At 45.0% G+C, this 288,358-nt stretch overlaps 1 pseudogene; it reads left to right on the forward strand.

Moving 5' to 3' along the window:
* Positions 1–20,841: 20,841 nt before the first annotated feature.
* On the forward strand, positions 20,842–169,875 carry LOC112397170 (eukaryotic translation initiation factor 3 subunit D-like; annotated as a pseudogene).
* Positions 169,876–288,358: the final 118,483 nt, after the last annotated feature.

Consider the following 288,358-nt stretch of genomic DNA (forward strand, 5'->3'; position numbering starts at 1 on the left):
ACAAAAAGAGGGTCAGAGCGAGATCCAGGAGGAAGGAAGGGACCTCATCTCGGGGCCACTTCCCGGGGCTGGGGGCGGCGCTGGGCGACTGGGACAGTGGTGTGTTCGGTCACCCATAACCCCTCAGTGTCCCCTCTCCACTCCTGGGGGGATCTTCCCTCCCCTCCCCTCCCCCCCCCCAAGATGCTGACTGGCCCGAGATCCGGTCAGGCCGGGGCACCTCTGGGACAGCAGGTCCCCTCCCGCTCTTGGCGAGCCACACAGCCCCACTCCTGGCATCTGGCTCTCACTGATGACAAGTGAGGGGCAGCGGCAGGGCCACTACTGGGGGTCAGTAGTTGTGGCTCACGGGCCTAGTTGCTCTGCGGCATGTGGGATCCTCCCAGACCAGGGCTCGAACCTGTGTCCCCTGCATTAGCAGGCAGACTCTCAACGACTGCACCACCAGGAAAGCCCAGATTTGCTTATATATTTATCCACTTATTTGCTCACTGTCTCTTCTGAGGGACTTTCTGCTTTCAGAGGACTTTTTTTTTTTTTTTTTCCTGAAACTCTTCCTTCAGAATTTCCTTCAGTGAAGGGCCATTGGTCATAAATGCTCTTGGTTTGTACTTGTCTGGAAAATGTCTTGATTGCATGCTCCGTTTTAAAAGATTTTCACTGAACATAGTTTTAGGTTGACAAACGTTTTCTCTCAGGACATTTGTGATATGATCTTATCATCCTCTGCATTTCACTATTGCTACCCAGAAGTCAGCTCCCAATCTGTGATGGTTCCATGAGAGGGAATCTGTCTTCCTTCTCTGGGAGCTTTTAGAATCTTGGTTTTCAGTGTTCTTCACTTTGAGCCTGGATATTTTCTTGTGGTAGGTTGAGCTTCCTGAATCCTGACCTGTCTTTCCTCATTTCTAGAAAATTCTTAGATTTTCTCTTCAAAATTTCTTCTTCCCCATATTCACTGTTCTGGAAATTTGATCATAAGATTGTAAGCCTTTTCACATGAGTCTTCTTGTTTTTTTAATCTTGCTTTTATATTTTTCAGCTTGGTCTCTTTATGCTACGTTTTGAGGCAATTTCTTCAGAATTATCTTCCTGTTCATGAATTCTCCCATCGTCTGTAGCCAATCTGCAATTTGACCTGCTGCGTTTTAAATTTCAATTATTATTTTTTCAATTTAGAGAAGCACTACTTTTTAGATCTGCTTGTCAGTTTTACCGTCTCATACTCCTGCGGATGGTTTCTTTTATTCCTTAAACAGTAAATGTATAAATGATATTGCACCTGATTATTTGTGGGTCTGGTTCCACATTAACAGTGTTTTGTTTCCTTAAGTGTTTTGAGATTTTTTTTTTACCTGTGAATTCATGTTCCTTGGATATTTATCTGTAGAAATTCTTCCAGTACTGGAATGGTTGCATTCTTCTAGAAATGATTCATATTTGCTTTGCTTTAAAATGAATTCTAAGCTTGTGATTGGTTATGGACTAAACTGTGTCCCCCTCAAATTCATATGTTGAGGCCCTAACCCCCAGTGCGACTATATTTGGAGATAAGGTCTTTAGGGAGATAAGGTTAAACGAGGTCATAAGTGTGGCGCCAGAATCCAGTAGGACTGGTGTCCTTATAAGAACAGGAAGAGACACCAGAGCGCGCTCTCTCTCTCTTTCTCTCCATGTACACAGAGGAAAGGCCATGTGAGGCAGAGAGAAGGGACCTCTCACCAGAAACCAACCCTCCAGGAACCTTGATCTTGGGCTTCTAGCCTCCAGAACTATGAGAAAACAATTTCCACTGTTTAAGCCCCTGCTCTGTGGCATTTTGTTATGGCCGCCCTTGCAGACGAAGGGTCTTGGAACTACAGGTGGAGGAATAGTTTGGTCTGCAAATATGTGTGAGAGCTGGTTGGTGGTTACGGATCCTCAGGGGAGGTTTTTCTTTACCCCGTGCTGAGGCAGGTAGCAGTGGGCAGAGTCTCCTGCCATCTCTCTGCAGCCTGCAGTGTGTGCTTTTTCTTTTTCCCCGTTTAATCACACATATGGAACACATTCTAGCGCTTTGGGATTCCAGCTTCATTTAGACTCTCCTGTCAGACTTTCCACTGGCCGGCCCTACATTTTCCTTCTCCTGGGGAAGCTGCATGTCTGTCTGTGGGGAGGATGAGTGTTGCAGACAGGTGCCTGAGTGCCCCCAGGGAACCCCACTCCCTGGCATCCCCTGCCCCTCTGACATTGACTCTGAGTTTGGCCGCATGACTTGATTTGGCCAATGGTCACATCAGCCCCTGTGATGCCAGCAAAGGCTTTAAATCTGCCTCCGTGTTGGGGCCTGTCCTCTCGGAAGGCTCCCCCCCAGAATCCAGTTGCCATGCTCTAAGAAGTCCGGGCTATCGGCTGGTGGACACAAGGATTCACCCAGAGGCCACAGGAGTTGAGACAGCACACAGAGAGTCGGGCCACGTGGAGGAGAGCCAGGGCTCCCCAGCTAAGCTCTCAGCTGAAGGCAGCAGCGTGAGCTGCTCCATCAACCCAGAAGCAAAACCTCTTTCTCCCCGACCTCTGTGTTCCAAGTGCCAACCCAGGCCTGGGCCCGGACGAGGAGGCCTGCAGTGCGTGTGTGTTTGGTTGCTGAGGGAGAATGAGGAGAAATAGTAAACATGTTTTCAGCCACTGAGCTCTGGGGAGGGCGCTCTGCTGGACAGGTGACCTAGTCGATGAGAACTGACCTCCGTCTCCTGTCTCCTCGGAGCTCAGGGCACACATGTCGGAGAATTAAAGGAGAGGCTGGTGGGGGAACTCCTCTCTTGGCTATTGCCCTCACATCCGCAGGTTTTAGGGATGCGTGACAGCTTCGTCTCTCACTCACTGGGGACTTAAGTCGGCAGTGTCTCCCCTCTGCCTCCTTTTCTTCATTCAGACACAAAGGCTTGGACCACTGGTTCTTCTCCGAGTTCCTCGGGTCCTTTGCAAACCCAGCCTCCGGTGTTTCCCATCTTACTAGGACCTCAGGGTGCTAAGAACAGAAATCAAAAGTGCCATCCTGGCCTTGTGAGTTTGGTCCCAGCTGGGACTGGAACACGCCTCGGGCAGGCACTGACCAGAGACTCATGGGGGGCAGCAGGGAGCCCTGCGCCCTCTTGGGAGGTTCTGCTGCCTTTTCCCCCAGCCAGGCCAGTGGACGGGTAGGGCCTGCGCACAGAGGGCACCAGGGCAGGGGCTTTGCAGCTGAGACCAAAGTGTGAGGGCAGCTGACCCTTGAACGCCGGGAAGTTTGCCCCAGCACAGGGCCTGAGAGGAGAGCAGGAAGGGAAGCATGGCTTGTGGCAGGAGGACAGGTCAGAGTGGCAGCAGGGCCCATGGCACGGACAGCCTTCGAGGTCATGGGAAGAGTCAGGCACCTTCCTCGACGGTGACGAGAAAGCAACGAAGAGGGTCATGATTTGTCTTCTGCTTTAGGAGATCACTGGTGACTGCTGTGTAGACACAGGCTTTTTGGGAGGCGAGAATGGGCACTGGGATCGAGGGGCCGGACGACCACAGATGAGAGGCCTCACCTGGGCCTCTGGAGCCCCCAGAATCCGGTCGAGCTCCCTCTCACCTCTGCATCGTCCACCGGGGCGGGGATGGGGGCTCAGCAAGAGTTGCCCGTAGGAATTTGAAGTGGGAATTCGGGTGTTCATGGATGTGGGAGTGGCTGGGGAAGGGAGGTCTGGAAGGGGGGTCAGAGGGCCGCCCTCGGGCGCGATAAGCTGGGGCTGGTGGGAGATGCAGGACGCTGACCCCGCCCAGCGGCTGGACTCGGATCAGGGAAGGGAGGGGGCGTGGGTTCTGGGAAACAGCCCCACTGTGAGGGCCACTGACCCTGAGGCTCCCTGCCAAGTGCGGGGGGTTGGATTTTAAGGCCCTGAAGGCCAGCAGGGCCAGCGGCCAGGAGGTGAGGCGACACGAAGCCTGCAGAAGAGTGGGGACAGCCGGGGCCACCGGACAGCACAGGCACAGGCCTGTCGTCACCAGGGAGCACAGCCTCTGCCTCCTGGCCGTCCGTCCAGCGGTAATCGGGGGCCGCGCCGGGCAGCAAAGACCCTGCTTCAGACAGGAGCACAGCGCCCAGCCCTGCTCCGCCGGCCCCGCTTCCCCCAGTTGCTGGATTAATTTTCATTTGCTGCAAGTTAGCTTCCTTCACACGGGGGCTGCTGTTCACTTTCAGCTTCTGAGCTTCATACCCCGTGGCCTCCATCATCAGAGGCAGGTGAAGTATCCACTGTAGCTGGAAGTTCCTGGGTAACAGCTCTGCTGGGCCTGGGTCCAGTTGGCTTCCCAGCCCTAGAAGAGGGAGGGGGGCTGAGGATAGCCCTGGAGCTGCAGCTGTGGTGGGGAGGGGCGGTTTCTAGGCGAACCGGGCTGGGGCTGGGGCCTGGGTATAGAATCCCACCAATCCCACTGTTCCACCACTGAGCCTGGGGGACTCAGGCTGGGGGGTCGTGAGCGCTAGGGAGTAGAGGCGCGGTCTCTCAGAGAGAGACACACACAGAAGCAGAGACACAAAAAGAGACAGAGAGAGCCAAAAGTCTAACGTGGATAAGCCATACCTGTTAGTAGTCCAAAGAGCAAGGCCAAGGTCAGGCTCAGGAGGCATAGACGGCAGGTTGGAGCGAGCATGGGCACCAGGGGAGGGTCCCTGACTAGTGCTGGGCTGGAGGAGCCCCTCACGTTGTGTTGCAGGCGTGGTTCTGTGTGGTCTGACTCAGACTTTCTTGGCTGCAGCAAGCCTGGAGGGGAGGGATCAGTGACCTGTCCCTGAGAAGCCTGGGAAGTCTTCCTGGAGGAAGCAAGATTTCTTTTGTGAGTTTTTTATTTTTGTATTTTTCTGGGTTTTTTTTTTGCGATACGCAGGCCTCTCACCGTCGTGGCCTCTCCCGTTGCGGAGCACAGGCTCCGGACGCGCAGGCTCAGCGGCCATGGCTCACGGGCCCAGCCGCTCCGCGGCATGTGGGATCTTCCCGGACCGGGGCATGAACCCGTGTACCCTGCATCGGCAGGCGGACTCTCAACCACTGCGCCACCAGGGAAGCCCTTCTTTTGTGAGTTGAGTTGGCTTTTCTTTCCTCTCTGGACTCATGGGCCCTCGTTTTTGTTTCTCATCGCCGCTGCTTATAAGGTAAAGAGATAGAGGTGCAAAACGCAGCCACTGCAGCAGGTGCCAGCCCTCACCGAGCTCTCACTGTGATAATCAACTTACGTAGGACTTAACACTTCCACGACCTTGTGATATTTGTATTGTTAAACCCATTTTATAGAAGAGAAAACTGGGGCTCAGGATAAGAACTCGTCCAGGGCTCCACATCCAGTGAATGCTGTGACAACTGAAAAGCCTGACCCCAAGCTTGGACTCGTATCTCCTCACCGGTCTGCTGCTGACTGGGAGTGGGGACACGATAAATACATCTCCATAGCTATACAGATCACTTTCTTGGAAGTAGGCCTTGCTTTTCCCTCCTGGGACTAGCAAACTCTGCAATTATTGCTACAGGTAGTGCTGTCGTTGCTGAACTCTTGTCGAGAAGATCAATTGGCTAGTCTCCATAGTTCCAGCTCTCTGCGAACTTCAATCATTTGGCAATTATCAAGTCTTTCAGCCCAGTAATTATTTTCCTTGCCGCTCTCTTTAATTTCTCCTGTTCCCCTGGTGAACTTGTAAGAGAAGGGGATGAGGTGACCCACAGTAATATGAAATTCTGCATCTCAGGGGCTCTGGGGAGATGTATGGAACCACAGCCGAGCTCTCCATGAACCCTGCTGAGAAGGAAGGGCAGGCCAAGGGGTTCCAAGGGCCCCCGGGGATGGGGGGGGGTCCCAGATCTGAATCTCTCCCTGACTTTGATGGCCTTGACACCTTTGAAAACGTCAGGCCAGTTATTTTGTCAGTATCCCTCACTTCAGGCTGACGTTCCCTCAAGGCTGGGTCAGGCCCCTTTGACGGGAATGTCACAGAAGTGATGCCGTACTTGTGGCTTCAAATTGTCCCATCATTTTGAACATCTGGGTAGGATGGGATGTCCAGATCTCCTTTACTTCCCATTTCGAGCACATTCTGTGAGGTGATTACATTCAAAATATGTAAATAGCCGTTGCTCAAGAAGGCCTGATTCCTTTAAGACAAGGGTATCTAGAAGCCAAGGGCTGGGTGAGAGGTGTGCTTGGTGTTAATGGAGTATGGCTGCCTGGTGGCATCAGACATGTATATGGATGTTTATTTCTAATTCTATCTGTATGTATTGAAAACCGTGAGTTGGGAATTCCCTGGCGGTCCAATGGTTAGGACTCAGCGCTTTCACTGCTGAGGGCCTGGGTTCGGTCCCTGGTCGGGGAACTAAGAACTAAGATCCCACAAGACATTCAGTTCTAATCCAACCCCAGAGAGTTTATTCTAGCTTTCACTCTTCCTGTATTTGTAAGTCCAGTGGTGAGAAACCTGACTTCCCTCCATCCTCCTTAACGTATTCATTTATTTATCAACCCTCCTGTATGTGAAATCTCCCCTATTCATTCCCACCATCTCCCCCAGGCTCTGACTTCTCCTGTCCAGCTGCCCCACCATGAGGCTGTCCTCTTCCCCCAGTTTGGGTTCCACGCCACGCTGGCCGTGTCCGTGCCAGGCTGCCCTCCTCACCCCTTTCGGGCTCTGACACCTCACACAAGGCTCCCCTCTCAAATGTGCAGGTCGTCCTGTGCACGCTGCTTTTTGATGATCTTTTTATGTATTTGTCTTCCCCACTGGGCTCAGCAACTCTTCAACGCTTGGAATGTATCTAAATGCATCCTTATACACTGTTACTTGTTCCAATGCCAGGTACACAGAAGGCACTCAACAAATGCTTGTTGGGTGCATGAAGGATGGAAAACATGGGTCAAGGCTCAGAGGCATGAAGGAGGGAAGAAGTGAGTGGATTGGTACTGAGGGAGCAGAGCCAGGAACAGGCAGCAGGGGAAGGGGGCCAAGGTCAGATCACAGAGAGCTCAGGACTCTGGAAAGAAGCCATTCCCAGGCCTCGGGACAACAGAGTTCATGGGCATTTTTTGGTCTGAAAGGGACAGGTCAGCTCTGCGCTCTGGAAGCAGCCCTCTGGCTGCCTCCCTGCCCCCCTGATCCCGAGGATGCACTGGCTGGGACAGAGCAGAAAACCGAAGGGCCTCCAAGTGGCCCAGTAGCGATGCCACTGCTACCTTCCACCCAGACTTTTAGTCCCAAGGTTCCTTCTGCAAATGGAAATGCAGGCCCTCTCAGATGTGGTATTTTTGATGTTCTCATGTATAAATGCATTAAAAGGAAAGCTGCTTTTCATACTTCATCTACTTTCTTGTACAGTCTCAGCTTCATTTCCAATTCCCTACTCAAGTGTCCTCATTTCCTCCTTGATGGATTGTTTGATTCCATCCTGACTGACTTGCTGCTGAAGGAAAGCTCTTCAGGGCCGGGTTTTCTTTGTTTTCTTTTTCAATCTTAGAAGCAGCTGAGGAATCTTGGTAGGGTTCAGTGAAGGTGGGATCCAGAGCCTGGGATTTGTTTTCAGACCCTACACAGCATCCTGCCCCCGCCTGGTTTGGGGCTGACTGTGGACACTTTAAAAGAAAACTCAGGGGGCTTCCTTGGTGGTGCAGTGGTTGGGAATCTGCCTGCCAATGCAGGGGACACGGGTTCGAGCCCTGGTCTGGGAAGATACCACATGCCGCGGGGCAACTAAGCCCGTGAGCCACACAACTACTGAGCCTGTGCTCTAGAGCCCGTGCTCCACAAGAGAAGTCATCACAGTGAGAAGCCCACGCACCACAGCGAAGAGTAACCCCCTCTCACCACAACTAGAGGAAGCCCACACACAGCAACGAAGACCCAATGCAGCCAAAAATAAATAAAATAAATAAATTTTTTTTAAAACAGAAAAGCATTAAAAGTATATATATATCTTAAAAAGAAAACTCAGGGGTAGGACAAAGGGTTACTGGGTGCTAGGTCCTATGGCCATTGTCTCTGCTCTGATACATCCATTTGCTTTCTTCTGGAGAGAAACGGTTATTATTGACTTGGCTCTTCTCCATTTTTGCCTTGATGTCTAGGTTGCTCAGGCTGCCATTCTTTCATTTATAGACACATCTTCCTTTTACAGACCAGAGACAGCTTAAGGATGCTGTCAAGAACCCAGGTCCTTTCCTTCTTTCTACTCTGTCTCCTTAGTGCGTTTTGAAGTCCTCCATGTCACAGGATTTCTGATCTCCTCACATAGCCAAATAAAAGATCAAGACTAGGGGCTTCCCAGGTGGCACAGTGGTTGAGAGTCCGCCTGCCGATGCAGGGGACGTGGGTTCGTGCCCCGGTCCGGGAGGATCCCACATGCCGCGGAGCAGCTGGGTCCGTGAGCCATGGCCGCTGAGCCTGCGCGTCCGGAGCCTGTGCTCCGCAACGGGAGAGGCCACAACAGTGAGAGGCCCGCGTACCGCAAAAAAAAAAAAAAATCAAGATTAGAAAAGACAGGGCTGAGGCTTTCTATTTGTGCGTCTGTATCTTATCAGAGAGAAATGTTCCTCAGAAGTCTCAACAGGTGTGCCCTCCACTCTCACTGGCTGGCATTGATCACATGACCACTCTTAGTGGCAAGGGAGCCTGAGAACTTGAGGACCTGCCTTTGGAACCTCTGTCATTGAGAGGCAGGTTTTGCTGGTCAAGAGGGAGGGAGAGAAAGGTAGCTATTGGACGCAAGTAGCTTCCTGTGCCCAGCGCTCGCTGGCCAAGCCCCCTTCCACCCATCGTGGGAAAGGCTCTCCAAGGAAGTACGCTTGATGGGGCCACTGGCTGGGGACGGGTGAGCGCTCCTCCCTGCCTTGGTTCCCTCTCTTCCCTCTCGCTGGAGTACGAGCCACGTGATTACCTCCCCAGGGTTGGGATCATCGCATGCAGTAGGTGCTCAATAAACGTTGATGAAATGAACAAGACTGGGGCTGAAAACAACAGCTATCTGGGAAAAACCCTGTTAGCATCAAACATTGCCAGGAAAATGCCTTTTGAAACAGACTTTGTTCTGGGGAGAAATTTGCCATAAGGTCCAGTTCAGATAACCAGACCAAGGGAGTAGCTGGGGATTTGGGACTTTATCAAATCTTCCCTGGAACCCGTGGAAATAGGGGATTGGTGGGGTGCAGGTGCAGCTGGGGAGAGTGGAGGGGCTTCCCACTTTAGAGCATGAGGAAGTGTGTCAACCTTGGGGATCTGGGTCTAATTTCTGTGATGTGGTGGGAAACATACAAGCTTGGGTTCACATTTGGCTCCTTACCCACCTGTGCAAGCCTGGAAGAGACACTTACCCTCTCTGATCTTAGTGCTCGTCAACAGAAACACGGGGATAATAGCAGCCTGCCTTTCCTGGCTATTTCAGAATCTACAGGAGGGAGCTCTAGAATGATTACCACGTCCTGGGATCTTTCAATAAATGTTAGTGACAATAATAACCAGGAATATTAATACTCGCTATTATTGTTCTTAAAAGCCAATTTGCATTTACTATGTGTTCAATGAATTATTCTGGCTGGTTTAATTTCCTTTTGATACTCAAAAACACAGAAAGGCCCTACCGCAGACAAGAAGGCTCTCACTCAATGAACTCTGTACGTTGAAGAGTCAATAAGGGCAGGAAACGGGCATTTTTTTTGCCTCACGTTTTTATGATCTCATCATCTGCTCTGGTTTTTAGATGGGAACATGTGATTGTCAATTAAGAATCTGAAAAAGAGTTCCCTTTGTTAAACACACACACACACACACACACACACACACACACCATAAGCGCCGTATTTCATGCTGTATCAGAGCTGCTGCTGGCTAGCTGGAATTTACTGCCTTGGGTTGCAGCAGAGAAAACTTGCAGCTGGATTAATACCCCTTTCTCTGGTAGTAAATCCATTTCATACATGTGGCCATATTTTCGCCCAAGTGACAGGGAGCAGTGGCTGCTATTTGCAGTCACCATAGGAAAACCGGGGATAACTTCCAAGGCATTTGGAAACTCCTCTGTGAATAGTGTAGAACTGCAACATTTTCCTGGGGAGAGGCACTTTAGAAAGCTTGGCCCGGTCACTCCAAAGATGGGAAAACTGACGATGGGGCCTCTTTAAGCACACTTCATCTCTGCATCTGGCCAATCCCTTACCGTGGCCTCTGAGGACACATAGGACCATCCAGAGAGCCTCCTGGGGCCACTCTCCTCTTTGCTTCCATACTCCGGGAGCTCTGGACTTCTCGTGGCCTCATACACACGCTTCCTCTGTCTGGCCTGTCTTCATACTCTTAGAGGCGTCTTCTAGGTTAGACCCCTGTTGTGTGCTCTCATCACCCAGAACGTCTCAGGCAAGGCCCTCACATGGACGTAATTAATCGCACATAATCTGTCACTTAATGTTTAATGACTGCTCTCCCCATTAGTGTCTTCCTTATGGAGACACTAACCTCCCTGAGGACGAGCGCCCCCCAGTCCCTTGCCCTGAGCATCGGTGTATCTTTGTGGAAGGAGTGAATAAATGATAACTGAATGAATGAATGAAAGGGCCAGATGTGGGGACACAACAATAGCGTCTGGGGGATGGTAAGTGGCTTGCTGTATTTGGAGTGGAAGGTTCTAGGGGCGCATGGAGGGAGGGGAGAGGCAGCTGGGAGGGCTAAGAACACTGTCCTTCAGGGTCTTGTGAAGGTGCCCTTGACGCCGGGGTGACGTGGCACGGTTGGGGTGTGGGTTACAACAGGGCTTCTCACGCCTTATTGTACGTGAGAATCCCCGGGGGATAGTGTGACAGTTCAGATGGTGTCCTGTAGGTCCACAGTGGGGCCTGAGAATCTGTGCTTGTAACAAGCACCCAGGACCACAGCTCTAGAATCATCCCTCCTGGCAGCTGGTGGAGGATGGCCTGGAGAGCAAGGAAGAGGGACTCAGGGACACCAGTTAGGAGGTGATGGAGATGGTCCAGAACCAAAGAGATGAGGGTCAGATGGAGGCAGAGCTGTGGGGATGGAAGGAGGGGCTGAGCACTGACGCTTGGAGGGCAGGCCAGCAGGACTCAGTGGCCATCAGGAGGAAAAGGGACTTGCTCAGTGTGTCAGTGTCCGCGTTGCTGGTTGTATCAGTGTCTGAGTTGCCAGTTCTTGCATTTTTAAAAATTTATTTGATATTGGAGTAGAGCCGATTAACAACGCCATGACAGTTTCAGGCGCACCGCAAAGCAGCTCAGCCGTACATATACATGTATTCATTCTCCCCCAGACTCCCCTCCCATCCAGGCTGCCACATAACATTGAGCAGAGCTCCCTGTGCTCTACAGTAGGACTTTGTTCGTTATCCATTTCAAATACAGCACTGTGCTCATGTCAATCCCAGACTCCCCAACTATCCCTTTCCCCACCCTTCCCCCTACTCCGGTAACCATAAGTTCGTTCTCAGTCTGTGAGTCTGTTTCTGTTTTGTAAATAAGTTCGTTTGTATAATTTCTTTTTCGATTCTGCATGCAAGCGATATCATAGCTATTTCTCTGTCTGACTTACTTCACTCAGTATGACGATCTCTAGGTCCATCCACGTTGCTGCAGATGGCATTATTTCATTCTTTTTTATGGCTGAGTAATATTCCGCTGTAGATATGCAACACATCTTCACCATTCTTAAAAATTAGTGTTTAGTGGCATTGACATCACTTTTCAGTGCTTGTGATTAGTTTAAAATGGAAAGAACTAAAAAAAAAATTAATAAAATGGAAAGAACTCCATTTTGTTGAAAATAGTGGAGTATAAATCCATGCAGCTGCTCTCCACACCCAGCCCTGGGGGCTCACACGAGATCCAAGACCCCAGCTGTGGGATTGGAACCCTGACCCTGAACCCAGCTCCCTTGTTTGGGACCCAGGCCTCCCAGACCTCTCTCCTCCTGGCCTCTATGCTGTCTCTTGGTCCTCGCCTCCTACGCCCTGTTTTAAGGAGATGGGCCAGCCAGGGGGAGCAGACAGTGAGTCCTGTCTCCTCCGTCAGCCGGCAGCTCAGGCCCTCCTGGAGTCCTCTCTGGCCCAGGGCGGCCCAGATGCTCAGCCCCCCTTACCTCCCAGCATGATGTTGGCTATCTGGGCAGAAGCCGCCTGTGGCGGAGTCTACTGGCCCCCTACCCATGTGTATTCTGCTCTTCCTCACTGCCAACAAAATAAGAAAACTCTCATTTTGTTAGAGGGAGCCCTGCCCTGCTGAGAGGTTACCTTGCTCACCGCCCCCTGCAGATGGGTTTGTCCATGGGACTGAGTTCAACCAATGGACAGGCTTCTAGAAGTGCTCCTTGCATTCTCCATTTCCCTTCCTGCTACCTGGAATGAGGATGTAGTGGCCGGAACCCTGCAGCCATATTGTATGGAGCAAATAAGCGATTCATGACCCCCCCCCCACCAGCTGCAGTGCTGTCCCCTTATTTTTTGACATCACTAGCTGCTCACGTGGGTCTCTTACATTCAGTCTTGGCAACTTGGTGTTTTTCTGGGGCTTTTTTCCACGAGAGAATCTCGTTTCTCTCTCCACAGGATCCTTGGCTGGTTCTGAACCTGCACGAGAAACTTTGGGCCTCTCAATTCCCTGCTCTCCCTTTGCTCTGGGAACACCCAGCCCCAGTTCTCCCCATGGCCCACAGGTGGCTGCCTCCTGTCTCCACTGGCAGAAGGAGCAGGCCCAGGTGTGCCAGGCATGGTGCTAAAGTTCTCACCTATTTTGGGCCAATCATTAAACTGCTCCTAGGGATAAGAAACAGTTGCATTTCTTTACTGGTGGGAAAGTGGCCTCCAGGAGATTATATAACTTCCCCAGTGTCCTTCATTTGTTCACTCAGTAATTATTTGTGGAGCTTCTACTATGCACCAAACACTTAAAAAAAAATTTTTTTTTTTGTTTATGGTTGCTTTGGGTCTTTGTTGCTGCGTGCGGGCTTTCTCTAGTTGCTGCGAGCAGGGGCTACTCTTCGTTGCAGCGTGCGGGCTTCTCACTGCGGTGGCCTCTTTTGTTGCAGAGCACGGGCTCTAGGCACGCGGGCTTCAGTAGTTGCAGCACGTGGCTCAGTAGTTGTGGCGCACGGGCTTAGTTGCTCCGGCATGTGGAATCTTCCCAGACCAGGGCTCGAACCTGCATCCCCTGCGTTTGCAGGTGGATTCTTAACCACTGCGCCACCAGGGAAGTCCCCTGTTTTAATTGTGGATGGCACCCACAACATGCCACTTTCTGAGATAGAGGAGACACAGAGGCACAGGCTTGGTCATGCCATGTCTAAGTAAGGACACCCAAGGGGAATGCTAAGTGTGCCTCTGGACACGGGGGTCACCCGGCAAAGCCATGATGGCATCGTGAGTGGAGCCCAGCTCTTCTCTGCCTGGTGAGGCCTTTGGAATCAGGTGGGACCCCAGGGGAGACAAGAGAGAGAAGGAGAGAAAAAAACCTTCTCAGGCAGGTCTGGCTCAATTTGAAAATAAATAACCAGTTTCCTAAGGGGAAAATGGCAAAAACTTTTCAACCACCTAAAATAAAAGATCTCAATCTAATTCTATATCCTCCTGAGAGCTGCGGTGACGGCCCCGTCAGAGAGTCAGTGACCACACTGTCCAACTTGAAGAGTTTTCTGTTCTTATTTCAGAAAATGAAGGTGCCTCGGGCACCGTGAGTTTGGCGTGTGGAGCTGGGGCTGTTTCTATCGACCTCTCTGTGCCTTAATGGCCCGGCATTGATTGGAGCTATCGATCTCTTGGTTTCAAATAACTGACACGGTTTCCAACGGATCCAGATAATTAAGACTTCTCAAAGGGCAACCAACAATTTGCAATGCATTGTGGGCAACCCACGCTGGTGGATGTGAAAGCAAAAGCTGGTCCTGGTGTTCGTCTGATCCTCGCTAATGGAGCCTTAGAAAAATCATCTTGCCCGCCTGACCGATCTTCCCCAAGTTATCAAGTGACCGAGGGGAGTGATTTTCATTTCCTGGAAAATGCCTGGGGCTGGCGCACAGCACTGGGGAGTGTGGTCTGTTTCTCAGATTCATCCCTCGGTCACTCACAGGGGTCAGGTTGTGGAACTCCTAGGGGGTCCCGTGTAAGAGGTCTTTCTGCTTCGAGTCCCTCTCTCCTCTAAGGCCGCCTTCTCTCTGTAACCAGCGTGATCTTCCCGGGGCCTTTATTCCTCTTTCACACCTCCGTTGTGTTCAGAATGCACTGAAGTCCAGGCTCCCGTGGAGATTGGGCCCAGTTCTTTGCACCCGCGCATTCTACATCCACACCCCCTGCCCAGAACCATGTGGATGCAGAGTGTATATCATTACACCTTGACTTTGGGCTTGCCTGTGTGAATTTCTTTAGCCGATGGGATGCTAGTGAATGCATCTCAGATAGAGGCTTGAAACGTGCTTGCGTGGTTGGACTTGCCTCTTGAGGTTGTGATCTGCAGAGAAGAGCGTGCCCTGGGTGGCTGCAGGTCCGGGGGGAGGAGAGACATGTGGCAGAGCTGAGCACAGGGTACATCGGCTAAACACACAGCACCGTAGGCCACGCTGCAGGACTGAGCAGTGTGAGAAGGTGACTTGCTGTAACCCACAGAGTTTAGGGAGTGCTTGTTACACAGCACTGTGTAACAATAGCTGAGAGGTAATGACCCCATTGCAGTATGGTTATTAATGAGTTTGTTTCCCTTCTAAGACAGATATTGAAGGCAAGGACCACACTCTTCCTCACCCCGAATACAGCCCAGGGTCTGCTATACAGCGGAGCTCAGAATTTGCTTGTGGAACTGAAATAACCATGACCTTGGGGAGGGGCGCATTGTTTATACAACAGGTGTAACAATTACAGCAGTATTTACTGAGCACTAGCTGTGTGCCTTGTAGGGCTCTAATGTTTTTAAATCTGTTTTCTCATTCAACCATCATTACCCTTGTTTGCTTTTCAGGCGAGGAAGCTGAGGCTCAGTGAAGTTACGGGGTTTGCCTGCGGTGAGTGATGTTTTTAAATCTATTTTCTCTAATGTTTTTAAATCTATTTTCTCATTCAACCATCATTACCCTTGTTTGCTTTTCAGGCGAGGAAGCTGAGGCTCAGTGAAGTTACGGGGTTTGCCTGCGGTGAGTGACCACTAGGCGAAGGAAGGCCCATGCCTTCCGGCTCCTAGCTGAGCATCCCTCCTTCCGTGTGTACAGTAAGGACTGGCCTGCCCCCCCTGCTGGGACAGAATCTTCCCAGTAAATGCTGTAGCTCACCAACTAGAACAGGGTGGAACCAGGATTCGAGCTGGTTTCTTTGTTTTCAAAACCCTGCCGAGTTGGGGGTGGGCGCAGAATGAGGGGGAGAGGTCCCTGAGGAGAGGAGGTGCGGACTGCAGTGTTCCGTGGGGCTGTGCTGGGTGGGGCAGGGCACTGACCGGGAGGCGCTCCCTTGGGCCTGGGTTGGGGAGATCTTGGTGAGTAGCTGGGTTTTATTCTTTCTCCTCTTGGTAAAGTCTCTGCCCCTGAATGTGCAGGAGTTAAACACAACCCTCATTGTCAGCTTGCTGTTCTTTGGATCTGCTCTGTCCTGAGGGGCCTGGCTGCCAGGCTGACCTGACTTCCTGGTCTTTGATCACAGCCCCTGGAAACAGCTGAGATCCATCTTCGTTTATGAATCTGCCTCCCAGGATCTGTCTGGTTCATCCGTGGGCGCCCAGAGCCCAGCGCACGCCCGTCACAACAGCGGACAGTCACTGAGCACATGCGGGGTATCTACCAGCACTCTCCCTGCCCCCCGCTTAACTCACTTAAGCCTCAAGGAGCTATCCATCCCACTTTACAGAGAAGGAAACTGAGTCGTGGAGGTAACTGTCAAGGTCATGCACTTGGTAGGTGTTGGGGCCAGGATTTAGCCCCAGGCAGTGTGACCACAGGGCCCAAGCTCTTAACCACCAAGCCATGCTTGTCAGATGAATACAGGATCCCTCTCCCCTTTCCCCTCTCCTGTCCTCACCTTCCCTTCCTCCTTCCCTCCCCTCCCTTCCCCTTGGGTACTCAGCTCCCTACAGGAGGCCTTTTTGTGAACCAGCAAAGGTGCCCTTCTGTTGGGCAGGTGCACCTCTCACCACATGGTGCACGGCTTGGGCAGTGGGGACTGGGGCCTGGGTTTCAGTTCTCTTCAAACTTTCCTTCAGGGCACAACACTGCCCCACCTCCCTCTGCTGTTATCGACTGCTGACCCTCTGGTTTGGTGTCTCATGCGTGGCTATCTTCCAACCTCCCCCCCGAGATGGCTCTGGTTTGGTGTCTCATGCGTGGCTATCTTCCAACCTCCCCCCCCAGATGGCTGTTGCTGACATCTGTTATTGCCCCCATCCATGGTGGTGTGGTGGGCAGGGAGGACCCACAACTTTCTCCCCAGTCCCAGAATCCAGGCTGTAGTACAAGGGTGGCCCTAGCTGGGGACAGCAGGGAATGGGGCAAGGAAGGCTTTATGTTGAGATTCTACACCATTTAGTTTGGAAAAAAGATCACACTTTCTTTTAAGTTTCAGGTGTCATCTTCGAGTCAGACAATTAAACTGAACTCCTGATGAGCCCTTCTGCTAAACCTTTTTGAGAATTAACAAAGGTTGCCTGTTGCTCAAGCCTTCTCACTGCCCTTTGCTGAGAGTGTCCCAAACTGTGATAACAAAAACAGCATCCCTAGAGCCTAGAGCTGTGCAGTGCACAACCTGTGCAACTGTATATGGCAGCTCTGACCCTGATGAGTTGCAGTTATCTTCACCCATAAAGTGGGGTTTTATAGTCCCGAGAGAAATTGGTTAAGTATTAACTGATATATTATTATTGCTGTTATGACTTCAATTCTGATAAAAATGGTTAAGATGCTGACGAAGACACTGGTATTTATAGAGGATTTATGCTTTTCCAATGGGGTTCCTTCCAAATTTTCTAACTGCTTTGGTACAGTCACAAAGCAATCATTATTATCCGCATTTGACAGGTCAGAAAATCGACCCATGCATTATTTCATGATTTAGGATGAGGCCATCAGGAAAACCAAAAGTACCATACCAACTCCCAGAGTTCTCACTCAGCTTCTCGTCATTCCACATTTGGCTTCCTGAAGCCGTGGGGATGGTGGTGATGGGGACAGTGGTGGTAATGATGTGTGTTCTTGTTCAGAATGTGCTTTTGTTGGAAAGGCTTATTAAATTGCCTTCTGTCACTGTTCCAGATTTATTGCTTTAATTTATTTTGGCTTTTTATACATAGGAGCTGCATTTTCCTTTGTTCTCCCTCATTTTCAACCTGCCTGTAGGGTATAAAAATATTTATATTTTTATATTTCACCCTCTATAGTTTTCTTCTCTGGTGACCGATGTTAAGAAAATGATTTACTTTGGACTTGTGGGTCAGCAGAATGTGAAGCCATCTGTATCTGTAGTACTCACATGTTTACAGATAAAAAAACACATGGACATGAGACTAGACTACTGAAGACCCCTGGAATCCTGACGGACGAGGCACGATTTTCAGGAGAATCGCTCTCTTCTTACCTAGACGATCGTCATCTCGTTCTAGATCACCCAGAAAAACGCCCACTCCCCAGGTGGGTCTCCGGGCCTCTGCAGAGCCCTCTGGTCACGGGGCGGGGGTGGGGGGTCAAGTCTGGACTTTGCCCTTCCTCCCGGCTCCGCGGGGGGCTGCCCATGAATTGACTACACCATCTCGGCAAGAGCGGATATGGTACTCAGCACAACGTGCCATCCGTAACTTTTATAAAACACACAGGTACTAATTTTATGTGGGGAAGCCACTGGGGGAAGGAGAAAGGTAAAATAAGGAGGGAAGGGAAGGTGGCAGGGAGGGAGGAAGACAGACCAGAGCCTGAGGATCTGAGCTTTGAGAGACAAAAATCACGAATTCCTGTTCTTCCCTTCCTTGTAATCTTCCCTGCAGGAATGTGGACCCATGCCCCCTCCCTCACCAGCCCATCTCCTGTCCCCTCCCCCAGCCATCCTTGCATTGCATCCTGTGATCCTCCTGGGCCGGTCCCGCTGGACCCTTCCTCAGGCGCGTCTCGTCTGCCCCCAGCTGGACGGGTCTCCCTGTCTCCCGCTTTTGCCTTTAGAGCACCTACAGCGACACATCTGGGGCCCACGTCACATCCTCCTTGCCCTCCCCCGCCTCCCTCCGCCAGACTGGGCGTCAGTTCACAGAACTCAGGTGGGTCTCGGTGCACAGCACTGAGTCCAGGGCTGGGGTCTCGGTCTCCCTCCTCCAGGGCTCCCCCGAGAGCAGCCACATTGGAGAAGTGGGATCGCGTTCATAGCGGGGGGCACCCTGGAGCTGTGGACGGTGCTCCGGTCTCCCTCCCACCGCGTCTCTCCGGCTGACCTTCCAGGAGGGTTTCTGCCTACTTCTCAGGGGTCCCAGGAGCACTGGCCCCTGCTCGTCTGTACTGACCACCCAGAGCATCCCTGTGTGTGTCCTCTCCTCCTTTCTTTCCCTGCCTGCCCACCCTCCCTCCTTCTGCTTCCTGGGATCACATCCCAAATAAAGTCTGTGCACCCAAGGCCTAGTCTCAGCTCTACTTTTGGGGAAATCAAAAGACAACACTATTCTCATGGTATGATTTTACATGTAGGGGCTGCCTTGTCAAATGCATGTTTGTTTCATGAGTCCATGAGCTCCTTGGGGGCTCCATGGGTCTGCTTTGCCCATCACCGTATCCTGAACATAGTCCTGACACATAGTAGGTGCTCAATAAATCCATATAACATTCCAGACTCTCCACTTTGGTGATGAATTTCCTCCCAGTGGACTGGGTTCTTTCTGCAAGAGGAAGCTTGGTCTAAATTTTCTGGCTACTCCCTACCAGGGACTGGGCCACGAGCAGACCCACACAGCTTGGAGCAAGGTAGTTTGTGTCTCATGGCCACCCCTGCACCTCAGTGAGAGAGAAGGTCTATGCTTGGACATAGGCAGCCCTGCCCCTGAGAGCATCCCACCGTCTTCACATCTGGTATCTACCACCTTGGCCGAGTTCAGACTGAATCACCTCCAAGGAACAGCCTCCTTGAGGCCAAGAGTTCGTGACCTGCAAGGAGCCAGAAAGGAGGGCTGGAGTGGTGTGGTTTTTTTTGTTTTTTTTGGCTGCATTGGGTCTTCATTGCTGCACGCAGGCTTTCTCTAATTGTGGCGAGTAGGGACTACTCTTCATTGTGGTGTGTGGACTTCTCATTGCAGTGGCTTCTCTTGTTGCAGAGCATGGGCTCTAGGCGTGTGAGCTTCAGTAGTTGTGGCTCACGGGCTCTAGAACACAGGCTCAGTAGTTGTGGCACACAGGCTTAGTTGCTCCGCAGCATGTGGGATCTTCCCGGACCTGGGCTCGAACCCGTGTCCCCTGCATTGGCAGGCGGATGCTTAACCACTGCGCCACCAGGGAAATCTGGATCTGTTTCTTTTACTTTAACCTTTGCTTCCCGCTGCTTTTGTTCACTAAAAGGATACTGTGTATACATAATGGCCTGCCTCAGGGAACCCTGCCCCTCTGGCTGAATGTTAAACCAAAGTGCCTTTGTTCAGGGAAACATCCGGACCCTGTCCACCTGTGGGTGGCTGCAAGAAAGAAATTAGCACATCCCCTCCCGGAGGCTGGCCATTCCAGGGGACATTTGCAAAACTTAGGGCCTTTTTACTTTACTTCCTCATCTCCTCCCCCTCTCTGTGCTATAAAAGAAACTGGCATCCAAACCCTGACACGATGGTTATTTTGAGATTTTAGTCGGCCGGCTTCTCGGTCTGCCGGCTTCTTCCCTGCCTCAACACCTCGTCTCCGACTCATTGGCCTGTCATGCGGAGAGCAGAGCGAGCTTGGACTCGGTAACACAAACAGGAGGAATAAACAAGCCGAAATACAGAGCAAAACCAACCACAGCCTCCACCTGCAGGGACTAGCACATTCTGCCTGATCCCGGAGAGAACAAAACGCACACACCTGGGTGGCTCTCGTCCCCCTCCGGGGCTGGAACGCCCTGCCTCGAGGACGCCGAGTGCCCGGGGGGCCTCTGCTCTTTAAAGCAGCGGTTGCAAACCCTTTTCTGTAAAGGGCCAGGTGGTAACTGTTTCAAACTTTGTGAGCCGGGCCAGAAGATCTCGTATCTACTCAGCTCAGCCACTGGAGCAAGAAAGCAATGACAAGCCACCAGCGAGTGCGTGTGGCTCTCTCCCAATCAAACTTCTTTCGCGAGCGAGCACACCGGGTCCACGGGCCTCACCCTGCCGCCCCCTGTTCCAGGCACCTCAGGGCTCCCACCCCGGCCCCTCTGATGGGTGGGCAGGTGTGACCTGCCGCCCCAGGACGCGCTCACGTGCAGCTGGCGGGAGGGCTGGACTCTGACCTGGGCAAGCCCTGTGAGGGCAGGACCCTGTCCCGTGGGCCGTGCATTTCCCGTTCCTGGCCCTGCACTCTCGACTGTGTGCCTTTAGCCAAGGGCCTCGGCCTCTCTGAGCTGGGCTCCTCTGCCCGCAGAAAGCACGGAGAAGAAAGAGGTGTCGGAACCAGCGCAGGGCACGGGGGGAGGGGACGTGGTGGCTGAGCTGACGTCGAGGGGCTCATGTGAATACGGAGGGAGGCGGCCCCAGGCAGAGGGACCAGCGTGGGCACAGGCTGGGTGGCATCAGCTTTGCTGGAGACTGCCTTTATGGAACGTTTAAAAAAAGAAGAAACAACAGTAAGAGAACCTCTTGCATGGATACTTGCCCATCAGCACCTGCCCACTTCAAGGGACTCGTGAGGCCCCTACAAGGTAAAGCATGGCAGCTGGGACCCAGGGGAAGGTAAGCAGAAGCTGGTAGTCAGCATGGGTGGTTTGCCGAGTCCACGAGCTCTTAGCCCTTCAGGTGTTTGACTTGCTGGAGTAATTTGCCAGGGGAAGGGGGCGGGGATGGAGGTTTTTGCCCTGAGGCCTGGGCTCTCCTCGCAGCTGTGGACCAGGGCCGAGTCCTGCCGGGAGGGACGGGCCCTGGAAACAGGATGGAAGGCCCGCAGCCTGAATGCAGGGGCAGGGGAGGCCGTGTAGCTGGGCTCTGCTCCTTCACCAGCAGGAGGGCCCCGCCTGGCCTGGCACGTCTTTGCTAGCGGAGAACATGACCCAGAGTGTTGGCTCCTGCAGCCCCATGTAACACGGAGACGTGGGGCCAATGAGCCCGGGAAGTTTACTGCTAAAGGACCCCACTGCCTCATCATCCCCTCTGACTGTGAGGCCCGGGGAAGCCAGTCAGAAACCAGCTACAAATCGGGGAGCTACGCGGCTCTGGCCCTTAGGTGGGTGTATTAGTTTCCTAGGGCAGATGTAACAAGTTACCACAAAGTTGGGTGTCTTAAAACAAGAGAAATTCACTGTCTCGCGGCTCTGGAGGCCAGCGGTCTGAGATCAAGGTGCCGACAGGCTTGGCTCCTCCTGGGTGCTCTGAGGCTCACGCCAGGCCTCTCTCTGGCTTCCGGTTGCCGCTGGCAAGCCTTGGTGTTCTTGGCTTGTAGATACATCACTCCAAGCAGTGCCACTGACTTCACGTGGATTCTCCCTGTGTCTCTCTCTGCCTCAAATCTCCCTGTGCTTTGTCTTATAAGGATCAGTCATTGGATTTCTGGCCCACCTTAAATCCAGGATGATCTCATCTCAAAAAAACTTTTGCAAAGACTCTATTTTCAAATAAGGTGAATGCACAGGTAGCGAGTTGGGACTTGGACCTCTTTCTTTTGGGGACACAATTCAACCCACTGCTGTGGGTGTGTGTCATCATGAAGACACCCTCCATCCCCCATCTTTCCCGCCTCCTCCCCTTGAATCCCTCCAGGTGTCCTCTGGATATCCTCCTCTCTCTAGAAACACCCCAGGCCTGACTCTAATTCTCCCTTTGGTACTTCTTTTGGGGTCTTCCTGCATGGGTCTCTGCTGGGAAAGACATCCCATTAGTCTAGTAGCCACAGCACAGTGTCCTGGGCCTGGGCTGGGCTTTTATTGAGGCTTCGGGGATGAGAGACCATCTGGGAGGCCAGCTGATGAGCCTCTCAGGGAGGCTGATGAGATCAGAATCCGTTACCTCCCTTGTAATTTTCTTGTTCCGAGGAAAGACTTTTCTCTGGGAGTGAGTTTTCCCAGAAAAGGTTTGGGCCTCTCACTGTTGTGGCCTCTCCCGTTGCGGAGCACAGGCTCCGGACGCGCAGGCTCAGCGGCCATGGCTCACGGGCCCAGCCGCTCCGCGGCATGTGGGATCTTCCCGGACCGGGGCATGAACCCGTGTCCCCTGCATCGGCAGGCAGACTCTCAACCACTGCACCACCAGGGAAGCCCCCAGAAAAGATTTTTTAAAACAGCCTAAAAGCTCTTCTCAAAAACCACACCTAAAGACAGAAGGCTTTCCTCTAGCCATCTTGACTCCTGGCAAAGAAAAGAAACTAAAAAGGCAAAGGAAAGAGCATAAACCGAGAAGGAAGCACTTGGGGGTGGATTCTAACTGCTGGATTTGAGGGGCCAGGGCTTGTCTGGTGGGGGGCATGCAGACTTCTCCTCCTTGTGTTTTTGTCTGGACTGGTTTTTCTCTATTTTTTTAAAGAGGGAGAGTATTATTAACCCTGTGCCACTGGCTTTGGGCAAAGTTGCAGAGTCACTGGGGCCGCAGTCTCCTCTTCCAGAAAATGGAAGTAATAACACTCGCTCTGCAGAATGGTCTAGAGAGTAAATAAGATTGCAAGAGTGTCCAGCACAGTGCCTGGCGCATAAGAAGTGCTCAGTTGTATTTATTGCAACCTTTTAATTTCATGAGCGCTTGATGAAATGGGTGTAATTCTCTTTTCCACAGATTTGAACACGTCTCACAAATGTTATGTCACTAGTCCAAACTCGCCCAGCTGGGCGGGAGAGAGCCCAGTTCCTGATCGCCTCAGCCCCGCCCTCTCATCCCCTTCTTCCTCCATCCTCCTTTTCCTCAGCCCTTCCCTGTCTCTGTAAAACCCGAGTTTATGCTCGGGATTGGAGCAGAGATGGACAGAGGTCACGTTCTGGAGAAAGCGCCGGATTTGCGGTCAGGGGCTTAGAGTCCAAGTCCAGACTCTGCGTGGAGTGAAACCTGGGCAGTGCCTCCCTTTCCGGCCCTCTTTTCCTCCCCTGTGACCAGCTGTGATAGGACCACCCGCCCTGGCCACCTCTTGGGCTGCAGTGAGATCATGCAGGGGCTTTGTGCCCTGCTCTGTGCAGGCTGCTGTAGGTGAGGTACAGAGCCTTACAGTCTGCCTGCCTCATTTCAAGCCCAGGTGTCATCAACATACCTTGCCCATCACTAGGAGGCTGGAGATGGCTCCCACCTGCAGGCAGTTTTCCAAACCCTCATTCCTGACTCAGCACTCTGCTCTCTAGAAAGGAGCTATTGCCAATTTTTCTTGTCTGCTTCCTTCTCCCCCAACACCAGTTATCAGTGATAGGTATCTTTAGTTTCTCTCACTTAGTGTTCCTAAAGGGAGAGAGAACCGCCCCCCCCCCCAAGAAAAGATGCAGTCCTTCATGCCGCTGGACCTTTGCACATGCTGTTCCCTCTGCCTGGAGCACCCTTCCCCCATACTTCACTTAGGTCCTACCCGCCCTCCAACCTGTAGCTCATGTCGCTTTCCTCTGCACCCCTGGGCTGGCTGTGCCCTCCCTGCTTCTTTCAAGCTCTGTGCTGGGGGCTTTCATTTCCTGTCTGCATCAGTCTCAGCTCCACCCATCTTTGTCCCTGCGGTGGACAAGCTCCATCAGAGGGACCCACTTCTTCTGTGTTCTCAGTCCCCACCGCCACGGGGCAGCAGAGTGAAGAAGGTGGCGTTGCCCACCCATCTCTGCTCCAGGCAGCCTTGAGGACCAAGCCACGGGGGTTCAGAAACGCAAATCAAGTTACGTCTGCTTCAAATTAAGCCCATATTCTTGTCTAGTGGGGATAGAGCTGTTTCTTAGCCTATAAATATTAATAAGAAAAATAAGCCAATCTTTTAGGCTTCCTCCCCTCAACTGCCACCCCAGAATCATGCATTGTGTACTGCCCGAGTCCGTTTTGACACCTGTGATGAAGTGGGCTTCAGATTCGGAGAGCATTTCTCCTGAAAGGCTGCAGCACTGCGCGTTTCACGTACAGTCACCCCCCACCTTTTCCTGTCTAGGAGGAAGACTTGACTAGAGGTTTTCTACTCTGGGGCCTCCTGTCACTTTTTCTGCCAAAACACTGACTTAAAAAAAATTCGACCCTTACCACAAAAACCTAGAAAAATTCTATCCAGCAAGAAGGACAGGTTCCCCCCAGGGGGCAAGTCAGGCTGTGATCGACCCCCTCCAGTGACCCTTGTACGTGGTCTTCACCCTGCGGGGACCAGCCCCCTCGTCTGCCCACCGATCCCCGCCGACAAAACCCAGCCCCTCGCTGAGGGCCCAGGTCAGGCTCTGGCTTCTTGCACGCCTCTCTGAGCGCTATTCCCTGTTCCCTCCCTTCGCTCCCGACTAACGAGACGAATCTTTTCTCATCCTCCCTGCTTTCCACCCAGCTGGTTCCCACTCTTGCTTCTCCCACTGTTACCCACCCAGGGTGGCTTTAGCCCCGAGCTCAGCAAGCCAAAACAGAGAGGTTTTCCCGAGACAGACTGACAGAGAGGCAAGAGGACCGGAGTAATAGATCTGAAACCAGTCTCCCACAGGCCAGGGGCTGAGGTATTTATGGGTTGAGGACTAACGCAGCAGGGAGGTCCCGGCGTGGGGAGCGTGGGGAGCGTGGGGAGCGTGGGGAGCGTGGGGAGCGTACAATCGTTCTGCGCAGGCGTAACTAAGCCACGGGCCTCTGCACGTTCAAAAATGGAGGCGCTTGGCACGAGCGGAGGGTGGAGTTTTCTGCCCTCTGACGTCAAAAGGTCACTCGCGCATGCCCAGTGGGAGGGTGCGTGGTCTCATGCAATCTTAACCAGCTCAGCTCCAACAAGATGCAGCTTGAGTCCAAGTTCCCGCCAAACCACTCGGGTAAGCATCTTCTGGTTTACTCTACTTGCGGCGTGGAGGACGTGCAAGTCTTTTGCAGACCATTTTGATTAGGGAAGGCAGGGGAAATGGGTTTCATGTCCACGCGTCACCACCGCCCCCAGTAGGTGTCAGGTGCCTTTCCTCTGCATCCCCAGTGCTTCCCCGCCCCTCCTCCCGTCGCCTCACACTTCCATCCTGGCTCACCTGCGCTTGCTTTCTTCTTCACTCAGCTATTACCTGCATAAGCAAAGTGCACAAACCCCGGCCCTACCTCCAGTGAATTTTGTGTGTGGTTTTTTTTTTTTTTTGTCGGTACGCGGGCCTCTCACTGTTGTGGCCTCTCCCGTTGCGGAGCACAGGCTCCGGATGCGCAGGCTCAGCGGCCATGGCTCACGGGCCCAGCCGCTCCGCGGCATGTGGGATCTTCCCGGACCGGGGCACGAACCCGCATCTCCTGCATCGGCAGGCGGACTCTCAACCACTGCGCCACCAGGGTAGCCCCAACCTCCAATGAATTTTTACATATGTCTACACCTGGGGAACCTCCCCCTCGAGACAGATTTCCAGCACCCCTGCAGCTCCCTTGGGCCCTCTTGTTGGTAACCAAAGGCTCAATTATCTTTCTCACTTACATCAAGGTTACTTTCACCTGTTCTTGAACTTCTAAATAGAATCAGAATGCACTTTTTTGTGTCTAGTTTTTCTTTTTTTACTCTTACCATTATGTCCATGAGATAAATCCAACTTACTGTATTTAGAAGTAGATTTTTTTTCGTTACGACGAAGGGTTCACTGTCTTTGTTCTTTTGGGTTCTTTTAACAAAGTACTGTACACCCGGGGGCCTTGTAAACAAGAGAAACGTATTTCTCACAGTTCTGGGGACTGGAAGTCTAAGATCAAGGTGCCAGCAGATTCAGTGTCTTGTGAAGGGAAGCTTCCTAGTTCATATCCATGTTTTTGTCTTTTTGCTGTAACCTCACATGGTGGAGGGAGCAAGGGATCTCTTTTATAAAGGGTACTAATACCATTCATGAGGGCTTCACCCTCATTTCCTAATCACCCCTTCAAAGGCCCCCCACCTCCTGATACCATCACATTGGGGTTTAGATTTCAATATATGAATTTCAGAGGGACACAGTCTGTAGCATCTGCTAAGGAACAGAATCTATCTATATTTATATCTCTATATCACAAATGATTTATCCCTTCTACTCTTAATGGGCATTTAGTAATTTCCATCTTTCTGTTATTATGAATAGTGCTATGAACATTCTTGTGCCTGTCTTGGTGGAAAGAAGATTTCATTTCTCTTAGGGACGAAGCCCAGAGTGGAGTTTCCAGGTCATAGAATATCTGTGTTTAGCTTTAGTTGATTTTGCCAAATAGTTGGCCAAAGTGGTTGAACCAGTTTACACTCCCACCAGCAATGTAGGAGAGTAGAAATTATTCCATATCTTCTACACTTTGTTTTTGCCTTTAGACTCGTGTGTGTGTGCGTGCACGCACACACATGTGCATGTGTATGTTTGGTCCATTTAAAGAAATTGAGTTATAAGTCTCTGCATTGTAGGAATTATATATTCTGGATATGAGCCTTTTTTCATATATATGTGCGACAGGTATCTTTTCCCACTCCGTGGCTTGTTTTATCACTCTCTTAACAGTGTCTTTTGATGAACAGAAGTTCTTCATTTTAGTGAAGTCCAGTTCGTCAGTCTTTTTTTTTTTATGGCTGGTGCTTTTTCTGTGGCATGTTTAAGAAATCTTTGCCTACCCAGAGGTCGTGAAGATGTTCTCTTATGTTTTCTTCTAGAAGCTTCATTGCTTTACCTTTCACATTTAGGTTTATGAACCATGTCAAATTAATTTTTTATGTACTGTGTGAGGTTCACCTTGACTTTCAAAATAGCCTCTTGCTTGGTACCCACCCCAGCTTCCTATTATGAATTATCCTACTTTTTGCTACAGTCACGGTTGTCTATTCCAAAGCCAGGTCTGATCACATGACTTTTCTGCTTAAAGCTGTTTTGTGTTTCTTTGACTGTAAAGTCTAAAGTCCTTAGCATGGCATGCGGTGCCTTTCAGGATCAGACAGATACTTTCTAGTTTCATCGCCTGTTAAGTATAATTAATGGATATTATACTCCAGCCACAAAAAATCTAAATATCTGCTTTGTGGGTTGAATTGTGTCCCCCCCACCTGAAAAAAAAAAAAAAAAAAAAAACATTGAAGTTCTGACCCTCAGTACCTCAGAATGTGACCTACTCCAGGGCAGAGGATAAGTAGTTTCCCACGGCAGTCTTTCTCCTACCGGCCACATCCAAGATGGCTCCTGGTTCGGATCTCTAACACCGGGTAACAAACTATCCCAAAAATTAGTGACTTAAGATGATAATTTATTACAATCTCTCTAGGTTCTGTGGGTTCACAGGTCTTCACTGGGTGGTTCTTCCTTGGTCTTCCATATGGTTGAAGTCGGATGACAGCTGTGGGTGGAGTCATTTGAAGACTCAGCTGGGCTAGACAACCAAGGTGATGTCCTCACCAGTGTCTGGTGCCGTGGTTGGCTGTATAGAATCCTGGGGGCTGGCTGGTCTCTCTCTTCACGTAGCTGCTCTTGGCTAGCGTGGGCTTCCTCACATCATGGCAGTATTAGGTTATCATACTGCTTACATGGAATCTGGTTTCCCTGAGAATGAATGTACCAAGAGATCAAGGAGGAAGTTGCAAGTTTTCTTCTGACCCAGCCTGAAAAGTCACTTCCTAAACATATTCTATTTGTTAAAGCAAAAGGACCAGACTAGATTCAAGTGGCAAGCATTATGCAAGAGTGTCAGTACTGGGAGACCTGGCTAACTAGGGCCTGTGGGGAGACTAGTTATGATAGCTCCTTTGTGTATCCTCTTTAGCTGTGGACAGAATATGTTTTGTCCCTGGAAGGCTCTAATCTGAGTCAGGAAAGGGCATTTATTAGAGTAGTAATTTATTTTGCAGTCGCTTTCCTATTACATAAAGCATGCCCAGCCCTGATATCTAGATTAAAAAAGGACATAAATGAGCCTAAAGGATGGTCTAAAACAACTCCTTCAAATCATGTAACCTAAACAATATAGACATGTCTCACAAACTGCTATATAACACACTGCACTGAGTCACTAATGACCTGTGAGGCTGTATCAAGAATGATATCCAGGGGCTTCCCTGGTGGCGCAGTGGTTCAGAGTCCACCTGCCGATATTTTTTTTTTTTTTTTAGTGGGGGGATTGTGAGAGGCTGTCCTGTGCGTTGTAGGATGTTTAGCAGAATACCTGGTTCAAACATATCAGCTGCCAGGAGCATCCTCATCCCAGTTGTGACAACCGGGATGTCCCCAGACATAGCCAAATGTCCCCTGCTGTGGAAAAACACCCCTAGTTGAGAACCAGTGCTCTAGAAGTTAGCTCCCTGGGTCATCACAATCTTTGGTCTTCTTTCTCATGTCACTCATTCATAAACTGGAGATTTACCCAAATTGAATCCAGGCAATTTTTTTTCTCCATGTGCCCTGGGAATTGAATAATGACCACTATTTTTAGGGCACTTACTATGTGCTGGACACATACTGTGCTCTCTGCATACCCTTAGCTCGCTGAGTCCTGATACAGAAGGCCGGGATGTATGAAGAGGGGTTAATAGTGTGGGCTCTGGCACCTTCTGTCTGGGGTTAACTCCTGGCTTGCCACTGCTGGCTGTGCATTCTCTTGATCCTCTCTTCTGCCTTGCTTTCTGCATCCATAAAATGGGAGTGCTAATAGTTGATGTTATAAGAATTAAACAGTTAAAACATTAGAAATGTTTAGAACAATACTGGGCCTATAAGAAGTACTCATAAAACTTGGTTTTAATTCTTAAACTCAGTGATGTAGGTGTTGCTGTCTCTATTTTTCAAATGAGGAAATTGAATCGGGGAGGTTACGTGGCCCACGTTCACACAGCTAGGTGAGTGGCAGAGCTGAGGTTCAGTTACTGTTAGACCTGCTTTCAGCGCTGATGGAAAAACTCAGGGAGCACACACGTGGCTGTCCTGCGTGTCCGCTGTGCCACACTTTCTGCCCACAGCATTTGCAGGCGGCTGGAGTCTGAGGCTCGCACACACTACCTTATCCAGTCAGGGTCACCGGGGGTCACAGGTTAGAACATTCGGGGCGGCCCTGCGAAACAAGATAATGGGAAAACACCATGGACTGTGAACAGGGTAAATGAGAAGCACGCAGAGAGAAAGGTGGAAAATAAGACATGAGAACCAATATAGGAGAAATACACTGGCACCCAGCTGGGGCTTAGCTGGAGACCAAGGTCAGTGTTCCTTATTCTCTGTGCGCTTTGAGTCTGCCCTGTTGAGTGTTTGGCCAGTTGTGGCCTGTCCACTGGCTGTGGCCGTGCCCCTTTCCTCAGGGTGTGCTGTGTGTGGCTCACAGAGTCATCTGTTTCACCTCCACGAAGATGACCTGCCCTGGGCTTGGATCCACTTACTGCTGTGGGCAGTGCCTTCCTGTCCCTGTGTCACCAGGTTGAGTGCCCTGTGGTGCTTGATTGTGGCTTGTTTCATAGAGGGAACAGTGATGGCATCTGATTCTTGTGGGAATCCTCTGACTTCACGTCTCATTTCATAGTGAGGAAACTGAGGCAAATGAGAATAGGGTGCTGGAACCCAAGTGCATATGGTCGGTGAGGGGTGGGATTAGATCATGGCACAGACTGTCACCGCTGTTCATGCAGATGGATAGATAATACATAACCGTAATGCGTGACATAGTCATTCATTCATCTAATGAAGTTATGGGCCCTCAGTGTGTGCCAGCCACCTGCTGAACTTCCTGATCCCATCTTATCTGAACCACTCACTCCATTAGCACGTGAGCCTGTTGGGGATCCGTGGAGAAACTAGACCTGGTCCTGTCCTCACGGAGCTCCCAGTTTAGTGCTTGAGCCACACTGATAAGTAACCGTTATTTCATCTGACAGTTTTTAAAATATACACAAGGCAGAGTGGGAGCAGTGGCTTGTCGATTGCTGTTAGATGTGCATCTTTCTGCAAGTGGACGGTGAGTCCCTTGCAGGCTGGGAACGCGTCTCCTGCACTTTTCTGGTGCCCTACTAGGGGCAGCTTAGGCTTAGAATATTGTAACTTGGTCAGGTTCAACTGGTGTCTGTGCTGGGAACTCTTATTGAGCATCTACTATGGGACAGACACTCTGCTAGGTACTTCACATGAGGTATCTCACAAAATCCTCACAGCCACCTAGAAAGAGTCTTAGTCCCATTGTACATATGAGGAAATTTAGGCTCAAAAATTTTGAACTGATTGGTTTAAAATGTTACAGAGACTTCCTGTTTCCTACTCAATATCCATTCTCCTTTCTTCTTTAGTGACAGAAGCCATATATATCAATATATCTATATATATCTGGACGTGGCAACATGTCAGATTATAAAAGCGTATTTTACATTCTCTCTTGCTGATGGGAATGGCCAATGAGATGTGGCAAGAAGTTGTTGCTTGAGACTTTTGGGGGGAGCTCTTTAATAGGAGATAATTTGGCTCAGAGCAGCATCCTTTTCCCTGTTCTTCCTCCTTGCGTGGGACAAGGATGTGATAGCTGGAGCACTTACAGACTTCTTGCACCATGAGGGGAACTTGAGAATGGAAATCACAAGTGAAGAGCGATGGGGAAAATGATAGAATAAGTCTGAGCCCTTGATTACTAGGGAGCCACCAGCCCAGCCTGGGATTGCCTACCCCAGGCTTATTTTAATGAGAGGAAAATAATTACTGTTTCATTTACTACATCATATAGGTTTTCTGTTCTGCACAGCCAGGATGATTTCCTAAGGTCCCACTGCTAGTAAGTGGTAGAACTGGGATGTGAAGTGAGGTCTTTCTTAGGTGAAAGCTCATTTTATTAATCACAATGCCGTTTGTTCTCTTGGAAAACATTACATGGCTGTCACTGTGCCAGCTACTAAAGACACCAAAATAAATAAAACCACGTGATACTTGAATGATAACATATGCTAGAGGCATGATAGAGAGGATGGCTAACTATCTGGTTCACAAAAGGAAATTGCAGACTGAGCAACATTAGCAAGGATTTTAAATGTTTGAGTTCATCAGCAAAGTGGAGTAAAAAGGCATCTAAGAGGGGATAGCACATTCAAAACAGCTAGATGACTTGGGGTTATGTTCAGAGTGGACAGAAGGCAGAACTTGATCAACATTATAGCTGGCTGTCTTTTAAATGGGCAGCTTTGTTAGCGTGTCAGCCTTCGCTGTGTAACAAACCACCCCATGATATAATGATTTAAGACAACACATATTTCATTTGCTTTTACTCCCATAGGTCAGCAATTGTGGCTGGGCTCAGCCGGGTGGTTCTTCTGGTCTTGTCAGACTCTTCAGGGTCCTGAATGATGGACAAAGATCTTGGCATTGCTCCAGGAATGCAGTGTTTTCTGTTGGTCCTTGTATTAGAAAGCATAGTTTATCATTGTGTTTTCTTGTTAACCAGCTCTGAGAAGTCAGTTTGTCTTTTTCTTGTTTTTCCACTGACCAACACCTAGCATCTATCAGAACCTGTGTAGGTCAATGATTGTAAATTATCTGGGAAGGAGAGAGATTCTGAACAGTGGAGCAATGGGAGAGGCATTTTGTAAGGTATTAAAGTTTAATAATGGCTCAACATTTTTACCCCAAATTTACATCTTCACTAATGCTCTCCTTAGGTCTTGTTTTTTTTTTTGGCTGCATTGGGTCTTTGTTGCTGTGTGTGGGTTTTCTCTAGTTGTGTCAAGCGGGGGCTACTCTTGGTTGCGGTGCACAGGCCTCTCATAGTGGTGGCTTCTCTTGTTGCGGAGCACGGGCTCTAGATGCGCGGGCTTCAGTAGTTGTGGCACGTGGGCTCAGTAGTTGTGGCTCGCGGGCTCTAGAGTGCAGGCTCAGTAGTTGTGGCACATGGGCTTAGTTGCTCTGCGGCATGTGGGATCTTCTGGGACCAGGGCTCGAATCTGTGTCCCCTGCATTGGCAGGTGGATTGTTAACCACTGCACCACCAGGAAAGCCCTCAGGTCTTGTTTTTATATACAAGATATTATTACTGCTCTTAACATTTTGTGAGGCCTGCAGATTGCACAACTACACGGGCTCTCTAAGAAAAATACCACAGGATTGTGAACAGAAAATTAGATATAAAATAAATATTTATTTAGAGCTGGAAAAGAAGTTATACAGATTGAAAATCTATAAAATTCAATGTAATCTCACAAAATCTAACCTAAATTAAAAAAAGATATTAATAACTTCCAGGCACGCATCTATAACAAGTTTTCCCTAAGATTTTCGGTGCATACTCTTTTATTGTCTCTTCACAGGATGACAACTGCATAATTTTCTTTTTTCGTTTTTTTTTTTTTTTTTGCAGTATGCGGGCCTCTCACTGTTGTGGCCTCTCCTGTTGCGGAGCACAGGCTCCGGATGCGCAGGCTCAGCGGCCATGGCTCATGGGCCCAGCCGCTCCGCGGCATGTGGGATCTTCCCAGACTGGGGCATGAACCCGTGTCCCCTGCATCGGCAGGCAGACTCTCAACCACTGCGCCACCAGGGAAGCCCCATAGTAATTTTTAATGAGAGGATAGAAAGCTTATTCAGTGTTTCTTCTAGCATGGTAGACTAAAATAGTTTTATTCATAATTTAGAAAATTTCTCTTCAGTATCCCAATCTACTGCTGGTCCTGTCATGTAAGTTTCTAGGCTTGTTACCAACTTTAGGGAAAATTCTATTTAACTTCTTCCCTAGATGGGCTATAACATGTAAGAGCATTTGAAGTTTTCTTGTGTAACAACTAAATACTGAATGATCTTTGAATGACTGAGGTTCAGTGATTTCCTCTTGTAATGGTATATTTTGAGTTTTGTGTGACCTTATTGATGTCAGCATTCTGTTTCAGATCAGCCAGGCATTTGAATATCTCCCCAGTATATTCAGATGGTCCATTCCTTTAGGTTGATCAAAATATTAAAACAATTTAAGAGCCTATGCATTATGTCTATGAGAGTCACTCTTCCTTCTAACGAATGATCACATTTAGTTTTTGTTACAATTCACTCCTAAATGCCAGATTAACTTCTATTGCTTTTCTTCCTTCATTTTTTAATTTTGTTTCCATTAATTTTTAATTGAATTTCCTCTCCTCCCCTTAACAAATGAAGATGATAAATGGGATGTTCATAAACATCCATTTCAGGAGCCTGTATTTCTTATTTGTTTTATTGAAACATTCCAGAATGCCTTTTCAAATTGCAGTGGAAATGGTGTATTGAAGCCTTATCAACTTTTTGAATACATTCTTTTTTTTTTTTTTTACATTTTCTTTGTGCTCAGATTTCTCTTCTGAGTCTTCAAAAGTGTATGTCAGAGTCTTTTTAATGTCTTTAAGTCCATGTGCAAGACTTGAATAGCTTTATAATGGCCAGGCCATTTTATCACCCTTAAAATCTTTAAAGAAAAATCCGACTTGGCATGTGTGGATAAAATAACACATCTACAATTCAAATCTGAAAAGAAAACATTTAGTGTAGCAGAATACCAAAGGCATCAACAACCTCAGCACCGGGGAGGCAGCTTTCTCTTCAGTAGGTTTAAGGCAATGACATGCTCACTGCACACATTGTGCCATTTTAAAATGTTTTAAAAGCGCATGTGAAGTCCTTTGTTCTCCATAGTAGCCGTGTTTTCATGCGACTGACCATGAATAGCATTCAAGGGCGGGCTACAGTAGTCCCACTCTTGTTTCCCTTGGTTGAATGAAGTCATCGATAGATAGTTATCAGTCTGCAAAAAAGTTAAAATTTTCTCATAGGATTTTTGGTAAAAAAACTAGCACACAGTACTAGCCACAGCTCAGTGTTGGTTACATCCCAAGGAGGACCTACAGTAATGGAGTAGTATAATATTTAGGGGGTGGTTTATTTGACATAGCTCTCTTTTTCCCCACCTGGATGTTATTAATTAATTTTGATTGTCTCAATAGTTACATTGATTTATTACATTATATAAATTTCATGTGTACAGCATTATATTTCTACTCCTATAAACCCTAGAATGTGTTCACCACCAAGAATTTAGTTTCCATCTCTCACCATACAGTTGACTCCCCTACCCATATGGTCCTCCCCCAGCCCCTCCCCCCCCATAACCACTACTCTGTTCTCTCTAACTATGTGTTTGTTTATGCTTGGTTTGGTTTGTTCACTTATTTTTTTTCCCACTCAAATGTGGAATATAAAAAATGAATAAACAAACAAAAAAGCAAAATGTTTAATACCTCTCTTAATGGGACATGATTTATAACCAAAACAGCAACAAGCCATACAGGACACACCTATAGGACATCCTATAGGACAGCCAGGATCTCAGAAGTTTGTTCATTAATTTTTTAAGTACTTGTTTCAGAAACATTTTTATGTCCAGTTCTGTTGGATTCTTTGTATTTCTTTGTAATATGGTGTTTCATATTACTGTGATCATGATATTAGAAAAAAGTTATTTTTAGTTAAACCTATATGAATAAAAAATACCGCTCACTGTAACAGTCTATCACGAAATATCACAGAAGTTACTGAAGTTGATGAATTCAGCAAAGGGGAGCTACTGTTGACCTTCATGCCAGTTTTGTCACTTGTACAGCTTGTGTCTTACTTTGCTTTTATTTTCATCTCCCTCCTGACTTTGTTTTCTCTTTGGGAGTGTCCTGATTTTCCAGTTTTTGTTATCTTTCAATTGTCATTTTAATTTTATCCTTTTGGTTACCAGGATCCTTTTCTGCATCTTTCTCATTTTGTCCATCAGAATTTTAATTCCTGTTGTGATATAACAATAGAGTATTTGACATAAAGATTCTGCCAGTCTTGGCTTAATTTTTTTTTTTTTTTTTTACTTCTAAGATATTTCCCATCAGATTTTCATTTTGCTTTGATCAATACTTCTTAAAATGTATACAGTTATTCTGAAATTAAAGCATAAACAAGAGCAGTTCAAATGCTTTTAAAAACTGCCTTTTCACTTTGTATTGAGCTACTTAATAGTGTAATCCAATTATTCTTCCTCCTCATCCATTGACTTACTGATGAATGTGTAGGAGATTGTCACTTGTTTGTCACTTGTTACTTCAGGCTGTTTTTCTGTGTCGCTGACAATGTTACGTTCTCTTTAATCTGGAACCAGCAGACTTCCTCAGGACAAGATGTGTTGGCTGTGGTAGATGCAATCCAACATGTTAGAATACATGAAACACACAGCTTCTCACACAGACACACTTGCTGTGATTGTTCTGTTTATTGTTCTGATACTGGTTTCCACTCTACAGACACAGGGATTCTGATAAATTCTATTTTGTTTCAAAGAAAAATGCATACGGTCCATTTATAATCATAACTTCTGAGATTTTGAGCATATTTGAGCCTGTTGCTGACAGGAGAGGGCCTCTGTTTTGATGAGACAAGGAGAAACAAACGTATAATTGTTCACAGTTGATGACTGGAAATATTTTCAGCCCTTGGAAAATTCCGGCTTCTGGCTGTGTACATTTCAAACCTTGTTTCTCTCCCACTAGCTACACAGACCAGTGCCAGGGAATAGAGCACAGATTCCTATCAGGGTCAAACCCTGAATCTTCAAGTCACCGTGCAGGGTAATTTGGCACAGAGGGAGGTGGAGACTTCTAGAAGTTCTTCCTCTACCAGGATGGCTAGCAATAACTCAACTATAAATGGCAGTGACAGCAAATCACATAAATAATATCAACAAGTCCCCACTAAATATATCCCCAACTCAACCTCCCTTTAGCCAGACCTCCAAAGCACTTGGGGTGATTTATCACAGCAAAATGATAAAAGGCCCAATCAGTCAAAGAAAAGGGGACCCGGGGAAAATTCAGAGGAAACCAGGAACAAGCTTCCTAGCATCCTTTCCTAATGGAGTCACACGGGATGTGCTTAAATCCTCCAGCAATGCATTGTGGCATACATGATAATAGAAAATCCTAAATAAAAACTTAACAAACAATTCAACACATTAAAAAAAAAAAAGCACAGCATGACAATATGGCATTTATTCCAGTAATCAAGTGTGGTATGTTATAAGGCAATATGTTTAATTCATCATATTGGTAATTCTAAGGAAAACAACTTATGATAATCTTCATAGCTGCTGAGTAGGCATTAGGTAACACTGAAAATCCATTTTTAACTTGAAAAAACTTGAAGAGGAATTCATGATATTTTCCTAACTTGGTAAACGGTATTTCTTTTGTCCCAAAGGCATTTTCAGGATGAATGTGAAACATTCCCACTAAATTCAGGAAAAAGACAAGGATGCCATCCCTCCCATAATTTCTCATCATACCAGATGTGTTAATAAGATAAAGAAATTATATGTACAAACTCGGAAGGAGGAGGTGAAACAGTCAGTAATTAAATATATGATTATATACCTGAAAAATTCAAGGCAATTAACAAAAATATTAATAATTTAATAAAATAGTGTGATTCAAAATTAATATCTAGAAATCAATAAACTAATTGCATATATATACATACACTGCTATGTACCAAAAGCTGTTTATTACATTGTGATATATATGAAGGAAGAAAATTATCAGTGGACTGTGAATAGCCTCGTTTACATTCCATGTTTCCGAGTGCATTCCTTCTGCCACTTTCTCAGAAACCATGTCAGCAGGGAACCAAAGGTTCTGTATCTGCAGGAGGCCAGATTCCCTCCCCTCAGATGAAACTCCACGCCTGCATCCTTCCAGGCTGCAGGTCTGTGCCCGCGCAGCAGTAGAAATTCCGGAGCCGAGAAGAAAGCTTCCCACTTGGAAGTGGAGACATAGAGGAAAGGGCTGCAAAAGGCCAGCCCAAGGAGGGTTTTGAACGTCATGGTGAAGACCCTGGGCTGAAGGCAATAAAGCCATCGAGTGAGCTGGGGGCAAATGTTGAGGCAGAGAGACCAGTTCAGAGGCTCCTGTAGAAACGGTCCAGCTGAGAGCTGATGAGGGGCTCATCTCTTGTGGCCATGATAGAGATAGAGAACAGATGGATAAAAAATATTTAAGAAGTGAAGTTTGCCAGGTTTGGATAGTTGGTTTGGCCCATGTTGGAGGGCAGAATCTAATTGGTGCTATGTCTTTAGAATTCATCCTTCTAATATGGTTACTAGAATTTTAATTATTAATATTATTTTAGTAAATTGACAGAAATCAGAAGCCAGTGTTTGTATCTTGATAATTATAAAAATGCTTCACAGATCCCCTCTCTGTAACTGTGGCCCCTGTTTCTGTAGCTTTTACTATTACTTATAATTCACAAGAAATGTCAGGTACCATCCTAATTCTTCTTCCCGGGGGTGTTTCAAGTTTCAGGTCATTGATGGAATAGAAAACTGGGAGACAAAAATAAAGAGTGAATTCCTAGGTAAAAATTGAAGTGACAAGTCTGGGATGAAATGTTTAGAATTGGAGTAATTGCCACAAAGAGCCCTGGAGCTTGTTCAGCTCAGTTTTATTTTTTCTTGCGTGATCTGTTGGGGTGCTTTAAAGATACTGTGTGTTTTTTCGTGAGCGTGGGGCTACATGTTATTTTGAGCAATGAGAGAAAAAGAAAATGGTAGATGCATCCTCATGCTTTTTGCACTTTACATTTTTCAATGATATTTTATGAGCAACTGCCTACCCATTGACTTGTGAACTTATTTTTGCCCAATGAGCCATTCAAGATGAGCACTGCAATTTAGAAGAACAGAGACTGAAGTTATCCTTTAAAAAGTGTTGCTGCACTGGAACATTAAAAATATATATTCATTGGGGAAGCAGACTTTCACAAAATTAGAAACTCATAACTTTTCAAGTCCTTAATACCCCAGTCCTCAACTTTTTTTGACCTGAGTTTCACAGATAATCAACCCAGGCTGGCAGTGCAGTTTATCACCACTGAACTTTGCCACCTGGCTTAATTTCCCTTTCAGCTTGACTTGGTAATAATATCCGCCTAATGGAATCCCATCTCCAAAATTTCCAGTCATCCCTGCGTTGTACAATGGATGAAGCTAATCATGTTTTAAAGAGACTGAATATTACAGTGACATAAAAAGGTTCATTATGTCTTGGTTAGGAGTATTAAACATCTGTGACCCGGGGGAGGAGAAAGGCAGAGATTAAGTTTGATGTTTGAGTGAAAACTAGGTGATAAAAACAATTAGGGCATTAATGGAGGAAGAGTCTGGGAATTTTAGTACCACTGACCTTTGCAAGCCCACTGCTTCTCTTGGCATCGTCTCTTCAATTGCTGCGTCTCCTGAGGGGGGAAAAGGATAATTTAGGGGATTGGATGGAAATTCACTCAGTTTCTTCAGTGGAGGAGGGCTGCCGCCCCATCCCATCACCCAGGGGTTTGTGTCTCTGCAGGCTCGTTTCCTGCTCAGCGAGCCTCTGAACCATCAGGACCCACACCTGTACTGCTTGATACCGTGAAGGCAGTAGCGTCTGGATGACCAGTCTGATTTTTAACCCCCACTAGTGCATGCGTTTGCAGACGAAGCTTGGTGGGGTGGAGGAAAGAACAGATGTTGAAAGTCAGACGGAGCTGCTGGCAGCCCTTCTCCACCACTGGCTGTCTGTATCAACTTCTGCAAGCAGCTTAACCTCTTTGAGCCCCCATTTCCTCACCTGTAAGAGGGAGGTGATGACATCAAGGTCTGTGAGATCAAATGAGACACATAAACAAAACACCTGGAATAGTACTCAGGACAGTCTCCATCTCTTTGCCCCTCACTTTCTAGATTCCTGTGAAGACCTTTCTCTATGAGGATATTCATTCACTTACTCATTTTCCCCGCTGTGTTGACATAGTACTGACTGTGGGCCAGGTACTGGGCTACATGAGATTCAGAGATCATTAAAATGCGTATTTTCTTTAGTAGGTTCTAGTTAAGTCGATCAGAGAATGGAGGGAATAGGATCAAGTTCATAAATTTGAGCTGGAGATGAATCACTTAATTTTGTTTTGTGTTCTTGCTTCAAATGTCTGTTAAGAGTAACAGCTGTTTAATGAGCACCCGTTACAGCCTAAACACTGTACTGAGTGTTTTAAATGTAATGCTTGTTTTCATTTTAAAAAGACTATTTTTGATTATATAACAAGATTCATTATGATCATAGAAGGATAAAAGTGAAATTTGGGATATATTTGAAGACAGAAATAATGGCTTAAAATTCTTCTTGCAAGAACCACCGCCAAAACATATCCATTGTTAACATTTGGGTGTGTAACTTTCCAGAACTTTCTGAGACTTTCTCTCTCTAATTATATACATAACTTTGTATTAAATTTTATATGTGTATATATGTTAGAAAATACAAAATTTTGAAAACAAAAATGGAATCACATATCACGAATTTACAGCACGCTTTTCCTGTCAGTAGTATATTATGAATCTCCTTTTGTGTTCTATAATTCTTAACTGGTTATATGTTTGTCTCCAATTTTTATACCACAAGCGATTCAGAAACAAATGGTTTTGCACATACATCCTTTTGTGCCGAGCCAATGATTCCCTTATGATCCATTCCTAGAACTAGAATTCCTGGGCTGACTTTTAAAATAAAGTGTTTTTATGGCTGTGGCCAAATCTGTCTCCAGAAATGTTTGGCTTTTTACACACCCACCAACAATCCATAAGCGTGCAGATTTCTTTTCAGTTTCACCCTCATTTTTATCGCTCTCTTCCATTCCTTCAGGTGTAATAGCTGAAGGTATTTTCTTCTTTTAGTTTTTGTCTCTTCACTTACTGGCTAGGTTGGTCATTCACTGTCCATTTATGTTAACCTTGCCAATTCCTTTTTTAAACCATTAAAAAAAAATTGAAGTAGAGTTAATTTACAATATGTTAGTTTCAGGTGTACAGCAAAGTGATTCAGTTATACATACATTCTTTTTCAGATTCTTTTCCATTACAGGTTATTACAAGACAGTGAATATAGTTCCCTGTGCTCTACAGTAGGTCCTTGCTGCTCATCTATTTTATATATAGTAGTGTGTATATGTTAATCCCAGACTCCTAATTTATCTCTTCCCCTCCCACTGCTATCACCTTTGGCAACCATAGGTTTCTTTTCTATGTCTGTGAGTCTATTTCTGTTTCGTAAATAAGTTCATTTGTATCACTGTTCTAGATTCCACGTATGAGTGATATCATATATTTGTCTTTCTCTGTCTGCCTTACTTCACTCAGCAGGACAATCTGGGTCCATCCATGTTGCTGCAAATGGCATTATTTCATTCTTTCTTATGACTGAGTAATATTCGATTGTATCTATACACAACATCTTCATCCGTTGATGTACATCTGCTGATGTACATTTAGGTTGTACGTGTCTTGGCTATTGTAAATAGTACTGCTGTGAACATCGGGGTGCATGTATCTTTTCGAATTAGAGTTTTCTCTGGATGTATGCCCAGGCGTGGGATATATGCTGGATCATGTGGCAAGCAATCTGAAGTGGGCAGTTGTTGCCAGGTCAGTGTCTCTGCAGTCCTTTTGATCTTACCTTCAGGGCTATAATATAAATAGCTGTTGCAGCTCTAGTCATCACAGCTGCATTCCAGGCAGAAAGAAGGGGGAGAGAGGTGTACATCTTTTTTTATTAAGAAAGCCAAACAATTCTCAGGACCAGCCCCAAAAGACATCTGCTTCAGCCTCAGAGACCAGAACATGGCCATACTTCCCTAGGAGAGAGGCTGGGAAACGAGAGGCCACGGATACCCTGATGGCTGGGGTCAGTCACGATCAATTCCTTGGGTTGGGTGTTTGGCTGCTCCAAGCCAAACTGTCTTCTTTATCAAGCACGGAGGGGGCTAGAATTTGGATGACCAGCTAGCACAGCTTGTTTCCTGCTGGCGCCCCTCTGGGCAGGTTCAGGGTTAAGATGCTTGCTTTCCGTTGTCTAAAATTTAGTGTGTGCCTCTCACTGGCTGTCCTCTCTTCTCTCACCTCTCTTGTCTTTATAGGTTTTGATTTAATGAATTCCCTTACTGTCATTCTTTCAGGGTTTTGGGACGTGGCTGCTTTTAACTGCAAAGCCAGAATGCATTCTACTCCTGCTCTGGGCCATCAAAGCACTACTTTCGCCCTCTGTTTTTTTTTTTTTTTTTTTTTTTTTAAAGTGTCCATCATCGGATGAATGGATAAAGAAGATGTGGCACATATATACAATGGAATATTACTCTGCCCTCCGTTTTTGTTTTGTTTTGTTTTGTTTTTGTGGTACGTGGGCCTCACTGTTGCGGCCTCTCGCGTTGCGGAGCACAGGCTCCGGACGCGCAGGCGCAGCGGCCATGGCTCACGGGCCCAGCCGCTCCGCGGCATGTGGGATCTTCCCGGACCCGGGCACGAACCCGTGTCCCCTGCATCGGCAGGCGGACTCTCAACCACTGCGCCACCAGGGAAGCCCTGCCCTCCGTTTTTAACAATATATTTTTTCAGAGACGACTTTACACATTCCCAGGGGGCAGGAAGGCTCCCTGCTCACCCTTCCCTTCCAGAGCGTGACCAAGGGCCTGGCTCACCGCAGGTGCAGAGAACATCGTTGCTGACCGGAGCCACTCTCGGGAAAGGAAACCTTCCTTACATCTTATTCAGGTCCTCCAGGTGACAGCTTTGCCAGTGTCTTCTCATTGCTGGCCTCTACAGAACTGTAAAATGGCACCTCCTGTCTTTTCAAGAGGAAGCAAGGAAAGTAATAGAAGCTCCTGGGGGCAGAGTTTCAGAGTCCAGGGCCCGGTCGAGGTATGTTTTTAGTTACAGGCTTCTGAGGCGGCAGATTGGAGTTGCGGCTGCAGGGAAGGAGTGGGCGGGGTCCGCCCCCGCCTGCCGGGAGCTCCAAGGAGCTGAAAAGCCCTCAAAGCGCCTGGCTGTCCTCGTGGCGGGTGGGGAGGGAGCCGAGCGAGCATCAGAACCTCAGACTCACCTGCTTGGGGGCTGAGGGGTCCAGAGTGGGCGTGGCTCCCTGCGCAGTTCCGCTGTGGACTGTGTGCAGGGCAGCAAAGGGAGAGAGAGCGGGGACGGTCGTTCAGGGCTCCGAAGGGGACTGCCTCACCTGGATTCATCCGTTTGGGGCCTCGGAATCTTGACTTAAAACTTAGTAGCATCCACGCAACCCAGCCCCCGTGTAGGAGTAAGTAATAGTGACATTTAATAAGCCGTACACATTAACAGTTTGTACACCCATGAAACCATCACCACGACTGGCATAGCGAACACATCCATCACCTCCAGAGCGTCTTCCCATTCCCTTGTAACCCTTCCTTGCCGCCCTGCCATCCACCAGCAGCCGCATATCTGCTTTACATTGCTGCACACGGAACGTAGTCTGATAACTGATCTACAGAGCTGATGGAAAGACCCAGCAAGCATGTCCCTGCTTCTGCATGGACACCTTCTCTTGACTTTTCTTTCCTGAGTATGGGACATTTTTCTTTGCAGGTGAAATCACTTTTGTTGAAAGCTGTACATTTTCAACAGTATAATGTGACTACTCTGGAAATGTGACTCCCCTCTCGCTAGGGTTGATTGTTGTTACTCTTTGTTGCTGTTATTGACGCTACTTGTTTATTTCGTGACTTTTCTGGACTAATCTTCTAACACCTGTATTTCCTGTCCTGTGCCACCACTGAGGTCTGTGCCCACTTAGCTCCATGGTCAGTTGGAGATTGGACAGAGATTTCCTCAAATCCTTGAACCAGTAAGTCTCCTGCTTTGCCAAGGAGCTGTGTTTGTGTGGGTGTGTTTGGACACCTTTTCGCTACTCTAGCAGTTTGTAACTCTGCCTTAATCATTACTTCCTGTTTGCACAGAGTCTCAAGGGGAGCCAGAAGTGGTCCTTCCTGGCAACGTGCACACCCGTGCACGTGTGTGTGGCCCGTGAGATCCCAGGGACGCGTTGCAGCTTTTCAAAGTCCCCTGTGAACGTCGCATTCCTCAGATCTTTCAGAGGTTTTGGCTCGCCTCTTTTTTGCCCCAAATAGTATCACCACCGCAAGCTGTTGCATCGCAGTATGAAACAGTTGCCACTCAGTTTTTAAGTGTACTTCTTTTCAGAGCAGTGTTAGGTGTGTACAGTAAAATTGAGCAAAAAGCACAGGGAGTCCCTGTATGTCCCCAGGCCCCACGAACACACAGGCTTCCTCAGCATCAGCATCCCACCCGAGTGGTACACCGAGGCCACATCCCCCGAAGTCCGTAGTTTACATTAGGGCTCACTCTGGGTGGGGGCCATTCTGTGGATTTTCACGAACATATAATGACATGCATCTACTGCTGTAGTTGCATACAGAATAGTTTCAGTGCCCTAAAAATCCTCAGGGCTCCGTCTATTCCTCCTTCCCTCCTCCCTGACCCCTGGCAGCCATCGATCTTTTTTATTGTTTCTATATTTTGCCGATTCCAGAATGTCATGTAGTTGGAATCATAACAGTCCATAGCCTTTTCAGATTGGCTTCTTTCGCTTAGCAATTGCGTTTAAGGGTCCTCCATGTCTTTCCATGGCTTGATAGCTCATTTCTTTTTAGAGCTGAATGGTATTCCATTGTCTGGATGGACCACAATTTATGTATCTGTTGACCTGCTGAAGGACATCTTAGTTGCTTCTAGGTTTTGGCAGTTATGATTTAAGCTGCTCTAAACGTATGTGTGCAGGTTTTTGTGTGACCATAAGTTTTCAACTCCTTTCAACATCACTTCCTTCCCAGCTCCATAGGGACCTTGAAAACCAGCTGCCTTGCAATGTTGATTGCTGGACAAACAAGCAGCCTCGAAGACACTGAAGGGTCTGGGGCTCTTCAAAAGTCCCATCCCCATCACACTGCACTATTTCTCTTGTCTGGCAACTCCCTGGAAAAGCCCCATTATTTGACCTGATTCAGAGCTCACACAATGAGAAAAGTTCTATCCCCAGGGTGTTTGTCAAAAACAATCAGTGGTCAAGAGGATGAGAAAACAAGCCACAGACTAGGGGAAAATATTTGTCAAAGACATATCTGATAAAGGACTGTTATCCAAAATATACAAAGAATACTTAAAACTCAACAGTAAAAAAAAATGAATAACCCAATTAAAAACTGGGCAAAAGATCTGAGCAGACACCTCATCAAAGAAGATATACAGATGGAAAATAAGCATGTGAAAAGATGCTCAACATCGTATGTCATTCGGGAACTGCAAATTAAAGCAACAGTGAGATGCCATTGCACACCCATTAGAATGACAACATCAAATGTTGGTGAGGGTGTAGAGCAACAGGAACCCTAGGAAGGAGGAGCACAACTGCTGGATGATATGGTGAGAGTAGGTTTAGTTTTGTAAGAAACTGCTAAGCTGTCTTCCAAGGTGGCACTAGCATTGTGCTTTCCTAGCAGCAGTGAATGAGAGTTCCTGTTGCCCAGTTTTTAACTGGGTTATTCTTTTTTTTTTTTTTTAGTGTTGAGTTTTAAGTATTCTTTGTATATTTTGGATAACAGTCCTTTATCAGATATGTCTTTGACAAATATTTTCCCCTAGTCTGTGGCTTGTTTTCTCATCCTCTTGACCACTGATTGTTTTTGACAAACACCCTGGGGATAGAACTTTTCTCATTGTGTGAGCTCTGAATCAGGTCAAATAATGGGGCTTTTCCAGGGAGTTGCCAGACAAGAGAAATAGTGCAGTGTGATGGGGATGGGACTTTTGAAGAGCCCCAGACCCTTCAGTGTCTTCGAGGCTGCTTGTTTGTCCAGCAATCAACATTGCAAGGCAGCTGGTTTTCAAGGTCCCTATGGAGCTGGGAAGGAAGGGATGAAGTAGGGCAAGTTAAAACATCACAACACTCCCGATTCTTACCAAGATTCAGCTATTTTTTCTTGAATGAATGCTCCTTGGATTAGTGCAAGATATTTGTTAATTTCCAGAATTTTGGAAAATGTGATTAGACCTTTCTTTCTTTTTTTTTTTTTTTCTTTTGCCAGCGCTCTTGTTGTCTTTGTGGAGGAGTAGATCTTCAGAGGTTCTTTCTCTGCTCTTCTGGAAGTCTGTCCTCATTGGTTCTTTTCTGCATAACGGACTGAGTATTTTCCACATCGTGTGTGATGTTAAAAGTTGTTTCATACAGCAAGGATTCTATGCTCAAAAAAAATTGAGAAGTAATACATAAGCAGATTAAAAACATCTCCTGTGTTATGTGCTCTTCTCCACCTTTGATTCCAACACAGCCTTGGTACCTGGTTCCATGCCTGCTGGGGTCCTGCCTTCTGCCGCTGCAGTAGCATCTCATGCTGTATTCCTCTGCGGTTTTGTCTCATGGTTTCCCCTAAGCTGCAGCAGATCTCTTGGCCTGTGTGAAGGTGTCCAGGGGTGTAAGAGAGTTAATGCTTTGGGGGTCAGCCCTCAACCAATAGAGGATCAGAAGTGGTGGTTAAATGCAAGCTTGGTGAAGTTGGAGAGAAAACCCTGAGGGCATTTCCCTCTATTCCATGTAGGGACCCTCCGGAGACCAACCCCCAGGTAACCATAGTGGTGGCCACCTCCATAGTGTAGCATTTATTACCTTTTCCTCCTTCCCCGTCTCGCCGTTCCTTCTATCCTGATTCCTGTGATCACCTTTATAACTCTGTGCGAATCTATGTCTCAGACTTTGCCTGTAGGGAAATCGAAATGAAGAGATACGGTTTCAGGAAAAGCTAAATAGTTCCTCTTTATTACAGTTCTCAGAGAGTTTTATCCACTATTTCAGATTATCATTATCTAAGAGAAGGTTATGGTATGCTTTTAGCCATTGAACCTTTTAAAATTTATCAGCTGAGGGTATGTGCCCCATGGAATATGAACATGCTTTCAGAAGTGTTGGTTTAATGTATACAGATACCTACCCGAGCTTAGGCTATCCTTTTAGGTGCCAGTTAATGTGAGGTAAGAGTCATCCAGCATTAAAGGCATATAGTCTCCCCAGGATAGGAGCCAAGTCCTCTGGGGGTTGGGCAAAAATATCATCACATCAAGATGCCTCAATATTTCACACACTTTATAATATCCAAGCTCACACAAGCCAAGGCATCGCTATTCGCGAGGCTCAGTCTGATGTAGAGATGATAGATCTCTCCATGAGATAGAGTTAATACTTTATATTTTATTTGATTTCTCATTTTATTTGATTTCTCATTTGATGAAAAATTTATGATGTCTATTCTACAACAAAACAATGTGATTGTGATTTAGCTGATTTTATCTGTTGTGCTGTATTAAAATGTGCCATGTTTTATCACTTAGAATATTCAGTTTGGGGGATATTAGAATTATATCGTAATGCTGGCTTGTATGCATGTGTGTATTAGGGAGGTGGTGACAACTTCTTGTCAGCATCTCATGGTTTGGGGTACCCCTCCCCCCTCCAAGTGACTTTGGGGATACCTCCCACTTCCAGGTTATTACAAGAGTCTAGTGATTTTCAGCCAGTTGGGGACCTTCCTGGAATTTTCCATTATTGGCAGTAGATGAGAAGTTGTCTTTTTCTTTTGAATCAAGGGTGGTAAACATGTAGGCGTGGGGCTGGTGATGGCTGTTTCAACTGCTGTGTGGAGAAAGCTTGACTACAGGAAGAAAATCCAGTTAACAAAGGGAACCAGAGAAGGACGTGAGTGGACAGAAAGGTGGAGAGCTACTGTCATTGCTGAGCCCTTATCCAGAGCTGTGCCTGAAGGCAGCTTTGTCTCAGGACTTGCCAGTTGCATGCGTCTATAAATTCTCTTTATTGCAACTTGCTGAACTAGTTGGCCTTAGAATTCTGTCACTCGTCACCAAAATTCTTGACTTGGTGCATGGTAAATATCTGTGCTTGGTTCTGACTTCCTGCCCACCCCACTCTCCTATCCCCTTGCCCTTTCTAGGGGAGAATGTGTTTGCTGTGGACTCAGGCAGACCTGGGCTTATAATCTGGTTTTATCAAATGTTATTGTCACTGGCAGTTTCTGAGAGAAGTATGACAATGTCAGAGTAAAAGGTATGTTTTGGGCCAATCACATCTAGGGTTCAAATCCTGGATACGTCACTTTTAATCTTTGTGCTGTTGGGCAAATTTCATAAATTCTTTGAACTATGTTTTCTCAATGTAATGTGTAAATTATACCTCCTAACTTTGGTAGTTACTTTGATGATCAGAAATGATTTGCTTTGCAAGCTTGATAAATAATTGTTACATATTTTGAATACCTCATTAGTTTTTCTTATTCCATAAAAGCAGTTCACTTAATAAAAACAAACCAAAAGACAAATGAAACAAAAACAGAAACATTCAACCTCAGAATCTTCTTTCCCAGGAATGAATGGAGGTCTAGCAAACTAAGGTTCCAGGACAAAATGCCTCTGATACATGATACTGTTTCTATTTTTGCTCTTCCAACAGAAGGACTAAATAGGGAATGTTTGTTCATTGACCTGTAAATTTATGATCTTAACAAATAAAATAAATATTTGCTTTTTGGGACAGTGGTATTTTTCCTCCTAAAATAACAGAAGGGAGAGAAAAAATTTTCTATGCCTCTTTCATCCCCACATTCTGTTGCTAATCCTCCACAGTATTGAAATCAGATATAATTACTCATTAAGAAAGGGACACGAGATTGCTTGTGCATGAATTGTGTGCCAGGTAGTTTATATTCCTTTTTTTCTTTTAACTCTTCTCTGAACAGCCCTGTGATGCCAGCAGCCACCTTGCTGCAGGAGCCCGCTGAGGAGTTACTAGGTCTCTGCTAGGTCTCTTCAGCGCCCTCTGTTGGCAAAGTTCACAATGGAAAAAATGTTCAGAGGGCCCAGCTCCATTTTTTTGCAGAACAGACATTGAAGGATTAATTTTCAGTCCAGCGGCAATAAATTGATAATGGACACACTTATAAGCCATCACAGGAGGCACTCAGTAAGGGAGAATAATTAATACCAAGAAAAAGACACCCTAGGAGACTTTCCTTTTAAAAGAAGAAAATGTTGTAGTAAATGGTGATATTTTAATTTAGAAACATAAAATTCAAAATTTTGAAAGTGAGTGCATTTTATTTATAATGAATCATAGTTAGGTTATAATTAAAACTATGATAACCGTCCTGTGCCTTAGTTCTCACATCTGGAAAAAAAAAAAGTTTACAGTAATGGAACTTACTAGGGTCATTGTGAGAAACTTAATGGCATATTACACGTAATGGATTTAGAATAGTGCATGGCATATATTAAACAATCAATAAACGTTAGCTACTATTTTTAATTTTTATAATGCACAAAATGGTTAATTTTGAAAAGCAAAATATTTGTATTATAATAAATACATTCAATAATTTCACTTGATAGATATTTGTCAATCACCTACAAAGGTGTATTTAGATCAGTGGTGAAAAACGGGAAAAACCTCTAGTAGGGTTCATATTCTAGCATGGACTGTATAAGCACTAATAACCTCATGAGGTGTGTCTTGTCCTTCTTCTCTCTTTCCTCTCTACCTTTTGAAGAAAGAGAAGGATGAAGGTCTAGAACAGAATTCGGCAAACCACAGCCAGTAGGCCATAACGGGCTCACGGCTTATTTTTGTAAATGTCCTTTTGTTGGAATACAGCCAAACCCATTCATTTATGCATTGTCTATGGCTGTTTTTGTGCTACCATGGTAAAGTAGCTGTGACAGAGACCAGGTGACCTGCAAGCTGAAAAGATTTACTGTCTAGTTTTTACGGGAAAAGATTGCCAACCTCTGGTCAAGAAGTTGGCAGATCTACATGGATGGAAGGAGTCTGATTGGAGAACTTCCCTCCCATCCCATAAAATACCCCACCCCACCCCGATCCACCCACATCAGACCACGTCTCGAGTGAGAAACATACTTGCATTCATGTTAGCCCTCTGAGAATTTTGAGGTTGTTTGTTATAATAGTTAGCTTACCTTTATGAATTTAAAGTGTCCAGTTTTCTAAGGGATTCACCAGTTTTACCAGCGGCTACTTTTAGTCCTGTAATACTCATATAAATCTCTTGTGAACTGCCTGTTCAGGTTGCGTATTTTATCTTTTTTTTTTTTTTATATTGGAGTATAGTTGATTTACAGTATTGTGTTAGTTTGGGGCATACAGCAAAGTGATTCAGTTATACATACATATATTCTTTTTCAGATTCTTTCCCATTATAGGTTATTACAAGATATTGACTGTAGTTCCCTGTGCTATAGAGTATATCCTTGTTGCTTATCTACAGATTTTATCTTTTTACTTGACAACTGTCTCTCAGATCGTCACTTGTCAACGGGTATCCTATGCTTTGAGTAGTTCTCCAGTATCGCTTTTGTTAAGTTCATGGAATTCTATATCTTTGTAAGAATTACAATTTAATTTTGCAGACCGTTTCCACAGTGTTTGTACAACATCTGAAACGTTTGCCAGGCATGGCATAATCAACAAGAACACAGAGCTGATGGTAGGAGTAGATGCGAGTGTTGTAACGAGAACTGCTTTCTTTTCAACAGTTGATCATGATTATTATTTATTTTTTCTTTGCGGTACGCGGGCCTCTCACTGTCGTGGCTTCTCCCGTTGCGGAGCACAGGCTCCGGACGCGCAGGCTCAGCGGCCATGGCTCACGGGACCAGCCGCTCCGCGGCATGTGGGATCTTCCCGGACCGGGGCACGAACCCGCGTCCCCTGCATCGGCAGGCGGACTCCCAACCACTGCGCCACCAGGGAAGCCCGATCGTGATTATTTTTGTGTTAAGATTGTTGTGCTTCTCTGTTCAACCGTGGAGAGTAGCTATCAGTGCTAAGAGGAGGCTCTTTATTGTATGAGTATAAAGGTCACTGGGAGGGTCGAGAGGAGGGAGCATCTGATCTCTGCTGGGAGAGCTAAGGAACGATGAACAGAGGACGAGGCATTTGAGTTGGGTGTTAAAGGGTAAATGTGAGTGTCCCGGGGCGGACGGGGTTAGGGTGCAGGGTGGATGTATGTTAGCAGATGTTGCTGACATGCGTCTGGGTGAGTGCATTTAAGATACAGAGTTGTTTGTGGAAGCATTAAGTGCATACATAGGGCATGGCCACGGGTCGGGTCAGTGAGGAAAGAGCAGCGAGGTTGGGAAGGTCTTGAGTGATCTTGAATGAGTTTTGTTGACTTTTTTTTTTTAACAGTAGGCTACTGGTTTTAAACTGCAAACCTGCCATTTCAGAGTCCATATCTCTGCTGTACCCCCCTCAAAAAAGTCATTCATAGGCTGACTGAGGAATTTTAAGACTTGGTGGAGCCCATTTGGAAAGCCATTGCAACAGAGGACAGGATGCCATTGAGGGCTTTGGAACAGAGGAGTGGCCTGAGGAGGTCTGTGTGTCAGCAAGACCACACCGGTGTCATGTGAGGCTGGACTGCAGGCAGGAGCCAGGGAGCGTTTAGGAGAATTGTGTACATGTTTACTGCAACCACATTCAGAACCGAGAACTGTACGGGTCCCTTGTAAATATATGGAAATATAAGTGGGTTGAAAAAAATCCATAACCATTTTAGCAGCAGGCGGAACACCTGTTATGTATCTCACTTGAAGAGCAAGAGCCCTCCATCACTTTGTTAATTATCAAGGTCATCAAGATGAAAGTTCAAGGTGAGCCTTGGTGTCCTCCTTTAGAGGCAAGAGCATTTTGTTGAAAGGAGGGATGCCTGCCCCGACTTGGGGCCATTTAGGTGGGAGAATAGAAATCTGAGCTGACTCTTGACTATAAAGAGTAGACTATGAGCACAGGCAGTGGCCTTGCCAGTTCAACCAAATTCTAGGAAGTAATGCTAGGCCCAAGGCTGAACGAACCAGGAGCTCGATATCCTCCATGACTGCGCAAAAGCCGTTAACATGAAGACTTCCTCATAGGTAAGACATACCAATTTCAAACTCATACGTCCTGAGACTCCAGTCAAGATAAAGTATAAAATAAATAAAATGGAAGCACTGACAACTGACATACCCATTTGAGACTAGCTAGAGTATCATCATCATCATTATTATTAGCTGCCATTTATTTAGCTCTCACTGTGGACCTGGTGTTTTGCTTATGCTGCCTGTAATTCTTACAAGTGCCCTGCTTAGCTTAATTGGTTCAGTCTCCAGCCATCCTCCAAGTTTTGGTTCACATGCCACTTCCTCCATGAAGCCTACCCTGACCACACCTCCCCTCTTCCCCAGCAGTAGCTACTGTCTAGTTCATGCTTCTAAAGACTTTCCTGAGCATCTCTCATCATGTTTTTCACTTTGATTAAGATTTCTGTTAATATTATTGCATTACTACTTCCCCTTCTAGACTCTTCATTGATGGCAGAATCTGCGTTTAACTCCTCCTTTCTTCATTTACCCATGTGTTCTTTAAGAAACACCTATTTATTATCCATCTACTTTTTCAAGGCAATTGATAGGTACAGGAAGTACAAAGTGAATGAGGCCTGGTGTCTTTGTGGAGTTAGTTCCCATTATTATGGAAGAAGCAGACTTTTAAACATAATTTCAGTGTGCGCAGACTGACCTCAGATGTTTAGGCTGGGCGTCGAAGCACGAGATGGTAGAATACAGGCAAAGGTTTGGAGATGTTATGGTCAATGCCATGTTTGCGTTTGGACTGCAGATTGCACTTTGGACGGTTGGAGTAGAGGGCAGATGGGGGGAGTGATGGGCCATGAGTCTAGAAAGGTAGCTTGAAAGTCATATTTCGTGACTGCTGGTGCAGCACAATATAGGTCCTCAAATGTCTGTTGACTGTCTCGCTTTCACTCACAACGTGGCACCTCATATAAAGCCCTTTGATTCCTCCTGTGTGATATTTCAACTCAAAACTTTGTGGAGTGTGGGGAGAGAATAAGAAAGTAAGGTTTTGAAGGCCTGGGTTTGGGATTTGATTTCCTAGCCCTCTTTTGGCCTCTTCTGCTTTTGTTCCAACCTAGAAACCCTCCTTGAAGTCAGCAGAAAGTTTGGGATCTTGGCATGTTGTAAGTTCAGGCCCTTAGACATTCTATTTTTAATAGACAGGCATGGTTGAGTTTTTGTAAATGAAAAAAAAAATCAATAAGGCTTTGATATGAAGACTTTGCTTTTCTTTCTTTCTTTTTTTCTTGGTCGGGAGTGAAAAAGTCACTCTGTACCAAAGAAAAATGATGTCCATAGATGAAATATGTTTTCCCTGATGGTTTTTGATCAACTCAATGCATACCAAGTGCTTTCAAGGACTCAGGATCCCGCTGGAGGTGGGCAGGCCTGTGGAAACTGAATCTGTACATCTCTTGGCATTTTTGTGGACTCTGATTATTTTAACGTGTCTGTTGGAAGTCAGAGTTTTCACAGTTAATTAAATTTAGAAATAGAGCTCACCAGATAAATGGAGACTCTCATCTGGAGGGCAGGAACTCTTTTCCCAGTTCTGGTCCTTGCCAATTATTACACACTTTTGGTGTCCAGCCCTGATGGGTGATTCATCATGTCACTTCTTGATAATCTCTGATAAGTTTCCATCGTTCATAGGACAAAACTTAGATGCCTTCACGGTACGATACCATTTGGCAGCAACAAAATCTCTGGGCTAGTAATTGGAAGGTCCAGGATCAGGTGCAGTGAGGCTACTGACCAGTCATGCTGCTCTGGAAGGATCTCCGTGCCTCCCTGGGGTTCAGAACCTCTATAAAGCAGTTTTGTTGGGGAAAATAATCTCTAAATTCTATTTTAATTCTTTGTTTTTGTTTGAACATTCTGTGTCTCTGTCTGAAATTTTCAAACTTACCTCCTACCAGTATGTGCTGGAGGTCTGCTATATGCCAGAAAATGATAATACATTATTCTTTTGGCTCTTCGTATAATTACAACAAATATTTATACGTCAGAGGAAAGGAAGCAGAGATCCAAGGTCACACAACTGGGACAGGGCAGAACTGTGATGGAGTAAGGGTTCTGGTGATCTTGATGCCCTCTTTCACTCTGCCCAATGGTCAGTATTATGTCTTACTAAGCTGAGACCACTTAAGCAAAAGGGGGCCAGAAGACCTCAGTGCCATCAAGAGGTGAAAATTGACTCTAGTCTTCATTAAAGAAGTCCAGGAAATGTGTTGTTTTATTTTTCGTAGAGATGTAAATATAAACGTGTAAGGACAGGTTGGTTTAGTGGAAATTGTCTTGTATTAGCCACAGGACAGAGATTTTGTCTGAGTTGCATGTGGTCAGTACATGTTAAACTGTACTGACTGGCCTATTTATTTATTTAATTACTGGCCGTGCTGTGCGGTTTGCGGGATCTCAGTTCCCTGACCAGGGATTGAATCTGGGCCATGGCAGTGAAAGCCCGGAACCCTAACCACTAGGGCCACCAGCAAACTCCCTGAACGGACTACTTTTAAACTAGAGTTATGAGCCTGGGATAATTTTTATTTCCATCACTAATTTATTATAGTATTTCTTATCACCTTGGTTAAGTGGAATAAAGTTCTAAGATGGCAGTTTTCTGTCAGTAAAATGAGATGGTTGGACACCAGATGATTCTAATTCTCAGGTTCTATGAAATAATGGGGAATACTGTGTTAGTAAAACTTATAAATACTGGATCTGAAAGACTCAGAAATCGTACTTGATCTTTTAGAATAACTCCTTTGAATAGGCTGGGGGCCAAAGGAAAATACCAATTAACTCCAAAGCAAAGATTACCCAACTTCCAGCTATAAGGGAGGAGGGCTCAAATTCTCCCCATTCAGAAGGTTTTTGTTCATCAATTAAGGGCTGGTCTTATATTTTCTTTTCTTGTTTTTCATTAACTTTTATTGGAGTATAGCTGCTTTACAGTGTGGCTTTAGTTTCTTGCTGTACAGCAAGGTGCTTTTAGGTTTTCGGATTTTCTTTCCATTGGCTTCTTCCCCTCACCATCTTAATATGTTAAGTCTCTGCATCTTTAAAGTAGATTATTTATTTGTGCCCATGCTTCCTCTGGTTATCTCTCTTCCCCTCATCTGTCTCTAGCACCCATTCTTTTCTCTCTCTCACCTATCACTCACTATACAACCTGGAATATGCAGACTCTGGCCCTCACCGCTCCACTGACATTGCATTTCCCAAGGTCTCCAATATTGTCTTTGTTGGTAATTCCAACGGACCCTTTCTGGACTTCCTCCTGGCAATCGGCAGTGTTACGATGAAAAATTTTCTAAAACAATACTTTGAAAGATACAAAATTTAAAGTCATTTTTATCTCTGGACTTGGGTGGGTGGTGAAGGCAAGGGACTGGGATGAGAAGAGCCTTAGATTAAGGCTTAGATACTAATGTTCTTCCTGGTTAGGCGATGGATATATAGATGCTCTTTACCTAACAGGTATGAATTTATCAAAACCCTAAGAAATAATAGAAGGCATGGACCACTGGTGATAGTGTTTCTTGAGCCAAGAATTACAACTTTTGTGTGCTTTAGGTTCATAAAGTAAACAACACAAATATAAAATTTTGATTTACATCTTCCTGTAAGCTACATGACAGTGTGTTTTATTTCTCTCTGATCCACATCAGGAGAGTGGTAGGATTTAGAAGGGGATGTAAGGAATCAAAATGATACCTAGGATATTTCAGAAGGAAAACACATTTTCCCCTCCCTCCCTCCCTCCCTCCCTCCCTCCCTTTCTCTCTCCTATCTATCCATCCATCCATCAAGCCAACAAGTGCCATTCTGCCTTTTACTCTAAGGTAACTGATGGATTTAAAACTTGCTTGTAAACAGCCTGAGGGCAGGGGCCACACCTGTATCTTTGCACTCTCCAGCGTCTTGCCTTTGTTGTAGCTACAAAAGTGTTTGTTATATACCAAGTATGGAACTTAAACCATTTTCTCTCTAAACAGGATATTAGGGATATCATTCATCCCACGTATTTCACAGATGAGAGAACTGAGGTCTAGAAAATGTAATAAATTTACCTATGCTCACATAAGGAATTAAGGGCAGCTTTTGGAAGCAGCATTCATTTCGGTAGCCCAGAAGTTTTCCAACGTGGCTGCACTTCATACTCACATAAGGAGCTTTTAAAACATATTTATGCCCGGGCCTTGCTGCCAGGTAGCACGATTTAATTGGTCTGGGCTGGGATTTGGGGATGTGTCTTTAATGAGCTTCCCAGGTGACCCAACTGTGTGCAACTAGTGACTCTCGAGCCCATGTTTTTCCCTGTTAGGCCTCCTACGGGTTGGCTTATCCACAGATGGAACTAACATTCAAGGTAGGGTTGTTTTAGGCTCCGATGTGAGTCCCCAGTGTAGAGTCTTCCTAGCTTTCCATGACAGGGCAGGAACCAGAAGAAGTTAAGAGTTCCTGAAGGAGAAGAGTTCCTGAAGAGAGTAGATTTGACGCATTGAAGAAGAGAAGCTGGAAACTCTCTTGCACATCATGGCGTTTTGAAGAATGTAACTTACTCCTGACCTTTATGCTGTGCTCTGGTTAATTTAAAAAGAAATTCTTCATCAATCTTCTATGCTTAAGTTAAGTGAACTTCCTGTGATGAGAAACTCTAAAGATTCTGGTGCTTAGAGAATAAACCAAGTCAGGTTTCTCCCTCCCTTCCCTCCCAAGAGAGCTGGAAAAAAATAAAGCATAGTTCTTACCTCTGGAAGCTTTTCACCTTGAGTGAATTGGGAATACTTACGAGGGCACGTCTTGCCAGAGAGCACAGAGGTGGTCAGGCAGCTTGGGTATGATTTCAAAGCAGATCTCTATTTATGTATTCACATAATCATATATTTTTGTAAAATGCACACAATTAAGAATTTTCCGTATTTTTCTTAAAGTAGTTTCCCAAATTGTATAAGCTTTTGTTTTGGCAAAGCATCAACTGTACCCGTTCCCAGGCTCCCTGTTCCCACCATTCTTTTCCTTTATCACTTATATGTTTCCTGCCCACACTCTGCTAGAGGTGCTTTGACACAGGTGATACAAATGCCTGGGCCAGCACACAGGGCAGGTGGAACTAGAGAAGACAGGCTGGGACGTGTCCCTTAGTGTGCTCCCATCTTGGCGGTCGCCACGCACCTTGCTATTTTAAGTGCTCTGAGAACTAAAGACACCTGGACAGTTTCATTAAAGCCTGAGTTCCTGAACTTATTTCATCCACATTGTAAAAAAACAGTTTTTTTCCTTTTGGCATAAAACCTGGAGCTAACGTTTTGTTCTGTTTCAAGACTTTTTTTGATGTGGACCATTTTTAAAGTCTTTATTGAATTTGTTACAATATTGCTTCAGGTTTATTTTTTATGTTTTGGTTTTTTGGCCGAGAGGCATGTAGGATCTTAGCTCCCTGACCAGGGATCGAACCCACCCCTCCTGCATTGAAGGGTGAAGTCCCAACCACTGGACCGCCAGCGAAGTCCCCTGGAGCTAGTGTTTTGTAGACCAGTGGTCCCAAACCTTTTCTTGGCACCAGGGACCGGTTTCGTGGAAGAGAGTTTTTCCATGGACAGGGCGGGGAGGGGCAGTGATGGTTCAGGCGGTGATGCGAGTGATGGGGGGCGATGGCGGGCGGCAGATGAAGCTTCGCTCGCCGGCCCGCAGCTCACCTCCTGCTGCGCCGCCCGGTTCCCAGCGGGCCGCGGACCTGGGGGTTGGAGACCCCTGTTGTAGAGTACACTCGGAGGAACCCTGAGCTAGGAATGCATCTGGTCTGGCTCGGCAGCCCACCCTGGTGTTGGGGAAAACAGCAGCGTTTTCACTCTATTCATTACGCAGTGATTGTTGTGGAGCCCAGTTACGGGTCGAACCCTAAACTAGATGCTGAGGATTCAACGGCGAGCAGAAGCAGACCTGGTTCCTGCTTTCACGGAACTCACAGAAAAGATAGACACGTCAAATAGATGCGTGGTTATCAATTATGATAGATGGCATAACATAAAAGCATAGAGCACCAGGGAGACCCTCATAAAGAGGGGGTAGGATTTGTTCTTGAAAGTCTAGGAGAACATCCTTGAAAGAGTGACAAAATATTTGAGATCTGGAGAGTAAATAGGAGATGAGTAGATTGGACTGGGGAACAGCAGGAGTGGGAGTGGTGTATACAGCATCCCCGTGGTGGAGAAAGCACACCATAGCTGAGGAGATAAAGCAGGAGGTGAGAGCCACTCTCCCTCCACCCTTTGCTTAGTTCTGGAGTCTTCTGGATGTTTTCTTTTTCCAGCACCATAAGGATTATGTGTTGACTCTGAGTCACCTCTATGGGCTGCTGGATTATATCCTTGTGTTAATGACCTGAAGGCATTTCAGAACTTTAGAGAGATGTTGTTTCCATGCCAACAGCATTGGATTCCAAGGCAGGTACCATAGGCTCCTTTGAAAGGCCTAGGTGCCTGTTCTGTTCTGTATACCTTATCCAAGGGAGAGCCTTCTCTTAGCTTATTACCTGCATTTCACTGGAAGCGTATAAAATGTTGCCTTTCTTATTTTCATTTTTTAAAATATGAGATCACAGTTGAAAAAGAAGATGGTAGTGAGAACTCTCATATAGGAGGAGTCTCGTATAGGACAGAATGTAGCTGGCACCACCCTTGGCCCGTAGAAGATACTCGTTACATATCTGTGGAATGAGATGCCTCTAGGGCATTTGAGTTTGAGGTGTCAGTGCCCCATTCTGTTTTCACCCCCAGTGGATGCTGATGCTTTGGTTACTATGTGTGCCTCAAGTTGATTTGACATTTCCCTATGTCATTCTTTTACAAACTGTCCCCTTCCTCAGCTCCTAACTCTGCACCTGAAGGCAAGAGAAACTGTCCCATGCCCGGATTAACTGTGCAGGTTAATGGTACCGACCAAGACCTCAGATCACCAAGACCTTGCCCATCGGGCAGGGAGATCTCTGGAGAGAAGCTCTGAAGCAAGACTCTTGTCCAGATCAGGGCAGGGGCCTGCCATCATTGGGCTCCCGCAGAAGCTGATCCTGAGATCAGAATTTTAGTGCTGGTGACTTACTTAAAAGATGCTTCCCAGAAACACTAGCAAAAGAGGGGCGAAGTAATATAGGGAGAGAAGGAAGCCAGCAAAGTGTATGTTGCCATGAAAATGACCTCTGTGGCTGCAGGAACTCAGTCCTTCTGAAGAGCTCTGGGAGCCAGGGTGGAATACACACTTCTGAGTTATCCACCTGGGCTGTGAGGGGCTGGGGTTTTAGCCACCCTCTCTGCTTCTGTCTTTGCCGAGAGCCACTTTCAGGGTTGTCCAGCTTGCCTGTGTGCAGGCAGAGTCACGGGTGTCCAGGAAGAGCCCTCCCTGTGTAGCAGTTCAGAGCGGGGTCCCCAAATAGTGTCTGCCTCAGGGCTGCTTCCACACAAGCCTGGACTTGCCATTGGTCCCAGGGAAACATCAGGGCATCCTTAAAAGGGGCAGATGTGAGTGGCCAACTGACTGCATGTTGGGCAGAAGTCTGTTTTGGGAAGAGGGAGGCACTTCCCCTAACGAGGCCATGACCTTCACATACAAGACACATCTCCACATTTAATACACACGGTGCCAGGTTCCACGGCAGGGTGTCAGTTCTTTCTTATTTTCCCGGGTGATGCTACCTCATTGTTTTTTTTGTTCTAATAACTATCAAGAAGCTATCAGAATTCTTCTTGTTCTATTGTTGCAATCATGGCAATGTTCTTTGTCTACCTTTGCCACCCAACAAGACCTCTGTGGACCAGAGATGGGAAAACTGGTGAAGAAGGGCGTACGGGGACAGGAAAGGCATTTTACAGTTTAATCAGGGAGAGGGATGCACATTTCTTTCCCCCAGATGGAAAGCATTGAAATACACTGGATGTAACACAGCCATGGTTGCTAGAGATAGAGAATTAGGTCTTGCATATGCTGCTTTTTAGGAGCAGAATTGATTTGTTCTCTTGGGGCTTGCTACAAATAGAATTGGGAAACTCTGGCTATTATCATACTGACCTTACTCTGGACAGGTACACTGGGGTTTTCGTCTAAGACACTTGCCAGGTGGTAGCTTGAGATCACTTAGAACACTGGATTAGAAAAAAGAGAAGCAGGGTAGAGCTGTGCGCAAGTCAACATTATTGTTCATTGTTTCTCATTAATCCTGTCTAATGGGACTTTTCTGCCACCACTAAAATAAGGTTATTTCTGGACCTGAGAAAACAGGGAGCAGAGGTCAGATCAATCCATTTTCAATTTACCTAAGGCTGTTAAGGTGCTTCCCTACACCAAGGTCTGGGTAGGAAGCTGGTGCAGAGGAGTAGACATCACCGATTCTGCCTCTGGAAATTTACAGCCCAGTGGGGAAGATGATAAGTGATGGGAAACACCTACCAGAAAGCTGGTAGCGATTGTAGGAGAGCTTTCCACAGTGTGTGGTGGACAGTGGGGGGAGTAGGAGGCCTTGAATGAGTCCAGGTGGAGATTGCGGAAGTTGTGACCCAGGGCGAGGGTGGTAAGAAGGGGCCATCTGGAGCTTCAGCAGGATTGGCTCATGGTTGCGTGGCCTGGATGTCCATGATTTCTGCATGAGTTGGGGGCTTGGTTGGCAGGAAATGATGAGTTCTGTTACATGTTATGTTTGGGACGTCCTTGCCGAGAGACAAGTGGGAGCTTGGAGGACAGATCTGGGCTGGAGACATGGATTTAAGTGTCGGCACCATAGGTTTCCATCTGTGGCAGCTGGGTGGAAAGCGATTCTTTGAATTAAAATAGGTCTCTGTTTCCCTGTCTGTAAAATGGGAATAGCACTGCCTGCCATCAGAGTGTTGTGGGAAGTAAACAAAACAGCCTGTGAAAACCATGGCACCAAGGAGAATGTTAGTACCTTCCCCACCTTCACCTTAGAAAAAAAATATTCATAATCAGATCCTATGATCTTGCTCTGCTTGTCTCCTTCTTATTCCAGTCCCAACTTAGCCAACTCAACCGACACCATGAGGAGATGAGATCCTACGTAAGTCATAGGAGAGAAGCCCAGGGTCCTTCCACTCCACCATCTTGCTCCACACACCTGTCGCTTAACTTTCTCCACTGCTGCCTTTGCCCTTTAAAATTCCTCTCCTAAGGAGTGGTTTCTGGAGAGCAAGGCACTTCTCGGCACAGTTCTTTGGTCTGTCGAGCCTCCAACTGATGTCACTTTAGAGGGTTTTGCAAGCATAATGGTGCCCGAGCCAGGATGGTGCCAAAATGTGTGCACGCACGCGTGCATGAGTCTTCCGAGAACTACATTAATCAATTCTAATCAGTCCAACACTTACTGAGCACCTACTGTGTGCTAGGTATGGACAATATTGGAATAGATGCAGGATATTAAGGAGGTACTGAGGGAGTACCTTTGACCCAAACTGGGGAGGTTTCTTAGAGTAATTGATATTTGAGTTTTGTTTTAAAGGGTGATTCATAGTTATCTAGGCAAAGAGGGAACACAGACATTCCGGACAGAAGAAAGGACACAGACCAAGTCTCAGAGGTGATACAAAGTGTAGGGCATTCTAGAAATTTCAAGAAGTTTGATGTGACTGGAATGCAGGGGGGGAGCGGCCATGGGGCTGGTGTGGAGGGGACGAGGCAGGGACCTTGGGAAGGTGGGTCATGCTCGTGTCACAGACAGCTCTCTGTGCCGTGCTCGGGAGTCTGGCATTCACCTGCAAAGGAGCTGAGCTTCTGAAACGGATTCCTTGCCTTACGCTCACAAATGGCACCCCCGGTGACACACTGAACCTTCAATGAAACCTTACAGTCCCCGTCCGTACTATACTTTGGCCAGGTGTTCCAGCCCTCACTTGCAGTCTGCCTCCTCTACGCCCCTCCCTCCCCCATCTTTTGGTAGCTGCTTCTTTTATTTATTTATTTAGGCTGCTCCGGGTCTTAGTTGCGGCATGCAGGATATTCGTCGCGGCATGTGGGATCTTCAGTTGCAGCGTGCGTTCGGGATATAGTTCCCTGACCAGGGATCGAACCCACGCCCCCTGCGTTGGGAGCATGACGTCTTATCCACCGCACCGCCAGGGAAGTCCCTTTTGGTAGCTTCTTAATTCCCATCTTTCTAGATTGAGTGCTGCTTTTCAGATTTCCAAACAGATGACATAACCTAACCCTTTTCATCTCCTTATGTATCCATGATATTCCAAATAAATATTTATATTTTAACAAAACCAGAACTCCCCCCCACCCATATTTGATGGACTCAACCATTCTAATGTAAAGAAGAAATCTGACAGGGACCTACCACTTGAAATAAAGAAACGCAGTACAAAACAACACAGACGCAAGTACTTAGTGTTGAATTTGAAATCACGCAGGGCCCCCTCCCCCCAGTTTCCAGAGACGTTAAAACCATTTGTGGAAAGGGGCAGAGCCAGTACCGGCAAGCATGTCTCCTGTTGCCTGGATGTAGACTCCTTCCGCAGCCCTACGAGCTGTGACTATTGAATCTTCGGGAAAAGAATCCCCAGCTGCTATTAGGAGCGTCCTTGCACACTTAAATGCACGGTCCCACGGAGACTTCCTGCACCCTGGGTCATTCTACCCTGAATAACGTCTAATTATGTATTTCCATGGTTACTTTCAGAGATAATAATGAAACCCACAGCCCCCTAAAACATTACAAGGACTTTAGGAAGCGTGTCGAAGAGGGAACAAAACAAAACCACACAATTACCATATTCAAGTAAATAATCAGAGGCGAAATTGGCTATGGAGGCATATTATCTCTCACTAATTATCATTTTAAATGATGAGAAACTCAAAATGGATGGTCCTTTCCCCACCCCTGCACTGCACAGAGCGCTTCGCTTCCCAGCTCCAGGAACCAAGGGCCTAATTATATGCACTTAATAATTCAGACCCGTCCATTCATTGCTGTCAGTGGGGGCCACGCTCCTCACAAAAAATGCATCATTAAAAATAAAACCCTTGCTTTTCCTCCCTCTCCTTCGCACTCCCTAGCATGAGGAATGACTGTGATTAAGACCAGCCCAGTTAACAGCCAGAGCTCCGGGTCTGTCCATCCCCAAGCTCGGCAGGACTACCTGCTCTTTGCCTTGAGATCTGGAGTGGATATCCCTCCCGAGGAGCCAGATCAGACATGCGTTGCACATCGCTGCAGGCTCGGTGGAACTTAGTAAAGTGCCGCGTGCGCTCTGTCGTGTATTTGCAAAGGGGGTTAATCAAGTGCTGGAGCCCCAGGTACTAAGTACTTACTCAAGTATGAGGTAGCTTTCTCACGAGATTTTGAGTTGCTGTTATTTACATGGAAATGAGAAATGGTTTGTTTCACTTGGTCGCCGATTCCGGGTCTTGCTTCTAAATAGAGCACAGGGTTAGCCCCTGTCATGGGGTTAGTATCTTGCAAGGTGGTGGCTTCACAGAGTTGCATCCAAAATAAAGTCTCCGTTCAGGGAGCTCACGTTCAGTCAGAGGGAGATGGATTCAAAAGTGATCAGGGTGCAGTGAGATCACTGCCTTGAGAACGAGGGAGCTTCTGCCGTGGGCCTGATAAGGGTAACATTCGTGAACACGGCAGAATAAGTAACGCTTTCCTAGGTCCACCTCTACAGATGAGGTCTGGCTTTAACAGGGAAAAGACGGAATTGTTATCATTGAATACTTCTGGGGGGATGAGACCGTGAGGCAGCGCGCAAAGGATTCTCGGGGCGTGTCACGTTCTGTCCCAGATCTCAGCCACGTTTTCCATGTCCGTCTGTGGCCCCACTCTGCTTTGGCTGTCCCAAGCATCCACGATTTTCTGACTCAATGCACCTTCGTGCCTCTGCCCTTGTTTCTTCCGCTGACATCCCCCTCTTCCTAGTCTGTGTCTGTGGAATTCTCAGCCATCTTCCGAGGCCTGTGTGAAGCAGCATGCTGTCATGGAAGAAATAGAGACTTTCGAGAGAAACCCTGTCTTTAGCATTGGCTCCACCAGTGACCAGCCGTGGCCACGTTGTTTATTGCCCCCGAGTTCAGCTTTCTCACGGACGAAGACAGCAGTCATGACCCCTGGTTCAAAGAGCTGTTGCAAGGATTAAATGTAGGGGACCCACAAGATGAGACACATGGTGGGTACTCCATAGTTGCTACTTCCCCCACTGCCTTTGTGGAATCAAATTCCGTAAATTAGTTGAAGGAAACATACCAGGAGCTCCATTTCTACCAACAAGAAGATATAAACCATCTCCTACGTCCTGAGCCCCAAGCCGGCAGCTGCGGGAAGGCAGGATGTGAGACCTGGGAATCCATTAAGGTGCCGACTGTCCAAGTATGGAGATAAGACCCATCACACACACGAAACACACCAGCCCAGAATTGCGTTACAGTGTTCACCTGAGCAGCCTGGGGGCAGCGGTATTCACCTTTGAATGTCCAGGGACTGGCGTGGTGCCTTTTGCTGAATGAAAGCGTGAATGACTCAACTGAATGAGTAAATGAATACACAATATTGTGGCAGCCTCCATAGCACCTAGTCCAAAACATGTGCTTAATAAGTGATTACATATTTGAATTAGTGAAGGAATGGTTCACATTACATGTAATGGGCACTTTATGATTTGAAGAGGTATGCAGGACATTTGGGACCAGATAGAATTGGGTTTTGTCTTAGATGTGACTACCCCGTAACTATCTGTGTGACCTTCAGCAAGTCAAGTACTGATTACAACCCCAAGACTTGGAATAGCAGAGATCACAAAATGGACAGCTCTCTCTGTATAGCTATATAGCTATAGATCTATAGATCTGTCTGTCTACCTATCTATCTCTGAATGGGTTTCTGATGTGCCACTGTCTACTCTATTCCCTGTTGTCATACTCTCCACCTGCAGCTTAGATGCTTAAATAAATTCACACGTGGCATTCATGGAGGAGGCCATGCGTGAGTTGGGTTTCAGAGGATGAGTAGGAGTTGACCAGAAGGTAATGGAGGAGAGGGAACCATGGTTCAGAGATCAAGGTTCACTCAGGAAATAGGGAGATGTGTGATGATAAAATGAAGAAGGCCTGCGGGCAGAGATTTAAGTGAAGCTAGAGCATGAATGCTCTTACAAGACACTCTAGGAGGCCTTGATTCAGATCAGAGAAAATAAAATTATTTAATGATGCCCTGTTGTATTCCAGGCCATGTCCTTGTCACCAGACAATGATGGATGAGGAAGATGCGGTCCCCACAGTCCCACTGGGAACAGCAGACAGGAACAGAAATCTCAGTGTAACGCAGTGGCTGCTGCCAGGCAGGTAAGTACGGGGGCCTGGAAAGTACAGGCAAGTTCTCACCGCCGTACTGTGATGTAGCTACAATCACCACTTTACAGATGGAGAAACCAGGCTTTGCTGGACTCCCAAGCTTGTTCCACTGCACAAAAGATGGCCAGTGACAGTGGCTGTGTTCCAGGCCGGGCTTTGAGTGTGGAATCTAGCTTATTGGCTTCCAGGCCACAGAGCTGCAAACTCACCCATCCAGTCGCCCTCGCCGTCAGTGGAGGGGGCAGAGAGTTGTCCCAGGTGGGTCTCTGCGTGTCCTGTAGTACCCAGGCCTTGGTGCCTTTTTACCTTCCATCTTCCTTTGCCCCCCTGATATACCGCCAGGCGGTTGCCAAGCAACCTCTCCAGCCAGACTGAGCATCCTGGCATAAATTGGTGTTCCGCACCGGGAGAGGTTTCTCCCTCTTCTCTCTCCTGCGTTTTAAGCAAAGAGACATCCGAAAATAGGGCATTTTTTTCTATTCCTTTTTTTTTTTTTTTTTTTTTTTTTTTTTTTTTTTTTTTTTTTTTTTTTTTTGACAGACAACTTCTGTGTAAATGTTGAAATCTGTGTTTCCTGTCAGGAGCAGTCAATCTGAAAACTTTGCTGAAGAGAATGTATATTTAGTAACGGGTGACAAAGAGAGGAGGACATTGAGATGTCAGTTATTCTGGCGAGTTAATGCAAAAGCTGGGTATTTAAATCAAGTGATTTAGGGAAATGAAAAGGACAAAGAGAGATGGGCGCAGTGCCGATCCCTGCATTTTAAACAGCGCCGGATCTGTTTTGTTGAACCCCATGTATTGCTAAGGATGTCTTCGGTGTCAGTCTACCCTTGTGAGTGACTCCAGACCATTTGCTCTTTCTCTCGTGTCTTTAAAATGTGGCAAAACAGGCCTATGAGAGTCAGCATTTCCACATTTCCTGTGTAGTGAGTTGAGCAGTGGCTCCCACCCCCACAAAAGATCCGTCCAAATCCTCACCTCCCAGTACCTGTGACTGTGGTCTTATTTGAAAAAAGGGTCTTTGCAGATGTATCAATAATTAAGGCAGGAATCTCGAGATAAGATCTTCCTGGATTTAGGGTAGCCCCTAAGTCCAATGACATGAGGCCTAATAAGAGAAAGGTAGAGGGAGGTTCGGGACACAGAGACAGCAGAGAGAAGACAGGAGGAGAGTAGAGGCGGGGATTGGAGAGATGTGTCCACAGGGCACGAAATACCAAAGATTTCCAGGAGCTGCTGGAAGCTAGGAGAGCAGTATGGCACAGATTCTCCCTGTGATGGTTGATTTTATGTGTCATGTCGACTAGGCTATGGGGTTCCCAGATATCTGGTTAAACGTTATTTCTGGGTGTGTCCGTGAGTTTCTGGAAGAGTTGACTCAGTAAAGCAGACGGCCCTCCCCAGTGTGGGTGGGCCCCAGCCAATCCACGGAGGGTCTGAATAGAACAAAAAGCAGAGGACAGGAAGATTTCCCCCTTCTGCCTGACTGTACGAGCCAGGACAGTGGTTTTCTCCTGCTTGGACTGAGACTTATCTCCACTGGTTCTCAGGCCTTTGGACGAAGGTTGACCTACACCACTGGCTTTCTTGGGTCACCAGCTTGCAGATGGGAGACTGTGGAACTTCTCAGCCTCCGTAATCATGTGAGCCCATTCTTCATAATAAATCTATTTATATTATACTTATAAAAATATTATAGTTGACCCTTGAATGACATAGGGGTTAAGGGTGTCAACCCCTGTGCAGCAGAGAAACCTGTGTATCACTTTACAGTTGCATTGGTACCTGAGGTTCTGCATCAGGGGATTCAGCCAACCATGGATAGAGTACCATAGGACATATTTATAGGGAAAAATAATCTGCGTGTAAGTGGACCCATGCTGTTCAAACTCCTGTTGATCAATGGTCAGCTATATAGAGAGAGATATCCTCCGTAGATATATCATGTATCTATTTTATATGTATATTTTAATCTTTTTTTTCTCCTATTCTATCCTATTCTATTCTATTCCATTCATCCAGTCGGTTCTGTTTCTCTGGAGAACCCTCAGAGCCTTCAGAAAGAACCAACCCTGATGACAACTTGATTTCACACTTCTGATCTCCAGAACTGTGCAAGAATAAGTCTCTGTTGTTGTAAGTCAGCTAGTGTGTGGTAACTTGTTACAGCAGCCGTAGGAAGCTAATACAAGCGCATCCCCCCTCATGCTCCTGGGTCCCGTCTCCTCGGACGGCATCATTGGCTGGCCAGTAGTTCAAGCCCGAGCCATGTCCTGACTCCTTCGCTCCCGTTGGACCCGAGGTACCCAGCCAGCTAATGCGTTCTCCCAAATCCACCCCCTCGTAGCTCTTCACTCTTTCCCCTCCACCTACTGCACGTTGCCACTGTCCAGTTTGAGGTCTCAGTAATGACCACCCGGTTCACTGCAGCAGCCTGACCGCAGCCCGCCTGCTGTCTCCCCGCCCAGCCAGTCTGGCCCCGGCCTTCTGCTCCGAGAGGCAAAGCTGAGCAGATCTCCTGAAAACTCTGCAGCACTTCCTCCTCACAGTTGTGAGCCATTTGGACACTTCAGCCTACCTGTCTTTCTTCATCTTCCTCTTCTTGATTTTATTTTTCTACTCATTTTTAAGGTTAATAGAGAACATTTAATTAAACTACTACAATGCGCTGGTCCTTGTGCTTAGCCCTGGGCATAGACGAGTGAACAAAACCGCCGCGTGCCTGAGTCGGGGCAAAAGACACAGAGAGGGATTTCGTTCCAATAGAGAGAAGTGAAGGATGAGAAGTGGTCCGTGTTACGAGAGTGACCGATGTGGGTGGGATTACTCGATTGCTAACCTAGTTTAGGGGCAGAAAAAGCTTCCCCTGAGGAAGCTGGGGGAAGAGCTATCAGAGGAGCGGGGGAGAGGAGGGATGGACCAGGAGCCATGTGACCTGGGATGGGATGCAGTGTGGGGTGCGGGGAGCCTGTGGGGAGGTGAGTGAGCCGTGGGGACAGAGACCTCGTGAGGCACGCGGGAGGGCGGGAAGGGGTCAGCCATGCGGACGCCTGGGGGTCACGATAAGGGACCTGGATTTTATTCTAAATGAAAAGAGAAGCTATTGAAGGGTTTTATGTGGGGAGTGAACTGGTCAGATGTGTCTTTAGAGTAGCACGTAGGCTGCTCTGTGGAAAAGGGCGAGCGTTGGCCTGGGGACAGCCAGTTAGGAGGCCCCTGAAGTTGTGGGAGGTGATGGCAGCTCCACCCAGGGTGGGACCAGAACTGGAACTGACCGGACCTGGACGGGTGGTGCAGGGAGAGGCTACGGGAAGGGAGGTGTCGGGGTGACTCCCCGGCTTCTGACTGAGAAACGGGAGGTTGACCCCCTTCACTGGGACGGAGGAGATGGAGACGGGGGCGGCAGGGGAGAGGAACCGCCGTGTTCAGCATGAGCTCCCTCGTCTCCCAGGACTCTCGTCAGGCTTTTTCTCCTTTTCTCCAGCTCTTACTCCAGAAGCCCCCAGGCCCACTTGTCTGTAGGCCTGTCCCCTGCTGCCCCTTTGGTGCAGAATCCTTGGTGTGTTTTTCCTTCCCTAACGGGGCCTCAGAGAAGCCTTGCCTGACTGCCCCACTCCTCTGCCTAGGAAGCAGGAGTGCCCCCTGCCCCCGCCAGCATCCTCTCCCTCCCGGACCCCTCCCTCCACTCCTCAGGCAGGTGCTGTGTTCTCACTGTAAAGGCGCTTCTCCAGGGTGAGTGCACCCCATGCACCAGCGCGGGCAGCTAGCTAGGCAGGAGGAGAGAGGCCCACCCCCTCACAGTGGCACATCTGTGCCCAGCTCATAGCCAGGCTGGACCCCAGGTGCACGTTTCTGAGCAGGAATGACACCGTTCTACCTAGCGACACACAGCTGCTGAGCGCGCCCAGTGAAATAACGGACGTGCAAATGTTTTATAAACTCAGTAGCACAAGTGATTTGTGAGGCGTCACATGAAACAATGTAGAATCCTAGCAGTCTTGACTCTGTTATTGCTGGAATGTTGAATTCAGTTATGGAAGTTTGAAAGAGACCTTTTATTACCTGACTGCGTTACTTAAATATATCCTCTAAATCGTGAAAACTGGAAACAGCGATATGGTGAGACTCTAGCAGACATATATTTTCAGGGCAAAGGTTCCCAAATACTGGTCTGTGGAACAAAACTAGTATGTAATGAAGTTTTCACCTGTTCACGGTGTATCGGCCAGTGTAATATCGCCAACTTACCTATTTTGGGAAAAACAACCCTTTTTTAAAAATTGATTTTAGGTTTTGTTTTTAATGATCTGTACTGCAAAGTCAGTTAAGTTGCCTGACCTTGATCACTCAGTTATTATTTTTTAGAAATCTGAAATATACAATAGTTGTATCCATTGTTTTAGGGTACTCTTCATTTTGGAGATTGTTTTTTTTTTTTTTACCTATTAAACTTTTGGTAAAGTGCTGAAGAAACCCTGAGGGAAATAAATCGAGCTGGAAACATTGGTCTATTTGCTCAGGCTCTTTGTGAGGCTGGGAGTAGAGAAAGAAGCTATGATTTTGGGGGTTCTGGCTGGAATGGACCTTATGAGTCATCTAATTCCACATCCCCTCTAAGAGATGCTTTGATGTGCTCAATTATGTCCCTAAAAAGTGTGGTACGCTTCCAGTGGCCAAATACTCATTAACTCCTGGGAGGACCGTGCCCCCTTGACCCGTTACGGCTCTTAGAATGATCTTCCTTAAAGCGAGCCCCAATCCATCTCTACCTCATTCCACATAATGGATCCAAATTACCCCTGTGGAACCCCAGAGAACATTTCAAATTTCTTTTTTGTGGGTGTTATTCAAGTATCAGAAGTTGGTTATCCTGCTTCTTTTCTAAGGTAATCAGCTTGGATTCCCAGGAAATACATTTGAATGAGTCAAGTTGATTACCTTCTCCACTCGGATGGTTCTTTCTGTCATTGCCTGTTTCCTACCCCAGGGTCCTGGTGGCCCTTCGGTGTACCGATTCCCTGTGGTGATGATGCGTTAGCTCCTTGGGCCATAAATCCTTGGTGACGCACCCATTTGGACTGTCACCTGTCTGTTCTTCCTGTCTGGCATATCTTCCCTGATTTCTGCCTTTCTGTCTGCCCACGGCTACCTGCAGCCTCTGGTGCATGATCTCTTTACCTGGTTGAGGCATGGCCCTTGGATGCTGACTTAGTTCAGGCCCCTCAGGCTCTCTGAGGTGAAGATTCGTGAAGGAAGTGCTTTGGGGAGGACCTGCATAAAAGCAGGGTAACAGGATAGGAGAGGGAAGAAGCCAAAAACAGTACAGCCTCCATGCATCCCTGACCTGGGCTGGATCCCGAGGGGAGCTCTGGAGTGTAAGCTACACCGCACAGAGTGTGTCCGTCCTTGAGGCAGGGGATCCCCCACACTCCCGTACCAGTCAGTCATTGGACGGCTCCAGGGTCGTAAGCTTTGGCTCACAGTTTGCCCAAAGGAAGTAGCGCCAGGACCACAAAGATAATCTTTTCAATAAGGTTTCGGGGTGAGTCGTTTGGAAGCTGGGGGCTGGGGCAGGAGGGGCTGGGCAGAGTACTGGCAGCCTCTGCTACATACAGCTCCTCCGTGGAATGTGCCTCAGTTTCCTAACCTGCAGTCTGGCCTCATCCTGCCTGTCTCACCGCTCAGCAAAGGAGTCCAGTCTGAGTCTGGCCCCTGGTCCCCTCTCACCCAGCTGATCAGGGTGCTCTGAGCATGCTCCAGTTTGCTCATGGCTTTCCCTAAACACATGCTTCCTAGGGCTGAAGAGGGCTCGGGGTGCCCTGTGATCAGGTTGACTTCAGGGCAGAATAATCCCACTTCCTCTCCATCCGTTAATGCAACTAAAATGGAATTGTGTTTTGTTTGTTTTTTTTTTAATTTGGGAAAAGATGTTTTGATGGTCTCCTCTTCACACCACTGGGGAGGGATGGATTTCCTGCCCTAAATAGTACATGGTGGTCAAACACAGGACGCCGGACGGATGAGATTGACAGCAGTTTGTGAGTCCTGTACTCAGAGGCCAGCGGAGGAGCATACCTCGAGCCACGCAGGCCACCCAGAGGTTGGGGACAAGGTGAACTGGCAGGGGCAGTGGGAGACAGGCTTTGTAGTGACAAGAGGGTGGGGTGGCCGGCCCCTGGTCCCCGAGGGAGGATGTGGCCGGCTTGTTGGAATGACTCCGTGGGCTGGCAGGGAGGGGAAAGCTGCTGTGCGGAGGACTGGCTGGGGTGCAGCTGGTCCAGCTAGTAAGGGGGACTCGCTGGGTAGGGAGCCTTCCTGCCGGGTGGGAGCGTGTCTGGGGAGAGCAGGGGCGCTCGTGGTTAGGTCTTTGGGGCTCCGTGGGGCTCAAAGATGTCAAGGCAGCTGCACATAGAATTTTAGACTTTACAATTTTGAGCTTCCCGTTGACCAAAACATTGGAATATTTGACCACATATGCTGTGGCTACACCGTATCCTCATCCAGCCCCCGTGGCTGGCCACGTGCCCATCTTTGCACTTGCTCAGCCATTGCAGGCCTCTGGGAAGCATGGATAAATTCATGTCTTGAGGCCTGTGGACTCCAAGGAAAGGGGCAGGCAGGGAGGATAGAGAAGAAGGACATGGCTGGAGCCAGATGACTTTCTCGCTGGAACGGACAGCATCACCCACCGCCTCTGTCCTCTCATGCCATCACGGTCACTCACGGCTGGCCTCTTCCAGGGATCCAGGAAGAGGACAAGAGATCCCATACACACCAAGGCACAGGAACCAGCTGTTCAGTCATTTGGGTACAAAAGTCCATTTGTATCAATAAAACAGTCCTGTAAGCACAGTGCAAATTTCATCATTGGTACACCGAGCTGGCGGCAACGCTTGGGTGAATCCTTAAGGAGAACACTATTATTATGCCTGATTTGTGATTTCACAGCCATGGAGGAGAGGGCCAGGGAGTCAGATTGGTTTTCTCAACATTAGCCTGACGGGAAAAAAAAAAAAAAAAAGTCTCACAAAAGCCATCATCATCTTGCATATTTTTTTAACTGCAAAATATAATATGTAAAGAAAGCCTCAATCTGCAGGAGACAAGAAACCGAAGTGAAATAAATTATGCTCCGTGCCAGGAGCGCACTCATCTCCAGGCATGGTTAATGAGCTCGCCCTGCAGATGTGTTAGGGATGCCGAGCTGCTGACACAGAGGGAAGATGTGGCTTCCCGGTGGTTGACTTCATATTTTTCCCTTGCTGCTATTCTCCAAGGTTTGCTTGGTTCTTTATTTTTCTTTAATTTTATGGAGGTATATATTAGACGATATTTAAAGTGTACGTCATGAGGATTTGATATCTTCTTACGTTGTGAAAGGATTCCCTCCATCTAGTTAATTTTCACATCCATCACCTCACATATTGATGTACTTAAATTGTTTTTTTTTTAGTGAGAACATTTAAGTTCTCCTTCCCTGGTGAATCTCAGTCACACGATACAGTGTTACCAACCCTGGTCCCCATGTTATACGTTAGATCCTCTGATCTTATTCATCTTATAGCTGAAAGATGCACCCTTTTACCAACCTCTCTCTATTTCCCCCACTCCTCAGTTCCTGGCAACCAGCCACTTTTCTACTCTCTGTTTCTGTGAGTTTGATTTCTTTCTAAATTGTTTTTGTTTGTTTGTTTTTGTTTTTTGCTGTGCTGCGAGGTATGTGGGATCTTAGTTCCCCCGCCAGGACTGAACCTGTGCCCCCTGCACTGGAAGCGCGGAGGTTGTTTTTAATTTGAAGCATTCCCTTGAAATCTCTTTAGGACAGTGTTGTGTGATGAGAGATTAACTGGATTTGTAGAAACCAAAGAAGCTGGTCTGTCTTGTTAAGAGAAGTGATCTGGCCTGGCAAAGGGTAACAAACAGTCTAACCTTGAGGATGAGCTTTACTTTGGGGTCCAGTCAAAGCACAGGGAGTCTTGTGCAGTGGAGAGAGTAGCATTTTTGTTAGACTGTCTGGATTGGGTCCTGGCTCCCTTTCTTCTAAGCTGTTAGACAAGTTGATTAACTTCTTTGATCCTCAGTTTTCCTTGTTTACACAACTCGGGTAATGAGAGGAGCACATCCTTGTGGAATGAGATGGACCATGTGCTCCGTGAGAGCAGGGGCTTGTTCTTTGGGTCACGCATGAGCTCTCGGATGAGGTCATTGCCTCTCATGGGTCTTCATAAATATTTACGACTGGTTGATTTCTTCTGTCAGATACCCAGGCTGCCCACCTGGCAGTATCACTGACCTCCCTCCCTCTTTATCCATTCCTGTGTTTCCCATTGTCCTTCTTCCCCCATGGTGTTACGCACACAGTAGGTGGACATTTGCTGGCTTGGGGGGAATCTACAAAGTTTTCAAGCACCAGTGATGATGTCTGAAAGTGTTAAGTATATGGAATCTTCCACTCACAGAAGTGACATAAACTTTAAAAACATTTTCTTTTCCTCCTGCTGCATTATCACCAAGTTTGGGGGGAAAAATATTCTGGAAGAAAATGTTTCAGTTGTGAGCTGTTTGTATGCTTCGCTACATTTCCTTCCTTGAGGGGATTTATTAACTTAAAATGGAACCCCCCCCCCCCGTGAAAAGTATTTAGTCATGTTTTCAAAACATGTGGACTGCAGAGGGTAGGTCAGTCATCACCAGGCCTCATCGCTTGTCTCCATTTCGTTGGCCCTGGGGTCTTTCCCGCAGGCAGGTGGAGGAGGTGCTCTCCAGAGCCCTCGGCCTGGGTTTAAAGCTTAAGTCATCTTGTCACAAAATAGAAGGGATTTTAAGTAAAAGGAACTGGAAAGAAACTGTCAAGCCCTAACCCTGAACACGGCCACAGGGAACAAAGGCCTGGTCCACTTCAGCCCTGGTCCAGAGCGCGGATGATATAACTATATGCAGAATCAGTGCCAGCCCCTTGGTCCTGCTCTACTCTGCAGGAGCAGTCCCAAGTTTAAAATTTTACTTTCCATCTTTTAGTTACTTGTATAACACCCTCTCATGGCTGTTCACTCACAAGGGAATTCGTGAGCAGGTGGACCTGGTATTAGGATGGTTTCTTGCTTTGGTATAAGAAACGAGACTCAAAGGGTTCAGGTGATCTGCCTAAAGTCACGTGGTGACGGGCTCAGACCACATCCTTGTGCGTTTGAGTGCATGTTGGGTCCACGGATGCCTGTGTGCTGGCAGAGGAAGCCAGCAAGGACTGGGATTCCCAGCTCCCAGCTCTGAGACTCACCAGCTGGATGGCCCTGAGCTGGTCTCTCCTTTCTCAGCAGCAGGTCTTTGGTCTGTAAAGTGATGGGGTCCGAACTGTGGGCATCCGAGATTCTTTCCTCTCCCCTCCTCTTGTGTCTCTCTGACACTTTTGTGTACCATTCCCCATAAAACCATGGCGGGGTCTCAAGGTTAGGGTGGCTTTTAGAGGTGAAGAGAAATTTAACATCATTATGGATGCCTACGTTCTGACCAGTTTTTGGTAAGATTTTCCCAGAGTAAAGGACTGCTCTTTGCTGGGACTTATGCGTTAAAAAAAAATACAGATCACAGAGAAGGTGGGATCACGAGCCTTTGGTACGGCTCCCGGCCTGTCTCCACTGGCTGATACCCTCTCAGAGCTTCAGTCTCCTCGTCTGTGAGTTGTGTGTGGTGTTGATACCTTCCTCCCAGGGTTTCCAGAAGACTGAATGCAATCAGGAACATGAAGGTCTTGGACACCACTTGGACGTCATGAGGTGGAGAGAGGCAGGGAGTGACCGGTACCAGGAAGGGGTATCCCTGTCCCCCTAGGGGCCCCCTTCCTTGCTGGGGAGCCCACTGGACGTGATCCCTTTGCTTCTTTCCTTCCTCCGTCCCAGGCACAGGAGTGGCCTCTCTGACTGGAGGACCGACCAGGTCACACCAGTCACACACACTCAGCTCAGCTTGGACCTTACTCTCCTTTAGAGGGCGCTGTGCACGCAGAGACACGAGGCTGAGGCCCTGTCTAGGGCTCTGTCCCGGTGCGCGGCACGAGGGCTGCCTGGGCCTCCACTGGCTGGCCGCCTCCTGCGGCTCATCACACAGGCCCCTGAGGCCCTGACTCCCAGGTGATATGCTGACCTCCGTCTGCCTTGCTATTCATCCGATTTCTCAGTTTGTTGAGAACCTGGGTAGGAAACAGGAGTGCGCCTTAGTACCACATGCCCCCCTCGTAACCACCATGTGCCCTGCCCCCATCAGAGGCCTCCAACCCCAGTTCCCACTAGCCTGGGCCTGGGCTTGTTCGTCAACATCTGACTTAGAGGGGAGCCTTCCGTCCCCTTCCCGGGCATCTTCAAGGAGAGCAGATGACACGACCTCATCCGTCACTCCTTCTGGCGTTTCGTAACCCTTGCCGACATGCTCTCCTTCTCGGGTTAACCTGCATTCCACCCGCTGCCATTCGTTAAGCCCACTCCCTCCAGGCTCACGGCGGCAGCCTCGTTCGAGGAAAGATGAATAACTCACTCAGTCACCCTCTCCTTTGTTAAAAAGTCACCTTTCTGCCTGGTGTTGTTTGTTGTTTAGAGAGATGTCCAGACATGCGGCTTTTGTTGCGTTGTCTTTTCCAAGCACAACGGAATCTCAGATTCATAGGCTGCCAGAATTAGAAAAGTGTACCAGGACCCCCAATCCAGATGGTCTTGGCCTCCCTCTAACGAACCAAGATGCCACCAGTCAGCTTTGTCTGTTCCTTTGCGTGGTGTAGCCAGGAGCACATACAGCTGCCCCATATACTAGAGACACACGTGATTTAGATGCTCCACAGCCCCTGTCCTTGGTAATTACCAGCTCTTCCCAGATCCCACCCAAACACCAACCACATCACCGAATATTCCAGGTCTGGAAGTTCCTGGGGAATGAGGGTCTTCGTGTATGTTCTAGAGATATTCCACAGCCCCTTGGTAATTCTCTGGTGACCTGCTCTGAAAGCTGGCCCTGCATGCAGTTCTTGATTTTGTTGGTTCCTCCTCTGACCAGAATCCTTTGCTTCGGAATTGGATTATCCTTCGCTCCCTCATTAGAGTCCCCTCTATCGGTCAGGATAGGCTGGGTCGTGCTGCAGTAACAACAGCTCCACAATCTCATTGGTCAGCAGGGAGGGTTCTGCTCACTGTGGGCATTCAGGGACCAGGCTGACGGGACAGCCACCGTCTCAAATATTGCTAGTTACTGTCAGAGGGAAAAAGAGACTGGGGTGAATTGTGTGAGTCATTGAACCTAATGACGAGTGGCGACACATGTCACTTCTGCTCACTTCTCATGGGCCAAAGCAAGGCACACGGACGTATCTAACTTCGTCAGGGGTGGGAATAGCAATCCCACTACAGGTCTGCAAGCAAAGAGCCAGGAATACTTGGTAGACACCCTAGTGATTCTTACCACACCAGCTTTCTTTCTCTTTCCAGAGAGGAAAGAATTCTATAAACCTTCTGGTAAAGAAAAGAAGCTATGTAATCCTGTCTTCCAATTTACTTAATTTAAAAGGAGCAAAAAATAAAAAAAATAAAAGGAGCACACTTTGACCTAATTAGGGAAAGTGATTTTCTCAAGATCATACACTGAGTCAATGGCACATCATTACTAGAAACCAGGTCTGCTGACATGATTTTGGTTTTTCCTTTTTGGACCGTAATATCATGTAGACATGTTATATTGTTGATTTATCCATATACCCGTTTGGGTTTCTGAATCAGTAAGGTTGTTACTAATTTTAGCTTGACTGGGTGGTGGGTAGTGATACTATCGTCGGCTGTCAGCAAGGGAACTATTTAATTTAATGACTCCTCCCCCCCCCAGGCTTGTAAAATAAAAAAAAATGATGGTTTTCTTCATGGGAACATGCATCTGTGTTTAAATAGCAGTGCTGCCTGCATCCTCTGTCAAAAAGCCCAGCCTCAGAGCCCAGCCCGTGCAAACTGAGCAAACCCCAGGCTTGTAAAATAAAAAAATATGGTTTTCTTCATGGGAACATGCATCTGTGTTTAAATAGCAGTGCTGCCTGCATCCTCTGTCAAAAAGCCCAGCCTCAGAGCCCAGCCCGTGCAAACTGAGCACCCGCTAATAGTCCGGCATAACGGTAGCCCAGCCTCAGAGCCCAGCCCATGCAAACTGAGCATCCGCTTATAGTCCAGCGTAACGGTAGGACTTAAATTGGAAATGCAGGTGGCGATTAACTTGGATGGTAATAGCAGTGGCATTAAAGGTCTTCTCAATGCCATGTGCTGTGCTGTTTATATCTTCATTAACTGACTTAATCCCAGTGCTTATTTGGCGGGTAGGGATTGGTAGCCCCAACTTCAGATGAAAACATTGATGGTCACGAAGATTAACTAACTAGCTGAGATAGTAAAACTAGTGATTATAGCGAATAACCTTTATCATTCTCACCATACCCATTTATTGGGTAGAAGATCCCAGGTTGAAATTGTTGTGGTCATTTACTCATTTGTTATCTCTGACCAGGCTTCCCCAGTGGGGGCATGTACGCCCTATGAGTGCAGGGACCGGGTATGTCTTGATACCACTGTATCCATAGCCCCTAGCCCTGAGCCTGCCCTGTTACTGGTATTCTGTAAATGAGAAGTTTTAATGATCATAGGTCTGGACACCCTGGATCCCAGGCAGAGATGTGAGTTTCAGCTTCTCCCTGGTTTAGTCACTTTGTTTTACAGGCTTTGACCCTCTCCCATCTTCTTACCTCCATAAGCCCCACCCATTTCTTTGGAGTATCTTGGGTGTCTACGCACTAAATATCTTAATATTTTTCTATCTCTCGCCCTTGTTCTTGCCCTTATGCCCTCTCTTGTCCTCCCTCTCCATCCCCTCTTTCTCCTGGTGTTTGCTCTTTCTCTGTTTCAACGATCATGACAAAGAAGTACCGACTCCAGAACTCGCATCTGAGGAGTGGCTTGTTGCTGGGTCATGTAGTTCTGCGGTGAGAGTGCTCTTCTCAGGTGCAGCCAGGACGAGTCTTCGACGTGGCGCCATACGGTCTCATTTAGTGTCTCTGCTCGTCAGCGTACTGCAATTTCCTTTAATGATTTCATTCATCCAATTTTAATTTTGTAACTTCACTGTGGAATATAAGAATTGGGTTTAGCGTATCCAGTCTGGACTGAAAATGGATACAGCCTAGAGTATACTTTTGGCCTGGGTTGTCCAGAGACTTGTCAGTTTAGCCTCAATTCGTGAGTTTGTCACGTGTGTACCGAGTATCTGCTGTGCGCCGGGCGTTGTGCCGCCTACAGGGATGTAATAAGCAGGACACAATGCCGTCCAGCAAAAAGCTCCCAAGTTCTCGGGGGCGGGGGAGGCACACGAACAGAACATCATCGTGTTTATGTAGCAAAGCTAAAGGTATAGACGTGCCTGAGGCAGTGAGTGCTCAGAAGAGGATCCATAATTAAGTCTTACTGGCTGTTGTAGATAAACTCTGAGACGGCCCCCCTTATCCCCGCCTTCCGGTGCATTACCTTCCCCCAAAGGACCTGTGATTTCCACCTGTCCGGTAGAAAACAGCCAAGGTGACTGATGCCACTTGATTAGGTTAAACGAGAGTGTGATGCCCATCGTGCTACCTTCCTGGCCTTTGCTGGCTTTGATGAAGGAAGTGGCCATGTGAACTGCCCTACGGGTGGACCTACAGAGTCAGGAGTTTCTGCCAGCAACCACGTGAATGGCTGGCATGAGAACTCAGCCCTGACAGGTACTTCAGTTGCAGCCTCGTAGAAAACAGCTAAGCTGTGGCTGGGCTCCTGACCCGCAGGAGCTGTAAGGCAATACAGTGTGTACCGGTTTAACCCCCTAAGGTTGTGGTAATACCATTATGTAGCAATAGATAACTGACACGGTGAGGAAAACTTCCTGCAGGAAGTGACGCCTGAACTGTGCCTTGAAGGGTGAGTAGGAGTCAGCCAGGTGCCTCAGACCTCCCGTGGCTGACGGTGGGGTCAGGTCCTGATCAGTTACGAATGACTAGCTCTCCACCTTCAGCAGCTTCCTTAGCCATCCGCAGGCCCCTCACACGGGCAAGATACCATGTGAAGGAAGAGTCAGCCAGGCTGCGTGCAGGGGACAGTGATACGGAATCCACCCTCCCACCTGATGCTTCACCGAGCTTCTTTCCCTTATTCCCTTTAAAAATCGTCACGGCTGCGCAGAATCTTCCAGGTTGGTCTCAGGGCGTAAATGCTGCTTCTCCCCAGATTGCCGGCTTTTCTGATTAAAGCAACTTTCCTCTCTTTAAAAAAAAAAAAGTAAAAATGCATCTGCTACCCCTGACCCACGCAACATCGCAGCTTAGCCCAGCCCACCTTAAACGTGCTCAGAACACAGACGTCAGGCGACAGGAGGGCGTAATCATCTGACACAAAGTCTGGTTTATGATACAGTGTTGACTACTGCATGCAGTTGACACTGTACTGAAAGTGAAAACAGGACGGCTGTCCGCGTACAGAATGGTAGCCAGTGTGCTGGTCTTTTACCTGTGTGATCGCAGGGCTGCCTGGGAGCTGTGGCTCACTGCCACTGCTCAGCATCACGGGAGAGGAGCTTACTGCATAATTAGCCTGGGAAAAGCTCAAAAAGCAAAATTTGAAGTCTGGTTTCTCCTGAATGCGAATTGTCGTCACACCACCGTAAAGTTGAAAAACCCTCCGTTGAACCATCGAATGTTGGGGACCATCCGCATAGGGAGGAGTGAGTGGGGTGCCCTGGGGAGAAGGACATTGAAAAGAGCGGGGACACAGCACGGATGAAGGTTTGGGGCAAGAAAAGGCCGGGGTGGTAAGGGGGCCCATTAGGTAGAACGGTCAAACATTGCTGCTCGTTGACGCGTTTCCATTTGCAGAAATGCCACTTTCATCAGGACTGGCCTATTATAAGCAGCCCAGTGCTGCCAGAGCTTAATCTTTGAAGGAGTTCTGTTCACACTCACTTGATTCACGTAATGTGGGTTTTTTTGACTTTTAAAACATTAAGATGGGGCTTCCCGGGCGGCGCAGTGGTTGAGGGTCCGCCTGCCGATGCAGGGGACGCGGGTTCGTGCCCCGGTCCGGGAGGATCCCACATGCCACGGAGCGGCTGGGCCCGTGAGCCATGGCCGCTGAGCCTGCGCGTCCAGAGCCTGTGCTCCGCAACGGGAGAGGCCACAACAGTGAGAGGCCTGCGTACCGCAAAAAAACCCAACACATTAAGACTGTCTGTCTTCATGGAGTCTCTCCATTTCCTTGAATTAATGGGAAGCGTCGGAATTTCTCTAGGTGTGTTCGAGCTTCACAGACTAGCATCTCACATCCTCACAGCAAAGGAGAGCCTCAAGGATCCCATGGTGCTCTTCTGTCCCGGACCCACTGCAAGCTGGGAATACGTCCTCTGCACTTGGCAAAGGAGAAAATAAATCAGAGCCAGGGGAGGTTAGTAGCCAGGGATTGAGGTGGGAATGAACGACCTCGGTTCCTTCCTGGAAGCTTACCTCTGTCTACCCCTGCATGCTTTCTCTTTTCAAGCCTGAGTCACTTTTCCTCCTGTACAAGGCCAGCCACTCACCAGTGGGCTTGACCCCAGCCCGTTCTGCCTGTTCTCAGCATCACTCATCAATCACCTCCTCCCCTTGCCCTTGACCTTTTGCTTCCTCCGGACCTTTTTCTTTTATTTTTAATTTTTTTTTTTGTGGTACACGCGTCTCTCACGTCAGAGCTGTGTTTCTAGCCCTGATCTCTGTGCACCGACCACGCCAGCCTCATCCCCTGACACTCCCCACGCACGCGAAGCTCTGTTTGTACAGAACTGGCTTCCCGCAAACGCCAGGGTGCCCGGGTTCCCTCTGCCTTCGATTCATGCCACAGCCTAGGCTGTCTCCCCACACTTGCTCATCACTACTCATCCTTCAAGGCTCAGGTCAGGTGTCGGCTCCTCCTGGAAGCCTCCTGAGCCTCTGGCAGGGACCAGGTAACGTCCCTCCTCCCCACGCGTATCCCCACTCTGGTGGCATCGCTTCCTGTGGTTGCCTCTTGTTTCTTCCCTTTTGTCTGTAGGCTTCCGGAAGGCACCAGCTTTCTTGTCTTTAACCTTGTACACTCAGAGTCTGTCACTGTGCCATTCATTCATTCATTCATTCAACAAGTAACGGGATGCACCTGCCTTCACTAGGTACCCTCCTGGGCCCCGGGGGTCCGTGGTGAGCAGTGGGGTGGGGACACACGTGAAGGTCACAGCATCCTGGGACTCGTGTCTGGTAAAGCATAGCGGGGACTTTGGTTCTAATGCAGGTAGCATGGTCGGGGAAGGTATCCCAAAGCTGAGACCAGATGAGGGATCGGGGTTAGCTCGTCGATGCCCTTAGGGTAGGGGGCTGAGGAGGAGGGATGTTCCAGGTAGAAGGAACACCTGTGCAAAGGTACAGAGGTGAAAGGGAGTATGACTTGCTGGAAGAAGAGGAAGCAGCCCCGAGGCTTGACCTCGTGTTTGAGGTGGGGTCTGCAGAGAAAGGAGGCAGGAGAGGACCACGGCCGAGGGCAGCACGGGGAGTGGATGGAGCGGCCGGGGGACACCCAGGGAGCCCGTCAGGAGGCTCTGCGGCAGCTCGGCTGAGAGGTGATGGCACAGAGTGCTTCCGAACTCAGACTGTGTTGATACGCGTTTGTCAAAGGTGTTAGCAGGTGCCAAGTGTCAAAGACGAGGTCAGGATGTAGGACAAGCCGGTGCTTCTCCTGGCACACTGGTGTGACTAAGACACATAGGCATCGGATTCTGTTTTTTTTTTTAATTTATTTATTTTTATTGATTTATTTTTGGCTGTGTTGGGTCTTTTCTCTAGTTGTGGCGAGCGGGGGCTACTCTTTGTTGCGGTGCGCGGGCTTCTCATTGTGGTGGCTTCTCTTGTTGTGGAGCACGGGCTCTAGGCGCACGGACTTCAGTAGTTGTGTCACATGTGCTCAGTAGTTGTGGCTTGTGGGCTTAGTTGCTCCATGGCATGTGGGATCTTCCCGGACCAGGGCTCGAACCCGAGTCCCCTGCATTGGCAGGCAGATTCTTAACCACTGTGCCACCAGGGAAGTCCTAGGCATTGGATTCTGACTAAAAGCAGCCTGTGGTTTTCCCTCTGAATAGAGGATGGAGCGAAGTTTTAATTCCTAATGCTGCGATCAGGGCTTCTTGTATTGGGAATTCGCTTTTGCGTTGGTTTTGAGTGGCCGCATTGACTGCAGGTTTTTGCCGGCTTCAAGTGACAGAAAGAGAACAGATGTCCCTGTTTCGTTTTTCTCAGTTTGCCTTGATCAGAAGCAATCAAGGCGACGGGGCCGCTGCTGGGATCTGTGGGGAAATCAAGCTTCTGCTGGCCTTGGCGCCATCTAAGCTGAGAGGCGCGAACGTTGCTGAAGGCAGCCCACATCCCAGCTGGCCCAGATGCAGCCTTCCTAAGGCGGGTAATAAAGGCCGACTCAGCAGGACAACTTAGAAGTAAATTTGTCTATTTCTGGAAGCAAGGGAGAGAGCCATGAGAAATGATATTTATGTTAGATGTTACCTTTCCCTGGGTTTTCTTTCGATGAAGTCCCGATGATTTCTTTTCGTGTGGTTGCCTGGGGATATTTTTTCCAGCCCATCTCCCACAGCAGAACGAGGCTTTGTGGCTTGGTTGCCAGGGGCAGTGGGGTGTGGGGGAGGGGGCCATGAGCAGAAAACGGCTTTTCTCCTTCCCTAAAAAGAATGTCCTAGCATTTGCGCCTGCCCTGCTCACCTCTGGACGTCACCTCTCCGATCCCCCTCAAGCCTCAGCTAATGTGCACGCTTTGCCTACCCGAGGCCCTTGCTGTTCCTCTTCTTGGCACGCTTCTCCCCTAGGTTTTTGCACAGAAGGCACCTGCTTGTTCTCACATCACAGCCGGAATTGACTGTGGACACCTTTCTCGATTATGACAACTAATTTCCCGGGTCAGCTTGGTGGGGCCGTGGGGCCCAGATGATGTGGTACACATTATCCTGGATGTTTCTGTGACGGTGTTTCTGTGGATGAGAGTAACACGTAAATGGGTGAACTTTGAGTGAAGCAGATTGCCCTCCGTAATGTGGGTGGGCCTCATCTAATTCGTCGAAGGTCTTGCTGGAACAAAGACTGGCCTCCCAAAGCAAGGGGGTGTTTTGCCAGTAGATAACCTTCAGAGCTGAACTGCAACATGGGCTCTTCCCTGGGTCTTCAGCCTGCTGGCCCTCCCTGAAGATTTTGGACTTGCCAACCATGACAATGGCATGAACCAATTTCTTAAAATAAATCTCTCTCTCTGTATTCACATCCTCCTGGTCTCTTCTTTCTCTGGAGAACCCTGACTGATACCCAGATCATCCCGCCCAAGGTCTCACGTCTCCTTCCTCCACAAGTTGCTCTGCTTTATCATTGCCCTGTTTCCATTCAAAAGACTTGTCACCACCTGCAATTATCTTGTTTGTTTGCCTCCTCATTTACTGCTTCTCTCCCCCAAGAAAGTGTACATACCCCAAGGTCAGGCACCTTACCTGTCCTGTGCATGGTTCTAAACCACAGAACTTAGCACACCCTCTGGCACATGAACCGTGTTGAGTGAATAAGTGAAGTGAACGCAGTCTTTTAGCTCAAAAAGAGGCACTGGAACAAAAACTTGTACACAAATGTTCATCGCAGTATTATTCCTAATAGCCCCAAAGCGGAAACAACCCAAAATGTCCATCAGCTGATGCATGGATAAACAGCATGTAGGATATGCACACGATGGGATGTTATCAAGACATGAAAAGGAATGAAGTCTTGATACACGCTGCAGTGTGGATGAACCTTGAAAACATCATGCTAAGTGATAGAAGTCAGACATAAAAGGCCACATATCGGATGTTTACGTTCAAATGAAATGTCCAGAATAGGCAAATCCATAGAGACAGAGAGTGGATTAGTGGTTGCCAGGGGCTGGGGATGGAGGGGGATAAAGGAAGGGGCAGTGATGGTTATGGGTACAAAGTTTCAGTTCAGGGCAATGAGAACGTTCTGGAATTAGTGTCAATGCTTGCATGGCGTTATGAGTATACCAAAAGACACTGAATTGTATACCTTGGCATGGTGAATTTTATGTTCGGTGAATTTTACCCCAACTAAAATAAAGCAGGGAGGTGTCCACTCTCTCATTTAATCCTGACCTCACCTTGGGAGTGGATCCAACAGTTAGTACTGAGCAGAGAACTGAAATGATGATTGTCCTAGAATCCCGCAGCTGGCACGTGGCAGAGTCACAAATGCCATCCAAGGATCCTTGGCCGCTCTGGTTTCTGAATCCATCTGTGTTTGTCCACTTCCTCTGCCGTGCCTCTGATTTAATTCACTCTTGCTTGTCTTTGGACTCTGCTGGTAGGCTCCTGCTTGGTGGCCTCCTGGCTTATAGTCAATCAGCCTGCGTCCCATTTTCCACCCTCCACCACAGTGATCTTTATTGAGAAAGCATGTACTGTACCGTGTTACTTTCATCCGAAAACTCCCTTACTGGATCCCCAGGGCATCCCTAACAGTGAATGCCTTTCTCCTTCTATCAGCAGTGGCCCCTTAGGTTTAAAATTGCATCACTCGCTCCCATGTTCGTGGTGGCATCACTCACAAGCCAGAAGATGGAAACAACCTAAAAGTCTGTCAGTGGATGAATGGACCAATAATGGATAAATAGGATGTAGGACACACACACACACACACACACACACACACACACACACACACACACACGCACACACTGGACTATTATTCAGCCATGAGAAAGAAGGAAATCCCGCCGCATGTGACAGTGTGCCTGGACCTTGAGGAAATGATGCTAAGTAAGATAAGTCAGACAGAGATAGACAAATACTGTCCGATATCACTTATATGTGGAATCTAACAAAGACAATCTCGGAGAAACAGAGAATGGTGGTTACCGGGGGTCTGGAGGGGACCTGGGGAGGTGTCGGTCACAGGGTACAAACATGCAGTTAGAAGAAAAATAGGTTCTGGAGATCGAGTGCACAGAATAGTGATTATAATCAACAAGTCTGTATTTTATACTTTGGAGTTGCTCAGAGACTAGACCTTACATTTTCTTACCACAGAAAAGAAATTATAGTTATATGACATGGTGGAGGTGTTAGGGGACACTACGGTGCTGATTGTATTGAAATACGTAAATGTATCAAATCAACACATAGAAATGTATCTTTTCTTTTTTTAAAAAATAAATTTATTTATTTATTTATTTTTGGCTGTGTTGGGTCTTTGTTGCTGCGCACGGGCTTTCTCTAGTTGTGAGCGGGGGCTACTCTTCGTTGCAGTGTGCGGGCTTCTCATTGTGGTGGCTTCTCTTGTTGCGGAGCACGGGCTGTAGGTGCGCGGGCTCAGTAGTTGTGGCACATGGGCTCAGTAGTTGTGGTTCACAGGCTCTAGAGTGCAGGCTCAGGAGTTGTGGCCCATGGGCTTAGTTGCTCCACGGCATGTGGGATCTTCCCGCACCAGGGATTGAACCCGTGTCCCCTGCAATGGCAGGCAGATTCTTAACCACGGCATCACCAGGGAAGTCCCACATGTATCTTTTCAAATTAGTGTTTTGGTTTTTTTGGATTTGTACCCAGTAGTGGAATTGCTGGGTCATATGGTAGTTGAGTTAATTTTCTGTATATGGTGTGAGGTAAGGGTTCATCTTTATTTTTTGCATGTCAGTATCCAGCTGTCTCAACATCATTTGTTGAAAAGTCTGTTTTTTCTCTATTGAATAACCTTGGCACTCTTCAACTGGGTTAAGTACTAAAAATTCGACTAAGCTGTCTTTATTCTAATTCTTACTAAAAGCATCCCAGTCATTACCATGATCTCTATTTTACAGTTGAAGAAAATGCAGATAAGAGAGGTTAAGAAACTCGCCCTAAAGTTATATGGCTGGTTAGAGACAGAATCGGGTTGCAAATCCAGTTCTCCTGATTCCTACTTTGTTATTCTGTTCTATGAGTTACATCCATCCAGCTGAATGACTATTTTATTATAAACCATCCTGCATTATTTAAAATGTAGAGAAATTATTTTAAATGGATGGAGAAAACTCTATCAAATTTTCTACAGCCCTTGAGAGTTGAGACTACACTTTCAGAATAATAATAAAGCTAGACATATTTCTAAGACTGCTTCATATATTAACTCATCTCATCCTCGCAGCAACCCTAATGAGGGCAGTACTTTTACTGCCCCTGTTCCATGCATCAGGAAAGGAGGCTTGTTGAGGTTAGATGCCCTGCTTCAGATCACACAGCTGGTGAGCGTGGCCAAGCCTCCTGAAAGCAGGCAGTCTGGCTTCTGAGTCTGGGTCCCACGCTACGGTGCGGCCTGCGCTGTAGGGGTCTCCTTGTTTGATGAATCTCCCTCTCTCTCTCAAAGCCCAGAGCCCCATACAGGGCTCAGCAGCGGCTTCTCTGTTTCCTTTGCTCTGGGTCACCTCTTACCTAACGTCCTTGCTCCCTCTGCCAAAGAAAAAGCACCCACAACTAAAACCAGAAAGGAAAAAGAGAGAGAGCAAGAAATGAATTCCCCCCAAACCCCACCAGCCCAGAGGGCGTCGCGGCTCATGTATGCCTTCGTCAAATATGAATTAATTTGGTCCCGGGGCCCTGGCTGGCATTGGATGAGGCACATGGGAGAAGGGTGGTCCCCGAGGAGCTCAGAGACTAGTGGGGACTGGCTCCAGGAAGAGCTGTGCACAGAATTAAGTTCCGCCGAGTATTCGGTTTCCTCATGGGCACTGTGATGGAGCACAGGACCATCGTGGAGAAGGTGCGTGTCCCCTTGGGCTCAGAGGATCCTCCTAAACAGAGGCAGTGTTGAAGCTGCGGCTGAAGGATGAGGCGGGCTTGGCTCAGAAAGTACTGGGTGGGTGTGTCGCTGTGTTAGGAACGCAGCTCTGTAGGCAGACCATCTGGGGTCAGACCCATCGTCACCTGTCACAGCTCTGTGGACTTAAACGTGATTTGACTTCTCGGAGCCTTTCGTGTTTGACTGTAGAATAGGTCTCAAAGCATAGTGCACCTTGTCGGGTGGCGGTGAGGATGAAACAAGGTAATCCCTTTGCAGCATGCAGTACAGAGTCAGTAGCCGCTCTTTGCGGCTCCTGATATTACCTGTATCGTCGTTATTTCAGGAAGATGGCGCTGTCTGTGGACAGCCAGGGGTGGTTGGGGGCAGACACCTGGAGGGAGTCCGGAGAGGTAAGGAGGGGTCTCACATCTGCCATCATAGTGGACCCCCTGTGGTAGGTGATGGAGAGCCAGCCAAGGGCTTTACAGAGGGCCATGCAGGGGTCCTGGCGGTGGGAGGGAAGCTGGGTCAGAGCGGAGGAAAGTTCATTGGTGCAGGTGGGGGGCCTGCAGAGGTGGGGGTGCCACCTCTGTGCATGGCCAGGTCGCCCTGCAGAGATGTGGAAGCTCTGGAAGCAGCAGCCCTGGTGGCACCTGAGAGAGGAGGGTCCGGGGAGAGGTGAGTGGCTGTTAGCTTTCTGGCTTTTCGGTCTCAGTGTATAGTTGTGATTGATTGGAAATATGGAATCCAGGGGAGGGGGTGACAGTAAACTGAGACATGCCTCATCAGGGGGTCAGTGGGATGGCCAGGTGGACTTGGCCAGCACGTGTTGCTCTGAGCTGCCCTTGTCCACGTCTGTGTTGTAGTCCCACTGGCGTGATTTCCTTGCGGTGGGAACCGGGCCTCTCACTTGTCTATTTCCAAGCCCGGGCATGTGCTCCACCATCGATCCACGGGTGCTGAACACACAGATGGGTCACCTCTGCACGAGGCTCAGAGTCACAGAACACGACAATAGTGAAGCTTCTCAGATTCTGGACCCAAGCACGCAGTACCTGCGGGTTGGCACGCAGTACCCGCTCAGCAAGTGCCCCTTTTCACTCCCTGTTCTCCATCCTCACAACTTGGTCTGGCCAGCACAGACATTTTACACAGCCTTCTTTGAAAGAAAGGGATGTAGTTCAATTCTTCCCCTGTGAAGGCCAGGAAGCAAAGGCTTATTAACACATTTAAGAAACTAATGTACTGTCTGTCCTGCAAAATAACAGGACAGCATGCTGCCCCTAGACGGACAGCTCAGACTGCTGTTTGGGCCCCTGCTGCCTCTCCATGAGAGTTTTTCATCTTCCTGCCATTTCTCCCTTCGCTCCCACACCATGGCTTGCATGGTTTTCTACCGGCCTAGGAGTTTCCGGCTGGGGATTACAGTAGAGAGAAAGGTGCATGGTGTAGGCATGCAGGGGTCAAAAGGTGGTGGCCCCCAGCCCAGAGCCGAGCATCACTTCCAACTCGCCTGCCCAGGCATGGGACCAGGTCTGTAGTGAGCATCGTCCTTGTGTCTTGGAGGAGGTCAGAGCTACCAGTCTCAAGTCAGTGTCCCTGATGGCTTTGAAGGAAAGGGCGGATGGGAAGTTCAGAGATCGGTCTGGAGGCCAGGATGGCCCCCAGCCGCCCTGAGATCAGTGCAGCCATGGGACCATCGGCTTCGCCTGCCGGCAGAGCATAGGCAGTCAGCACATGGATTTGGGAGCCAGAATGCTGGAGTTTGAATCCAGCACTACCTCTTACTAACTGTGTGGCTTTGACTGAGTTACTTAACCTTTCTGTGCCTCCAGAGACTCCTCTGTGAAATGAGGGTTAATGATAACATCTATTTCACAGGATTGTTGCAAGAAATAAAAACACGTAAGGTGCTTAGAATAGCACTTGGCATACAGTGAATACCCAGTAAACATTAAGTGTTGTTGTTCTTTTTAAATTTTTATTGTATGTTGGAGTATAAGTGATTTACAGTGTGTGTTAGTTTCAGGTGTACAGCAAAGTGACTCAGTTATACATATACGTGTATCTATTCTTTTTCAAATGCTTTTCCCATTTAGGTTATTACAGAATATTTAATTGGTGCTGTTCTTATTATTAGTGTTGGTGTTATTTGCCACGACGGAAAGAAGTGGTCGGGGAAGCCATCGTGCACTGTGCCGGAAGCTCTGGCTGGGGAGCTGGGCCACCTGGGTTTCAATCCCAGCTCTGCCATCCAGGGTGTGCGACCCTGGGCTCTGTACGTACAGGGACTGAGTTCTTTTAGGACACAAGCTTGACCTCTAGGCCCTCTGTGCTCTGGTCCAGCCACGTCTCCCATGTTTTCTCCACTTTTGCCTGCAGTGCTCCAGCAGTGACTTGTGCTCCCCGCACCTGTCACTTAGTCCCCCGCGCCTGCACTCTGGAATTCCAGTTGCTGTAGGCTCACATGTTCAACTCTTCTTGAGAACCTAGGGCTTGGCACAAAGTCGGTGCTCAATAAATACCTCCTGATTCACTGCTACTGCTCACTAACAAGCATGGACACCTCTTCTAGGAAGCCTGCCATGAACACGACAGGCTGGTGAGTGCCCCCTTGCATCACCGCCTTTGACCTGGTTAATGCTTAGTCCTCTGCCAGCCGTCCACTCAGGCATCACCTGCCCCCAAGAAAGTCCCTGCCCTCCAGGGCCCTGCCACACAGCGGTCCTGGCTGAGCTGGGAAGCTGCACCTCTGTGTCATAGTCAGGAAGCCAGCGACCGCTCCAGTGAGGGCACTTCTTGGGGCAAGTGGTGATGAAAACAGATCTTAAGGGAGAGATTTAGGGTGTGGGAGGCATGGAACAAAGACCCAGGCATGAAAAAAAGAAATGAGAAGAAAGGTTCTGATTTTTTTTTCTTACAGGTAAAAAGCAAAGCGACAGTGGGTATTTGAGCCGCTGAAGCGAGTATGTCTTCTTGCTTGGCTAGCTTTTATTCTGCATCCAGGGATGCAATGGTGTCTTAAAAGTTTTTTGATTTCTGTTATGAGCCCATGAGCCACTTCAAAAAGCCCTAGCCTGTCTGCCTGGGCACACACCCTGTCCTCCCATCTTCAGAAAGAGTTGGGTACAAGCCTCGTGCAGCAAGAACTCACATTTAAAGCCCCTGCTGCATACCAGCGCCTGTTTTAATGGTTTTGTCTGAATTAAACTCATGACCATTGTTCCTGCTTTGCAAACTGAGACTTAGAAAAGTTAGTGACTTGTTCTAAGTTACCAGCTAGTAAGTGGGAAATTCGAGCCTCCATCAGGTTAGGGTGGCTCAGGGCGCCCCTTCACTGTGTTCCCCTTTCCTTTCTTGACTCTTTCTTGCTCAGTAAAGGAAAGAGCTGTTCCAGGCTCCTGCCCCCATATGAAGGGTGGAAAGGATGGGGAGATCTGAGAGCTTAGAGGGGTCCCTGCAGAGACAGGCCTTGGCCTGGGCTTTTTTGATAACGTGACAAAAGGCCTTTCCAGGTCCTGGTGGTTTCACTTTCCCAGTCTTAGGTGGGGGCACCTTCCTTACCTTTTGTTCAGCAAACAAACAAACATTAAGTTTTTTTTTTTAACTTTAGCTTCTGCCTCACATGTCCCTTAAACACAAAAAATAGAGAGGGTGCTGCCTGGAGGAGGACGTGCAGTCCTGGGTAAAAGGGAGAGGAGAGATGGATGCAAAGAACAGGACAGACCAGGGAAGGGGCCTCAGCAGCACTGAACGTGCAGACTCTGATCAAAGTGGACAAAGGCCTTTCGGGGCCTAGGCTGACACACTGTGGCGGCAAGGGAGCGTGTATACGCCACTGCCATAGCCCTGAGCACATCCCTCCATGAACTGCTTCCTCCTCTGAACCCTCCCAGACTCTGACAGCTCCAAGGCAGGGCCTGGGTCCTGGATCTTTCTTGTTCCCTGTTGTATTTCTGAGGCTTACAGCACGTGCACGACGCACATATGTTACTAAGAGCTGGGCTGCACCAAGTGCAAATAGCGGCCAAGGACAAGACGGGGCAGGTGGGTCATGCCTGTGTGCTAGGGTGGGATGTGAATTGCAGAGAGGGGTGGAAAGGTGATGTTTAACAAGGGCTTTTTCTGTTGCAACCAAAGCAGCCCAACCAAAGTGGCAAAGCGGGAACTTTCTAAGCCCTGACTTCAGTATTAGTCCACTTGCTCACAGATAGAAGCCACAAAATGTGGGTGGCATTGCAGTCTCTATCCACTTTATTGCTTCTTTTTTTAAATTTGTATTGGAATTTAGTTGATTTACAATGTTGTGTTAGTTTCAGGTGTACAGCAAAGTGAATCTGTTACACATATACATACATCCACTCTTTTGTTTTCACTTCTTTTCCTGTATAGGCCATTACAGAGTATTGAGTAGAGTTCCGTGTGCTATACAGTAGGTCCTTATTAGTCGGGACATGGAAGCAACCCACATGTCCATCAGCAGAGGAATGGATGAAGCAGATGTGGTACATTATGTACAAGGGAATATCACTCAGCCATGAAAGAGAATGTAATAATGCCATTTGCAGCAACATGGATAGACCTAGAGACTGTCATACTGAGTGGAGTAAGTCAGACAAATGCTCATATGATATCACTTATATGAGGAATTTATTGCTTCTTTGTCTCTTAATTTGTCCTTACATTGGGTGGAGAGTTGAAGAGCCATTGATTAGCTCTTTAAATTTTGACGTTAACTTGCTTTATAATAATAATAGTAAATATTATTATTTCTTATTATTATTTGTTACTGTTATTTCACATCTCAGTGTTTCTCAAAGGCCGATACCTCTGAACACCTGCACTAGCATCACGCACGGATGCTTACAGATTCCTGAGTGTTTTCGAGCCCTAGTGAGACTTTCTGGGGGGGGGAAAGGAGAGTGGCCTAGGATTTTTCATTTTTAACAACCACTCTGATAATTCTTAGGCCGAGCAGAGTTTGAAAGCCGCTGCCTTTAAAAAAGTTAAGTAAGTAAGTAATTTATTTATTTTTGACTGTGTTGGGTCTTCGTTACTGCATACGGGCTTTCTCTAGTTGTGGTGAGCGGGGGCTACTCTTCGTTGCGGTGCACGGGCTTCTCATTGCAGTGGCCTCTCTTGTGGCAGAGCACGGGCTCTAGGTGCGTGGGGTCGGTAGTTGTGGCACACGGGCTCAGTAGTTGTGGCTCGTGGGCTCTAGAGCGCAGGCCCAGTATTTGTGGCTTAGTTGCTCCGCGGCATGTGGGATCTTCCCGGACCAGGGCTCAAACCAGTACCCCCTGCATTGGCAGGCACATTCTTAACCACTGTGCCACCAGCGAAGTCCCGAGAGCCGCTGCCTTTTCTTATTTAACTCCCACTTGAGTCGCACTAGGGAGATTTGTGTATATTCTTTTACAGATGAGGGAACTCAGACTGGGAGAGGAGAATCATTAACTGCCCAAGGCCACACAGACACACAGTGGCCAGATTGTGACATCTGCATGTCCTCCTAAAGCAGCTGCCCTGCTCATCCCAAATTTGAGGTGATCTGTGTCCTTAGGACCGGGTAAAGCTCTGAGACTTGGAAGAAGTAGAATAATGGATTCTGAACTCACATTGGTTATAATTTAATTGGGGGCATTAGAGGCACATGGATGAAAGAGGACCAAACAGTGTGAGATGTGGGCACAAATTCAAAGATAAGGGGCAAATACCACGAGGTACAGGAGTTGGGAAGAGGGAGAGCTGATGATCTCAGCTACACTGGAGAGAATTCCAGACAGAGAAAATTCCAAGGAAAAGAGCCAGGTTTCAGATGGAGTCTCCAGAGTGAGTCAGACTGGCAGAGGTAAGGGGGAATGGAGAAGGATGTCCGCGTGGAAGGAAGGGCCTGGACAGAGGCAAGGAGGGAGGAAGTTAAAATACGTTTGAGAGTCCTTCCAGCCAGAGCACATCAGTCACCCAGCTGGCGGGCTGTAATGACTTGGGCCTGGGTTATTAAGCACATTTGGAAATTGGGTGAATTGCTTGATTTGGTAAAAAATTACATGGTACATTTAATCAGGCCTCCTTTAAGGAACAAATGTCATTAAACACCACTTAATTAGCTGCCCCTGCAGCCTGACTGGGTGAGAATTATATTCTTGGCAAACTACAAAACATTTTTAAGGTCAAATATGGAGAGTGAAAATACCACTAGAAGCCCTCGGGTAATAGGCCCATAAAATCTTACCTCATTTTCATTCATTGAAAAGATTCATTCTGGATTGCAGCTAATCAGAACTTGATGGCTTTCTTTGGAGCAGAATCTGAAGACCCAGGGTGTGTTGGTCTTTATGCTAAAGGAGTAAAAAATAAAAGAGCTAGAAAAACAGACACACATTTGATAATACACTTGTTTATCAGCCTGCTGATTTGTTACGGGAATAAAGATGTCTACTTGCTCTGTTAACCCAGGATACTGTATATTATAGCAATCCGAGCTCTGGCTGTGCCCAGGACAAAGAAAACAAATCAGAGAATTACTAAAGAGATGAAGTGGATGGGGCCATCGTTTACTGCCTTTCTAAAAATACTTCCAAGTAATTTACAATACACACACCGAAAAGCACACATATCCTAAGGGCCTGGCTTAATAAATTTCCATAAACTACAGTCACCCTTGTCACCAGCACCATCAGATCAAGAAAACAAGCATTACCGCCTGTCCAGAATCCTAATGCTTTCTTTCCGTCCTTCCCTTTTCTCGCCACCCCAGGGGTAATTGCGGTCCTGGCTTCTTTCACTCAGTGGGCTTTGAGAGGTTCAACCACGCTGCTGCGTGTGCTGTAATTTGTCCACTCTTCCTGCTGTGTTGCGTTCCGTTGGGTGAAGATGCTATAATTTATTTACGTATCTTTTGGCTCACAGGTATTTGGACAGTTTTATATTTGGAGCTGCTAGGAATCATGCTGCTATGAGCATACCTTTTGCTGAGTCTGTCCTGGCGCATGTGGGTCTGTGTAGGCATGAGATTCTTGTGGCTTAGCATATGCACCTGTGTAGCCAGAGTGTCTATGACCTCACAGCCGTGTGATATTTATATTAGTGGAAAGAACATTTATATATTACATATAATATATTAGCATATTATATATAATATTATGTGTGTGTGTATGTATTTCTTGACCATCTATCATTTTGATGGTCTGTTTCTCGGAACCATGAACTCCTTGAGTGCAGAGACTTCTGGTTTATTTCTCTCTGTCCTAGAGACAAGTGAACTGCTTGGCACAGATAAATTCCAATGAGTAATTGTTCAACAAAGGAATGAGCATCGAGCTCAAGTGACCTGAATTCTAGTTATTTAGCCTCTCTGGGTCTCCCGTTTCTTCATCTGTCCAGCGGGGAAGATTTGTTAATTGAAGTCTGCTGACTGAGACGGTTTAGCTTTTGTCTCAAGGAAATTATATAGCACTGCCCCCCGCTCCAGCCTCTTCTCCTTATAATGTAGGGGTGGTTCTTATCTTATTCTTATCTTTCATCAGACTTCTTATTAAAGACAGTGTCTACTTAACCTAGATTGGGATTCTGACATGCTGTTCCCCAAACAGAGAAAGTGTTTCAGTTGCAGTCACCAAAATCAAGCCATCATTAAATGCTCTCAAATTGTTATGTTAGTGGAAAAAGCATTTTGCCTTCCTTCTTGTCAACGCCTTCCCTAGCCTGGCTCCCGCCGCAGAAGTCCCTGTTGGTCATTCTCCCACGTTTCACTTCACTTTTAAGTGTTACTTAAATATATTATTCTACACATTTGAGATAAACCTGTAACCCAAATGCTGCAAACTAGCAAGTACAATTTGAACAGTTTCTCTTTAAAAAAAAGAGTGGCTTTCAGATACTTTTTTCATGTAATTTGATTCCCCTGCCTTGTTTGTGAAGTGGAGAAAATAAGACTTACACGGCAAAGTTATTCTGTCAGATCACAGTACACCTGACACAGATGGTCTCGGAGACTTCACGGGATGATTTCAACCATCTTATCCCTTCTAGGGCCCTTTCACAATCAAGAGCGGGCATTTTCGACCAGACACTGGACTGAGTGGGTCGATGCCTTCTCTGGGCCTTTAATTGCTTATCTATAAAACGGAGTTTTTAGTTAAAATTATTTCCAGCTTTTCCATTGTTTCCCAAATTTGGGAATGATTTTTAGGAGGAATTGGGGGTGAAATAGATGATAGTATGTGGTAAATTGTGTTATTATTTCTGATTTTTCTTCCTGTGCCTTTGCCTTACAACCCTGCACTTCCATCCCCCGACCCCATCGGTGCCGGGCATGGCCCTGCTGTTTGCCTTGGCATCCGAGATGTGGGTGGATGGACGGTGGGCCAGTTCCAAGCCTAGACCATAAGAAGCACGGTCTTGTGCCTCCAGCCTCCGCCCTGGAGAGAACATGCTCTTAGACAGAACTACCACCCCTTCAGTCGAGACCCCAGCGTGAACACATTTATAGTAGAGTATTTCCAACCATTCTGCTGACCTGGGCCTGAGAATGAAAGCTCACTGCAAGTGTATCATTCTGTCAACAAAGGGAGCAATGGCAAAACCTCTCTTTGCTTTGGGCGTTCACTCTTGGTGTGTGACGACAGTGAGGGTGAGATCCGTGTAGAAGAGTAGGAACCTGTCACAGGTAACAACAGACATTAGCAATCGGTATAAAACTCCTCAAGGAGCCATTTACTTGTATTGTCTCACTTATCCTTAGTAACGCCTTCGAAGGAGGCGTGATCATTGCTATTTTGTAGAGAACAAAAATGATGCTCAAAGAAATCGAGAGGCGTGCTCAAGGGTATGTCATGGACAGGTGGGGGAGATTGGTGGTAGTCCCAGGCCAGCACGTAACCACTTTGTGCTGCCCCTTTTCAGAGATGCGACGTGAAGTGTTAGAGGTCGGGCGTGCACCAGCGCCTTCTCACGGAAGCCTTCTGTGCAAGTGTAGTTCACACAGAGGGTGCCAAGGGTGGGGCTACTATTACAAAAGTCGGAGGATGAGGGAAGGGTTTGGGTCAGACTCCTGGACCATGGATGTCTCGATGGCAAGACTCGACATTCGCTGAATACCCATGAGTATCTCTCTATCTCCCCGCCACACTTACGGTTGCACTGGGGCAATATGTCTAGGCTCTCGCTGGTTAGACGTAGGCAGATAGAGTATAAGCAAGGTCTAAGGTTGGCCCTTAAACTCATTCTGCAGATCCTTCAGCCCTCACTCTCCTGTCTACAGTCTCCTTGGAAGACGTGTGTCTTGGAGGTTATAGGTAAAGGACGGAAGCAGCCTGTGCCCCAGTCACCACTAAGAATGTCACCAAGAGCTGCATGACCCTTATAGGACTTTGACATAAGTGAGAAAACTTTTATTGTGTCAACACAATGAGATTTGGGAGTGTATTTGTTGCTTCAGTATAACCTGTTCTATCCTAACTGAAAAATGTGATTTGCCTTTCCAGTAGGGTGAGGAAATCTCTTGGTTCTTCCCTCTAGGGTGGATACTCAAGATTTTCTGGTGTCTTTTCACGGCAATTTAAGATGAGTGAGAACAAACATTTCTAGTATTATATAATCTCTCTGAACATCACTGCAGAGGAATATCTGTACCTTTTTAACATTTTCTAAATCTTCCAGATCATTATAAATGTATATCAAATAAATGAAATAATAAGGTAGGTGGATAAATGAAATAAAGGAAGAAGAATGATGAAATTGTATCTGAGAAAATAATTGGAGGGTATAATGGGAGATGGAAGGGGGACCAGGATGAATGAAGAGCACGCCACCATAGGTCTTGTCCCTTCTCTCTGACTTTAACGTCAGTTACACTGAGGCAGGAGTTGTTTCAGTGGATGATGGTGATGGCGGCAGGGCCCCGCCATGTTTTATGGTCAACCACTGCCTCTGAACAAACAGCTTAGCAGCTTGAGGAACTCACAGCTACCCCCGAATCCAGCGGGAGCTCCCTCTAGACGATGCCGTTCCTCATGGCTTTAACCTGAAGCATGTATCTCCTTCTGGGGACTGTGTCAAAATAGCTTTTCATGAAAAATTTTCCATTTGAAATTTAAAAAGTTCCATTTGTTTTTCCTAAAATTTATTTTAAAAATTCGGTTTTTTTCCTCTCATTCTGGGAAGGCAGGCTGCAGAGTGTTTATAATTAAGTCCTCACACTTCTTGACCTCTGTTCTCTGAACATTTATTAAGGAAACTTTGAGGAGAGCTTTTTTTTTATTTTTATTTTTTTACTGTCCATGGCACAGAGTAACAGGATTTGAAATTTATGCAGACTTGGCCGTGGGAAGAGTAGGCAGTAACCCGAGCTGTGTGATCTGAAGATGTTCAGAACAGGGCCCTGGGCCAAAAATACCTCCCTTGGAAAAACCAAGTGTCAGAGAACCTGTTCTCAGAAAGTTCTGCGTTGAAGAGTTATAACTCTAGAGGCTGCCTGTTTCTAGGCAAATATGAGTGAGATAAACAAGCAGACATTCTCTGTGATTTTGGCATATAGATTTATAATGATAAAATGTATATACGTAGTCTTTTATTTCTTCAAGCTCTGCAGTAGACGTGAGCTCACATCTTGTGCAAAACAAGCCTATGAGTTAGGGTTCATTGTGCCCATTTTACGGATGCGACTGAGCTGTGACTTGCGATGTTCTGGCCGAATGGGGACCTTAACACTGGTTCTCATCAGGGCTGTGCAAGGATGGTTCAGAGGCTTTCCCTTTGAAACCATGACCGTAAATAAATACCATCAATGCCACCACCACAACCCTTACCATCCCCGTCCCCACCCCTACCACCACCACCATTATGACCACTGCCACTCTCGGCATTAATGTCGCCATCACCACCACCACCCACATCACCGTCATCTCCACCACCGCCAGTGCCATCATTACGGCTAACCATCGCCACAGTAAATACCACCATCATCCCCACTACCAATAGCTCCTTGTGCACCTAAGGGGAGTCTCAGTGCCCATGCCACTCCTGGGTGTTGGCATAGAGGTGCCCTTAGGAGGGGAGGCTGAGCTGTCTACACACTCAGACTCAGCTCCTTTCCCCATCTGCCTCTTCCTGGATTCCATTTCCCACCAACTTAATGGTTGTGGTTGCTTGTCAATTGTCTATTTTTTTTCCTAACCCCTCTGGGGGGATCATCTTCTCAGCTAGGGTGGAGGGTGAGAAAACTTGATCTTTAGGAGTTTAAAACCAACAGGAAGAGATTTTTTTTTTCCTTTACCCTTTTGCTCTCTGTCCATCATCCCTTCCTAGAAGCAATACACGTGAAGAGTGGTCTGACTCTTTGTTATTCAAGGTTTGGTCTTTGGAATAGTAGATTACCATCATCGAAAGGCATGTTAGAATCTCAGACCCCATCCCAGACCTACTGAAGCAGAATCTGCATTTTGACAAGATTCCTTGGAGAATCTTAAACACAAAATTTGAGAAGCACTTCTCTGGCTGTCTGGTTGGGGGCTGATAAATGGTGAGAATACAACTAAAAATCTATAAACAAAACTGGGGTTTCAAAAATATTTGCCTCATGGACGAGAGAATTGAGACATAATAGCAGGGCAATTATGTGCTTCATTTCCTACTGTTTGGGGAGATGATGGGGTAAAATGAGACCCTGAACTTCTCCCCGCAAACTTGGAGCTCTTTTCATGACAGCTTGCTGCCCCTCTGTCCAGATCAGAAAACTGCCCAGAACCCAGGGCGCGTATAGGCAGTGGGTTAGAGCAGAGAACACCCACACAGCATCAGGAGCCTGGAGTCTAAGTTCTAGTGGTAGGTACAGTGCCAGGATATTAGAATCGGAAGGATCCTCAAAGCAGCGTTACTCTCCGTATGGTGCCTCTCTTTCACATCATCCTGGCTATTTTATTCCCAGCTTGAATCACTGTCTCACATTATTTTGACTGTTATTTCTTGTGGCTTCTCCCACTAGAATGTGATTTCATGAGACCATGAACCTTATCCACCTGTTTGTGGCTGTATCGCCAGCATTGTCACATAGAAGGTGCTTCATGATAATTTGTAGAATGAATAAATGTAAGAAAATTGAGGTCCTAAAAATGAACATAATTTATTAACATCATTTGTTCAAGTCAAAAAGATAGAAAATTGCCTGCCAGCCACTGCCCTGGGCACTCTATATGTACAATCCTTTATGATAGGAATTATCATTCCTTTTTTTTTTTTTTCATGAAGATGGATGTCCCAAATGACAGCGATTGTTAAGAACCAAGATCTTTCCACAATAACATGTTTCCTTCCCTTTTAGACTGAATAATTGAACCTGGGTCTATTGACACATATGATTTTTTAGATGCAGGGAAATAAAAGGAAGAAGGGAGGGAATAATTGGTATCTATGCTAAGCATAAACTCCATGCCAGCTAGAGAGGGAAACTTTCCCTATGTGTTTTCTCTTTTAATCTACCTAACAGCGTGACACAGAATAGGTATTATCAACTCAAAGTTTCACTGAGAAGTTACTGAGACAGAGAGCTCTTGTCTCAAATGTAATCGATACATATTGTGGAATCAAAATTGTTTTATTCCAAGTCTATGTTCTTTAGCGTATATGATTTTGTCTCCTCATTCCTTATTTAAAGGACTAGGTCCTTACCTAGAATACTCAGGGAAGTCTCTGTTCATTTCGGCTGAAGTTTTACCATAAGGAAGAAGAGTTAAAACATAGGAAGCTGATTTCAGGAATTTATTTTAAAGTCGTCATCTCCATGTATTTTTCTTGGATCCAGCCTGCATTTGCCCAATCTCCTGTACCTCCTTCTTCTACTGACTCCGGTCATGCGTCCTTCGCACTCACTGGCTCCTCAGCCTGTGAAGAGGGCCACCTTTGTTCTCCGTTCGTCCTCGGCAGGGTGTTGTTTGATGTCCTGCAGAAAGATTTCCAATGAGGATTGAAACTAAATTGGGTTTCTGAGGGACACCCAGCGAGTTAAATCTCTCTCTCCTCGTGGCGTTTAGATTCAAATGGACTTGGGTCTGAATCTCAACTCAGTCAGGTATTAACTGTGACATCTTGAGAAATTGGGTCGTTATTGCAATTCTCAATTATTCATCTGCCAAGTGGTGGAAATACCCGGCTCAGAAGGTTGTTTTGAGGTGTACGTGTTCTGATGCACTGGTTCCTTCCTCTGTGCCCGTGCTCCAGGCTGGTTCATTGAGATTTGCCCAATTGTTTGAGGGCTGCACAGTCTTGACGAAGGGGACCAGGGGGCCTCCCGACACTCTTGTTGTGGTTGACATAGAGATGCTGCCACCCATGCTTGCAAAAGTAGAGGATAAATGGGAGAGCTGGAGAGTGATCTCCGTGCCGCCTTATAACATGTGATATGTTCGGATGACAAATGTTGAAAGAAAAGTCAGCGGGCAGTCACTTAGAGTCAGCTTCATATGTGGCACCAGTAGGTGAGAAGAAGGGGATCTTTTTGTTTTATGTTTTAACAAATCCTTAGAGGAAGCAACCATGGCAGAATCTGCGGTACTTCATCAAATGAGTTAGTGCAGGCCAGGGCGAAGAAAGGCAGATAGGAGAGAGATGTGTTATGTGACCACATTAATTTTAGTGCACTTATAAGAACTACTTTGGAAAAATACTAGCCTGAAGGTTACCCAAGACACAGAAGGTTGTTAACCAGATTATATAACGTTGAAAGACTTCAGAAGTGAAAGAGAAGAGAAACATTTAAAGAGTTTTTTTAAAAATTTCCGGATTATCTGCAGTGCCATTTGTAAATAATCGCTCTGCTAATTATAAACAAAAATCTTATCTTTTTATTAAAACGGATCTAAGAATCTATGGAAAAATAATTTTTGGGTAAAAATCAGTATTTTTTTCCTTTTGCTTTCAAATATACACAGTGACGCAAATAAAACTTTTGCTAATCTACTTCCAATTACCCGGTGTTCTCAGAGGCACAGACAACACATTTCCTTGATTATAAATGTGAAATTTGCACTTTTCACTAACTCAGACTGTGGTCCCCGGGCAGTCTCAGTTAATGAAGTTTTACTCAACTTGTCAACCTGGTAGCAAATTTATCCACCGGAAAATTAACAGAAAGACAACCTGGGGCCTTTTAGGAGTAATTAATGTGTTCAGAATTGCTGTGGTACTCTAATTGCTGGTTATAAAAATCTGCAGTCTTGTTACTTTCGTTGCTGGGCTGATGGCGGTTTTGGCCTGGGTGCCAGGGGAAGGGCAGGGTCGCGGGTTAGCACTTATTAATAATTCTGTTTCCCACTTATTAATAATTCTGTTTCACAAACAGACTCTTTCACGCCAGGCCCCGTTGATTTATCTTCGCGATGCCGTGTTGAAGTCAGCGGCGGATTTACGGCTGATTTATTTTGGCTGAGTTAATATGAGCACCGTCACTGGGCCTAATGATTAAGTATTCACGGTTGGCTATAAATTACTCTCTTTCTTTCCTCTCGATAATAACTGATTATTTTGCACCACTTGTGAGTGTGAATTATGAAGGACAGTTACCTCTTTAATCTCCAGCACGTCTAGCCACGAAGAGGTTTGCGTGTCCAGTTCTCCCGTTTCAGAAGGCAGCAAGCTGCTGCTGCTACTTAGAAAAAACAAACAAAACCGCCTCCAGCAAAAACCATGAATGAGTGAATGAATTGCTGCTCCTGAAAGTTTGTCTAGGCACTGTTGTCTGCTGGGAAGAAAAAAACTGGGTTGTGTGACAGTAAATTGGGAAGCGTGCCAGAGTCCTGCTGCCACCAGCTGTGGAAATAGCTGGAAATTCAATTTTGTCAGGCCTCAGTTTCCTAATCTGTCAGTCAAGAAGGACAGTATATTTGCCTCGACCTTAAAGTTGTTGTGAGGATCAAACAGGACAGTAGTAATACCTCATACCAGAAAAGTTGGAGAATCATTATATATACATGTGAATATGTATTTTTATATATGTAATGTATATGTATGCATGTATATAAGTGTATATATAGAGAGTATATATGTATATGACATATATATGTATGTATGTGTATATATATATATATATATATTTGCTCTGAAGTATTATTCAGAGCTAGGGTTTTTGCTGGAATCTCTACTTTAGGAAAGCATGAAATAATTTTAGGATTCATCATATTGAGAATAGCTACCGTTAATTAGCACTAACTATATTCTGAGCAGTGCGTTAAGTGCTTTTCAAAGACTAGCTCACTTCGTCCTTAGAATGCCTGTGTAAGTTACTATTTTTTTATTATTCCCATTTTACACAGGAGGGAAATGATGCTCAGATACATCAGGAACATGTTTCAGGTCACATAGCTAAACTGTGACATGGTGGGTTGAAACCCCAGGTGTGGGGCTGCCATCTGAGCCCTCACTCCACGTGCTAGAGGTCACCTCTCAAGGTGGGTGGTAACAGCACCCAGAACTGCCTCCAAATCCCCTATACCTAGGTTTCTAATGACCATCACATTTTTGTACAGATGAGGAAATGGGTCTTGAGAGAAATGAACATAAACCGCTTAAGCAAATTAGTGCAGAATTAGGATATTTGAGATCTCGGTGGAACAGAGCACCACACGTGTAAGGGTGCAAGGAGACGTTCTTGATACACTGCTCTCAGTCAGGGAAAGCGTGCAGTGACTGATGTAATTGGAAAGTTCGGGCCTATATCTTCATCAGGCATGGCTGGATCTGGGGAAGCCAGTGGCATCCCCGGGACACTTCCTCATTCCTCTCTGGGCTCCATCTTCTCATGCATTTAGAGCATGAGAAATTCTGGTCCCAGACACGGGATTAAAATGCTGTCTCCTCCAACCCTGTATTGTTTCTCCCTGAAGACGTTGGCGCATCTTCCTTTGGCCACCCTCCCATCTCTTAAACTATTCAAATGATGTCCTCTTTGGTAGAGGGGAGCTGGTCTGTGGACTCTCGGTTTGAAGGCATTAAGATCCAGATGAAATAACAATAGGAGAAAATGCTTTTCTAACAAGTAAAGGAAGCAAGTGTTGTAGAAGAAGGTTGAGAATAAAAAGAGAAGACTGTGGGCAAGAAACAGATAATTCTGAGGGCTCTCTAGGGTCTAATGTCATGTGTCAATGAGATATTTCCACGAGTTTTGCTTGTTTTTTTCTTGTTAATATCTGTGTTAACAGTGTCCACTCCTCTGATGGATGGGGCACACCTGAAGGTATCAGCTCAAAGAACTTTGATCTAAACTAGAATATGCTTTTTTCCTTGTGCAAGGGAAGTGAAATGTTAAGTGGATGTGACTCCATTACTCATGTCTGATGACTAGAAGATTCATGCCACCAAAGGATATCATTGATGGGCCCAAGACATATTTGGAGCTTAAGACAAATGTGTTAACAAAAGACAGATCTGAAAGTGGTATTTTAAAATGTTAAAGCACTTTGCAAATATGAGAGATTTTGTTGGCCGAGGTCAGTGGCTGGGGTCACTTGCAGTTGGGGAGAGTCAGCCTCCAAAGGTGATAGATGGGTCAGATGGGGAATCCAGTGACTTGCATGCCCTCCAGGAGCTGGGACTGACCTCGAGCAGGTAGCCCATCCCCATTATTACGAGTGCAGCCTGCTTGACACTTGGGATTCTCAGGCCAATTTTGTATGTGGAAAGTTTGCATATCATTCCATTCCTTCCACTTGTACAGCCATTACCTTGTATGCAGGTATATAAGGTAATATAGATTTTATATCTATCTATATATATATAGTATAATATGCACAAGGCTTCCTGCCTTGTCTTATTCCAGGACTGAAAGTCAAGGGTATCTCAAAAAGGGATGCTTTCAGATGGGAGGACAACAGAGAGAAGACAGGCCAGGTGGATAGATGTCCTTCTCGTAAGTGGATTTAGGGCAGGTTAAAGTTAGATTTGCATGTAGGACATACAGACAGAGGCTTCCAGCAGCCAAGGTAAGCCATTATAGCTAGAAGTTTGCAGCTTAGAGGAGAGGTAGAGACCGAAGGGGGCCATTTAAGAGATGGGTATTTAGACGGCACTGAAGTGAACCGCATTTGTGGAATGGTTAGGAAGTCCAAATAGAGTGTCAAAGAAGGCCCAGAATGGACTCTGGCCAAATACCCGGTATTGAGGCAGGTGGGGCAAGGGCCAGAACGGAGCAGTTGGGGACCGGAAGGAGAGCTGCAGGAGAGAGTGGCTTCCCAGAACCCAAGAGGGAAATGATTTCTGGAAGGAGGATGTAGCTAACAATTTCCAGTGCTCCAGAGGCTCGGGCTGGGTCTTAGCAAGTAGGAACCTCGGCCATCCACAGCCTCAGTGAAAGCACTTCCCCACAGCGGGTGAGGGAAGGAGCTACATCCCCCTGATCAGACTGAGACTTACTGAAATCCCTACTCTGCCGTGGTGTCGGGGGACAGGCAGAGAGAGAAACAGGCGTGGGGCCTGGGGTCCCCCATCCTTTCTAAAGGCACAACTTCTCCAGGACTGTCTGTGCCCAGAAACTCATCTCTCGGCCACACCTGGCTGCAGGTGAAGTCAGACATATTTTCTGTGGGTGATTATGGGTCCAGCTAAAGTCAGGGATTCTTATACACAGGGAAGAATGGGAGGATGCAAATTGAGGTGCAACCAGCAGTTCAGCTGCAAAGCAACATCCCACAGTCACACTCACCAAAAAACCTTCAGACTAATCTTGTCAACAGGTTGTCAGCCTGCGTAGGTCTGAATACCTGCTCCATCATTTACGAGCTGGGAGAGCTCATGTAAATTACCTAATCATTTTTTGTGCCATTATTATTATTATTATTATTTTGCGGTACGCGGGCCTCTCACTGTTGTGGCCTCTCCCGTTGCGGAGCGCAGGCTCAGCGGCCATGGCTCACGGGCGCAGCCGCTCCACGGCATGTGGGATCTTCCCGGACCGGGGCACGAACCCGTGTCCCCTGCATCGGCAGGCGGACTCTCAACCACTGCGCCACCAGGGAAGCCCCTGTGCCATTATTTTTATTTGTAGAATAAAGATGATAATTCTTTTTTACTTACCTCATTTGGATTTGTTCACAAGTTTCAAAGGACAAAAAAATCTCTCAGCCCAAGGCCTAGCATAGAGTTGTTTATTAATATTTTTTTGGTCAATAAATACTATCATAATGAAGCATTTACCTCATACATTTTATGAATACTTTAACTTATTATTATTAAGCTCTGCTTGCTCCCTGTTAAGGGTTTGATTTAGCCACTGAAGATATAGTTTTGCCTTTGCTGAATTCTCTGATTTTTAACGGGATACAGTATGCTGGTGGAGGCGAAATATAAGCTACTAAACACAATGACCTGTTCTAGATACTCTGCCCAAAATGAATAGTTTTCCTTCATTGATTTTTTTAAAACAAAAAATAGGGTTCTTTTCCCTTTTTACATGGTCATGATGATTATGCTGTCTCCTTAGCCAAGGTTGTATCTATCACTATTATAATTAGTGTTTGTTCATGCTATTATTCTGGGGTGGGGAGAGAGAGAGGAAGAGAAACCGGTGCATCAACATGACATTGAGAAGAAAGTTACTTATTACTGGAGAAAGTTACTTCTCTGGTTACCAATAAGCAGAAAAAATTTTTTCCTTCAGCACTGGGACAGTCATTTCCATTTTAAATAGAGGAAGAAATTTTAAAATTATTGTCCATTAGAATTTCAACTAACATCAGCTGAAAGTTCTTCTTTCTCTTTAAATCCATTCAGGTAATGGAGGAAGATTTAAGTCCATAAACTTAAATTTTTTTTTTTTTTACTTTTCATTTTCATGTTTTAAAAATAGTTGGACACTGTGAATTGAAACCACGAGCAGAAAACGGTTTTTATTATTAACCAATAATTATTCGTTTGGTTGCTCCTCTGTTACGATATGCAACTCACAAGATTTATAAATCGTGGTTTAGCATCTTTTGTCAGTTTCTCTCTAGGCAAATATTAAGTGTCAGCTACAGCGAAAGGCTTAGCACACACACACAAGGTTTCACAGGAAGTAAAGTTGTTTCAAGCTCAGAGCCTTCCTGCCTCTGGATTCTGGACGCTCCACCGTGCTGGCTGCAGCTTTCTTGACTTCCTGGCTGCATTCCTTCCCCACGGATAGCATGACCCCTCTTGCACATTTGAGCTGAGTCTGACTTCTTGAGCACACAGCAATGTCTTTGCACTTGTACTTAACTCCTGGCCATGTGGCACAATTAAGTTGATGAGTCCGTTTGAAGTTTGCAGCCAGCATCAGTGCCAAGGATCTCCTGCAAAAGGGTAAATGCAGCCCTCACTGAAAAGCCTCCCAGGTCTTTGGGTAGTGAGGGAACCAAGTTTGGAAGCAGAGTCTTGGAACTTTAAAAATAAATTCTTGTCTGCCAACTAGCAACAGCCTCCTAATGTGCCACATCCCACGTGCATTTGGATTTAATATGTTTGCTTTTTCTCAGCGATTGCTCTTTAATTATTGCAATGTTGAAACAACTTGCTTGGTCTCCAAAAATAATCTCCAGGAGGTGGGGGAAGGATGAGGATGTAAAAAACAGGCGGCCTGGAAGACTTGGGTACAGCTGGCTGAGAAGGAGTGTTCTAGTGTGGCGGGGGGGTGGGAATGGCATTTGTCCTGGGCCTTTTATTCTCACGGCTTCACCTTCCAAAGGATGGGATGACAGTCCAAAAGAGGCTTCCTTGCAGTCAATTTACAGTCTTTTGAAAAATCACATGATCATTTTTATAAAGATGTGATGGATTAATTTGAGATCCGTTATGCTGGTTAGAATATGTCAGCGGCAGCAGTAGGAAGATACAAATTCCACTTCATCAAAAATCCAAACATCGAAGCTCAACACGTGACATCTCCCACTCCTGCCTTTACTCTCTCTGTGTTTACTCTCTTGAGATGAAATGGTGAAGCCTTGAGCTCCTTGAGGTTCTTTGTTAACGCTCTGAGATGAAAGGGACTCACAGTAATGACAAATGGCAAGAATAATAGCTGACGATATGATCACACATTCATTTGAATGACTTGTTCCCCCCGCCCCCATTTTTGCTGAGGGTCTGGAGGCTCAGACAAGTTCAGTCATGTCCCCAAAGTTATAAAACTTGGAGTTAGTTTGAACCTAGACCCGTTTCCAAAGCCTGACTTTTTTTCCATTCAAACATATGACATGATAGGTTGGGTTTCAGGCACTGTGAGATTTGTGTGTGGGAAGTTTGTTGGGAAATGCTCTTGAGAATCACTTCCCTAAGCGGGTGAGGGGAGCAGGACTGAGCAGAGGACAGGTTGCACTGTGATGCAGCTGCAACACTGGTCCTACAGGGCGTTCTGGAGGCAGTACGACCCTTAGACCTGCGCAGAATTGAGGCAGAAGGATTGAATTTTTGACCAGTTTTTTGGTTGTAGGCTACCCTTGGGGAAGATGAGGCAGTTTTCTTTGCCAAGGGCAATTCATTCTTCGAGAGGTGCTCAACTCTGAGAGCTCAGCAGCCAATACTTCCTGCAGCCGGAAGAGTGAGTATTTTGGTGCTGAGGAGGTGGGGGTAGGATTTGTGCCACACCGGCCACTATAGCCCATCTTTTGCAGCACTTGGGTCCATTTGCTTTGTACGATAGTTGATCCCATCTGGGAACAGCTCCTCCAAGATTCTTGTTGGTCTCTCTGCCTCGGGAGAGTTATAGTAGGAATGTTAATAGTACAAACTATTCTCCCCTAAGATCTGCTCCATCAGGTCGTGAGAATACAGCTGATACCCATTGTCTCCTTTCTCCACTGCTGACCCTAGGTTCCTTCACTCTTAGCACATCTGCGGGCCTAAGGGACTTCCCTGGTGGTGCGTCCCAGTCTCTCATCCCTGATGTCCTTGTTTACGAACCTTTTTTGGGGGATGTGAATGCTGTGCTTGTCCATTTACTGTCACCATTTGGCATGGGAGTACCAAGAGGCACCCTAGTAGATCACTTAGGTGCCAAACCTTTTTTCCACCTCCTCCCATGTGTTGGACAAGCCCGCTGTCTTCTGGACGATCAGGGTCAGTGGCCCCTGTCAGGATGGTGACTCATTTCCTTGCCTGCTGGACTCTTGGCACAGGGAACCTGCAGTGATTGGTCTGTAGCCTCGGCTGAAGATCGAATGGGAATGTCATCGTATTCCTGATGCAAGCATTTCTCCTATGTGAACTAGACCCTCTAGACTACAGAGCCTTATGTTTTGGGGACAGGAAACAGCGCATCACTGAGCGTTATGGTTAAGAAGCACTGCCCTTTGGCTCCTAGACCCTGTATTCTACAAATTGGGGACATTATAGTATACAGTGGTCGCATTAGTTTTCTTTTGCTGCATACCAAATTATCACATATCTGGTGGCATAAAACAACACCCATCTCTATCTCACAGCGCTGTGGTTCATAAGTCTGGGTGGATTCAGCTGGGTTCCGCTTAGGGTCTCACAAGGCTGGAATCCAGGTGTTCGCAGGTTGGGCTCTTTTTTTTTTTAAACATCTTTATTGGGGTATAATTGCTTTACAATGATGTGTTAGTTTCTGCTTTATAACAAAGTGAATCAGCTATACACATACATATGTTTCCCACTCTCCCCATCCCACCCTTCCAGGCTGTCCCAAAGCCCCGAGCTAATATCCCTGTGCCTTGCGGCTGCTTCCCCCCAGCTATCTACCTTACTACGTTTGTTAGTGTGTATATGTCCATGACTCTCTCTCGCCCTGTCAAAACTCACCCTTCCCCCTCCCCATATCCTCAAGTCCGTTCTCCAGTAGGTCTGCGTCTTTATTCCTGAATTACCCCTAGGTTCTTCATGACATTTTTTCCCCTTAAATTCCATATATATGTGTTAGCATACGGTATTTGTCTTTTTCTTTCTGACTTACTTCACTCTGTATGACAGACTCTAGGTCTATCCATCTCATTACAAATAGCTCAATTTCATTTCTTTTTAAGGCTGAGTAATATTCCATTGTGTATATGTGCCACATCTTCTTTATCCATTCATCTGATGATGGGCGCTTAGGTTGTTTCCATGTCCTGGCTATTGTAAATAGAGCTGCAATGAACATTTTGGTACATGACTCTTTTTGAATTTTGGTTTTCTCAGGGTATATGGCAGGCTGGGCTCTTGCCTGAAAGTTCTAGGGAGGAATCCGCTTCCAACTTGATTTGATTGTTGACAGAATTCAGTTCCTTATACTTGTGGGACTGTCTTGTCCTGTAATCATCGTCACCATAACTCTGCAGGTGGGGCCACCCTGGCTGCTATTCTGACATCGCCTCTCCTTACAGCACTCGTGCCCGTCTCGTTTCAAAGGGTTAAGTGTCTCCATTTGGCCCCTGTTATATCTGGACCCTGATGTACCCATTGCCATCGTTTGTAGTGGCATGTCCTATTTTCGGGCCTGGGATACAGAGGGTGGCCACCGCTGAGCATCCCAGTGATGCCTGTCTCATCAGTGGTAAGGGGGTCTCTCCATTGGAACATAGAACAGACACAGAGCTAGCCAGGGGGCTTCTTACTCTTATGTGGTCTCTTAACTCTGGAAGCCTCACTCCACTGAGTCTTTTGATCCTTCTCTTCACCATCGGCCACAGCACTTCTGGCATTTCTACTTCATGTAGTATTCACCATTTATTTCCACATTTCTAAAAGCCATTTTATCAGTGTGTGGGTGTTATTTCCTTGCCAGTTTATCGCCATGTTGTATCACAATATTTGACATATGTTTGGACCTTATCCAACTTTATGGTCTGCCCCCTCCCGCCTTGATCCAGCACCTGCGGGACCCGGTCTCTGCATATGTATGGATTCTCCCAAATGTTGGCTTCTCCTTAAACACGCGATGCCTTTGCTCCCTCAGCACCCCTACACTCCCCCGGCCACATTATATTATTACTTGACTTGTTACTGATCTGTTGACCAAGAGAAGAGATGGGGGCAGATCCTGAGCGGGCTCATATTTTTTTGCAAATCAAAGGCCTCTCCATCTTGTTCAAGAAAGAGGAAGGTACCAGCTGTGGAATTCAACAGAGTCTAGGAATTCCGGACTTTCATGATCATTGACTGAGATTCCGATCCCGAATCTCAAAATCCCTCAACTTGCCAGTTAGGGACCTGACCTAGGCATAGTAGCCTCTCTGGGCTGAGGAATTCAACCTTCTCTGGAGCTCCTGAGCCCTCCTAATTAAGTCCTCCTTCTGGAGGAGGTGGATGTCCCCAGATATGCTGCCAAACCAAGGTGATGCTCTAACTTCCACAGTTTAAAAAACTGGTGATCAGTCATCCCCAGCCTCTCGCTGTCTTGTTTCAAGGCATCAGTAAATATCCCTCGGCAACAGCCATCGCCTGCCGTACTCCTTACAATGACTGCTTTCTCTGGAAACTCTCAAACACCTGAGCAACTGTACCAGCCAGCACACCCGCTTCCGCAGTTACCCCACCCCAGTCCCACTGGAGAAATTTGAACGGTTACACTGTTAACGGAATGCAAACAGTAATGGGTACTTCACCAGCCACCAGCAGTGGGCCCCTCATTTAACAGTGAATATGCTCCCAAGCCCATTTTAGCATTGGTTTCCTAGCACCACTTCAGGCCTCAGCTGTCTTAGATCAAATTCACTGGAAACAGAGTCCGAGACAGTGATCTGTGTGCAGGAAGTTCACTGAGAAGCGCTCTGCTCTCAAGAATAAAGCCTGGAAGGGAGTGGGAATTAGGTGGAGGAAGAGGTCGGACTGTGATGCCGTTGCTCCCATGGTTCAGCAGATCCTGCAGGGGACGGGGTTCTGGAGCTGGGATCTGAGGCAAGGGGGCCAGGACTCTGTGGCCACTCGTCCGGCAGTCACTGGATGCAGGTCACTCCCAAGGAGGGCACTTGCCCTCGGGCCGGGAGGTTCCTCTCCGTCATCAGCCATTCGAGGTTAGCATTTTGCACTCCCAAGGCAGGACCCAGGGGCCTCGGTCCTGGAAGTGGGGTCTGGGAAGCACATCACAGTAACTCTCACATGCCGTGAATCCTGTTCCAGATCTGCCATGGACTTTGCCTCTCTGGACCTCAGTTTCTTCAGCCATAGGGGAGAAGCCGTATGTTTGTGGAAGTGGACTAGATACTATCTAAGGAACTCCCTTCCTCTCAAAATATGACTGTTTTCTTTTAATTTTATGATTGAGCTTCTTTGGATGAAACACGATGGAGTGGAAGACAATTGACAAGTGCCTGTTAAGCCTGTTTCATGACCCTTTTCTGTCACTTAAAACCGTTGGGACTTTGACCAAGTTTCACAAGCTTCTCTGCCTCAGTGTTTCCAGCAGTAAAATGGACATATTGATATTGAGTTCAGGGGGTTACTGTGAGGCTTAGATGAGATTAGTTTCTCTTACTGTTTCATCTGAACTAATCCTAAGTGAAGACTTTGGTCTGAAAGGCTCGGCTTTATTTTGATATAGAAGTTTATTTGTACCATATTCATCGGACTACATAGCCAACACATGGAGTAAATATCTAGCTGTTTTCCTGCACGTGATTAGCTGTGTCTGAAGAAGATCCAGCTGATTATAGAGAGGAGGCATTACCAGTGGGTATCAGGGCTGCGTCAGGAAATTGCAGTGCAGGTAACATGTATGAGGTAGGTTGTCTTGCCATTGTTCCTCCCTCTTGGTGATGGGTTGCCCTGACACCATCTGCGTGGGAACATTCCCCTGAGAGCACATCACTCCTTTATTCTGCTTGGATGACTTTGTTTGATGAAACACAGTCCGGGGGCGTGTCTTCAGAGAGAAGCACTCAGGTGGCACCAGGACTTGCCTTCCACAGAAGGGGAGGGCAGAAAATCAAGGTGGGAGGTGAGATGGGCTGAAGGACAAGGTTATGCGCTTTGCAGGGATAAGGAAAGCACATTTGCACCTTTGCACAGTTAATTTTGTTCAAGGGAAGAAGACTGTGCAGAGCCAGAATGGAAGGAAAGAAGGGAGGGAGTGAGGGAGGGAGGGAGGAAAGGAAGGAGGGAGGAAAGGAGGGAGGGAAGGACCTCAAAAGGGAACTGCAGACCCAGAAAAGCTCTGGACTTCAGCTCTTCCCCATGGCTGTGACTATTAGATGTCTGCCGCGTCTGAGGTCACAGACCTGCCCCCAGAACTCTCTAAGAAATGAGGCTCTGAATACCTTGAATGTAATTTATAACATCAGTGATAAAGTGGAAAGAGCACTTATTTTGGCACTGAATAGAACTGACTGAATTTCTAGCTCTTATTTACTTGCTGACAAGTAAGTTTTATATAATTTAGGAGACATTGTTTGCCTTCTCTGAGCCTCGTTATTCTTTGCCTGTTAGAGATAATCATACCTACTGTAAAGAGTTGATGTCAGAAATAAACCACAATGTAAGACACCTGGAAAATGACAGATGGTCAGTAAAATACATCTTTCATTATTAAGTCACTTCAGTCCCTTCCTCCCGATCATCATTCTTGGAGAGCCTTTGTCTTTTTAATAGGGCTGTAGCCTTGGTCTCCATCCCAAGTCATTGGCCATGATTCCTGTCAGTGTAGTCCCGCCTGGCTTTAGCCTCTCCTGTGTTACAGAGCTGTGTCTCTGAACGTTCAAGCCTGGACGTGTCTCCTGGACTTGCCTGTCTACCTGGACTTGATTTTAGCCCGATACAGACGCTCGCTACAAGTTGGAAACCTTGCTTAATCTGGCTCCCTGTGCTCCATTGCCCACGTCTATTACAAATATATCTGTGGTGCTTGTACTGTGCCTTTCCTGTGGCACTGGGCTGCATTTTATTTTACATGATTGGGTTGGTTCCTCCCAGCTCCTTTGCCATCTGTCTCAGTGGGCAAATGCAATTCCAGGCACCTCTCCGTTTTCTCTTCCAGCTTGGGAAGATGGATCACCATGGGCTGTAGGATCAGAAGACCACTGTATCCAGATCTAGATTTTTCTCGTTGGCCCTGGTGGGTCACTTTTCACCTGCTGAGGTTCTTGGAAGGGCTAAATGTGATAGAAATAATGACAGATCGCTTCTTGAGCTCTTACGTACTATGTGCCATGATACTTACTATGTGTGTTACAATAAGCTCTTCACACAAATAATTTAATCCTCAAAGAATCCTAGTATCCTCAGTAGGCAAAATCTCAGTTACTCCCATTTTACAGATGAGAAAGAGAGTCAAAGTGAGGACAGGGAGAAGGTAAGCAGATGTGAGAGAAGGAAGATGTGACGAAGGGGAAAGGAGGAAAGAAAAAAGTAAGAAGTCTCAAGAAGAGGAGGCCCAGGGGTACATTGAAGCAAGTAGAACTTTTTATTTAAGCTCTCTGTGCCCTCTGCCTTGTAAGCGACAATCCTTTCTAAACTCTGAAGGTCAAAAGGGAAATAAAATAGAGTCAGAATTTGAACAGGATGAAGGATTTCTGTGTGTTTTGTCCGAATCCCCAGATGCCAACACTTTGCAGCACCCTTAGCCAAGGCAGTGAGTACTTTGCCTTTTCTTCTAGTGTCTGGTCCAAGATCTCAGAATTGATACCTGATAGTCTGGTGGCCAGATCCTGCCTATTCGTAGAATTATCTCAGTGTTCAGCCAATGCCTCATTCATTCAGCCAATATTGACTGAATGTCTTGTATGGACGGGCTGTGGACCAGGCACCGGGGATAAAACTGAGAGTTGATCACAGGGATCTTTTAAAATGGCCAGCCCCTTCCCCAGGTGATAGATTAGGAAACTGAGATTCAGAGAGAGAGAAGTAATCGGAGCGAGCTGACAGTTTACTAGATTCAGGAGGTAGGACTTAAATGTAAGTCTTGGAGATTGTTGATAATTGGTAGGATTTTTATGAAAATATTATGGACCATGCTGGAAAAAAAAACTTGCTATTTTTCTTTAAACTTAAAAAAATATTATTTATTTATTATTTTGGCTGCGCCGGGTCTTAGCTGTGGCATGCGGACTCTTAGTTGCAGCATGCATGCAGGATCTAGTTCCCTGACCAGGGATCGAACCCAGGCCCCGTGCACTGGGGGCACAGAGTCTTACCCCCTGGACCACCAGGGATGTCCCTAAAACTTGCTGTTTTTTAAAATGCTATCAGAAGAAAGGGTGAAAGAAGCTCACCTACTTTGGGCACCTATGATGAGCCAGGCATCACGTGATTTAACCCTTCATCTCTGCAAAACAGAGGTTATAGTCTCTGTATTACAGATGATAAAGAGAGACTTGTGTATTTACTTCTAGTCCAAGATCACTTAGGTGGTACATCAGAGAGTGTGACTGGAGCCCCCATGCACGTTTAGCGATGTGGCTCCCTCCTCTGCAACCGCCGATATGTTTTCAGTGAAACACGGTTCTCATCTCTGAACTGTTTTCACGATGCTCTGCATTTTCTGATCAAAAGTGCCCAGTGGGAATAGACACTGGGAGGCAATTTAGCCAGAATCCTTTTCAGCAAAATGATTTATTTACTGCTGCCTGGACAGCATTTTCTCCTGCTCTTTCTCTGGCCCCCTCTGTTGCTTCCAGTCCTCTTTGTCTATTTCTCACCAAGAAGCCTCTTATCTTTGCTGATTCGGGGCCAGTACATCTGCTCCCCGCAGTAAATCTGAGGCTAATGGGCACCCAGAAGAAAAGCAAAGCTTAGGGCCACTCAGAACACAACTGTCTTTTCTTGGAACAAACAAGTTATTTTTTCCTTAAATGCCTAAGCGGGATGCCTGATGACCTCTCTTCCCCTCACACGACCCACTTTTTCTCCAACCACGGATAACTGAATAAACTTGGATTATTTTGGGAATAGGAAGTAGTTTTTTTTTTTTAAATAAATTTACTTTTATTTATTTATTATTTTTGGCTGTGTTGGGTCTCCGTTGCTGTGCACGGGCTTTCTCTAGTTGCAGTGAGCGGGGACTACTCTTCGTTGTGGTGCACAGGCTTATTGCGGTGGCTTCTCTTGTTGTGGAGCACAGGCTCTAGAGCACGCAGGCTTCAGTAGATGCGGCACGTGGACTTAGTAGTTGTGGCTCGTGGGCTCTAGGGCGCAGGCTCAGTAGTTGTGGCTCACGGGCTTAGTTGCTCCACGGCATGTGGGATCTTCCTGGATCAGGGCTTGAACACATGTCCTCTGCATTGGCAGGCGGATTCCTAACCACTGCGCCACCAGGGAAGCCAAGGAAGTAGTTTTGATAAAAATTACTGTGCCCTTGGTCTTTGCATAATTTTTGGTATGTGAGAAGATGCATTTGAGAGAAAGAAGGCTATATCAGAGGCTCATGTAAAAGGGAAGAAGATAGTAAAAGACTGGATGCTTCCTGTCTACGATCAGGATAAAGACAACAAGCATGTCTGCTTTCACCACTTCTATTCAACGTCTGTTGGAGGTTCTAGCCAGGGAGATTAGGCAAGAAAAGGAAATAAAAGGCATCCAGATTGGAAAGGAAGAAGTAAATCTCTATTCACAGCTGACAGGAGCTTGCATATAGAAAATCCTAAAAAATCAACTAAAAGCTATTAGAATTAATGAGTTCAGTAAGGTTGTGGCATGCAAAATCAACATACAAAAATCAATTGTATTTGTATACACTCACAATGAACAATACAAAAACAAAACTAAGAAAACAATTTCATTCATAATAACAAGTAACAAAAAACAAAAGTGAAAAACCTACACTGTGAAAACTATTAAAAAATTGCTGAAAGTAATTACAGAAGCTCTAAATAAATGCAAAAACATCCCACATTCATGGTTTGAAAGACTTAACAATTGGCAATTTCCCCCAAACTAAACTGCAGACTCAGTGTAATCCCTGTCAGAATCCCAGATGCCTTCTTTGTAGAAATCAACAAGCTGATTAAAAAATTCATATGGAATTGCAAAGGACTCAGAATATCAAAACAATCCTGAAAAACAAGAATAAACTAGGAAAACCCACACATTCTGATTTCAGAACTTGCTACAAAGCAGTGGTAATAATCAAGACAGCATGGTACTGACACAAGGCTAGATATATAGATCAATGGAGATAGAATAGAGAGTTCAGAAATAAACCTGTATATCTTTGGTCAACTAATTTTCAGCAAGAGTGCCAAACCATTCAATGAAGAAAAAATAGACTTCAATAAATAGTTCACAACATATATAAAAATTAAGTCAAAGTGGATAAAAGACCTAAACATAAGAGCTAAAACAATAAAACTATAAAAGAAAAAAAAATAACGTTTGTATTTACTTACATATATACATATTTCAGGTGGTTTTTTTTCTGTGTGATAGATCTCAGTTTCTAGCTGTATCATTTCTCTTTAGCCTAAATAACTTCTTGTAACATTTCTTGCAGTGTAGGTCAGTTGTCCACAACTTTTTTCAGATTTTGTTTCTCTGTAAAGGTCTTACTTTCGTCCTTATTTTTTTTTTAGATGTTGGGGGCAGGAGTTTATTAATTAATTTATTTTTGCTGTGTTGCGTCTTCGTTTCTGTGCGGGGGCTTTCTCTAGTTGTGGCAGGCGGGGGCCACTCTTCATTGCGGTGCGCGGGCCTCTCACTATCGCGGCCTCTCTTATTGCGGAGCACAGGCTCCAGACGCGCAGGCTCAGTAGTTGTGGCTCACGGGCCTAGTTGCTCCACGGCATGTGGGATTCTCCCAGACCAGGGCTTGAACCCGTGTCCCCTGCATTAGCAGGCAGATTCTCAACCACTGTACCACCAGGGAAGCCCCGTCCTTATTTTTGAAAGATGTTTTAAATGTGTATACAATTTTGGGTTGACTTTTGTTTTATTCAGCATTTTAAAGATGTCACTCTGCTTTCACCTGACTTCTGTTGTTTCCATTAAGCAATCTTCCTGACTTGGTTGTTCCTCTCAATGTATAGGTTTCGTTTGTGTTTTTTCTGTTTATTTTTAGAGATTTTCTCTTCATCTTAGATTTTCAGACATTTGATTATGATACGTCTATGTTTGTGTTTCATTTTACTCAGCAAATTTACCAAGTAAATTCCTGGATCTTTAAGTTAAAGTCATTATTATTATCATTATTAACTGAATTTGGGGATGTTTTGGCCATGATTTAATTTCCATGTATATTTTTATGGCTCATTCATTCTCTTCTGTTTTCTAAGGGGTGTGACTTCACGTATGGTAGACTGTTTGAAATTACCTTAAATCCCATCAGGGCCCTGATCATTGAAAAATATTTTCCACTTTGTTCATCAGATTCAACATTGTACTGATTTGTCTTCAATTTCACTGATTCTTCTGTTCTCTCCAACCTGCTATGAAGCCCATCCAGTGAAATTTCTATTTCTAAAATATTTTACTTTTTTATTCATAGACTTTCCATTGTTTTGGTAGTTTCCAGTTCATTGTTGAAATCTCTCATCTATTCACTCATTATACCCATATTTTCTTTTAAATCCTTACACATACTTTATAGTTCTTTCAGAGTTCTTCTCTGCTATTTTCTCCTTCTGTGTTATTTCATGGTTGTTACTATTAACTTCTTTTTCTTAAATGATTTGCTGCATTTTCCTGCTTCCTCACATTTCTAAAAGTTTTTGTTACATGGTGGCTCTTGTGGGTGATAGGTTGTAGGAATTATAGATCATGTGGTCTTCCTTTAGAGGGAAAACAGTTAAATTATTGGTTGTATCCTCTCTATCCTGTCGTATTGTTTTTTATACCTTTTATGATAGAAGTGCCTGTTATTTTCCCCTTATTAAAAAAAAAATTGTTCTCACTAAAGAAGACCTTATTCTTGGGGCTTCCCTGGTGAGGCAGTGGTTGAGAGTCCGCCTGCCGATGCAGGGGACACGGGTTCGTGCCCCGGTCCGGGAGGATCCGACATGCTGCGGAGCGGCTAGGCCCGTGAGCCATGGCCACTGAGCCTGCGTGTCCAGAACCTGTGCTCCGCAGCGGGGGAGGCCACAGCAGTGAAAGGCCCGCGTACCGCAAAAAAAAAAAAAAAGAAGACCTTATTCTTAAAGTGAGGTCTTTCTGGGATCTCAGCTGCATGCAAGAATGCTCAGTGAAGTCTCTCCATTCTGCTAACTTGGAACAGCAGTGTCTTCCAGCACTGGGTAATCTCTAGATTGCCTTTCAGCCTTCAGCCCTGCAGCAGCCACTCTTTACTAAGCATGCTGAGTTTCTTCCTATAAATGTCCATCCTGACTTTCTGCTAAGAGCTGCAGTGACTCTCACGCAAACTTCTGGGGCCACCTCTGTGCACAATGTCCTCCTCTCTGGTTGCCTTCCCCACAAATTCCAGCAACTCAAACACCGTTATATACGCCCCTCAGTTCAGCTGAACTCAGGCATTCGGCTTGGGTGCAGCTCTGTGGTTAGGAACATGCACTCAGGAGGTGGCTCAGGAGATGGGGGGCTGTCATAGTCTCACATCAGATGTTTCTCATTAAGACCACAGTCTTCCTCTGGCTCTTCTCCAGTTCCTAAAAACATGCCTTGGACTTCCCTGGTGGTGCAGTGGTTAAGAATCCGCCTGCCAGTGCAGGGGACACGGGTTCGAGCCCTGGTGCGGGAAGATCCCACCTGCCACGGAGCAGCTAAGCCCGTGCACCACAACTACTGAGCCTGCGCTCTAGAGCCCACGAGCCACAACCACTGAGCCTGCATGCCACAACTACTGAAGCCTGTGCGCCTAGAGCCTGTGCTCTGCAACAAGAGAAGCCACCGCCATGAGAAGCCCGCTCACTGCAAGGAAGAGTAGCCCCCGCTCGCCGCAACTAGAGAAAGCCTGCATGCAGCAATGAAGACCCAGTGCAGCCAAAAATAAAAAAAATAATTAAAAAAAAAACATGCCTCGTTGTTGATGATGATGATGATACATTTTGTTGTTGCTTAGGGTAGTAAGATAAGTCTGGTAATGATATCTCTCATGTAGCCATGATGAAGTCACTACCCATTGAATTTTTTTTTTTTTGCCGTACGCGGGCCTCTCACTGTTGTGGCCTCTCCCGTTGCGGAGCACAGGCTCCGGACGCGCAGGCTCAGCGGCCATGGCTCACGGGCCCAGCCGCTCCGCGGCATGTGGGATCTTCCCGGACCGGGGCACGAACCCGTGTCCCCTACATCAGCAGGCGGACTCTCAACCACTGCGCCACCAGGGAAGCCCTGTTTTGCTCATCTTCGTGGTGATGTCTTTATTTCTTTAAACATTTTATACATGGTGATTTAATATTCTGTATCTCCCAGTTCCAGTAACTGCAATCCATAGAGACATAAGTGTGTTCTTTCTACTTTCTGCTGACTCTCATCCATGGTGGTTTGGTATCCAGGGTACTCTCTGATCTTTGGTTTTGAGATCATTCCTTGATCTTAATTTATCAGAATCAGTGAGAACATCATTGGGGAAACTTTCCTCTGAAGCACAGATGTTTCTTCTGGCTTTCAGGGGTTTCTTACCAGCCAGAGACCCCTTTAATGCTCCTCAAAAGTCTTGACTCAGTGCTGGAGCCCAAGGCTTTCATCTCCCATCTCAACTTTGTCCCACAGCTCCCAGTTATCAGCATCAGCCTTTAGGGAACCTCCCAGTTTCCTGCCAAAATACTGACTTCATGTGCACCATTCTTTTTTTTTTTTTGGCGGTACGTGGGCCTCTCACTGTTGTGGCCTCTCCCGTTGCGGAGCAACAGGCTCCGGACACGCAGGCTCAGCGGCCATGGCTCACGGGCCCAGCCGCTCCGCGGCATGTGGGATCTTCCCGGACCGGGGCACGAACCCGCGTCCCCTGCATCGGCAGGCGGACTCTCAACCACTGCGCCACCAGGGAAGCCCTGTGCACCATTCTTTAGCTCTGATTCTTTTTTCCCCTTTGCTACTTGGGATGGGAAAATAATTGAAGATGAACATTATCTTTTGTGAGAAGGATAATGCTTTAAGAGGTATGTCCTCTTCAGGGTGGTTTATGTTAGGGGCAGGGGTTGAGGGTCTGTTAAAGCACTTAGCTTATGAAAGTGACAAAAAGTGGACCTTGATTTATTTCCTACAGTCATCTGCTCTTTGGTAGGGTGCACATGGTATTCACATGGTATAGTGTTGCGATTTGTATCAGATTTTGCGATTATATAAAGAGCGGCATCCAGGATTCTATGTTTTGGTATTTAACCACATTGGAAGTTCATATGACAAGAGAGAGAAAAAGGAATGCATTTTGCTGAATCTTAGAAGGAATGAGAGCTCCAGCTGGAAGAATGAGGATGGAAGAAGCACATACTAGGTCTGTCTTACTGAGAGCAAGAAAGATACCTGGAGACTGAACTACTGCTTCACCAATTTGGACTTCACATTTAGTGCATCAGTAAATGCCCTGTGTAAAGTGCATACAGGAGTAAGTCTGCGTGTACTAAATGCACCTCTAGAGGTCCAGTTGAGAGAGATTAATCTAGTTAAATTAGACTGGGTCTTGAGAAAATAAAGGCATTGACAGACAAGTGCCTACTTAAGAAAAGGCATGCAATAAATAAATGCATTTTTTGAATGAGCAACTGAATGGCTACAGCCAGATTTTGATAATTACCTAAACTAAGCCTCTAGAGTTTAAATGCCTCACAGGTCACCTGAAGTTCCAAGTGATTTTTGTCACAAACAGTTGATTCCCTTTGTGAGGGAATGAGTCTGACTTGGTACACCTGACACACCTCGGAGTGCCTATCTCCACATTGTTCTGACACCCTAGGAAGGCTGTGACTACCAAGAGGAGGTGGGGTTTCCAGTGCTCAAACTGTAGAGGAAGCAGAAAGAGCGCAGGACTTGGGATCGGACACCTGAGTGTCTCCGGGAACTTAGGAAGTTTCCTCAATCACACAGCACTTCAGTTTTCTTACCTGTAGAATGTGACTAGAAACAGCTCCTTGACAACAGAATGGTGGTGACAGATGACAAAATACACATGAAGGTGCTATGGAACCATTTTCAAACTATACAAAGAAAACGAGAATAGAAGAGGCTGCTCAGTATGTTCTGAGAGCAGGTAGGGCAGCATTAAGACATACCGGGTCAGTCTTCTCGGGATTCCTAGTCATCAGGAAAATAGGGGAGAACAATTCTGAGTTTAACTTCCAAAGTAACTTCGCAGTGAGTCTAAACCAGAAAAATCTTTCAAATGGTTAAGGGAATTCATTCTCTATAAATTAGGTTAAACACTCAAAGAAAACAAGTAATTTTCCGTTCTGCTACTTTCTGGAGGATATTTAACTACCGGGAGTTACTATCCGAGAACCCTCAGGCTCATGAAAAATGGGGCCATTTGCATATTGGACCTCAGAGACTTCTCTCTCTGTAGCTGCTGCTTTGCTCAATCCCTCAGGGTTGGAAAAGCTGGGTTGTTCTCAGCCAAGAGAGTTGTTTGGTAAAAACAAGAAAAATAAATAAAAATAAGACAAGGCAAGAAAGTAACGTTGGGTTGAAAGTCAGGTGTTGTAGATGCTTGACTCAGCTCTGCCTGCCAAAGCAGTGTGGCCTTGTGCCTGGGCTGGGGGGCAGCCTTCTTGGCTGATGGGCCCTTTTGTGGCTTCCTCTCCTCTCATACCAGGGCCTGCAAAGCCTGACAAAAAAGGGTTGGGCTGCTTCCTGCTGACCAAGCAGTTTTTCCAAGCATCGTCTTCCATCTTCCACCTTCCACTTTGCATGTTCCCTTTTCCCTGTGGCCCAGATTCTATCCCACCAACCCGCAAAAGGGCTCCTCTGTCCGGACCACAACTTACCTAGATGATCTGCCTCACTTTTGGGGTCCTTTTATCCCCAAATGCTGTCCCCTGATTGCCCTTCCTCACTTTATACCCTGCAGCCTCCCAACTCCTATTCTGCCCTGAGGCCCACATGGTGGCTCCCATTTCCATGCCTCCCAGGCCCAACACTGATCAGGGAGCTGGATGGGCATCTTTATGTTCAAATTCTACAGCACTTCGGGGAACTTTCCCAATAGCCTACAGCCGTTAACTGTCTCACTGTTCTCTGAAATCTAATCACACTTTCTCACTGATGTAGTGTGTGGGACTTAACGATCTATCAGGCATGTCTTATGTCCCTACTAGATTAGGAGCAAGGTAGGATGCGTATCCATGGGTGATTCATTTTTATTATTATTCTTTTAACTTTTTATTTTATATTGAAGTCTAGTTGATTACCAATGTGCTAGTTTCAGGTGTACAGCAAAGCGATTCAGTTATACATACACATGTACCTATTCTTTTTCAAATGCTTTTCCCATTTAGATCATTACATAATTTTGAGCAGAGTTCCCTGTGCTATGCAGGAGGTCCTGGTTGGTTATCCATTTTAAATATAGCCGCGTGCGCGTGTCTCTTCCCTGTCGGTTTGTAGATGGCAGCCCTCATCAGATGCCTTTGCTAGCACAGCCTCCTCTGATGAATGAGGACTAGTACCTCATCTCATTTTCGTACACAGGGCTCTTGTGCATCCTGCTGTTTTGTCTCCCTGGAATGTTCTTCTCTTCCTGTATTTGGTCAACTTCCACTCATCCTTCAGATTCTAGACCCATCATCACTTTTACTCAAAGACGTCATCTCCAACACCTGCAGATTCTGCCCCCATCACTCTCATGGGTCTGACTCTCTTTGCACTTGTCTTTGCGGCGTTTTACACATTATTGCAAGGCACTTAGCTCCAGATGGCGGGAAGAGTAATTGACTTTGCTCACCGTATTATCTCCAGCGTTTACGGCAGAGCTTGGCCCACACTTTACTTTAAAAAGAATAAAATAAATGGTCCACAAGTGAACGGCAAACTTTTATTCGATAAATAAATGAATAAATAGTCACGTGGGTTCGATGTTTTCATTGGTGACTGTGGCAGTCTTTCCATCTTGGTCACCCAGAGAGCTTTGGTTCACGTTGGAAAATACAACTAAGGCTCACAGTTTCTGGCTCCCACAAGCCTCCTGATGTCAGGAAATTGCCCTCCCTGAAGTGAAAACAGCAGGCATCAAGTCCACAAGCCTGTACATAAAAAGATCCATTATGCTAGGAGCCAAATGTCACTGATGGAATGGCTCCCAAAAGCTGCTAAAAAGAACAATATTAATAACAGCAATGATAATAATAGTGATCATAATAACACATATTAAACTTTAATTTATATGGCACCCAAGCTTCACAGCTCTGGGAGGGAATCACTCTCACAGCAGAGGGGATGGAATAAAGCAAAACTCCAACTGAAAGGAAATATGATACAATTTGGGCCCAGAGCCAGGCTTTAAGCTTCTGTGTGGACATAGAAAAAGAAAAAAACCTCACCGGGCTTCAGACTAAGTCAGACGATGTGAGAGTTTTGAATTTCAGGGATACAACAGGGAAAGGTGAAAACATATGTTTTCAGCTCATTTCAGGGTAAGTACCATTCATCATTTCAACTCAAAGCATAGAACGTATTACCCAGAGATGCCCTAAAGGATGCAGGAAGGAAGACAGTCCAGAGGTTGTCTGAGTCTATGTCTAAACTGGGTGCTCACTGCAGCACGACTGGATGGGTTGGAAGATCAGCAGGCCATGCACTGTTCACAGGTAATGGTCAAACATTTAAGGAGTAAAAAAAATAAAGTAGTTATTTCAGTGGTTGGTAGGATACTTAAAAAACATTTTTCACAGGTATGAGAGAATTCAGTGACTCTAAAAATGGAGTCAAGAGCTAAAAATGGAGGTAAGAGCTAAAAACAGGAATAACTTTTATTTATTGGGGCAGCATTGTGTAATGTTGAGCTATGGGCCTTGGAGATCAGTCAGAATGCGTTTGGGTCTTGCCTCTGCTCCCCGTGTGATCTTCAGTGTGTCACCCTAAACTTCCATTTCAGATTATCAGATTGAGAGCAATAATGGTATTTAACCTCACAGGTTAGAAAATACACAGTAAGTGTCAATATCTCTTATTCAGTAGAAGTTTATTGATAAACCAACATCTTCCAGAATTGCCTGGTGTCTTTTTTTTTGCGATACGCGGGCCTCTCACTGTCGTGGCCTGTCCCGTTGCGGAGCACAGGCTCCGGACGCGCAGGCTCAGTGGCTATGGCTCACGGGCCCAGCCGCTCCGCGGCATGTGGGATCTTCCCGGACCGGGGCACGAACCCGTGTCCCCTGCATCGGCAGGTGGACTCTCAACCACTGCGTCACCAGGGAAGCCGTGCCTGGTGTCCTTTATTTGTGTGTGGTAACAATACTTAATGTGAGATATACCCTCTTAATAAACTTTGAAGTACAAAGCACCATATTTTAAACTATAGGTACTAGGTCTATTACCTTGATTGTGGTGATGGTATCATGGGTATTTGCCTATGTCCAAACTCATCAAATGTACACTTTTATTTATGTATTTATTTTTGTAACATCTTTATTGGAGTATCATTGCTTTACAATGGTGTGTTAGTTTCTGCTTTGTAACAAAGTGAATCAGTTATACATATACATATATCCCCATCTCTCCTCCCTCTTGCGTCTCCCTCCCACCCTCCCTATCCCACCCCTCTAGGTGGTCACAAAGCACCGAGCTGATCTCCCTGTGCTGTGAAATGTACACTTTTAATATGTGCAGGTCACTGTGTATCAATTAAGCCTCCATAAAGCTTTAAACATTTGCAACAAAACATAGATAAAAGTTTATTGAGTATGATGAAGCAGTTCCTATTTGAAGCAAAATAAGGGAATAGTCCAATAGAACTTCCTGTGTACACAGGACTAAGATTTAATGAATACTTGCAAAGCAGTTCAGTGTAACCACTTTTAACTTGAGTGGATCTGTGGGTAGATTTCTTTTGAGACTGAGAACTTGGAGGACAGGATTCCTGCCTGCCTGACATTGGGATATAGTGTGGGGTTTGAGGACAGAGATGGGAACAGATGATGAATTACTTTCAGATTAGTCATTGTGTGACCTTTTTCCCCAAGACCACAGCCTCCCCCCAACCTAAATTGTAATTCATCGTGTCATCCTTTTCTACTGAGACCATTCTAGCTAAAACTGAAATCTATATTCTGATCTTAATTTATAGCAGATAAAGAATATTATAGTTTCTTAAATAAAAGCATATGTGCATATGCTAAAAAAGTCAAACTATCAGAATGTATGATTAAGTCTTCCTTCCTCACCAAACCTCTAATATCCTTTCTCACTAGCAGGTTCTTGCTTATGTTTCCATAATTTTTCTTCTTTGTTGTTATTTTGAAACTTGATTTAATGGGCATGACTACATATAGCTTGCAGACTGTCAAGTTTTGCCCATTATGTTATATATAATATTAATATCGACTATTACTGAATGCATGCTATGTGCTAGTCATTTTTCTAAACATCTTATATGCATTAGCACATAATTTTAACAGAAACACCTGGTTTACACACTGTGTGGCTTCAGTCGGGTTTCCTAACTTCTCTGAAGACCAGTATCCTTGGGGGCATAGCACGGCCATCCTCGCAGGGTTGGTCCACGTACAATGTATTGAGTGGTGTCTGGTACCTAGGACTGACTAGGCCATAGTGACTACAGCCTCTTACACATATCTTTTTCTCTGCCCTGATAATACGTAAGACGAGGCGTGATTCTGGTTCACTTAGATTGTGCTGTATGGAAAGGAAGATCTATGCTATTTGAATCCTTTGGGTAGGTTTACTCTAGATAAACAAGACTGGTATGTATTAGACAAGTATAATTATTTTGTATTTCCTGAACACACAGCGGGTTCATTATTATCCCAAGCACTAGATATAAGAGCTTACTTTTTTACTTTTATTGTTTTACTCTCTTTTATAAAATCACTTTAGTGTTTTCAGACACTACTAGGGAAAGGTAATCCCAGTTTTTGATTTGTTCATTGACTCACCAAATTTAGTTTGAGAAAAAGCTGGTTGGATAATCAGTCCTTTCATCCAGGCTAGTACATTAAATTATGTGATCATAGACAAAATTCAAATAGCAAAATCAGAGTCTTTGAGGTTTGGATTTGAAAAAAACAATGCAGAACTCCCTGCCTGTTCCTCTAGAGCTTAAATAATTGCCCTGTGCCTCCCAGAAAGATCTCAAACTCACCATTCACCAGGTTGTGCAAACCCCACATTGAGACATGAGATTTGCGAACTAATTATTTTATGATTTGTGGATCTTTTTATAATAAAAGTCACAAAAATATAAACTTATGAGACATTTAATTATACTTTTTTTTTCTTTTTTTTTGCGGTACGTGGGCCTCTCACTGTTGTGGCCTCTCCCTTTGCAGAGCACAGGCTCTGGATGCGCAGGTTCAGCGGCCATGGCTCACGGGCCCAGCCGCTCCGCGGCACGTGGGATCTTCCCGGACCGGGGCACGAACCCACGTCCCCTGCATCGGCAGGCAGACTCTCAACCACTGCGCCACCAGGGAAGCCCTAATTATACTTTTTAAAAACCACATTGATTGAATATTTTGCAATAAGAAAGACACAAGTCAGTAGAAAAGGTACACTGAGAAGTACAGTATTTGTATTGTCATTTTTGTCCTTTTATCTGTAGGTAGGTGATCTTCAGATAAGAGAGGGAGAAGCCCTTTTAGGTAGAGTGAGAACTGTCTACAAAGGCATGGAAACGTGAAGCAGCAAACTCTCTTTAAAAAACTCGGAGTAATTCTCTTTGGCTCCTGTGATCCTTTTGGGGGACCACGTGCATCATTCCAAGGGGCTTGGGTTCACTGGTAGCAATGGGGAATGGCTGAGACATTTGTAATAAGTGAAGTGATGTGATTAAATTTACATTCCACTAAGAGAAGTCTTTCCAGACCTACTGAATAGGTAAATTAGAGAAATATTATTGAATTGAATTATGAAAAATATTAAATGAACTAATATTATTATGGAAAACTTGATACTTATTTGGAAAAGTCAATTCTATTTGTGGGAGAATGGGAGGGCACTGGCTGAAGGTACAAGGGACTTTCTGAATGGATATTGAAAGAGTTGGTATGGAGAATACTGAGTGATTGAAGAGGCCAGCAGCAGTGAGGGCGATGTAGAAGGGAATGGATCAGTAGATATCTTTGATGTGAGGCCCTTGACCTCCAATAATTAAAATGATCTTGAACGAAGAGATAGTTTAAAGAAATGGAATGGTCAGGCAGGACTGAGAGGTAAATCAGAAGTAAATGGTGAGGGCTTGGCAAAGCTTTGTGGTATCTAGTGTGGTGATCCCAGGGAAGGTGGACATCATCAGTATGTAGAGAGTAGCAGGAATGAGGAGGAGCTCACACAACATTGTAAATCAACTATGCTTCAATTAAAAAAATTTTTTAAAACCCCAAAATTGCCCAAGATAGCGTGTAATGAAAATAAAGAGGACCATGGTACCCTGGGAGCATGGGCATTTATCATAATAAAGGGTAACACCTAATAGGTAATTATCATGAGTCCCAGTGTGGTGTAGATGTATTACGTGTATTAATTCATTTAACTCTCACAACAAACTTTTGAAGAGGATACTATTATTTTTTTTATTGAAGTATTTACAGTGTTGTGTTAATTTCTGCTGTACAGCGAAATGATTCAGTTATACACATATACACTTTCATTTTTATATTCTTTTCCACTATGGTTTATCTGAGGCTATTGAATATAGTTCCCTGTGCTATACAGTAGGGCTTTGTTGTTTATCCATTCAATATGTAATAGTTTATATCTACTGACCCCCAACTCCCAGTCCATCCCTCCCTGAAACTGATACTATTATTAAACCCATTTTACAGGTGAGGAAACTAGAGGAAATTAATTACTCATTTGATGTCTGTGAGAAAATAGAAAATACATATTTTAGTCTTTGTGCCCAGTGCCTGACACAGGGCTCCTAAAACCCTTGTAAATTCCCGAGATAAGAGCAGTAGGACCATCTTTTGTTTTAATGAGGTGACTCTGGGTGGGTTCCTGGATGGCTTCTGGATGGAGGTGCTGGTCACCAGAAAGACCAAGCCATGATCAGAAGGTTGGAGTTTTCAGCTCTAGCTCCCCCCGGCATCCTCCAGGGAGGGGGAAAGGCTAGAAATGGTGTTAATCATTGATCATACCTACATGAGGAAGCTTTCATAATATTTGATCCCAAGGGCCGCTGTAACAAAGTACCACAACTGAGTGGCTTAAAACAACAGAAAATGTATTCTCTCACAGCTCTGAAGGCTGGAAATCTGAAATGGAGCTGTCAGCAGGACCGTGCTCCCGATGAAGGCTCTGAAGAAGAATCCTTCCTTGTCCCTTCCCACATCTGGTGGTTGCTGGCAATCCTTGGGGTTCCTTGGCTTGTTGACACATCCTTCCAGTTTCCGCCTGCATCTTCACACACCTTCTCCCTGTGTGTGTCTCTGGAGATGCTCTTCTCTTCTTATAAGGGTACCAGTCATTACATTTAGGCCTCATTCTAATTCAATATGATTCATGTTAACTTACCTCATTATATGTGCAGAAACCCCATTTCCAAATAAGGTCACATTCTGAAGTTCTGAGCAGACCTGAATTTTGGGATACACTCTTCAACCCACTACAGACTTATTTATATTTGATATTCAGTATTTGTCTCTCTTGTTTGTTTGCTATGAGTTCATCCTTCTAAAATATTAATTCCGTGAAGATAAAGCGTTATCTATTCTGTTCATTGGTATATCCACAGTGCCTTGTGGATGGATCATCAATACCTGTTGAAACTAGAACTTCTTTTTAGTTGTGAATAAGTGTAAACAACATGTTTTTAAAGTAAAATCCGAGAATCTAACGTTTATTGTGATTTGGCAGATATTTGGACTTATTTCTACATCTTATTTTTGCATTTTTTTTTTTTTTTTTTTTTTTTTTTTTTTTTTTAATGTGGGATATTCCTGGACTGGGGCGCGAACCCGTGTCCCCTGCATCGGCAGGCGGACTCTCAACCACTGCGCCACCAGGGAAGCCCCTATTTTTGCATTTTATATTTAACTTTTTCTAGTTTTGTTTCCCTCTCTTTTCCACCTTCTGATAAAAGATTGAGTTTTATCTAAATCTATTTCACATCTCTTGTTTGGAAGTTAAACATAATTATTGCAATTATTTCGTGGCCCTCTGCAGTTGTATTAGGCGTTCTTACAAAGTCTAAAGTTAATCAGCACTTAATACAGCCAAATACATAAGTTCCACCTTGTTTTTAAATCAATCCAGATTATCATCCTCATCGTTTTTGTTCTTACAAATAATTCTTATTTAAATTTACTTTAGAAGGTGTCGCTCTAGGACCTGGCTTCAAATGTAAGTGCTTCATCTTCAAGAAGATCCATAGGAAGAACCTTTTGACAATAACACATCCCTGATAAATGTCAGATTACACTGCTGAACAGGATAGAGGGAAGCCCTTCACCTCAAGTTGGTTATGATTTATAGCAATTTGGGAAATTACTCCTGTGGGTAGAATTGAAACATTTTTCTTTTCTCTTTGACTGGTCCCACCAGAAATTGGGAACTCCAGTTCTGGGCAGCCTAGTCAGGTGAATGGGATGGACTGGCATGTCTTTCTGGCACGTGCAAGAATCTCTGTTTTGGGGACTGAGAAATCCACTGAGGCAGAGCCTGATGGCAGGCCTTGGGCTTGACTTTCCTGGCCTTGAGAAGTCTGTTGGGAATTCAGTCTGAGAACTCCTTCTGGGGAATTCTACCTCAGCCAGTTTGGGGGAGCCTATATGATCAACTGACCAGACTTGTTTTGCCAACAAATTAGTCTTGACTTGGCCGTATTTGGTGGAGATGAGGGTAATCTTAGAGAGAACAATATTATGTTTCAGTGGATGTTAAATTCTAGTTCTGTTCATTGAGGTCTGTATTTATGAAAGTTATTATGTTATCCGTACTTTTGCCCTGATGTTCTGGATGGAAAGAAAATTATCTAGTGAAATTATCACAGAGTATAGCTACTCATGAACTGTGACACTGCTTGCTTTAAGTCTGCAGCTAAAAGCACATGTACAATGCTTCTGTCACAATGAGGTATAAGTGATAAAATGTACAGCCTATAAAGTGTTTCCCCATTAACGTACCTCTGAGCCTGTTCATGAGATCTGGTTAGTTTTCCCCCAAAGTGAATGACTAGGCAGACATAAAGGAGGCCTAGCATGGAGGGACATGATCTGAACCGAGGGTAGGAGTCAGCACCCCAGCACCGAGGGATGGATATTTTGATCATCAGTGCTTTCTATTGAAAGATTTACAGTCAAAAGGGGAAATGATGGAAAAGTCTTCACATGTTGAGGTCTGAGGAAGTCAGAAGGTTTGTACATGGTTTAACTTAAATTTTACTGATCAGAGCAGCCTGTTTTGTGGCCTTTCAGACATGCATTGTACATCTGCTTTGGCCATTGAGGAAGGGGATGGATTTGAAAGTCAAAAGTCAAAAAGCTGTGGTTCAGACATTCAAAGTAAAACTAGGTGGCCATTGTATGCATGATTTGGGGCACATTCCTGTATTACTGAAAACTTGAGTTTTCTGAACTGTATTGCAGACGAAGACAAAAAAACCATCGGTGGGTGTGGTATTATCTCAGAATGTGGTTACTGCTTGTATTTTGCTTAATTGTCATCATCTTCCCTGTGTCGTGCCTGTTAGATGTCTTACATTCCCTCCCTAACCTGAGGGAGGAAATCTATTCAAGGACTGGGTAGCAACACCGCCCTCCCTGTGGAATGACCAAGTGCTGGGTCCCCAGCGAGATGCCGTTGTCGCCCTCCTCCGGGCTTCCATGAAAAATCGACCCGGCTCCTGTGACTGTGGGGGCTCCTGTGACTGTGGGAGCTACTGACCTTGGGGGAGAAAGACTCTCACCATCTTCCTGTCCCACAAGCCAGTACCTCAGAAGGACCCCCGTCGGTAGACATTACTGTACAACTGACTGCCCTTGAGCCCCCCCGGACTATGCTGGGTGGAATGGAATAGGCTGGCTTCTGGACACACAAGTCCAGCTAGTGAGATTAACTGCTTTTTGTTTGCAAAGATCTGTACTGTGACCAACACAGTCTGTCTGGTGGCTAGGCCACTAGAATATTTCTTTTAAAGCCAGGCCTTCCCCTCCTCATGGGGGTGGCTCTGGGTTTGTGAAAAACAGAGGTGGCCCTCCCTTCCTTATAACTGGGCAGGGCACTGCCGCTGTTGACTCCCTCTCCATTGACTCGGTAAGCTTCCGGATTTGCCCACATCCGGGCAAATGACTGTCCTGAACATAGTAGGTGTCTTATTCTTCATACTCTGGCTGTTGCTGTCTGTATTGAGTTTGTGGCATCTGGTTGCAGTGCCCCCTACATGCCTGACTCCGCAGAAGAGGGGAGGACCAAGATGTCAGGGTTGTGCAGGGTATGTAGGGATGCAGAGTGTGGTCAGGATGGCTGCGCTCTTGCTTCCTGTCCATCGCCTGCCTGACCAGTGCCCGCTGCAACCACACCTGCTCACGTTGACTGCCCTTCCTACCTACTTGTCCCTGGCCCCAGCTGGTGACAGCTTATCAGAGGGGTGGTGAGGGGTGTGCCCCTCGACTGGTTTCCCTCGTAACTAATGAGCCCACCGGATGTCAATTCCCCTGTAACTGGTAATCTCCCCTTCCCCCCACCCTGGAAGAAGGCTACCAACACGTCCTGCCTGCCAAGCGCCTCCCACGGTGGGGTGTCGCTCCAGGACCTTATTTCAGATGTGTAAGCTCCCTCATCCATTAAACCACTGATGTCTCTGTAAAAAAATAAATAAATTTACTTTATCTGAAATGGGACACTGGGGTTTTAAAAGATTATAACTGCCTGGAAAACAAAACATTGCTAGGCCAACAAATTCAAACCAAGCCTCAAATACTTGCATAAAATTAATAATAAATTTGGAGTATACCCTGTTAGCAGGAAGAAATATGTGTGGTAACCTAGTCCAAAGCAATTCTTTTAAGCCCACAAACTTATTTAATTTGTTCACCTATACTTATTGAACTTCATGCTTTTGTTCCTGCCCTCAAATTCCTTTATTTTGAAATGCATTTCTTTTTATTTAAAGCTTTCTTAGTTGTTGTTTTGTTTTTGTTTTTTTTTGGGCTACATTGGGTCTTCCTTGCTGCGCACGGGCTTTCTCTAGTTGCCGCAAGCGGGGGCTGCTCTTCGTTGCGGTGCGCGGGCTTCTCATTGCAGTGGCTTCTCTTGTTGCAGAGCACGGGCTCTAGGCACGCAGGCTTCAGTAGTTGTGGCCCGTGGGCTCAGTAGTTGTGGCTCGCGGGCTCTAGAGCGCAGGCTCAGTACTACTGGCACACGTGCTTAGTTGCTCTGCGGCATGTGGGATCTTCCCAGACCAGGGATCAAATCCTTATCCCCTTCATTGGCAGGCAGATTCTTAACTACTGCGCCACAGGGAAGTCCCTGCAATGCATTTTTAAGGCAGCATTTTTCAGTAAGAGCCTCTGAGAATTGATCTAAAAATGTCTTTATGTTGTCCTCACTTTGGAAGGGTAATTTATCTGGCTCTGGAATTATGAGTTGATAGCTATTTTCCTCAGTCCTTTGAAGAGGTTATTTCACTGTTTTGGGGCATCTGTTGTTGCTGCTGAAAAGTCTGCTGACAGTCTTGTTTGTTTTCCCTTTCCAGTATTTTTTCCAGTTGTTTTTCTTTGATGTTCTATTTTGTTTTTCATAGGAAAACTACAGTGTCTTTGTGTTTATCTTGCTGAGAACTTATTTATCGAGCTGGAGACTCATCTTTCTTCAATGTTGAGAAACTTCTCATTATGTTTCCTCAAATATGAGCCCCTCTCATTCTCTCTAAACTTTTGACTCCTCTTAGATGTATGCTGGACTTTCTCAGTCTCCACCTCTAACTCTCTTTGTTACTGATTTTCCTTCTTTCTCTTACATTCATGATGCTTCCATCAGATCTGTCAGTTTACTAAATGTTACTTCAATCATATCTAATTTCAGTTAAAGTTATTCTACTTAAACAAATCTTTGTTCATTAGTAAAAGTCTTATTTTGGACATTTTCAAATTTGCTTGCTTTTTTCACACTGTATTTCTATTTATTTTTTACATTTATGCTTTAATCTCCTTTGTGTCTTTAATATAGTTAGTTAATACTCTTTTTTTCATTTTGTTGCTATTATAGCTAGTTCTTTTTTTATTTTTATTTTTTTTATTTTTCTAAATTTTTATTTTATATTATAGTTGATTTACAATGCTGTGTTAGTTTCAGGTGTATAGCAAAGTTACTGAGTTATACATATATTCTTTTTCAGACTCTTTTCCCATATAGGTTATTACAGAGTACTGAGTAGAGTTTCCTGGGCTATCCAGTAGGTCCTTGTTGATTATTCTATATATAGTAACGTGTATATGTTAATCCCAACTTCCTAATTTATCCCCCCCCCACCTTTCCCCTTAAATTTGTTTTCTAAGAATAGCCAGTTATTGAGACATTAATTCTTAAATTCATTACACCTGATAATCTTTATGGGGCTGTTAATTTTTTGAGTTTTTTTCACTGGAGTACTGTGTGGAGTTTCCTAATTGATTCTGGAGGGGCCTTGGGTTTTTAATGGACCAGATTAGGTTTCTGTTTGTTTGTTTTGTTTTGGAACAGTTTTAGGTTCCCAGCAAAATTGAGAGGAAGGCGCAGGGATTTCCCATAGAGCCTGGTCCTCACGCATGCACCGCCTCCCCATTACCAACATCCCCGCTAGAGGGCTGCGTTTGTTACAGTTGATGAGCCTATATCGACACATTGTAACCACTTAAATACCGCAGTTTACAATAGGCATCACTCTTGGTGTTGTACGTTCTATGAGTTTGGACAACTGTGTAAAGACGTGTATCCATCATTATCAGACTTTTTTTCTTTTTTCTTTTTTTGGCTGCATTCGGCCTTCAGTTGCTGCGCACGGGCTTCCTCTAGTTGCGGTGAACGGGGGCTACTCTTTGTTGTGGTGTGCGGGCTTCTCATCCTGGTGGCTTCTCTTGTTGCAGAGCACGGGCTCTAGGCATGTGGGCTTCAGTAGTTGTGGCACGCAGGCTCAGTAGTTGTGGCTCATAGGCTCTAGAACACAGACTCAGTAGTTGCGGTGCACAGACTTAGTTGCTCTGCAGCATGTGAGATCTTCCCGGACCAGAGCTTGAACCCGTGTCCCCTGCATTGGCAGGCAGATTCTTAACCACTGCACTGCCAGGGAAGCCCCCAGACTAGTTTTTAATGTTAATTTATGATCTTATGACACAGACCTGGGTTTTGTTTTCTCATTGGTGTTTTTTTTTTTTTTTTTGGCGGTACGCGGGCCTCTCACTGTTGTGGCCTCTCCTGTTGTGGAGCACAGGCTCTGGACGCGCAGGCTCAGCGGCCATGGCTCACGGGCCCAGCCGCTCCGCAGCATGTGGGATCTTCCTGGACCGGGGCATGAACCCGTGTCCCCTGCATCGTCAGGAGGACTCTCAACCACTGCGCCACCAGGGAAGCCCCTCATTGGTGTTTTTAAACCACATCTAATACCCTTGACAGAGTTATTTCCCAGAGCAGTCAGCAGAGTTTTCATGGAAGGAAAAACTCTTTAGGAATCTGGAATTTATGCGAGGACTTAGTTCCAGTTCATCGTTTCCATGGACTTAAAGCCACATCTTTTCTCTCTTCCTGGATAGCAGAACATTTGTTCTCATCATCTATGACACAGATCTTGGTCCAAAACCCTGAGGGTCCTCCCAGCATCAGTCCAGGCTTATCGTGCTGGTTTTATTTCTCTTTTATTACTAAAACCCTGTAATTTCCTTTCATTCTTTTGAGTTCATGTCTGTGTCAGTTTGTTATAATTTTTCAGCATATATATGATTTTGTAACAGGAGTGGACTTACCGCTATCACCTTAGACTGCCCAGGTTGCTAGAAGTATCCTTTATATTTAGTATAGTTCCAGGGATTACACGCTATACTCATGTAGACCTTGGAATATTTTGCTTAAGAACAGTAGGAAATGATGCCAGTCTGTAGATCCCACCTGAAAAGTAATGGAAAATATTACTTGGAGGTCAACTAGGCCCCGTAGAGGGTAGTTAAATGAGAACCTTCCATAGCAATAGGGAATTTTAACTTCTTCATTTATATTTTTCTACTGCTGTATTTTCCATATCATCTGAAATGAACAAGGATTGTTTTTGAAATGATAAAAGCTGACTTAGCGTAATAAACACAAACAAACACGGGGCAAAGAGTGATACCCGTGTGATCGGGAGATGCGATGTTTCCACCCTTGATTTCTCATTCTAACACCACCCCTTTATAGCACTTGGGTTTGTATTTTTAAACAGAGCCACACTTGACTGTGATTTTCCCCCTTACTTCCACCCCATGAATCTGAGATGAGATTTGACATTGTGTTGTTGCTTTTTTCCTTCTCTCAAGAATATGTATTTGAAGAATTGATAGGAACAAAGGATAGAACTTCTGTAAAAAGAGGGGCGGTTTCCTCTGAAGAGCAGGGATGAGCGGGCACTGGATCTTTGGGTGGTTTCCCAGATGCTGGCTTTCTGGCATGTCTGCATTTCCTCTCCTGGCAAATGCCTGGCATCTCACCACCAACAATAACTTCTTTTTTTCTCGCCTGTCCACAGCCTGCCAATGTCATTTGAAAGAACGTGAAAAACTGTACCAGGCATGTCTCCTCATCAGATCAAAGTGAATATATGTATATGAAAATTCCATCTGAAATGTGAAATGACTTAAACTCCTTCTCATTGAACAAGGGAAGATTTCACCAGCTAGTACTGGGGCGGAAAGGAGCCAAAATTTCCCTCACAGATGTGCAAACAGTGTTTGTGCTTCTCCTCTTTTTCAGCACGAGGAATGGAAATGAGGTTAGAGGACCCCAAGACATCTGAGAAAGCAGTTAGTGTGTTCTAGAAGCGCTAAGGCTTTCTGTGCCCAACAAGTGCTCAAGTTAGTTTTTCCCCAGTCCTTTGGATGGGTGCATCCCTTGAGCTGAGAAATTGTACACCACTTCCTATCCCCAGTAGAGACTGATTTTCGACTCCAAATCTTTATTTTTTAATTCTTTATTTGCAAACATCTCCAACCAGCAAATTTCAGCTGAATGTGTGCTTGCCCTGAATAGAATTACATTTTCTATTTCCCTTGCAGTCCAGTGTGTCAAAATGACTGTGTTCTTGAAGTGTCATGTGGGATTTAGAGAAGATGTTTCCAAAGGGAGCATGTGTTTGTTCACCCTCTTCCATCCTGCTGGGAGTTGTGATGGCTGGTACTTGAGCAACCATCTTGCACTCTGAGGTAAAGGCTGTATGTGGAGGTTGCCAGAGTAGCAAGATAGAAGAAACTTTGGTGCTGAAAAATTCAAGAAACTACCCTGCTCTATATTGCCAGTCTTCATACCTCTTTTATGGGTGAGAGAAATATATTTGTGTCTTACTAAGTTTTACTTTGGATACCCCGTTGTTCTCAAATGGACCTTATCTTAACTGACATAACTTCTTCTGACTGCAGTTTTCATCTTGTTCCATTGCACCATATAGCAGCTTTCAGGCAAAGTTCACAATTCTACTCCCAGTTTCCCTTCTAAGAAATCCAGGATACCAATCTGTAGGCTGATCCTCCAGTAGAGAAAAGCCGGCACTCTTGGATTTTGGAGTGCTGGAGTTGTTTAAATATGAACCTTCCAATGTAATCATTAAGCAGTTATTGAACATAGACATTGTGCATTCTCCATCCCCTGCCTTCCCGATTATTTTCTTTTTTTTGAGTAGCAAGTAGCTAACTAAGCTAGAATAACACAAATTTAAAATATACACTCTATTAATGGGGAGCCGATTGCAATGTAAATTTTCCAAGTAATTTAGAAAGAATGCCATTTTGAGACCAAGTTGCCGAAGTTTTCCCCCCTTATTTGACTTCAGACTGGGGAAAACTCGTGCTTTAATTACAAGCTAGACAAATAGTCTCTGAAATCTTGTTTAGTGAGTTCAGATATAATGAGCTTTCCAAAAGCGGTGAGAAGGAAAATGATCATTTATTCACGTGGGTTTTGCTTCTTGGCATTTGTGATTGCATTTGTTTGGTGTAGTTCACTACTGAGCTTTAAGAAATACTGTTTCCAGTGTAAGGCAGAAAGGTGCCAAGAGTCAGTCTTCAGGAACACCCTGCTCGTTGACCAGCAGGGAGCCAACCAGCACCAGGGAGGCAGAGGGATGTGGAAGGCAGTGCCCACTTTTTCCTGTTACTGACTCCAATACATTGCCTATTGAACTTGCATCCAGAAGTGAGGCTTGTCTGTATCCCATACCCTGTTATGTCCTCAGTCTGGCCTGCTTGTGTTGTCAGTGTCTTCCGTTTTCCAGCACATTTGTGATTCCCCAGGAATAGAAGGCAGGACCGAGACCACTGGAGGGTCAGTGGTGACATAAAGGGATGACCTTCAGATATCATCAGGGTGGCCAGCTTAGGGTCCCTCATCCAGCTGGGGCCGTGCTAGACACTCACCCTGATGCACTGCCAGCTGTCCCCCTTTTCCTCTGGACCGTAAGTCCCGAGAAGACAGAATCGCCTTCTTAAGCATCGTCATGTCCTCAGTACCTGTCACAACGACCAGCATAAAACAGGTGTTCAACGCATGTTTTTCAAAATAACCAAAGGCCCCTTTATCTTCAGAATAAAGTTTAGGTTCCTTTGCATGTCATTCAAGACACTTCAAAGTCTGGCTTTAACCTTTTTTTTTCTTTTCTTTCTTTTCTTTTTTTTTTTTTAATCAGCCTCATGTCCTACTTTCCCCTGACAATTACTGAATCACCGTATTGCAGCCACTACAGCTTCCCAAACAGGTTTGCATTCTTATGCCCTATATATATTTTAAGAGTACCCTTGGCAGACTTTTAAGATCCAGCTTAAATGTCACCTCCGTGCAGCATTTCCCAAGCCCCGTAACTGCTTGTGAAATGAATTTACTAACAAACACTTGCAGGTTAGCTCTTCTGTGCTGAGGTGGCTCTTACCAGTGCTTGACGGTGGGTGGACACTAAGCTGAAACAAAGGAAGTCAGGGCTGAGAATCATGGCCAAGGGTTGGTCAAGTCCACATTAGAAGTCCCGCCTACTGTCTTCTTCAAGAAGAAAGGTGAGCTTGTGGAATGGAGAACCAACAGATCTCGTAGCTGCTCTGTTCAGTAAGACTTCGCCTGGCTAACTTTCCCTTACTATCTCTAATCCCGTTGGCTTCCAGCAACACCAAATGCTAACCATTTCCTGGGTAACCCACCTCGTCTCAGTGGCATTGCCTGTGCTCTCCCCGCTGGCCCCTATACCGCCCTACTTCAAACCTGCCTGGCCAACTCCGACTTCACCTTGAGGACTTATATCAATAGTCCTTCTCTAGGAAGCCCTCATTGATCACTCCTTCAGTCTGCATTATGTCTATCTCTGGTCTTCCTATTTATAATTAACTATTTATATGTCAAACCCATCTCTGGAGAGCCACCTGGAGATCTTGTTGAAAACACCAATGATATAGGATCAGACCTTTCAGGAGTGAGGTCTGAAAGTTTGAATTTTAATATCTTCCCCGGATGATGTCAGGTGTGTTCAAAACCGCTTCTCTGGATTGTGAGTTCCTTGAGGCTGGGCATCTCTTGTAAACGGTGTGTGCTTAGCAGAGTGGCTCATATACAGAGGTGGACAGTGTACGCTCACTGGCTGGATGAGTGAGTGAATGAATGACAGTGCCCTGAGCGGCATGGGAACAAACCGACTCTCCACATCTGCCCCATGTGGCCTCCTCCTCCCCCTGCCTTGGGCCATCTAGTCTCACCTCTGAATGCTTCCCTTTCGTAGCTGCACCTGCCTTTACCTTTTATTCTATCTTAGGATAAAACCCTGCCTTGAGATTGAGCTCTTGTGTCTATGGTAATGTGCTATGGAATTGATTTACTTTGTAAGTTAGTTGTCTTTCATCTGTCTTCCCGCAACAGAATACAACCTGTGTGACGACAGGGATCTTTGTGGATTTTGTTCAGTGATAGACTTTAATGACCCAGAACAGCATTTCAGTAAATATTTGGTAAATGAATGAATACGTGAGTGGATGAATGAATTTCCTGAGGTGGATCCACTTTTGTTCAGCTTTTACTCTTGAACTCAATTTGTGCAACTGTCCTTTCTTACCTCTTGGCTCATTTCTGCCCGGCAGTCCTCCCACAGTTTTGTCTGCCTGCCAGCCTCCTTGCCGGACACCCGAGTTCTCAGGCTCCGTCCATGACCATCATTTCAGCCATACCGGGGACTGGCCCCTCCTAAGAACTTCAGAATGTCACTGGCCATTCCGAATTTCTGAGTGATCAAGGAAGGGTCCCTTCCTTTAAAATGGCACCATTTCCATGAAAGCCGAGGTGTCTGCTGCTGTCTTTGATTTATTCCAAGGCTGGGCCAGGAAACCTCTCTCTCCTACTTGGAGCGCACAAAGCTCCCCCTGGGAAATAAAGATGACACCAGTTAGATTCATCACTGCAGATGGCACCCTTCACCGCATCCTCCTAAATGATTCCACATTGGGGCAAGCCAGTTGGGGCAGAATGGCTGGCTTCAAAGGCTTTGTGGCTTGCTAATGAGCTACTTGGCCGAATCTTTTTACCTTGAGGTCACTGGTTTGCAAATGGCCCAGACTCCTGGTGATAAGAAGTGCTTGTGTCGGACAGCTGGGCTGCAGTGTGTCTGAGACATGGGATGCTTTCAGGCCAGGCCCTAGTGAGTCATTGTTTCTTGTTCTTATCACAGGGACAGACTCAACACCAGGCCTGTCCCTTTCTTCTGTGTGGGCCTGGTCCCTGAGGCAGATGGCAGGAGGTGGCCATTTGGAGAGGAGGCCTGGGATCTTTGATTGGGGGGTCTGAGCATATCCATATGTGACTGGAGACCTCAGGGGAGTGCGGAAGTGGGGGGAGCAGAAGGGGAAAGTGAGGGGGGAGGCGGCAGCAGGGTCTACAGGCGGATGCTGTAGTGGAGGGAACAGCCGGTCGGGTCTCAGACAGGCACGGCTGCAGATTCTGCTGCTGCCCGTTACTTGCTGTGTGGTCTTGAGTTAGTTAAGAGAATGAATTTCAGACTCTACTTTCCTGATCTGCGAAATGGGAATGATAAGGTGTATCTTATGAGGTTATTATATGACCCATGTGTGTAAAAGTTGTCTATGAACTGTAAAGGGCTGTAGAAATGGAAATCAGATCATTAACTAGCTGAGCCTTTACCCAGCAGTTAAGAAGCATTAGATTCCTTTCTCTTTTTTTGTAATCCAAATCCTAACCTTTAGAGACATACCAGTTACCTTCTCATTAACTTAGATGAAGTGAGAGGGTTTTACGCAGAGATCGTCTCATCTAACCAGCCGTGGTAATGAGGAGCTACCACCTAGAGATTTGTCCACCACCCTGTGTCTGCACAGCACTCGTGTATGTGTGCGTACGTGTACACACAGAGCCTGGCACGTGCACAGCTAGTACACGGACAGCTGGTATATGGGCTTGTATCCTAAGTCTTTTGGAGTCTAAATCCTGTGGTTTTCCCTATGTGCTGGAACAGGAAATCTGGGGAGAACAGGGAGAGACAAAGCATCCTTGGGTCAAACATGCGGGTAAACTTAGCAGTCCTTGTTTCATACATAGTTATTCATTTCCTAGGAACCTCAGGGAATACGAGAACCTTCCCCTGAAAGAGGCTCAGTGAAGTCACTTTCATTTCATTCATTCAGTCAGTCATTATCCAAGTATTTATTGAGTACCCAGGGTATGCCTGACATTGCTCTAGGCCCTGGGATACCAGGCGTAATGAGTCAGTCCAGGCTGCTGCCCTCATAGACTTATCTGGAAAAAGATGAAGAATTTCCTGGGCATAGTTGTTTTCATCGTACGTGCTGTAGTACCCCTACTGGGGAGATTGTGCTCAGCTCCAGGTAATTTTAAAAGAGAATTCTGCTCCGAAGAATTTATCTTTAAAAAATTGCAGATTGCACAAGTATCTATTTATAAAGATGCTTCTCACAACATTATTTATGTTAGCAAACAGTGGAGATCTACCTAAATGTAGATCAAGAGGGAAAAGTTTAAGTACATCGGCAGCATATCCACTGAATGGTACTTTATATTCACCTTTTCCAGTCCATACAGCATGTTTCCAATTTGAAGGAAAACAAAACAAAACGAAAGTACGCATATCTGTGAGTAGAATAAGTGCAGGGAAGATGCATTTAAATATGCTGGCATAATTCCTCCAGGTTACTGGTGGTTGTCATTGTCTTTATTGGTCTGTGGCAGATTCCTGGGTTTGAATTCTCTTTTCATGGGTGTGACCTTGAGAACACGACCTGAATTCCCTAAACTTTCTTTCTAAAATGGGAATAAAGAGGACCTTGCAAGGCTGTTGTGAATTTTTAATGAGATAATGTATCTCATTTTTAATGAGATAATGTATGTTCAAGTGTACGTTGCACAGTGCCTGGTTCGGAATTAGAAGTTAATAATGATCTGTTTATCCATGTTATTTTCTAAGGTGTCTACAATTAATATGTATTACTTCCTTAATCAGAAGAAAACCCAATCAATATTATACAGAGAAAGTGAGGGAGTGGAGCCTGACAGCCAGGTCCTCTGACAAGCAAGACATCAAAGGTCCTTGCTGTTATCTACCACGTAGTGGGTAATGAATATTAGCTTAATCACGCAATGACCATGTCGCGGGAGGAATTGCCTTAAGAAGTGATACTTTTATGAATAGGAGTCTTTAGGAGAAATGTGAGCCTGTATCTTAAGGTCTCTCATGTTCGATGGAGGGAGATTAAGGTTAGAAGGCAGAGCTACCCCCAGTGCATAGACTTTGTCAGTTCAGTCTGGGAAAGGATGCCCCGCAGAGGCTGCCGCCGGTGAGGAGTGAGCTCCTTGTTGCCATCAAGCCGGGGGAAGGAACCCACTTGACTGTGAACTTGTAGGGAGAACTCCTGCACTGAGTGGAAGGTGGATGAGTTCCCTTCCACCCCCTGCGGTGCTGTGAGTTCATGAACTATCAGGATGGAATTTTTTTTTCCTTTGTCACTTCCTGGAAACTGCCACTCCCCCACACCTGCTTTGTTCCAATATCACACGTGCGATAAGTCTGTTTCTGGCACCTTGCATTGTGGTGCAGCCTCACCCACAGGAGCTGATAAAGTCGTGGTGTCCCCAGTGACTCTGGAGGCCACCCCGAGAGGACACTCCAGGGATGCTTCCCTGACTGCAGTTTTGGGGGACAGCCTGGCACTGAAGTGGGGAGGCTACATTTAGATCTCGACCTCTCTGCTCACAGGAGAGTTACCGGGGACAAGTTTTGCAAACTCTTCAAGCCTGGCTTTCCTCATCTGTAAAATAAGAATTGCAAGTTGTTTATCATGGGCTTTTTTTGAAAATCAAATGCAGACCAATTGGAAAAATATGAAAGAACCTCGTACGCAGATAGTTCTTGCACCTCCTTTTCCCAATTGCATCTTCCCTTTCTTCTTGCCCCCCTCTCTCCCTACTTTTCTCCCTCATTTTTCCTGTGTGTGTGTGTGTGTGTATTTTCCCCTCCACTTTCCCTAATAGGAATCACTTAATTTTGCCTGGTCCTTTTAAATTTGTAAATATGTGTTCCGATGCTTTCTCAGTTAGTCCTCACTGAAAAGTGAACAAGTTTTCAGCGTGGAGGGTAGAAAGAAAGAAAAAAAAGGATGAAAGAAGAAAGAAAGCCCAGACCATTCATGTGTATGTGGTAGTAGCTCAGCTTTACAGGTGAGGAAACCAAGATCAAGAGAAATTAATGTGTCTGAAGACACAGGGCAGGAAAGACAGGCGTGAAACCTGGACCGCCCCCCACTATCTCAGGAACTAAGGAAATCCTGGCTTCTCTCATTTGTTTGATGCATTGACTGAATTTTAAGAGAAAAATATAAAAATAAGGTGAAATATTGGGTCCTACTTATTATAAACACTTTAAAAACTGCTACAAAAATCCATGCAACGCTTTTTATATTGTCATTTGGGAAAAAACAGTTTAAAATCTAAATTTGAGGATCTTCTTAAATGTCAGACTGAAGCCAAATGGCCTTTTACAACTCTCCCCCTCCCTTTCGGCGGCCCGTTTAATTGTTGCTGGCTAGCTGGGCATTTTCTGGTAGGAAATCAAATAGGAGATGGCCAGATGCTTTGGCAAAGGGTGACTGGTAGACTTCTCAATTAAAATAAATCACCGTGATTGAGTCATCGAGCAGAGGATTTGATGGCAGCAAAAAGGAACGTGTTGATGTATTTTGGAAGGCTGGTGTCTCCTTGCGTGCAGCGTGAGGAATGACATGACCTGGGGCCAGTCCCCCGATGGGCTCTAGAAATCCCTGGAAACACGCCGTCGCCATCCTCAAGCAGGGCTTGGACATAGGGCTTGTCCTCAAGCATGGACACAGTATTGTTCATTGGACTTCCGACTAGGCAGCCAGTTTGATTATGATTTGGCAGACGCTAGGTCTCTGAGATAATTTGAAACCTGCCTCAATCATGACTGACTATCAAGTCATAAAACGAAAGAGCTGGCAAGGCAATCATCCCAACCCCTTCATTTTATAGATGAACAAAACTGAGGCTCACGGGAGCCCAGGCAGAGCAGGGAGTCGGGGTGAGCTGACCCACGTTGGGGTTTCCATCTGTCCACTTGCTGGTCCTGTGGCCTTGGCCGTGTCCTTCTGTGGTCCTGGACCCCTGTATCCTCATGTGTAAAATGGTAAAGACCTACCTCCTTCACAGAGTTAAGGAAACCGGAAACACTAGCTTTAAAGTCCTGAGCAGAGGGCCTGGCCTGGAGGAAGAACGTGATACACGGCAGTGAAAGCAACTCGCCCAGGGACACATGCACAGCTTGGCAATGGCCCAACCAGGGCTTGTGTTGGAGTCTTCGACTCACTCCCTCTGTTAGCCTCACAAAGTAAAAGATTGAGATGGCCTGGGGGGAGCGCACGGGGGAGGGCTGTGTCTGCGGGAAGGGAGGTCATCAGAAAATCATCGGCTGTTGGGCTGGGGCTGCTCCCCCCAGGTCTTCATCTGACGCACTCAGAAAAATGACTCACTAATCCAGTGTCTCAGCCCTCTTGTCTCTCCGCTGATTCTGACCCTTTCCTGGACTTGCTTCTTAGGTCGGTTATGACTTTAAGCTAAAAGAGTCAAACGCTGATGGTGGAACTGTAGGCTTTAACTAATCAATAGGATCGTACTCCTGAGGACTTCGCCCTGTGTCTGTATCCACGAAGGAGGCCATTCTTGCCCCTGTGGTTCTTGTGAATCTTCTGGATTCTCTAACACTCTCTTTGTTTCAATAAACCCAATAACTCACTCATTTAGCCATATATTCAGTTTATTGAGTTAGCAAATATTAAGGTCTACAAGATTCTATACAAGCTATAGCCCTAAGAGAGGAAGAAGTATGAAATGCATCACTCCAGTTCAATTGGATAGCTCTATGATAGAGCTCAGGCCTCTAGGGCCACAGGGAGGCTTTGCCCAGGGCCCAGGGGTCTCAGAGGAGGAATTACAAAAGAGGTAAGAAGAGTGAGACTCAAAAGAGGGAGTTTCCAAGCGGCCCGGGGGGATGGAAATGACATTCCAGATGGTGTCAGGTGCCTGTGCAAAGGAAGTGAGGTTGGAACTTGCATGGTATGCTTGGGAATTTTAAGTCCTTTCACGAGAATGGTATGTATAATATGCAGGAGTTTCAGTTACTGAGTCACGAGAATTCCAGAGGCTGGCAAGGTGCACTAGGCTGTGAATGATACTCTTGGAATTGTTCATTGTGGCAGCCCTAAGGCAATGTCATGAAGACCTGCATGCCAAGGAATATGGGTTTTTTCCTGATGGCGATTGAAGTGAGATGCGTTACAATATGGAGGTTAAGGACACGGCCTCGGGCACTATGCTGCCAGGGCCTGTAGCCCCATTCCGCCACTGTGTGTTTTTGGACACATTGCTTGACCACTTTCTGCCTTGGTTTCCTCATCTGCGTGGGAACGCTGAAAGTATCCACATCATAGTGTGGCTGGGAGGATGTAATGAGTTGAATTACGTAAAACATTTAGAATTGTGCTTTTAACCTAGTGTGGCCGTGTTATTATCATTCATGGGTTTTTAGAAGGAAAAAAAGTTAGGCAGTTGGTCTTCTCGACAAGTGATTCTTATAATAATGAGGAAGATGGTTTTGAAAAGGAGAGGAAAGGAAGCAGGGAGAACATTAATAAGTAGTCGCAGGTATCCAGGGGAGAGAAAACGAAGATCTAAAGTTTGACAGAGGCCATAGGGATGGAGGAGAGGAAGGTATCACTTAATGACAACCTCATTAACTGGGTGTCAGGCTACACCATTACCTCATTAATTGAGGTATTGTATTAGTTCGGCTTCTCCAGGGAAACAGAATCAATAGAATCAATGCGGGGAGGGGAGAGAGAGGAAGAGAGAGACAAAGAGACAGAAAAAGAGAGAGACAAAGGAACTGGCCAATATGATTATGGAGGCTTCTCTCTGCTTGACTAGGTGACCTGACATTAAGGGGAATATTCGTTAACTGAGATGTTCAGAATGCTCACTGTTGAGGTGAATTCAGATATTTACTTACATCTTTATAGCATGAAAACATGTCTGAGACGCACAGCGCTCTAATTAATCAGTGCTCAGCAGGGCAAAGTTGAAAGAGACATGACTCTCCTCATAGGGTAACCATGACCCAATCCCACAAAGTCTTTCAGTCTTATTTTTCTCAGTGTGGAAAGTTAGAAGGTTGGGCCAAATGTTACGTAAGATCTTTCCTGACTTGCCTAATTTTAAAACTCTGCGTCTAAAAAAATACAGCGTGATTTCTATAGTTCGGCTTTATTTCATCTGTGCACTGTGTCATTTACCTTCCTCTGTTCTTGGCAGGAGGATTAGAGCTAGCACTGCCAAAGAGCCAAGCGCATTCCCTGGGGATGGGATTTGGCAGGAGCAGATGCGACAGTGAGCAGGTGGATCCCTAGCCATGAGGGAGAAAGACGAGAAGAGATTCAGAATTGTCATAAATGAACAATGCCATAGCAAAGGGGTTGGATGATGCCTTTTCATGGGCCCTGGGGCTCTTGGTAGGCATTCCCTAGGACTTGGAATTTGTTTCAGAGAAGCACAAAGCGTGGAGGGAAGGGGCTGGGGGCACATCTCCAGTTGCAAAGACATTACAAACAGTGACTTACTGAGGACCTACTATTGCCAAGAGCTGACCTTGGCTGGAAGGGTAGAAGGTCGTATGAGAAACACCATCTGAATTAGACCTGCTACCATCCTTTAAAGGACCTTATGGCAGAGTCAACCAAGAAGTGAACAAATATGGAGCAGAGGGGATCAATGCTAAGGACAGGATATGTTTTAGAACACTCTAAACTCTGGGTTCCAAATTGGAATACAAAAATCACAGCTCTTGTGTGGCTCTTTAAAAATCTCCTGTCACTCCTGTGCTTAGTATTAATGCCCTGCACAGCCCACACCTGTGTGAAAATAGGTTAACTTTATTTGCCACTGAATAGATTTTCATAGTAAGAAGGGAACTTGTACTCCTCTTCCCCAAAGAGGAAAATATTGAATATGAACAATTCAAGACTGAAGCAGAAGTAACTTAACTGATGAGCAAATCTGGGGAAAAAATACTGAACTTGTCCAACTCAGTCTCTTCTCTTCCCTCTTTAAAAATCTGTCTGTCTAGACAAAGGGTGAATTTTCTATTCATCCATGGAGCAAACTCATCTGAGTAGATGTTAGGGAGTAGGGTGGTCTTTTAGTCAGGATGGGCCAGGGCATGCTGCAGTAACAAACGGCCCCAAAGCTTCAGTGGCTTACAAGTACCAAGATACTTGTCCGTCATGAGTCAGCTGTGTCTCTGTTCCACAAGGTCTTCGCTTCTGGTCCCAGGCTTAGGGAGAGCCTCTTTCTGGACAATTGTTGGCTGCTATGGACTGAATTCTGTTCCTTCCAGATTCATATACTAAAGCCCTAAGCCCCAATGTAGTGGTATTTGGGAGATAATTAGGTTTAGATGAGGTCATGTGGGTGGGGCCCTCATGATGAAATTAGTGCCCTTATAAGAAAATACACCAGAGAGCTTTTTCTCTCTCTTCTTTTTCTGCCATGTGTGGATACAAGGAGAAAGTGGCACTTTGCAAGCCAGGAAGAGAGGTCTCAACAGAACTCTACCATGCTGGCACCTTGATCTTGGACCTCCAGCCTCTAGAAGTGTGAGAAAACACATTTCTGTTGTTAAGTCACCTAGTCTATGGTATTTTGTGATGGCAGCCCAAGTAGCCTAATACTCTGGTCTTGAGGCAACTCCCCTCTTACATTAGAACTCCTACTTATTAGAAGTTATACTTGTTACTTCTGCTTACATTTTCATTACTCCCAAAAGTCGTATGGCCAAGCCTGAGGTCTATAGATATATAGATATCAGAGCATAAGGACTGAGTCAGGAAAACTATGTTTGAGTCTTGGCTCTTCCACCTTCTAAAAGGACTTCAGGCATTGAAGGACAGAATTTTAAAACTGCAAAGAACCAGTAATAGCTGAGGAACTGTTCCTTACTCTATGCTTCCGTGTCTGCTATCTCATTTAATTTCTGCAAGTACCCATATGGACATATATTCTCAGGTTGCTGGACCTGGGAAAGAATCCTGACTCTGCAGATAGGTTAGGCCCTTTCATTAACCACTGACACAGTACACCGTTTATCAGCAAGTCACTTCCACTCTCCAGCCTCGTGATCCTTGCCTATAAAATACTCCTATTAAAACAGTGCCCTACATTCCCTGCTGGTATTTGCAGATAAGACTGGGAAAGTACGGGGACTCTGGAATCAGAGTCTGTTGAATCTCAGCTTCCCCACTTACTCCCTGTCCCACATCCACCAAGTGATTTAACTTCTCTGATGTCTTAGTTTCCTCATTGGTAAAACAAGGTTAATGTTAATCCCTAAGGCAGAAGGTTATCATAAGATGTAAAGGAGTTGATTTACATAAAGTTCTTACCACAGGACCAAGCACAGAGTAACTGTGCCAGAATATTGCCTCCTACTATTATTATTACTATGAAATTAAATTACCAATACTAATATTATTACTATCATCACTATTATAGCATGTGTAATAGACTTTATTAGCTACCAAGCAGCAAGAACGGAGGTTTCTGAGCTGTCTTTGGTTCAAGGAGCCATGCTCAACACACTAAAATTGGCCCAAAAGATGTGTGGAGGGCTTCCCTGGTGGCGCAGTGGTTGAGAGTCCGCCTGCCGATGCAGGGGACACAGGTTCGTGCCCCGCCGGGAAGATCCCACATGCCGCAGAGCGGCTGGGCCCGTGAGCCATGGCCGCTGAGCCTGCGCATCCGGAGCCTGTGGTCCGCAACGGGAGAGGCCACAACAGTGAGAGGCCCGCATGCCGCAAAAAAAAACAAACAAAAAACGTGTGGAAGCTGAATATAGTAATCATTTGACAAATGCTTCCAGAAACAATGCTAGATTGGGATCAGGAAGGCTGGACTTCTTATCCCCTTGCTCTGCCACTGATTTTCTGGGAGACAGTGACAGTGACCTCCTTGCTTGGGGCCCCATCTAGACCGGGCATGTCTCCTCTCCTCCTTACACAACAGGGGATTCATGGTCTAAGGGCTCTTAATAAATGCTAGTTCCTTCCTCTGTACTAGGTGTATGCACAGAGCATTTTTTTGTAAACTGAGAAAGCCCCAGATGAGATGAATCCAGCAGTCTCTTTCTCATATAATATGCTTGGCTTCTCGAGAAATCATCATGCTCAGGCAGCCGAGGCAGCTGTGGTTTTCTGAATAGCTGGAAATTTGGCCGTGGAGGCCATAGCAGGACAGATGGGATAAGGGAGCCGTGAATTAACAAAGGCATGAATGACCTATTCAACTGGGAGGGCTTTCGGCAGTGGAAGATCTGGGCTTACTTGTTAACTTCGCCTGATTCTCCAGTTCCTGTTAGTGTCTTTGTAGGCCAACCGGAATACCCAGGGCCTGAATAACAACCATGGGCATTTTTCAAGTTCGTTGACAAAGATGAATGAAACGATGTTACTGTCATGGCCACAAGGATGCCCTGTGTTCTTGTGGGATTTAGAGATCATCCAGTCCAAACGCTCAGAACAAAAAAACACCAAAAACAAAAACAAAACATAACCATTAGACCTGTGACTCACTTCGGTCACCCTGTACCTTTACTCTTTTTCTTCTACAAGTTGCTGAGCACGGGCTACATCCCAGGTTTGGGGCTGGGCCCTACTGATGAGAAGATGAGCAGAAACACTCTTTGCTCCTCTGGAGCTGCCAGAAACCAACAAGTAAAACGGGTGATTACAAGTGCGTTTAATTATCTTTAAATGTCTTCTGCCCTGCATTGCATCCAGTGAGCCACCTCTTTCCTGCCTCAGTGATTTGGGTGAGGACCAGTCTTCTGGGTAATGTCATCGGTCTCCAGTCCTGCTTACTAATTTCCTTGCTGCCCCCGGAAGCTGACCTGTAGGGATTAGATCAAATAACACGTAGTGGGTTCAGCCAGTGGGAACCCCAGTAGGACATGGGAGGAATGAAAGTCGAGTCAGGGTATATCTTCATTCTCGCTGGAGGTTCACTCCTCACTCAGGCTGTATCTCTAGAAGGAAGGCCAAGGGGTCCTTTTCCATTAGACTTTCTGCTTCTGGATGTTGATAATCCTTCCTTTCCCTAACCCCTGCAGGCCAGTGGGTGGTTACAAGCCCAGAGCAATGCACTGCCCTTGTGGTCTGCCCATGCCCTGCCTTCACCTCTGTAAATAGACCTGTTATTAAACTCCCCTAAAATTCTCCTAATTTGAATGTGTCCTGTGTTACCTGCTGGGACCCTCAGGAATACAATGTGGGCAAAGCATGATGAAGTGTTTGGGACATTGTGTGATGGTGGGAAGGAAACAAGAGAAGAGAAGGAAACAAGGAAACTAGTGTAAAACACAGTTGAAGAGAATAAGTTAGGCAGTCGCATGGAAGGATTATATAATTAGCATGATTTCCAGGACCACAAGCACTTCGGTTTTCCCTCCTCCCTCCCTCAGGCACTTTTCAGGTCAGAGTTTCATTCTAGACCTGCGAGAAGAAGCAGTTGGGGATGGTCTCCTAGGTGGTAACCCCTCAGCCCTGGGAGTTTGGAGATGGGGGTATGAAGGGCTAAACCAGAGGCCGGTCAGCCTGCACGTCCCTCCATCAACTCCTCACCCCAGCAGGTCTGGGTCGATTACCTTGTTTTTCTGCAGTCTCTTACCTGTATCCTTTGAGGGGGGCATCTTTAAGAATTCAGTTTTCTGGATCTTAGAGAGGTAATGCTGTGCATATACTGGGTAGTATGTATCACTGAGTGGTGTCTGGGGCAGAATCCTATCATCAAACCCATTTATATTTTGCAGTGAAACGTGAGTTTTCAGGGGAAGTCAGATTAGTAAGCAACGGGTTCAAATTCTAAACAGGGAGCCCAACTGGTCCCCTAGGACAGGAGATGGCGCCTAACCTTAGAGGCTGAGCCAAAAGGGCAGGGTGGAGCTGAATGGTCCCCAAGTCCAAGACCCACGCTCTTCAGACACTCCTGCCTCTGGCCGCAGGCTGTTGATGCACTTCCCGGTGCTGTCTTGAGATTTGGAGACTCAAGTCTTACGGTGGGACCTATTGGTGTTGGTGGCTGGTTGGCTCCCCAAGACTGCAGAAAGCATTTCAGATTTCCCTAACGGGTATGCATGATCTGTAATGAGCTTAGTTTCTGATGAATCCCTGTCTACCCCACATATCCCTCATTTTTAAAGGTGTAGAAAATATCTCACGGTGGGTTGTGAAGCACCTAGCACTGGCTGGACACATAGTAGGTGCTCAGTAAACAATTCATCGTCTTTCCTTCCCTCCTTCCCCTGTAGGTGTCCTAGGGAATTAAATTTATTATAACTATCTCATCTGCCTGGCAGCCTCTGTTTCTTTCTTCCCGGGAAATTGTCTGCCGCCTGGCATGTATTTACTTCCACCTGGGATTTAAAAATTCAGCCGAATAACAATCGTCGTGAGGAAGACACTGGCTGGAAGAAACTATAGGAGAAATCATGGCCGTGGTTCCACTCGTCCACCTGAGCTGCTCGAGAAGATGAGAAGGTAGAGAAATAAAGCATCTCTATTTTCGGAAAGGTACACACAGAGGAAGAAAAATAAAGTGGTGTGCGGGCTATCTATAATAAATTTCAATTTGTGAGAGGTGCTGACCTGTAGCCGGCTAATATAATGGAAAAATTTGATTGTGCTGAATCTGGAGAAAGAAGAGACCCAGAGAAGTTGTAACTGGCTGGACAGGTGGTGGGGTGCTGTTCCAAGGGGGCAGAGGTCGCTGTCACTCGGCGGCACAATGGAATGAGTGACTGGATTTGGAAGTGGGGGCATACAACATTTTCACTGCAGATCCACGGCGTCACTGGGTCAGGGCACCAGTGGCAGGATGGGGTCACAAAGCATAAAGGGAAAGGCAGGAGGCCTAGACTGGCATATGGCATTGTGGTTAGGAGTTAGACCGCATTAAAACTCCAAGTCTCTTCCTCTCTGGATGACCCTGAACCAAGTTTCTTACATCTCTGAACCACAATTTTCTCAGCTGAAAAAAAATATTGAATAATATTCTAAAGTCTGCCTTGCAGAATTAGTTTGAGGTTCAAAGTGATAAAGCAGGTAAAATAGCCTATTTGCCTGGAGCATTAAAAAAACTCAAGAGATTGTTCATTTTAGAGTTCACTTATCAGGGGAGCCTGGACTCTGCAGAAAGGAGGAGAGAATAGGAGTAAGGTGCCAATTATGGTGACTGAGGTGTGTCTTAAGAAACAGCCTCTCTTGGGGAGGACCTTCAAGATGGCAGAGGAGTAAGACGTGGAGATCACCTTCCTCCCCACAAATACATCAAAAATACATCAACATGTGGAACAACTCCTACAGAACACCTACTGAACGCTGGCAGAAGACCTCAGATTTCCCAAAAGGCAAGAAACTCCCTGCATACCTGGCCATGTGGCTGACAGGGTCTTGGTGCTCTGGCCAGGTGTCAGGCCTGAGCCTCTGAGGTGGAGAGCCGAGATCAGGACATTGGTGCACCAGAGACCTCCTGGCCCCTAGTAATATCAATTGGTGAGAGCTCTCCTAGAGATCTCCATCTTAACACTAAGACCCAGCTCCACTCAACGACCAGCAAGCTCCAGTGCTGGACACCCGAGGCCAAACAACTAGCAAGACAGGAATACAACCCCACCCATTAGCAGAGAGGCTGCGTAAAATCATAATAAGTTCACAGACACCCCAAAAGACACCACTGGATGCAGTCCTACCCACCAGAAAGACAAGATCCAGCCTTATCCATCAGAACACAGGCACCAGTCCCTTGCACCAGGAAGCCTAAACAACCCACTGAACTAGCCTTTGCCACTGGGGGCAGACATCAAAAACAATGGGAACTACGAACCTGCAGGCTGCAAAAAGGAGACCACAAACACAGTAAGTTAAGCAAAATGAGAATACAGAGAAATACACAGCAGATGAAGGAGCAAGGTAAAAACCCACCAGACCAAACAAATGAATAGGAAATAGGCAGTCTACCTGAAAAAGAATTCAGAGTAAAGATAGTAAAGATGTTCCAAAATCTTGGAAATAGAAGAGAGAAAATACAAGAAACGTTTAACAAGGACCTAGAAGAACTAAAGAGCAAACAAACAATGATGAACAACACAATAAATGAAATGAAAAATTCTCTAGAAGGAATCAGTAGCAGAATAACTGAGGCAGAAGAAAGGATAAGTGACCTTGAAGATAAAATAGTGGAAATAACTACTGCAGAGCAGAATAAGAAGAAAGAATGAAAAGAATCGAGGACAGTCTCAGAGACCTCTGGGACAACATTAAATGCACCAACATTCGAATTATAGGGGTCCCAGAAGAAGAAAAGAAAAAGAAAGGGACTGAGAAAATTTGAAGAGATTATAGTTGAAAACTTCCCTAATATGGGAAAGGAAATAGTCAAGTCCAGGAAGTGCAGACAGTCCCATACAGGATAAATCCAAGGAGAAGCATGCCAAGACACATATTAATCAAACTATCAAAAGTCAAATACAAAGAAAAAGTATTAAAAGCAGCCAGGGAAAAACTTCAAATAGCATACAAGGGAATCCCCGTAAGGTGAACAGCTAATCTTTCAGCAGAAACTCTACAAGCCAGAAGGGTGTGACAGGACATATTTAAAGTGATGAAAGGGAAAAACCTAGAACCAAGATGACTCTACCCAGCAAGGATCTCATTCAGATTTGACAGAGAAGTTAAAACCTTTACAGACAAGCAAAAGCTAAGAGAATTCAACACCACTACACCAGGTTTACAACAAATGCTAAAGGAACTTCTTTAGGAAGGAAACACAAGAGAAGGAAAAGACCTACAATAAGAAACCCAAAACAATTAAGAAAATGGGAATAGGAGCATACATATTGATAATTACCTTAAATGTAAATGGATTAAATGCTCCAACCAAAAGACATAGACTGGCTGAATGGATACAAAAACAAGACCCATATATATGCTGCCTACAAGAGACCCCCTTTAGACCTAGGGACACGTACAGACTGAAAGTGAGGGGATGGACAACGATATTCCATGCTAATGGAAATCAAAAGAAAGCTGGAGTAGCAATTCTCATATCAGACAGAATAGACTTTAAAATAAAGACTATTAGAAGAGACAGAGAAGGACACTACATAATGATCAAGGGATCAATCCAAGAAGAAGGTATAACAATGGTAAATATTTATGCACACAACATACGAGCACCTCAATACATAAGGCAAATGCTAACAGCCATAAACCAGGCGAATTCTATCAAACATTTAGAGAAGAGCTAACACCTACCCTTCTCAAACTCTTCCATAAGATAGCAGAGTGAGGAACACTCCCAAACTCATTCTGTGAAGCCACCACCACCCTGATACCAAAACCACACAAAGATGCCACAAAAAAAGCAAACTACAGGCCAATATCACTGATGAACATAGATGTAAAAATCCACAACAAAATACAAGCAAACAGAATCCAACAGCACAGTAAAAGGATCATACACCATGATCAAGTGGGGTTTATCCCAGAAATGCAAGGATTCTTCAGTATACAGAAAGCAATCAGTGTGATACACCATATTAACAAATTGAAGAATAAAAACTATTTATTAATCTCAATAGATGCAGAAAAAGCTTTCAACAAAATTCAACACCCATTTATGGTAAAATCCCTCCAGAAAGTAGGAATACAGGGAACTTACTTCAACATAATAAACACCATATATGACAAACCCACAGCCAACATCATTCTCAATGGTGACAAACTTAAACCATTTCCACTAAGATCAGGAACAAGACAAAGTTGCCCACTCTCCTCACCACTGTTATTCAACATAGTTTTGGATGTTTTAGCCATAGCAATCAGAGAATAAAAAGAAATAAAAGGAATCCAAATTGGAAAAGAAGAAGTAAAGCTGTCACTGTTTGCAGATGACATGGTACTATACATAGAGAATCCTAAAGATGCTACCAGCAAACTACTAGAGCTAATCAATGAATTTGGTAAAGTAGCAGGATACAAAATTAATGAACAGAAATCGCTTGCATTCCTATATACTAACGATGAAATCTGAAAAAGAACTTAAGGAAACGCTTCCATTTACCATTGCAACAAAAAGAATAAAATACCTAGGAATAAACCTACCTAAGGAGACAAAAGACCTATATGTAGAAAACTATAAGACACTGATGAAAGAAATTAAAGAGGATACAAACAGATGGAGAGATATACCATGTTCTTGGGTTGGAAAAATCAACATTGTGAAAATGACTCTACTACCCAAAGCAATCTACAGATTCAATGCAATCCCTATCAAACTACCACTGGCATTTTTCACAGAACTAGAACAAAAAATTTCACAATTTGTATGGAAACACAAAAGACCCCGAATAGCCAAAGCAATCTTGAGAAAGAAAAATGGAGCTGGAGGAATCAGGCTCCCTGACTTCAGACTATACTACAAAGCTACAGTAATCAAGACAGTATGGTACTGGCACAAAAACAGAAATATAGATCAATGGAACAGGATAGAAAGCCCAGAGATAAACCCACGCACATATGGTCACCTTATTTTTGATAAAGGAGGCAAGAATATACAATGGAGAAAAGACAGCCTCTTCAATAAGTGGTGCTGGGAAAACTGGACAGCTACATGTAAAAGAATGAAATTAGAACACTCCCTAACACCATACACAAAAATAAACTCAAAATGGATTAAAGACCTAAATGTAAGGCCAGACACTATAAAACTCTTAGAGGAGAACAGAAGCAGAACACTCTATGACGTAAATCACAGCAAGATCATTTTTGACCCACCTCCTAGAGAAAGGGAAACAAAAACAAAATTAAACAAACGGGACCTAATGAAACTTAAAAGCTTTTGCACAGCAAAGGAAACCATAAACAAGATCAAAAGACAACCCTCAGAATGGGAGAAAATATTTGCAAATGAAGCAACTGACAAAGGATTAATCTCCAAAATATACAAGCAGCTCAAGCAGCTCAATATCCAAAAAACAAACAACCCAATCCAAAAATGGGCAGAAGACCTAAATAGACATTTCTCCAAAGAAGATATACAGATTGCCAACAAACACAAGAGGATGCTCAACATCACTAATCATTAGAGAAGTGCAAATCAAAACTATAGTGAGGTATCACCTCTCACCAGTCAGAATGGCCTCATCAAAATGTCTAAAAATAATAAATGCTGGAGAGGGTGTGGAGAAAAGGGAACCCTCTTGTACTGTTGGTGGGAATGTGAATTGATACAGCCACTATGGAGAACAGTATGGAGGTTCCTTAAAAAACTAAAAATAGAACTACCGTACAACCCAGCAATCCCACTACTGGGCATATACCCTGAGAAAACCATAATTCAAAAAGAGTCATGTACCACAATGTTCATTGCAGCTCTATTTACAATAGCCAGGACATGGAAGCAACCTAAGTGTCCATCGACAGAGGAATGGATAACGAAGATGTGGCACATATATATAATGGAAGATCACTTAGCCATAAAAAGAAACGAAATTGAGTTATTTGTAGTGAGGTGGATGGACCTAGAGTCTATCATGCAGAGTGAAGTAAGTCAGAAAGAGAAAAACAAATACCGTATGCTAACACGTATATATGGAATCTAAAAAAACAAAACAAAACAAAAACTGTTCTTTTTTTTTTTTTCTGAAGAACCTCGGGGCAGGACAGGCATAAAGACACAGATGTAGAGAATGGACTTGAGGACACGGGGAGGGGGAAGGGTAAGCTGGGACGAAGTGAGAGAGTGGTATGGACATGTATATACTACCAAATGTTAAATAGATAGCTAGTGGGAAGCAGCTGCATAGCACGGAGCTCAGCTCGGTGCTTTGTGACCACCTAGAGGGGTGGGATAGGGAGGGTGGGAGGGAGATGCAAGAGTGAGGGGATATGGGGATATATGTATAGGTATATAGCTGATTCACTTCGTGAAACTAACACACCATTGTAAAGCAATTATACCCCAATAAAGATGTTAAAGAAAGAAAAGCCTCTCTCGCTCGTTGCCTGGCAGTTAAAGGCCAGGTGGGTTTCCAGGAAGATGCTCATTCCCTACAGAACACGATGTTTATTGCTGAAATTTTGTCTACTAAAGAAAGGTGAAGCAAGCTGTTTTTCAGGCAGGGTGTATCATACATACCAGTCAAAGGCGAGGAATCTTGACTCGCCTGCCCTGTAGGCTGTATTTCCAAGCCCATCAGCAGCTAGACATCAATAAATTCAGCAAGGCTGCATTATGTATTATAATAGAAAGAGCCTGGATTTTGAGGTCAGAAAGGTAAAGGTTCAGATCTGGCTCACCATCTTTCAGTCTTGTTTAACACACGTTCACTGAGGCTGGCTAGTTCATGGTATGGCGGGCGGCTGAAGATGGGAGGAGGGTATACAGAGATTAACCGAAGCAGTCAATCTTTTCATGATGATCATGAAAGGAGAGGAAGATCGTTAAACCAATGCATGTGAAATGCCGTGCAAGTTCAGAGATGGAGGGATATACACAGGAGATTATGGAGTATGCCAGCTTAAGGTTCTCTATCCTAGAAGGTTTCCTGAAAGAGATAATACCTGGAAATAGTGTTAAGAGATGAAGAGGATTTGGGATTGGGGATGGACAATTTAAACAGTCAGAGGCTTTATCTTCTTGGAGACTCATTTCCCTGAATGTGAAATAGAGGTCACATCTATGTAACGGGGTCATTGCGGGCATTGACGTATTAGTGCTTTGGAGATTGTGTTTTGCTGAATATCAGCAGCTGGGAACATTCACTTAAAAAGACGTTGATAATTGAAGGAAAAAGTGATATTTTAGTGTTATTATAAACTAATATAATAGTTTAAAAGCTGTACGAGTGCAGGTTTTATAATTAGTGTGGTTAAATATTTTTTATATAATTATTATCCATTTGTATTTTTGCTTTGTGAACTTCCTGCTCTTGCCCTCGGCACCTAAAAGCTCAAGCTTTAGAAGTCATTGCCATGCCTAGGAGAGTGGTAGATAATGTGAAATAAATGGGACAGAAGGAAGGAAGCATGAAGACTCATGCCTTTAGGTGGTGAGGAGGCTTATACACACGGGACCAAGTTACAGAACCGAATTTCTGTGAAATCATGAGTTCCTAAATTGAAGAAGAATTTTGAGCTCATTTCCCCCTCACTACAAAGACAATCTTTTAACTCAAATTATCACACACTCGCACTTGAATGATCTGCGGGCTCTCCAAGTGCAAGTCCTGCTGTGGTCCTGGAGACACCAAGATGGACAAGGCACTGCCTCTGCCTTGAGGATCATATTCTGATAGAGAAGACAAATATATGGGCAGATATTTTTAATATAGTGTCATATCTGCAAAGACGGGGCTGGGCCAGGGGCTGGAGGAAGAGTTCTTAGTGCCCACCATGGGGGTCCAGAGAGGTCTTTTTGGAGAAGGGTCAGCCTGGCCTTGCACCTCAGCCTTACAGAAGTTAGTACCAGAAATGTTTGGTTGCAAATGCTTTTCTCCAAGGTGGGATAGAATGCTGGTGAAATATTTTCCCCTGGAGGGTTGGACTCTGTTGTGAAAAAGGGGCTGGGGGCATTTCACAAGGATTATTCTTCTCTTCCACCTGCCAGGGCCACAAGGGAACCTCTCTCAGCTCTGCAGTGTGAGGACCCACTAGGATTGCTGGAGCTAAAACCTGCAAAGGTGTGGTGGCCTCCCTAAGACACAGGCTACTCCCCCTCAGCCTCCACCGATTTGTCAAAATTACCATGCAAGTGTTCCCACCAGTTTCCGGCTTCAGATGCTTCTGTTCTCAGATGAGACTCTGCATTCACCTATCTCTCCAGATTTTAGGGCTGTAGTTTCCCCGTAACCTCAGTTCTCTGATGGGTCTAACAGAAATCACTGATTCTCATGGTTCAGTTTTTTTCCTGTTGTAAAGATGGGAGTGACAACCTCTAAGTTCCCTTCAAGTTGAGCTGCAACCCAGTTGTGCTATATTTGCACAGTGGAACACGTGTCCGTAATGAAAAATAAGGAACTGCTAATTCACTCATCAACACAGGGTGAATCTTGAAAACTTTATGCTTATCAAAATAAGACAGACAGGAAAGAGGATGTGTTGTATGATTCCACTTGTATGAAGTTTACAAATAGGCAAAGCTAGGAGGACAGAAATCAGAGGAGTGGCTGTCTCTGGAGGAGGGTCAGGAATTGAGTGGAGGAGAATATAAAAGAAGTTTCTGGTGTGACGGAAATATTTTGTATCTTGTTTGGGGTTGGGATATTGGTTATGCAAGTCCATATGTTGGTCAAAAATCATCTAACTGTACACTTAAGATATGTGCATTTCACTTTATGTCACTTACCTTAATTAAAAAAAAAAACTTGAAAAACAGATGTCATTTGAAGTCATGGGAATATAGGAGGTCCGCTAACGAGGGAGGGTGATGAGAAGCGAGTGGGTCAGAGCCCAGGGGCACCCCAAGGCTGAGAGGTGAGGAAGAGCAGAAAGCCTCAGGAAGGGGCCCGAGGAGAAGCAGCCCAGTCGCCTCCTCCGTACCGTGATGCCAGGGCTTCTTCCAGATCCCTTATTCTCAGGGTCAGTGAAACAACTACAGTGAAACGCGGAGCGGATCCTGCTTTAACAGAGTCCTGTGTCCACATCAAATCCCACTGGTTTGTAGGTTCCCCAGGAAGTGGAAATCCGTGAATTGAGGACCGTGAGCCTCCTGGGTTTTTGTCTAAGCGAGTGTCTCCCTGTGTAGGTTACGTGGAGCCCTGGAGCACAGCTGCATTTTGCTGGGGTCACGTGGGGAGGAAGATGCCCGGGAAGCGAGAAAGAGCTCTAATCCACTGCCTGGAGGACTCGGGGGTGGAGGTGTATGAATGCGCCTGACTTGCCACCAGCTCTGAGTTAGTAAGCAGACCCAGTTCAGCCCCTGCCCCGTGCAAGAGTCCGCTGCCTGATACACAGGAAGGGTGAGTAAGTGACTCTGTTGAATAAGAGAAAAGCAGAATGTGAATTCTGTTCATAATCATTAATGGTGAGCCTCACGGAAATGTATGTTTTGTGTTGAGATATTAAGTAATGGTAATGATAAATCTAGATTATACAACTCATAAATTATAGGTAGTAGCTAGGTAGATGGATTGATAGGTAGGTAGATAGGTAGATAGAGATTGAGGGTGAGAGAGCACGCTGAAATATATTTTACTTTTGGAGTGCAATCAAATATAGTCAAAAAGGAGACCGTTACCATAGTGAATGGGTTGGAGAGAGGTTAAGACTTGAGTGAGGTGAGGTGCTGTCGGTTCATCCAGGTGAGGCACTTGAAATGGAAATGAAGATAACGGTGAAGTTTCAAAGAATGTTAAGGAGGTTGACTCATGAGAGCAAATTACAGGAGAATGTGACAAACGGCAGCTCTTTTGTAGAAAGCAGGCTGTGAGTCTAGTAGAAGGTACAGACTAAGGCAGAATCCTTACCTGTGAGCAGATAGAGGGTTAGCTGATCACAAACAGAATCTGTGTGTTAAGATTGGTCAGCAAGGATCCTTTGGCTGTCCGAGGTGAGATGCATGGACCAAAGATTCTGGGGAGGAAGAGGGGGAGTTTTGAGTGCTCACCCTGGACCACGTGGAGGGAACCTTTTCAGAGCATCATCTACTGCCTGATGAGAGCATTGATGAGGGTTATATTGCTTCCTCTGACTAGCTTCCAGGGGAAAAGAAGATGACAAAGTACAGTTTGGGGGAAGAAAAGTTTTATTTTGTAGAGGGGAAACAAACCCAGTCCTCAACAAGAGGAGCCAGACACGGGCAAGACACAGAAGTAACTTTTAGTGATGCTTGAGAAAACAAGAGAAAATCAAAGTGTAGAATAGTTACAAGCAAAGTAGGGAACAGAATCCACATATGGAGCGAAGTTGTATACATTTGTTGTGTACATTTTAAGGGTACGAATGAGTGGAGCCTGCAGACGAGCTGGTACATGGAAGAAAGATGAAAGGAAGTACACCTGGACCTGAGCAGAAAGTCTGAGGTTTGGGGATGCCCAGGATAAGGCATTATCATGTACTTCCCTCTCTACACGCTAAGGATGAACCTCAGCTGCTCTCTTTAAATAAGGATTGACTATGAATACAATTCAATCTAGCCGCTGTTTATCCATTGCCTACTAGATGCAATGCATTGTACTTAGGGCTATGGGAACTAAGGAGATGAATAGAGCATGGAGTCTGCTCTCTAAGAGCCCATAGCTGAGCTGGGGGACACATGTAAACAAGTGGCTCTAACGAGAACAGAAAATAAAATGACAGCTAAACAGAGCGCCCAGCAGCCCACTGTGAGCAATCCCTCAGGAGGAAATCTGTAATTCCAGCTGGGTGTGTTGGGGAAAGTTCCCGGAAGGAGCTGTTGCTTGACCCATGTTAGGAAGGAGGGAATGGGGTGGAATGTGGGCAGAGGAAACACCGTGAACAGAGGCAGGAAGGCAGGAAACTATGGGGTGTGCTCAACACGTCCGTCGGTTACTGTGCTTTGTCCTCAAGGTCATCCCCAATGACAGTGTCAGGAGGAATCTTTCCTCCTCCGCCTGCAACAGCACTTCCTTCCATAAGGCATCTCTCCCCAATATTAACATGCTCTGTTGACTTGTCTTCTGCGTCTCACTCAGAATTTTTGCTTCTGGGGGCAAGGACCAGGCTCCACTCACCCCTTTATTCTCTAACTGGCGTAGTTCCCGGCACAAGGCTGGTGCTCAAGGACTCTAAGGAAGACCATGAAAGAGTTGATCTTGCATTCAGTAAGCAATTATGAAACAGCAAAGGTTTTGCATATTTTTGAAAGACGTCTTGAACAATTTGGTACCGCTTCTATGAGAGAGGAAGTGGAAGAGGTATAGGATGAGTTGTCTAGAGGAGAGGGCAGTGATGGTGTCTCTGGGGTGAGGAGTGGTGAGACGGTGTGTCACTTATCGCTAGGGTTAATCATAGAGAACTCGTGAAGGTGAGCCAACTTGAGAGCAGAATGGAATTTTGCTTGGATTTCTTGATCAGAGTAAGCCAAAATGAGTTTACCTTAATAACTGGTGATCTTTCTTTTCAGCACGATTGAGCACATCCTCATAGGTGATGAATCTGCATATGTAATATTTTCCCCGTCACTTATTGTCAGATGTGCTTCACTTTTGCAAGCAGCTCTTTTCTTTTCTGGGTTAGTTTCCACCTCGTGCAGTGGTGATACCCAAACCCTCACTTCCAAGAAGAAGCATCCCACCGTATCTTCATCTCTGTCAGAACCCCCTTTACACTTTGTGTCTGTAACACATTCTCTGGAAATGGTCTGGAAGGGAAAGGAGAGATCACTGGGCTAAATGTTCATTTTTAAAAAATTGGAATATAGTTGATTTACAATGTTGTGTTAGTGATTTCAAGTGTACAGCAAAGTGATTTCAAAGTGATTTCAAGTGTACAGCAAAGTGATCTATATGTATAGATATATACATACATGTATATCTATTTTTTTCAGATTCTTTTCCTTTGTAGGTTATTACAAAATATTGAGTATAGTTCCCTGTGCTGTCCAGTAGGTCCTTGCTGGTTATCTATTTTATATCTAATAGTGTGTATATGTTAATCCCAAACTCCTAATTTATCCTCCTCATTCTTTTCCCTTTGGTAACTGTAGGTTTGTTCTCTATGTCTGTGGGTCTATTTCCATTTTATGTATAAGTTCATTTGTATCTTTTGTTTAGATTCTACATATAAGCCATATTACATGGCACTTGTCTTTCCCTGACTTACTTCACTTAGTATGTAATCTCTAGGTCCATCCATGTTGCTGCAAATGGCATTATTTCATTCTTTTTTTATACAATGGAATATTACTCAGCCATAAATGTTCATTTCACAGTAGCAAAATGAGACTTTGACTTTTTAATTAACTTGCCTAAAATCCCACAGGCTGTTAACAGCAGAGCTGAGCATAAAGATGCAAGTGAACAGACCCAGTCATTCAAAACTCAGTCAACCCAGTGGGTCTTCACTAAATGATGATGGCAGTGGTGTTCGATTAGATCAAGGTATAATTTGGTGTCATCCACCGTCAGGACGAAGGCTCCGAGCCGATGATTTTTTTTATGTGATAGATTGTATATATGTTTATCAATCACACAATGTGCAAGGAGAAGGAAGAGAGGAACTGACATTTTCAACCACCTGTTTTATTTCATACATTATGTCAGGAAAGTTACAGGCATCATTTTATTCTTGCAGCCACCCCGTGAATTAGACATTATTCCCGTTTCCAAATGAAGCGAATACTTAGAAACAGTAATCAGCTTCCCCTGGGTCACACTAGCAAGTAATGGGGGCAAACTCAGCTTTGTCAGATCCCCTAAACCTCTGCCTCTCAGATCACAGCTTCTTTGAGGTGTCATACAGGTGTTAAATAATAATCCTGCCTCACAGGAGTCCTAAAGAAGTCTTGAGAAAGGGGTCGCTGGCTCTGACAGGTTATGGGTGTGTGTTGAAGGTTGGTCCCGTCTTCCGCCATTCCCACACTCCCTTCTGGGATGTGAATCTTGCGTTGCTTCTGTCAGTGTGTATCAAACGTGGGCTTTCTCCTAACCGGGCTGATGCCCCAAGAATGTAAAATTCTTCTTCTCGGAATGATGTAGAAAGTTCAAACTGCACGTTTTGTGGCTGCGTCTTTCAAAGGTTCTAGGTCTGTTTCTGTTTGTGACACTGCAGCTCTGCACGGATGCTGGGGAGGTTGTGTTTTTTCGTTTTTGCCGCGATGCCTTCAGCAGCTGCCTCTGTTGAAGCCACAATCTGCCTCCTCCTCCGAGCTGACAAAGTGTGAAAAGTTTTTCAATATCCCTGGCCTTTGAGGTAAAAGAATTTCTCTCAGTCAGGGCAACCCGTTACTGTCCCAGTACCCAACCGCTGTTCCCCATGAAGGCCATTCTGGGTCACTTTCTCCCTGGCACATCCCAAGTGCCACATTTGGGTTTTGAAGTATATATATGGGTTTTCAAAGAACCTCAGGCATAAATATTTCTGCCAGAAAATAGGAATGATTTCATGAGTGTGAAATTAGTTTGTAAATGAAGCGGGTGGTATCAAGTTGATATTGCTCTGGAGGACAGGGAGTCTGGTCATTTACACTTCCCTGCAAATGTTGTCGTATTACAATGCACTGCTGGGCTACATTACTTTTCTTTGAGCCTTTTAACGTATTTTTGGGAGAGGGCTGGTCAGTGAAATGACGGATGGTGAGTTCTTGCAGAAAGGCAGGCTTGCCCCGGGAAAGAGGTGCTCGCCACTTCTGAATTCAGACTGTAAATGGCAGCGGGCATTTGACTGCTAAGGCTTCTGGTCACATCTGGCAGCGTGATGCATGAGACCCCAAACTGCAATAAAAGGAAAGTAGATTGCAGCTCGCCTGGTCACCTGAGGTTGATAGTGGAGCTTGGCAAGGGGGTGGGGCGCGAGCAGCCAGGGGTCTGGGAATGGTGCCAGGAACAGAAGCAGCGGTCACCTGCTGAAACAAGGAGGGATGGGACCCGTTTGCTTTTCTTCTACAAAAATAGAAATTGACCTGAGAACTGCATTCCAGAGCACCAAAGTCAAATCAGGAGGCATCACAGCAAACGCCTCAATTTGCTTGTTTGCCAGTAGGGTTTCACTGAGTATTCACATCTTCAAGAGGTGACTTGGGGATGACGCGGGTAAAGAGAACACCGACAGAAGGGGCTTCAAGTCCCACCATCTGTGGACTGAGCAAGGGACTCGTATCTGTTTTCTACATTGTGGCTCCAAGGAAGGTTTTGCTTCATCTGAAAAATGGTTGCTGCTTCTGAAGACAGTTTGAAAACTACCGATTTTGTCCAGAATACCTAGAGTAGCTTTGAAACCCTACAGACACTTCCTGAACCTACAAAAAGCATTAGATAACTAATGAGGACCGACCGTATAGCACAGGGAACTCTACTCAGTGCTCTGTGGTGACCTAAATGGGAAGGAAATCCAAAAAAGATGGGATATATGTATACGTATAGCTGATTCACTTTGCTGTACCATCGAAGCTAACACAACACTGTAAAGCAGCTATACTCCAATAAAAATTAAAACAAACAAACACAAAAAGTTAAGCATGAAAAGATTAAAACTGGGATTCAAAATAAAATAACATTTTTGAGTTTAAAAAAAAAGACATCCAGTAGAAGGAGTGCTAGAATGATAGGGTCTGTCTTAGGTCAGTTTCTTCCAAGAAACACACTTCAAGCCAAGGATCTGAGTGCAAGGGATTTTCGAAGGAGAGCCTACAAGTAAAAGCATTGGTGGAGGGTGGAGGGTGCAAGATAGGGAAGGGGTAGGAGGAAAGCAAGGCTGAAATTTCAGGAGGAGTCCCGGCCTCGGCCTGATCCCACAGGGAGATCTGGAGCAGAAAAGGAGCCTGCGTGACCTCCCGTCTGAGAATGAGGAGGGTTGTCGTGTGGCCGTGGGAAGGCTCCTTGGCCGCTCAGGACAGGTTCCCTCTCCTGCAGAGCAGGGGGACTGGCCGGCATGACCTCTGAGGCCCCTGGGAGCCCTCACTTCCTTTGACCTTGGGGCAGCAGGGTGCCATTCACCTCTTCTTCAGACTCCAGCTTTATATCCATCACTTACTGTACAGAACTCATCTCAGACTTTGCAGTGTATAAGGTGCAGTTCTGGGCACTGTGGAAATAAGAAAGGTGATGGGGGTAGAACAACCATTTACACTGAGATTTCAAATCTGTTTGTTCATTTAATCCTCAAAACAGCTTGCAAGGTAGGCAACTCCCCTCATGCTCCCCGTTTGGCTGGTGGCACCAGCTTGGGGCAAAAACACATTGATGTTTCTTAAGTTTTTTGAGTCATTGCTCTAGGATTTAACTACCAGATTTGAAGAATTGGTGTCTTCCTCTCAAGTCTCCCTGTGCCCTAATTTGCTAAAATTTCTAAAATTCACAAAGCACATTTCACTTTGTCTTCACCACATCTCTGTTGATGAGGTGCCCAAGGAATAGGGCCTTTAATTTTTTTTCTTTCATTGGAATGTGGACATTTTGGGGTCACTGATAACATTTGCTTCCTGCAGTTGGGAGCATTAATTATCTGTCGGATAATTACTACTGAAGCTCTTCGGTTTCATATCAGGAAAACCTACCACCTATTGTTCTGCTGAACGGAGCACTTGGCCTTTTTTTTTTTTTTTTTTTTTTTTTGGGGTACGCGGGCCTCTCACTCTTGTGGCCTCTACCGTCGCGGAGCACAGGCTCCGGACACGCAGGCTCAGCGGCCATGGCTCACGGGCTCAGCCGCTTCGCAGCATGTGGGATCTTCCCGGACCAGGGCACGAACCCGTGTCCCCTGCATTAGCAGGCGGACTCTCGACCACTGTGCCACCAGGGAAGCCCCACTTGGCCTTTTGATGTAAGCTGAGCGTGTCTTTCTCCTGACCCAGCCCTTGAAGAATTACTCCTCCTAAATGTGGATTTGTGCTGGACTCTTGGTGTTCTCAACCTGCTCTATTTAAGTTGAGAAACAAATGCCAACAACGACTGCCCTGTCTGTCCTGGGCAATCAGATTCCATCCCGTAGGTGGATGGAAGAACAGGGCGTGTCCTGAAGAAATGGGTGCTCCCTGCTTTCTCACATTCTGGGTCAGAGAAGAAGCCAGCCTGAGCCAGATGTGGGCAGGGAGCTGGAAGGGACCTTCTTTCTGTGCACCAAGGAACGGCTGTCGGTCTCTGAAGGAGGGATTGGCAGCGGGGTCTCATCAATGAGGATTGGATGCCTCCTTCACCAGGAAGGCTGCCAGATGTGAAATGAAATCCCAAGTTTGAGTTAACAGTTGTGAGACCCAGGAGCAACCTCGGGAGAAACATACGCCACTCGTTGCTTTATTGTTTGCTATTCCTCTAGCATGGAGTAAGGTTTGCCAAACCCCAGGCAATGTTAGAAACCGGCGGGGTAGCGGATGCGGAGAAGTGAACAGAGAAGATTGTGCCCAAGCTTAGAACAAACCAGGATACTTTCTGTAAAAGAAATTGTGGAGCAATGACAACTTGGACCGTGAATGGCTGGAGAAAGAAGAAAATACCTGCAACCAGAGCGGGTTAGTAGAACCATTAAGCAGCGCTTGGAGAGCCATAGTCATTTCGGAGAGGGGGCAACCCCAGGAGAAAGACCGGATGCTCTGTCGATTCACAGTCACGGGGGTGGCAGTTTCTCTAACTTGAATATTAAAGGAAATACGTCTTTGATGTCTTTCCCAGGATAGTGAAGTGGAACAGAGCAATAATATTTTTGAGTTAGGAGTAACAGTGACACTTATTACATGCCATATGTTTTGTTTTACATTTATTAGCTCATTTAATCATCATAATAATCCTATGGGGAAACTGAGGCACAGAGAAGTTAAATGACCTGCTGAGACCTGCAAGTGATCAAGGTGGGCATCAGTTCCATATACAGCTATTTTCTCCTTCTGTATAATAGTTGAGGATTCTGAGTCCTATAACCCATTTGATAAATTACCAGAGGCGAGCTGGGATTCGAGGGCTGATTGTGTCTTCAGATCTGTGCTCTTTTCTCTCCTTCTGCATCGTGAAAGGAATGAATGGAATCAGGTCCTTCTATCCTGTCCTGTGTCCACTTTGTTGTTGGGGACTTTTCTGTCTTGTCTACACGTCCTAGTCCCTATGGCTTCTAAATCCATAGGATTTAAACCACACACATACATACACACATGTTTCCGCATGCACGCAAACACACACATACATAGATATGCACATATGCACTCACATATGTACCCACCCATGCATAGACACACGCACATACACATAGATGCATATATTCAAATACATGTACACACATGTGCTTATGTGCCCACACACGCATACACAGAGAGAGACAGATACACATACACACACCCACACATGCATCTACACACAGAAACACACATCTCCTTTCATTGCTGAAATAGCACCACTCAGGCAGTGACAGGGAAGGTAGGCTGATTCACACTGTGGCTGACTTTGTTGGTTTTAGAGGATTTTGAAAAGTTTGAAAGGATATTGTTGGTGGCAAATAGACATTTTAAAAATGTCAGGTCACCCTCAGAATGGACGCTCCTCCCGTAATAGACTTACGTTGGCCGCTTAACTGCCACACCACCTCCTACAGACGGGCCCCCGCTCCTGGTGTAGACATTTCAGACGGCTGAGAAGGGCGGCTCTCTCCTACAGAGACAGTGCTCCAGAGACAGCGCTCCTGGAGATTACATGGAATTAGGTGATGGGCAGAGGGAGAGGCTTCGTTACACAGAGATCAGACAATCTACTGAATAAACTGTGGGGCTGGCGTGTCCTGGGGAAGGGAGCAGATGTGGATTTGGACTTCTGTGCTGGCTGTGCAGCCTTCGCATCTTTGACCTTGAGTGTCCTTGCCTAAGACGCATGGGGTCAGACTCCTAATTTCTGCGGATGGTGTGAGGGTTGGTGGTGCTCATTGTTGGGTCTAACCTAGTGCAGAGGGCGTAGTCGGAGCTCAAAAAATAGCAGCTATAGTTACCACGATTTCTGCTTTTAAAAATTGAATAAAATGATCAACTTGCTCTTGACAGTATTCGCCACGGATCTTAGGACTGAAGGATTCCTGTGATCTCCTAAAAGCCGTCCTGGTTCTTCCCAGGTTTCAGTCCAGCCAGCCTCCACTGAGTACTTATGACGTGAACAGACATAATGTGAGTCCCATCTCCCGGCAACATGGAGCAGTCGATGCCCCCATTATGCCCAAGGAACCTCCCATCTCTTGCTCCCGTGCTGCTGTGTGGTGGAACTTGGTCCTCTGGCATCCCTTGTCTCTACCAGGCGCCAGATGGCTCAGCAGAGCCCTGGCAGGAACATCAGAACTTGGTTGGATTTCCGCTTACCCCCTTGGTGGTGGAGGAGGAACATTGAGGACGTAGGATTAACAGCCAGTTTGAGTTTGGGGCGGAGGTTCTTGACCCTGGCTGCATATGAACATCGCTTGGGGAGTCCTTAAGACCCCCAACACCCCCAAAACAAAATCCCATTCCAACTTAATCCGAATTTCTGGAAATGGCATCAGAGTGGCAGGGAAGGTAAAGCTCCTGGTGCTTCCCATGCTCCCAGGCTCGAGAACCGTGGGTCTGTAACCTGCAGATTCCACACACCACCATCAAGGCTACATTCCTCTATCCCACTGTTTCCCGACTTGCGTGATCAGGAGAATCCCCTAAGGTGTTTGTTTGTTAAGGGACCCCCTAGGCCTCTTCCTGTAGATTATAGTTCTTTCCATCTGGGGTGGCCCCTGAAACTTAGAGATTTAAAAAATAATAATAAATATATTTATTTTTTTATTTTTGGCTGCATTGGGTCTTCGTTGCTGCGCGCGGGCTTTCTCTAGTTGCGGCGAGCAGGGACCACTCTTCGTTTCGGTGCGCGGGCTTGTCATTGCGGTGGCTTCTCTTGTTGCGGAGCGCGGGCTTCAGTAATTGTGGCTCGCAGGCTCTAGAGTGCAGGCTCAGTAGTTGTGGCACGCGGGTTTAGTTGCTCTGCAGCGTGTGGGATCTCCCCAGACCAGGGCTCGAACCCGTGTCCCCTGCATTGGCAGGCATATTCTTAACCACTGTGCCACCAGGGACGACCCCGTCATCTGGAAGCTGGTAAAGACTCAGGGGAACGTGTTTGCCACTGACGCCATTCTGGCCACACTGACGAGCTGCACCCACTCTGTGTATTCCTGGGACATGGCTGTCCAGAGAGTCGGGTCCAAGCTCTTCTTTGACAAGAGGGACAAAACTGTGACTTTGGGGCTTCCCTGGTGGTGCAGAGGTTGAGAGTCCGCCTGCCGATGATGCAGGGGACACGGGTTCGTGCCCTGGTCTGGGAGGATCCCACATGCCGCGGAGCGGCTGGGCCCGTGAGCCATGGCCGCTGAGCCTGCGCATCCGGAGCCTGTGCTCCGCAGCGGGAGAGGCCACAACAGTGAGAGGCCCGCGTACCGCAAAAAAACAAACAAACAAACAAAAAAAAAACTGTGACTTTGACCTCCTGACAGTGAGTGAGGCAGCCAACGAGTCCCCTCAAGATGAAGGCAACTCCTTCAACTCGCCCCGCAACCTGGCCACGGAAGCAAACCTACATCAACCACCACTTCTGGCCACAGTACTTGAGGATGGGGAAGGAAAGATACAACTTCCCCACCCCAAACCCGTTTGTGGAGGACGACATGGATAAGAATGGGGTCGCCTCTGTGGCACGCCGTTACCACAGGTGGAAGCTCAGAGTTGACACTGACCTCATCGTCCGCTGTGAGCACGGCGGTGTCATGACTGGCGCCAGTGGGGTTGTGTCCTTCATCAACATCAAGACCCTCAACGAGTGGGACTCCAGGCACCCTAATGGCGTTGACTGACGTCAGAAGCTGGATTCTCAGTGAGTTGCTGAAGAACAACAGCTACAAGTTGGCCCGCTGGACCTGCTATGCCTTGCTGGCCGGATCCGAGTACCTCAAGCTGGGTTACGCGTCCTGGTACCACGAGAAAGACTCCTCATGCCACGTCATCCTGGGCGCCCAGCAGTTCAAGCCCAGTGCGTTTGCCAGTCAGATCAACCCGAACGTGGAGAACGCCAGGCGCACCTGTGCTGTGTCATCGACACCTGCATGAAGCTGGAGGAGGGCAAGTACCTCAGCCTCAGCGACCCCAGCAAGCAGGTCGTCCGCGTCTCTAGCCTGCCCGATGGCACCTTCAGCTGGGGTGAGGACGACGAGGAGGAGGAAAAAGAAGAGGAAGAAACCTAAACCAGACAGTGAGGTGGAGCTGGGGTCTGGGATTCTGCCGAGCCGGGGAGGGCCTTGGATACCTGGTGGAATGTTTGTCTAATTGCCGCTCTCTGCAGCTTGTCAGTTGGAATAAAGGATAAGTCTATTTCGTCTCTTAAAAAAAAAAAAAAAAAAAAAAAGAGAGCTTCCCTGGTGGCGCAGTGGTTGAGAGTCTGCCTGCCGATGCAGGGGACGCAGGTTTGTGCCCCGGTCCGGGAAGATCCCACATGCCGCGGAGCGGCTGGGCCCGTGAGCCGTGGCCGCTGAGCCTGCGCGTCCGGAGCCTGTGCTCCGCAACGGGAGAGGCCACCACAGTGAGAGGCCCACGTACCGCAAAAAAAAAAAAAAGAGAGAGAGAGAAAGTTTCAGTCCCTGAAACTTGGAGATTTTAACATTCTGAACTCAGGTAATTCTCACTGTGTCAAACTGGGAAACTCAGCCTTTTGCTGAAGGCTTTGGCTCCAATTTTTTTGTTTTGTTTTTTTTTGTGTTTTATTGGCTTTGGCTCCATTTTAACAGCAAATACTCGTGGAGGTGTTGGTGAGTTGTCGTTACTGACAGTTTACATCGTGGCTTAAGTAATAGGATCACAGATGGTCTTTCTAGAAGGATCACCTAGTCCTGTACTCTGATTGGTATGTGAGGATACTGAGGCTTAGAGGGAGGTGATTTCTCCCAGGTCACACACCCCGTTGGCTCTGGAGGAAGCAGAGAAGCCAGACTTCTGTCTCCCCTCTGTTCTCCCTCCTCTGGGGCTGGACCCACTCTGCAAACTCGAAATCACCAGGCAGCCAGAGTGGTCAGCGTTTCCGAGCAGGTGGCCAAAATTGCTTTCCCTTTAGCAACAGATCCTTATGACAAGGTGGTCGGTGCTAAACGAGGTCCCCGGAGGAGCATAAAGCAGGGTTCCCCTCAGGGCCACTCCCGCTGGCCAAGGCTAATCCATTTTAGTGGACAGCTACCCTCTGCTCAGGCACCCAGAAACCTTCATCTTCATTATTAACTCATTCATCGCCATAAGCAGCAGCAGCGTTGCGAATCCCCAAGGAGAAAGCCGGCCGGTAACGCAAAGGCTGATGCTGGTTTGCGTGTCCTTTAATAAATGCAGTTTTCAGGCAGCCTCATGGCTGATTGTTAGCACAGGAACTTAGGGATTGTCCACCAGGCTGCCACGTGGAATGCTCACAGTTGCTCTACAAGGAAGGAAAACCCAGGATAATTTGTGCCTTTTGACGAGGAAGAATGAGGCATGGGGTGAGGGGCTGTGGGTGAGAGCGCGAGAAGTGTCTCGACTGGATCGGCAGAGTCCAAGTGTTAGAGCTGATGCTTTTAGCTTTGTAACGTGGGAAAGTCACTTCCTGTCTCGGGACCTCAGTTTCCTCATTTTGAAAAACTAGTCTATTTGACGCACCTCCTAGTGGTGACTCGTGAGGATGGACCAGTCCGTGAGGTGAAAGCAGTGAGCTTTTGTCTTACGCAGAAAGGCTATACCAAGACCAGGTCCAGCCATGTGCAGATTTGTAACTTGGTGCCCAGTGCAAGTTGATATTTATTGAATATATGCTTCACAGTCATTAAGCAGTAGAGTTGCTTACTACTACTACTACTCATTCTTCTTACTGTCAAGCAATATTGGCAAAAGGCTGAGTCTTGTATCCAGGAAAGGTGGAGAAGGAGGCCAGCCTACCAGGTGCTGCACTCAGACTGTCTGGCTCAGGCACTGAAAATTCAGCCCAACCCGACTTGTACTCTCTACAGGGACCTGATTTTATTCTCCTGGGAAGACTATTTAGTGGCCATCTGGGGTTTCAGGATCTCTGGGGAGGGTTCACTCTCCATTGGTCCCCTAAATGCCTTATCAAAATACCTCTCTCAGGGCTTCCTTGGTGGTGCAGTGGTTGAGAATCTGCCTGCCAATGCAGGGGACACGGGTTCGAGCCCTGGTATGGGAGGATCCCACATGCCGCAGAGCAGCTAGGCCCGTGAGCCACAACTACTGAAGCCCACGTGCCTAGAGCCCGTGCTCCGCAACAAGAGAGGCCGTGATAGTGAGAGGCCCGCGCACCGTGATGAAGAGTGGCCCCCGCTCGCCGCAACTAGAGAGAGCCCTCGCACAGAAATGAAAACCCAACACAGCCAAAAATAAGTAAATTAATTAATTAAAAAAATACCTCTTTCCCCAGCATGTTGATAAACAGTGTATTAACAGTGATAGTCACTGCCCCTGTAGATTGTTACCAGGCACTGACTGGCCGGCTCAGCCCTTAATAAGAGCCCAGGCATTCAGTATGTGTAATTCTCTGTCCGCTTCACTTGCATGCTGTCAACGGAGGTGATCAGTTAACACGGAGTCCCTCACCACAGACACCGCATTCTTCTGTTTCACACACTTATACCTACGGTGCTCTCCCTCCCACTTCTTGGGGTGAGATTTGGGATCATCCTTGGAAACCAACCCAGGCATCTTTTCCCCTGAAAATCTGTCAGTCTCCCCTCCCCAAGAAGCTGCTGCCTGCCCCCCCCCAAACTCTTGGGTACCCTAAACATCTATTCAGTACTTTCGACGTCGATGACAAGTAGCTCTGACTTACGCTGTCCTAATTGACAAGTGTGCTGCTTGTCAACAGAATGTTGCCTCGGCCAGCGCCTGCACATAGCGTGTGCAAAATGATATGTTTTTGTAGTGGATAAATGTGTGTGTGCATGTGTGAGCGTATCTTTTGCTCTCAATCTCTGTACATTTGTTTAATTGTTCTACCACATGGCAATTAGGTAACGTGATTTTTGCCTTTAGGGTAGCCTTTTCTGCCCCTGTTTTGAGGACTTTTTTTTTTTTTCATGTTGAAATCAAAGCTTCATAAGGATAAGAAATTAAACTTTTCATAAGCACAACCAGACTAACGGGTGGGTAGTACAGGGTGGCTGCTATTCCATTAACACAAAGCAGAGCCTTTTGGCTGGGTGGGCTGGGATCAGGCAGCCATCCCAAGCTCTTCCACAGTCCCTTTCTCTTTTTCCTTTAGTATCTATTGATAGCCATTCATATAAGTAAAGTATTCTACTTTTGAACTGGGGAAGGATGAGAAGTTTAGGTTATGGAGAAGTAAGGTAAAGGGGGGAGGAGAAGACAGAGAAGCCTCCCTGCCTTTGTTCATTGCTCTTCCCACAACAAATACTGTTACTCTTGCCTACGCCTGTTCTAAATTATATACAACGTTATGATAGCAGTTTTATTATTCACTTCTGTATCATCAGTGTCTGTAATGTGGCATGTATTTAACAAATATTAATGAACTAAAAAAGGATTTACTTTTCCCCCAGTGTTTATTTTTGCCTTGCTTAATGCCAACGTTATGTATTATGGGGGTGGGGCATAGTTGGTAGAGCACCCCCTAAGATCTCTCTAGATCTCTCCATTCAACATGGAGTTGAATGTCACTTACAGAACAGTCATTGGTTTATGGCTAATTCATGATATTTATCTAATCACAGAGTGAGCCTATCAGCAGGAGGGGCGGTCAGCGTTGCAGACAAGTGTCAAGGAGCCCCCGCATCTACTTATGCTAGTTCCACACTCTGTCACAGTGACCTTGGCAGCCATTGACTTTGGTCACCCAGGATCCTTGATTCCCGTGGAGTGGGTGGGGCTTGACTCCCTAGCTCTGGGGCCCAGGCACAGCCGGGCATTACTTTTCCCTGGTCACTTTGTCAGACTCAAGGATGAGCACATGATACAGTCAGAGACAACAAAATTTTGCATAGATTTCTGGAAAAGGAAATCACTGTTTATCTGCAGGACTTAATTTGAGAGCTTGCCAGATCTGAAGCTGCCGTAGCCTTCCTGTGTCTAAAGGGGAGCCCTTGTCAGAGGAAGAAACCGACCGACGTGGAGGGTGGCAGGGCTGAGAGGTGAAGAGAAGGTGACCCGGTCCTGTCCCCGGATCACGCTATTTCTGAAACGAATCTTTCGGAAGAATCAGTTACATGACACAATCACTTAAGTCATTTTGACTCAGGATTTCTGCCATTTGCAACTGAAAGAGTCTTGGGTCATAAATCTTCTCATTATTATAGTGGCTTGCCCTGTATCTCAAGAATGTCCTGGGTAAGAAACCTAAGGATTCTGTTTGCTAAAATGCAGTCTTTACTGTGACTTAATACATTGTTATTCTCCTGCAAAACAAACGTACATAAACACATACGCACACGCATACGTGCACATGTGTTCGTGTGTGGTTGGTCTCCGATGCCAGATGCACTAGAATCGTTATTTTAAACTTAAATTGGCCGAACTAAGCATCGTCTATATTGGTATGAAAGCTTTTTGGACATTATTTGTGAAGCCTGAGTTCTAGTTCATAAGGTCTTGTGCTTTGGCTTAAAGATGTGCATTTTCAAACTCCTCTACGCTCAAGGAATCCAGTTCATGTTTTCTTCCTTCTGAATGGTCAGCGAATAGCCATGTTGGTAGAAATACCTTCCATAAATTCAGTCTGCTTGATACTATAACATCTGTATGAAAGATGAAAAATTACCTGAGCTTTCAAGTGATGGTCTTTACGATGCCAAGGACCCAGAGGTACTATTGCACATCTGAAGCAGGATAACTGGATTTTCTCCCTTTCAACCTGACTGTTTGACACTTTAAAAATCGTCCCCAAATCCCAGAAGTGAGATGGGCAGGCTCCCCCACTTCTCTTCTTGCTCCAAGAGACGTTGTGGGTGGACTTTTTCCATTATTTAAATTCCTTCATGGAGTCCAGCTGAGCCCAGAAACTGTCAAGCTAAAATATTGTAAGCAGAACTGGTCTCACACTTCTTTCGTCTTGTTTAATGAAAAGCTTCAGAAGTTGAAGATGTGTAACTATTTCCCAACCTAGAATATTCAAATACGTTCTTCGGCTTTGGATTTTCATCGTTGGTGTTGCTATAGAGCTCACGCCAAAACACTGTTAACTGATTCGGGTTGTATCGCTGGCACTTACAACATTTGCCAAAACATGTATTTGACAACTCTTGTGGCCAGGCACTGTGCTGGGTTCCTCAAAGATGAATAAGTAAAGGTCCTTGCTCTCAAAGAGCTCGCCCGACTGGGGCTACTCAAAAATTAGTTCCATAGGATGTAGGATGAACTAAGTGCTTAAAAGAGGCACATGCCAAGGGTGTGGGAGCCCAGGGGAAGAGGCACAAATTCCACCTGGTAGAATCAAGAGGGGCTTCTCAAAGTTAAGTCCTAAAGGATTTCAGAGAATAGGAAAAGTCAGGAAAGTTGAAAATCTAGGGGATGCCATAAGCAAGGCTTCAGGATGTAAAAGCAGATTGTGGGTAGAAGGATGAGAGGACAGTACACCCAGATGATCCTGAAGTACGTATCAAATAAGAACAGCTTAGAGCAAACATTTCCCCTGTCCGGGTATATGTGAGTTTTGGGAGGTGTGGACGCAGGAGAAGGAGGAAGCATCTCTGGACCTTCCCTAAGGCTCCATCCTCGCCTCCCCACCAACCTGTGACTCTTGTGCACTTGCCCATAGACACTTGTGTGGTTCCCTGGATATTCCCTGTTCTTTCATGCCTTCAGGTTCTGTCCATTCCTCTGTGCCTGCAATGTCTTCTTCTTCTACTCCTTCCACCTGGTTGACGCACTCATCACTCTTACCAGGTCAAGATTGAGTTCCAGGAAACTTATTTTTCTACAAGCCGTTGTATACCCCTCTTGCTCTGTATTCTCATGAATCTATTTATATTAGGATCCTTCTGGATGTAAGTGACAGAAACCTGACTCAAATTTGTATAGTCAGAAGGAGGAAAATGTTGGTTTATGTAACTAGGATAAGGAGATGGTGGAGATGATTTTATGGTTTAAATGTTACAATTAGGGCGTTAATGTTCTTCCTCTCTCTCTACCTTTTAGCTCTGCTTACCCCAACTTCAGTCTCACCAGACCTTTGAGGTGGAGGCAAGTTGGCCCTTGGCAACGCTGGGTCTTCACTGTCTTTACAAGTCACAACCCTGAAGAAGAGACACCCTCTCTCTTTCAGGGTATATACACTAAATCTCATGGGGACTCGGTTGTCCCTGGTAGGTTTATACGTCCAAACTTCAGTAACCTTGGCAGTCAGGGAACAGATTGGCTTGCTTATTTTCACCCAGACCACACAGGATGGGTTTCCCACAGGAAAGAAAGCTTCTGTCGTCCAGAGAAAGGGGAAAGGCAACCTAGATGACCAAAAACAAACCAGCAAGCCAAACATTCACATTACCACCCTACCCTCAGCGCTTATCACGTGAACACAACGGTTAGTTACTGGTCTCTCCTCCACTGGGCGATAACCCTTGATGGCAGGACGGGGGCCTCTCCATCCTTGTAGTAGGGAGTTAGGTGCATTTGAGGAGGGATTTAGTAAACCACGGTTGAATGAGTGAGCTAGGCAATGAATGAGAATGAATGAATAAACACGCACGTGAAATAGATGGGTCAGTTAATATCATTTCCATATTATAGTTTTATTCTAGCATTTCTAGCCTGGACAACTTTAATAGCCTTTTTATTCATCTTCATATCACCTGTCTTGGCCTCCTCTAATCCATTCTTTACACAGCAACCAAACGGATATTTTAAAAGATGCAAATATGATCATTTTATTCCCCTGCTGAAAGCCCTTCCTTTCCTTTGGGATATTGGGCAAGCATTTTTGCAGGGCTTCTAAGGACCTTTATGATCTGGTTTTTGTCTGCTTCTCTAGTTCCGTGTCTTGCTATCCTAACACTTCTAACACCAGTTGCCACCTCCCCACTGTATTCTGAACCCTAAATGCATGTGCATTTTATATTCTAGTCACTTTGAATTACTTCTGCTTCTTCAAAGGCATTATGTTCTCTTTTGCTCTCAAGTCTTCATTCCATCCCTCAGGGTGCGCTTTCTTTCCCTGTCCTCTTCACCCAGCTAACTTCGACTCATGCCTTGGACCCCAGATTATACATCCCCTCATAAATGAGGATTTCTTGGACTTTTAACTACTATCCCTCCTATGTGCTCCTGCAGGATGCCCTCCTCTCATAGAGATACCTATAGCCCTGCATTGTAACTGTTTATTTCCTTGTCTGTATCACTGCTAGCTATAGTGTATGCTCTGAGGACATGGGATACATCTGTTTTATTCACTGTTAATCTCCACTGTCTAGATAGGACCTAACACTGATGAATGAATGAATGGACAAATGAATGAATGCATCTATTGAGTCCCACCCGTATACTAGGCGTTTGGTATGACCTGAAGCTAGGGGTGATCATGGCATAGCCCCTGCCCCGAAGGAGTTCCCTGTCTTTATGCAAAACAGCTGCAGTTCACAGAGGTTATAAGTGGCACAGCCTGGCATTGGGCCAGTCTTGACTCCAGATTCAGGCTCTTCAGATGTCCTTCTGTTGATACTCAGCCTGGATTCATTCAGAAAGCACAGCTTGTGCTTGGGGACGGTTGGTCTGGTTTGGATGGTGAGTGGGGCTGAGAATCTCAGGATGGAGTCAAACCCCTATGAAATGGTACTGAGGCCAAGAGCCATGCTCCAAACCATTGTTTTCCCTTCATCTGGAGTGAGGATCTGTTGATATGTTTGGCTTTGGGAAGCACACCGAGATGAACACTTTATTCCTATTTGTACGATAAAACGTGGGCCTCAAAAAAAATTTAGTGAATAATGAAAACTGCTATTAAAGTTGAGCTGTCAGTTTGCTGGTGGTGTTTTACGGTCAGACTTAGGTTCCTGGAGCCAATGCTGTGGTCACTGCTGGGAGGACTTGGGGGACCCAAGTTCTACTCTTGGCCTGACTGGCAGGATTTGTGAAGTGATTTTTAGGAAAGGAGGTCCCACCCTAGTCCCTGGAGAATCAGTCTTCATTGATCTAAAGCTGCTGTGGAAATCTCATATTCTCTGCTAGTGTTTGGTCTATTGTATAACCCAATTCTGTCCAATGAGACATATGAGGAAGTCTGCTAAGGGCTTAATTTCCAAATAAAAAGACAGAGCCTTAAGAGAGAAAGCATATAGCATCGCCTTACTTTTTCCTGAGAGAAATATCATTGAAAGGATGTGATATCTGGAGTTGTGGAAGTCTTCTTGAGACCCTAAGGCAATAAACAAAGAAAAAGAAAAGGTCAAGGCCTTAAGGATAGTTGACCAGGAAGATTAGGAAGAGTCTGAGTTTTTGCTCACCCAGTTAAGCCCCAGAACAAAAGCTTTGGTCTTCTGGTTCCATGAGATAATTTAATGTCTTTGCTCAGAGCCAAGAGCCATTCTATGTTGGGTTTCCTGTTCCCTGCAGACAAAAGCATTCCTAAGGGATACATATGGAATCAATTAGGTCACAGCTGTTATGTTATGCTTAAATAAACAAAAATGATCTGCTGATTGGAGCAAATCAATGATCACTCCAGGCTTGTCTGGATTTGCTCGTCTGGTAAATGGGAAAAATACAGTTGATCTTGAGAAATGCCAGTGAGGGATGGACAATGGTGTTAACTTCTCAGATGCTGGGGGGTGGTACTTTAAACCTCTGAGGTGGTTCTTTGATCTACCGCTGCTCAGTCTGTTTCATGTGGACCCTACTTGAAGTTGGTATTTCTGGATGACATGTCATGCAGGGAAAAGAGCAAGGCCAGTGACGTGACACACGGGAGTTAGACCTGCTTAACGAGTTGTGTGGCCTTAACATAGTTATTTCAGTGTGTTCCACATAAAGTGGCTACTTAGTTGATCACATTTCCAGGGGTAATGTGTTATTCTCTGAGGTTAACTTTCTTGCCCGTGAGGAATGTTGCACAGGTAGTGATGCTGTGCTCGTGTAGCCTCATCTTCAGGAGCTGATTTTATCCTCCAATCCCCTTAACCTCTCACATCCAGTCAGTTGCAGAGCAAGCCCTTTTTTTTTTTTTTTTTTTTAGAGGGAAGCCCAAGGCCTTAGGGGTAATGTGGATCATGCCCTATTTCTATAGATGGGAAAATGGAAACCCAGAAGGGGAAGTGACTTGTCCAGTGTTAAGCAGAGCCATATTTTGTGTATTAATTTTTCCATGTAAAACAGAAAGAAACATTTAAGGCAAAATACCAGTGAGTGCTGATTTATTTATCATTATGAAGCTTTCCCTTGACTCTCTTGCAACTTTATTGAAGAGCTATTATTTGTGGGGCACCATAATAGATTCTGGAGATACAGAAATATAGATGGTGAGAGTTCTCCAGAGGCACCTTCGCTGGTCTGTCCCTTTGTGGATTCTGAATTTGTATCGTTTCCTTGGAATGCAAGAAAATATATTCAAGCAATATCAAACCCCTGCCTCTCCCCTCAGCGGTCAATGGATGTAGTGTCACATGAGAAACAGGTGGACGAGGCTCTCTGAAAAAAAATCACCACTGGTGACTGTTTCCTGTAGGGAATTTCAGCACACAGAGTTGGATTGGGTCCAAAGGAATACCTGTGAATTGCATGTGGTCTAACCCAGATCGTGAAGGAAAGAGACCATTTCTCCCTTAGGCCACAGAGACCCGTTGAGGGCTGCTTGCTGCCCCTGGGGCCACTTCCTGCTAGGCATTTCAGGGAATGAGTGAGGGTCCTTCTTCTGGCCCCTTAGGCTACAGCAGATCCCAGTGTAGGAACAGAGAAAAAAATACATCTTAAAGGAACAAAAGGCATCCCAGAAGGAAGACTGTACCACCCACAGGTAAGAGCCTTCACCAAACTTTTCTTCCTCACTCCAAAGTCTCTCCTCCAGTCCCACCCTCCACATCCAGCCAGCCACGCCCACTCCCCAGGTAGCCAGATAGCATCCTTGACTTTGATCCATATCCAAACTCCTTCTCTGGCAGACGTTGGGTAAGGGGTGTTGGAACTTCCTTGGAGACCAGTGTCATTAACCATGTCGAGGAGACCACCTCTGGTCACAGAGTAACTTTGACAATCCTGCTAAATAATTTTAGATTTTTCTGTGGTTGCAGTTTTAACAGAGGATCCCTGTGGACAGTTCATTTAGTTGCATTTGCATATAGAATTTATTCAGTTGCTTTGTTCATTCGGTAATAGTTTATTAAATACGACTGTGTGCCAGGCATATCCAAAAAGGGCAGCTTGTTCTTCTTTTACCCATCTTGGAGCATCAGTGCTCTCGTGGAGACTGGCTTCTAGTGGCAGAGATACACAACAAGTAAGAAAATTACCATCTTTCATCAGGTCAAAGACATTATTGAATACTGATTGTAATTTGCATTGCCATTTTATGGGCCAGTGAGAAAGGAGTGATACCCAAGAAGTTAAGATGAGCTGTAGTTGACACTTGTGATCCCAGCTGTCACCTGATTTCTGTGCAGCTGTGGTGGGTCACACCTGTACTGGTCAGAGGCCTGCCTTCTGTGAGCACCATGGTGATTTTAGGATGCCACAAAACGCTGCTTAGCTGAGACCACAAACATACCCCTGAATTGGGGGGAGTTAATGACACGGGGGTATGGGTGTGGGCATTTAGTACCTCAAGCCCAGTCCTGTTCCTTAGGGGAACCTAAGCCAAGACTCACCATCAATTGTATAATACATCCTGATCTCAAAGATGTTAAAACCAAAAAAAAAAATCATCTTAGAAACGCCAAAGCATGGTAAGTGTTAGTACTTGGTGCTGAGGGGTAAAATTAGCAGGGGAATTTTAGCAGGGTGTTCAGAAAAAGCCTCAGTGATACACCGCTTTCGAGAAAAGACTGGAAGGCAGCAGGACTTACGGATATCTGTGGGAGGAGCATTCCAGGGAGGGGGGCAGGACATGCAAAGGCTCTGAGGAAGGGGCGTGCCTGGCCTATTCCAGGAGTGGGGAGGAGACCGGTACATCTGGAATGTGGCAAAAGAAAGCACAGAAAAATACAAGACGCAGTCAGACAGGAAACTGGAGGTCAGGTTTTGTAGAACTTTGGACCGTTTTGAGGATTTTGGTCCTACTTCACCGTCTTCCGACGGTTGTCAGATGGTTCTCAGCGGAAGAGTGATCTGAACTTTCTTCCATCCTAACAGGCTGGCTCTGACTGCTGTGTTGAGAGTAGGCTGAAGAGGAAAAGAATGGAAGCAGAGAGACCAGTTAGGAGGCTGCCGCTGAACCAGATGGGTGATGACGAGGACTCGGGCCAGAGCAGTAGCAGGGAAAGTCCTGAGAGGTGGTCAGAACACGGACATGTGTTCAGGGTAGACCTGAGTGTTTTCTTGGAGATAGCGTGTGGGAAATGAAAGAAAGGGGGGAGTCAAGGACGACGCCCTGATCACTATTTCTCTTGTATATCTGTGTCCCTGTTAAATCAGGTCACATGACCCTCTGCACACGCGTAGACACACGTACACACCTTCATGGGCTTCCAGAACATTCTGTAAGTCTCTGAATCACAGACTAGAGAGCCTCCCTGTGTCTCAGTTTCCTTATCTGTCAAACAGAGGTATTAATCACGCAGACATCATGGACTTTTTGGGAAGGTTGAAACAAATAATAGATGTGAAATCGGTAAAATGTGCTAGATATTTTTCGAGGCTGCTTCAGTAAATGTTAGCTATTATTTCTATTATTTTGTTCCCTAATTTCTATGTACGAAATTGTCTACTGTTGCCCGCCTCTAGATGCCAAGTGCGGCGGAGGTGGCCTCCCAGCCGTCTGCTCCTGCTAGCTGCCCACCCACTTCTTGGCAACCACACTGGGCAAGAGGAGGAAGAATCAGATTGGTCCCGAACCCAAGGCAAACACTGGGCAGCCGTGGGCCAGGGGGCAGGTCTCCTTTGCTGCAGGGGCAGGAGCCCATGTGTTCCTCTTTCTTGTTCTTCGTCCCTCTTGTGCCCACGTGGAAAGTAAGCAGAGCTGGGCAGGGCCTGTTTCTCTGGGCCAAGGTATGGCAAAGATGCTCTCTCTTCCTGGTCCCTTGTAAATGAGGGAGAGAGGGAGGCTTCGGGCCCCTCCCGTTACCCAGCCATCTGTCTCTCTTTGGCTGTCGGCCTCAAATACCACAGTTCTGAGAAGTCTTCTGAAGGACCCCATCTGGGTACCTAGCAGAATTAACAGGGCGCCACGCTGAGCTCCCCAAACAGCTTGCCCTCCTGCACACCTCAGGGCCCCTGCCTCCCGGCCTCCATTCTCCTCCCTAGTGTCTTCCTAACAAACTCTACTCACTCTTCAGAGTCCATCCAGAAAACGTGAAATTAGCAGAAGCATTTCCTCTTTGACACACAGAAGGGGTGAGCAGGCCCTCGTTTTCAAGCACATTCGGTGTTGCACACTTGGCCGTGTTCTCCAGTCCCCACTCACTCTCTTACTTGGGCCTTTGTTTCGCTCCTTTAAGTGACTGGGGTTTTTACTCTGGAAGAGAAAAGGCAGAGGCTCCATCTGAGCTTCTGATGAGTTCAGCCACGCTTTGCTTCCTAAATGGGAAGACCACAAAGATAGGAAACGCTTAGCTGACTGGTAGGCAACGGGACAAATGGCAAAGAAGGGAACCTGGAAGCAAAGTGACCCTGCCTGGGGAGATGGGGTATCGCCCACAGGGATGGGGCAGCATTGGACAACACCTGCTCCTTGGTGGCCGGAAGTCTAGTGAGACATACTGAGTGGTTTACAGTTGAAAGATGCTGGCTCTGCATGGCTGGTAGTCATGTCGGGAAACCCAGTAAAGGCTGAGTGAGTTAGTGATGGGATGTGTGGGGCGTTTGCTGAAGAGTCCACTATTTTGTAAGCTCTGCTTTAGGTGTTCCAAGGGGCCAATTTGGATGAATAAGACTCAGCTCTTTATCATCTCTCCAGAAGTAACTTCCCGTCTAGGAGGGGAGATCAGATGTGTGTTTTTGCAGGTTCACTCTGAATATCTCTCTGACCTTCCCCTCACGGTGTTGTACCGGCTCTAGATGTGATGCAGCAGGACATTTCCTCCTAGTGAGGTGAGCTCTGGGACCCAGATTGACAAGAATTAGCCCTAGACTGGAGTGAAGGCTGGCGATCACTCCCCTCATGAGGGTGAAACTGTCAAAACAACTTTCAGCCCCACAGGGTTCTCATTCCCCCTAGCTTCCCTTTGCTCCCACTCATATCTATCTCTTTGCTTTTTCCCAAGTCTCTTTTTTTTTTTTTTTTTTTTTTTTTTGCGGTACGCGGGCCTCTCACTGTCGTGGCCTCTCCCGTTGTGGAGCACAGGCTCCGGACGCGCAGGCTCAGCGGCCATGGCTCACGGGCCCAGCCGCTCCGCGGCATGTGGGATCCTCCCGGACCGGGGCACGAACCCGTGTCCCCTGCATCGGCAGGCGGACTCCCAACCACTGCGCCGCCAGGGAAGCCCTCCCAAGTCTCTTTTTAAAAGTTGTATTTTATTTAAAAATTTTTTATTTTGTATTGGAGCATAGTTGTTTACAATGTTGTGTTGGTTTCAGGTGTCCAGCAAAGTGGTTCAGTTATGCATATACGTGTATCTATTGTTTTTCTAATTCTTTTCCCGTTTAGCTTATTACAGAATATAGATCAGCGTTCCCTGAGCTACACAGCAGGTCCTTGTTAGTTATCTATTTTATATACAGCAGTGTGCACATGTCAATCCCAAACTCCCAACCTATCTTTCTCTCCTACCCAGGTAAAAGTTCGTTCTCTAAGTCTGTGAGCCTGTTTCTGCTTTGTAAATAAGTTCATTTGTATAAATTTTTTTAGACTCTGCATATAAGTGATATCATATGATATTTGTCTTCCTCTGTCTCTTTTTTTATAACATTCCATCAGCCTGGGGACAGCAGAAGTTCTGAGGGGTAAAGACCCACTTCTCTGGACCTTAGTGTCCTTACATAGGACGTAGGTTAGTGAAGGGCCTGGGATGCATACGTGTTCAGATCTCTCCCTGCCTTGACATCTTGTGAATCAAAACCATCCTCTTCTTCTCCACGCCTCCACGTGTATTGACCTCTAAACATTTTCTGTGTTCTGCCTAAAGCGGACTGGACACAGTTGCCACACTTTTCCTCAGCAGCCCATTCTAGATTTCTGTTTATTTTCCTGCCCTGAGAAAATCAAGTTCTTCCCTGTGTTTAATTAAGATCTCTCTTGTTGTAGGCAATTTCCTCCTGAACACATTTCATAAATATAGAGAACAATAACTAAATGCCTTTTTCATATAGAACATTTATATGCCCACTTTACAACCCTATATTTAGCCCCATTTGGGCCTCATTTCCATACATTTGCATGTTAATATTCGTACTTATGTAGATATATTCCTGGATTGAATGGGAAAGAATATCCCACACAGAAGGTTGGAAATGACAATTTATTCAGAGAACTTGATCCTAAGATTCAGGAGAAGTTCATTGGGCAGGATTGCCAAATTAAATACCAAGCTGCTTTTTCTGTACTGTGTGAAAGTGGCCCTGAGTTATATTTTCTCATTTGTCTTCTGCCAAAAGGAGAGTAGAGGTAGAAGCCACACGTGGAAGGCGTCCCCTGGCAAGACAGTGCTGACGAATGACATAAGGTCTCTCGGATGTGACAGGCATCTGGGAGGAAATGGGCCACCTGGGTGCCAGAAATGTCAGTCCCTTCCCATGTGGATGCCATTCTGAAAATGTATTGTCCCAGGCAGCCGCCACTGGTCTCTTGTGATATATGGCTTCTCTGTATGGAACTTAAACAAAAAGAAGCTAGAGAGCTCTGGTTTTAGGATATCCACAGTTCTTACAATACCTAGGAGTCAGGACCCCAAACTAGGAAAGGTAATATTTATTGACTACCTATCATGTGCTACGTGACATACTGGTTCTTTGTATGTTGCCTTGCTGCCTTTTTAAAATGGCCCTATTAAACAGGTATGGTTGTATCCAGCTTCTAGACAAAGGTACTGAGGTTCAGAGAAGATAAGTGATCTGTCCAGGTTAAGCAGATGGCAGAACCATGTATTGAAATTAGATCTGTCCGATCTCAAAGCTTATATTTACTTCTGCCTAATAGGATCCCAGTAGTTGGGAATAAAGACTATCTTGGATGCCTTCAAGGTGAAAAGCTTTGAATAACCTCTGTGATTATTCTCCTTGGGTAAGCCTCATTCAAGATTGATGTTCAAACAGGTGGTCTTAGCTCTGTTCCACTAGAAAACAAAAGCTGAAATAAGCATCGCACGTTAAGACTTTATTGGGAGGTGCGATATCAGGGTAGCAAGAGAGAGAGAAAGTGAGACACGGAAGGAGGGAAAGCATAAGAGGAGGTTCATTACCAACCTGGTCATAGGGTCACAGAAACACACAGCTCATGAATGGCACGAGGGACACTGTTAGACCGGCTAAATGGTAACACATCACCTCAGAGCAGTCAGTCCAAGGGAGGACGGAGGGATGTTTATCTCCCAGCTTCTTCCCATCTCCTGGTTTACTGGTCCATGTTTGCCCTACAAAGTGTTAGCTCACCTACACTTCTGAGTGGTATGGCTACACCTCTCCAGGAAGCCACAGAGAAAGACAGACTCATGTCTCATGGTGAAGCCTTTCATCTGAAATCAGAAGTGGTGGGAAGAGTCAAGTCATCTGTGGGTCCAGCAGGCTTGGACCTGGTTTTCGGAAGGACTGTGGCAGGTGCAACAGAGGACGTATCAAAGCCCAGCCCTCAGCCAGGTTAGGATGAGACATCCAGCAGGGTTAGGAGATGAGACAGCAGGAGCTAGAATCTAAACCTGGGCGGCAGGTGGGCCAAGGGAATCTGATGAAGTATATAAACTGGGTTATGTAAATCTACCTCCTGTGTCACTCAGAGTGACTCGCTATCAGAGAACACTTGGATCGCACACTGTGAGACTAGGACAAGATGAACTTATTTATCTACTTTTTCAAAATGGTGGCCAATTGCAGTCTCCTCAGAAGATGGGATTAACAAACCCAGCTGCAGTCCTTGGTGCTGCAGCTGATCCTGGAACCGTAAGTGATATTCGTCATCTCACTCCCTGTCACTCATTTGAGATTTTCCTCACCCTTGGACAGCACTTTGGCTATTCTAGGTTGCCTGCCTAGTGACCCAGATCTTCATTCTGGAGGGATCTGAACCTTTAATTCTCAGCCCTCGAGAGGTCATGACTACTCCAATTGACTACTAATGGTACACAAGAGCATCAAGGGACACCGGACTGAATACTTGGCATGCAAATAAACTCTTCCCTTCCCCCATTGTGTAGCAACCCTGCAAATCAGGGTCAGTTACATTCAAAAAGTTAATGTCTCCTTTCTTTTCTTGCTGGTTTATTGGCACGGGGAGCCCAGAGAGGACATGTGGTCATCATAGTTTCCGATCTAGTCCTCTCCCTTGGAACCAGGACATTAAACTGGGTTGAGCCTAAGATTGAGGGATGGGAAGCATACATTCTTCCAGGTGGGTCATTGGAAGGGATGGCACGAGGGGCCAACTCTACTCTGCACCTTGTGGTTTCTAGACCCATTTATTCTAGCTGTCGAGGATGCAGAATGTCATTGATTTAGAGTAGGCACGGTTGTTCTGGAAAGGACCAGATAGTAAATATTAGTAAATAGCTTAGACTCTGTGGCCCTACCTTCTCTCTGTCAGCTACTTATATCTGCCATTTCAGTGTGAAAGCAACCACAGACAATAGGTAAACAAATAAAATGGCGATTTCAATAAAGCTTGATACACATAACAGACATTGGGTCAAATTTGGCATGCAGACAGTGGTTTGCCGACTCCCAATTTAATGTGTAAATCAAATCCTGGAAGTCAGTAGTCAAACTCCATAAGGTGTTGTCTCCAGGTGGTGTCTTAGCACTATGCCTTTGAGCTTTTAAGCAATGATTCTTTTAGACAATTGACTTCTGGGTGATGGGACACACAGTTAGACCAGGGACACTTGTGGCTGTGGGCCCATTGTTGCTTCTGTATATTAAATGGCTCCCGTGGTCTGAGGCAATGTTGTGTGGGATAACATGGGTCGGGCATTTTGTAAATCCTGGGAATGGTGCTGCAGGAAGCACGGTAGTTAGGAAAGGAAAACTAGTATCTGGAGTTTGCGTCAATTCCAGTAAGGACAAATCAGTGTTCCTTCAGCATAGAAAGCGCATAATGTAATCAGCCTCCCATTTAGGGGCTCATCTATCTTCCCGAAGAATGACGCCATAGAGAAGATTTGCGCTGATCTCTGCTGGCATGTTGGGCACCCAACATTGTCAGTGTCTGTCATCCCAGATAGAGGAGACCCGTGTCGTTAAATTTGTGCATGAACCCCATATGTGCCACCGTAGACAACATGTTCGTGGGTCCATTGCACAAGTACTGGGGTGTCTGAAGGGAGGGGACAGGATATTCCATGCGCATGACTGTTTAGTGCTTTCTGTGTGGTAGGTGGGCTCTGAACGTTAATTGGAGGCATAAAGATCCACCTAATTTGTAGCTCATTTTATCGGTCCATTCACGTATGTTTCCCAGTCCTTCTTTTCTCTAACTTTCTAATCACATGCCTACCAAGCTCCTGATTGTTTGTCTAAGGAATCAGTGTGTACTCACACCTTGCCCACTCTGGCAGGTACCTCTCACAGCTACTGACATGTTTCTGAACAGCAGGTGTGCTGTCCACAGCAGCTCCTCTTCTGCCGCCCTTATCCGTTCTGCTTCTCTTCCCAGCCTGCAAATGATTATTATCTCTCCAGCAATCAGGGACATTCCCCATTTGCTGTTGACTAAGACCCAAGAATTTTACTTAAGAAATTACTATGTGAATAATAGAATTTACCCTACAGATGGGTTCTGTATGTTAAATTAGGTAATACATGGAAAGTGCTTAGCTGAGTGCTTGACACATAGCAACAACTCTGTTTCCAGTATTAGTTACTAGCACCATCACTGTAGAAATTGCTGAAAATAATTATTGAAAAGGACAGGTTTTCCATTTTATAGAGATCTTTGCTAAGGCTTCGTATTAGCTAGTAGAGAACTGGATCTCTGAACAGTTAACAAAACCTTCTGGACACTGGATTGTAGAATATTCTTTTGAAGCCATTCCCCCCGTTGTGTTACCTGCTAGCATTCATTCATGTTCATATTCTGGACTGCTTTAGCTTCTCCTCTCCCCTTTGCAAATTGTTCCTCATCCTTCAAGGCCCAGGCTGAGTTTTAGTTCCTCTCTGAAAATGTCCTATCTACCCTAAGGAGGCTGAAGTTTGCTTTTCTCTCTGGCCCTATCAAATCCTATCCATCACTCCCGTACATTTTATTATATTTATCTAAATTCCGTCTCCTCTAATTTGTGAACTTCATAGGCACAGGCATATGTATTAATCATCCTCAAATCCTCAAGGAATAGCAGAAGTCTTGACATAAAGTAGGTGTTCATTAAACATTTGGTGAACAAAATCGATGAATGAATTTATGATGTTAATTCATGAGTTTATCTTTATGACATTCAGGCTATTATCTTTACTGCTCAAAAGTAGGCATGAGAAAGGACTTTATTATAATCTGGGATATCCCTACTCAGTCTCAATAGAGTACTGACGAAATCAAAATGATAAGCCAAGCAATTCAGGTCCAGGGTGTAATTTGACTCCAGGAAATAGAAGGGGAGAGGGGACGGTGCTATTTGTTTCTAAAATTACAGTAATTAAAACAGTATGGTACTGGCACAAAGACAGACATATAGACCAATGGAACAGAAGAGAGAGCTCAGAAGTAAATCCATGCATATATGATCAGCTGATTTGACAAGGATTCCAAGAATACACAATGGGACAGGATAGTTTCTTTAACAAATGGTGTTGGGAAAACTGGATATCCACATGCAAAATTATAAAATTGGATTCTTATACCACACAGAAAAATCAACTCAAAACAGATTAAAGACCTAAATGTAAGACCTGAAACTGTAAAACTTCTAGAAAAAAGTGCAGGGGAAAAGCTTTTTGACATTGGCCTTGGAAATGTATTTAATGGATATGACACCAAAAGCACGGGCAAAAAAAGCAAAATTAGACAGATGGGACTACAACTAAAAAGCTTCTGCACAGCAAGGGAAACAGCAGCGTGAAAAGGCAACCTGTGGAATGAGAGAAAATATGTGCAAACCATATATCTGATAACTGGTTAATTTCCAAAAAAAATATTAGGAACTCCTGTGATTCAATAGCAAAAAAACTAATAACCTGATTTTAAAAGGGGCTAAAGACTTGAATGGACATTTCTCCAAAGAGGATATACAGATGAGAAGATGCTTAACATAACTAATTATCAGAGAAATACAAATGAAAATTACAATGAGATATCATCTCACACCTATGAGAGTGGCTTTTGTCAAAAAGTCAAAAGACAGGGCTTCCCTGGTGGCGCAGTGGTTGAGAGTCCGCCTGCCGATGCAGGGGACACGGGTTCGTGCCCCGGTCCGGGAAGATCCCACATGCCGCAGAGCGGCTGGGCCCGTGAGCCATGGCCGCTGAGCCTGCGCGTCCAGAGCCTGTGCTCCGCAACGGGAGAGGCCACAGCAGTGAGAGGCCCGCGTACCGCAAAAAAAAAAAAAGTCAAAAGACAACAAGTGTTGGCAAGGATGTGGAGAAATTGGAGCCCTTTTACAGTACTGGTGGGAATGCAAAATGGTGCAGCTGCTATCGAAAGCATTATAAAAGGTTCTCAAAATATTAAAAAGTAGGACTACTATGTGATCCAGCAACCCCACTTCTGGGTATTTATCTGAAAGAATTAAAATCAGGATCTCAAAGAAGTATATGTATGCCTGTGTTCATTGTAACATTATTCACTATAGACGAGCTATGGAAACAACCCAAACCCCAGTCCACAAATGAACGGGTAAAGAAGAGGTGGTAAATACATACAATGGAGTGTTTTATTCAGCCTTATAAAAGAAGAAACTCTTGTCATTTGTGACAACGTGGATGAACCTGGGGGACTTGTACGAAGTGAAATAAGCCAATCACAGAAGGACAAATACTGCATGATTATATGAGGTAGCTAAAACAGACAAATCCACAGAAGCAAAGAACAGGATGGTGGTTGGCAGGGGCCCAAGGGAGAAAGAAATGGGGAGCCGCTGTTCAACATTTATAACATTTCAGATATGCAAGAGGGGTCTAGAGATCTGGTGTGCCTGTACGTAATACTGCACATAGCATTACTTGCCCCTGAAAAATCTGATAAAAGGGTGATGTTATGTGAGGTGCTCTTACCATAACTGAAAAAAATGAAAACATTTAAACTAAGAATAGAGAAACTGAAAGAAGAATTTTAAATCACTCACAAGTGGCCTTTGTGTACTTGAACCTGGCTGAAATCCTGGCTAATCAAGTCACTTGGAATCTGGTCTTCTCATTGAAGTTGTAAACCTTTAGCATATTCTAGAGGGAAGTGTAGAAGTTTGCCAAGCAGTGAATTATGTGTGTGTGGAAGTGGAGATGGAGGAGGGCAGGTATGGGTACAGAGTCCATGCAGAGGGGTATTTCTTTTTTTTTTTTTTTTTTGCGGTACGCGGGCCTCTCACTGTAGTGGCCTCTCCCGTTGCGGAGCACAGGCTCCGGAAGCGCAGGCTCAGCGGCCATGGCTCACGGGCCCAGCCGCTCCACGGCATGTGGGATCTTCCCGGACCGGGGCATGAACCCGCGTCCCCTGCATCGGCAGGCGGACTCTCAACCACTGCGCCACCAGGGAAGCCCAGAGGGGTAATTCTGAGATGCCCAGAACTGCAGTATTTCAGAGGGATCTCTCAGTGGCTTTGTACAGCTGAGATTTAGGCTAAAAGGAGGGCTATGATGAGAGAGAGAGATGGACAGATAGGTAGAGAAGGGCCATATAAGAAACATCTTTTATCATTATTCTAAATAGTTTTAATTTTATGCCAAGTTTAAGCCTTGGGGACATATTCAAGGATTTTAACCACCCAGTGATATCTGGATATCAGTCGGGAGGATAAATGGGAAGAATTTGAGGATGCCAACTACTCACCCCTCCTTCACACTGGTTTCTAATGACTTAAGAAATGGAAGATGAGATACACATATCCAATGGAATATTACTCAGCCATACAAAAGAATGAAATAATGCCATTTGTAGCAACATGGCCGGACCTAGAGATTGTCATACTGAGTGAAGCAAGTCAGACAGAAAGACAAGTATCATATGATATTGCTTATATGTGGAATCTATAAAAAGTGATACAAATAAACTTATTTACAGAACAGAAATAGAGTCACAGATATAGAAAACAAACTTTTATGGTTATCGGGGAGAAGGAGTCAGGGAGGGATAAACTGGGAGATTGGGATTGACATATCCACACTACTATATATAAAATAGGTAACTAATAAGGACCTACTGTATAGCACAGGGAACTCTTCTCAATACTCTGTCGTGACCTATATGGGAAAAGAATCTAAAGAAAGAGTGGATATATGTACATGTATAACTGATTCACTTTGCTGTACAGTAGAAGCTAACAAAACATTTAAAATCAACTATACTCCAGTAAAAAGAAACGGACTTGGAGATAGGAGCGCAGTATCCCTTATTGGGTGAGATGCTTCCGTTATACCCCAGTGTTCAGGGCTCCGCGACAGAACTACAGTCACGAAAGCAGTTTGAACCCAAGTCAAAACGAGGCTTCCTCCTTCCTCCCCAGACTCACAGAAGACAGAGGACACATGGTGAGAGCACGATCTGCCGGGAGGACAGTGGTCCAGCCCTTGGAATACAGGTCATGCTGTTGTTCACACACCCATTGTCTCGTAGAGCAGAGGGGCAGAGACAGTTACTGTCCCGGTCTGCACTGGCTTTTCAGGGCAGTGGCTCCGCTCTTAGCTCATGTGGTCCAGCGTGTGTCACGCCTCTAAGCTGCATTAAGCAGATGGGGGTCACTCTCTTTCCCATGGGAGGACAAGGGGGGTAGGTGGGGTCCGATGACCTGAGGTGCTCAAGCCAACTCTTCTCCCCCACCCCCGGGAGCGAAATGAACATCTCCTCATCTTTCTTATGGAAACTGAGCTGTGGGAAGGGGGAGAAAGAGGAAGGATGGGGGATGGATAAGAGTTCCTTCCTTACAGTGTGCCTAGAATCAGGAAGGCCAGTCAAAAGATGATGACATCAGTAGCCTGCCTAAAACATGATGAGACCCCCAGTCAGGAAGTGTCACTGAATGGAGAGGAGGTTATCAGGCAGGATGGCGGCTGTATACATCCATAAAAACGTCATGCCCAGAACCTGCTCTCCTGGATTGTAATCTCATCCTGGCCATTGCTTCATCGTGGGACCACGACAGCACGGGTCACCACTCTGAGCCTCGGTTTCTTTGTCAGCATCGCAAGCAGGTTAGAGCTGTCAGTCTGTAAAGTCCCCTTTTACCAACACTTCAGCTTGTTGATACTTTTTCCTTAAGTCAAACTTCCCACATTTTCTTCTGCCGTCTAAAACTGCACAGCATAAAACTTAAATGACCAAGAACCTATTAAAAAATTAGTAGCTGTAACCCCAAGGCAATGAAAAGTTTAACAAGAGTGCAGCCAGAGCTGGTGTTCAAATGGGGAAGATGCACTCGCATAGAACCCTTAATTGGCAACTGGGGAAGCCGGAGTCAGGCAGCTAACAAGCTAAACAATTTTGATGACATAAAATTAACACCAGGACATAGGAAAAGCCTGTTTTATTTGCTATTTTATGTGTTATGTGACAATTTAATTAAACTCTGAAGGAATCCAAGCAGTTAATTCCCTAGAGAAATAAACCAAGAATGACATTCAGGCCTGTCTCCTAAGGAGTTAGGCAAGGGAGTACTTTTGCATTTTATAACACTATAAATCCAACTTTTACCTCAAAGTTAATGAGTGTGATTAAGTAGCCTTGGCCTTGCTGACACTCCTTCTCCCTTCTCCTCTGGGGATTGACTTGAGGCCATTTGGGGTCTCCCTGTGGAATATGGTAAAGGGAATTCGAATCACACTTCATGGTCTGTATAATGAAGCTTTAATATATGCAGTACTGCAGGCTCACACTGGGCATTTCTGCTTTTTCCTCACAGACACGAGTGAGGATGGCAAAATATAATAATAATGATGACATTACAACTGCTACTACCAATAATAATAAACCAGCAGAAGCAGCAACAACAGAAACACTGGCCAAGGCTCGGTTACAGTGCAGTAACAAACAGCCCTCACATCTCAGCCCTTCAAACAGCAAAGGTCTATTTCTCACTCATCCTTCTTGTCCACCCAAAGCTCTCTAGGGATTCTGACTCATGTTGCCATGTCTCTAGTACCCAGGCATATGGAACAGCCATTATGTGGATTTTTTTTTTGGCTGTGTTGGGTCTTCGTTGCTGCACGGGCTTTCTCGAGTTGCAGTGAGCGGGGGCTACTCTTCGTTGTGGTGGGCGGGCTTCTCGCTGTGGTGGCTTCTCTTATTGCGGAGCACGGGCTCTAGGCGCACGGGCTTCAGTAGTTGCAAGCACATGGGCTCAGTAGTTGTGGCTCGTGGGTTCTGGAGCACAGGCTCAGTAGTTGTGGCTCACGGGCTTAGTTGCCCTGCAGCATGTGGGATCTTCCCAGACCAGGGATCAAACCTGTGTCCTCTGCATTGGCAGGCAGATTCTCAACCACTGAGCCACCAGGGAAGTCCATCTGGATTGTTTTTGTTGTCAGTGGTATAAGGAAAGCAAGAATCCTGAAGGAGGTACCAACTGTAAAAGCTTCCCTCTGGAACTGACCTGTCAATTTCACTCACATTTTGTTGGCCAAAGCCAGTCATATGATCACCCCTAAGGGGAGTGCAGCCCTTCCATGTGCCTGAAAGAGGGAGGACTGGAAATATTTTGTGGGCAGCACTTCCTGTGTGCCGGTTTTTGTCCCGAGCAACATACGTATATGCATGCATATGTGTGTGTATATATATATATATATATATATATATGCATATACCTATGCATCTCATATATGTGTGACACATATACGTATATGCATACATACATATGCATATACGTATTTGTTTAAATAATCCAAATATTATAAAAAGTATATGTAGTAGAGTCAAACAGTCTTGAAGTCTGTCATCTCACTATGTGTCAGCATTATACTTTTTCAGCTGTGTGTCTTGGGCAAGAAATGAGCTCGTAGCTTCTCCATTTCTGATTTGTGAACTGGAAGGATCAAATTACCTGTCTCACAGGGCTGGAGCAAATATATAGTGCACATGGCATTGTTTCAAAATAATCAACAAGTGTTAGTCATTTTTATCTGCAAAGAAGGTCCAACACATTATCCTATCAAAAATGAGCGGAGACTGATTAAAATGAAAATCTTTCCACTCTGGTTATAAAAGGTTTTATTTGGAATAAAGACTTGAAGGTTTGTGTATGCTCTAGTTCTACTGAAATCTGCATGTCTGTCATCTCAACTTTTAAGTTCCTTCTATGCTTAAGCCGTATTTTTCTCTGCAATTCTATAGCATTTACTTCCTGTCCCATGGGTTTTAACAGTGTACTTTTGATATTATAATAACCTAATAAAAGCTCAAATCAATGTGTGGATCTCGAGTTCAATTTTAAGGCCCTGGAGAGTAACTACCAAGCCCAGGTTCATGGGGGTGGGAAGGAAACCAATATCAATGGAGTATCACCATGTGCTTAGTAAATAATGTGTTAAGCTTTATAAATATATTCTTTAATATCTTCACAATAACTCATCGAATTATATATTATCACTCCCTTGTTATATGAGAAAAATACTCAGGGTTCTCAATGTAATAATGACAACTACTATTTATTGAGCTACTATTTATCTCACAACGGAACGAGCACCTGCTATTTGTCAGACAGTGTAATAATCACACACACACACACACACGCACACGCACACACACACGCACACGCACACACATGCACACACACGCACACGCACACACACACGCGCACACACACGCGCGCACACACACACGCACACGCACACACACGCACACACACGCACGCACACGCACGCACACACACACACACGCACACACACGCACACACACACACACGCACAAATGTATATTGCTTAACACAGTGCCTACTTAAATGCTAAGATCTGGGTTGGGAAAGAACATGAAGGCATTTGAACAAGAGGTTAGGAGCTGGTACTAATCTCAGTACCATTTCAGGAGCAGTCTGACGTGTGAGTACCAGCAGCACAGATTGGCAGCGGTCTGCAGGATGAGGGGTAGGGAAGGGCAGACACTGCCGACAGGGAGATCATTCACGGGATTGTTGAAATAGCCCGACTGAATGGGGATAAGCTGCAGGAAGGACTAGAGAGGTGATGATGGAAGTAGCACTGACAGTGGTGAGGCTCCATAAGAGATGCTCTGAAGTCAGTGCTGAAAGAACTGAGCAGCCTAATTGATGCCAGGGCCAAGGAGGAGAGAGGCATCTAAGGTTGGTCGGCTGTAGACTTTGGGTGCCCAGCAGGATAAGGGTGACATTTCTAGCAATTGGAAGGTTCAGAAAAAGAGCGAGTTTGGGGCGGCACAAAGGATTAATTTCTAGGTGTACTGCATTTGAAGTTTAGAAAATGATCAAATAGAGCTACCAGGCAGATGTCAGGTACTCCAGAATTGGGGATTCAGGAGAGAGAACTGTCTGGACCCGAACGTTTGTGTATAAACAGCAGAGGGTTTAATGTTAAAGCATGGGGCGTGGGAAAGAGTTCCCAAGGAGGGCGGGACTGTGTAGAGACAGAAGACAAGTGACGGGACAGTGGGATCTAGAGGAAGTGGCAGATAGAACAGGAGAAGCATTGTGAAAGTTGGGAGGAATGTGGGAGCTGGGCTACTTAATCCAGACTCAACTCTCCAGGCTCGGATGAGGTGCTGAAGGTCTTCTGAGTAGGAGACGGTCATGGAAGCCAAAGGAAAATCAATGACAAAGAATAAGGATGTTATCGATGACAGAGGTGCACTGAGCTCAAGGAAGGGCTGATCAGGAACGGTGGCAGCTAGTGAGGTGCATTCTTTCTAGACGTTTGGCTGTGAGGTGAAAGGGACAGAGGAGAGTCACTCAATAAATGGGGGTAGGGGGAGGCCAAGGAGACCTATATCTTTTAAGACAAGGGAAGCCTGAGCACTTCTTAAAGCTGAGGCCAAAAGTCCTAACAAGAGAGAAAGAGAGTCCAGATACAGGTGAGAGAGAGGAATTGATACTGCAGGTGGCACAGAGAGCACTCAGACTGGCATTGAGGATGCAGGTAGGAATAACCCGACAGGCTTTGGTAACAAAGGGAGCAGAACAGACAGATGGTGATGAGCGGAGACTCTTTATCAGGAGGGAATGGGAGTTGAAGGTCCTCAAATGTCAGAGTCTTCATCTCAGTGAAGGAAGCGTCTAGAGCTTTTGCCAAGAGGAATAGCCTTGGATTCAAATTAGGTTAACTTGACAGTGACAAAATAAAGCTTGATCTATCTTTCAGTTTTATTGGGGTTAGAAGCCTGTGGTAGTGCTGAATACATAGAACCTGCATTGAACCCAGGACCAAGGCTAGCGCATGGCAATACTCAATAAATACACCATGGATAAATGACTGCTTTTAACAATATTTGAATTTCACTTATCTTTTCTCTAATCTTCCTCTCTTTCCTGACTCCCACGTAGATGCGAAAATGAGAAAAGACAATTATTTCTGAAACACCATTCTGTGCTACCATCTTTTATTTACGGTATCTTTTTTTTTTTTTTTTTTTTGGTACATGGGACTCTCACTGTTGTGGCCTCTCCCGCTGCGGAGCACAGGCTCCGGACGCGCAGGCTCAGCGGCCATGGCTCACGGGCCCAGCCGCTCTGCGGCATGTGGGGATCTTCCCGGACCGGGGCACGAACCCGTGTCCCCTGCATCGGCAGGCAGACTCTCAACCACTGCGCCACCACGGAAGCCCTATTTACGGTATCTTAGACTAGAGATGTCCCAAATTCTCAGAGTCACCTGGTGAGTCGGTGGCACACCCAAGGTCCAAACCATTACTCACATGTGTCCAAGAAGCATGTGTGTTCCTTCCAGAGGAGGGACCACTCTGCAGTACAGAATACCGTGTTGTTGGTTTTCATGATTAGTGCGCTGTCTCACATATAGTTAATGCTGATATCTGCTCTTCAACCCACTTGGAGCTCTTTTTCTCTTTTTCAGGTTTGTTCTTGTTCTCTGTCCCTATCCCCACCCCAACTCTAATTTCCTGCATTTCCAGGAACAGCTGACCATGAATTTATTACTGGTGTTAAGAATCATACGGTGTCAGCATGCGACTCTCTCTCTCGGCTTATCGAAAGAAAACAGCTTTTATTTTTAATGCCGAGGGAAGATTGGGGTGGTAAAAAGAGAAGTAGGGAAAAGGGTGGAGGGAGGAAAGAGATAAGAGTAATGGAGAGTTGTGAGGGAGGCTGGGAAGGATGGAGGGAGGAGTGAGGAGGTCGAAAAGGGCAGGGGACATTGGGTGGTGACAGGAGGAAGTGGGGAGGGAGGGAGGAGGAGAGGGGAGAAGAGGGCTGTGGACAGATGTCAAGGACGAGGGAGAAGACGAGCGAGGATTATTACTGTTTTCAGCTGGGTGAGGCAGCCTCGTTCCCATCACTGTGAACTTTTGTTACTTAGGAACCCCGGCAGACCAAGACTGTGAAGACAGGAGACAGTCTGTTGGACACTTAATGACTTATAACAAGTACATGAGAATGCCATTAAAAACTAATTCATCACCGACAGGCTAAATGATTTGCAAACATCTGCTCTGTACCAGGACCCTCTTGGGATGAGAATTTCCAAGGGTTGTAAAGTTCCTCTAATGTAGATACTGCAGATGGGAGTTAAGATACAGACCCCGGCATTTAGGTCACCAGCTTTCCATCCAAAGCGATTAATTATGGTGATGCTTAAATGTTTCTTTGACCTGAAACTTTGTCTAAAGCTGGGTCCCCTCCCGAGTGAGATGCGATTCAGACGTGGCTGTCTTCCACCCTGGCAATTCGGTTCCCGGAGATGATTAAGTTTCTTAGAAATGGTAGGTCACCTCCATTAAATCTGCTGACCTGACCCTTCTACCAGACAGCAAATCCCAATATGAATGAGCTGTCAAGCTAAATATGTTCACTTCTTCTTGCTGAAGACTTGACAGTGGATCATATTCTTCTGGAATTGCCTTGGTTTTCTTTCCATCCTTCAGACAATCCTTCAATTTACCATTCCAGGTAATAACCTATAGATCTTGGTATCTTGCCCTACATACTCTGGGCTCACCCCTTAGTTAACCTGTAGCCATGGTAGAAAGTTTTCTATCTAGATCCACACACGGGATTATGAGAAATAGTGTGCTGTTATCGGAAGTCACTAAGCTTTGGAGTGTTCGGTTATGCAGAAATAGATAACTCCACAGATACCCAGCCATCTAGGAGCCTAGAAATCCTCCCCAGCTTCAGGCTGTGCCCCTCAGCCCCAAGTTGCCGTGTCCTTGCAATAAGCTCATTTCCCTGGAATGAGGATCTGTTTTCCTCTTATTTTGGATGGTCTCTGTGTAGCCTTCAGGGATCCGCTCAGACCTCACAGTGTCCGTGAAGCCTTCTGTAGAAAACATAGCCTGCAGATACTCTGAGGATTACCGAGAGTTGGTGGAAGACAGTGGAATTCAGGTGAGTCAGAGCAGCTCAGTAACTTGGAAATAATCACAGCCAACCTCCCTCATCTCACAGATGAAAAATCTGAGTCCCAGAGAAGCGACGTGACTTGCCCAAAGTTACACGGATCGTTTCATGGAAGTACAGAGAAGTGTTTAAATGCTCAAGTTGGAATCCTGGCTCCTTTGGAGACTATATGACTTTGGGCAAGTTACTTAAATTCCCTGTGCTTCAGTTTCTTAATTTTTAAAATGATATAAGAACGAGTAGCTTTGTTATAGGGTTGCTGTACTCTATAAGATAATATACTTAGGACGCTTAGCTCAATGCCTGGCAGATGTAAATTCTCAAAAAACATGAATTAATTATGGAATACCAGAATCTAGTCTAGGTGCTGGGAGTACAAGGGAGAATAAAACAGATAAAGTCTTTGGCTCTATGTAGGTTATATTCCATTCACCTTATCCCTAAGACTCAATTTTCACATATTTACAATGGAAATGACAACACACACATCAGATTTGTGTAAATTAAATGGGATAATGATTATATAGCACTTAGCATAATCCTTGGCATGTAGCAAGAAATCCATACACAGGCACTTTATCATTCAGTGTTTTTAGCATGAATACAACTATGAATGAACGAAGACTATCTGTGTTGATGAGAGAATATAACATGCATCCCTCTAATGAACAGGAGGGCTAAAGCTAGAAGTATCTTTGGAAATAAGTATGAAATAAAATGTAGACCATGGTCAAGGGTCCTCAGTCCGAGGTACCTGAGAAAGATCCCTAGAATCTTCACGTGAAAATAAGAGTCCCGATTCAAATGGCATTTAAGATTATCACCTGCTTGTGCCAGAAAATGTGCTATACACGCCTCTATGTAATTTCATAAAAAATCTCATAACAATCCAGGCGGGTGGGTATGGTGATGGTCAGACTAACAGATGGTCGGGAACAGAGGTAGGGGTTGAGTCAGTTCCTTTACCTGGAAGATATGAGGGTCACATTGACTTCTAGAGTAGGTCAGCTTTCACACCAGTTTTTCTAGATGAACCTCATCTCATGGATTTATCTAGGCCCTTAGCTATTTGTACTGTATTCTGATTTCTATTAGCAACCCATCCTTTGGATTTTCTAACCCATCAAAAGGAAAAAAAAAAATAGTGTGCTCTGTCTACCTCCCAGAATTGTTCAGAGAACCAAGCAAAAACAGTAAAGTGTTATGAAAAGGCAAATGCCCAAATGTCATGCTATTATTACTAAGTTAAGATAATGATGAACACTCCCTATAATTTTTAAAGAAATGTTGCAAGGTAATTATCGTCATGACCTTTCCTCTCTCCAAAGCGTATCTGGGACACAAATTTGAGACTTCCCAGAACCGGCCAATCAGTTGCAAGAAGTTCAATTGTCCATCAACAGTCAATAAATCCTCATATAGATTTTTCAATGTCTAAAGTGCACTCGTATATGTTTTCTTATTTGTAATTCATAACAACACATGAAAGAATGGCTTTGACTGTTTCCATGAGCAGGGAGGAAACCAGGATTGAGAGAGGTGAAGTGACTTGCCCAAGGTCACAGGCTCCTAAGGCAGGGCTCACACACACCCCCTCCCACTCCTGGCTTCACGACCACCATCCTCACTGTGCTGCTTCTTCAGCCTCTCTTAGGCTCAAGGGGCTCAATTAGGCTAATTATTGGTAACGCCTTTTTACATGATTTCATTTGCCGTATTGTCCCAAAGCATAGATTCTGAATGCAGATAGGAAGGGCAAGGGCCTCTATTCATTTGTTCTGCCATACTTGCATTTTTTGAGAAGAAAAATTTAGAGAAAGTAAATCCGTGAACCCTTCAAGGGCATATTGATCTGAATGCATCGTGGAATTATAGGGCTTTACAAAGATGTGACCATGTTAATTGGATGATGAAGTATTTGGAGGGCTTAATCAACTGGGTTAGTAACGTTGTTGCTAAGATAATCCTTTACTTATTGGAAATTAGGAAAAGTTGGTTTGAGCATCACTGTAAGAAGTGTACGCTGGATTTTCTCCTTTAGTTCCTTCCTGCCTCACCAGCCTGCTTTGTGCCCTGGGAGGCTTCAACCTCACTTCTCTGTCCTGTTCTAGCTTGAATTCAGCCGGTGGAAGCAGAGACAGGAGATGGAAGATAGAGCTGGATAGAGAGTTTGGGGTGTTTATACACCCTGGGCTGCAGCTGGTCATTGAGTGTGCCTGCCCGAGGCCACAGCTCCTACCAGGGGTGCTTCCCTGTAGCTGTAGGATAACTACAGCACTCTCTAGGTCCCATAACCATTCCCCACCCTGCCCCTCAGGCCTAACCACTTCGGTCTCTGCTCTCTGTCGTCATTAGACCATAGTGTTTCATCATCCTTTGCTGGCTGACCTTTACCTTGTCTATGTCTTTGTAATAGTTCTGGCATTGAACACTTCCGTTCTCCTTGTTGAGTATGACACGTACTTCCTGCTGGTCATAAGTAGTGATGGTAGATGATAGTTGTAAAATTATCTTGCCTCAATCATGTGTACTCTGACCTAGGAGAGGAAAGTCTCTTCCCCTCCAGCACACCGATGAAGGTGAATAGGCATTGGGGGTCCTTGGGGGTGCATGACAAGGAGTAGAGCTTGATGTGGTCATTGGATGTGTCCGTAATGGACAGAGGGATCCACCTGAGACAAAGCTTCCAGCAACAGTGCTCAGTGAAAAAGACAGCAGGAAGAATGTCCACGAGGACTTTTGTGCCCAAGTTGCTCAAATCTGTCAGTCACTATCAATGGTCTTGGGACCCAGAGCTCTTCAATCTAAAAGCACAGGAGGTGAGAGAAAATTACAAACAATTCCTGAAAGTAGAGAGGCAGCCAAAAATTTGGTTAAGTAGAGATTGAAAATAGAGTAAGGGACAAAATTTATGGCTACTCCTAATTTTTAATAGTATCTTTCTCATATCCTTAGTTATATACTATGTTGTATATAAAAAATTGTTTCTATTGTGATTTTAATAAAGAATTGTATTTAAAGAGAGAAAAGATGACCACTGGTTAGCTTCTCTGGTGCCTTTGTAATGAGTCAGTGGGGTCCAAATGTATAACATTGTCCAGAATCCTCTTTCTGGTATGTTTCAGGTGAGGGTGGTCCACAGATTCTGGTGCAAAATTAGGAAGCAGGGTGACTGACCGTCTAAGTTTGCTCAGGACTGAGGCTTTTCCCTGGTCATGGGATTTTCAGTGCAAAAACCTGGACAGTCCTGGGCAAACAGGGAGAGTTGGTCCTATTGGGGAGGGTGCAGGTGAAGCAGCAGCTCACACATGTTGTCCCTTACCTGCTGGCTCGCCTTGGTGGTGTAGAGCAGCATCAGGTCCTTGGGCTGCTCCACCGTCCCACGTCCTCCTTCAGTGTCTCCAACGGTTGGTCCAGATGTGCTCTGGGAAGAAGGGTATCACTTCTCTGGACACTCACAGCCGCCAGATCTGCCAGCTTGCTCTTGTGAGTTTGTGCTCACGCATTTTACACCTGTCTGCTCACCCTGACTATCTGGTCTGTAGAACTCAAGCTCCAAAATCAGACGGCAAAACAGTAGCGTTATCAGCACCTGCGATGGCATCAGTTCAGATGTCTACAATAACTTCCGTATATGTGTATTCTATATATAGAGAGAGACACACACAGAGAGACAGAAAGACAGAGAGATAGAGACAGACAGACAGATAGACAGACATCCCTGAATAATATATTTCTAGGTTCTGCTATTCAGATTTAACTCTGATGGATACAATTTCATTTCTTACAGCACTCCTTAGCAAACAGGCTTATAGTTGGACCTCCACAACCATACCACAAACACTGTTTCTTACCTGTTGCCAACTGCCAGAATCACCACCTTTGGCTAAAGGCGGTCACCTAAGATGCTCACAGTAAAATTATAGCAGGTGAATCTAGGAGGGCAAAGAGAAGGGATTGTATTGAACCTGTAGATTGCTTTGGGTAGAATAGTCATTTTCACAGTACTGATTCTTCCAATCCAAGAACATGGTATATCTCTCCATCTGTTTATATCAGCTTTAATTTCTTTCATCAGTGTCTTATAGTTTTCTGCATATAGGTCTTTTGTCTCCTTAGGTAGGTTTATTCCTAGGTATTTTATTCTCTTTGTTGCAGTGATAAATGGGAGTGTTTCCTTAATTTCTCTTTCAGATTTCTCATCGTTAGTGTATAGGAATGCAAGAGATTTCTGTGCATTAATTTTGTATCCTGCTACTTTACCAAATTCGTTGATTAGCTCTAGTAGTTTTCTGGTGGCATCTTTAGGATTCTCTATGTATAGTATCATGTCATCTGCAAACAGTGACAGTTTTACTTCTTTTCCCATTTGTATTCCTTTAATTTCTTTTTCTTCTCTGATTGCTGTGCCTAGGACTTCCAAAACTATGTTGAATAATAATGGCGAGAGTAGACAACCTTGTCTTGTTCCTGACCTTAGAGGAAATGCTTTCAGTTTCTCACCATTGAGAATGATGTTTGCTGTGGGTTTGTCATATATGGCTTTTATTATGTTGAGGTAGGTTCCCTCTGTGCCCACTTTCTGGAGAGTTTTTATCATAAATGGGTGTTGAATTTTGTCAACAGCTTTTTCTGCATCTGTTGAGATGGTCCCGTGGTTTTTATTCTTCAGTTTGTTAATATGGTTTATTACATCGATTGATTTGTGTATATTGAAGAATCATTGCATCCCTGGGATAAATCCCACTTGATCATGGTGTTTGATCCTTTTAATGTGTTGTTGGATTCTGTTTGCTAGTATTCTGTTGAGGATTTTTGCATCTATGTTCATCATTTATATTGGTCTGGAATTTTCTTTTTTGTAGTATCTTTGTCTGGTTTTGGTATCAGGGTGATGGTGGCCTCATAGAATGAGTTTGTGAGTGTTCCTTCCTCTGCAATTTTTGGAAGAGTTTGAGAAGGGTGGGTGCTAGCTCTTCTCTAAATGTTTGAAGAATTCACCTGTGAAGCCGTCTGGTTCTGGACTTTTGTTTGTTGGAAGATTTTTAAACACAGTTTCAATTTCATTACTAGTGATTGGTCTGTTCATATTTTCTATTTCTTCCTGGTTCAGTCTTGGAAGGTTATACCTTTCTAAGAATTTGTCCATTTCTTCCAGGTTGTCCATTTTATTGGCATAGAGTTGCTTGTAGTAGTCTCTTATGATGCTTTGTATTTCTGCGGTGTCCATTGTAACTTCTCCTTTTTCATTTCTAATTTTATTGATTTGAGTCCTCTCCCTCTTTTTCTTGATGAGTCTGGCTAAAGGTTTATCAATTTTGTTTATCTTCTCAAAGAACCAGCTTTTAGTTTTGTTGATCTTTTCTATTGTTTTCTTTGTTTCTATGTCATTTATTTCTGCTCTGATCTTTATGATTTCTTTCCTTCTACTAACTTTGGGTTTTGTTTATTCTTCTTTCTCTATTTCCTTTAGGTGTAAGGTTAGATTGTTTATTTGAGGTTTTTCTTGTTTCTTGAGGTAGGACTATATTCCTATAAACTTCCCTCTTAGAACTGTTTTGCTGCATCCTGTAGGTTTTGGATCATCGTGTTTTCGTTGTCATTTGTCTCTAGGTATTTTTTGATTTCCTTTTTGATTTCTTCTGTGATCTCCTGGTTATTTAGTAACGTATTGTTTAGCCTCCATCTGTTTGTGTTTTTTACATTTTTCCCCCTGTAATTGATTTCTAATCTCATAGCATTGTGGTCAGAAAAGATGCTTGATATGATTTCAGCTTTCTTAAATTTACCGAGGGTTGATTTGTGACCCAAGATGTCATCTATCCTGGAGAATGTTCCATGTGCACTTGAGAAGAACGTGTAATCTGCTGTTTTCAGATGGAATGGTGTATAAATATCAATTTAATCTCTCTGGTCTGTTGTGTCATTTAAAGCTTGTGTTTCCTTATTAATTCTCTGTCTGGATGATCTGTCCATTGGTGTAAGTGAAGAGTTAAAGTCCCCCAGTATTATTGTGTTACTGTCGATTTCCTCTTTTAGAACTGTTAGCAGTTGCCTTATGTATTGAGGTGCTCCTATGTTGGGTGCATATATATTTACAATTGTTATATATTCTTGGATTGCTCCCTTGATCATTATGTAGTGTCCTTCCTTGTCTCTTATAACATTCTTTATTTTAAAGTCTATTTTCTCTGATATGAGTATTGCTACTCCAGCCTTCTTTTGATTTCCATTTGCATGGAATATCATTTTCTCTCCCCTCACTTTCAGTCTTTATGCGTCCCTAGGTCTGAAGTGTGTTTCTTGTAGACAGCATATATATGGGTCTTGTTTTTGTATCCATTCAGCAAGACTTTGTCTTTTGGTTGGAGCATTTAATCCATTCACATTTAAGGTAATTATCATTATGTATGTTCCTATTACCATTTTCTTAATTGTTTTGGGTTTTGTTTTTGCAGGTCCTTTTCTTCTCTTTTGTTTCCCACTTAGAGAAGTTCCTTTGGTGGTGCTGAATTCTTTTAGCTTCTGCTTGTCTGTAAAGGTTTTAATTTCTCTGTCGAATCTGAATGAGATCCTTGCCAGGTAGAGTAATCTTGGTTGTAGATTCTTCCCTTTCATCACTTTAAATATATCATGCCACTCCCTTCTGCCTTGTAGAGTTTCTGCTGAGAAATCAGCTGTTAACCTTATGGGAGTTCCCTGGTATGTTATTTGTCATTTTTCCCTTGTTGCTTTTAATAATTTTTCTTTGTTTTTTATTTTTGCCAGTTTGATTACCGTGTATCTCGGCATGTTTCTCCTTGGGTTTATCTTGCCTGTAACTCTCTGCACTTCCTGGACTTGGGTGGCTATTTTCTTTCCCATGTTAGGGAAGTTTTCGACTATAATCTCTTCAGATATTTTCTCAGCTCCTTCCTCTCACTCTTCTCCTTCTGGGACCCTATAATATAAATGTTGGTGCATTTAATGTTGTCCCACAGGTCTCTTAGGCTGTCTTCATTTCTTTTCATTCTTTTTTCTTTATTCTGTTCCATGGCAGTGAATTCCACCATTCTGTCTTCCGGGTCACTTACCCGTTCTTCTGCCTCAGTTATTCTGCTATTGATTCCTTCTAGTGTAGTTTTCATTTCAGTTATTGTATTGTTCATCTCTGTTTGTTTATTCTTTCATTCTTCTAGGTGTTTGTCCTTTAATTCTTCTATAAGTCTTTGTTAAACATTTCTTGCATCTTCTCCATCTTTGCCTCCATTCTTTTTCTGAGGTCCTGGATCATCTTCGCTATCATTATTCTGAATTCTTTTTCGGGAAGGTTGCCTATCTCCACTTCATTCCGTTGTTTTTCTGGGCTTTTATCTTGTTCCTTCATCTGGTACATAGCCCTCTGCCTTTTCATCTTGTCTGTCTGTCTGTGAATGTGGTTTTCATTCCACAAGCTGCAGGATTGTAGTTCTTCTTGCTTCTGCTCAGGTAACAATCCTGAGGTTTCTTCACCTTGATGATCCAAGTGGGTGGGGCAATAAGAGCAGCGTGAGCCCCCAGGGAGCAGGGCTCCTCAATCTGATGCAGCATGGAGTGGGTCACCTTATTGTGAAATGCCCGCTTGCATCAGGAACAGCTGATAGCCACGATCTCTCTTTACTGCGGAAGGAGAATTTTTGCCGGAAGCCAATGTAAAAGGAAATTTTTCCAGTCGGAGCAGATCTCAAACTCTGAATGACACTGTTATTATTGATGATAATGACAATAATAGTAATGATGATGATGGCGATGATGATGGTGCAACAGGATAAGTAATTGCCATTTGCTACCAGCATCTGGGATAAACTCTTTACCTGTATTATTTTATCCAATCCCCATAAAAGGCCTAAGCAATGTAATGTGACCATTTGGCTCTCATATGCATTTTATAGTTGGGAGACAGAGGTTCAGAGAGGTTAAGTAACTTGCCTCGTGTCTCAGAGACTAGTAAGTGTATTCCTGGGGTCTGAATGCAGTCTTTCTGCAGAGCTCCGTGTGTTGCCTGCTAGTCTGGTCTGGACCATATGATGATCGCACTGTACGGTAGTTTCCATGTGTGTGTCTCATCTAGTTGGTAGGTTTTTAGAAAGCAAGGAGGGACCGTGACTGTTGATTTCTGTTTCTCCAGTCTTTCACATTGCATCTGGCACAATAATTGCAAAGGGATGTGTAGAAAGCTGGATGGCTGGCTGGCTGGAAGTGACCTGAGATCATCCTGTCCCACCTGATGTGCCCAAGGTGATGCCACTTGGCAGAGCTGGCCTGAGAAACCACATCTCTGGACTTCCAATCCTGTGTCTTTGCTGGAGGAGGACATGACTGATGGTTGACCCATGAGCTAGACCAAGGCAATTGGAGGCTCCTTGGCCCCTCCCCTGTCCTTGGCATGTATGCTCTGCCCATCGTTCCCACAGTAGGAGCTGTTCCAAGGGCACAGCCTTGAGGCAGTAAGGTTTTGTTGAGACCCCCTGGACAGTCTATGTGACTGAACCCTGTTAAGTCCTCTCTGTAAACTTTTAAGACTGTGGCGGGTGGGTGTGGAGGTGTACTGTGTACTTACTCAACCTGCCACCTGCTCATCTGGGGCGGCTGCCTCTTTCTGCCATCTCTCCTTGCCCTCCATGTACGAGGGCCAGTTTGCGAACCAACAGCCTTTGCCGCCACAGCACAGCCTGATGTCTTTCGGCAAAGGGGGGAACACAGGGAGTTTGTATATAGCGCAATATCTGAGCGTCGCAGATGCCAGCAGAAAGGGGTGAGCATGCTGGCACTTTCCCCCTTCAGGTTCATAACTTATGGCCCCAAACAGCTTTCTTTTCTTACACATGATGCAAAAATATATGCTGACTTGGATAGTTAACCCACGGCTTTTAGCTATGGGCTGTGTAAACATATCAGAAGAAAAAAACATGCTGGGATTTTCCACTTTCCCTCATTGTCGTGCCTTCCTTTTACTGAAACTTGGGAATCAAATTATCTGCTTTTTCTATCAAACAACGAAACGTTTACCCAGTTAATCTCCGACCTGAATTTTGTTGTTCTGAGCCCGAATCCATGTCATTATGCATGATTCAAATCCTGAAAATGCAATAGAAGTGGAGACTGAAGTGTATTTTAGCCTCCATTGATCAACATAATGATTCTAAATGTGTTGGATATAAAATAATGTACTAATTTTGCTTACTCTTCATTTTCCCCTCACAAACAGAGAAAAATCATAGTGCCCCAGGGGAACTGAGCCCTGCAGTCCCTGCACTTGGAACATGTAGTGGGTTTCAGCAGTGATTCCACACAGCCTGGCGGGTGAGAGCACTGCATCTCTTTTGTGTTCTATCTTTTGCTTAATCGTTCTGATCCATAGACTCCTGCCAGTCCAGTGCCCTTCATGGGCTTGCTCTAACCCCTGCTAGATAGGATATTTTCTCAGCTCCTTCCTCTCACTCTTCTCCTTCTGGGACCCTATAATATAAATGTTGGTGCATTTAATGTTGTCCCACAGGTCTCTTAGGCTGTCTTCATTTCTTTTCATTCTTTTTTCTTTATTCTGTTCCATGGCAGTGAATTCCACCATTCTGTCTTCCGGGTCACTTACCCGTTCTTCTGCCTCAGTTATTCTGCTATTGATTCCTTCTAGTGTAGTTTTCATTTCAGTTATTGTATTGTTCATCTCTGTTTGTTTATTCTTTCATTCTTCTAGGTGTTTGTCCTTTAATTCTTCTATAAGTCTTTGTTAAACATTTCTTGCATCTTCTCCATCTTTGCCTCCATTCTTTTTCTGAGGTCCTGGATCATCTTCGCTATCATTATTCTGAATTCTTTTTCGGGAAGGTTGCCTATCTCCACTTCATTCCGTTGTTTTTCTGGGCTTTTATCTTGTTCCTTCATCTGGTACATAGCCCTCTGCCTTTTCATCTTGTCTGTCTGTCTGTGAATGTGGTTTTCATTCCACAAGCTGCAGGATTGTAGTTCTTCTTGCTTCTGCTCAGGTAACAATCCTGAGGTTTCTTCACCTTGATGATCCAAGTGGGTGGGGCAATAAGAGCAGCGTGAGCCCCCAGGGAGCAGGGCTCCTCAATCTGATGCAGCATGGAGTGGGTCACCTTATTGTGAAATGCCCGCTTGCATCAGGAACAGCTGATAGCCACGATCTCTCTTTACTGCGGAAGGAGAATTTTTGCCGGAAGCCAAGGTAAAAGGAAATTTTTCCAGTCGGAGCAGATCTCAAACTCTGAATGACACTGTTATTATTGATGATAATGACAATAATAGTAATGATGATGATGGCGATGATGATGGTGCAACAGGATAAGTAATTGCCATTTGCTACCAGCATCTGGGATAAACTCTTTACCTGTATTATTTTATCCAATCCCCATAAAAGGCCTAAGCAATGTAATGTGACCATTTGGCTCTCATATGCATTTTATAGTTGGGAGACAGAGGTTCAGAGAGGTTAAGTAACTTGCCTCGTGTCTCAGAGACTAGTAAGTGTATTCCTGGGGTCTGAATGCAGTCTTTCTGCAGAGCTCCGTGTGTTGCCTGCTAGTCTGGTCTGGACCATATGATGATCGCACTGTACGGTAGTTTCCATGTGTGTGTCTCATCTAGTTGGTAGGTTTTTAGAAAGCAAGGAGGGACCGTGACTGTTGATTTCTGTTTCTCCAGTCTTTCACATTGCATCTGGCACAATAATTGCAAAGGGATGTGTAGAAAGCTGGATGGCTGGCTGGCTGGAAGTGACCTGAGATCATCCTGTCCCACCTGATGTGCCCAAGGTGATGCCACTTGGCAGAGCTGGCCTGAGAAACCACATCTCTGGACTTCCAATCCTGTGTCTTTGCTGGAGGAGGACATGACTGATGGTTGACCCATGAGCTAGACCAAGGCAATTGGAGGCTCCTTGGCCCCTCCCCTGTCCTTGGCATGTATGCTCTGCCCATCGTTCCCACAGTAGGAGCTGTTCCAAGGGCACAGCCTTGAGGCAGTAAGGTTTTGTTGAGACCCCCTGGACAGTCTATGTGACTGAACCCTGTTAAGTCCTCTCTGTAAACTTTTAAGACTGTGGCGGGTGGGTGTGGAGGTGTACTGTGTACTTACTCAACCTGCCACCTGCTCATCTGGGGCGGCTGCCTCTTTCTGCCATCTCTCCTTGCCCTCCATGTACGAGGGCCAGTTTGCGAACCAACAGCCTTTGCCGCCACAGCACAGCCTGATGTCTTTCGGCAAAGGGGGGAACACAGGGAGTTTGTATATAGCGCAATATCTGAGCGTCGCAGATGCCAGCAGAAAGGGGTGAGCATGCTGGCACTTTCCCCCTTCAGGTTCATAACTTATGGCCCCAAACAGCTTTCTTTTCTTACACATGATGCAAAAATATATGCTGACTTGGATAGTTAACCCACGGCTTTTAGCTATGGGCTGTGTAAACATATCAGAAGAAAAAAACATGCTGGGATTTTCCACTTTCCCTCATTGTCGTGCCTTCCTTTTACTGAAACTTGGGAATCAAATTATCTGCTTTTTCTATCAAACAACGAAACGTTTACCCAGTTAATCTCCGACCTGAATTTTGTTGTTCTGAGCCCGAATCCATGTCATTATGCATGATTCAAATCCTGAAAATGCAATAGAAGTGGAGACTGAAGTGTATTTTAGCCTCCATTGATCAACATAATGATTCTAAATGTGTTGGATATAAAATAATGTACTAATTTTGCTTACTCTTCATTTTCCCCTCACAAACAGAGAAAAATCATAGTGCCCCAGGGGAACTGAGCCCTGCAGTCCCTGCACTTGGAACATGTAGTGGGTTTCAGCAGTGATTCCACACAGCCTGGCGGGTGAGAGCACTGCATCTCTTTTGTGTTCTATCTTTTGCTTAATCGTTCTGATCCATAGACTCCTGCCAGTCCAGTGCCCTTCATGGGCTTGCTCTAACCCCTGCTAGATAGGATGAACCGCTCAGAATTAATATGAGGTAAAAAGGAACGAATGAATATACATCTGAATATCTTTGTTTTCAATGTGGAAAATGTATGTGTCTTTGGTGTATTTATGCCAGTCAGTGGTCAGATAAAGACTAAATCCAGGGATCCCAGTACACTCTCCCCTGTCCCAAACCCTTCTCCAGCCTTTATTAGTCTCATAGGAGTTCTCCGACCTGGAGACCAAGTCTATTCTCCACTCCTGATACTGTCTCCACCCACTGTAAACATGGAGTTTCTCTTCACTCACATTGGCTTTGGCCTGGGCTGTGGTCCCCAGATTCTCCATTTCTTCTTCTTCCTGATATTTTCAAAGCTAGGATAAGAGTCTCCTTTTGTTTAAAGGTTCTGTCTAAAAATGCAAATGAGTAAAGAGACAAGATCAATAGGAAAGAACCAAAGGCATGCTTCCCTACCTCTCCAGGAGTGGAGATGACAAAGGTCCTCAGATCTCCCAGGATACTCACCATCATGGTCCCTACACGTACATTCTAGGAATGTAGTTCCTAGAATTTCCACTGATAATTTCCTCTCTTATTCTAGGATGGGTCTTCACAAGCCTCCTTCCTTCTCTAGGCCATGGTGAACTTTTTTACCATGAAATCCACTCAGAAGTTTAAATGGTAGCTATTTTCTGTGTGTCAGGCTATTTTGGACATAATTTCATATGTTCTTTACAAAATCTTGGAAGCCTGATAAAATCAGCCTTGCTTTAAAGGCAGTCAATTATAACTGATATATTCCTTTTAACTAAAGTTTTCATTTTTTTTCCTCATGAGCCAGCATTTGTTGGGTAGAAGAAAAAAATATGGTTGTACAATTCTGTGAGCAAACCGAGTCCGAGTCTAATGCAGAGAAACATTTTAACAGCTTCTTTAGCCCAGATAATGCTCAGGCTTACAGAAGACACACATCCCTTGCTTCCAATTTAAAGAAGATTTTGTTGTAGGAAGGGGTGTGTGGCTGATGTGACCTTGTGGTTGTTCAGGAAAGGGGTTCATGAACGTCTTCTGGTCTTTGCAGCCCGTGGTAGACAGAACAGCCCCTGACATGCCTTTGCTCCAACCCCCAAATCCTGTGAATGTGTTACTTTACACGGCGAATGAGACCTTGCTGATGTAGTAAAGGTTAAGGGCCTTTCGATCAGGAGAGATCCTGGGTTATCAGTCTCATCACATGAGCCCTTAAAAGCAGAGGACTTTCTCTGGCTGCAGTAAAAGAGATATAGCAGAAAGAGAGGTCAGAGAAATTCAAAGTGTGGGCAGGACGCGACCCACTGTTGTTGGAGGGGGTCACAGGGAGAGCACGTGGAGCGCTGTGGGCTACCTCTGGGAGCAAAACCTGGCTCTGCTGACACTCAGCAAGGCAGTGGGGGTGAGGAATTGAATGTGGCCGATGACCTGAATGCGGTCAGAAGGAGGTTGACCACCAGAGCCTCTAGGAAAGAAGACAACCCTGCTGACATCTTGATTTTGACCTTGTGACCCCCTAAACAGAGGAGCCTGCTGAGCCACCCTGTCTCCAGGCCTCTGACCTTAAGAGCTATGAAATCATCAGTGGGTATGTTTTAGGCGCTGACCCTATGGTAATTTGTTCCAGCGGCCCTGGAACTTTAGTACAGAGCCCCAGAGTTGGACAGTCTTTCCTACAGTCTGGGGGCTACCCTGTTATGCTTGGTCCCATGTGGCCTTTTGAAAGGAGGTCTTGGTACCCACCGTGGGAGCCCATGGTCATGATGATTTTTCTCCTGTACATGCTGGCAATTCTAAACCTCCCCAAAGATACAGAAGCCTCTGGCTCAGTAGGTAGGAAATCATTTCAAGAAAATACCAAAGAGAAGAAAGTCCCTTCATGTTTCAGAAAATATCACCCCACTGCCCAGCTAATTGCCACGTGTACATTAGGTGCCATGAAAAACGTGACAGCAGGAGCATTGAGAAAGGACATGTGTGTGGGTTCATGCACTGGCTTGTGTATTTGTGCTGGGCAAGGCAGGGCATGCTGAGATGTCAAGAATTCACTTCTAAGATGAAACTTGAGAGAGGACATCTGAGGCAGAGAATTTGGGGCAGAAGGAATGGTGTGAGCAAAGGCCTGGAGGTGAGAGCACAGGTGTGGTTGAGGACTGGACATAGTGGGATGGCGGGAGCAGAGCTGCCTGAGAGCTTCTGGACTTTATCAGAAGCCCATGACACCAGCTAAGTGTCTTGTGGCCAGAGAAGAGTGATCAGACATATGCTTTTTTTTTTTTTTTTTTTTGCAGTACACGGGCCTCTCACTGTTGTGGCCTCTCCCGTTGCGGAGCACAGGCTCCAGACGCGCAGGCTCAGTGGCCATGGCTCACGGGCCCAGCCACTCCGCGGCATGTGGGATCCTCCCGGACCGGGGCACGAACCCGTATCCCCTGCATCGGCAGGCGGACCCTCAACCACTGCGCCACCAGGGAAGCCCCAGACATATGCTTTAGAACGATTGCTTCCGTGACAAAAATGGCCCGGAGGCAACAAAGAGGAGAGTGAGGGAGGACCGTCATCTTTAGAGGATTGTTGTATCTTGTTTAAAGAAAGAGAGTTTGTCTCAAAAGGGGGTTATTATGCCTGGGGAAGTTCCGATTACTGTTACCATCGCCTGGCACTCAGGCCCCATCTTCCTGCAGGAGAAGAGATCGCTTTAGCTAAAGCTGAGGTCAAAACTTGAGTAGCGGAAGGTGCTTATTTGTTTCCCTTTCTTCACAGTAAAGATAGTGTTACAACAGAAGAGAAGATAGACCTCCAATCACCCTCCATCTCATCACCCTAAAATGATGATTTTCATTCTTGCAGGTTCATTTCTTGGCTTGTCCAAATGCCTATATAATTTTACACTGTTGCAATCAGACTGTATACAATTTTCCGTCTCACTCTGGAAACTCAACGTGGTAATTTTTTCATGTGTCTGTAGCATCTTTATAAGAACATTTCCTAAGGCCTACCTAGCATGCCACTGACTTTAATGAACTCTTCTCTTTCCGTTAGACATTATGTTCCTCCAAGAATTTTTGCGCTTACATGTAACAACTCCAGCACATAGCTTGTCTTATCGCCAGTGGGGGCAGGGAGGCATTTCCTAGGATAGATTTCTTCCAATGTTACTGCTAGGTTGATGATTAGGAATGTGTTTTTTTGTTTTTTCATTTTTTTAAATTGTATTTATTTATTTATTTTTGGCTGTGTTGGGTCTTCGCTGCTGCGCGCGGGCTTTCTCTCTAGTTGCGGCGAGCAGGGGCTACTCTTTGTTATGGCGCACGGGCTTCTCATTGCGGTGGCTTCTCTTGTTGTGGCTCCCGGGCTCTAGAGCACAGGTTCAGTAGTTGTGGCACGTGGGCTCAGTAGTTGTGGCTCACAGGCTCTAGAGCGCAGGCTCAGTAGTTGTGGCGCACGGGCTTAGTTGCTCCACGGCATGTGGGATCTTCCCGGACCAGGGCTTGAACCCGTGTCCCCTGCATTGGCAGGCGGATTCTCAACCACTGCGCCACCAGGGAGGCCCCCTTACCACAGGATATTGCATATAGTTCCATGTGCTATACAGTAGGACCTTGTTATTTATCCATTCTATGTATAATAGTTTGCATCTGCTAATCCGAAACTCCCAACCCATCTGTTCCCCCAACCCTTGGCAACCACAAGTCTGTTCTCTATGTCTGTGAGTCTGTTTCTGTTTCACCGATAAGTCCATTTGTGTCATATTTTAGGTCCCACATACAAGTGATATCATATGGTATTTGTCTTACTCTGTCTGACTTACTTCACTTAGTATGATCATCTCTGGGTCCATCCATGTTGCTACAAATGGCATTATTTCATTCTTTCTTATGGCTGAATAGTATTCCATTGTATGTATGTACCACATCTTCTTTATCCATTCATCTGTTGATGGACATTTAGGTTGTGTCCATGTCTTGACTATTGTGAATAGTGCTGCTGTGAACAGAGGGGTGCACATATCTTTTCGAATTATAGTTTTGTCCACATCTATGCCCAGGAGTGGGATTGCTGGATCATATGACAACTCTATTTTAGAGGAAAACTGAATTTGAAAGAGGTTAAATAACTTCTCAAATCAAGTGCTTGGAAAACACCCGAGCTTGGAGCTGAACCCTGCTTTGGCTGACTTCATAGTTTGTAATCTTTACCACCACGTTGATAAACAAAACACCCTCTCGGCATCTGTTTATCATGAGGTTCCTATTTGCAGAAGAGTCAAGAGGCATGAGTAACAAAAACAACCTAAAAATTGAAGAGTACAGTCCTGAGCACCAGGTAAAACTCTTTTTGACGAGTCATAATTGCTGTCTGTTGTCCAGTCTGGATCAAGAGATGTCAGGACTACTGTTTGTTGTTTATAAATTGTACCCAGAGAGTCAGTTCCTTGGGGGGTTCATACACCTGGGCTGTAGACAGTTTCAGCAGCATCTGTGTGAAAGGGTCGAGCATCCTGGTAAGCCCCGGCAGACTGGATCCTATGGGTCAGTGCAGATGACAGGCACAAGAACATCTATTAGCACTGGGAAACTCTGCCCTCAGAGGCTGGTGGTGGGTCATGATGAGGCCATGGAGGAGGATGAACATGAGCATTTTTATTTCCTTTTTTTCTTCTTGGCGGTACGTGGGCATCTCACTGTTGTGGCCTCTCCTGTTGGCGGAGCACAGGCTCCGGATGCGCAGGCTCAGCGGCCGTGGCTCACGGGCCCAGCCGCTCCGCGGCACGTGGGATCCTCCCGGACCGGGGCACGAACCCGTGTCCCCTGCATCGGCAGGCGGACTCTCAACCACTGCGCCACCAGGGAAGCCCAACGTGAACATTTTTAGCTTGGGGTGGGAAGGGTGTGAAAATAGCAAGTGCGTGTAATTCCATAGTGACTGGAGTTTGCACTGGATTCAGACTTCGGAGGAAGCAAAGGGTGCTGTATAATCCATCTGCTCCTGTTTAGCTTGCCAGGAACAAAAGTATGCACAGAAGGCGAGAGAAGGGAAAACCACAGGGGCTTGGAATAAATAACCTCCTCTTGCTACGTTGCCTGATGTCATGACACTTTGCAAAAGACGAGGTTGTCGTCTTTGGAAAAGGTAATAATTTTGTGATGATGTGAACTTATGTGCTTGTTTTTCTGTCTCATGGCTCTGCGTGTGTTTAAGGCCTCTCTCCCCAGTGTGTTTGAGGGACAGAGACTTTCCTGCTCTCCTGTGCTTCAACAAAGTGACTGAGCACAAATTCCGTGCCGGCCACATCTCTGTGTGGCAGGGACCCGAGGGTAAATACAACACAGTGATAGGTGCGGTGGCTTCAGGTGCTGAGAACCGGGATGGTTAACCCTTCCTAAGGCAGGAAAGGGTGGAAGGGATAAGGTATGTTTTCAAGTAAGTGGCAGAGGTAGGCCTGGAAGCTCTGTAGAGATATGCCAGAGAGGCAAGGAGACCATAACATTTCAGAAGAAATAGCCTAGGTAAAGGCAGGGTTTGTTTGGGGGTTTTGCAAGCCTTTTGAGGTGTTAAAGGCTAGACTGTACAGTCGTGACAGTGGGAGTTTGGAAGAGGTGAGACGGAGTCAGAAAAGGGATGGGCTGAGAGACATGGGCCATGAAGGCATCTTTAGGCAGGGGCTCTGGATTGACATCAGACAAAGTAGCAAAAGGGGGTTATGGTAGTCATATTGGAATGCAGGGTGAGCCTGCGGCAGCAGAGGCCGGCATCACTTTGCACCAGCCTGAGGTGCGCCATGTGTTCTCCCGGGGAAGTTGTCCCTGGATCACGGGACCCTGGCGGTGGCGGGCTGCACAGGCTCCCAGGAGGGGAGGTGTGGATAGCGTCCTGTGCTCGCACACAGGCTTCTTGGTGGCGGCAGCAGCAGCTTTAGCATCTCATGTCCGTCTCGGGGATCCGCGCTTTTACCCGTGGCTCGCGCCGGTCTCTGGAGCTCCTTTAAGCAGCGCTCTTAATCCCCTCTCCTCGCGCACCAGGAAACAAAGAGGGAATAACAAGTCTCCTGCCTCTTCGGCAGGTCCAGACATTTTCCTGGACTCCCTCCCAGCTAGCTGTGGTGCACTAACCCCCTTCAGGCTGTGTTCTCGCAGCCAACCCCAGTGCTCTCCCTGGGATCTGACCTCTGAAGCCCGAGCCTCAGCTCCCAACCCCTGCCCGCGCTGGTGGGTGAGCAGACATGACTCTCGGGTTGGTGAGTGCTGGTCGGCACTGATCCTCTGCGCGGGAATCTCTCCGCGTTGCCCTCTGCACCCCTGTTGCCGCGCTCTCCTCTGTGGCTCCGAAGCTCCGCCCCCGGCCACCCCCTTTTTCCGCCAGTGAAGGGGCTTCCTAGTGTGTGGAAACCTTTCCTCCTTCATGGCTCCCTCCCAGAGGTGCAGGTCCAGTCCCTATTCTTTTGTCTCTGTTTTTTCTTTTGCCCTACCCAGGTATGTGGAGAGTTTCTTGCCTTTTGGGAAGTCTGAGGTTTTCTGCCAGCGTTCAGAAGGTGTTCTGTAGGAGTTGTTCCACATGTAGATGTATTTTTGATGTATTTGTGGGGAGGAAGGTGATGTTCACATCTTACTACTCCACCATCTTATGGGGAAAAACTGAAACCATTTCCTCTAACATCAGGAACAAGACAAGGTTGCCCACTCTCACTGCTGTTATTCAACATAGTTTTGGAAGTTTTAGCCAAAGGAATCAGAGAAGAAAAAGAAATAGAAGGAATACAAATTGGAAAAGAAGAAGTAAAACTGTCACTGTTTGCAGGTGATATGATACTATACATAGAGGATCCTAAAGATGCTACCAGAAAACTACTAGAGGTAATCAATGAATTTGGTAAAGTAGCAGGATACAAAATTAATGCACAGAAATCGCTTTCATTCCTATACACTAATGACGAAAAATCTGAAAGAGAAATTAAGGAAAGAATCCCATTTGCCACTGCAACAAAAAGAATAAAATACCTAGGTATAAACCTTCCTAAGGAGACAAAAGACCTGTATGCAGAAAATTATAAGACATTGATGAAAGAAATTAAAGACGATACAAACAGATGGAGAGATATACCATGTTCCTGGATTGGAAGAATCAACATTGTGAAAATGACTATACTACCCAAAGCAATCTATAGATTCAGTGCAATCCCTATCAAACTACCACTGGCATTTTTCACAGAACTAGAACAAAAAATTTCACAATTTGTATGGAAGCACAAAAGACCCCAAATAGCCAAAGCAATCTTGAGAAAGAAAAACGGAACTGGAGGCTCCCTGACTTCAGACTATATTACAAAGCTACAGTCATCAAGACAGTGTGGTACTGGCACAAAAACAGAAATATAGATCAACGGAACAGGATAGAAAGCCCAGAGATAAACTCACACACATATGGTCACCTTATCTTTGACAAAGGAGGCAAGAATATACAATAGAGAAAAGACAGCCTCTTCAATAAGTGGTGCTGGGAAAACTGGACAGCTACATGTAAAAGAATGAAGCTAGAACACTCCCTAACACCATACACAAAAATAAACTCAAAGTGTATTAAAGACCTAAATGTAAGGCCAGACACTATAAAACTCTTAGAGGGAAACATAGGCAGAACAGTCTATGACATAAATCACACCAAGATCCTTTCTGACCCACCTCCTAGAGAAATGGAAATAAAAACAAAAATAAACAAATGGGATCTAATGAAACTTAAAAGCTTTTGCACAGCAAAGGAAACCATAAACAAGACCAAAAGACAACCCTCAGAATGGGAGAAAATATTTGCAAATGAAGCAACTGACAAAGGATTAATCTCCAAAATATACAAGCAGCTCATGCAGCTCAATATCAAAAAAACAAACAACCCAATCCAAAAATGGGCAGAGGACCTAAATAGACATTTCTCCAAAGAAGATATACTGATTACCAACAATCACATGAAAGGATGCTCAACGTCATTAATCATTAGAGAAGTGCAAATCAAAACTACAATGAGGTGTCACCTCACACCAGTCAGAATGGCCATCATCAAAAAATCTACAAACAATAAATGCTGGAGAGGATTTGGAGAAAAGGGAACCCTCTTGTACTGTTGGTGGGAATGTAAATTGATACAGCCACTATGGAGAACAGTATGGAAGTTCCTTAAAAAACTAAAAATGGGACTACCATACGACCCGGCCATCCCATTACTGAGCATATACCCTGAGAAAACCATAATTCAAAAAGAGTCATGTACCACAATGTTCATTGCAGCCTTATTTACAATAGCCAGGACATGGAAGCAACCTAAGTGTCCATCGACAGATGGATGGATAAAGAAGATGTGGCCACATGTACACAATGGAATATTACTCAGCCGTAAAAAGGAACGAAATTGAGTTATTTGTAGTGAGGTGGATGGACCTAGAGTCTGTCATACAGAGTGAAGTAAGTCAGAAAGAGAAAAACAAATACCGTATACTAACACATATATGGAATCTAAAAAAAAAAAAAAAGGTTCTGATGAACCTAAGGGCAGGACAGGAATAAAGACACAGACATACAGAATGGACTTGAGGTCACAGGGAAGGGGAAGGGTAAACTGGGTCGAAGTGAGAAAGTAGCATGGACATATATACACTACCAACTCTAAAATAGTTAGCTAGTGGGAAGCAGCCGCATAGCACAGGGAGATCAGCTTGGTGCTTTTTGACCACCTAGACGTGTGGGATAGGGAAGGTGGGAGGGAGGGAGACGCAAGAGGGAAGACATATGGGAACATATGTATATGTATAACTGATTCACTTTGTTATAAAGCAGAAACTAACACACCATTGTAAAGCAATTATACTCCAATAAGGATGTTAAAAAAAAAGAGGGGGGTTATGTATCCCAAGTCACCCTGGATTTCCCTTTTCTCACCTTCTCTCTATACTTGGAAGCGATTTGACCCTACAGTGCCAACCACCCAGCTTCTGACCTAGAATGATGACTGAGGAGAAGTGTGTATTGGGAAATCAGGGGGAAGCCCAGTGGGGCCATCCACTAGCCATTTTTGTTATGTTAGGCAAAGTATTTCATCTCTCTGAGTGTTCTAGTCTTCTTATCTTTAAAACAAGAACATCAGTGTTTATCTTACAGGGTTGTTCTAACAGATAAGAAAAAAAATCCAGTGGTGTAAAGGCGTTTATATGACCCATTCCTGGCATATAAATATTACTTTCTTCCCCAGGCATTCAGTTGTTGCCTAGTCAATTCAGAATGAATATGATTTCATGAAACAGAGATAAACAAATGAAAGATTATCGTGATCATTCACAAGCGAAAGAATGTGGAGAAAATTGTTATCATGGAAGAGGAATAGTTCCTACAGAACGGAAAGGATGGAAGGCCATTCAAGGCAGAGGAGTGGAGGGAAGGAGACAGAAAGAAATGAGAGACACAGGATTCATGGCAGGAAATGTGGATTCCAAACAAGGAAGGGCTTTAGCTGGACTCTAGGCTCAAAGACCTAGTTAATAGAGACACGATCAGTAAGTGCCCTTTGTGATATGACCTCCCTGGACACTGGGGAGAAAGTCACAACCTCTGTCACCCTCTGTCACTGGTTTCTGTGTTCATTCTTTTCCTCCGTCCCCCAGAGTCAGGGAACAATGATTCTTTCTAAGCTGGCTCCTGAACATGCAGTTAATTCAGATCTATTGAGTTTACAGGGATTACCTTGCTTCCTTTATAGTAAATAAAGCTGTAAACAGCTGGTGAAATTGATTAATGGCTCCGGGCGAGCGGCAGCATTTAATCGATGGCAAAAGCTGTTTGTTGGGTACAATCTGAAGGAGAGGGGAGCTTGGAGCAAGGACCACAGCCTTGGGGCAGGACAGGTGAGCCCCAAGGAGGGAGGAGCTGCAGGCTTGGTAGGGCGGGAGCTTCCTTCAGCAAAAGAAGGGTCGCTAGATTGTATTTATTCAATCTAGACGATGGCCTCATTGCATTTTCTTTTTACATTTGTTTGGCGGGGGATAATTGAATTATTATTTTTTAAAACTCTGTAATTACATAGAAAACATGAAGAGAATTTCAAATAGAGAAAATTAAAAAAAAACCCACCTCTCATCCAAAATAAATCAAAGTAATTTCATTTTATGTCCATATCTTGTCACACATGTGTCATGTTTACATTTTTATTTTGTTCCCCTACGACCCGTTCTCCCCAGGCATTCGGAGACATTGTTTTAACATGTAAATCTGGTCATACTACGCACTGCTTACACTCTTCAGAATCTCCTTCAGAGTCTTCAGAATACTATTTCAAGTCCTTAACAGGCACAGCAAACACAGTCTTACACAGTCGGGCCCTGATCATCTCTCTGACTTTATCTCCCATCAGTATCCTCCTTATTTGCTAGATGCCTGCAAACGTCCCCCCGAGTTTGCTCTCAAAGCTCAATCTCTGTCCTGCTTTATCTCATCTGGCACACTCTCACCCTATTTATCGCTTGATGATTCCAAGGCATCCTACATGTGTCAGAGAGCTTTTCCTTACTCTAATCTAAATTAGATTCTTGAGAATTCCCTGGTGGTGCAGTAGTTCAGAATCCGCCTGCCAATGCAGGGGACATAGGCTCGAGCCCTTGTCCGGGAAGATCCCACATGCTGCGGAGCAACTAAGCCTGTGTGCCACAACTGCTGAGCCCACGGGCCGCAACTACTGAAGCCCACGCACCTAGAGCCTGTGCTCTGCAACTGCAATAAGAGAGGACACCACAGTGAGAAGCCCGTGCACTGCAACGAAGAGTAGCCCCTGCTCGCCACAACTAGAGAATGCCTGCGTGCAGCAACGAAGACCCAACGCAGTCAAAAATAAATAAATAAAACAAATAAATTTTAAAAAATAAATTAGATTCCTTTAGTTAAACTATATCAGAGTACCCTGTACTTTCCTACTTTTGCTTCCCTCTGGTTATTGCAGTTTGGATGATTTTTGTGCCGTATCCTTTCCCCCTTAGATTGTAAGCTTCCCGAGGGTGGAGAACATCTATTCCAGATGGTGCATCTGCAGAAGGCCTGGATCATAGTGGAATCATTGTTGACGACTGAATTTAATAAAGACTCACTTTTACATTCTTCCCTTTTCGCTTAGCATCACATCATAAACATTGGACGGCCGTGATGCATTTCATTGGTTGCCTACCATTCCATCAACTAGACCTAACTTATTTTACCTATATGTAGTTGGGCAATTGAGTTTTGTCTGTGATTTCATGATCCTCAATAAGGCTTACCTTTTAACTTCCAGTGACTTGTACACTTAAGAATTACTCCTAGGGAAAATGGGTTAAATTGAACAGAGTATTTTCTTTGTTCCATAGTTGGAAACGCAATCATCAGAGTATTTGTCCTACAGCATGCTGAGAACTCCTGACTGGAGGGAGGAAAAGTGAGGCCTCACAGGCAGATTTAGGAACACAGCATGGGGCAGGCCAGGTAGAGTAGCTCTCTCCTAAATGCAATTCGTTGGGCCAAACTCAACTTCTGACTGTATAGTGAAATCCACCATAGACCATATGCAAATAAAAGGCTGTGGCTGTGTTCTCATAAAATTATTTACAAAAACAAGGCAGACAGAATTTGGCCCTTGGGCTGTAGTTTGCCAGCCTTTGTTCAAGAGCATTGAATCAATCAGATGTTATTTGTAAAATGCTCAGCTCAATGTCTGGAACATACAAGTACCTAATACAATAATAGCTGTGATAGAGCTTATGGTGATCACTGTGACTGGTATCTGTCTACTGGACTTGGCTGCCTGCCATTATCCTGAGGTTTCTGGTTTCTGACATATGTAACCACAAACACTTCCCGCCAACAGAGCTTTGCAGAGCCTAAGACTTCCCTTGACAAAATTCGGTAACTCCCCTCTCTTTAGGTGTATTCCATGATCATGCAAGAATTCCTAGAGGCCTTTGCAAATTCCAGTGCGTCCATTGGACACATTAGTTTAAAGCGTATAATTACTTCTAATTGGATTCACGGTCAATGGGCCGCAGTGCAATTAGAGGCATAATCGATAATCACCCTGTAGAGCAGTTCTAGCTCAATACAATCTCCTGTCCAAGCCTTCTGATCGGTTGAGATTTGACCACATATTAGGTAACACCCGACAAATGAAGTCTGTGGCCTTGCACTCAGCCTGTGCCTACTGCTGTATTTTCCATCTGCTTCGGTGGAAAATTGTTGGCCGCAAGCACAAGAGGAAGCAACTCTCAGCAAGGTGTAGAAACAGGAGGGTTGATGCCCTCTCTTCTGTGTCCTTATGGCTCCAGAGGCAGAGAATAACGTGGGTGCACAAGAGAGGCAAAGGCCGTGATTACGGTTAATTAAGTATGCAGCTCAACAGACCTTGGGAAGGCACTTTTGGGTTCATCTGGGCTAATTCTAAACCCCTGTCAGGAACATCAGGAGATCCAGGCCTTTCCTCACTCAGAAACTTGTATGTCCAGGAAGAGGGGCCCTGGCTCCGTCAGCTGCGTCACTCACGTTCCAGCGACCTTCTCACCAAAGAGTTTACGGATGTAGCTTGTTCATCTTGTCCTTGGCTATTCTAGCTTTGCGGTCCTCCTTCCTTTCTTCCAATGATCATTTTTGAGGCATTCCCCACGGGCGACTGGAGCTGAAGACGCAGGAGAGAGTTGAGATTCTGTCTCTAACATTAACCAGATCTGTGGCCTGGGTGACCCACTAGCAGCCTCTGTTTGGGGGGTTAGACTAATGCCAAGGCCACTCCAGCTCTAGCCAGCTGGGTTAATGAGTGGTATCTGCCCTGCCATGTTTGAACCTTCCTTGCTCACATAAGGGGGCTTATGTCTCTCCTTCATGAGCAATCCTGTCAGGATTGTCAAATGCTGTTGAGGATAATCAATGCGTAGGGCAGTGGGAGGTATAAATGGTTTTATAAGTTAATTCATTCCTTTATATAAAAAATTCTTATATAAATAACTTTAATAAGTTCAATGCAGCCAGAAAAGTAAATTAAATGAATGATCCGGTAACATGTTGTTTCTTAAGCTCCTCATATAAGTGTTGTTAAAGTAAATGATGGACGAGACAGACAAGGAAAGAGTGAGACACCAAGCCTCAGCCTCAGCATTGAGTTATTGCTCATATGAGCAGTAAATGGTACAGCCACCAAGACCAGCTCCATCCAGTCTTAGAACGAGTTCTGATCAAAGTGGAAACCAACTTAGTATTGCTGACCAAATCTCTGAACACACCAGCTCACCGTGTCATAGCTCACCTCCCATCATGAGATTGGTTCCATCCTTCTAATTTTACAGATAAGAAAACCAGAACCCAGATACATTAGGTGATTTAAGGACATGCTGCAGGAAAGCAGCAGTTGAATCCAGATTAGGCTCAGAGCTGTCTGACCCGAAGGGCTGCGGTGTGAGCCTCTGTCCTGCAGTGTCTCTCTGCCATCTGGAAGCTTGACCACCTCTGTTTTGTGGGCCTGGTGGCCCACTTGCCCCACGGGAGTCTTTTCCTGAAGCCCTGCCATATGGCCTGGCTTCTGTCTTGGTTACTTGAGTTTCTCTAGTCCTCCACTGGGACTGACATTTTCACTTTGGATTCATTTAGTTGTCTGGAGTCTTGAAAAATTGCCTGTTGCTTGCTGGTCATGGTTCTGTGTCCCAGATTCTGTTCCTTGTACCACCAAGCTCTGCATGAGGTCAGCTCCAGAGAGACTGGTCAACCAGAATTGATGGGTTTGGGAAGGAGCCCAGCTCCTCCGTGCCTGTTTCTCTACCTGCCTACTGAGTTGCATTCACCCTCTCAGGGCCACCTGTAGTTTGGCCTGAGTCCCATGTGCCTCACTGGACACTCTATCCTGGACTGCTGTTCACCCAATTTTGAGGCCATCTCTAAGAACATCTTAGTAGGACAGAAAACAGTTTTGAAGTTACTTCCTAGCTGAGGGATCTTGAGCAGACCACTCACCTCCCCTGAGGCTAATTGCGCATCACTGAAGGGGGCATGATACAGGTACCTCCCTCACAGGGGATGGTGAGGATGAGAAGTGAGGGATGTGGTGATGGCTTAGTTAGCGGTGATTTTGTTATAGTGGCTTTAGTTGTTGTTAATTGCTCTTTCTTGGGGTTCACGCTGCTGTGGTTGTGGCCATGACCTTGTTTTGCCCCTTTGCTGTGAAGTCAGCCTCACTCTCACGTTTCCAAAGCTCCCCAGTTTACACAGACACAAGGAAACAAGTCTGGCAGGCACATAAGTTAATTAAGAAAATGAACCAAATCAAAGGAGGCAGAGGCAGTTAGGAAGAAAAAAAAGCCAGAGAACTGGGTTCAAAGTGTAGTTGTTAATTACTTGCTCTGGATTTATAATGCCAAGAGGGTCCATCAGCTAGAATACAGAATGAAGGAAGGAAATAAATTAAAAGAGAAACTCCGCCTTACTCTGTAATAGGCCAGAGTCCTTGCGAGTAATTAATAGCAAGTTAGGAAGCTGATTTCCTCAGCAATGGAAGGAGTCTTTGAGTCTTTGTAGGAACGTTTTTAAGGATAGAAGCGGAGATCACGGAGGAAACTGGGAGCTGTGTGACAGGAATGAATCACTGTTACTAATTCCTGAGGGAAGTCACACTCTAAAGTAGGGGTTCCTTGACTTGCAGGGTGATTGTAGACTTGGGGGCAGCAGAGGACTGAGAAGACGAACTGAGTGGCTCTCATAAGACCAGAGGTGGAATCTGAGTTCTGACATTTGCTCTGTGCCTTTGGACAGCCTCCCAACCTCTCAGTTGAGCCTCACAGTTTTACTCTGTAGTTGAAGGACAATACAGACCCATCTAAATCTCAGGGCTCTTGTGACCGTCAAGTGGGAGAAAGGATTTTGTGAGTTTTTAAGAGCCTGGAGATCTGAGCAACCATGATGATGAAGATGATGGTGATTATGGCGGTGATGGTTTGACAAGGACTCAGGATCATGTGAGGTTGAAGTTGACTCCTAGATGTTTTTTTTTTTTTGCGGTACGCGGGCCTCTCACTGTTGTGGCCTGTCTCATTGCGGAGCACAGGCTCCGGACGCGCAGGCTCAGCGGCCATGGCTCACGGGCCCAGCCGCTCCGCGGCATGTGGGATCTTCCCAGACCGGGGCACGAACCCCTATCCCTTGCATTGGCAGGCGGACTCTCAACCACTGTGTCACCAGGGAAGCCCTAGATGTGTTAACCTAAAGCCATTTTACCCTGAATGTCTTCCCTCTCGCTCCCAGATGCCTTGCTTGGGCAGTTTGTTATAGGACATCTGTAATCACCGATGACATGTTTTCTTTCTTTTCATTGCATTGCCATTGTGTTTTCTATCCATTCACCAATATCTCGTTGTATTGTTTACTATAATCCACCCTAGTTTCTCTTGGGTGAGTGTCAGGGAATTAGGTGAATAGATCTATCATGTGTTGTGCTGTATGCAATGCCAGGAGCTGTATGTTCCTCATGTTACTACATCCTTTTAGAAATACCCTGAGATATATTTTGTTAATCCAGTTCTATTGAGAGAAGGGAGGCATGTCCAGTGTGATACAAATATTAAATAACAGAGTCCAGAGTTAAGGCTAGATCTTGTTTAATTCTTTTCTATAAATAAACTCACTCTCAGTGTGTTTAACCTTGTTTGTTCAGCTAAGCTATGTTTTAAGCTTTGCATAGGAAAGTAATTATGGCTGCTGTAAAAAGATCCTCAGGATGGGCTTCCCTGGTGGCGCAGTGGTTGAGAGTCCATCTGCCGATGCAGGGGACACGGGTTCGTGCCCCGGTCCGGGAGGATCCCACATGCCGCGGAGCGGCTGGGCCCATGAGCCATGGCCGCTGAGCCTGCGCGTCCGGAGCCTGTGCTCCGCAACGGGAGAGGCCACAACAGTGAGAGGCCTGCGTACTGCAAAAAAAAAAAAGATCCTCAGGAAAAACAAGCTTTAGTCTAAGCTAAAGGTATATTCGTTGTAGTGAAGGGTTAACCCCCATCCCCAAATTAGCCACCAGTGCTAGTAGGAAGCTTCCAGGTTAATTGAAGAACACATTACTCTGATAGAGGCTGGTGGTATATTTTATCCTTGCACTGTCTCCACCACCCTACTGGTCACCAAGAGCAAGGGTGCTATTTTCAGAGTTAGCAGTCATATTTGAGGTGTGCTGTCTGCCAAAAGCAATGGTGGCTTTTGGAAGCAAACTTCATCTGGGTGTGATTTGTAGAGACACAGTGGACACCTCCCTCTGATAAAGGTACCACGCAGCTTCCAATGCCAACCGTACAAGCCTCTTGGGAAATTCAGGACTTAAATGTGAGTTTTCAATTTCTGAGAACACAGATGAGATAAAGCAACACTCTCCAGAGAGGAAAGAATAGAAAGATTTTTAAACATAGTGATTGATAACAAAGGCTGAAAATAGTGTTTCCCCAAACACGCAGACATTCTGTGGACAGATTAATAGGTGTTACATATGATGGGAGTTCTGTGTGCGTGTAGATGTGATCAAATTTGTATTTAAATAATATTACAGACTTTGGGTACTACAGGAATGACAGTACTCCTAAATTTCTTGATCACCCTTCATCCCCCCACCCCCACCCCCATCCCCATAACATCCCTCTGCGCCATCTCTGCTCTGGTCATCACAAGAGGTCATTGAGATGCTCTGGACCAGAGCTCAGCAGGTTCTGCAGCCGTGTTCTCCCAAGCTCTTCTCAGAGGTGAGAGTTAGCTGTCCCACTTGTTATTTTAAATAAAACATGATTCAGAAAAGAAAATACTGTATTTGTGTGTCTAGATTATGTGTTTTCCACCCCTTTTATTTAGGCATTTCTATAGTCAGCCTTAGAAACCTTACCCTATAAGCTTTAGTTTATGGAGGACACGCAAAAACACATATCCCCTGGCCATGCTGGACACGTACTTTAATTTTCTTTCTGAGAACATTCACGAAACAACTACTGTGTACCAGATCTCTGATAAGGGACTGTGATTTGAAAACAATAATATGTAACTGCTAATCTCAAGGAGCTCAGAGTCTGGAGTGTGTGTGGGCAAAACAGAAACAAACAAAAACACGGTGATTATGTGCTCTGATAGTAATAAGAGTAGAGATACAGGAAGGATATACAACCTACCCTAGGTGAGGGTATTCTAGAAATGAGAAACTACCTTCACTGGTAAATTGAAAAAACAAAAACCAAACAAAATATGAACTAGTTTTGAAGAAACTTCTAGATCAATGTAATTATGTTACTGATGGTCTATACTGTGAGGTCTTCCAGATGGAGTTCTGAAGATTCTGTGCTAGCCTTCACGCCTCCCTGGCTTCCATCTCTAATTTAGGTTTTGCATCTTAGGGCACATAATTAAATTACTCTTATGGGTAGGTAACTGAGTCTGTTGAAATAAACCAAAAGCAAGCATTTATTGATTTTTCTATAAAATATAAGTATTTTAATTGCTGTGTAAGTTGTTAATAATCTATAAGCATTAGTCTTGTTTAAGCAACAAGCCAAGGAAGAGTAAGATTTAGAAGACCAGTGCATCTGAATAGAATACATTTCCCTCTTCTCTAAATATCACTGCCATCAATCACTGTTTGATATTATTATAGGCTTATTGCTAAAGTCTTAGCTGATTTCAGCCTGTCCGTCTTCCTAATGATGAAATTCTGAGCTGTGCCTACACTGAGGATTTCCAGAGCTGACTTCTTCTGTGAAAACTAAACTAGTGCAATGCACAATGGAAAATTACTCAGCCATAAGAAGGATGCCATTCTGCCATTTGCAACGTGGATGGACCTGGAGGGTAGTATGCTTAGCGAAATAAGTCAGACAGAGAAAGACAGATACTCTATGTTATCACTTATATGTGGAATCTAAAAAAAAAAAAAATGAATGTAACAAAACAGAAACACTCACAGATACAGAGAACAAACTAGTGGTTACCAGTGGGGAGAAGGAAGTGGGGGCAAGGGAAGGGTAAGGGATTAAGAGATACAAACTACTAGGTAAAAAACAAATAAGCTTGGGCTTCCCTGGTGTCGCAGTGGTTGAGAGGCCACCTGCTGATGCAGGGGACACGGGTTCGTGCCCTGGTCTGGGAAAACCCCCACATGCCGCGGAGCGGCTGGGCCCGTGAGCCATGGCCGGTGGGCCTGCGCGTCCGGAGCCTGTGCTCCGCAGCGGTGAGAGGCCCGTGTACCACCCAAAAAATAATAAATAAATAAATAAGCTACAATGATATATTGTACAGCACAGGAAGATAGAGCCATTATTTCATAATAATTTTAAATGTAATATAATCTATAAAAATATCAAATCACTATGTTGTACACCTGAAACTAACATAGTATTGTAAATCAACTATATCTCATTAAAAAAACTAAATAAGTGCAGAGGCATTTGAATTGAAGATGGTGCTCTGTTGTTTACATAGAAACGTGAATGAATCCCACTTAGAGGAACATAAAAGAAAATGTTTTTCCCATATTTTGTTTCCCACCCAGAAAGTGATTCTCAGGGGAGGGGAGGGTCTGTTTCAGTAATATTGGGGAAGAATAATGACTTGCGCTAAAATAAGGGTATTATAGATGGGATATATAGCCCTCTTGGGAGTGAACATTCTACAGCATAGCAGACATAGCACATTTACAGTGCCTGGTATATCGTAGGTGCTCAGTAATCATTCTAAATGAGTGAAGATGGATTTAATTTATAGTTTTGTGGTGATTACAGCTGACTGTATAGCAACGCTGTTATTTATCAGAGACATTCTCGGAGATTAACTCGTTTGCTTCTTTGGTGTTTTGCAGTTTCGGAAAGTGTCAGGGGGAGAGCCAGGTGCTTCCTTTTCCAGGCATTTCAGTGGGAATCATTTTAATAATTCCTGTGAACACGTTCAGGAATAGATCATAGCTGTGCTCAGACCTCCTTTCCTTCCTGCCAGCTTTAATTACCTAACTGGTGCTACAAGGAAGCCAGCCTCTTCCTTCCCCTCTCACCATGGCACGGCTTGATTCCCTGGCTGGGGATCCCAAATATCTTTTCATCCACACCGGTGGCTCTCTGACTCTTTCCAACTCCAGACTCCGAGGCTGAACCCTGAACACTTTTGCTCTGGGTTGCACTGCATGTCACCTCTCAGCCCTTTCCAGACCTTTCTCATTCATTCTCTGTCTTTTAGGGTTTCTGTCTAGTCCTAAGACCTGATATCTGAGACAGTGGAGCCACTTCTGACTTCAGTGGATTGTTCCATTGATGCCCCCCGATGTTCACACTTCTCTGTGTCCACGCCCTGGGGTATTTCTTACCACCCTGCCACTGAGCTTGGCCATGCAACTTTTCAGCCAGTGGAATAACAGCAAATACGACGGCTCCCAGGTTAGAATCTGCCTTGGGACTCACCTTCCTATGTCCACATCTCTGAGTCACCCACTCTGATCAGCTGATTTTGCCCCAGCCCTCACTTTTGCACCATCCTGAGTAACTGTTTGGACCCGTGTTTCCCAACTTCATCTGGTCTGGCCCATCCAGCGGTTGCCCTGGCCTTGGTTCAGCCTTCATCAGACGCTGCAGACAATTCCTAATAGCAGAGCCCCTGCCCTGTGCGACGGGGGGTGCTTCTGGGAAAGAATCCATAGACCGGTTAGGGAGAAATAGCTTGAGAGGCAGAGATGCCTCGACTCTCAGAACACTGAGAGGATGGTCTAGTGATGAGCAGGTTAAGAGATCAAGAGCAGAAACAGGTGTTGGGGGAGGCGCGTGAACTATGCACCACAGGTCTTGGAGTGAGAACAGCCAGCCTGCTGTTGAATCCAGCCCCGAACACTGATGGACTCACAGATCCAGAAAGAGCAGGCTTGGGAGAGGTATGACCGTCACTGGAGACAGACTGCAGCATCCAGGATCACCAGACGTTAAGACCTCTTGCATAGTCAAGCAGCATACATTGGGTCAAACCCTCACAAGTCCTGAAATTTTGTAGCACAGGGGAAGCAAGTTTTCCCAGCGTCAAACACCAACTACTGAGTTAATGCTGCTTCAGGTTAATTAAACATATGAATGTAGTTCAACTGTAAGGGAACCTGTATAGCATCTCAGATATTCCTCAAAAGGGCTGAGAGAGGAGAAACTGCCAACTCAGAAAATGTTCACGAAGGTAATTACGTAACGGCAGAAATCCAGGCAAGATGTACAGACACGGGTGTGTCATGAGCAACTTAAAAAAAAAATCTGCATTCATCGCATTCCATTTTATTTAGCTTCACCCCCATATTTGTGGGTGACACACGGACAAACACCAATCAAATTTTTGGAGTAAATGGATTTGCATTTGAGTATCAGCAATGCCATTTAGCAGCGTGCGGCACTGAGGCAGCTACTTCAGCATTTGAAGCTCTGTTTTCTCAGCAGGTGAGAAGAAAAGTTATCTCATAGAGTGAGCCTGAGGAGTGAAGTAGATTCAAAAACAAAAACATTAAAAAGCAGCAAGTACAGGGTCTGGTACAGTCGGAGAGCCAGCTATAATGTGTTACCTGTATTATCCTGAGCATTTTAAAACAGCTGGTCATTTCCCCATAATTTGCAGAAGATCATAAAAGGAAAGCAGAATTCTGACCTACCTGCCAGCTGTGAACCACGCCTCACCCCAGATGTCTCTTTGTATGACCACCGTATGGGTTCTTTCTTTCTCATTTCTCTGGAGAATGAGAACCAATATAATCAAATATCCTCATCTGTGAGAGAGCTGAGTGAAGGCAGCTCCGAGATGAATGGCTGAAGAGCATGAAGAATAAGGATGTTAACATGTATGTACATGAGGAACACTTTAAAATCGCTTTCAGAACAAAGGAGAGAGAGAGAGAAAAAAAAATTGTACAACACGCTGACTCTTTTGTAGCAGAATCATACTGGGGTTGATGCTATTCATAATGAATTATATGGTGGTGATGTGTTTATACCAAGTGTTTAAGAAACTTGCCAGATTGATGAAAAATGCATAGGTATGCAGTTTAGTCTGATGCCAGACATGAGATGGGGGAAGAAAGAACCAATTTGGAAAGAGAGGGAGATGGAAGGACCAGTAGGAGGCTTATGGGATAGTGAGGTGAGGAAGGAAAAAAGATTTTGTTATTAAGACCACGCACATAACACCAGCAAGATTTTCATTTGACTCTCCCTGATCGTGTATTCCTAAGATCATGATAAGCTCTAAGTTTCGAGATGGATCCAGGGACATACTGAAAGTGGCACCATATGAATGGCAAAGAGCATAAGGTTTGAACCTGTGCTGTCCTGATTCCAATTCCAATTCGGTCAGTGTCCGGTGTCAGGACTCTGGGGGGTTACTTGCCTCCCCTGACCCCAGTTTCCTTGTCTTTGTAATATTGGCCCTAGTTATATTAGTGAAACCAAATGAAAGTTGAGTCAGAATTCTCAAAACAAGCTTGGGCTAGAAGCTTAAACAGCAGAAGTAAAATCCAGACAGAAGCCTTTAAGGACCCAGGAATCCATAGAGAATTTCGAGGTCAAATCCAACCAAGGGTTGACCTGGAAGGCAGACACAGAAACTCCGAAAAGCGTGGGAAAGGACTTGTGTTTAAGTCAGACTTGCATGTTACAACACGACTACCTCTTGTGCTCTCTTTCAGAGCTTATGTATGTGTGTATACAGTGAAAAACCAAGACATGCACTTAGCTAGCTCTTTGAACTGTACAAAATAGTGAACAAAACATTCTTTCTGACCCTGTCTTATCCCAGACTCCTGTGTCACACCCAAATCAATCACTATTAGCAATTGATCACATACTTTTCCAGAGATTTAAAATCATATACAAGAAGAGACACATGGAGATGTAGGTGAGATGTAGATACAGATGTATGTGTAGATAGACGTATAGGTGCGGGTACAGGTGCAGATGTCGGTGTAGCTGTAAATATAGATGAGATAGATGCATGTGTAGCTATAAATGCAGTTCAGATATAGTTGCAGATGTAAATGTAGTTATAGATGTAGGTGATCAAAAGATGTATGTGTAGTCGTGGGTATAGATGTGTTGGGAGATATAGATGTAAGTGGGAGATACAGGTGTCGATGTAGATATAATTGTATATGTAGATATAGGTGCACCTGTAGATGAGATGTAACTATAAGTATAGATGTAGCTGTAGGTTTAAGTGTGCATATAGGTGTAGCCATAGCTGTAGGTGTAGGTTTAAGTGTAGCTATTTCACCGTACCCTCCCTCTTCTGCATGCAGTGGGTAGTACACTGTTCCCACTTTTCCACACCTTTCTCTCTCACTTTGATCTTGGAGTTGGTTCCGAAGCACTCCAAAGAGATGGAATTATACTTTGTAAGTACTCAAAGTTCTCCACTGTGTACATGAACTCTCACTAATTTTTCTCAGTCCCCTACTGCAGAACATTTCAGTTACGTCTATTTTTGCTTTTATAAACAAGGTCACAATATTTTTTTTGTACTTGTATTTTTGGAGTATGTGTCTGTTAACAAATTCAATGAAGTAAAATGTTTGTGTCCAATAGCGCTTTTAAAAGCATTTAAAACTTTTATAGATATTACCAAAATATAAGGCCGCAAGTCCCAGGTAAATGACTGAATTAGCTTGGAAAGCACAGTGCTCCAACTCTGGCACCTGACAGTAGTCACTGCAAATAAGTCTAGATCACCTCTTTTGTGTCAAGCTTTATCAACGAGTTAATGCTTAATTACCAGAGAGCCATCTGACCACAATCATCATTGAGCTATATATTATTTCTGTGTCTTTAAAGAGTACTCCATTATTCTCAGTCCTTTAATATATTAGCTCTGTCTACATCACATTTTAGAGATTTATAATTGAAAAATAATGTTAGTTTAATCTCAAATGCAACTCTCTTTGAAAAGTACAAATATTAAATAATGGAAGTGTTATTTATATGTGGTAAACCTTGACAGAAATAACCACCTAGGTAAGTATACATATTTCACTAATTCTTAAAATATGTCAGTGATACGGGGATTGAATACGGGTCTTATACACAATAAAACTCCTTTCTAAATATTATTGTGGATCCAAATGCCTTTCACTATTAGGATATAGCTTGTGGATTTTAGGCGGAAATAAATATAAAATAAAGCAGTAGAAAACTCTTTAGGGAATGATGTAACCTCTCTCCTTTGATCAGAGGAAGCTAGGACAGCTGTGAAGTGTGCCTGACTTGTTTGAATTCATGCTGTGTAACTGCAGGTCTCCCTGGTTGAATGCCTGTTTACATTGTAAGAAAATGTGTTTTTGAAAATGTGTTTTTATATTTAAATTTTTAAAAATTTTTTTAAAATGTATTTAATTTTATTTATTTTTGGATGCATTGGGTCTTCATTGCTGTGTGCAGGCTTTCTCTAGTTGCAGTGAACGGGGGCTCCTCCTCTTGTGGCGCGTGGGCCTTCTCGCTGCAGCGGCTTCTCTTGTTGCGGAGCATGAGCTCTAGGCGGGTGGGCTTCAGTAGTTGCAGCACGCGGGCTCAGTAGTTGTGGCTCGCGGGCTCTAGAGCGCAGGCTCAGTAGTTGCGGCACACGGGCTTAGTTGCTCTGTGGCATGTGGGATCTTCCCGGACCAGGGCTCGAACCCGTGTCCCCTGCATTGGCAGGTGGATTCTTAACCACTGCGCCACCAGGGAAGCCCGAAAATGTGTTTTTAAATTTATCTCTCACTTTGAGATGTTCATTGTGAGAGAGGAGATGGCTCCAGAAGGCAGTGGTTCTCCAAGTGTGGTCCCACAGGTAGCAGCATCACCAACATCAGCATCGCCCGGGAACTTGTTAGAGATGCAGATTCTCAGTCCCTGCTCCAGACATGATGAATCTGAAGTTCTGGGGTGGGGTCCAGCAATCTGTGGTTTCAGCAGACCTCCAGGTCAGTGTCATCATATTAAAGTTTAAGAGTCAATGCTCTAAAGCCTCCACAGAAAGATTGGGGCAGAGGTCGGTCTCTTGCCTCCAAACTCAGAGCTCCTCAAAGCCCTTGGAGATGCTGAGAGCGATCAGGGATGGGTATTCACACCTAGGGAGTCACTTCTGCCTTATCTGCTGTCACATCTTACGATGATTGTGTTCCTCATCCATGGACCATTCTTAGATTTTCTCTCTTCCATCCTCCAAATTTGAGAAGATGAAGCAGGAAAAAAAAATATGCCCATACTGCAAGTATATACCATGATTATGTATATTTTATTCAATCAGAAGTATCTGCTTTTTCATTCTATTATTAAAAAGGGCATTTTATCCCCTACACATTTTTATGTGGGCGGTTTGGTGTTGGCCAAACGTTAAAAATGACTCCCTAGCAACAGTGGCAACTTTCTAGCTGTATTTACAGATTGCCTTTGACATAAATGTTCCCAGACACTGTATGTTAATGCTCTAAAATATAAATTCAAACAAGGTATTTGGACATCCATTAGAGCCGGTTTATCCACAAAAGCGAATGGCACAAAAACAGATGACAACGGGGGGATTTCTTCAGCTCACTTGGACATACCAGGCAGAAGAGGGCTGTGAAACAGAGATACTTCTGCCTCAGACAGGAATACCTTACATACTTCCTGACATAGGAATTCGGAGGTGGAGAAAAGGGAATAGAATCACGCACAGCTGGTCATGCCATTTCTTTGCACGAGCTCCTCAATGGCTGCCGTAGCATATAAAATGCAAGCCCCTCTCCTGACATACGAGGTTCTTCGGTGTCTCAGTGACGCTTTTCTCTCTGTCCTAAAGCACTTCCACACCCGCCTTTCTGAGTTGTCTGTCAGTTACTGGAGAGACACCTACTCTCATGCTGTCCTCTTTGGAATTGCCTTCTTGCCTTGTCAGGGGAATGAATTATATCACTCACCCTGTGACATGAGATAAGGGATCCCCCGGCTTTCCCCAAACTAGCCAGCTTAGCCAAGCCCAGTTGTCCCACCAGCAGCCTGACATGCCCCCTGCCAAACTGAAATAGGTTCTTTTATTGTTTGTTTCTCTCTAATTTTTTATTTTTTTAACTTTCTTGGTTGCACCAACTGGCATGTGGGATTTTAGTTCCCCGACCAGGGATAGAACCCATGGCCCTTGCATTGGAAGCATGGAGTCTTAACCACTGGACCGCCCGGGAAGTCCCTGTTTCTCTCTAATTTAATATGAAAGCTTTTGGAAGAAGGTCATGTCTTGATTATCCTTGAGTTCCCAGAACCTCCGGCAGACGTATGACGTAGGAAGAGCCCAAAAACGTGTTTGTTGTATCGAGAAGTAGTTTCTTGAGTATGGGATGTGGAAAATACAATCAGAAGTCAGAGCTAATACTTTATTACTACTCTCACGATGATTTCTCCAGCTGTTTCACTGCTGAGGTCCTACACCACACCATCAATAGAATGGGGATTAGGGCCAAAAAATTATTCAACCAGAAAAATCACATTTTTTTTCTCATTAATGGGTCCAATCCATTTGGGAGCTCGTTAGAGAGCGAAATTAGGAGACGTGATACCCAATGCAGAAAGCTCAGTTTGTTGGGTTAGTTCACTGAGGATTTCATGGAGGAGTGGGGAACCATACGAGGGGCCGGAGGCCAGCAAGGAATTGTCCGGGAGCCAATTCACGAAAGAGCCCTGGGATCAACGGGACTGGGGAAGCATTTTATTTTCATTCCATTCAAGTAAATTCCACAAAGGTGTGTCGAGATTTAAAGGCTTAAAATAAAGGATTGATAAGCGTGCGTGCGCGCACACACACACACACACACACACACAAATACGTTCTACACAAGTTTGTACCCATCACATCTCACTGCACCAGTGCAGAGTACCTGTGGTTTACATTAACGGCACGATGAACAAATGACAAACACCCTCCCGCTATGGACATCGCGTGCGTGCCTCCAAGCCCACATCCTCACCTCACGCGCGTTCACATATGCACACCCCAAATTACAAGCGTGATTTACAGACACACACCACACCAGCATTCCTACCTGTGTTACACACAGAACTTTCCCACATTACTCTTATCATGTGTATACACTCATATATAAAAACACAATAAATGAACATTTACATACCGCAAAGTGAGAGGGACCCTCACACTTCCATCATAACCCCATATCTCACACAATTCATATTCCTTCCCTTGGTTCCCGTGTTCCACACCCCACACAGCCAGTCCCCCATCCCTCACATGCTATACAGTCTGTGCTCACCTCTCGTTCCTCAGTTGTGACACACACACACCCACATTTACACTAGTGAGCACACACATACGCTTGTTCACCCACAAGGATGCTGCTGGCATGTTAACTACATTGAAGAGAAGCCCTCTGACACTATAACAAGCAAGTTTGAAAACAATGAAACCAGGTGTGTGAAAGAGCCACACCTGTCTGACTGAAGCTTTGCTGCCACTAGAAGCTCCTAGAAACACAAAGAGAACCTAATGCAGTAGGCATCTTTGTTGCCATCAAAATTGTCACTGCCCCTTTGTCGTGTGTTCTAACTCACTGAACATGTTCAAACACGTTGTTACGTTCAATCTCTGTCACGCGTATTCAGGAGGGAACACTGAGCATCTGAGGAAGGAGGTGACCCCATCCAGAGGGGCCACAGTCAGGGGCAAAGGTGACTACCTGCTTCCTTGTTCCAAAGACCAGTGATTGTCAGCTGGGGAAGAAAGGCCATCTGCGCCCCTGGGAGACATTTGTCTGGGGACGTTTTTGGTTGTCAAAAAACTTTGAGGGTATCGCGACTGGCATTGGGGTATTAGGTGTCAGAGGTGCCCTTGAGAGCTTGTAATGCCCAGGACAGCTGCCTTCCTCAAAGAGTCGTTGGACCCCAGATGTCAATAGTGCAGAGACTGAGAAACCCTGGGCTTGACCCAGGGGGCTTCCTGACGGCTGTGTGCAGGCACCGGAAGGGAGACAGTTTGCTCTTCTCAGTGGGTCATCTGAACACACACCCCGGCTGAGGGGAAAGGCCAGGGGTATGGTAGACACAGAAATGGCTTCTCTCTGCTGACATTATTTCTACATATGCCCTCCAGAGCCATCCCTTTAAGAAAGGGCATCTTTATTAAAACAGAAGGGCCGAAACCTTCTGAATATGGGCTGTTGTTGAGCTGAAGTATGACTGTCCTTCCTCTTGAAGTGCCACACCTTCCCTTCAGTAGCAATTACAAGAGAAACCAGGAAGGACAAATACGAGTTTCTCCTGGCGTGACGTAAATCAGCTGGACAGGCCCTTGTGGAGCTGAAACACATCCATGAGGTCTCCCATTAAATCAATTAGCCAGCAAGAGGGAGGGCAGAGGGGGCCGGCTGAGTTGCCAGCAGCCTTCCTAACAAAAGAGCCCGCCATTCTGGAGTCCAAATCCTCCCCTCGTCCTTGTTTCTTTGGGCACAGAAACTCCTGGGAGTCAGGGGAAATGAATCATTTCATAGGAGAAGAAAACCAGAAGCCAGCTGCCATTTGATTCATTAGAAAGTCTCTGAACAACAAGAGTTGTTCTCAGGCTCATACTTGAGCCCAGATCCTTCTGTGGTTTGCCGTGAAGACGGTAGGGGTCCTCCTTGTCAGAAGATAAGTAGTTTGTTTGTGTGTTTGTTTCTGGAAACAGAAATTATTATTTGCTTCAGACCATCCCCATACTTTCCTTGTGGGCCTTCTGCTGGTTGAGGAATCTCAACAGGCATGATTTAATAACACCTTAAGATCCACATAGCAGTAGCCTGTTCACAGAGGGCGTCCAAGTTGATCTCACAGCAATCCAATAAGGTGGGTGACGTGGTTATTATTATTCCTACTTAATAGACGATGAAATGAACTGAGGCTGTGAGATATCAAGTGACTTGACCTCAGCTACTCAAAGTGACAGACGAAGGATTAGAATGTAGAGATGTTAAGGTTTTGAGAAGAGCTAATTTCTTACATTCATAGCACGAAATCAGAGGTTCTCAGGGTTACTTGCAGACTGGAAATAGAAGAGGGCCTAAAAAAATGCTCACGCCTGGGTCCTACCCTCAGACATTCTGATAAAACCCGTGGGGTTAGAGCACGTGTATGAGGGCTTGTGGAGGCGCTCTAGATGATTCTAATGTTCAGCCAAGTGTGAGAACCGCTGAACCAGGTATTTAGTACCTTGCAGGTTGGGAAAAGGGACTCTGGGCCTCCAGGGATCATTACAGTAGAACAGCCAAGACTTGAGCCCAAAGGCGTCTTACTTCAAGTTCATGTTCTTTCCATCTGCTCACGAATAATCTCCAGCACCTGTAGGGCACCCGGCGATTTGCACAGGCCTTTCATGGCCAGCATCCCTCCGATTCTCATGAGCACTCTGAATTAGGAGTAAGGTGAGCATTGCTTTTGTCATGTTACTGATAAGGAGGTTTCGGCATTTTTAATTTTCAGGAAGAGTTACTGACTTTAAATCCTATCCTTGCCATTCTTTGCTCATGAACTTTAAACCCCAGTCTGCTAACTACACAGTGCTCTGAGATCTGGCCACGAGCACAATAAAACTACAGTCTGATCCCCGTGGGTTTGGGAAGAGGTGGGAGAAGATGCAGCTGGTTTTGTTTTTGTCGTTTTTGTTGTTGTTGCCTGGGGCCATGGGGCCGGTCATAGTTCGGTGAGGCAAATCGGGAATGTCTAGAGTCCAGGACCTCTGCCCTGTGTCCCATACCACTGCTCTCTCCTAAAGTGACCCAATAAGAACATTGACCTAATTTGAGAAGGCAGTGGATGAAGGCATGTCTGTGGTCAACCAAAGTGAACGGCTTCTTTTTTAATTTTTATTTTATATTGGAGTCTAGTTGATTAACAATGTTGTGTTAGTTTCAGGTGTCCAGCAAACTGATTCAGTTACACACATACATGTACCTATTCTTTTTCAAATTCTTTCCCCATTTAGGTTATTACAGAATATTGAGTAGAGTTCCCTGTGCTACACAGTAGGTCCTTTTTGGTTATCTATTTTAAATATAGTAGTGTGTATATGTCAATCCCAAACTCCCAATTTATCCCTCCCCTCTCACCTTTCCCCTTTGGTAACCATACGTTTTTTTCTTAGTCTGTGAGTCTGTTTCTGTTTTGTAAATAAGTTCATTTGTATCATTTTTTTAGATTCTGCATGTAAGTGGTATCATATGATATTTGTCTTTCTCTGTCTGACTGACTTTACTTAGTATGATCATCTCCAGGTCTATCCATGTTGTTGAAAATGGCATTATTTCATTAGATTTTACATGGCTGAGTAATATTCCATTGTACATATGTACCACATCTTCTTTATCCATTCCTCTGTCGAGGGACACTTAGGTTGCTTCCGTGTCTTGGCTATTGTAAACAGCACTGCAGTGAACATTGGGGTGCGTGTAGAAGGTGATGGGCTTGTAAACAGCGCTGCAGTGAACATTGGGGTGCGTGTAGAAGGTGATGGGCTTGTAAACAGCGCTGCAGTGAACATTGGGATGCGTGTAGAAGGTGATGGGCTTCTAAAGTAAGAAGGAGAAGCAGCCAAGCTGGTTATGCATTTACAGTAAGAGTGACAGGTAGACCTTGAGTGATGGAGCTACCTTCTAGGTCAGAATGTCTTTGCTTTCCAGATCCAGAGGGAGCCCATGAAGGATGGAAGTCATGGGCTGGTGAAATTATGCAGTTCTGTGGACCAACACATTCTACTAGTTGACTGACTTGCTCTGCATCTTTCTTTCTTAGAAACCCAGTGTGTCTTCATTTGAGCTTGGATGGAGCTTGGGGACTTGGGATGAACATGGCGGTCATTGACTCTTTCTGAATCCTTGGACTTACCTTCCATGTTTGTATCCTCAGGACCTACAGAATTCCTGATGATATTAGGGGCTCAGTGCATGCTTCTGAGTGAATGAATTCCAGGACAGCCTGAGCACATACTGGGCATTTTCTTTTTCTTTTTTTTTTTTTTTTTTTTTTTTTTTGTGGTACGCGGGCCTCTCACTGCCGTGGCCTCTCCCATTGCGGAACACAGGCGCCAGGCGTGCAGGCCCAGCAGCCATGGCTCACGGGCCCAGCCGCTCCGTGGCATGTGGGATCTTCCCGGACCGGGGCACGAACCCGCGTCCCCTGCATCGGCAGTCGGACTCTCAACCACTGCACCACCAGGGAAGCCCTGGGCATTTTCTTAAAAAACAAAGTTGGGATAAATCTGTTGTTTTCTTTGGTTGGCCCAAATGTAGCTGTAGCAGTCAAGTACCTTGTACAGTGCGTTTTACTTTTTAAGGGACTAAGAACAGTGCCTGGGCTACTGAAGAAAAGCCATCACTGTTGTCATAGCTAAGGGACCTTGGGCAGTTGTGACACATCTGTCTTCAATTAGACAGAATTTTCCTAAGCAGGGTCATCTCAGAAAGATGGATCAAAGGGTCAGGAGATCAAAGGGTCACTGTAGCTGCATTTCTATTTCATAAAGCTAAAGAGTGCAGAAAAGGGGCTTTTAGATTAAGCAGCAGTAATTAAAATGTATGTCTGGCTGGATGCAAGCCCCAGCACCGCTGTATGTGTCACTTCATGGATATGGCATTAGGCCCTGTCTACTCATTGAGTTGGAAATGATCAGAGTGATTTTTCTTTAAAAAAATATCTTATTACTTCATTGTTTATGATCCCTCAGTGATTCATAAATGATCCAGGATTCAGTTAAGGGATCCTCGAGGTCTCATAGAACACCTATCTGCCTTCTCCAGTTTTAGCGTCCTCTGCCCCGGGCTGCCTTCACACAGTTCCCTGCAGGGTTAACATGCTCTCGCCTGCACAACGCTTGCACTTTCAACTGTTCCTATGTCCTTAAAGGTGAAATAACAGCAACAAATGTTTACTAATACTTAATATGGACCGGTTCCTCTTGTAAGCTCCTAACATGCATTTATTCATTTAATCCTCACAATAACCTCACAATATGTATAATCGCACACACTTTAGAGCAGAGGAAACTGAAGCAAAGGATGGATAAAGTGGCGTATTCGGGAGATGAACCTTCCAGTCCAGCTCCAGGACCCACATTTAACAAACAGACTTTGCTCCTTCTCAGAGAAGAAAGAAAAGAGCAGCTGGTTCCTGCTCTGCAGTTCACGCTTTGTGATTGCATGCCATTCAGATGCAATTAGCATGTTCTGGGCACAAACACGTTCTCATGTATTGCTCATCCAAGATGCTGGGAGATAAGCATTATCTCCATATTTCCCACTTCTCAGATCAGGAAACCACGGCTTAAGAGAGGCTCAGTGACTTCTAAGTGCTATTTGGGCCACAGAGCTATGATCCCGGGTCTGTGTGATCCTAAAAGAAGTACTTGTAAATAGTCGTTACACTAGAAATACATGACAGATTTAATTTAGTTTGTGCAGATAAATTCTATGTACTTATACTCCCAACCCTAAAATGGACATTAAACACATCTATTGAGTGCCTGCTCTAGGAGAGCTTAGTAAATCACAATCTTGCCTACAAGGCAGGGAGGACGGTCACGAGGAGAGACCCTTGTAGTATGAGTAGTGGACGTCACTACAGGTGTAAGCACAGGGCATAATGCGAGCATGAGGGAGAGGAGTCCAGTCTGTGTCATCAGGGATCTTCCTGAAGCGGAAGTTGAGTTTCAGAGAAACAGTTGAAGTTTCCAGGAAGTAGGACCTTTCAAGAAAAGGAATGGCATGCCGCAAAGTGATTCAGTTACACATACACGTGTATCCTTTCTTTTCCAGATGCTTTTCCCATATCGGTTATTACAGAATATCGAGTAGAGTTCCCTGTGCTCTGTGGCAGGTCCTTGTTGATGATCTGTTTTATATACAGTAGTGTGTATCTGTTAATCCCAAACTCATCATTTATTCCTCCCCCCACCTTTCCCCTTTGGTAACCATAAGTCTGTTTTCTACGTCTGTGAGTCTGTTTCTGTTCTGTAAGTAAGTTCACTCGTAGCATTTTTTTTTCCATTCCACCTGTGAGTGATGTCATATGATATTTATCTTTCTCTGACTTACTTCACTTAATATGATCATCTCTAGGTCCATCCATGTTGCCACAAATGGCATTATTTCATCCTTTTTTGTGGCTCAGTAATATGAAAAAAATAAAATGGAAAAAAAAAAGAGGAAGGGCGTGAACAAGGCTCAGAAGTGAAGAACAGAATGGAGAGCCTTCTGATTAAATATGGGACAATTAACTCATGTGCCCGCTTACAATCCCTCCCCCATACCCACTAAAATTATAGAGAAATGGATACTTCAAAAGATGTAAACCCGGGACTTCCCTGGTGGCTCAGTGGTTAAGAATCCACCTGCCAATGCAGGGGACACAGGTTCGAGCCCTGGTCTGGGAAGATCCCACATGCTGCGGGGCAACTAAACCCGTGCGCCACAACTACTGAAGCCCTCATGCCTAGAGCCCGTGCTCTGCAACAAGAGAAGCCACCACAATGAAAAGCCTGCGCACCACAACGAAGAGTAGCCCCTGCTCGCCACAACTAGAGAAAGCATGCGTGCAGCAATGAAGGCCCAATGCAAAAAACAAAAACAAAAGCAAACAAACAAAAAACAAACAGATGTAAACCCACATGAATAGAATATCAGGAGAGGAAACATAAAAAACACTTTGTAGGTTGAAAGAAAATGTATGGGGGACAATTTTTTAGTAGAACTGACAAAATAACAGTCCTAAGCCAGAAGTTGGGAGAGCTGTGAACTCTCCAGCTGATGTAAAAGCTTCCAAAAAAAAAAAAAAAGCTTCAGAATACACAGTGTCAGGCACCTCTGTTGAAATTTCTTTTATGAAGCTATCGAATCCCCATATTGTCTCACACCAGCTCCAATGGAGAACTGCCTCCCTGTCACCTGACAATAAAGACTGAAGGTTTATCCCCCAGGGAAGCTTATCCTCTGACCCTGGGAGAGAGGGTCCTAGGACTAGGGGCGAACCATGGGAGGACAGGAAAAGTGAGTAAATATTTGCACACAGGGGGTTGAAACCGTGGGCCTTTCCCAATCTTTAGTTCCTGAAATCGTAGCAGCCAGGACTTCAGCCTCCAGGCAGTAGATTGCAGGATGCTTTTCTGGGAAATTTGACCACTTTAGACAGAAAGACGCAAAATCAATGAGATTGGGCAGATGTCCAAGCAGCTAAAAGGGGTGGAAGTCGTTGTCTCTGAGAGGGTGAGAAAGGGGGTACATTGGACACCTCTTTGTTACTCTTTATAATCTTCTGAGGAATAAGGTTGGAGACAGGAAGGGCAATCAGAGAGCATCCACAGTGGTCCAGGGGAGAGATGATGAAAGTCTTGACAAGGGCAGAGGACCAGTGATGGAGAGGAAGAGGCTGACTCAGAACCACCTAGAGGAGACACTGTGAGTGACTGTCAACAACTGAGGGGCAGGAGAAGACAAGAACGATCCCCAGTGTCTCATAGGGGAGACCAAGTGTTGCTACCAGCAGAGATGGAGAGCTGGAGAGACTAAAGGAAACAGTGGGGGAGTGATGAGTTAAATTTTGGACTGTTGCATTGCTTCTGGAAACAAGCATTGAATTTTCAGAGCAAGACCCAAAGCAATCTCTTTATCCTGTAGCACTGATCAAGGAAGTGCAGAGGTGACACGGACAACATCAGTCTGAGTTCTTGAGTGGAAAAAAAGCCCTGCCAACCCAAGCTGGATGTGTTGTGAATGAGATTTTACCTTCGTTGTGTCAAGTTGCAGAGCCTGGGGCGCCATGATCTCAGCCTATACTAACTGCTAACCAAAGAAAAAAATGAAATATAAACACTCCTCTCCAGACTCCTGAGATCATTGGTTTTATGATCCAATCCAAGTGTTTTCACTTCTCTGTGACTCAGTGATTTCACTTGTGAAATGGATGTACTACTTACGTCATCACTTTGGTTGGAGGTTGAAATTAGTTACTACATAGTAAGCATTTAGAACAGTGCCTGGAGCACATTTAGTGTTTATTATTCTTTTGGTAATAATTATTACCATTATTAATATTATTCGTGTTATGATATTATGATAGGAACAAATGTAAGGCCATCTTAAGCAGAGTATAGTGGAAACCATTCAGTGTAGAGGGGAGACCACTGAGCTTTCAGGTAGGTGAACCAGACTCTGGTCCAGTTCCATGACTGGCTTTGGGGGGAATAGTAATCCCAGGCTGGGCAAGAAGCCAACCTCTCCCTTCATCTGAAAGTGAGGCGTTCGTCCTGACGACTTTCGCGAGATCCCAGTGAATATTTCCCTGTGGCCAGCGTGGGATGCTGTCGAAGGGCTAGATGAGAGGAGCAGGTGGAGGGTACCTGTCACCATGTGCCATTCTAGGCTGGGATGGTGGGTGGGGAGATGTGCCTCACTCGAGACAGAGTGTGGTGTAGGTGCCCCATCCGTGTTTGGGGACAAAAGGCCGGACGCTCTGTATTCATGCTAAGGTGTCGCTTTTTTTGCGTTGCTCTGAACTGCTTTGGTTCTAGACACCCTCTCTCCCAGTTCTTTTCAATCATACACAAAGATGAGGGCACAGAGAGGGAGCACAGTGAGAGAGGGATTTGTAACTTCTTACAATTTGATTGTCTGTCCCCTTAAATATTTTTCTTTTATTTAAAAAAGAGATGAGGCCAGTGATATTTCACATCAGATGTTCCCTATATGATCTGGGGGCCTTTCCAGGCCGCAATGAACAATTGTGAGCAACAAAGGAGGCAGTTACGGCCCTCGCCGTGTCACATGCATTTACGCTGTGATTTATCAGTGTCGGCCGACTTGAAGTCCGCTTCTCCTCATTTTCTACCCACAAGCAAAGGTTCCATAAGCAGTTCCGAGCTACTTCTCCTACTGCCAGGTTTTATGTCCCAGTATCGTTCATGCGTCATTCATTCATACCTGGCACTGGTCCTAGAAGGATTTAAGTTGGGAGGCCAAAACAAAACAACAGTTCTAAAAACAGCATCTCAAACAGCTCCAATACGATTAAAACTTGGAGGACTGTTTTTGAACACTTCTGTTACTGACCAGGGTTCTTGGCCTTCCTTAATCAATAGAAATTGATAAGATGCCAGACAAGAAATTCAGGCAAGGCTTTACTGGGGCTCCTGCTGCAGCAGGGAACTGGCTCCTGATATGGGGTGAGGGTAGGGACGGGTCCAGAGGTTAGGCCAGAGGGGTAGCTCAGGTGGTTTGCCCACCCCTTTGGTGGTGTTGTGTGCAGGGGGCATGCGCAGTACCCTGCTTTTGCTCCCAGCTCTCCGGAAGTGGCAGTTGGGTTTTTGGTCTTTTCCTATCTTGTCCATAATTTGCCCCACCTGCGTGTGCCTGCACGCAGCTCTTTTTAGTCCCTTATAGTTTCTTTGTATTTTGTTGCTGGAGGAGTCATTCATCCAGGTGCGAGCACTACAGCAGAGGGTCCCAGGTCCCATCCCACTCCGTGTCACTTTGTGCTGGACTCCATGCTCAGCGATGATGAACAGCATCACGTTGATTCCTCCGGCATCCGTGGGCCATAAATACCATGCATCCCGCTTTTATGTACCAAGAAACTGAGGCTCAAAGAGACATGTCGACTTACTCAACTTCGCCTGTCTTGGATTCGGCTCTGAGTCCATTAACTGCTCTTAACCTCTGTTCCGTCTACACTGGATCACATTCTATGGACATGGGCTTGACTTTGGGCAACTTACATGACTATTCCATGCCTCAGTTTCTCTGTCTTTCAGTAGCCATCTCAGAGTGCACAGTGACGATTAAATGAGTTTTAATAACATATAAGATACTTGACACATATAAATACTCAGTAAGCGGCTTTTATCTCTGTCCTTTCTCACCTTCCCCCGCAGTGCCTTCCTTCTTTTCATCTACATGTATGGAGCCCTTATCCATATAAGTCAGATTTCCCACACTACAAAGGCACCCTTTTTTCAGCTTTTGCCCTAGGACAGGGAAGCTCTTATTAGCCAGACATCTGAGCAAACTCAGCCTCTTCTGCTTGAGAAGAAGCAGAATTGACTGCCTTAAACCTAATGCACAGAACTAGCTTTTAAAAGTAGTATAGCATCTCATGACGTTTGTGCAAACAGCCCTGTTGCAAGGCACGCTGCAGAATCAGGTGACTGCCTGTCTGTCTTTCCTGCAAACAAATCTGTTGCATACCTTGGGTGATTTTAGCAGCAGAATTAACTTTCAATTTGTTGACACTTTACCAAGGAGAAAAAGTAAAGAAAAATGAGACATCAGAATTAAATTAGCTCCCAGTACTGATATCCTAACCTTAATATCCAGCACACAGTGTGCGCACACCCATGGAGCCAAGAGTTAATCAAATTCCTAATAATAAAATATTTTTCTTCGGGTTGAACGGATTGCTCATCAGCAGATGGAACTGGTGGGAGAAACACCCAGTGTCCTCAAATACACACAGGAAAATAGACATGTATCAGCTGCCACTCTCCACTGGCTTTAGGAAATGCCCCGCTTTGGGGGAGCATGTTCTCCGCAGGCAAAGTCCTTTGTAGGTCTTGGTCTTTGAAGATGTAATGTGGTCCCTGCCCTCAAGGTTTCCATGGTATGTTCTAGACTCCGACAAGAAAAATTCCATCACTGAGTGTTCAAGCTGTAATAGGAGGTCAAGGGAATGAGGACATGTGTATGTCCTGGGCGTGTAGGAAGTCTTCTCGGTGGAGGGGATGATGCTGTGAGGAAGAAGAGACCAGTTCAGGCAGTGAGCAGTGTTAGCTAGCTCACTTTCCTAAAAACGAAAAGGGTGGAATGCAAAGGGTTTCCCCTTGGTATGAGGAGTCTCCTAGGCTGCCTCCACTCTCTGCCAAAACTGGGGAAAGGAACATTTTAACTCTTCTCATTGCTTAGGGCATTTTGGATAACCAAAGACTTTCCTTTATCAAAAATAAAAATCTCTACTTGCCATTCTGTGGTCTAATTGTGTAGTTTCCTTAGGACCTGCCCTTTTGTTCTGCAACATTGCTGTCTCCTTAGACCTTAAATCTCCAGAGTGGGACCATCCTAGACCTGGATATTTCTGTATCAGGAGGCTTTTCCTCCCAAACTGCTTCCTTGAGCCTGGCTCAATAGCTGCTATCTCCCTCCTTCTGGAATTAAGGGCAAGAATGATGACTAAGCTTTGAGGTTTTAAGCTCAACTGATATCCTGAGATTCACCATCAACCGTCTATTATGCTTTCCTTCCAAAAAATCCTACTTCCTGGACTCCAGGCCATCCAGACTCCAACCACATTCATCCAAGTAAAGACTTTCTGCTTTCTGAGCTGACTTAATCCATAGTCTTGTCTTTCATGAACTTGCCTTCCCCATACGTCCCACTCTGCCTGTCGTATTCTTTTATATTGCAAATTAGGTTATCAGTGCCTCTAGGAAACAAGAGAATTTGCCTACTGACTCTTTGGACACTGATTATTTATTTACCAGTGGAATATTAGCCATTAAAAGGAACGAAATTGGGTCACTTGTAGAGACGTGGATGGACTGTCATACAGAATGAAGTAAGTCAGAAAGAGAAAAACGAGTATCGTATATTAACGCATGTATGTGGAATCTGAAAAAATTGGTGTAGACGATCTTATTTACAAAGCAGAAATAGAGACACAGACGTAGAGAACAAACGATGAAAATAAAGTCAATATAGGAAGTTTAAAAAAATAATAAGGGACTTCCCTGCTGGCGCAGTGGTTAAGAATCCGCCTGCCAATGCAGGGGACACAGGTTCGTGCCCTGGTCAGGGAAGATCCCACATGCTGCGGAGCAACTAAACCCGTGCACCACAACTACTGAGCCTGCGCTCTAGAGCCCGCGAGCCACAACTACTGAAGCCCACCGGCCTAGAGCCCGTGCTCCGCAACAAGAGAAGCCACCGTAGTGAGAAGCCCACACACTGCAACAAAGAGTAGCCTCTGCTCGCCGCAGCTAGAGGAAGCCCGCACCCAGCAACAAAGACCCAATGCAGCCGAAACTAGATTTATATATAATAATAATAATGATAAAAACTGATAAATTTTGACAGTCTGATTTCATCTCCCTCTCTGAGTCCCAGATCTTGACTTTGAAGGTCAAATTCATTCCTGCATTTGCATGTATAAGACGATCATCCATGGGCAAAGGGACTGGCCACATGGATGAACTGATCACATAAGAAGGCTTTAATAAAATGACTAACTTCCACCAAAATATTTGAGGATTGTTTGGGAAATCCAATTACCCATCCTTTAGTTTGTGTCTCAATTCACTGGTCACACCTTTTAGTTTAAGATCTTCTCTACTGAGACCGTCACCCCATTCCCATACCATCACATTTAGACTTTCTCAGGTAGCTCTTTGTAGAGGAAGAGGCGTACCATAGTCAATAATTCATATCCTGGAATATGGGAAATCATCGATCAACTATTGCCACATTGATTTTAGAGCTAAGAAGTAGGCGCCATGATAACACATTTGCCCCAATGATGCCGAATCCTGAACTTCATAATAATCCTTCTTATTCCAGCTGTATCTGTTTGTAAAAATATAGGTTCAAAGCCACATATTTAAGCTCCTTGGAGGCAGATAGAGTCTGAAATTTTTTTGAAAGTAATGAATGGGTATACTATATCACATATGCTCCAAGGGGTCGGGGAAAGCACTCTGCCATTAAACACAGCAATATTTTTGACACGAACTTATGAATGTTGACACAAGTAGGATGAATAAAAATTATAAAGAGCCTAGCCTCTTGCCAGGCCAGATTAGGTATTGCCACTAAATGGGCTCAGGTCAGGTTAAATTGTTCCACTAAATAGTTTTACCAAAAGCTTCAGATTTCAGAAATGTAGCTATGGGATTTTGGAGTGTATTATCGACATTGTCATTGCTAAAACAATTTATGTTGTACTGAGCGCTTTACAGTTAACCTGTATTGTTCCATTGATTCCTCGTGAGATGGTGGTGTTGCCATAGTACTGAAGAGGATACTAAAGTTGAAAGGACGTAAATGTCCTCATGCACAGAATTATAGGCAGAGCCAAGATTTGAACTCTGGGCTATTTGACTTCAAAGCCAGTAGTCTGGTCACTGTGCACTGAGCATAACCTACACTCTGTGAATCTCAATTTTGAGTGGGGCTCATTCCAGAGGATCTTTTGTCCTAGGCTAGAGCTATTTCCTTAAGGTAAGAGGATTATGGTTTTCTTTTCTGACAAAGAAATGGAAGTAAAAGTCTTCTTTAAATAATCACTATAGTACAACATTCACAAATAATGTCATTTACAACTCAAAATCTAACCACCAAAACCTCATTTAGTTGGTGCCTTATGTGCCCACCTCTTAGGATCTGCCAGTAATATCCCTCAATATTTAGATAACCTCTCCTGGCTACCATTTTGTTCATTCATTCATTCAACAATTATTTATTAAGTATCTAATATATGCCAGGAATCATTTGAGGCACTGGAGATACAGCAGTAAGCAAAACAGACAAAATCCCCGCCTTCATGGAATTTATGGTGGAGGGAGAGATAATAATTAAAATAAATGTGTGCGTGTGTGTGATTAGATGTTGAAATGTTATAAAAACTTAAAGCAGGGAGGAGGGGGTTGCAGAGGGGTTGTAACTGTAAGTCATGTATTCTTGGAAAGCCTCATTGAAAACATAACATTTGGAAGAGAAGCAAGTGCGGAGCCCCTAAGGGAGAAGTGTACTTGTAGACTTTGAGAAATAATAAGAAGCCAGTGTGGCTGAACAAAATGAGAGGAAAAATGAGATACAGCCAGAGAGCTGAGGAAGGTAGCACCAATTCTGTAGGACCTGGTCAAATGTTGTGCTTCTACTCTGAGTGAAATGGGAGCCTTTAGATGGTTTTGAGTAGAATGATATCGGCCTGCTGGGTTAAGAAGAGAGTAGAGGAGAATGAGGGCCGAATCGGAAAGGCAGTGGAGTGAATCTGTCCCGGCCCGCCTGCCTGACTCTTCATCCTGCAGGTGGGACATAGAGGGAGCTGGCTTCAAGTCTGGATCTTGAGTGAATGTTTCCTACCCAAGGCTCCCCCAGATATCCACAGCTGGGGAGATCAGATAAGTCAAAGCAACACAGGAGAGTTAAAATTACCTAACTATGAACTGTGATTTCATTCATCATACCCCAAGTCTTGGTCCATAAACAGAACCAAACTTGGATTTCCAAGCCACCACTCAGAGTCAAGTTTGGATGAGATGAAAAGAGGTCTTATGAAGACTTTGCATTGTCAAAAAAGGAAAAAAAAAGCAAATTAGAAACTAAAGGAAAGTCTTCATTTTATAGATGAAAAAGGAAGAACCCTTAATATGCAAAGGATATGAATTGAGAGTTTACAGAAAAATGTTCTTAAACATGAAAAGATGCTTTAGCATCACTTGCAATGAGACACATGGAAGTTAAAATTGTACTTACTATTTTTACCATATTGTCAAAGATTGAAAAGGTAAGTCAATGTACTCTTTGGTAAAACTGTGGGGAAACAGACCCTTTCACATATTACTTGTAGAAATGCAGAACCCCATACGAAGGGCGATGTCTATCAGAATTATAAATTCATATGCTTTTCGTTCCAGAAATTCTACTTCTGGGAATTTATCTTATAGTGTTAATTAGTCATGTATAAGATGATTTAAGCATTGGATTATTAACTACAGCATTGTTATGCAGTACAAAATTGTTGTACAACAATTAATCATGATACTTTCACGCAACCAAATTCGAAGTTGCTATAAAAGAGAATGAGAAAATGCTCGTGTGGAAATACCTCTAAAATATAGTAGTACATTTGAGAAAGCAAGTTATGTAGCACGGTATCTTTTTGTGTAAAGATGAAGAAAATCAAGAATATGTATTTTCATTTGCTTTTTATGCATAGGGATGCTCTGTAAATATACATAAGAAACTATTAATTGAGGGTACTTGTTGGGGAGGTAGGATCAGGGAAGAAAGACTTTTCCCTGTAATACTTTCATATGTTCGATTTTGAACAAACGTAATAGATGACTTATTTGCAACTAATTCACTATATAATTATGTTTAAAATGCAGCACTCAATTTATATCTGCTATTATAATTATTAATAGTAACATTGATATTAATATTAGATACCCTGAATTCTAGTCAGACTCTGATACAAGCTGACTGTTGCATTCTGGTGAATTCTCCTAACTAGTGTAAACTTCCCTCATTCATAAAATGTTAACTTCTGAGGGCGCTCGCTCACTTAACATCACAGTGACAAGCAATGAATGGGCATTGGAAGAACAGCACTACATTAATGTAAAGTATTTCTTCTTCTTCATTTTAGAGATGAGAAAAATCACAATGTAGAGGAATTAAATAACTTGCGTGGAGTTCCAAATCCAATGGGTGTCAGAACTGGGATATGGACCCGTGCCCTCTGTGATTCCAGAGTTCCCGGTGATACCACTACCTGAGGGATACTGTCTATCCTAAAAAAGTCTGATCAAGCATCAGAGGCCAGCACCAAGTGTAAGATAGAGGCCACAGTTCCAGGCTTCCTTCCTGTTTTGGTCCTGCTCGAATTGGAAGATGGACAACCATTGTCAGGAACAGCCCTGTTAGGGTTCTGTGTCTTCCTACTGGTCATGCCAATTTATTGACCATGTCATCAAGGGCAGGAGGGCCCATACTTGAATAGAACATGGATTTAGAGGGTTTTTTTTTTTTTTCCCTTGAATTGAATACCTACGTTTTAAGCGGCTCCCTGTTTCCGAATCAGACAAAACATTCCTAGAACTTAAATGACGCCTTAACCGTGCTGGGCAATGTAGATGTCACTTAGAAGTGACAACACCTGAAAGGGATGTACCATTTATCAAAATGGCTTCCAAACTGCTCTGTTTTGTGTAAGCGCAGCCCACAGGTACTCATCAGTGTCGAGGCTGAGTGCTGTGGGGAGTGCTTGTGAGAGTGGCCACAAAGAGAAGGGTTTGCTTAGCTTCCACTGGAAACTCCAGAATAATTTTCTGGTGGTGAGTGGAGGCCCCTGTGTGCTGTGATCCTTTGCGGGGGCGGTTTGTTGATGCTTTTTAATCTCAGCCTCCAGCATGTTGTGGAAACTAGCATATGATTAACTTCCTGATTGCTGCAGGGTTGTTTTAGGACTTTGTTTTTCCATTTTAATTTTATTTTAAAGCTGGGACATTGCAAGCCTCTGTAAACAAAGTAATGGATCTATTGCTATCAGCAGTTCTTGTGAGAGGGCAGAATAATTTGATGGATTCCGGACAATGGGAAAAGAATAGTGCAAGCAAGTTGAATAAATTAACATTATTATCAGCGGAAATGGAGGCCCCTACAGGTGTGCTTAAAGGGGCACATTCATTCTTGCTCTGAGGCTGCTACATGTCTCAGGCCACGTGGAGTCGATCATGGGTAGAAGTTTCTCATTTACTGTCTCTAGTCCATTTTTGAGTCTTCTTGCTTTTGTAATTAGACTCTTCCCCTGTACTACAGGTGGCAGAGATTTTAAATGGTTCCTTGTTTATATTTAATTTTCATCAAGCCACTAAATGTTAGTACTAGGAGAAGATGCTTCTGTCTTCTTGTACCCTGACTCCCTTCTGTGAGAAAGAGAGACTCTGAATCCCAGAAAGGAGAAGAGATTTACTCAAGGTTACCACTGCTTGTTGTCAGAACCAAGTCTTAAGTTCAAGTTTTCAGCCTTCACATTCAATGCTCCATCACTCACGTTGCCCACCAGGTGTTATTTTAGGTAATTGTAACATGAATGCCATTGTAGTTGGGACCTCTTCCTGAACTTCCTGCTTCCTCCCTCTTTACTTCTCATCCACCTTCCACATCGCCTCCTCTGTGAATTCCTCCACACAACTTTTGTCCTTAACAGGATCAGAGAGTCTTGAACCAGAGTTCAAAATTCTTTGATATTTATTTATTGTTGACTATTTTGATTACTAGTGTTACTCTGACTTTTAGATCCTATATGTACCACTGCATGGTTGTTCCAATATCCAGGTATTCATCATGTGTTTTCTAAACTCCAGCCAGAACTTTCTACTCCTGTGCAGAGTGTTAGGTTGGCTAACAATCTTACCATAGCTGTGAATACCCACTACCCACAACACTGAGTAAAATCTTACCTGGCTTTCAAGATGCTTGTTAAATGGCATTTCCTTTATGAAGCTGTGACTGTGACCTCCACACCCCTAGCCTTCCTGTGCACAGTCTCCTTTACTTTTTCTGTTTCTGAGATGACCCTGGAACCCACATGTTGAAGATGACAGAGCCACAAGATGGAAAGAACCTGGGTGCCTGAATCACCACCACTTGAAGGAGATTAGTCCTTAGTGAGAACAACCATTTAGGACTTGACATGAGTAAGAAACAAGTTTCTACTTTGATAGTCACAGAACATTAGGGTTTACCTTAACTAATACGAGACAACAGTAAACAATAGAACAATGGAATAAGAGTTGGACAAGAATTGACTTCAGAAGGCAGGGTAGGGAATTACCTGACCAAGGACTATGATTTGCTCAAGAAATAGTGAATTGTCCTCTTTATCTAGGGCAGGGGCCTGTATCTGATGGTGCATGGTCCACATTTGACCCACCATCTGTTTATAAATAAAGTTTTATTGGAAGGCAGCTACCCTCATGTGTTTATGGATTACCTAGGGCTGTTTTCCTACCACAACAGCAGAGTAGAATAGTTGGGATGGAAGCTAGAGTCCATAATGCTGAAAATATTCATTATTTGGCCTTTTACAGAAAAAGTTAGCCACCCCCCTCCTCTAGAGTTCTGTAGCTGTGCAGGCAAAGGAAAAAGAAAGGAAACAGAAAATAGGACTCTTGATGCCCTGAAGGGATTTGGATTTTACCGTTCTGTGCCCCACTCCCCATTCCATCCATAACTGACGTGGTAATAGTACCTACCTCTTGGGGTTCTCTGAGGACAACATGAGTTAATGCATGCAAGGTGGTTAGAACAGTGCTTGGGATGCCACGGGCAATCGAGAAATGTTAACTATCAATATTACCTTGAAACAAAAAAGGAAAAATCAAATAATTTGTAGCAGATGTGTTCCAAATCATATATTCATTGTAAATTGATTACTTTGGCTTTAGCCAAAAGTGGGATTAGAAATTTAGGTGGAAGGAGAGGCTGCTTATAGAACCTCTTCAATGTCTTCTTTCTTTCCCAAGTAGTCTCTTAGATGAGCTTTACTTAATTATTTGCTGGTTAAACAGCACCTAGCTATTCTTCTTAAAATACACTGATGATGTGTAGAGCAGGCTTGAAAGATCTGAGCTGATCATCTGCTCTCCGCACGCTTGCGTACCTCTGCCTGCGAGGGGGGAGTTTATGCGTCTTAAGAAGCCCTTGTATTTGTGCCAGTTGTTCTTGTTACTGTATTTATACATTGAATTAATTGCCGTGTAAATGATGAAATGGGAGTGTGAAGACGAAGAGAGTCATTTCTATGAACACAAATGTAAATGCTTTGGGAAGAATTTGATGAAAGTGAGTTGTTTAAAAATGATGGTTAAATCAGTAAAAATGGGGGATGAAGAAGTAAAAACAGATGCAGAAGTCTGTATTCATATTGCTTTCTGAGTGTCTTTACATTTTTCCTCTACTTTCAAGAAACTTATATTGGAAATCAAAGATATACATCGCGAGTAGGATTTATGCAGAAAAGACCAGGGGGACCTGCAGTCCATCAGGGACCCTTCTTCAATTCAACGACTTGGTCGTACATCTGAACCTTGGCAAACAAGGCCTGTATTTACGTTTTTAAGTCAATACAAAATGCTTGAATTATGTATGCATCATTTTTATGATTCTCTTCAGCTGATTCCTTTGATTAATTAGCCCACTATGATAGCCCTGTTGTATTGGCTACAAGGGCTTCTTTGTAATGAATGTTGAGACTCCTTTAAGCCGCTGCTCCTCTAAGAGTTCTGCCCTCAGCCGGAGCTCCTTCTCTGCACCCCGGGACCCCTAACACGGACACACCTCTCCTAGCGCAGCTTCAGTACCCGCTGCTCATGTGAAATACTTGGAGACAGGACTCAGGCCTTCAGGTTCACTGTTCTAGTTCCGCGTTAATTCTCTTCTCTGCACATCACCCAGTCCGAGGATTTACATTATAAAGCTGTTCCCTGAGCACCTTCTAGGGTTCCTCTTCAATCACCCATTCGTCTCTCTTAGGATAAAAATCTGACATTCTTACCATGGCCTAGGAGGTACTATGTGACCTGCCCTCTGCCCCTCTCCAGGGTCACCCCCTACCACTGTGCTCTTTCTTATTCTTGTGCAACCTGTGGATTGCTGTTCTTCAAAGACCCCCCAATAGGTTCTAACATTGGGGGATTCACCGCCCTCTCTCTACCTAAACTGCCCTTCCCAGAGCTTCCCATGGCGTGCTTTCCGAGGTCATTAAGTTTAAACGCAAAGACCACTTCTGCAGAGAAGGAGTTCCTGTCCTCCCCCTGTCTTAGGGAGCATCTGCCTCCCATCAGTCTCTGCCATCAACTTCGGGGTATGAATAGATCTAAGTATTAGCTGAAATGGTATCGCTTATTTGTTTCCTTGTGTTCCCCTCCTACTCAAGTAGGAGCTCTATGAGAGCAGAGAATTTTTTTTAAAAAAATCTGTGCTTGCTGAGTGCCCAGAACATGCCCAGCACAGAGTAGGTGGACGATGATTATTTGCTGAAAGAATAAACTGAAGAAACAATGTTTATTAGATTTGGATGCTTTGATTTGAGTGGCTATTTTTTCCCTCTTTAAATGTATTCAACACATTCTTGGAAAGAGAACACAGGAGAGTGGATATAAGTCAGATGATATATGGGAAACTGAGAAAATAAAAAGGCCAAACGGCGGAGCTACTGAATAGTGAATGTTAAGGGGAACTTTCTTATTTTTAATACCTTTATTTCCTGGAATAGAAATAGAATATCTTCGCTTGGAAAGGAAACCCCAGTGGAACTTGCAAAACACGAAAGAGAATTGCTTTGCCTTTTAGGGTTTTGTTTTGCTTTGCATTGCTTCAGTGAATGAAAAGAGGTTTCTCTGCATATTTATTAGGTCAGTGTTTGTAACAACATTATCCTTAGGGCAGTGAGGGAGAGATTGGAAACAGTAGAAAAGGGCATTGGGCAAGAAAAGCTACTAGTTTTTCAGACCTACTCTGTGCTCATTGCTTTACAGTAGTTATAATAGTGGCTGAAATTGATTGAGGAATTCGTCATCGTCCTGTATTACATGCGTTATCTGATTTGGTCCTGTTTAATCTTTATGGTATCTGGATAAATCAGTGCTGTCATGATTTTGTTGATGATGAAACTGACTAAAACTATTTCACTTGCCAAATCACATGGGTTGTAAGATCCTCTGCTTGGCATTCCCACGATTGGTGCCCTGATCAAGGCTTCCTCTCCACTCAGAGGTTCTGTAATAGGTCTTTGAGCTGATCTACTTGCCTCCAGACTCCTTTTCTTCCAACCCTTTCTCAAGACTGGACCGTCAGCATGTCACTGGGTGGTCGGGTGCGTTCTCAGATTGCTTCTGACCGACCAGCTTCAGGACACGTGATCCTGCTGGTGTCCAGGCCCCCAGAGGACCTCTGCAGTGCAGCAGAGAGAGCTTGAGCCTTTAATTAGAGAGATCAGGGGGAACATTGACAAGCTGGAGGACAGGGCATGAGCCCTGTTCATCTCTGGATTCCCAACACTTGACATGATGCCAGGAACAGAGAACATATCCTGTAATTTTTAACTTTCCCATTAACCTGTTATTTTACTTTATCTCTCAAAAATCCTCTTATAACTCTTGTGGATATATCTGTCAGGCAAGCAATAGCCATTTGGAAAAAGCTAGTAATGGCACATGTTGTGGCTAAAAATAGTGTATCCTTTCCATAAAGCACTTCACAGACCATAGACCAGAGGGTTAGACTCTCTCACTTTCCTCATGTATAAAATGGAGATAAAGAATCATACTTACCATATGAGATTTCTGTGGGGTTCGGTGAATTAATGTGCAAAAACCCTGAATGTAGTACCAAGATTATAATGAGTACTTAACAAATGTTAGCAAAAGTTATTAAAGTTCTTACAAAAACCTTATGAGGAAATCTTTATGCATATGTCCATTTTATGGATGCTATCACTGAGACTTGGGAGGTTAAGGAAACCGAAGTCCTTGGGTTTGTACCGGTATCTGTCTCCAACCCCGTAGGACGTTGAGTCCTCCAGAGGACATTTGACAGCGCCTGGAGACATTTCCGATTGTCACCACTGGCGGGTGGTGATATTGGCATATAGTATGTAGAGGTGTAGGATGTCCTGAGCATCCTCCAATGCACAGGACAGACTACGACAAAGAATTATCCTGCCCCAATGTCACTGGAGCCAAGGTTGAGAAATTGTGCTTTGACCAATGAAATGATCAATTACATTGATTCACTACAACAGTCTAATCACAATCTAATAACCACAGAGCAGACACTCATAGGTAGCACTGCAAACCTTCACGCCCAGGGGATCTGGTCAGCCTCAGCTGACTGCAGTCTGGTGTCATTAGCAAAGATGATTCAGTCAGACCAGCCGGGGCACCAGCTTGTTTTTCTAAGCAATAATGAAGCTCCCGGTAACCGTGTCATAATTGGAGGAGAACAATTCTATTTAGATCACAACCCCAAGATTATCCTTTGTGATATTTGTCACACCTATAATTCATTAATCCATTAAGTTGTCTATTAAAATGTCGTCTTCTTTTTACAGTGTACACTCTCTGGTGACAGGGACTGTGGTTGGGCTCGTCCACTGCTTCTCCATAGCTCCTGGCAGAGGGTCTGGAGGATAGTAAGTCTAAAATAGATCCAAGCTAGAGATATACTCATATAAATAAAGAAACAAATGATCCAGGCCAGCAACTGGAAATATAAAAACAGGGTCTAGAGCCCAGGACAAAAGTTTGTGCTATTTAAGATGTGTTAGACAGTATAGAATGTTTCAAGGATTTGGAATCCAATGTTCATTCATTCATTCGTTGACCAGATATGCATTCAGAACCCACAACGTGCTAGGTGTGGTGAGATTGTGGACATGTAGCCCAGAATCCGGAGATGGGCCTGGTTTGACCACTTCCTAGCTCTGTGAATTTCTGTAACTGCTCTGCATCTTAATTTTCCTCTATAAAACAGGTAAACAGTCATTGCAATGAGATTGCTAAGAGGATTGCTAAAAAGATCATTATAAGGTTAGGTGCAGCTTCTGGGCATAGAAGGTATTCAATCAATGGGTAATCGTACGTGGTGGCTTTAAAACATGTTCACACGTTCTTTGACACACCATCCATTAAGAGGCATCTCTGTTCCTCCCCTTAAACCTAGGCAGGCTTGGGGGTTTCCTTGGCTAATAGAATGTGGCAGAAGGGACACCATGTGACATCTGAGACTGGGTTGGGAAAAGCCAAACCGCAAGCTTAACAACCTTGTAGAGAGACCCGAGGGGGGAGAGAGAGAGAGGCAGAGACAAAGAGAGGCCCGAGGAGCCCCAGGCGTTCCAGTCCAAGTGTGAGTGAAGATGCCTAGGAGCCCGACACGGCCTGGCTCCAGACACGTTTCCTGCTCCCGGGGCATCAAATAGGGAAGAGTAAGGGGATGGGGAAGGTATTTTGGAAGCTAAGTCTAGAATGCTATATTGAAGTCAGATGCTTTTAAAGTCTTATATGTTGTATTCTGAAGATTGTTCAAGAATTGGGATTTTTGCCTAGAGGGTGGAAATACAGTAAAAATTTGAGAAGATTCAAGAGACTACAAACCATGACTTCAATATTTTATCCTGTAGAATTCAGGTTAATTACAGGTTGTATGGAGTAAAGTATCATTACATGATCTACGCTGAGGAAAGGAGCTGGATGCCCATCAAAACCGCGTATTATACACACAGTTGTTTTATTTTTATTGTTCTAGAAATAGACTATTACTATTCCCCTAAACTTTTTTTTTGTTTGTTTGTTTTTTTGTGGTACGCGGGCCTCTCACTGTTGTGGCCTCTCCCGCTGCAGAGCACAGGCTCCGGACGCGCAGGCTCAGCGGCCATGGCTCACGGGCCCAGCCGCTCCGCGGCATGTGGGATCTTCCCGGACCGGGGCACGAACCCGCGTCCCCTGCATCGGCAGGCGGACTCTCAACCACTGCGCCACCAGGGAAGCCCCCCCTAAACTTTTTTAAATTGAAGTATAGTTGCTGTACAATATTATACAAGTTACAGGTATACAATGTAGTGGTTCACAATGTTTAAAGGTTATCCTCCATTTATAGTTATTATAAAATATTGGCTATATTCCCCATGTGGTACAATGTATCCTTGTAGCTTATTTTATACACAGTCGTTTGTACCTCTTACACCTCCCTACCTCTATATTCTTTTGCCTCGCTTTATTCTTCCGATAAAAATGTATAAAATGTAATTAGACAACATTTCAGACAGCCACTCCTTATTAATGGTGAAAGCAGCTATTTTAACCACTACCCAAAGATTAGTTTCATTTTAAAAAAATGGAACCTATTTCCCATTTCTTCTGTTATAAAAGAGAGCAAGAAAAAAAAACAATGTGGAGAGATGCAGCCAAAGATTTTCCTGAGGTCATGAGCTTCTCTACAGCAATCAAGTGTTTGGTCGCATATTAGGTACCAGGGGAGACCACAGATGTCCGCATCAGAAAAGCAATCTTTCCTCCCAGTATTTTGACATTTGACTCCACCTTCTGACCTTTGGATAATGTTCCAGTGTGATCTGATGTCATCTACCATTGACAGTGTTTATTTTTACTTCTTTCTTGCAGGAGAGAAAACGCTATTCTGGGTTCAAGACTGTCTGCTTCCCACCTGATGGACAAGCGGTTCCCTCGACCAGCCCGCAGAGGGTTGAAGGAGCAGGGTTTGTGCAAAACAGCAGACACTCAGCTTCTCCAGCTACTTGAATTATTGATGGCAGGTTTGTCACTGGGCTAGCAACGCCTGGAGCTATTACGGCTCTGGGCGAGAGGAGCTGTGTTTCAGAGCCAGGCACACGACTTACTGGAGCCAGCGCTGGAGGTGCCCCTGCCCTGCGGAAAACCCTTGGTGTTGAGCAGGGAGGGCTCTACATCTGAGAAAGCCGTATGGGATGTGCGCTTTGGTGGTAGGCACCGTGGGGGCTCTGAGAAGCCAAGCTCTACGTGTGTTCATTCATTCACTGATTTATTAAATCCCTGGGGCACAGAGGACAGATACGGGCTTGATGTCAATTGTCACTGGTTAGCTGTGTGACACAGTGGGGGTCCTTGAACCTCTCTGAAAATTAGAAGTGACCCCCAAATTACTGAGTCACCATTACGCACCTGCTGTTGGGATCGGAAGGTCAGCGGATGCAATGCCTGTCTTCTAAACCAGCTGAGGAATGACAAAAAGAAATCTAGATCGGGATGGGAAAGTCAGAATATCTCCCGATGTAAAATATCCCGCCACCCTCATGGAGGGAGACTGCAGGACTCAGCATTAGCGCCAGTTAGGCTTCTAACCCAGATCCGGGGAATGAGTGAGACTCAGTCCCCTGGTCACCAGACTCCTGGCTCTGACAGCCTTCTTTCAGCCTCTACTGCCAACTTTTCCCCGTGTCTGAGAGCAATCAAGGCCTCCAGCTATCTGTTGACAGCCAAGAAGAGAAAATGCATGAGCTGGGCAGGCTCAAGTCTCTTCTTGTATACACGCCAATCACATGTCTCTAGTCTTGTCCGGAAGAGCAATGAAGGAGACGCTGCAAAGGGAAACCAGCGGTGTGACCGGCCTCCACCTGGAGGGAGTGTCAGGTGTGGAAAGAGGCTTTCCCTTCTGCCCACCAACATCTAGCACCATAAGAGGCCCCTCGTGTCTGTTATTTCACTGGGATGTTGAGAGGATTAAACACAATGATAGCCATATGTAAAAACACTGGGCTAACTAGAAAACTTTTACAACTCAAAGATGGAATTGTTTTTGTTGTCTAGAAAGCCCTGTGCAATAGGTCTTCATAAAATAAACAAATGGAAAACTGCATCCAAATGGATTTATATCAAAGTATTTTATTGACTTTATGTCTTCACTACGTGGGTGGTTACTATAGTCAAATTTCCAAGGTTGGGATTTTACTTCTACTACTTATATAAGCTGTGTGACCTTGGGCAAATTGCTTAACCTCTCTGTGTCTCAGACAATAATAGATTCTTAGGAGTGTTGTAAGAATGGAGATGTTAATGTAAGCTTAAACTAATTCGTTACATCTATAGTAAGTACACAGTAAAAGTTAGCGATGATGATGATGATTAATAATAGTGTAATAGTGTCAGAGTGGTAAACGCTAATCAGATTACAACACCCTAATGCTTGAAACCCTTCCAGTGCTTCCTGTTTCTCTTAGGATAAAATCCTCAGTAGAGTTCCTGCATGGCTTAGCATCTGCCTGCCTCTTAATCCTCAGATCACACTCCTAACCTCCCTGCTCAAGATGCTCTGGCTGTATGGCTATCATGCGTGTTCCTTTGTTAAGCCGAGCTTGCTCCCATCCTAGAGGCATGCTTGCTGCCCCTTCTGTCTGGAAGGCTCTTTCTTCGACTTCTCTTCTGCTTGGCTTTTTCTCATCCTTTGGGTTTCTTCTCAAGGGTCGTGCCCTTGAAGAGGCATGCCCTGTGTAAAGGGCATGCTCACCAATGACTAGAGCCTGACATCTTTTCTTCATAGAACGTATCACAATCTGTCCTTTTTTTTTTTTTGCCAGTTTGTTGTCTGTCTCCCTCCTTAGAACATAAACACGAAAATGGCAAGGACTGAGTCTCCTTTACTTCCTTTTCCATCCCCAGCATCTCTCACAGGGCTTGGCCACAGGAAGTAATCCTAAAAAGCATATTGGTTGAATGAACGGGAAGAACATGGCCTTTGGACTCAGGCAACCCAGAGCAGAGCCCAGGTCCTGCTGCCTGTGGTCATTTGAACCAGCAAGTCATTTCATCCATATTGCCGAGACTCCATCTCCCCACGTGAAAAAATGGGGGACTGGACACCAGCATTCACAGCAGCGTTAGTCACAGTGGCCAAAAGGGGGAAGCAACCTAGGTATGCATTGCCAGATGGATGGAGAAACAAAATGCAGTCTATCCATGCAATGGAATAACAGTCAGCCTTAAGAAGGAAGGAAATTCTGACACATGCTGCAACGTGGATGAACCTTGAGGATGCCATGCAAAGTGAGAGCAGTCAGTTACGAAAAGCAAGCCTGTATGATGTGATTCTACTTGCAGGAGGGATCTAGAAGAGTCTAATTTATAGATGCAAAAAGTAAAATGGTGGTGGCCATGTCTGGAGGGAGGGGAAATGGGAAGCTGTAATTCAGTAGGTACAGAGTTTCTGTCTTGTAAGATAAAAAAGTTCTGTGGATGGAAGTTGGTGATGGCTGCGCAACTGTGTGGACGCACTCAACCCGACGGAACAGTGCACGGAGAGGCAGTGAAGACGGTCAGTTTTACTTATGTGTTTATTTTTTTTTTTAACAACAGTTAAAAATAGAAAATAAAAGAAAAATTTTAAAAATAGGAAAGAGGGAAAAACACTTTGTCTTACCAAAAGTAGAACTTGGGTAATCAAAAACCTCATGGGGGGCCTTTGCGTCCAGACAGGTAACCAAGTAAACTCTCCCAAGGACAGAGCGACTGAGTGTAGGATTTGAAATCAGAAGAGCAAAGGCACTGAGAGCTGGGTTATGGAAACCATTATTCAAAACGATACTATAGCATAAACTTGCAATTAAATACATGACATTAAAAACGAATGCAGTGGATAAAAAAATGGATTTATTGCTCCTTTTTAGTACCTTCTGTACATATACAAAGCATACTTTGTTTACTTTATTCAACATTTCAGATGCTCTTCCCATAGGAAGCTAGAGAGGTCATTTGGCGAAGTTCCTTCACTGCAAAAAAAAAAAAAAACCCACCTCTCTACTGCATAGTTTTTAAAAAGCTTCGGGAAAGAAAGCCCAGTTGAGTTGTTCCAACGAGTTGTCATGTCCCCCAGTTTAACAGTTGTTCTTCGTTCCCCCACCTACCTGCTGAAGTGTTTTGTTTGTTTGTTTTAATGTGTGTTTTGGTAATAATATTTATAACGCAGCTGTGGTGAGGCTAGTCCTGGATGCAGTTTATGTCTTGCTGTATTAAACTCACTTGTCGCCTCATTTATTTGCAGCAGCGGCTGTTGCTGTCTGGTCCCTTTTCCTTCAACATTCACCATTTCCTTACCCTGAGGCCCTTCTGCTGCAAATACCTGGGACTCTTTAGCTGAGTCCTTTGCTGGTCAGAACTGCAGAGCAGAGGCAGTCAGGGTGCTGGGGAGCAACTCCCCTGAGAAAAACCCTCAACCAGTGACAGACAGGAGTGGTGGATACACACCCAGTATCCTTACCTTTGGGTGAGATAACTCAGCAGTGGGTCGTCCAGTCTTTCTAAGTCCTCGATGGTATGGACCCCCCGACCTGCTTGCAGCAGTGTCTTGCTCATCAATGTATGATTCACTGTGTGCCTTCCATCCTCACCTCAATTCCCCATTCATTTATGGCGCTTCCTGAGAACTCTTCCCACCTAAATGCAATGCACTCAAGTCCTTGTCCAAGGTGCACTTCTGGGACCACTCAGCTGCAGACATTTGTCCCATTCAAACCTCTTCTGTCTTTTGCATTATTTTAGGAAGATTGTATTTTCATGGCAAGTACTGTTGGGGTCTTCTGCTTGACTAGGGTGAGGTTGGTGAATGCGGATGGCCTGGCTCAGACAGACCCACTCGCTCCAAGAGCATCACTTCTGCAAGAGTCCCTGTCTATCACATCAAAGGGTTGTGAGAACAATGAATATGTTACCTTTTTTCTCCTCTTCTCTTCTCACGGGCAATTCTGTTTAATTTTTTTGTTTTTTGAGTTGGAAGGTTGTACCAATAATAGAGGTATCAGTTGTGAAGGCCTGATTCCTCAACAGAAGGAGGAAAGGAATGAATATTTCCTGAGTACGTGCTGTGAGCCAGAGACATTGCCTGGTGGTTTAGACTTAATTACTCTATACTATCCTCAGTTTTCGGAAGATATCGTTGCCCTGCGTGATGGTTAGTTTTATGTGTCCACTTGACAGGGCTAAGGGATACCCAAATAGCTGTTAAAACATTCTTTCTTGGTGTGTCTGTGAGGATGTGTCTCCAGAAGAGATTAGCATTTGAATCTGAATTGGTAGACTGAGTAAAGATCACCCTCCCCAAGGTGGGTGGGCATCACCCAAGCCATTGAGGACCCAAATAGAGCAAAGAGACAGAGGAAGGGCAAATTCAGCCGCTCTCTTCTTGATCTGGGACTTCTATCTTCTCCTGCCCTCACTTATCAGTCATCAGAGGTCCAGTTTCCTGAGCCTTTGGACCTGGACTGAATGACATCACTGGTTTCCTGGGTCTCCAGCTCACAGGTGGCAGACTGGGACTTAGCCTCCGTAATTATATGAGGCAGTCCCCATAATAAATCTTCTCTTATCTCTCTCTCTCTCTCTATTTATATCCTATTGGCTCTGTTTCTCTGGAGAACCCTGACTAATATACGCTGTTTTGCAGGTAATGGAGTTGAGACAAGGTGTGTTATGCAGTGCCTCAATATGTTCCTGTGTAAAATGGAGACGTTATTGAGACTTTATTGCCTTGTGAGAATTACAGGCACTAACACAAAGATACTGAGAACAATTACCAGCACATAGCATGATATCAACACATCTCAGCCAATGACTCTAGCGTACTATGACACGGCTGGTAAGTGACAAGTGCAGGAATCCCTCCTGGGTCTTTCCAGAAGCCATGCATGCTTTCATCATTTCTATGAGGGACCCTGAAACTCCAACCTTTGGGCAGGGGTTGGTACTATCTAATGAACCTCAAGCCAGGTGTCACCAAGTCTTACACATAACAAGAAAGGGGTTAAGGAACTACACGTTGCAGATGCTCCCTGTGTAAAGTACAGTGACATCTACATCTTAGGTAATATATCCTGGGAGTGGTTTGCGCTTGTGACCCTGAAGATACCCATGCACAGGCTGATCAAACATTAACATTGCTGTGTGGTGGAACTCAGAATGCATTGATTTTATTTTTTGTCATTTTCTTTGTTTTTAAATTTTTTGAGAATGGGCAGTTATTTTTGTAATACCGTAACTGTTAAAAGTGCTCGCCACATGAAGTTTGCATTAGAGACAAAATAAAATACTCATTGGTTTCTATCTATGAGACATGCTAGCCTTGAGACCATCTCCGTAAGCCCGTCTGCAACTAGACGCTATAAAGGGCAGATCCAAGTCATCAGGGGGTTTCATATTTTTATTAATACTGAGAAATATGAGTTCCAGAAGGAGCCACTTTCCGTAACTATAAGTAGAACCACGGTGCTGCTTAAGATCATGTTGAAGTCTCCCGATAAATAATGCGTTCAGCTCAATGACTTAATTCTAGATTCCATCAAATAATTTGCCTCAAGCCACAAAGTACTTCCTGTCTTGTTCAGGGTTGGCCAGGGCCTAGAACAGACCTGGACATGTGCATTGGATTCAGCCATGTGTCTATCTCTTACAGGGGTCTGTCAGTGAGCAGAGGCCTGGCACACGTGTGGAGCTTCTCTGTACATCCATCCATTCCACAGAGTGAACAAGATGGCAGTTCTGGGATTCCAGAAAACATGGTGAGCCACGAAAATGTTGTATTAAAATGACAATATGATACCATTTATAATCCCAAAATTAGCAGAGAGAGAGAGAAATCTATAAATATTAACTACTGACAAGGATGTGAGGAAATTAGAGTTTTCCTGATATGCCACTGGAAGGATAAAATGGTGTAGATTGTAAGGAAAACAAGTTGCCATTACCTAGTAATGTTAACGAGGTGAGTAACATTTCGACACACACACATTTACACCAATCGATGTGTGTAAGAGTGTTCATTCTTTATGTCTTCAATAATCTCCTCTTTTCCCAATTTGATTAGAGGGACTGAGTTTATAATCACTCCCTTCTGAATACCCTCAAGTCTTTAGACCTGGGGCTGGTCATGTGTTTTGTAAATAAAGTTTTATTGGAAACACAGAGCCATACCATTTGTTCATGTATTGCCTGTGGCTGTTTCCATGCTGCAATGGCAGAGTTCAGTAGTCACTACAGAGAGTCTCTGGCACACAAGGCCTAAAACATTTCCTGTATCTCCTTTTACAGAAAAATGTGTGCTGACTCCTGACACCATCTCCTCCGTTTTCCAAAACAAAACTAAAATAAGCCTGGCTAAATCCGAGTCTTTGCCTCCATCTCATGCAGCTCAATATGTCTGAAGAAAAACACACAGGCATAATGCCCTGTCTCCCTTTACAGTTTTAAGCATTAACCCCCAACTGGGATCTTAGTATACATTATTCTACTGAGTTCTGCTGTTTGTTTTCTCTCTCATTCTTCTAGATAAATAATTTAGATCTTCTTCTCACTCAAAAACCTCCTCAAAAGCCATTCCTAATCCTCACTCTCAGTCACTGTCCTTAGTTTTTATACCTATGAACAAATAGAAGTAAACAGAAAAGATTCCCACCAACACATCTGCTCTTTCTATGCATTATATCAGTTAGCTAATGCTGCATAACAAACTACTCCAAACCTTAATACAATCATGATTTACTATTTTTGAGAAGCCTACAGATGACCAGAGCAGTTTTGATTATTTGGACCTGGCTTCAGTTCATGTGTTTGTGGTCATCTGGTGACTAGCTTCGGTGGCTTGGGCTTCAACGATTTAATTCTTCAACACATCTCTCACATCCCTCAAGCAGGCTTGTCCAGGCATGTTGATATTACGGTGACCAGAAAGCAGAAATACATAAGCAGTTTTTCAGTCTCCTGTTTATCTCAATCTGATACTGTCCTATTGGCCAAAATAAGTCAAATATAAAGTCCAAAGTCAGTGTCAGCATGGACACAGGGAGGTATGAAAACTCAAACCTGCTAATATATCAATATACTACTGTATTTATATAACTGCATTACTTCTCACTACAGTGGTACAAGTCACAATCATCCTTGAAGTTGATTCTCACAGTACCCCCCAACCAGACTCCTTGATTCATCCCTGGCTTTTTTAATGTTCACACTCAACACAGCAGCCAGAGCGACTCTATTAAAAAATAATTCGTATCATGCCACTCTTTTTCATCACATCTCCCCAAGGACTTCCCATCCCACTTAGAGCAAAAGCAAAGATCTTTATCCTGGGCCATTAAGCCCTACCTGTCTTAGCTTCCCTGTAACATTTTTGATCTCATTTTCTCCACTCTTCCTCATTCACCCTGATCCAGGCACCGTGGCCCACTTACTATGCCTCAGATGGTCCAAAATCCTACTTACTTAAGGCCTTTGCATCCTGTTTGGATAACGTCTTCTCCAGAGAGCACCAGATTTAGGTCTCTATACAAAAGTTCACCTTATCAATGAAGATTTCCCTGACTATGCTACATAATACATGACTACACTGTGTTCTCCAACTGCAACAATCCTTATTCCCCTCGTCCCACTTTATTTTTTTTTCCACATCTGACACACTGTGTATTCACATTTATTTTTGTTTGCTTCTTTACTCGAGAATGTAAGCTCCTTAAGGACACTGCTACATTGGTTTACTCTTGTTTCCAAAGTGCCTAGAACATGGCTTGTCACTGGATAGGCCCTCAATGACTATCTGTTGAATATATGAATGGATAAGCGGATAAAAAAAAACAGAAGAAAATTAGAAAAACCTGATATGCAATGGCTCTAAATGGATTAATTAAATGTGGTGCACTTTTACAATGGAATACCATGTAGCAGTGAAACAGAACAGATCACCACTACGCATATCAGCAAAGATGAGTTGCATTATATGATGTTGAGGAAAAAAAGTCACTTGCAAGAGAACTGTGGAAATCACCCACACAAAGAATCAGGTTGGATTAACAGAAGCCTTAGATTCCCTTTCTTGACTGTATCCTGGGGGATGAATAATAGATTCACGATAACTGTATTGCAGTATCAGAGGTAGGGTGCTTGGGGAGATGCAAGCCCCTGACTGAGCAGCGTCTGAGGCCTTACTCTCAGCTGTCATAGTAGCCAGTCATAAAGTTATCCTTCAAACTAAAAATAATACATTCTCTTGTGTTTAAGTGGCATTACTTTGCGATAATATCTTTCCTTTTGGAACATGCATAAAAAGGAAAAGTCAACAAACGTGGTCAGTACAGGAGACAATAGGTCAAAATCTAAGACGAGGGCATAATTCCTTAACTGTATCAGGCAGAGTAAGGCAGGAGATCTGTGTGTTCCTCTGAGTCATCTAATGGAAAAAATGAATAGTACGTCTAACTACCTATTTAAAAACCACTTCAGTAGTGCATTATAGCATGACCAAAACAAAGCAAATAGGACGATATGTCCCCCAGACACTGTGTAGTATCCACAAACCATGGACTTTTGGGTCAGAAAGACCTGAGTTAAAATCCTAAGTATACAGTTTACAATCCTTAAGTTGTCTAAACTCTCTGAACCTCAGTTTTCAGTTTTTCTTCTGTAAAAATTGAGGCATTAATAATGAGTTAAAGGCTTTTGCGGTGACTAATTGGAAAACAAAATTATAAAAGCACCCAGTATAAGACTGGCATTAAAACTTGAATAATTGCATGAATGAATAAATAAATAAGTGTATGAGTAAACTCTGCAGTCAAGTAGGGGAGACATGCAATTAACTATAAGTCAAAGTTCGAATGTGATAAAGGTACCTGCATTGTTCTCCTGGAGAGCAGTGCAGATTACTGTGTTAGGGAAACAAGGAAGATGTCAGAGGAGTGAATGTGGGATTTGCAATATGGTGAGACTTTCTGGTTATGGAGAACAGAAGAGGTTTTCTATGTTGACAGTAAAGGGAGGAGAGGTTGCCTAGAGACCAAAGACAAGGTTGGGGTTTTTACCAACTTGGCAATTGGTCATCAATCTACCAGTAGAACTCACGGTTTAATACTGATGAAAACTACTTGTATATCCATGTGGTGTCATCAACATAGAGGCACAGTTTCTCAATCAGTATCTGGAAGTTTTAGGGCTTGTGCTTTAGAATTCTCTCCTCTCTCCCTCCCTTTCTTTCTTCTTTCCTTCCTTTCCTCCCTCCCTCCTTCCTTCCTCTTCCTTTCTTTATTTCCTTTAATTTTAGAAAGGTCATGTCCTCAGTGGGGTCATGGAGAACAAATATAAATATTTATGCAGTAACCAACAAACCCATCCACACTAAAGGGATAAAGACTAGAAAAAGCCTCATGTCAAGTCAGGTAATGTTTTATTGCAAAATACTTATAAAAAACCTTCAGCCTTCAGAATTTTGGATTTCAAAATGGAAGATAAGAGACAGTCTGTATGGGCCCTGAGAAAGAAGCCTGACCACATGAAAACACACTTGGCCACATCTGAGATAAACATCTTATAAAACCACTTAGGGCAAGGGGTTGTACAGAGGAAATGTTAGGCCCGTAATCCCTTACTGCACAGTGGAATTTGTTTCTCCTTGCTTTAAATAAGCCACAAGAGTTGGGAGGCCCTCTGGAGAAATCCAGTCTGTCACATACTAATTAACACAAATAGCAATCCTCACATGGCTGGATTATGTCTGAAAAATCACCCTTGACAGTGCACATCTAAGCATCATAGGAAAGTGATGATAAATAAGTGTTTTCTCTTTCTAATGGCTTGCAATGCAAGACATTTCAAAAACAAGATCAACAGAATACCAATTTGTCTGACAAGGGAGAGAAAATGTGAGGCATGTTTTTCTTGACGATTTTTTTCCTCTTGAGATGTCAAAGATGTAACTCAAATCTGCAGCTCTTCAGCTTATTATTGGTGCAATTCCAAAAGCGAGGCTTAATGCACTGGGCTCTAATGTGGTTAAAGTGATGAGAGCAAAAAGCACCATCCCATCACACTCATTTCAAGAAGATCTCTTAAGTTCTATTAAGAAATCTTTTCAAGGGAATTGGCAAGCAGGGTCTTGCCAGTCAGCGGCTCTGATGGATGTGCCCATCAAGACATTGGATTCTCTGAGCTTCAATCTTTTGTATTAAAATTAAGACAGCACTTAGTGTAGACAACAAAAAAACATGTGTGGACCCTGAGAGCCCATCAGTGAATGTGTCTTAATAACTCGATTTCACCAATCCAGTTATACAGACATATTCTCAAGTTTTCCACTTGGAATGAGAATTAGGGTGGACTTGGTTTTAGGACTTCATGGTAAGAGTCAGGAGGACTCTGCCCAGGGTGGCTGAGAGCACAGGAGCCAGATGTCAATTCCAAGCCACAGTCCTTACAGAAGAAAGAGTGGGATGAAATGAGTTTTTAAAAAATCCAAACGGTAGTGATGAGCTGGAGTCCAGTCAATAATCATGAAATGAGATAATCCAGAATAAAATGAGAGAGCACGACTGCCCTGTGGAAAGCACTGCCTTTGGGTTTAAGCCAGCCTAGGCTTGAAACCCACTTGCCCACATCTTAGCTCTGTGATTGAACAAGCCATTTGAGATTTCTGAGCTCTGAGCCACTCTCTTTCTATCTGAAAAATAAAGAAAACGGTGTCAACATTCTCTCATTGTGAAGATTAAATAAGAAAGTGGCAGAATGTCTGGCACATGAAATGTGTTTGATAGAAGTAGCTATTATTATAGGATGGTGGTGTTGTTTGTGCTGATAGAGATTGCTGGTGATGGTGGTGATGGTGATGATGGTGATGGTGGTGATGGTGATGATGGTGATGATGGTGATGGTGGTGATGGTGATGATGGTGATGATGGTGATGGTAATGATGATGGTGATGATGATGATGGTGATGGTGATGATGGTGATGGTGATGATCATTAGAAGTAGTAGTGGGCTTCCCTGGTGGCGCAGTGGTTGGGAGTCCACCTGCCGATGCAGGGGACACGGGTTCGTGCCCCGGTGTGGGAGGATCCCATGTGCCACGGAGCAGCTGCGCCCGTGAGCCATGGCCACTGAACCTGCGCGTCCGGAGCCTGTGCTTTGCGGCGGGGGAGGCCACAGCAGTGAGAGGCCCGCGTACCGCAAAAAAAAAAAAAAAAAAGTAGTAGTAACAACCAGATGAATTCAGACCCAAGAGGATCTGGGATTTAGAATGATCATAGCTTCATTGTCTCATAATCAATCTTGTGGTACATGAGGGTTTAAAACGAACATAAAGGTGAACAAATCAACTTGGGAACCTAAATGTTGATTGGAAGAATTGGAAGAAATACCCACTCAGTGGGTAACCAAACCAAAATTTCCTCTCTAATTTGTGCCATAAATTCTTCCCTGTGCTGAGGACACAGAGGCAGATTAGACAGAATTCCTGCCCAGCAGAATTTATCTGCTCAAGAGGGAAAACATGACAAGCACGTAGACAAATGAATTCAGGAGATAGGTCTGGATACTGATAAAACCTCTTAAAACTATACCAGGAATTATGTATAGAGAGAAACGATTTTTGTTATGTGAAGAGGGAAAATCCAGAGCTGTTTTACCTAGTTGTCAGTCTCCCTGAGAAACAGGTTTTCAAATGGAAATGGAAATGGTTAAAAAAGGAGAATCTAGTTTAGGTAGGACTGTGTAAAGCAGGGTAAGGATTTTGGATTTTTTTTCCTAAGTAGAAAGGGAAATGATTCGATGGTTTTAAACAGGGAGGGATATAATCTGATTGTGCTTTAGAGAGATTACTGTGCTTGCTGAGTGTAAGGCATTAAGCTGGGGCCGGGGGTTTTGTGTGGGGAAGTAGTTTAGGAAGTTGCTGCAGAAATCCAGAAAAGAGATTGTGCTAGGTTCATGGTCACAGAGAAAAGGGATATGGCACAACTGGGGGATACATTTTGGAGATATACTGTCATGACTTATATGCCTGAGTGACAGAACTCTTCAAATCAGGATTAAGCAGCCTCCCAAGCTGGGAAAAATCCATTGTCAGATGCCAGGTAAAGCAAGTCTACAGCCCTTCAGGGACTTGCCTTGTGTGCAGGACACATTCTTTAAAAAAGAAAAAGTCCATAACTGAGCTTCAAATTCGCTTCATGACCTTGCTTCTACCTACCTCTAGGTCTTTCATTTGCACCAATATTTTTGGTGCCTAAGTTATTGTTCATGGCATCCTTTCTCCTTGGAGTGCTCTAGGAAACATGTCCAGAACTCTTCACCTGGCTAATCCCCACACCTTCTCCAGATCTTACTTTAAATGTTATTTCCTTGGAAGCCTTTCCTGACTGCACACACTGGGTCTCTCCCCTGATACACGCGAGTGTGGCGCCCTGAACTTCTTGGTAATGCTGACAGCGTGATTACTGTGTGACTTTTCCTGAGGGCTCACTAGCTGGCAGCCACTTTTGGCCGGTTCACATGAAATGTCTACCTTAATCCTCACACCAGCATCATAAAGTAGGTAGTTGCATTAACTTCATTTTACATAGAAAGGATCTGAGTTTTGGGGTAGCACAGCTAAAGGGGGTCGTGGATCGGGGCTTGAGCAAGGCCGGCTGACTCAAATACTATAATTCTATACTACTGAACTCTCGCAGTCCCTTTCACAGGAAAAGCTGAGCCATCCTCTCCCTACTAAGCAGGAGGGACATTTTGATCTGGAAACTCTCATGTGTGAGCTTTCCTTCCTGTGCACAAAGCTGGCCCTCCTGATGACCCAAAGCAATGCAGTGCCATAAACGCTTTCTCTCTTTTTGGCAGAAGAGTTGGGGGATCCATCTGGGCTTCGCATCGAAGGATGGGTTCAGAATCTGGACTCCCCCACGTAACTCGCTGTATGTGTACAGCTCTGAACAAGACTGTTAAACTCTCTGAAGCGCTGTCTCCTTACCGGCACCAGGGTATGACGTCATCCGAGTTGTTATGAGTATTAAAATAGATGGTGTAGAAAACATCAGCAGTTCCATTCATAAAAGAAAAGCTCTTCACTTTTGCACATGACTTCTCAGCTTATGAAACTAAATCATAACTGTTTCTTCATTTGTCCTTAACACAGCAATTGATATTCTTCTTTTTTAAACATCTTTATTGGAGTATAATTGCTTTACAAAGGTGTGTTAGTTTCTGCTTTATAACAAAATGCATCAGCTACACATACGCATATATCCCCATATCTCCTTCCTCTTGTGTCTCCCTCCCATCCTCCCTATCCCACCCCTCTAGGTGGTCACAAAGCACTGAGCTGATCTCCCTGTGCTATGCGGCTGATTCCCACTAGCTATCTGTTTTACATTTGGTATGTATATATGTCCATCCCACACTCTCACTTCATCCCAGCTTACCCTTCCCCCTCCCCGTATCCTGAAGTCCATTCTCTACATCTGCGTTATTATTCCTGTCCTGCCTCTACGTTGTTGAGAACGATTTTTTTTGTTTTTTAGATTCAATATATATGTGTTAGATTATGGTATTGTTTTTCTCTTTCTGACTTACTTCACTCTGTATGACAGACTCTAGGTCCATCCACCTCACTACAAATAACTCCATTTCGTTCCTTTTTATGGCTGAGTAATATTCCATTGCATATATGTGGCACATCTTCTTTATCCATCTGTCTGTCGATGGACATTTAGGTTGCTTCCATGTCCTGGCTATTGTAAATAGTGCTGCAATGAACAGCAATTTTTGAATTATGGTTTTCTAAGGGTATATGCCCAGTAGTGGGATTGCTGGGTCATACGGTAGGGCTATTTTTAGTTTTTTAAGGAACCTCCATACTGTTCGCCATAGTGGCTGTATCAATTTACATTCCCACCAACAGTGCATTTTATTTTGCGGTACGTGGGTCTCTCACTGTTGTGGCCTCTCCCGTTGCGGAGCACAGGCTCCGGACGTGCAGGCTCAGCGGCCATGACTCACAGGCCCAGCCGCTCCGCGGCATGTGGGATCCTCCCGGAAAGGGGCACGAACCCGTGTCCCCTGCATCGGCAGGCAGACTCTCAACCACTGCGCCACCAGGGAAGCCCAATGTGGACCATTTTTAAAGTCTTTATTGAACTTGTTACAATGTTGCTTCTGTTCTATGTTTTGGCCTTCTAGCCGGAGGCACGTGGGGTCTCAGCTCCCTGACCAGGGCTCGACTCCACAAACCCTGCATTGGAAGGCGAAATCCTAACTACTGGACCACCAGGGAGTCCCTGCGTTTGTTCTTAAAATAACCCAGGCTATCTAAACACAAATGTGGGACAGCACAATTGACATAATTGCAATTTCTTGTTGGCTTGCATGGATTGACTTTTTGGATAAAAATCACAGAATCAACTTAGACCCTGGCTCTGCCACTTTGAAATGCTGTTATCTTGGGAAATACCCTTCTGCTCTCTGAGCTCCTGAAAATAATAAAAAATATGTTATATCCTATCTACCAGTCTCGTAAGGTTGGGGTGAGAATCAAGATGGCCGGTGTGGGATTGTTCAGTGAACTGTAGAGGGCTATTCAAAACTGAGTTGTTGAGCTTCCCTGGTGGCGCAGTGGTTGAGAGTCCGCCTGCCGATGCAGGGAACACGGGTTCGTGCCCCGGTCCGGGAAGATCCCACATGCCGCAGAGTGGCTGGGGCCGTGAGCCATGGCCGCTGAGCCTGCGCGTCCAGAGCCTGTGCTCCACAACGGGAGAGGCCACAACAGTGAGAGGCCTGCGTACCGCAAAAAACAACAAAAAACAAACTGAGTTGTTATTACCTGATCTCTATTTCTGTGTTTACTCTGCATATTTAAAATCAAATTTGAAACTCATCAATTCTGACTTCTCCATAGCATCCTGAAAGACGTATACAGTGAGATGGACGCCCACTCTGCTCCAGAAGACTTTCTTCATAATTACCATTTATTGACCACTGGCTTGGGTCTGGCCCACTGCTCATTCTCTGGTGCATATTATTGTAGATGGTCACATGTAACTTTCAGAGCAACATGCTTTGTGTAAAATGCTGTGAGTGCTCAGAGAATACTCGAAAATTTTATGGGACTGACCTTCCCCTGGAGATTTTAGTCATAGGTCTGCAGAGAAGCAAAAAGTTTTGCAGTGATAACACCTTGTCTCACAGAGGGCTTTTACAAGAGTATGAGTTGAAAGTTTCACCTTTCTTCCTCCCTTCTTTCCTGCCTCTCTCCTCGTTTGTTTATGAATCCTGCTTCCTTAATCACTGTCAGTGCACCTTTCTACTCTGCAGATTGAACCTTTGAACCCGGAGAAATGTCTTGGTCAAGTGGAACCTCTTATTAGCCTCCTCTTAGGGCTGTTGTGAGAGCATCCTGTGTGGAAATCACACAGCCCAATTCCTGGTGCTTAATAAACAATAAGTTGAAGGTGAGGCCAGCTACTGACCCACTCTGCTGTCTCCAGGGTTGCCTTCCCCATGGCAGTAACATAAAAATATACAGATCAAACATTACAGTTCAAAGAATAATTCACTTGGTTTTGGTGGCCAGGACAAGGTCACAGACAGAAGTGGAACCCCAGAAAGAGGAGGAGGGAAAGGTTGGAAGGCAGAACTTTAGTCCTGCTCCAAGAGGATTTACATGGCAGGTAAGAGAATACATCCTCTTTTTCATTGACCCACAAGGCAAAGAGTGAGAGAGACCTAAGTGGTGGAATTTATCCTATTTTTTTGGGCAGCCAATGGTAACTTTGTCCAATGGATTAAATGTTCTTTGTTGTCCTGGAGACCAAGGAGAACAGGAATGGAGAGAAAGTGGAAGCACCCCACTTTCCGAAAACTTCAGCATCCTTCCTGGTACTTCAGTGTCTTCCCCAGTACCTCTGAAAGTGTACAAGGGGTCAGGGAAGATCCCTTTTGTATTGGCCAAGGCAGGGAATGTGGGAAGGGGAAAAAAGAGTTCCCCTTAGGAAAAAGAAAGTTTGATTTCTGAAACAGAACTGCCAGATGAAAAGTACCAGGTACACAGATGTCCAGTAAATTGTAGCTATTATTATCTGTTTCAACCTTACATTCCAGTGATTTACGTCTCTTATCTCCCCTGCTTGAATTTAAGTGCCTGACAATAGGATGCATATCTGATTTATCTTCTTATTGCCTATAAAACTTGGCACATAGAAGGAGTGAGGTAAATATTTGTGTAATAAGTTATGTGTGTGTGCATGCGTGTGTATAATCATAGGAACCCAATCACTGCTTTGTGGCTCATCGGTAAATATGAACTGAAACCTCTGAACTGAGACTTCTCTTCTCGTGCTGGGTATGACGGCAGGCATGACAAAGTCAGAATGATGGGCTTTGAGGCAAAATTTTAAATGACCAGAAAGCTCAAACCTTAAGATTTTCCACCAACAATTTGTCTCAGAGTTAGCTAAGATTTACTGAACTCTGTGTGTTAAATGTTATGTTAAGAGATTCCGTATGATGTTTACAGTCTAAAAAGCTCTGAAAAAAAGATGTCACCACCTCCGTCTTATAGATAAGAAAACTGAGGTTTAGAGAGGTGAAATAATTTGTCCAAGGTCATGTACCAGTACCAAGTTGAGCTGAGATGCCGAATTCAAGCACATATGTTTCTTGGGAAAGACTATGAATTTGACAACTGTAAGGAATTATCTTATTGATCATTTTTTAATTCAAGTCCCCTGGCAATCAGTAGAAACAGCTCAGTCAGCCGACGGTGGCCATTTAGCAAACTCGAGAAAATCAAGTTAGATGTGGAGTGTCTGTTGAAAGAACCAGCAAGCCTTAGAGGGAAGATGGAGGTAAACTGAAAACTGCCCTTTATTCCTTAAGTGACATGGGATATGAAGTGTTTGACATTTCTCCTCCCTCGGAAATTAGGGAATAATAAAACTTAGGGTTGGATGGGGCACCAAGAACCCCCAATTCTAGTGACACTTTCTTGGAATCCTTCCCTGGCATTCGAGACTGTATCAAGCCCATTTATTTTACCGTTAAAATAGGACAGTTCTCTTTCATTGTTCTTATCTTCCTCACTAGGAGCTGAATGTGTTTTCGGTTTCCACTCTGAGCGCTGGCACGTAGTAGGTGTTATGTATGTGTTTGTAAAAACAAATTTTCTGAATTATCTTTCGGGGGCATATGAAGCAGGGTTGTTTTTTTTTAAATCAAATTCAACGACCCCCCCCCCAAAAAAAACCCAAAAACCAAATGACATAAAGCAAACTAAAAATATATTAGGCAAAAATATAATTATTTTGGGTCAACTAATTAAAAAGGCATATGAAGCAGGGTTGTTTTTTTTTAAATCAAATTCAACGACCCCCCCCAAAAAAAAACCAAAAACCAAATGACATAAAGCAAACTAAAAATATATTAGGCAAAAATATAATTATTTTGGGTCAACTAATTAAAATTTGGAAAGCAGTGATGCAGCTTTTTTTTTTTTTACATCTTTATTGGAGTGTACTTGCTTTACAATGTTGTGTTAGTTTCTGCTGTATAACAAAGTGAATCAGCTATACGTATACACATATCCCCATATCCCCTCCTTCTTGCGTCTCCCTCCCACCCTCCTTATCACACCCCTCTAGGTGGTCACAACGACGCAGCTTCATATATATAAGTAAAATAAGTAAAATAACCAGAAACCCAATGAGTAGCTGTAGTTTTCCTTCCTTCAGTGCCTCTGCTTCTTCCCGCAGATGAGCTATGGTCTTCTTCTGAAGATGGGATGGGAAACCCAGGCACTTTCTAGCCTAAGTTATCTCTTTGTTGGACTAGTTCCCATTCTGCAAAGTCCCAGGGAAGTGCTCTGGTTGGGAAGCACTGGGTCTTGAGTCAACACACGTTCAAGGCTTAGCCTGCCCTAAATATTTTCTGCCACAAACCACAAGGTAGGAGGGAATAGGATTGCTCCCGCAAGAGAAAAAGGAGCTGGTGTTGAAGAGGTAAAGGTTGCTGGGCAGAAACAAAGCAGAATGACTACTGTGTTAGCCTTAGCTGGGACATTTCTCTCCCTTCAAGACAGAAGCTTCTCCTGAAGTCAGGAGAAAAACTCTTTTCCTCCTGAGCCCATGTGTCTCCTTCTTACAGGTAAGGGTTTAGCATGGTACACTCTGTCTTTGGTGCTGACCTTTGGACTGGACAGATTTTATAAATCTATGTATGTACATGTATGTATATGTATATATCCATGTACAAAACATGTGTGTGTATATTACATGTCCCTTCCTCCCTTCCCATGGGCTCGCCACTTCCACAGCTCCTTACTCCACAGCAGTTCTCCTGGTGAGCACATCATCCCTCCCAATACAACAGGTCTTCCCTACAGGAGTTTACTCCACCACAAGGATAAGGTTAAGAAAGACTCTGTGGAACTACAGAGTTACATGTTGGATGCCACTGTATAACCCAAGAATCATTTTTCCCACTCAGTGGGAATTCTTTGAGTACAAGGACTGTGAGTCCGTCTCTTGCATTCTGCACAGCCCTTAACGTGGAGTGTAGAACATAGTAGATATATCACTAGCGTATGAATGAATGAACGGGTAAAATACAGCTCAAAACCACATGCTAACTAGTTTCCCTTAGTTAAAGCTTTAATAATTCATCTATATCTGATGTATGATTTTTATCGTCAAATCTGATCCTGTTTTATTATAATTAACCTTTTTAGTTTCATAATTAGCAAACTTTAAATTTTCATAAAATTTAATAAACCTAATCCTTTTAATAAAGTTGATTAGTTTCTGGCATTAATTTGCTAATTGAATTAAAAGCTGATGACTCTGGCTTTTCTACAATATAATATTTAGAAGCAATACTTAGTCCATAGAAATTTGTTTCCTATGAAAACACCTGTTACAAAGGATAAAATTTGATCAGGATAAAGACAAATTTAGAGTTTATATTGAATCTTAAACTAAACACGAACTTGTTAATATCCTTTTCCTATGGTTGATAGTTGCTTGGATTTTGACTTTAGAAAATATATTTTAGCTTCAAATGACCAAACTTCAGTGAAATTGGTTTAGTCAAAATTTTAGGCAGTTTTTGTTTGGAGATAAGGTAGTGCATCTTCACTGGGGATTTATTTTTCAGAATGGATGAGCGTTTTGGTTGACATTTGTCCGCGTGAATGAATCAACAGAGCTGTGTGAAAGAGACTGGCTCATTCTGCAGCCTTTAGAAAAGGAGTTTTGGGGGGGGACCAAGGTGTCTGTCTCAGAAGTAAGGGATGGTGAACAGATTCTCTGATACTGGTTTTCTGTCTACCTCCTATTCTGTCTTTGAAAGAAAATTAGATAGACAGGCAGACAGGAAAAAAAAAAAAAAGAACTACCCAAACTAGCAACTTAAACTACAGTATTTGCTATTAAAGACCTGTGAGGGGTTTTTTGTGGAGCTGAACAATGAGGGCATCCCAACTAGCCTTGGGATGAGAGCATTTGCATTGGCATCTGTTTCTAAGGAAAGCTCTCCTGATAGAAATCTGTAAGAGGTCAGTGAAAGCATACACATTTGATACTTTCTCTGAATACAGAAATTAGTATTGTATTCATCAGAATCCCCAGAGCCTAGCCCCGAGCTCCCTGGATGGTTTTTTGAGTGCAAATGTGGTGAATCTCCTTCCAAAGAGTGAACACCATGGTGTCACGCCCCGGGGGAGGATGGAGAAGGGTGCAGCTGGAGACTAGCAAAATCCAGACGCCACGGCGATTAGAACCAAGGAAAGAATGTGAGGCAGGGCCAAGGAAGAGTGCAGTGCCTTAGGTGCTCAGGGCCTGTGAGAGGCAGGGAACGGGAGACAAATACAAACGTAAGAGAGCAGAGCGTGAGCAGGAATATGACATGGAGCAAACCAGGAAGTTCCTTTTTCTTGGGGTTGGTGGCTTGAACTGGGAGTTACTTAGTCTAATCTAATAGCCACATCTTACCCTGGTTGTCATCTGATATAATGTGCCCTTAGTCAGTGTTTGCTGAATCGAATTGAACTTCGGTAATAGTTCAGTTTATACAAATAATAGCTCAGTTTTGTAAACCAGACACTTTACACTCACAATACTTCAGTTTAAACATTATTTTCCCTGTTTAATGCATGAGGAAGAAAAACCTGAGAGAGCTCATCTTGCTTAAAATCCCACAGGGAATCAGCCTTTCAGCCGCCACTTCTATCTGATTCCAAAACTAAGCCTGCTGTCTGTGCCATGTCGCCTTCATAGAATAGGAAGGAATGGGCCATGGGTCAGGGACGACAGGTAGTGAATGGAAAGTGGGACGGAAGGGAAGGAAAGATGGAGAATACAACTAGGGGAAATTGTTTGTTTGTTTCGGGGGGTTGGGGAGAGCATTCCTTTCCAGTTTCTGGGAAATGGCTGTTCTGCCAGCAGTCTGTGAATTCTCAGACTCAGGAAAAGTAGACTCAGGTCTTACTTTCTCAGTGCCTGGAATAAGCAGTCTACTGTCCTGGGTCCTGAGTTATCAGCGCTCAAGGTATTCAGTGGAGCCATGTGAGTGGACCCCATGGTTACCAGGTAGTGGAGCCGAAGGCGAGAATCTGGGATTTGGAGTCGGGGAGATTTGAACTCAAGTCTTGGTTCTGCTGCTTGTTGCCTAAGGGAAACTGGACACACTTAAACATTCCTTGAGCCGTGGTTGCAAAATAAATGAAACTGGAAATAATTTGCTTCTCAGAGAGTTATTGTAACAATTCAATTAGATAATGTATGCCAATGAGCCTAGTACAATGCCTGGTACATTGCAGGCTCTTAATATATTAACTCGCCATTCTTTTTAACAAAATGATGTAATTCCAACTTCAGTGCCTTTCCACTACACTCTCAATGGTTCACGTCACCAAACGCAGCACTTACATGCCAACTATTTGTCTTATAGGATAATAGGAAAGATTACCAAATCAAGATCTTGGTGAAGTTGGAGAGTGGGCAAAGTTTGATTTCAGTTTAGTAGACCGCATCTCATGAATTATTTATTTTTCTTTCAAAGACACTCGCTCCAGCCTCCTCATTTGGAGAATATATTTCTATCAGGCTCTGTCTAAACTTCCACCTAACCCAAACTACTGGAAAGACATGCTTTACTATTCGCCCTACACACCTTAATTTTCGACTGTTAGTGTAAACAGTGATTGTTCCTAGCATTATTTTCTTCGTTCTTATTCCCTCTGTGGAAAGAGAGGCTCTGTCTGTAGTTAAATACTTAATATATCTTCCAAAATTTAGGGAAAGTGTGTGGGATGGGCAGAATACCTTCCTTACAGTCATGACACACAGTGGGTGCTGACCCAGCAACACTAAGTGCTAACCCCACTCGGAAGGAATGGATTTTCTTTCTGCACTGCTCTCTGTACCATTTCTCAGCCTTGAAGGCGGAGCAAGATTGAGGATCAGAATTGAGCGTAGCAGTGATCGTGCTTTGAATATCCCACTCCAATAAAAAGAGCAGGTTTTTCCTCCTGTTCGAAATGAGGACAACGACATTTCCGCGCTTCTTTCGTAAACTCACATTGAGGGAGACGTATAATAGTGCTTTGCACGATCAGATACATTACAGACCTGTAAGGATGGGGCTCTCTCCTGATGGTACGATTACTCTTCCCTCGGCTGACTCCTAGTTCTTGGACATCTGATTACCAACGGCCTCCTTCTGCATTTGTTGTCAGGGAGTAGAGGTTAGGTATCACTGTCTATCTGGTTAACCTTATCATTATTTGATTAACTAGCTGTTTGACTTCGCATTAGGACCCTCTATACTTTTGCCTTGATACTGGGAGGGTGGAGGATCCTTCATGGGAATTTTCAAAACCCGAAGGACCAAAATAACTCACTGTAAAAGCATATTAAATATACATTTTATTTTTATAAGGTAATTGGAATACAGTAAGCCTTCACAAAATCTTCCTGAGACATGGCTCAGTGCAACGTATAGAGGGTTAAAGCACTGTTGAGGAAAGTGTGGCTTTCAAGAGGTTTAAATGATACTATTGCAATCATTTTCTAAAACTCTGCATTCAGTGATACTTGAAATCCAGGCTAGCTCTCATTCATTTATTCACTCACTCAACAAATAATTGCCGAGCTTCTACTGTATTCCAGTAGCTCTTTACCAATATTTTATGGGTCTGTATCAAATTCATTGGTTTGGTCGAAACCTGACTTCCCTCCTTGTCATTCTAGGGCTTACTTGGACAAGTTATTATGTCTTTTGTGCAGAGATAACTAGTTCTCAGGAAGACGGTGGCCTCCAGGGCTGCACCTGAGCCAATCACGATGCACTCCGAGTGGCTGAGTGATTGACGTGTTGCATAAATAGAATGCTGAAAACACAATATGGGACTGGAAGAGCCAAATGTCAAAAAGAAAAAACAAGGCTCTGAAAATAACCATTCGAATGTATGCAAATTGCCTAATTAATTGACCTCAGTTGTACGTGCAGACGTCCTTTGCCTTTCCCTTTGTGAACTGGTTATTTTTCCTGTGCTCCAAAACGATATTCCAAGGTGAATTAAACCCTTTCAAGCTATAAGTTAATATTCAGTTCATACGTAAACACATTTTTAAACATTCATCGAATTCAAATTACTCATTTCATAAATACTATTTTCTTCATTTTCAGCTAATAGATGTGTTCTCTGCATTTATTCAGTGTTGGTCTTAAGGAGTTCACTGTGTGGGGAGGTGATAGTTATTTAAATGGCAACATAGTGTTTACTTTCAGGGTGATTAAGAGTTTTCCTAGTTCCCAACTGTGTGTTTCTGAAAAGATTTAGTGCAGAGGCTTCATTTGGAGTGTTGGTGAGGTGAGTAAAATATAATGATGATGATTATCAGAGAACTATTCATCCCAGAGCATTTGCTTTAAAGAGATGTCAAAGGAAAGACTCACTAGGCTGAAGTCAGGAAAGAGTAAACTGAATCTTACTGGGGTCAACGTAACCTCAGATGTAGCTTCAGCTTGGCATTATATTTATTTGTCCATTCATTAATTAAATGGCTAATGGATGTAGTTGGGTTGGCCAAAAAGTTCGTTAGGGTTTTTCCGTAACATCTTACAGAAAAACCCGAATGAAGCTTTTGGCCAACCCAATATTTATTCATTGTCATCAATCTACCCATCCATCCACCTAAAGATTAACTCACTCAGTAAACATATGCAAACTATCTTTCCGCATCGAAATTTGAAAACTGATTGATCCAACGCAAGTTCCTGGGTCACATCACAGATCCACGGAATCTGACACATCTACATTTTAAATAAACTTCCAGAGTATTTATTGTACGCATCAGAATACTTCTGTCTTACATAAACACATATTATGCACACGCTTAGTGCCAGGCGCTGAAATAGGTGATGGGCACTGGGGTTGCATTTGTGAATGAGGCAGACACTCCTTTCTTTAAGACATTGATATTTACAATTAAGCACAACGAGTGCTATCACAGGGGACACATAAGGAGTTACGGGACGGTATAACCAGCGATCCTGAAGTAAGGTAAGAGTCAGGAAAGGGCTCCCTAAGAATATCATGTTTAGGTAAGTAATCCCTGAAGGTTGAATGGGGTGTAGCCACGTGGAAAAAGATTAACCAGATTGCACGGTCTATGCTGCTGTTTGCGGTGTGGAATGGGTAATTTGAACCAAAAGATGACATAGACCTGGAGTTTATCATCTGCTCTGGAAGACAGACAAAGTGAGCAATAATTACATTTTGGCTACAAGCACTAAGGTCATGATGAATCAAACATGTTCTGGGGTCAAAATTTGAAGCCATTTCACCACTGTGTGACACCAGGAAAGTCAATGTCTTTGCACCTCAGTTTTCTTATTTTTATAAGAAGGTACAGTATCCCTTCCTCGCCAGAATGCTCTGATGGTTGAATGATATCATCATATGTAACAAATACTAAAGGAGCACGGAGAAACCTGGTGGTCTTGGGAAAGGCTTCTCAGAGACCAGAAGAAAATATGTGATAGAGCCTGCTCTCCAGGGATGCTGCTGGGATTGGCCACGGGCAACGCTTTGGGAGTCATCTCTCACCCTTTAAATGCCAGTGGGGGACCAAACCTAGAGGAGGTGGAGCCCTGGAAGCAACAGGAAGTGGTTTCACAGGGATTCGGTAGAGCTACCTGAGCCTATAGCTCCTTGAAGATGGAGACATCAGAGTCTGGCCAGAGATCCAGGCAATCAGCTACGGCAGGTATGAGAGGAAAATGGTGGGCGCCACATGGTCACTGAGAGGACCAGGCACAACACTACAGGTGAAACATCTCCACGGAAACCCCAGCGGTGTGGGAGAGGTTAGAAACCTCCAAGCAAGGGCAGATCCACAAGATTTCCATTGAGCGGTCACCATTGTGACCTAACTTTGCTCACTGTCTGGTGTGATCTGGCAACACAGGCAAGAGTGTTGTGTACCGGAACCATATTGGGCATGGTGGTGGTTCGTAATTTAAATGGCATTGTTGCTGATTTTGTGTGCTCTATGACTGCCCTTTGTGAGAACATCAGAGAACATCAGAAAGTCAATGCACTTAGTATGATAATCTCCAGGTCCATCCATGTTGCTGCAAATGGCATTATTTCATTCTTTTTAATGGCTGAGTAATATTCCATTGTATCGTATATATGTACCATATCTTCTTTATCCATTCATCTGTCGATGGACATTTAGGTTGCTTCCATGTCTTGGCTCTTGTAAACAGTGCTGCAGTGAACATTGGGATGCATGTATCTTTTCATACTAGGTGAAGTAAGTCAGACAGAGAAGGACAAATATCATATGATATTGCTTATATGGGGAATCTAAAAAATAATGATACAAATGAACTTATTTACAAAACAGAAACAGACTCACAGATTTAACTTATGGTTACTAGGGGGGAAGGGTTGGGGAATTTGGGATTGACATGTATACACTACTATATTTAAAATAGATAACCAATAAGGACCTACTGTATAGCACAGGGAACTGTGCTCAGTGTTCTGTAATGACCTAAATGGGAAAAGAATTTGAAAAAGAATAGATACATGTATATGTAAAACTGAATCACTTTGCTGCACACCTGAAACTAGCACATTGTTAATCAACTATACTCCAATATAAAATAAAAATTTTTTAAAAAGTCAATGCACTTTATCACTGACCACAAAGATTTTTAAGTGTATACTTGGTCATGATTTCTTCCCAAACTTACTTTGCAAGACAGAACGCTCAAACCTTTGCTTCTCTCCTTTGACCGCCTCCTCTCTTGCTCTTTTCTCTTCTTCCTTCATTCTTTCTTCCTGTTTTCTTCTTTCTCCACCCAGAGGTCTGACTTGAGATCTTTCTTCAGCTTCTTACAATCTGTGCATGAGTGAATTCCTCGATGAATCCACATAAGTTATGAAGAAGGAAGAGGTGTCTGCTACCAGGACAGACTACTTTACCCATCCGGAAGTGTTTTCATTGCCTTTGTTTATTTTTCTTCTAAGCTGTGGAGAGAGCGGAACATGGTCACTCACAATTTCTGGGTGAAGCCACCTGCTATCATTTCCAGTGTTGAGATTTCTAAGAGCCAAAGCTTTTTAACTCTGCACGCTTTGGTGTGTCAGCATTAAACACTTAACTGTTTGTTTGTGTGTCAAAGAGGCAGGCCCAGCAGGGGACAAAAAAGAAAACACGGAATTCCTGTATGAGAAGAGCTTAGCAGCTAAGGCTGGGGAGGAGGTGAAGGTTGGGACCACAGACACGTCACAACACACGGGAGAAAACCCACACATGGGTGTGTGGCTATGTATGTGCATGTTTGTATACATACATGTGTGTGCATATGTGTGAATGAATATATGTCACTGTGTTTTCCTGCGTGGCACGCGGAAGTGGGACAGCACTTGTATGTGTGCTGGTGTGAGTGTGTGTTTGCACAGGGCCTCCAGGAACTGCTGAGTGGGTACTGAAAACTCAGGACTCCAAGTTGCATTTTGAGGCAGGAGAAGACACTCCAATTTTTTTCAATGGTGAAGTATAACATATGTCAAGAATGGTACACAGGGACTTCCCTGATGGTCCAGCAGTTAAGACTCTGCGCTTCCACTGCAGTGAGGGGCACGGGTTCAATCCCTGTTTGGGGAACTAAGATCCCACATGTCACACAGTGTGCCCCCCCAAAATCAATTCAAAGTAAAGAATAATACACAAATGATTAGGGTGAATTTTCACAGATTGAACACATCTGTGTAACCAGTACCAAGATCAAGAAACACAATATTACCAGAATGATAGAGGCCCTCTCACCCCATCCGATCATACCTCTCCCAAAAGGTAACTACTTTCCTGATTTGTAACAGTACATATGTGTTTTCCCTGTTTTTTAACTTGATAGAAAGTATATACATGTATCCTGTACTTTTTCATGCCTGGCATCTTTCACTCAGTAGACTTTTTGTGAGACTCATCAATTTACAGGGGTTTTTTTTGGTTTGTTTGTTTTCTTTGTTTTGCAGTACGCGGGCCTCTCATTGTTATGGCCTCTCCCGTTGCAGAGCACAGGCTCCGGACACGCAGGCTCAGCGGCCATGGCTCACGGGCCCAGCTGCTCCGCGGCACGTGGGATCTTCCCCAACCAGGGCACGAACCCGCGTCCCCTGCATCGGCAGGCGGACTCTCAACCACTGCGCCACCAGGTAAGCCCTCTTTTTTTTTTCTAAATCTTATTGTGCGACTCTACCGCCATGTACCTGTATCCATCTGTAGCGGAACCCGTGGGCAGTTTACAGCTTTCAGTGAGTCGTGCTTCCCTGGATGTCCTTGTTTGTTATGTTTGGTGAATGGAAGTGTGTATTTGTTGGGTGTAAGTCTGGGTGTAGAATTGCTGGGTCATGGTGTGTGTACATCCCCATCCTTAATACACACTGCTACACAGTTGACCCAAGTTATTGTACCAATTTATATTTCCACCAAGAATCAGCTTGTCAATATGGGATTATAACTGGGATTGCATTGACTCTACAGATGAATCTGAGGGTTATGGAGTCTTACACTCCACGAAATAGTGTCTCTCTCTATTTACTTAGATCCTATTTGTTTTATTTCGTTAGGGATTTGTAGTTTCCAGCCTATGGATCCTGCCCACATTGTGTTAGATAAATATCTAGGTATTTCCTTTTTGGATGCTATAGTAAATAGTACTGTTAGCATTTTTGATCTCCAATTGTTTATTTCTAGTTTATAGAAATACAATTGATATTTTATGTTACCTTTGTAAAATGTGACCTTGCAAAACTCAGTCATTCATTTTAGGAGCCTTTTCTGTAGATTCCTTTGGATTTTTCTACATAAACAAGCATGCCATCTGTGAACAAAGACAATTTGATTTCTTCTTTTCCCCCGCCGTGTGTATGCTTTTTCTTTCTTTTACAAGGGTCACTGTTGCTGGTTTGGGTTGACGGCATCACCTAGCCTTCATCTGTGCCTCATAATTCTCAAATTATACTTGTGGGTTTGTCCCTTTTCTCCTTTTAGTTCTACCAGTTTTTGCTCCATGTAGTTTGAAAACCTGAGTTTATATTCATACACATTTAGTTCTGTTATGTTTCCTTGATGTTATGAAGTGAATCGCGTTCCCCTCAGATCCATATGTTGAAGTCCTAGCCCTTAGTATCTCAGAATGTTACCTT

The sequence above is a fragment of the Neophocaena asiaeorientalis genome, unplaced genomic scaffold (assembly GCF_003031525.2).
Source record: "Neophocaena asiaeorientalis asiaeorientalis breed wild unplaced genomic scaffold, Neophocaena_asiaeorientalis_V1.1 scaffold177, whole genome shotgun sequence".
In the NCBI taxonomy this organism is placed as follows: Eukaryota; Metazoa; Chordata; class Mammalia; order Artiodactyla; family Phocoenidae; genus Neophocaena; species Neophocaena asiaeorientalis.